Consider the following 288,358-nt stretch of genomic DNA (forward strand, 5'->3'; position numbering starts at 1 on the left):
AACCAAGATGCTCATTGGCACTAAGCTGAATGTGCATACCTTGTCTCATTTGTGACAAGCATATGGATAGCTGAATACCAGAAGCTAGCTTCACAGTGCTGTCAGCAGGTAACAAGCTCTGAAGGCAGAATTTTAAAAACCTTTAAAAGATGATGGTCTAGATGATCATGCCTGGTAGATTTTGGGAAGAACTTCATGAATACATCTAAGAGGAGAATAGATGTTCACTGCAGCTACAAAGATGATGTCAATGACCTAGTATTTATGTTGTCAGGAACTAAGATCTGCAGTCCTAGACCCAAGCAGCCTCTTGTATAGCAGGTCCCGAAGCAGCAGTGCTATTCAGTTTCCAATTCTCCCCAGCCCTTTGTCTCACTCACTGCCTCAGCTGTGTTGCTTGGGCTGGGAGGACAAGATGGCTGGTAAAACTCCAGGAATGTTTTCACAAGTTTCTGCCTCACCTTCTGCACCTGGTATCACATGTTTATAGGGAAAATATCTCAATTTTCAGTTAGTAAAAATATAAGTTTCAAGCTCTCAGGCTTGCTTGGAAGAATTGAAAACTTGAAGCCTAAAGGCTAAAAAACAACAAAGGGCAAATAAAACTGTCCAGTATTTACTTTTCATATCTTGCAAATTTAAATCAATATCATAAATCTGTTGGCACCTCAGAGCCAGTTTGTAATGCTTAGCAGGGGAAATGGTGGGAAGCACAGAGAAGTCTCACCAGTTCCCAGGCACAGGAAAGGGAGAGGACAGATAGTGCTCCTGGGAGATGGCTGGGTGGGGAGCCAAAGGAGGAAATCTGCAAGGCCAGGGGGAGAGCAGGTGGACCACAAAAGCACTCATAATCCTTAAAAAAATGGCAGAATACAAAGGCTACTTTACTTGTTCATACACTGTAGGAAGTAAAAAATGTCTCCTCCACACACGGTGGTAAATATTCAAGGCTCTGTAGCTGTGGGCTGGAAGAACTCACACGGTCTGCGGATCATCTTTTTGGTGGGACTTGTAGCACATACAGCAGCAGTAAGTTACCAACAGGCTTGAAGGAAATGGTTTGGTTGTCCATAGAGTGGAAACACACAACAAACCTAAAAGGCTTTTTTTTTTTTTTTCAGACCCATTAGTTTCCCTCAGTGACCTGCACAAAGGTGAGATAACATGAAGACTTCCTGGTAGGGCTACCACGTTTTCAACAGACTGAATTTTCCCCATGGGAAATGTCCTTTCACCTCCCCTCCTATTGCCTGTAACATCAGCAGAACATGCAGAACATGCGACAGAGGACACTGCCAGCACATGACTGAACCTCTCTCATCCCTTCTGACAGGCTAATTTAGTGTTTCAATCAAACCCCAGAAAAAAAATTTGCTTCCCTGGGGGTGAATGTGCAGCCTTCAGCCACTGCCAAAGAGCACAGCTCCAGTGCTGTGTCCCAAGCAATTGCTTGGTTGACTAGGTGAAGCATTTTTTGGAAGGACCTTCTAATGATCTAATAGCCAAACAAAGTTAGTGTTACACAAACAGTACAAAGTTTATTGCAGGATTGAGCTTTAATCTCTTGTGGTTGCTTATTGACTGCAGAAAAAATAGTACTCAGTGAAAAGACCTTCTCTGCATCCTGTTTGTAAGCTGTCTTGAAACAGAGGATCTTACCTCCTGCTGCTCTTCCTAGAATCCAACGTAAGTCTAAACTGAGGTCTGAACTGTGAGATAATGAGGACTGGGTCTGGATTAATTAAAATTACAATTTATTCTACCATTAAAGGACTTAGTTTATCTTTTTGCACTTCCTGACTTTGGCCTTCCTAACAGTAGGAGAAGCAAAAGTCATGGTCTGTGTTTTATAGTATATCATCATATATGGTATATGAAGACTTGTGCTGTCAGCTATGGTTGATGTCATGAAGACATACAGAGAGGGCTTGGGATATTTTTACCACCTTCTACCTAATGCCTGCCAGGGTAGACAAAACAATGCTGAAGAAGTAAGTCACGCTTCCTCTTTGTCTTCAAATGATTCCCTCATCCTTAGCTCTTTGCTAGCAGAGAACGGAGTCCTAATTTTCCAGGCATCTCAGTTAGAGAGACATATCCATGTCTGCAATTTGACAGGTTGGATTTGTGTACATAACCTATGTGTTTATCTGTGTCAGAAGTGTACAACATCAGAAACGTGGGACTGGTTTTGGTGAAGCTTGAAACCCCTGCTAATCTGCTGTGGGAGGCTAATCCTGAAAACTAGGGTATTTACTTCTTCCTGTACATTTGTAGAGAAATTAGACCAAAAACCACAGCTGTTTTAAAACTTTATGCTTTCATATACCTTGAAAAATACCTATTTTAATCAGACCCACTGAAGGAATTGCAACAAACAATTTAGCAAATTGATTTTGTCTGTGTTTTGTATGTTTCCTCACACATGGGCACGGTTTGCTAAAACATTAATTTGCATAGTTTTTAGACCTGGCTGGATCACAAGTATGTAAGTGCAGGCATTTGATAGTCAGCATTTATGTTGGTTTGATTAGACATCTGGGTCACACAATGTCACATCTATTCCCTGAAAGATTGAGGGTAGTTCTTAGAATCATGTTTCATGTTTTGGAATTTGCTTTTTGTCAGTGTTTTCTGTCCAAACTATTTGGACATAGTTTGTCCAAATTTTCTATGGTCCTTTTTTAGTGTATATTAGTGCTGTAGTATGCAATGTAAACACCCAGAAGATATTTGTTAAAATAGAGAACTGAAGATGTATAGAAAATATTTTGTGTTTTTCCCCAACTCTGGCCTTGACAATGGCTTGCACTAACAGTTTGGACATAGTTTTATGATGTGTTCATGCCAGAGTATGTTAGATGCAGACTCTTTACTTGCTTCTGAATTTTATGGGCTTGAATTCAGACAAGGAACTCCGTAAGTAATGGTTCAGTTAGGGAGCTGTCCTAAGGGACTATCCAGTGAATGATTTTATGGGACAACCTTTGAGGAGAATTGGTGGAATAAATAATTCAAATAGTTTTAAGATGGAATTTGTGATCGAATTAAATGACTGCTGTGTCTTAAAATAGCAGAGGACCTAAAGTATCCTCTTCAGGCTTTTGTTCATTAAGACAGAATAAAGAGAGATACAGAGATGCAAGCTTCTTCCTACTTTCCTACTTTTTTTGGCTGCATCTTCCAGTTTTCATTATACTAGGGCAGAAGATGAATGGCAAAATTTGCCTGAGGTCAGATGAAATAGTTATTCACATTGGGTAATCATAGCCTGATTAACGAGAAACTGATGTTGGAAAGAAGTTCTGATTCAAGAGGAATCTCAAGAGGCAAAACACCAGTCTTCCCTTAGCTTCTCTAATTCTGGTGGAACTTCTTGAGGTCATCAAACTTGCAAGATCAAGACTTGAAATTTTAGGAGATACCCAAATAAGTATCAATGGTGTAATTCGTTTGTATGGGAGACAGAATATATTAAAGACCAAGTTCAGCAAGCAGTTGAATCCTGATGACTTGGATGTGTTTTTACAAGTTCTTTTAAGTCTGAGGTTGGATTAGATAACCTCCAAATATCCCTTATTTTTGCTAACTCTGCCATGATTCTCTGACAGCTAAGCAGGGATTTATGTCATTTTGGACTTATATTTCAGAAGGAATCAGAGCAAGCTCCTCACACTGCCCTTCAGACTCTAAATTTGTATGAGGGGCAGCCTTGTCAATATTTTGGGACACAAGTACAGGACATTTAGGAAGCTACGCAGATAAATTAAATGTGCTCAGGGACCAGTGTCAAGTGAAGCACTATTACCTCAAGATTACCCTGATATAAGAGCTGCCTCTGTCATGCTCTTTATTCCCCACTGGAGTGTTTTCTAAATACTGTGGTCACTGGGTATATATAAATCAGCCAAACATATTGCAGACCAACATGTGCTACATGATATCTGTCACCTCCCAGGGATGTGTCTGGCATAGGACATCAAGTGGCAAGGAGAAGCTTATGGCACCGCACAAAAGCCCACTGTGCATGGCACAGCATATAACCATGTTTTGATTATTGCTTACAGTCACCCCGGATATATAATGCTGTTTGGGTATCTATCAGCTGTAAGCTATTTACCATGGTGTTGTGTGCTGTGCTGACTGCACTTTGGAGATGGAAACTGACTGGGACACTCTCAGAAAATAGTCTCAAGAACAGGTTGGGCCACCTAGACTGAGACAACATCTCAGCAACTCTTCTACAAGGGGTTCAAAGTTTGCTTTAAATGCCCTTAGAGAACCCTGGAAGAGAGAGTGACAGTTCATGGATCTAATTTCCACTCGATGTTATTCTTTTCTTCAGGGTTCCCAGAGAATCTCTCTGCAATGGCTATGGTGTGTTTGTCAGACTTTGAAGCTCATGCTAAAAAGTATTTACCCAAGATTGCTTGGGATTTCTTTGCAGCTGGAGCAGATGAGTGTAGCACCCGTGATGAAAACATCCTGGCATATAAAAGGTAATGTAAGGAAGAAGTGGAGGGGTGTTTTGCTGGAAACTTTTAAACTATATTTGTGTGCAAGTATTTGGGCTCCTAACACCTTGCCTCTACAAGTAGTATGGGATTTGGGGAAAATGCTGCAAATGGTAGAGTGGAAGACAGAAACCTGACACTGGGCTACAAGTAGAAGTAACCTGTGGGATGGACAATAGGAGAACAGGTGATATAAAGCATGGTAAGCTGAAATGGGAAGTGTAGAAATGAAGTATTGTGGACAATGAGCAGGAGTATAGGATTAGTGTTAGGTGGAAGTGGCCGAACTGCTGGCTGAACTGACCTCTGAAAGAAAAAAAAAAAAAAAAAGATAAAGAGTCTTTTTATATGTTGTTTTCTTTATTGGCTCAGATTCCTGCATTGCAATAGGCATATGAAGACCTAGTTTCCATGCAGCTTCAAAAGCCAAAAAGACATGGGACAACTACTATCTTGAAAGGTGTTTTATTGCTATTGCCTTGCAGAATTCATTTCCGGCCACGTATGCTGCGGGACGTATCTGTGATGGACACAAGGACTAAACTCCTGGGGACTGAAATCAGCTTTCCTGTAGGAATTGCCCCCACTGGCTTCCACCAGCTAGCATGGCCTGATGGAGAGAAAAGCACAGCCAGAGGTACTCTTCTGCTTTGCTGTTTTGTACCAAAAAGTAGTTTGTGGAAAAAAAGATAAAAATGTTTTTCCAGCTCTGCAGCAGAGAAGCCATTAGGATAATTTGAAGTGTGACTGAGCAAAGTGTCCAGGCTCAAAGAGGCAAACCTTCTGACAGCCTGTTTGTGGATGACCCATCACGTTGTGTGGATAACCCACTTGGGTCTGGTGACACAGAGTGCATGGGAAGCTGTATATTGCTATACTTCTCCAGCTGCTAGTAACACCAGATCAGCCCCATGGGAGCTGCTGCAAACTTAGACAGAGACCGTAGACACCATTTCTGAGTTACGCCAAAGAACCACACAGTTCCTCAATGCCATAGCCTCTAGAAAGGACACAAATGTGCTTGGAGAAAAGCAGAACCTCTCTTGCCTAATCATTTGTTAAACTTGGAGAGCTGACCCCTAGAAATATCTTTTTTCCTGTGTGCATTTCTGTGTACATTGAAAGCATTAGACCATGCATTCCTGTGAGGAAGTGGTTGTGAAACGCTGATATTTAGTGGTTTTTAAAACGCTATTTCCAAAATGAAAGCAACAGTTGGCAATTTACCTGAATTCCTTAGCCATGGCCCTGCAACAGCATAAGGCAAATACAGCCAGTTGTAAGCCCTGAGGTGTACTGGCCAACTCACAGTGTTCTGTGTTTGGTAGGATATACATACAACAAGAGTTCAGGTGTTCTCTGTAAACAATGTATAAAAAAAATCACACCCATTGTCTGGTGGGACTGTTCAAGTGACCTTTTTTGTGATTATTTTTCCATACCTCCCAAAGCGGCCAATGCCATGAACACCTGCTACATTGCCAGCACGTACTCCACCTGCATGCTGGAGGAGATCTCCGCAGCCGCTCCTGGGGGCTTCCGATGGTTCCAGCTCTACATCCACCGCAACAGGGCAGTTTCTCAGCAGCTGGTCCAACGGGCTGAGGCCTTGGGCTTCCAGGGCCTTGTCCTCACCGCAGATCTGCCCTACACAGGCAAAAGACGTGATGATGTCCGTAATGGTTTCCGGCTTCCTCCCCACATGAAGCTGAAGAACTTGGAGGGAGCCTTTGAGGTTGGTAAAATGATCTCGTTCTTTCATTCACTGTACTGGTGTGCACCACATGCGACAGAACCACCAGGTAACTGCTGCTTTGGCATCTGCTGAGTCCAAAGCGTATCTTCTCCCCTCCTGTTTCTGCAGCATTCTGGCTTGACCTTCTGCCAGCCTGGCTTCTGGTTTTAACATCCCAGTACAGCTTCCTTAGAGTCACTGATTTCCATCCCCATTATTATTGTCATCCAGAGATACATGCTTTAAGGAGCTGATGAATGTGATTGCTAGCAAGTTTCACGCATCTCCTCCAGGGAGGGAAGGAAAAGACTTCAAGTCTCTGTATTGTTACAGCTTAGATGAGTTTTTTTGCTGTCCTATGGCTACAGGGAGATGACTGTTCCGAGTACGGACTGCCACCCAACAGCTTGGATCCTTCAGTCACCTGGAACGATATTTACTGGCTGCAGAGCCTGACTCGCCTGCCTATCATCATCAAAGGCATCTTGACAAAAGAAGACGCAGAGCTGGCAGTGAGGCATGGAGCTCAAGGAATTATTGTGTCCAATCATGGCGGAAGGCAGCTGGATGGAGGACCTGCCACTGTAAGTGTGAAAACAGATATCCCAAGAGTATTGTATGGACATTTGTGCTGCCCTGGGTATCTGTACACACGTCTTTGCATATATGCTTCTGGCAGACTTGTGTGTTTGTTGCATGGCTGTGGATGTGTGCAGATGTACTTTAGCTTTAAAATGGTAAGATGCATGCCTTGGCATGGGCTGCCCACTCAAGTATTTTCTCAGTGTCTTGGGAGCACTGAACTCACATTGCTGAAGCAGAACTACTGGCCAATTTAATGAAAGTTTTATTCATTAGCTGGTGCAGTGCACACATATTCTTTGTGCACTGCAGCAGAAATAAAATGAAGCTCTGGACCAAAAATGTACAAATGAGAGTATAATGTACTCTCATTTTAAACCTCTGCCAAAACATGCACAAACAGTGCAGCTAGATTTAGTGAGAGATGTGCTTGCATATTCACAGACTCAAATCTAAATGGGAATTCACTGACTTTCATAAGCCTGAAGAAAGAATAACGTATCTGAAGAAAAATTCCTCCACTTTTTAATCTGTACAAAAAAGTAATGGGTTGTTTAACATGTATGTATTTCACTGCTTTAATTTGATCTCCATTTTTCCAATTGTTCATAGTTTATATGTCTTTATTGCATACTATCATGTTTTTACGGATTTTCTCTTCTCTGTTTTCCTCAATAAAATAGAAATTGACACCAGGGAATTCTCTTCTATGTCAAAGGTGACAAAAATAAATAAATAAATAATTCTAAATGCTAAAGGCATAATAATGGAAATGGCATCTATGTAAAGCTTCTTTACATACAGAGACAAAACAATAGATACTTAATTCAGCCCTGTCACCCCTCTGGTACAAACCTGGCAGAAGAAGCTATTGTCACTGCTCTTGGTGAGCTACTCCTGAAAAATTTCAGCCCCAAAATTTTCAGCCTGAAATTCTGAAAAAATTTATGACCATTTGGAAAAATCTATTTAGTTATCTTAGTTACAGCTTCTCTCCCTAAGATGATGAAAAACACACAAGAGAGTGTAAGCGATTGTAGAAATGAGATCTTTGAGTTTGCTACGAAGGAGGGTTAATTAGGTCTAGTGCAATGTCATGCCACCAGTTCTACTGATCTTGGGACCAGAGCCAGCGTCTCTGCATGGTACTGCCCTGCACTGCCAACCTGTCACTATGCTGTGTGCTGTAGAAAAGACCTCAGGGAATCAAGAGACTTAGCCTGGAGGAAATGATATGTTGCCTGTACTGCATAGCAAATTAAATCTTTCATAGCTGCTTTATGGGGCTTGAGGAGGCTTTCAACAGGTGGTCACTAGGACTGCGCTGAAATGTGAGTTTGGCAATTTGGACAGTAGCAAGGAGAAGTTTGACATCCTTTTTACAAACACCTATCTTTCATCATTGGCTCAAATTAAAGTATTATTTACAATGAAATTTATTTTTAAAGTCTTTCAAAATTTAATCAGAAAGCAAGTGAAAATACTTCTTTTTCACTTATCAGAAGTGCTGGAAAGAATATCAATGTAAGGAAAACATTGGAAAATACATGTAGAACTGACTACCTGGCAACTAGAGCATGGAGATGCACTATGTTGTGCAACTTTTGATACCAAGCTATTCATGACTAATTGTTTGGTTTCATTTTGAGAATTTATGCTATTAAAGTGTTGTATACCTTTCTGTTTATGTGGGTTATCTCCTCTTTGTCTTGCAATCAAAAGCTGATCCCAAGTTGAGAGTGGCTGTTTCTTTGCAGATTGATGCTCTGATTGAAGTTGTGGAGGCAGTACAAGGCAGAATCGAAGTCTATTTAGATGGTGGAATACGGAAAGGAAGTGATGTATTAAAAGCGTTGGCACTGGGAGCAAAATGTGTCTTTATTGGACGACCAGCTTTATGGGGTCTGGCTTACAAGGTGAGTAAGGAGGTTTAAGTCTGTATCACAAAATCACACAATGGTTGAGGTTGGCAGGGCCCTCTGGAGGCCATCTGATTCAACCACCCTGCTCAAGCAGGTTGCCCAGGACCATGCCCAGGTGGCTTTTGAAGATCTCCATGGTGGGGGATTCTACAACTTCTCTGGGCAATCTATGCCAGTCCTCCATCACCCATACGGTAAATAAATGCTTCCTTATGTTCAGACAGAACCTCTTGTGTTCCAGTTTGTGCCCACTGCTTCTTGTCCAGACACTGGGCACCAATAAAATTAGCCTGGCTCTGTCTTTACTGCATCCTTCCTTCAGATATTTATAGACATTGATAAGATCCTCCCTGAGCCTCCTTTTCTCCAGGCTGAACCACCCCAGGGTGTGTGCTTTCTTAACACACTCTCCAAGACTCCATTGGTGTTATTTAACAGTCTCACAGAGACAGTTTTCACCAGTGAGGAATCTTAAGCATTTTTTTTGTTGTTGTTTTGCTGAATTTTATGTGGAACCACCCCAAACTGAATCAAACCCAGGCATTTTATTTGATTTAAAAATAACACTGAATTTCATTATTTCAAATATGATTTTGAAGCTCATAACATTGTCTTGTGGGCCCTGATTTCTTGACGTTGCAGCTTGGTGTTATAATACTGTGGGAGTCCAGACCACCACTGCTTTTGAAAACTGAAATTTTTGAAAATTTTGGGCTTATTTGCCACAAAAATGAGTCTGAACATTTTATTTGCTGTCAGCTTATTCAAAAACAATACATGATTTTGATACAGCAGTTTCACAATGGTATTACGAATTCTTTAGAAATATATATATGGAACTCTATCCCACTGACTTTTAAAACTTTTTAACAAGATCGAGCACAGCACAAGTCCTGTAGGTATCCAAGCGTGCCACTTCTGTCTCAGTTCCAGTTTTGCAGCTTCTTGACTCCTAGTGTATTGCAGTGATGCAGAATCATGAATCAGGCCTCTAATGCAGAAGGTAAACATAAAATATTTAAAATTAAAATGTAATTACACAAGTTTTTTTTTGTTTGTTTTGTTTTCCTTGCTAAGGTTTTGCTTTTTAGCCTCTGGATTGCAGCTTTAAAGCTTTTCTCAAGAAGAAAAAACAATATTTTTGTGGTCTAGATATATTTTGTGTCTTTAAAATTTAGACTCAATCAGTGATGTGAGTACTATGGCTTTAAGCAAGAAAACACCTGAGTCTTGCAAGAAATCTGGAAGAGATGGCAGCACTTTTTCTTTTGCCAATAAACACAGAAAATAGACCTATCATGAAAAGGGTGCCACTTTGATTTGTCTGCATTTTTTCCATAATGAAAACAGAGAGAAGGATTTTTTTTTTAGTTCATCTGTGTTTGATATTATATATCTTAGGGTATTCCTAGATATGTGCTTCAGTGGCATTACTCTAGCATACAAGAGAGGGAGGGCATGAGGAAGCAGTGACATTGTCTGCACCCAAAGCATACTTCATTGCGAGAAATAAATAAATAAATAAAATAATAATAAAAAATAAACACAGAATATCTTTCACTATTTTACAGTAAGAGCAAAATCACATGTATTGGATTTTGAGCTTCTTGGAGTTATTGCTTGGAGGAAAAAGAACAGTATACTATTTTTATTCAGCCCTGTATCTGAGTATACTAAAGTTTTTAAAGCTTTACCATATATAAAACTCTCATTACTTCATAAAATAGTGTCAGCATTTTAAGACTTGACATTTTAAAACAAGCCCACTGGCGGAGGTTAACTGAAAACTAAAAAAAAACTACAGCTAGAAAATGTCAGAAGTGATAAACAGCTTTGTTTTCTTTCCCTGTTCAGATGTATCACAAAAGGAAAAACATCTAAATTAATCTGTGATGAACTAAGCACATCCATCATATCATTTTAATCATTCATCTGTTTGAGAGACTGGAATTGGCACTGACTTGAGGGACTGTCCCAGCTCTCACCGTGCAAGCATCCTGCAGCATTGTTCTGTGCCAGTACTCCTTTTACCCTGACTGCTTTCTTTGTTGGAGCAGGGTGAAGAAGGTCTTCAGGATGTTTTGAAGATTCTTCATGATGAGTTTCGTTTGTCAATGGCCTTAGCTGGTAAGCATTTTGCAGGTGATACAGGTTACAGAGGTAATTGGTGATACAGAGGTTATGAATACGATTGGAGCTTCATGTGCGAGCCATCTAAAATCAGAAGCCTGATGGATGGGTAACAAAGAAGGAAACCATGTGAATTGTTCTGGATCCAGTTGCCATATTTAAGGTGATTCTTTGTCTCCTCTGAAACTGCTTTGCATTTCAATTGCCCCAGCAATGAAAAATGCAAGGAGAATGTAGGTTAAAGCAAGATTTCTGACCCAATTTAAATTGAAGAAATGCAGAACTACTAAGTAGAGCTGAGCAAACATTGGAGTTTCTGTTAAACTGGGAAATTAACATTTTACAATATTTATCTTAATCTTTACTAGGGTAAAATATATATATATTTTTTCCCACATGAAAAGTTCAGAAAAACTGGATGCAGAATTTTTCTCTGTCTACCACAGAATACAGCTCATTGGTACAGGTTCAGATCTCTGCATTCCACATGATTAAAAGCCTTTGTGTCTCCTCCAAGCTTTAAGTGTTGTTCCTAGTCCTGTGTTTCTCACCTGTGCTCCCACCTGTAGCTGCCACGTTTGAACAGCACTCACCGAGCAGCAGATTTGTACAGTCTGGCCTCCAGTTACTTACATGAACAAGTACAGCATTCAGGTCCAGTGCAGAAGTATTTAAACATCAACAAAGGGTCCTATCACACTTCTAATAATGTTTTAAAGACTTTCATGCTCCAGTGACTATGAACTCAGGTGGACAGCAATGCTGACTAGGAGACTGAAACTGAAATCCATTGGGGAATTCTTAATAGTCTGGTTTTTTTTGTGTTACTTTTTCTCTAGTAAAGATTACTACAAGGGTTTTTCCAAGAGGCTCTTATGCTTTACTTGCAAAAGGGCATAGAACTTGGCAAGAGCAGCAGGTTGGGAGCTTTTTGGAAGGGCTGTGACATTCCACTCAGATTTGACCAAATGAAACAGTACTTGCAAATCTCCATCTCCAGTCACTTGACACATGGTGGTCTCTCATCATTATGTCCTTTTTGTGCACCTTCCACTTCTGCCTGAATCAGATATTTCCCCACTCTGATTGTTATAAGGATTTTTTTTTTCCTAGTGTCTAACTTTTCTTGTGTGGGAAGCCATATGCCTAACCTCAAGGCAGAGATGTGATTGTGTAGCAGAGCTCCAGGGTGTGAACTGCTGAGGTGTTAACCTAGGCCCACACAGCTCACACAAGATTAGGCTTGTGGGCTGTGACTCAGAGAAGTTTCATCCACAGACCTTTCTTTCTCATCAACATGTTTAATTTCTCCATTTATTTCAGGCTGTGCCAGCGTCTCAGAAATTGGCCGGCACCTGGTTCAGTTCTCAAAGTTGTAAACAGCCTCCTGCAATACTCTCTGAAGAGAAGCAGCCAACAGCTGAGGTTCCAAAACAGACTGAAGAGAGAAAAAGAGGTGCAAATGCAAATGTTGAATGTAGATGTCTGAGAAGGCCTTCAGGAAATTCCTGAAGCAATTAGGGAAGGCTCTGTGTTAGCAGTGGTCACTGTTTCCCCCCCCTCCCCTTTTTTTTGACACCAATGAATTCTTTAATACTTCATATAAATGTTACTTGCTTAAATACATGTAATTTAAACTGTTTGTTCTCTGGCATTACCTGTGTTGGGCCTTACTTCCAAAATCTATTGTCTGGCAGAAAGACTTAGCGGAAAACTATGTCCCTTGCTTCTTCCACTTGGTCATCATACCACATCAGACTGCAGCTGAAGCTACACACTTTCCTGCTCCAGGTAGTATCACAATCAACGCCTGCCATTGCCTGGGTTTGCCAGGATGAAATCATAGCAGATACAGAAATAAAATGCATCAGCTAACAGGCACCTCAGCTCCCCTTTATGGTGGGATGAGTCTTGTCCTCTGCTTCTAAATGCAGAGAAATGAAGTCACTAGTAACCAAAACAATCCCCTGTGCTTCCCAGAGAGTGAACCTGCTCCTTCACTACATGGTTAACGTGGACTAAACTCATCCGAGCAGTGGTCAGGACACATGCATCTTCAGAGCACGGTGCCAGTTTGTGACAGTGCGTAAACAACTCTGCTGGTGCTGTGGTCTCTCATAACAACAACCAGGAGATTTTTTTTTTTTTTTTTTTTTTTTTTTTTTCCCACATGGATGTTTCCTTTTCTGTAGCATTCTTTAAGTGACATCAAGTTTTTCTGCTCTCTCTTCCTTACTCCATCTCCTTTTACCATATTGTTGTCTCTACCAGCCCCCCTTCTCCATTATTTTTCTTCAGAAATATTTCAATCCTCATCTAGGCTATTATTTTTATATATCCCTAGCTAACATGAGCCTTCCAGTGTCACGGACCTTTGCAGATATATGAAAAGCAGCCACAGCCTCCCTCTCCAGCCTCCCCAAATAGGCTGCTACCTCCTGCTGATATCTTTATGCAACACAGACAGGAAAGATTGCTTGGGGAGAGTGTTTTTTTGTGGCGGTTTGGCAGCACTAAGGAGAAAACATTGACTCAGGATGGTTGTGTTCCTGGTTTTCCAGCCTGCCAGAAGACAGCCACCTGCTCTGCTCTCTCCATGCTCTCTTCCCATTCCAGTCTGGGAAGGTTCATGGGAGCACCAGAGCCACTTTCTGTGCTCCAGCCTGGAGAAGGGAGTGAGGAAGAAAGCTGCTGCCCAGAGCTGGGGGAGCCACTGGAGAGCAGAGGTGAGGCAGAGAAGGGGCAGACAGGGCAGAAGTCAGATGATGTTGTTGGTTAATGTCCACTGGGACTTGTCTGTGCCATAGGCTGCAGCGTGAGCAGAAGTACCCTCCTCCCATCTGGCAGGGGGCAGCTAGCCTTGGGTAAGCAGAGCATTCTGCTTCATAAGCACCACAGCCACAGGTGGTGGGGAGTACCCTGCGCTGGCACCACTTCAGCATTGTCTGGCTCTGTGCTGCCAGGCTATGTTTGAAGCCTTATGCATACATTCCTACCAGGCACTTGTGGAGGGGGTTGCATGCTTCCTTTTTAGAAATAGCATTGGAACCTATTTTTGTGCTTTTTTGTGATCAGCTTTAGCCTCTGGAGTACCAAAAAGGTGCTTTTCACCATTTTTTGCTTATCCAAATGCTGCAGCTACAACGTAATCCACTAAAGATGTGTTTACTCTAAATTCTTCTGCCTAGGAGGAGCTTAACAACGCTTGGATTTTAATCTTTGTGTAATGCTCTCCAAGTAAAGCCATAAACAGAATTCATCTACAATGGCTGAAATTCCTGTGTGGACATTTGGTCTTTGTTATAAATGTGTTATGTAAATCAATGGGGAATTGGGCCAGTGCAACTGGAAATAAGCTGAATCTCAGTAAAGAGTTTAACTGATTTAACTACTCAGGCTTAATCAAGTCTTTTTAAAAAGTCTAGGTAAACTACAAATGAAAACATATAATGTGTCTCTCCTTTAAACATGCAATGTAATGTTAAAAATACCTGGAAAGAGATATGGCTTCTTGCTTTCTTTAAAGTAATTTTTAAGTTCAGACAGCTACTGCTTATATGCTACTTTAGGGCTGCACAAAATGGCTGAGGTATGCTGGGCAGCAAAAGAGAACTGCCATCTTGCTGGGCACCTCCTCTGCTTAGTGCACCTTCCAGTCTTCCTATGCACACAAGACTCCATTTCTTGTACACGTGCAGCTATTTTATTCTTTCTCCCCTCTCCTAATCCCCTGGATATGCAAGAACAGGAAGGACTGAGTCATTCAAAGCAGGATTCAGCTGGTGTGGGGATACCTGAACCCTGGAGCTGTTGTCCAAGGCTCCACCATTCAGCTGGTTCCTCTCCCTGCAGGACTCAAAAAAAACCTGTTGCCCTGCTCTTTGGCATAAATTGAAGCACTTCATGTGATCCATTTTAGGAATGAATCAATTTTATGGATTAGGAATGAATCCATTTTAGGACCAGTCTTCTTCAATGTTTTCATAAATGATTTGGATATAGGACTTGCAAGTTCATGGATGATGGCAAATTGGGTGGAGCTGATGACTCCATCGAGGGTGGTGTGGCCTTGCAGAAAGACAAATCAGAGGGTTGGGCAATCACCAACAACATGAAATTTAACAAGAGCAAGGCCAGGTCCTGCACCTGGGAAGGGACAACCCTATATGTACAGACTGGGGGACAAGATGCTGGAGGTCAGCCCCCCAGAAAGGGATCTGGGGGTTTTGGTTGACACCAAGCTGAACATGACCCCGCAGTGTGCTCTGGCAGCCAGGAGGGCCAAACATATTCTGGGATGCATCAAGCACTGCTGGCCAGTCAAGGGAAGGGATTGTCCTGCTCTATTCTGCACTGGTGCAGCCTCACCTCAAGTACTGTGTGCAGTTTTGGGTGCCACAGTATAAGAAAGACATAAAACTGTTAGAGAGTATACAAATTAGGGCTACAAAGATGAAGGGTCTGGAGGGCAAGATGTATGAGGAGCAGATGAAGTCACTTGGAGGTTCAGCCGGGAGAAGTGAAGACTGAGGGGAGGCCTCAAGGCAGCCTACAGCTTCTTTACGAGGGGGACCACAGGGGCATGTGCTGATCTCTTCTCTTTGGTCACCAGCAATAGGACCCTAGGAAATGTCTTGAAGCTGTGATGAGCAGTTCTGGTTGGTTATCAGGAAAAGGTTCTTCACTGAGAGGCTGGTTGGGCACTGGGACAGGCTCCCCAGGGAAGTGGTCATGGCACCAAGACTGCTGGAGTTCAAGAAACATATGGACAATGCCTTCAGACGCATAGTCTGATATTTTGGGTGGTCCTTTGGGGACCCAGGAATTGGAATTGATGGTCCTTGTGGGTCCCTTCCAACTCAGGATATTCTGTGATGCCCATACACATTGATTGTTCTGCCTGCTCCCTGCCGTTCTTCTGTGCAGGGATTGAGGGCTGATGGTGAAATAAAAGGAGATCCTGCATTTAAAGACCCTCATGATGCACAGGAAGTAAAACCAAGATTGTACCACTCTTTAGTTCTGGCATCTTGAGTCTTTTAAATACTTCACTCATCAATAGAAATAAACTAGATCGGATTTTCTCCCTGTTCTCATGTGTAGTCTACAGCAGATTTTATACCAACAGAATCTGCAAATATTTTGCTTGATAAAAGCAAAATAAAGTACAGTCCATACATTTTAAAATTAATATTGTTACAGTCTAAAGACAAGTCAGAAAGAGTGAGCAGAGTTCTGGTCAGATGGCTAGGACTGGGACTCAGAGGACTCAGCATTTCTACTTGTTTTCTGCTAGATTTTCTCCAGGTTTTTCTGAATTGTACAACCAGGGTATAAAAATGCAGAGCAGTGATGGAATGCTGGACCTTCTACCAACCTGCTGCTCCATCTTTGTGTGGTTGTCTTCTTTAAGATACCAAGCAGATTTCAGGGCTGTGTGTGCACTGTCCCCTGCTACCCCCTCTCCTCCAGGGCCAGGGGGATTTGAGAACTAAGCAGGACTGTCAGCAATGAGTGCCATTTCCTTAATGCACAAATGCAGCAATAAGAGCAATAAATATTTTCCCAGTCAAGCTTGTGCCAGTGTCATGCCACAGTGATCAAGTACCAAAGGAGAGGGCTCTGGGAGTGCTAACTGCACTCTCCCATAGAGCTGTGGGCACCAGTATGTATCTGGTGTGACACAGAGCAGACAAAATAAGGCAAAATATGGTACCATTAAGATCTGGGCACATACAACTCACGGCAATGAGCTTTGCAATTGGCAGCTGTCATTTTGCCCCCTTCCCTGGCGTGGGTGAGAGGAACCACACTACCAAGTAACCTTCTGCATAAGCCCTAAGGTGGCCGTAAGAAGGCAGAAAAGAGAAGCTAGCCCTGTTAGTTCACCCTGTTTAGACCTGAATTTCTCACAGAGATAAAAGTGTCTGCAGTGATCTCCCAGAGGCCTTCACATGGAGGCCTTTCTCTCTGTTCCAGTAATAACAAACCTTGTAGGCAGACTTATTGCCAGGCAGATAAGACTCAAGAATAATAGCACATCACACCCTATGATGAACTTCAAGGCTGTACAAGAAGGGACTACATGAACGGTGTTTGTTCAGTCCCGAGAGGGCTAAATAAAGGTGGTAGAGGGGCTCTTGCCACTGCCTTTTGCTACCCAGTTGGAGGGAACACAGAAGGTGCAGCCTGACTTCTCACATGCGCATAGGAAAAAAATGAAAGACAGTGGGCATGAGCTGCAATGAGAGAAATTCCAGTTAGAAATTAGTGGAGAAAAATTCTTCATAAGGCTGGTCACACACTGCAGTGGGACCCCAGAGGTTTAGCGAAACCTGCATCCTTCGAGGCATTCAGAGCTTGACTGTCCAAAACCCTGAGCAACCTCATCTAAACTGACATCATTGTGAGAAGAAACCTCCAGAGGCTCCTTTCGAAGTTGTTGGGGAATATCAGCCCAAAAACAGTAAGAACAATATATCAGATCTGTACACTGCCTTACTACCATGGAGATGCTGAGGAAACACTTAAATATCTATGAAAGAGGCCCCAGAAAACATTTTCTGAGGAAAATAAAAATATTTGTTGAGTGAGCTTAAAAGAAGAGCTCACAGGGTTCCACCAGGCTGAGAGGCTATTGTACAAGCCCATTCTACAAGTTTTCCAAGACTTTGGAAGTTTTCTATGATCTAGATTAAGCTTTTGCCTGTGTATACCAAAGCCATACGCCCCCTTTCTACACTCTGTCCTGCTGCTTTCTGTGTTTGATTGTTGTGAGTATCTCTCATGCAAATTTAAGCAAGGTCAAATCTTCCCCAAAAGCTGTGCCCAAAGAGACTGTAAACATGTGGGTTAAGAACTAATCAAACCCTGCTGCCTTCCAACATCCCTGGAGGATGTAGCAGGGACGTGGAGTCAGGCTATTTACAAGGGTAGTTTATCTACAAAATGGATCCAAATTAAACATTTTCCTTTGGCATATGTTGCAAATTTCTATGGCCTTTAGATATGTAATGCACTCATCAATTTCAGTTGAGGAAACACAGTTCTACCAAAAAGTAAAGGGAAAAAGACTAAATGTTTGTTTCTAGTTAGTTGCTCAGCACAATTGTCTAAGCACACGAGCAAGGAATATTAAAGTAAGTCTTTCTCATCATGAAGATCATGTAAGGAAAGTTTACAGTCATTTTCTCCCTTCTACCAAAAGAAATTGATACTACTGCAATAGGAGAGATTTTCTTTGTTGGACTTGAATACACAAAAACATTGAGGCCTCTTAAGGTAGTGATCATCATACCTTTGTTGAAGTGTCATAAAACTATTCCTCACTATGAGAAACTGTGTTTAGTCATTCAGCATACTGATTCAAAAGTTAATAATTTAAGTCTCGTTGCCCCTTGTCAACGTGTAATCAGAAGACAAAGGAAAATGTTTCCAGGGAACAGTGCCTCCCATCCTGACGGGGAGAACCTATCCTTGGTACATCTATGACTCAAAGTACACCCACTTTTCCAGAGCTGCCAGCATGTAGACATTTTAAGCTTACAGGCACATGATGTTAAGAAACATGTTCATTCTTAATATGAGAAACATATGGGTTATTTGTCATGTGTTTTTTGTTTTTTTTTTTTTTTTTTTTTTTTTGGTCACAATTACTCTATGTTTAGACAGCAAAAGGTCCAGTTAAACTAATACGCATGTCTGCTTTTCTCTGCTTCAGTTCTCATCAGCCTGGACAACCAGGCACAATCTAGCGACCTAAAGCAGACTTTTTTTTTTTTTTTTTTCTGGACAAAGGTATCTGTCCTTCTCTTCCTACTCCTAGATGGTTTCTTTTGCCTGATTGAGCAGTAATACATCACTTCTGTAAAAACATACTACTTTTATCCTACCTAAAACTTATGTGTTCTGCAAAGGTTATTTTATTTATTCATTCTAGTGCCATGTTTCAGTTTGTTCTAAGTGCTGCTGGGAATTTTTCTTTCACTATTTCTCTCTTTCTGTCTTCTCATCTCCACTCTGCTCAGCACCTCTTTTCACCCCCTCCCCACCTCATGATCCCTTTTTCTCCTTGTGGCAAGTGTAAGAAAATGTGTTCTCCTAATACCAGCCAGCCATTGCCCGAAAGTATTTCTGTCACAGTAGGCACCAAGAAAGCTGGAGCACCAACCCTGTTCTTGGGCCATCAGATTAGTAACATGGGTGCAATGGGACACAGTGGGTTGCACAGGTATTACGCTATCTGCTTAGTTCATGAATGGCAATTCTCCAATACAAGCCAAAATTTGCAAGCAATGATTTTCTGAAATGCAGCTCTTAGAAATGCAACCCATTCCTGTCCACCTCTGTATACATCAGGAAAATATCAGATTGTGAAGGACTTGTTTTATGATAAAGCCAAGGAGGAGGAAGACAACATAGTTAAAAATGACTGCACCCTGACACAGAGTGCAGTGTTGGCAAACTTTTTAGATGATGTTAAATTTTGTTTTAGTCTGCAAATCCCTAGCCGATGCTATAGCCTTGAATTCTTTCAAGTTGTTCCTAGTGGTTAGGGGTCTGGCGTGCTCTGGCCTCACTGCTCACTGAAGCTGCACTGTAAGCACTCTCTGGGGCGTACAGTCCTTTCCAGCATCTGCCTGCATGTGCTTCAGGCAGTACCAGAGCCACTCTGTTTGGCAGCACAGAGCAGCTGTCGTGCTACCTTGCAACACCACAGAGCAGCGCCAAAAGAGAAACTGAAGGTGAGGAAGTTCACTCTAGGCAAAATCACAGGAAAGCACCAGCAAGCACCAGTGGGTCTTAAACTGAGCAAAGTGCCACAGTCTGATCTCTGACATCCACAAAAGGCAGTTCAAATGAGGGCTGCTGTGTAGTGATATGTGAAATTCACTCAAACTGTCCCTACAGTCCTCTACACAGCATTCATGTTATATCAAGTGCTGCTCCAGCTAAGCTCAGGCATGCTAATAGATAAGCATGGTGTAAGAAAATGTTTCATGTTCTAAGAGGCTCTATTGCATTGTGTCTTTTTATAATGCCTCTTTCAGGCATTTTATTTCCTTTTTAAAGGTAAAAAGGAAGTACCATTTCTGAGAAGACCATTTCTGCAGCAGCAGACTTATTTTTCCTTGCAAAATGCACATACTGCACAAAATTAATTTGCACCAGCTTCTGATATGAACATACAGAGTCAAGGTCCAGTCTGAGAGGAGCCAAGGAAAGAAGCACAAATAACATTTTTTTTAAGTTTTGTGGGGGTCAGAGAAGGATTTTCAAGGACAGTGTCATTGAAACAGTTGCCAGTATTTTATCATCTGTGTCAGCCAGAAGTTCTCTTCGCCTCGAACAAAGATGGTTTTACTTTCTTGCGGTTATTTGAAGGTGCAGTTTTGCTCTAAAAACATAATGATGGGGGATGATGTTCCTATAGCTTTTCTCCAGGGCTCTCTTTAGTGATTGAACCAAAATCATGACCACAGAATAAAGCAGGGAATTTTGGGAATTTAATGCAAAAATACAGTGCAGCATTTTTAGAGATCCACTACAGCTATGCCTGAAATCAGTGATCTTCTTTCCAGTGATCTCAGTGATTACTTGTGTTTTTGGGCTGCTTTGTCATTTCCCATAGCAGCTTTTAAGGTTCAACATCTTGCTTCAGTCTTCCTATCTATGTTTGAGAGAGAGAAAAATACAGCTCAAGTCAGGGCATTCTGCTAGGATACAAAGACCTGGGAAGGCAATGTAAATATTATGCACTTCAAACTTATACCTAAGCCTTACCCTGGTCCCACACTAGGAAAGAGTTTTGCTAGGACTGTAGTGAACCTCTAGTGAGAAATTACCCTGGTCCCACACTAGGAAAGAGTTTTGCTAGGACTGTAGTGAACCTCTAGTGAGAAATAGCCAGGTGTTTTATGTTGGAAATGTAAAAAATAATGACACAGTTCACTCTAAAGCAAGCCACAGCCTTATTTTGATGAGATACTCTAACACCAGGCATTTCAGAGGTGAATCTTTCTTTCCAGCAGCTTTATTTAACCACTCTATACTTCAGAACATTTAATCACTTCAAAAGCCTCAAGTATCCTGAACAAATACAAAATCCCTTTTCTCACACAGAGTTAGAAATCCCTGCTATAATGGGGGAGCCCAGCATCCAAAAAACTAGAGAAGAGTTGGCATCACCAACAGTGTAAACAGCTACTCCTGCTATTTACATTTAATGTTAATGTTCTCTCCCTTCGTATTAACATTGTGTTACGCAAGCAAGCACAGCTACAGAGAGTTATGAGAGTGAGGATTTACCCTCCCAGGACTTAAGGGCCAAATTTAATGAGACATTCAGACCTTGCTGCATCAAGGACGTTCCTCTGAGAGGGGAGGGGTGGAAGCATCACATTCATTTGTAGCAAAGGAGATGTGAGAGGGAGGGGAAGCAAAATGTCCAAGGTGGTGCAGTATAGTATATAAATGCAAGAAAATCTCCTCCACAGTCTTCTGAATGCTAGAGGTGGAACCAAGGATTGAAACAGACGTCAGTGAGGTTTGTTTAGCATTGAAGTTGATATTGAGCATTTTCAGAATTAACTTCTTCAGTTTTAAATAGTAAATATTTTTTCTCTGTGCATGGAAAAATGTGTAAGCTATTTCTGTATAAGAATAGATAGCAGAAGTTAGAAATGCTTTTAAAATTATTGTTCAATGTAGGGGTCAGTTTGCTTTTCAATATTCTGTCTTTCTGGTAACACTTTGGGATCTGTAAAGACTCTGGAGGCTGATGTCCTGTGTCTGTTTTCTCAGGCAGGAGGAGAAACTGCCAGTTAAACTTCAAGAGAGAGCCATTTTGGCATTGACAAGCAACCCAGAGCAATGTCACTGGCTGGGGTAAGCTGTCTGGTGACCGGAGCAGGAGGATTTCTTGGCAGGAGGATTGTCCAGTTACTGCTGGAAGAAGAGGAGGCACTGGCTGAGATTCGGCTGCTGGACAAAGCCTTTAGTAGTGAAGCACTCAGGAGCTTTGGAAGTGAGTACCATCTTGTGAGGATGATGCTTTGTGGGTATGTGTGCTTTTGTCTCAGGTGTATAGCTTGGGCACCCTTACCTCCCACCCTAACCTGTTTTTCTAGACACAGGCTTTATTTCAGGGAGTTCTTGCTTTATCCAGCACAGAAATCAGGCATAAAACTTAACAGCAAGACTTTTCTTTGCCAGAGCCTGAGCCTTCACAAGGTCAGAAGAAAGACCAGTATACTTGTAGAGCAGCAAACAGCTGCCTTAAGCCTGGCTTCTAATTGCATCAAAACCCACATGAATGCAAAAAAAATCTCACCCTTCTCCTGGGGAGAAGGAAAATGAAGCTAGTGCTGTATCTGGGGGACAGTATAACCCAGAGCATGCTGCCCTGGGCTCTGATGTGCAAGTGGCAAAATTGTGGGTGCCAGTGCTGATGGTTTTCTCCAACCTGTGATCAGTTAGATTAACACAGGCCTGCATGGGATGAGATTTGTGAGGTAATAGCTTAAAATTTGGTTGCCATTATGAATACTGTAGTTGCCTGGATAGCAGAACTCTTTTGTGGTATGCACAGAAGGGCCAGGACTCATTTGCAGAAGACAAGTCAGGGTTTGTTTTCTTGAATGGACTGGAGACAGCATAAATGAATGATGCACCCACAGCCAGAAGCAGTATGTGGTGGAGAAATCAGCTCAGAGTATTGTGCTTTAAATGTCCCATTTCCTGGCATCCTGAGCACTTCTATTAAAATATCACATGGGTACCTAAATTTGGTCATACTCATGAGTCCCTACCATACAGACACTTAATCAACATGCTTTCCTCCATCACATCTTAACCTCAAAACCATTCTTCCTCCATACTGACATTATCTATGTGGGAATCTGTACAGAATACCTGCACACAATTTGTTAAAGAGCCACAATCTTTCTATAAAGTGCTGAAGTGTCAGTGAAGAACAGTAACAGTGCAGCATAAACCTGGTGCAAATTGCACAAGCCTTTAGGAAGGTTTTATATAATCTTGACTTCCTCCTTATTAAATCTCATTCACCATTTCACTATGGATTTGCTTGATGCTCTTGAGCCTCGCAGCAGTCCTTTCTGCTCTGATTTCCAGGGAGGTCCCACAGCCTGCAATTGCAGTATGCACAAGCTTCTGCAGCACCAGTAGTGTGTGTGGTTTAGCACTGATGCAGCAGGGCAGCACAGAAACATCTGCTCTGTGCCATGAAAACTTTGTGGGGACTGTGGAGCTTCCTGCAGAGCAAAAACAACTGTGTGTGTGAGCGCAGCCTTGGCTGGGCTGCCGCGGAGTTTTTGCTGATCCTTTTTTTTTTTTTTTTTTTTTTGTTAAAAAGAAAGCTCTGTGCCTTCTTTCCTTTTCCTCCCACCTTTCTTTCCTGAACATTGCCCAGATACCACCCTCTCCTACTCTTACTTTATTCCTGCTGCCTATCTGACCAGCACAGGAGGAAGGGAAAAAACAGATATCAGAACATTTTTTATTTTTTCTTTTCCCACACAGACAGGTAGTAGGAAGAGCAGGCAAGCAGTTCAGGTGTGTTTGGACTGCCTTAGGCCCTTACATTTGAACTGGTGGTCCTTCTGTCTGTATCAGCCTCTATAGCTATACCTCTTCATGTGCTTGTGCTCAGGACTACCTGAAATAGTTTCCTGCCATTCCCTCTCAAGTCCTTCCATAGCACAGCACTTTCTGTTTGGAATGCAAAACCTGTGGGGCTGAAGTCTTCTCCACCATTATTTCTCCCCGTTAGTATTCTCTCCATTATTTTTCCTGCAGGGACTTTGTCTTACTGGCACATGTTGTTTGGATTTCTTGTATAGCCAGGAGCAGGGCTGAGTCATTTTCTTTCTCACTGAACTCTTGAGCACATTTTGCTTGCAGTATCTTTGCAGAGACAGGGTTGTAGCTAGTAAGACAGGAGCACGTGCAAGTTGAACATTCCAGTAGCTGAAATTGGGACAGAATAAACATCTCAGCCCCCACAGAATAAAGACACTAATAAATTGCATTGAAAATGCAATTGCCTTTACAAATGAAAAAAAAAAAAAAATGTAATTAAATTGAAATTAAACATGAAAAAATTGCCTTTACAAATGAAAATACAATGCAATTTCTAATTTTATCCCATGAATGAAAGAATTAGATCATTTTTATGAAGCATCCACTTAATCAGGAAAGTGGAGAGGTCTCATGAGCGCCTCTACCCACCATCCACCCTGCAGCCCTTAGGAGCTCCATAAAAGAGCACCAAGTACTTCAAGCTCCTGAAATCCCACAGACGTTACTGGTTGCTTGAACTTTAAAGAAGACTTTGAATAAAGAAAGACAATTTAGGGCAAATAGTCTACATTGCTGAGTCAGACAGGACATTGTATTTTACTAAGTAAGCATCCCATTTCCATGCAAAAAGTACCCCGTAGCAAGCAGGGAGCATTGCTCGCAGCAGCTCAGAAGCCAGAAAAACTATTGGTGAAGTACAAGAAGCTTTCTTAGTGGCTATGTGCTTTCTCATAACTACAGAATGCAAAAATGGAGAGCTGGGTTGAATTTATTCCCTTCCTCCCTCTTCTACCTGATGCACACGCAGGTTTTGATGCCTGGGCAATGGTCTATGAAGACAGAAATCAAGTTTCTCCCTGCTGTCCGTCTCAGACTGAAACCACTATCTCTATCATTCATTTTTTCCCTCTCTCTACTTTCAAGCTCACCTGTCGTTTTCCTCTTCCCAGAGCACGCCAAGAGCAGTCTGCTGATTCCTCAGAGAAAGCTTATGTTGGTAAGGCAGTGAACAAGGTCCATGTTCTATTTTCAAGGGCAACTTCTTCTGACCAAAGTAGGAGTCAGGAGCAGCTTTCCTGTCTCATATCACACACACAACTTAAATTGCAAGCCCAAGCAAGGCACAAAGCAGCTGGACAGTGGCTTTCCAATGACCGCTACCAGCTGTCTCTGTGCTCAGCTTTATAAAAGGCAGTTTCTTTTATATTTTTCCTGAAAGCTTTGGTTTTCATGTGTAAAAACCTCAATTTGTCTAGCTTCAGCCTAGGTACAGTTACCACTCTGAAGTGAATGTAAGTCAGAATTTACATTGTGAAAAACATATCTTTCAATCAATTCACAGTGGAAATCACTATAAACCACCTGAAAACACAGCCTTAGGAAATTAATGCATTCTTTAAAATAAAAGAGCACCAGACAGCACGCGGCAGTAGTAGTGCTGGAGGGCAGCAACTCTAGTTTTAGTAAGAGTTCTGTAAATGTTGAGCATTTACTTTCTTGGTTCATATTTCAGATCAAGAAGCTGTAAAGAGGGAAAAAAAAAAAAAAAAAAAACAAAAAACAAAAAACAACCTCAAACTTGTTGCATGAGAATAATTGTTAAATTAATTCAGGATGAAATTCTGTCTGGTTCCACAAATGAGGAGAGAAAACCAGGTAAAAAGATTAAAAGATAATTCCTACTCATTTCTATTTCTTAGCAGCTGTATCTGTTAGTGTTTTTCCATTAAAGATATGGGATGAAATCCTGCCTGCTTTGGAGGCAGCGACAAAAAAAAAATAGGGTAGACAAGATTTCGGTCACGGCTCAGGCTAAAAGCTGTACAAATTTTATCAAATTCTCCCCTTATCTAAACGGGCCATTGAATTCCTCTGGACGAGGGCACAGCATCGGCCTGTGCCTCGGAGCCCCCTGCCAGTAGTTGTGCCTGGGGAGCCCTCTAGCGCACGCACAGCAGAGGCTCAGGAGAGGATAAGTGTTGGTGTAGTGACACTGAGTCCTTAGAAGATGTACATCATGCTGAGAAAGTCTTCTCCCACGACACAGCTGCAGCCAGGCCACCAGATTTCGCAGGAGGGCAGCATGTCGCCGGGCTGCAAGTTTCTCCATGCCATCAGACTGTGCTGACTCGAAGCATAGTTCTGGACTGTATTAGGATGCTGCGCAGCAAAATTTAGGAGAAGGGTGGCTCCAAGATCGAGAACTGTCACATACATTAGCTGCTGAGGAGCAAGGGAGCTTGACCAGGAAGATCAGGGATTAAAGCAAGCCAGGGCTGAGGAGTGTAGCCTTGAGAGTTCAGATTTGGACCAGAAGGATATGGTTGCTAAAAATGGTCCCACCGTCCACAAGCTGAAATGGAGCCAGCACTAGAGTTATAAGAGGCATGGTAAATTGTGACCTAGGTAGGTGAAAAAGGAGTGGTTCCAGAACTGCAAGTAATGTATTAGAAGAGTTGCAATATGAGCAAAGTCAAGGAGCAGGAATTAGGTGTGAACACAGCTCTGTGTACACATTCATCACCTGAAGATGTGAGCATGAAGTGTCTGGCTGTTTGGTACTTGGATTAACACTTTTATTAATAGCCAATCACCAGAACATACGTAGCTAAAGCTTCTCCCTCTGAAATTTAAAACAGATTGATGCCATACCTGAAGGAAGCTTCAGGCCCTTGACAGAAGTGGGGAAATTTCATTTAAAAAAACAAACAAGCAAAAAACATGTCAAATATTGGCTGCAAACATATGGTAGGTAAACAACATAGACCTGTACAGCACTGTAGTTAGCACTTGGCAATACAGCCACTGGAAAATGCCTTCTGTTTTGCCAGCCTTAAAATATTGCTTCTGTTCCTGGGCAGTCAGCAGCACCCAGGAACAGCTTCAGCATCTACGCAGTCCTTCACCACTCCTGTCAGAGCTCAATTTACGGTGCCCAGCAGGTCTTTTGTTTTGCTGTCTGCTTCCCTTGCAGGATTCCAGGGCAAGACAGAGGTGAAAATCCTGGAGGGGGACATCCGAGATGTGACATTCCTGTACCGTGCCTGTCAGGGGGTCTCCCTTGTCATCCACACAGCTTCCATCATTGACTTCTTGGGCCTTGTAGAGACGCAGCTGCTCTGGGAAGTCAATGTAACAGGTAAGCAGGCAAAGCACCTTTCTCAAACCTCTTTCTATTAAGTGCTGATCATCATCTGCTCAGGAAAGGGAACACCTGAAGTGATTTGGTTTTGAGCCAGATTCACTGGGTTGTTGTGCAGTTTGCACAGCTACACATGTGAGTGAAAGCCATGCATAGCCCTATGCAGCTCTGGCCACCTCTACAGCCAGTGTGCATCAGTCACGCTCTGCAGGGCACTGCAGGGCTGTTCACTCTTGTTTAGCACTCACATACACCGATCCTGAGATCTGCACAGTCTTTGCCTTTAGAGGGGAAAGTCATAATTCCATGCTCAGTGGACATTTTTGGAAGCAATTCATCTCTGAAATCCCAATATGCATCTAAAAAAAATCTGTAACACAATTGCCTGCATACATTTTCCAGTTTTTACAAATACTACAGGCTTTCACTGCAACTACAGGAAACTTTGATTGCCAATGCCCCAGACTGTGTGTCTCTCTGCTTCCTATTCTTTTCCTTCTTCTTCTTTTCCTTTGCCTTCATTTGCTGTTATGTCTCTGTGTGTATGAGTGCAGTTCAGAGAACAGGTACTTTCCCACTTTGAGCTCGTTACTAAGATTTCCCTGGCAATCTCAAGGCCGTGGGAGGGAGGGTTTTTAGTGACTTCAGCAATGGGATCTTCTTTTCTACTAAGGGCTTCCTGTTCCTTGTAAAGAAAGGTCAGATTAAGGGGGAAGGTTTGGGCTCAGGAATGGCCCATGTGGTATCAGCTGTCAGGAAATTTCAATGTATTTCCAAAAGAACAAGTGCATCCCCCTTCCTGTGATCCCTCTCTATGCCTTTCAGTAAACAGGTTCTGCTTACCCTCCATGCATGCTGACCTCTCAGGACGTGTTGCTCCAGCTCCTGGGTGAGGATTTGGGGAAGATGTTCATATTTACATTGATAGTTTTTCTGGCCCTTTGTTCTTCTCTACCACAGACAAAGGCCTTCTTCACAGAAAAATATGGAACATATTTGTATAGCAACACTTTTACAAATATTGGCTACACTCCAGTGCTCAGAGGAAGAGAGTGTTCTTTGTAGATGAGTTGTCTCTTACACACATCTTAAAAACAGTGAGATGTCATATTTGTCATTTCAGCCTGGCCTATCACTTGCCTATTTAGCTTTCAGAGCCTTTCATTTCTAGTCACTCAAAGCCACAGATTGAAAGCGGCCACAAATTAGGGCCCGGAAGGCAGTTTTTCGGGTCCTTGCCAGGAGGGAAGAGCAAAAAGGCAAGTTCCTGTAAACATGTCAGTTTTTTGGTATGAAAAATAAATACACAGGGGCTGTAGTTCAGAGAGGAGATTTATAAAGCTTTCTCTTTATGACCACCCTCCTGTTACAATCTGTTTTTCACAGCAGAATGTGTTGCCTATACCCCTTAAAAAATACAAAATAAAAATTAAATGTCCCAAAAGCAGAACGGAGCTGGATCAGAGCTAGAAGGTTTATTTGTTTGCAGTGTTATTCCTTTCAGCAGGTTTAGATTTAGGCACAAAATATTCAGATTCCCCCTGACACAGTGTGTCTGTGGATAAATTAATTTTGTCTGTGAGGGTTAGCTGAAAACAAGTGGTAAAATGAAAGCACACACCAGTACTGCTCGCAGATCAAATAGCCACTAAGGTCAGTTGCTGAATATCAAAGTCCTCTTCCCTTTTCTCCTCCATTTCTACTCTGATGCTCTTTCAGCTTTCCAACCAGCCAAGACACTGCTGTGTACTTCACGGGCATGCAGCATGAAAGTTTTGTTTCTCCTAGAAAACAAAATTTTTATAATAAAAATGTGTCAAGGAACCAGATGTGTGTGTGTTCACAAACCAGAACATAAGCAAACAAATTCTAGTTAATTCCCACTCTTTTTTTTTTTTTTTTTTTTTAATTAAAAAATCCGCCTTGCTTCTAATTCAGGCCCATAAACATAGGACACCTAAGGAGGGAAAGTTTCCAGCTCTTTTCAGCTTACCCATATGGGAGCAGTCTGGACGGGAGCAGACCCAACCTCCCCCATGGGAGCTGACAAATCCCAAGCACATATAGGGGATGGGTCTGGTAACTAAGAGATTGCACTTCTTTTGGCAACCCCATTCTCCAAGTGGGAACCTCCATACTTCAAGCCTTTTGAATGGGATCTCACAAAGATGATGCGACAAAGCAAGCACATGTGGATGTGGCATCTCCACATTCAGACCTCAGGTGGGAGTGTGAGAACCTCAATGAATTGTAAGTTAAATTTGCTGTGATGCAGGTGTTTTCTCTGGCTCACATTTCACACAATGCCTCAAGGGTACAGTATCTTTTTAGGAAGAGAAGAGACTTATATTAAATTTTTAGGAGGAAGGGAATTAAATAATAATTAAATATAATCCAAACAAAAGTGCCCTCTATGAATCAGTTCTTCAGGTCTATATTCAAGCTTGGTTCTTGCAATGCTGACTGAAACCAAAAGGACTTTGTGCAAATAGAACTTACAGACCTGGTCTATGGAAGATTTACTTTATTACCTGCTAAGTCAAAGATGCTCAAGTTCCCATTACTGTAAGAACCTTTTCATTTTTTACCATGCAACCTTCATTTCATGAGTTAACACTTAACCATGTGCTGTTAAAAATATAGCACATTTTGTTAGGGTGAAATTGATCCCAAATGGATATCAACTACTAAGATAATTTTATGTTTGCTTTGTTAAAACTTGCTATCTTTTTTGATTTTATCCAGCTCCTCTGTACTTTATTACTTTCCCATATTTTTCAAACAGCATCAATGGCAGGAATAGCTAATTAAACTATTACTATATTTAATATAATTTACTAATTAAATTTTTTTCCCTGCTTGAGGAGTTCCAGGCTGGAGCCCTTTTCAGCCAACCCAGCCACATGCAACCTAACTTGCACATTTCTCTTTTGAAGGTACTCAGATGCTGCTGGAGGCATGTACCCGTTGTAACGTCCAGAACTTCATATACACCAGTACCGTAGAAGTGACAGGCCCAAACTGCAGAGGTGACCCAGTATTCAATGGTGATGAAGATACAGCTTATGAGTGTATGTCAAAATCCATTTATGCCCAGAGTAAGAGACTGGCAGAGGACTCTGTGCTGAAAGCAGATGGCCAGATGTTGAAGGATGGAGGCATGCTTCTGACTTGTGCCCTGAGGTCCATGTACATTTTTGGAGAAGGATGCCCATTTCTTCAAGGTCATCTGGATAAGTGTCTGTTGAACAAAAATGTTTACCTACGCTTCTCCAGGAAGGAGGCTTTAGTGAACCCCGTGTATGTGGGCAACATTGCCTGGGCACATGTGCAGGCAGCCAAAGCTTTGCAGGTCCCACAGAAAGCCAAAAATATCAGGGGGCAATTCTACTACATCTCAGATGACACTCCTCATATGAGCTATGCAGACCTAAATTATGAGCTTACAAAGGACCTGGGGTTTGGAATTGAGCCCCGGCTCCCCATGCCTCTGACAATGTTGTATTACTTCTCACTGCTGCTGGAGATCATGAGCTTCTTACTCAGGCCCTTTGTCAGGTACGTCCCCTCCACCAACCGTCACCTGGTCACCCTCCTGAACACCCCATTCACCTTCTCCTATAGAAAGGCACAAAAGGATTTTGGCTACATGCCCCGTTACACATGGGAAGAGGCCAAGCGGTGCACTGGTCAGTGGATTGCCTCTGTGGTCCCACAGAGGAGGGAGCACTTGAAAATCAAGGCTGCCTAAATCTTAAGAGGAGATGAGACCAGGCTGAACAAGTAGGGCCATGAGCTGAAGAAGAGCTGGGTAAACAGCAGCAGCACATAACTACAAATGGAAAAAAAAAAAAAAAAGAAAAAAGAAAAAAGAAAAAAAAAAAAGAAAGAAAGAAAAGTGCAATAGCACACTCATCTCCAAAAACAGAATAAATACATGTGAAAAGTTAATTTGTTTGTTGAGGACAGGCTGATCAGGTTATTGTATGGTCCCCATCCACCTAGTCAGCACGAAGCTGTTATTTTACTAACTCCACACAGGCAATGATTTGAACACACCAGCCTTCCTTTTTACTCCACACAACCTTTAAGGCCTTTTTAAAGCAATAAGGGCACAATTCGTCCTAGAACCATGACTAAGCTTTACAAATAAATAATACTATGCTATATTCTACTCACTCAGCTCTTGCCAGTATTATGCACCAGGTACAAGCCACTTGATTGCAGAAGCTGTTACAAATCTTGGTCAATTTTTCAGGACTGTTGTATAATTTTCTGTGCTGTTCACTTGACAGTCCAACCTGTGAGGCATAGGTGAGTCAGGCGCAGCAGGCACTGTGAGGGCAAAAGCACAATGGTATGTGCCATAGTATTGAGCAAGGACAGTTGTGTGGAGAGAGAGGAGCCAAGTTAAGACTGTTCCTCATCCATTATCATTTTCCTACTTATGATTTATTATTATTATTATTATTTTTTTTTAATTTGGTGGCAGCCTGTGAGAACAATAACTGTAACAAGATGGAAAGGTGAAAAATATTGCAGGATACTGAATATACTGAAGGGACTCCCCTGCAGATTCAAGACGTTCATGAACACTGAGGAAAAACAAACAGTGCTGAAAAATAGTATCATGCTATTTTCAGATTTCAGATGGGAGCAAAGGCTAGCATAAGCTGATAAATGCATATGTGCTGTCCTTGTGCTTTTCTGATATCCCTATGAGTTTCTGCAGAATTTACAACTTGATTTTAGGGCCAAAAATGTAGAACTTGTCTGAATGAATACTTTGTCTGAATAAATTGGTGTGATCCAGCATTTTCTTCCTAAATCTAAAATTCACTTGCTGAAAACAACTCTAAAAGATGGGATGTTCTGTTCAGAATTGTGTGAACAGAAACACTTTACCATACTCTCATTTCCAGATATTCTGGCAGTTTATAGTCTGTGCTGAGTTTAATTATTCAGTGTCCTAGACATTAGATAGTACCAGTGCAAATATTACCATTTTCTTTAGTAACATCCTAGTTTAAGTATGGGATATCCAAAGTGGTAGAATACCAGCAACCAGAACTTGCAGTTATATTCTGGGGGCAGAGGAATAAGTCTTTTGAGCTTCCATTGAAGGTTTTGTACTCAGCAAACTAGTACTGTGGATGTCATTTGAATGAATGCCATCACTTCTCTCAACATCTCCATCAGAGCTCCTCCATTATTAATAAGAATGCAAATCTGTCCCATACTGAAAAAGACGCATGAGAGTGAGGAGGTTTGCAGATACCTTAAATAATAAAGGATTTCAAATGAAATTTGGAGTTGTAAATTCAGGGATAGAATCTGCCCCAGGAAAATTGATGCGTGTGAGGAGGACTAAGGAGAATCTCCATCCTTTACTGGATGCGGGGGGAAACTTAGTTACAAGAGATGAGGAAAAGGCGGAGGTGCTCAATGCCTTCTTTGCCTCAGTCTTTAGCGGCAATACCGGTTGTTCTCTGGATACCCAGTACCCTGAGCTGGTGGAAGGGGATGGGGAGCAGGATGTGGCCCTCACTATCCATGAAGAACTGGTTGGTGACCTGCTACGGCACTTGGATGTGCACAAGTTGATGGGGCCGGATGGGATCCACACAAGGGTACTGAGAGAACTGGCAGAGGAGCTGGCCAAGCCACTGTCCATCATTTATCAGCAGTCCTGGCTATCAGGGGAGGTCCCAATCGACTGGCGGCTAGCAAATGTGACACCCATTTACAAGAAGGGCCGGAGGGCAGACCCGGGAAACTACAGGCCTGTCAGTTTGACCTCAGTGCCAGGGAAGCTCATGGAGCAGATCCTCCTGAGAGTCATCACGCAGCACTTGCAGGGCAAGCAGGCGATCAGGCCCAGTCAGCATGGGTTTATGAAAGGCAGGTCCTGCTTGACGAACCTGATCTCCTTCTATGACAAAGTGATGCGCTGGGTGGACGAGGGAAAGGCTGTGGATGTGGTCTACCTTGACTTCAGCAAGGCTTTTGACACCGTCTCCCACAGCATTCTCCTCAAGAAACTGACTGCTCTTGGCTTGGACTGGCACACGCTTCGTTGGGTTAGAAACCGGCTGGATAGCCGGGCCCAAAGAGTCGTGGTAAATGGAGTCAAGTCCAGTTGGAGGCCGGTCACTAGTGGCGTCCCCCAGGGCTCGGTGCTGGGGCCGGTCCTCTTTAATATCTTCATCGATGATCTGGACGAGGGCATCGAGTGCACCCGCAGTAAGTTCGCAGATGACACCAAGTTAGGTGCGTGTGTCGATCTGCTTGAGGGTAGGAAAGCTCTGCAGGAGGATCTGGATAGGCTGCACCGATGGGCTGAGGTCAACTGCATGAAGTTCAACAAGGCCAAGTGCCAGGTCCTGCACCTGGGGCGCAATAACCCCAAGCAGAGCTACAGGCTGGGAGAGGAATGGTTGGAGAGCTGCCAGGCAGAGAAGGACCTGGGAGTGATGGTGGATAGTCGGCTGAATATGAGCCAGCAGTGTGCTCAGGTGGCCAAGAAGGCCAACGGCATCCTGGCTTGTATCAGGAACAGTGTGACCAGCAGGGCTAGGGAGGTGATCGTCCCCCTGTACTTGGCTCTGGTGAGGCCGCACCTCGAGTACTGTGTTCAGTTTTGGGCCCCTCGCTACAAGAAGGACATCGAGGTGCTCGAGCGGGTGCAGAGAAGGGCGACCAAGCTGGTGAGGGGCCTAGAGAACAAGTCCTACGAGGAGCGGCTGAGGGAGCTGGGCTTGTTCAGCCTGGAGAAGAGGAGGCTCAGGGGCGACCTTATCGCTCTCTATGGGTACCTCAAGGGAGGCTGTAGCGAGGTGGGGGTTGGTCTGTTCTCCCACGTGCCTGGTGACAGGATGAGGGGGAATGGGCTTAAGTTGAGCCAGGGGAGTTTTAGGTTAGATGTTAGGAAGAACTTCTTCACTGAAAGGGTTGTTAGGCATTGGAACAGGCTGCCCAGGGAAGTGGTGGAGTCACCATCCCTGGAAGTCTTCAAAAGACGTTTAGATGTAGAGCTTAGGGATATGGTTTAGTGGGGACTGCTAGCGTTAGGTCAGAGGTTGGACTCGATGATCTTGAGGTCTCTTCCAACCTAGAAATTCTGTGATTCTGTGATTCTGTTATTCTGTGTCCTGTTTAAAAACAGATAAAAGGCATTATTTAACATATTTTATTTTTCTCAAGGCAGATGAGCAGCACATCTGTGTGCAGGGGGCTGTATTACCTCTATGATGTGATCCATATTCTTCAACATGAAGTAAACAACAACAATTTTTTAATACTTAAGCTAATTCTACAGTGAGGTCTGATTGATCTTGTGGCAGCAATTTACTAAGGTCTTGTCCCATCCCTTTGTCCAGTAGCAAAGCCAACAGAACAGACTCAAGCACTTATATCTCAGCCGTTCCAGCCTGGAGTTTTCAGCACAAACTGCAGACCCACACAAAAGGTCCACTCAAGCAAACACTCTGTTTTCCTATCTTTGTTCCACCAAAGGGGTGAGGCAGAAACCTGTGACTGAAGCACCTTTCACTATCAAAGCTGTTCACTCAAGTGAACTTAAGTAGGAGCAAGCAAAAGTCTCCCATTTTTTTTTTTTCTGCTAAATGTACAGCATTTTGAAGCAAGCTGTTGACAGTGACCAAATGAACAGCAGCCTGGTGGCATGGAAATACCTGAGGCACAAATTTTGTGTGCATCACAGACAAATGCAGAGCAATGTTTTTTTAGTCATCCTTGTCTGGATATAATTTGGCCAATCTGGTTTAAAAAATAAAAATAAAAAAATTGTAAGCTAGCCAATTGTCCTATTCAACCAGTAAAACATGGTTTGGGATGGTCTTTAGTTCACAGGCACTTGAGGGAAGGATCCGCCCCTGCTGCTTAGCTCTATTGTCTGCCTTTCCACAGTTTTGCTTAAGCCCAGGCCTTCAAAATTGGCTGAAATGAGATCAAATCAATCATGAATCAGACATCTACTCATTACCAACAACAGCAGCCAACCACCCCTCAAACAGATGCTAACAACTGCACAAGGCACACAAGTGAGAGAAACAGTGTGTTTCTGCCTTGCTTGTGCCAGGTTCAGATATGTAAATCTCAGTGTCTAAAATATGGAGCAGTTTTAGGCCATTTAATTTTACTCATGTTCCCTAAAATTTCTTCCTAAAAGACTGATAAAAACAAGTCCTGCCAGGACTCCGAGTTGCAGAATAGTTCTTGGTAAGAATGATTTGCCCATGAAGGTCAGTAAGTAGTCCAGGTGTGACTTGCAAACAGGGAACATCTTACTTATCAGTGATTCCAATAATCATAACTTTATGCTAACAAATACATTTCCAGACCTCTCCATTCATGCTCTGTTCATCTCCAGATAGAGCTCCATCTTCTGTTGAGCTCTGTTCCCCTCCCATCCAGTTCCTTTGCCCTCCACTACCCTTAGTCAGATAATCATAGAACAACAAAAGGGTTAAGGTTAGAAGGGACCTCTGGAGGCCATCTGGTCCATGTCCCTTGCTTGAGCAGGGACACCCAGAGCTGGTTGCCCAGCACCACGTCCAGGCAGCTTTTGAAGATCTTCAAAGTGGGAGAGTCCACAACCCTGGGCAACCTGTGACAGTGCACTGTCACCTGCACAGTAAGGAAGTGTTTCCTGATGTTTAGATGTTTAGAGAAAGTCTTTCATGTTCTAACTTGTGCCCATTGCCTCTTGTCCCGGCACTGAGAACCACTGAAAGAGCCTGGCTCCATCTTCTTTGCACTTTCCTTCAAGTATTTATGGACATCGATGAGATACCCTCTGAGCCTCCTCTTCTTTATTCCCCTCTGTGCATGTTCCATTGCCCTTACAGTACTTGTGCTTGTACAGTTATTCCTTGTGCCCTCCTCTGTTCTCACTATGTTCACCTCTGGACCATCGGTGCATTTTTCCACTCCTCTCCCATCCAACCTTCCTCTGTTCCCTGCCACACCCCTCAGTTCATACACCTTTCACCATTTTACAGGTGTGGGAAGATGGGTGTTAGACCTCACAGCCATTCCAGGCAACCCAGAGTCTTGCTGTCCAAAAACCTGCTCAGGGATGGAGAGAAACCAGGACTCCATAAGAGTGTGATTTGCTTTAACCCCAAAGCCCAGCTGCCTGCCCAGGGCACTCACGTATCTAACTCTCCCCACTCTCTGAGTCTCTTTGTTCCCCTGATCCCACACAATCAGAACTCAAACCTGCAGGGCCACCCACCTCTGCACCCCACACCCTGCTGCCCTTCCTAGGCTTCAGAAACACAGGTGTCCAGGATCTGCCCACTCTTTGAGCAGAGGAGAAGAGGGAGGCTGAATCCAAGGCTGGGGTTGTTTCACTGTGATCCATCCCACACAGCTTTGTTACTCTGGACTCTGGGACCAGTTTGGTGAATGTGCTTTCAGCCTCACCATTCATATTCTTTTCTTCTTCAGTCTCCTGCATTGCTGGCTTTTTATTTTTCTTTTTTCTCACCACTTCATTCCTTTACATTCCACTGCGTCCATACTCAGTTTCCCTCTATTTCTGTTTCCACTCCCCTCTAGGCCATTTGCCATCTGTTACCATCCATTCACCACAATTCATTCCCCTAAAGTTGCCTGTTCTCACTCTGTTCCTAGGTAGAAGGCTCTGAGCAGGACACAGGCCTCCAGCAGGCTCCCAGGTATGTAAAATTTGCAGTACTCAGTGCTGCTAGTAAAGCTCCAGAGCAGCTCCACACATTTACATATATATAGTTATCTCATTTGCCTCCAGGGTTTGAGTAAGGCTCTCCAAATGGGCAAGATAAAACTCTGCTGAAGGTGGTTATCAAATGCTGCTTAGAAAAGCAAAAGGAAGGTGTTTAATAAATGGCAACACCCATCATTTTTCCAGGCTTGTGAGATTTCATTCTAATGTTCAGCAAGAGTGATGATGGGCACAGTCATGGTTGCTCTGTCACTGAAAAGGGAATTATCAAACACAATCCAGGCACACAGAAATATAACAGGAAAGGAGGGAGGAGAAGAACAGAAGCAAACCTTCTATTTAATAAGAAAAGGCACTTAACACATCAAAGAGCTGGTATATGAACACGTACCAGAAAACTGGGACATCTTTGCCTAGGTTTAACAAAGCTCCTAAAATATCTGCAGCTGCTGCCAGAGAGAAAAAAAGACAACTTTTCTTCCACAGTTCACTTAGAGACTCATTTCCTGAATGTAGGCTCCAGTTGTCAGTACCTGCTTTGTTGCTTTTGTCTTCTCAGTAAAACAGTGGGATTTTTTTCTCTTCTTTCTTTTGTCTTTCTAACGGCTGCACTCCCAACAGTCAGATTATTTAAGCATTAATTTCCACTTTTGCTGAACTTCCTATTTCTTGCTACTGCGCCCCTTCCTTAAATCCCTTCCTGCTGTCAGGAAGCTTATTCCAACATCTTTCCCTATCCTGCCACCTCTCTCCCACCTCATCAACAAAATACTTGCATTATGACAGACACCCACTCCTTCCTCTCTTTCAGTCACACCAAAATATTTATACTTGAATTTCCTTTTTTTTTTTTTTTTTTTTTTTTAATGTCAGGACACCAATGCTCATAGTCCCAAGGGAAAAATGTATCATGCTCTCTGTTTCAGGTGAAGCTTAAATTACTGTTTGAGATGAGTCGTGTATTGGAAGCACTTCCCACACTCAGCACACATAAAGGGTTTTTCTCCCTAGACCTTCTGGTGCATGTTGGCATGAGAGCTCTGGTTGAAGCACTACTCACATTCAGAACATAAACAAGGCATCCCACCATGTGGATTCTCTGGTGTTCAATTAAATTGGAGCACCTCCTGAAACCTTTGTTACTTTCAGGATGTTGGTGATGTTTTTCTGTTTGGGATAACTTATGCTGCTTCCAATTTGACCTCCAACTGAAGATTTCCTTACAGCCATAGAGATTCTGTTGCCATAGAGATCATTGCCTGTTGCATCTTCTGTGTGGGGAAGGATGCCATGGAAACTCATTTTGGCCCTTTCTAGATGAATGCCCTTACCCTGTCTCTTCCCAAGCAAGTCTCTCTGGTGCATTTCTGACACACGCTGTCTCTGATAGGTTTCTGCCATGCTACAGCACTGGAAAACGTTCTCTTTAAGAATGAAATGGAGGAACAGAACAGAACAGAATGGAACAGCATAGAATAGAACAGCATAGCATGAATAGAACAGAACAGAAAAGAACAGAACGGAATAGAATAGTTGGAAGGGACCTACAAAGATCTTAGTGTCCTACTGTCTGACCAGTTCAGGGCTAACAAAAGGTAAAGCATTAAGGGCATTATCCAAATATTTCTTGTACACTGACAGGTATGGGGCATAAACCACCTTTCTAGGAAGCCCGTTCCAGTGTTTAACCACCTTCACATTAAAGACATAAAGCTCTCCTGAACATTGCTCAGATACTACCCTCTCCTATTCTTACTTAATTCCTGCTACCTATCTGACCAGCACAGGAGGAAGGGAAAAATCAGATATCAGAATGTTTTTATTTTTACTTTTCCCCCACAGACAGGTAGTAGGAAGAGCAGGCAGGTAGTTCAGGTGTATTTGGACTGCCTTAGGCCCCTACATTTGACCTGGTGGTCCTTCTTTCTGTAACAGCCTCTAGAGCTACATCTTATCAAGTGCCTGTGCTCAGGACTACCTGAAATAGTTTCCTGCCATTCTCTTTCAAGGCCTTCTATAGCACAGCACTTGCTATTCGCAATGCAAAACCTGCGGGGCTGGAGTCTTCTCAGCCATTATTTCTCCCCGTTAGTATTCTCTCCATTATTTTTCCTGCAGGGACTTTGGCTTACTGGCACATGTTGTTTGGATTTCTTGTATAGCCAGGAGCACTGCAACCCCACAAAGCTTTACTCCCGGGTGACATCAACCTATGGACTGTACAAAGACTAATGTTTGTTCAAGCATATCTAATTGTCAGACTTATCACAAATAGCCTGTACCCATACTCTGACACTTTTACATCCATAGAAGTATAAACCACCTGTAAACACAGCCTTAGGAAATAAATGCATTCTTTAAAATAAAAGAGCACCAGACAGCACGTGGCAGTGGTGGTGCTGGAGGGCAGCAACTCTAGTTTTAGTAAGAGTTCTGTAAATGTTGAGTATTTAGATTCCTGTTTCATATTTCAGATCAAGAAGCTGTAAAGAGGGAAAAAAAAATCCCTCAAACTTGTTGCATGAGAATAATTGTTAAATTAATGCAGGATGAAATTCTGTCTGGTTCCACAAATGAGGAGAGAAAACCAGGTAAAAAAGATTAAAAGATAATTCCTACATGTATGCATTTCTATTTCTTAGCAGCTGTATCTGTTAGTGTTTTTCCATTAAAGATATGGGATGAAATCCTGCCTGCTTTGGAGGCAGCGACAAAAAAATAGGGTAGACAAGATTTCGGTCACGGCTCAGGCTAAAAGCTGTACAAATTTTATCAAATTCTCCCCTTATCTAAACGGGCCATTGAATTCCTCTGGACGAGGGCACAGCATCGGCCTGTGCCTCGGAGCCCCCTGCCAGTAGCTGTGCCTGGGGAGCCCTCTAGCGCACGCACAGCAGAGGCTCAGGAGAGGATAAGTGTTGGTGTAGTGACACTGAGTCCTTAGAAGATGTACATCACGCTGAGAAAGTCTTCTCCCACGACACAGCTGCACCCAGGCCACCAGATTTCGCAGGAGGGCAGCATGTCGCCGGGCTGCAAGTTTCTCCATGCCATCAGCCTGTGCTGACTCAATTTTGAAGCGTAATTCTGGGCTGTATTAGGATGTTGAGCTGCTCTAGTGAGCAGATGCCTCTCTGTAACCTCCTGGTACATGGCCATGCACAGCATCTCCTCCTATCCTTACACCACCTTCTTATGGTCCCAGCGTGCATCAGTGAGTGAGATTGCCAAGCAGCAGTAATTACCATACATCATACTATAAGAGGGATGCTCTCCTAACCTGTCCCTCAACCCACCGTGCAGTAAATGTTAGTTGACAGTCCCCTCCACAGGCCCCAGATTAGTGAAGAGCTAAAGTTCTAAGGCCAGAGGGCAGGGAGAGGGTGGATGCTAACCCATGATGGAAGCAGCAAGGGAAGAGACTTTGCCTCGTCCTCCCCTCCTGCTGCTCCCTTCAGGAGCCCCCCTTCTCTCTGCCACTGTGCCCTCCAGCTGGACAACACAGCTGTGGCCTGTCCCTGCTGCTGCCTGCCAGAAGGGTAGCTGAGGTGGGTTCAAAGGGTTACAGTAAATGGGGTTACATTAGGCTGGTGGCCAGTCACTAGTGGAGTTCCCCAGGGCTCTATTTTAGGGCCAGATCTCTTTTATGTTTTCATAAATGACTTGGATGCAGGACTCAAAGATGTACTGAGTATGTTTGTGGAAAAAAATAAATTGGGAGGAGCTGTTGACTCCCTCAGAGAGGCCTTGCAGAGAGATCTTGACAAATTAGAGGGTTGGGCAAACACCAACCACATGAGATTTAAAAGAGCAACTGCAACTTGGATGGGGCAACCCTGGATATGTGTACAGACTGGGGGATTAGAGAGTGGCCCTGCAGAAAGGGATCTAGGGGTTTTGGTTGACAGCAAGTTGAATATGAGTCAACAATGTCTCCTGTCAGTCAAAAGAGCCTACCGTATCCTGGGGTGCGTCAAGCACGGCGTTGCTAGCTTGTCAAGTGAAGTGATTGTCCCGCTCTACTCTGCATCGGTGTGGCCTCACCTCGAGCAGTGTGTGCAGTTTTGGGCACCACATTATAAAAAAGACATAAAAATATTAGAGAGTGTCATAAGGAGGGCTACAAAGATGGTGAAAGGTCTAGAGAGGAAAATGTATGTGGAGTGGCTAAGGTTGCTTGGTTTGTTCAGCTTAGAGAATAGGAGACTGATGGTAGACTTCTCGGCAGTCTACAGCTTCATCATGAGGGGGAGCAGACTGGGAGGCACTAACCTCTCCTCTCTGGTGACCAGCGACGGAACCCAAGGGAATGGCATGAAGCTGTGTCAAGGGAGCTTCAGTTTGGATATTAGGAAAAGGCTCTGAGAGGGTGTCTGGGTACTGGAATGGGCTCCCCAGGGAATTGGTCACAGCATTAAGCCTGCTGGAATTCAAGAAAGATTTGTACAATGTTCTTAAAAATATGGTTTGACTTTTAGGTAGTCCTGTGTGGAGCCAGGTGGTGGATTTGATGATCCTTGTGGGTCCCTTCCAACTTGTGATTCTATAATCCTACGTGATGGGAAGGCAGGGGCAGCCAACCCTGCTGCAGGCAACAGTACCCTGGAAAGCTGGAATCCAAAAGGGCTGTGGGGGCTTAGTGCTATTAGCAGCTGCCTGCATGGGGGTTAATGCCTCATCTGTTCTCAGTAAAGATCTCAGGGTGAGGGTGAAACTGAAAAAATCATGAACCATAGAATAGTTTGGGTTGGAAGGGAACTTAAAGTTTTTCAGTCATGTTTTTGTCATGAGGTAGGGATTTTTAAGCCTCAATTTCTGTCTTTCAGTTTCTTATTGTCATAGCCCAGGAGGGCTGTTAGTTCCCTGGGCTGATATCAGCAGGGGCTCCCCCAGGCCAGGACTGTCCCTCTGTGGTGCCAGGAGCTGGGCAGCCAACAGGAGGCTCAGCCCCAGGCACCAGGCACTTCCCCTGGGACACTCTGTGACCAGGCTGTGGTGGGCCTGCTCACTGGGGCCTATGGCCAGGCTGGGCAGGGCTGTGGATATCTGGGGAACAGCCTTGCTGAGGACTTGCTGGGCAGAGGCTGATAGCCCCAGGGCTAACATGGCATTGTTAGCCCTGGGGCTAACAACCCCAACAGGGTCGGTGGCACCCTGCAAGTCATGGCACTTGGCCGTCTTGGGTGTCCTTCTCCCAGACTTGTAAACCAGCTACCAAACAGGACCCTGTGGTATGGGTTACCCTTGCTGGTGTTCGTGACACCACCAGCTGTGACACCCTCCAGCAGTGACACCCTCCAGCAGTCAGGCTCTTGATCAAAGCGATCTGTGGCCTAGGACTGCAATTGTGTTCCTGCAGTAAATGTATGTGGCCTACAAAGCCCAGCATGAAGTACAACATGGTATCCCACTGAGAGATATGCCAGCATTTGGGGGAGAAGGAGTGGAGGAGAGAGAATATGGCTGACTGGGTTTTGAGTTTTAAAGTCAGGACTGGTAGATTTTAATATGTGAATACTCTCACTTTCAGTGTAAAAAAATAAAAATAAAAAAATTAACAACAGTTGGAAATCTTCCACTACTCCTGAAATAGCATCAGCTTCTTTCCTTCATCGTCAGTTTAACAATGCTCCATTCCTGTGAGAAATGGGCAGAGCAGAAAGTTGTGTCATGGGAATTACAAGCAGCCAAATTAAAGACTGCGGGAGAGTATGGAAGACAGAGGTGAATAAAAATCCTGTAGAAAGTAGGGAGGAAAGATGGACCCAAAGAATCATTCTCCACAAGCTACCTTAAGTTTGCATCTGTATGTTCAGCTGTTTGCCACAAATCACAAAGCATTTGCAATAAAAAGTTGTTATCAGCAGAATCATCTGCACCACCTACTTTAGGTGGCCCTCACTGAGCAGGGGAGTTGGACCAGATAATGTCCAGAGGTCTTTTCCAAAGTCAGCCATTCTGTGATCCTGTGATTTGGTGAATGTATGAAACTCTTAGAGAATGAATACCTGAACAAGTTACCATGTTACTCTGCAATCACTAGTGTGTGATTTAATATCCTCTTTAATATCTTCATCGATGATCTGGACGAGGGCATCGAGTGCACCCTCAGTAAGTTCGCAGATGACACCAAGTTAGGTGCGTGTGTCGATCTGCTCGAGGGTAGGAAAGCTCTGCAGGAGGATCTGGATAGGCTGCACCGATGGGCTGAGGTCAACTGCATGAAGTTCAACAAGGCCAAGTGCCGGGTCCTGCACCTGGGGCGCAATAACCCCAAGCAGAGCTACAGACTGGGAGAGGAATGGTTGGAGAGCTGCCAGGCAGAGAAGGACCTGGGAGTGATGGTGGATAGTCAGCTGAATATGAGCCAGCAGTGTGCTCAGGTGGCCAAGAAGGCCAACGGCATCCTGGCTTGTATCAGGAACAGCGTGACCAGCAGGGCGAGGGAGGTGATCATCCCCCTGTACTCAGCTCTGGTGAGGCCGCACCTCGAGTACTGTGTTCAGTTTTGGGCCCCTCGCTACAAGAAGGACATCGAGGTGCTTGAGCGGGTGCAGAGAAGGGCGACGAAGCTGGTGAGGGGCCTGGAGAACAAGTCCTACGAGGAGCGGCTGAGGGAGCTGGGCTTGTTCAGCCTGGAGAAGAGGAGGCTCAGGGGTGACCTTATCGCTCTTTTTAGGTACCTCAAGGGAGGCTGTAGCGAGGTGGGGGTTGGCCTGTTCTCCCATGTGCCTGGTGACAGGACGAGAGGGAATGGGCTTAAGTTGAGCCAGGGGAGTTTTAGGTTAGATGTTAGGAAGAACTTCTTCACTGAAAGGGTTGTGAGGCACTGGAACAGGCTGCCCAGGGAAGTGGTGGAGTCACCATCCCTGGAAGTCTTCAAAAGACGTTTAGATGTAGAGCTTAGGGATATGGTTTAGTGGAGGGCTGTTAGCGTTAGGTTGGAGGTTGGACTCGATGACCTTGAGGTCTCTTCCAACCTAGAAATTCTGTGATTCTGTGATTCTGTGTGTTCATTCTTACTTAACAATAAACACAAGCCAATCAAGGTATTTCAGGGTGTACTTTTCCAGGATGTAGGCACAGTTACTTACAGCTGCTGATTTGCTGCAAGTTTACACTTTAGTCTACATTGCAGAAACTTGTTTATATACTCTCATGCACATCAGTTCAGCAAAGTGGCTACAAAATGTACCTAATCAGTAAGAGCGTTATTTTCCAAGTTTGCTGACTGGCATTATTATCCAATTTTATTTATTTATTTATTTATTTATTTACTTATTTATTTTGGCAATCAGTAAAGCAAACCGTTAGTTATCAATGAAACTCCAATTTCAGCAGGATCACAATTGGTAAGAAGGACTTTACATATATATGTATATACACATACTGGGAAAGAAAAAAAATGTTAAGGTTGATTTGCTGGAGAGGTGTTTATTTACTCTTCAAGCATGCAGAAAAGGGGGAAGTGGCTAAGATATGTGTGTGATCCTTAAGTGCTACAGAAAAATGTATTATTTCTGGTTCCAACAGGTACAAAAACCGAGTTTAAAGATCACTTTTTATTATTAAATATTTTGTCTCTAGAGAGGAAAAGATTTTTGGTTGCTAAAATGGACCAGGAACTCTGAGCTATTAATGTACATTTTTAATAAATGTAGGTATACTGATGCTGTTCCAGAGGAATATAAACAATATAAGATATTATGTTAATACTGGAAATTGGAAATACATGCCTGGCATTGGTCCAAAGGAATATCATGCTGTTGTTAATAAAGGATAAAACCAAGGGAGGACATTTGAAGCATGTTTTTATGAAGAATCCATATCGTCAAACAAGCGTAACATTGGCACTGTGAGGGCATTGCAGATTTTAAACAATGATAAATGTTTTGATTTATGATGATGAAATTTGATTTACAAGTTGTCATTTTACACAATAGGACAATAAATGTATTAATACAGGCTAAATGATAAAATCACAAAATAAATGTTTACTTCCTGATTACAATCTTTAAATCAAAACTGCATTAAAAAAAATATTTTGGCTCAACCCATAGGCTTGGTGCAGAATCACATGAAATACTATGTATGGCCTTTGTTATGTAGAAAACCAGAATAAAAATAGCCTCTTAAAACTGAAAAATCTGTCAGATCTATACATCTAGTTATAATGGACTATAGCCACTGTAATGGTAATTTGGAGAGTAATAGAATATATTTCTAAAGACATCCTTATTTCACCAGCTCTTGTCATGACCCCTGTAGCCACGTGCAGTCACTCTCCTCCCTCTTTAAAGTTCTCTGTTTCTTCTCATTCAAAAAACACTGTGTAACTGAAATTTGTATACGTGGCAGTGCCATGGAATTCTTTCTCATACCCATGTTTGTCATGTATAGAAAGACAGTCTTCATTCACATAACTAAAATTCTTATATTTCTTGAATAAGATACACCTCTCCAATGTTAGCAGCAAGCACTGACTACAAGCAGTCAAGACCAATCTAAAGGAAAAAAAAACAGTGACCAAAAATAAAAAAGATATATTAAATCTCCAGCTTGGTCACATAACATGTGCCAATTTTGTGAGTGTAAATTAGGCAGATACGAGGCTTGCTATCATCTGAAATAGCAAGAAGTTCCTGACAGTAAGATGCTGATTTAAAAGATCTGTTTGAACTGAGAACATTGTGGGGTTAGGCTTTTCTTCTCAGAAGACATGACAACTCCAGAGAACTACTACTGGTATCTGTTGGTCTTACACCAATAAGAAAGCTGTATGCAAGAAGCTGTGCAAGCAGTGCTCGATGGTCTGGTCTGGAATAACTGCATGGTCTTTCTCTGAAATGTCCTCTGTAACTACATTATTTGTTTGAATCCATCAAGCACATCATGTTGCAACTTCAATTAAAGCTTCCCAAAAAGATGTAAAGAAGCATTCTTCACAAGTCTTTAAATTTCAAAAGAGTCTTTACAATCTAATACTGAGAAGACATCCACCTCTGTGAGCCGTCATTTCTTAGGTTTTGTAAATGACAACATGATTAAAGAATTTTAAGTTGTCAATACCCAGGAGACTTTGTGTAGATTGTTAACCAGCTATTACACTCCAAACCCAGCGATTCACCCATATCCCTTCCCAAGGACTTTTTCTCCTTCAGTAAGGCTCAGCCTAGTTTGGAGCTCTTGCTTTCAAAGAGATGCTGTAGCACTTTCACCTCTGATTAATTACCAAGTGATACTCTTCAGAAAGCCATCCAAGTCTTTTAAAAAATATTACAGTAGGCCAAAAGGGACAATTACATGACCTATTCTTATTGCCTGCATAATGTAGTCCACAGAATTTCACTCCCTTATATCCAGTGATTCTAATAACTTGGGTTTGATTGAAATGTATAAACCGGAAAAGCAAACAGACTTCATCTGTAGGTGTCAAGGGAAGAAGAACATATCACTTGGCTTGGTGATTGATCCTTCTCACTGCTAAAAATGTATTTATTTATTTTTATAGAGAAACATTATGTTTTATATAAATATTTTTTCAGTCTGAAGTTTACATGTTGCAGCTTGTGAATTTTGATTTTTGTTATGCTTTCTGTACTAGAATAAAAAGACTCCGAGAACTCTGAATTCCCCCTCAGAGAAAGTACTTACAGACTTTGTAATTAACTCATCCCTTTCCCACTAACAAAATAAGTGAATGAAGCATCTTCAATTTCTCATTGCATGCTTTTTCTTTTTCAAATATTCCTGTGCCTCCACTTTTTCAATGTTGTGATTTCAGCAGGAGCTAGATATACACATTTCTGAAAATCCCACTAGGCATCTACAGGCAACTTAAGGTATTGCATATTAATTAATATTAATATCATTAATTAAGATGAAAGCACACTTTTTTACATGCAGTTGGCCTTTGTGCACACTACTGCTAAATGCTGAAGACATATTAAACAGTGTGTACCCACTGCTATGTTCTAGACAGCCACTTGTGGCACATTTCTCTTGGTCCATCTTGCAATTTATGTCTCTTGTCTATAAGGTTCTCGAAATTAACCCCGGCACACAGATACTGTTGGAGCAATGTGATCTTCCTGGTCGGCCACAAGGAGCAATGAACATGTAAAAGCTGTTCCACTCTGAGCATGGTATGGTAGGTTCTGCCTGTGAAGAATGGTTGAGGCAGCCTTTTTTTTTAAATTGTTCAAGTTTTGTTGCTTCTAGGGACTTGCGCTCAGCCCTCTTAATTTACTAGTTACATAATTGCAGACAGAAAGTAGTTACTTTTGCAATGATCTCATTTACTCTCTGCCCATGATATTGCTATACAAGAGGGAAGGAAAATAAGAAAATGTAACTGAGGGACCTTCATGAACTCTTGAAAGAAGCACTGTGATACAAGGCAAATTGACCAGGGCCCACTGGAGGACATAAACACCATGGAGGATCTCTTTCTTCTGGCCTACTGTCAGTGCCCCTGTGCTTGGATATGGGCTGTGAGAACAGCAGGAAGCAGGAGATGCATTGTGCTCCTTCTCTTTCGCATCTGCATGTAAGAGCCTGGGCTGCTGGAAGAGGAGGTCACTACTTGCTGTGGTGGACAGGCTGGCAAAAAGCGACCAGCAGGCATATCTGGATGACATCCCTGTATAAGGACCAGGCCCGGATTTTGATCTCTTTGTCCTTACACAGGGTATTTTGTACAAGCAATGTCGCAGACCGACTGCTGGATGGGGTGAGTGCAAAATTAACTTGTGATTTCCCTTGTGTCCCAGCACTGCCTGAACTAGGACCCACTGGGCAGAGTGAGATCTGATACCCAGTACTCCTCGGTAGCATCCTTTGCTTGGAAAGAAAGGAGTTTATGATCTGCTGCTTGATAGGATTGACATTTGCTTTACAGAATCTCAATCTGTGGGCACTATTAGTCTCTGCCTCATGCTGCCACTAGATGGTATCTTTAGCAAGTGTTTCCCCTCACTTGCTCTGTGAAGTCCATTATTCTGACTGCTGAGTTTCTGTATTTACAAAGTCTGCATTTTCATCACAAATAGTGCAGTGCAAGGCTGTTGATGCAGGCTGCTGGCTACTAGGTACAGTAGATTCAGATGAACAAAGCCAAAAGATAAGCCCAATATATGAAGCCCAGTATTAATGCAAGTATTAACAGATTCATAGAATTACGGAATGGTTTGAGCTGCAATGGACTTTAAATATCAGGACAGGATGAGCTTGTAACAATAATCTACAGGTACAAATAGGGGCAAAAAAAGAACATAAGTGCCTGCAACAGGAAGTATCTTGGAGAGTATTTCTCTTTGGGTATGGATGATAACCTATTTTGCTCCGCAAAAATCACTGCACAAAGAACTCTGTTTGTGGAAAAGTACATTACTCTTACTGTGTTACTCTTTTCTATTTTAGTATCATATTCCTTGGTTCTTGTTCAATAACAAATCTTTACATAAAAGTGATTGGTGTCCTATGTTGATAGTACTGTGTTACAACACATTGCAGACTGTTTCTGATTCAGTTATAGCTAAGTTAGTGGTGAGAGCTTAACAGAAAGCCATGTTAGAAAGCTTAATAGCAAGTATTTTGGTGTTTTTCTGTTCATCATTACTCAGAGAAGAAAATATGAACAAATTAATCCTATCTATGTTGAAAAGAGGCTGTCTTTCTGATTCAATGGCATTTTACACTTGCACTGCATTGGAAACAAATGACAACACAAAGTAAAGGGCTTTTGTAAATTGAGCCCTAGATACAGAGCTCCCAAAGGAGCTCTGGAAAGTAGGACAGGTAGGGACCTCCTATATCCTTGACTCAGGTCCCTGAAATTGCAGGCAAGTACACTACATTATCATTTTCTTCAGCAGATTACATTTTCTAATTCTAGCATGTCATAGTCAGAAACCCCTTTCAAATTTCTAGCTGAAGTTTATTCAAGTACTGGATGTATCATTTTTGTTTCGTCTCCTACGGCAATCAATCTCTTAATGTGTCATGAACAGCAATTAGCCCCTCTGTCACTCTTCCATTTTGCCAGCCTAAACTCTTCTTACCTCTGTTCACACAAGCTCTCCATTCCCTGGTAATCCTAAATATTCATGTCTTGTATCTGTTCCATTGAGACAGCCTCTCCTAACTATGGGCAGTCAGAACCATACACTATATCTCAGATGTATTGATCAGGCTTTGTACACTAATACTTTTTCAGTTTCATCAGAAACACCCTTTCGATGCATACTAAATTTGCACACATGAGGCTCTTTGGCAGACCTCGTTCTGCACACTAAAGGTTTGGATTCAATAAGGGACTGGACTAATTACTATGAACAACCACCACCCCCAGTATGTCAAGAGCTATCAAATACCAAGACACCACATGTAGCTCAGATGGCAGCAGATCACTTTAGGGTGCATTTGTGAGGTATCAATACATACGTGTATATATATATATATATATATATATATATATATATATATACACGCATATATATATATGTATATATTTCCCCCTACTCTTCCCTAGGAATTTGCTATTGGTCAATGTTGAAACAAGATGCTAGGTTAGACAGACCTTAGTTTTGACCCAGCACAACCATTCTTTTATTTTCACTTGCTTTTCTTTCATCTTGCATTGGTGATCTCAGTCATTAGGGCTGACTGTATGTTCCAGTTTTTCTCACTGTTCATGATTTCAGACTGACATCCTAGATTGTAGTGATAAGTTTTATTTCTAGTTCCTGGAGGTCTGAGTTTGCATTTGGCTTTTTGAATTTCTTCTGTCTTCTGCTTTTCCAGGCCTTGAGTTTATCTGATTCTACATTCTCTTTATTGGTAATCATTCCTAGATTTCTGCTGCTGCAAGAAAACAACTTCTTGCCTTTACACAAGATTTATCCTAAGACCATGATTTAGTGACATTCATTAATATCCCTAGAGGTTTCCTTCTCCATTTTATACTTCATTATGTCTACTTTAACCAGTTCCTTTTTCACTGTGCAAGTCTTTTGTTCAATGTCATAGACAAATTAATCAAGATGCAGTATTGCATAAATTACTGAAGATCAGCTATATGAGATATACCATACATCCTTCCCCTGGAGAATGATTTATCTCATAAAAAGTTGTACCTGCTTAACTGGAAAACTTTTGTCTTTGATATCCCAAATAATTCTGCATCATCAATTACACTTGAGTATACTCACATGTAGTTAAACTAGAATTTCTGCACAGGGATTGACAGCAGCCCTAAGGATGATCCACAAATCAGCCATGGATTGGTCTATCTGTCCTTGTGAGCAAATCCACGAGAAATCTCCCTACATCTCACCCCCTGAATCTGCACGCAGTCCTCTGTTGCACACGATGTAGCATACTGCTATATCTATCTCACACATATTCTTAGGGGCTTCTTGTTTGCCAAAGCTTCAACGGGGATTGATGAAGAGAAGGGTATGCAGACATAGGCAGCAATAGCTTTTGGAAGAAACAACCCAGGGACATTCTTCCTTTCGCAGCTATAATACAATACACATGGATCTTTATGTGATCCTAATTTCAACTCATCATACTATTTTCTTAGTCTTGCAGCAGCTCATCCTTTCTGTTTTATTTCGTAACAGATATATCTGTTGTCTATGACTACTTGTACAAAGTAAACCATATAAGAAAGAAAACAGTGAAATTGTTGTTACACATGGACACACAGTGCTTTTTCTTCCTTTCCAATTTCTTCCCTGAATTTTTGCCTGCAAGGAGTTTGGTTATATTAGTAAATGTTCTCCGCAAACCCTTTTACATGGAAGTTTGCTCAGCCTGAAACATTTTCATCAGAAAGATTCTTGCTCTTCAATTTAATAAAATAAAAGCAAACCACCAAGAACCTTCAATCAAACACTGCCACCATCACACTTCCCACGTATGAACTGGCACAAATAGAGTAGCTTGCCTTTCCAGGGCACACAGCATGTCTATGGCTTTGCATTGAGAGAAGCCAACTCCCAGAGCTACAAGATGAAGGCTAAAAATAACCCCTTACAGATTAATTTCATGATTTCTGAATACAAGTAATTAATATGCAAAGGAAAGGCAAGACACATGGTCTCCAGTAAGGAACACACACAATGACAGGCTACAAGGAGTGGGGGGAGGGTGACATGCAGGCAGCAAGCCAAAGAAGAAATGAAGGAGGTAAGTTGGCTTTGAGGATATAGGAGGTGCAGACTGTATTTCAGAAGAGGTAGAAGCAGAGGGGTGGGACACTGCTATCGAAGAAGCAGAGGAAATGCAATGCAACCACAAATGGCATGGTCCTGCTTGAAGAACCAAGAGCACAGTAATAAAGGCTTCAGTATTTGCAAAAACGATATAGACAAGGATAGAGAGCTTGTTACTACTAGAGCAGGAGGCAAAGTTAGGGCTCATTGGCTCAGACCTTGTGACATGGACAGATGTAGCAGACATGCTTTGATGCAAGAAGCTACTTTCAGTAAAGTGACTTCAGGGCTGGGCACAGCAGAGAAGGATCAATAGCTGAAAAAGAAACTGTGTTGGTAGTGGCACTGTGACAGGCAACTGGATGCATCGTGAACATGCTGTGCTCATATGGCAAGCTAGGGAGCAACAAACGAATGCAGAGCTGGATTTCAAGATGGATGGCATACCAGGAGAAGCAGGCGTATATCAGGTTCCATGTATTGCAGTGAATTATGATACTTTGGAAGAAATTTTCTCTTATGAATTAGCAGTGAAGGAGTTCAATGCATCCTGAGGCAGAAGCACGCTGTGAAGACAGAGCACTGGATATAGAGCAGTGAAACAGGATGCATAGGATGGTAGTCATGGCATGCCACAAAAATGAGATACTGCACATAAGCAATATGGGTGATGTCAGACATTAAGAATCATCTACAGTTAATGGGAATCAGAAGGCAAATTTGGTTATTCACTTGCTGTACTGCAAAATAGAGAGCTACAGCAGCAGTTGCAGTAAATTGAAAGGTGCAGAGGGACAAGAGTCTCACTTGGAGCAGATTTCCTTCATGCCCATTTCCCCAGGAACGACATTCATACAATTAAGACCTTCTTCCTTTCAACAGAGGATGGAACAAATGGCCAGAATTAATACACTGGCTATTTGGTATCATGAAAAACTAGGTTTTCAGCCTGGTGCCTTAATAAAATTACTGTTATTTACAAACATTGCGTATCTACCTGTGCACTTTGCCCTCATCACAAATAATTTTGAACTTTGACCCAAATGTACCAAAATGGTAGAAAGCTGAAAATTTTCTGAGATTTGGTGGCTTTCAAAATGGCACACTGAAGCAGACTTAAGCTGCTGTACATGTAGTTTACATCTTGAGAAAAATTTGAGCACTACAATGACCTGTTAAAAGGAAGCAAGGGGTACATATGCTTAATTTTGCAAAAGTGGCTCTTGATATGTGTTTATGGTGACATGGACCTAAGTCCCTAATAGAGGTGCAGGGGAATGAAAAGCTGCAGCTCTAAACAAGCTTGTGAAATAGGATCAGATTCACAGTCACCTATAGGAGGTTGCTACTGGAGGCAAAGGACACAAAAAAACACATTCTTCACTTAAAGACATTCTTTATTCAATCTTTTTTTTTTTTTTTATATACAATATTAATTTTAATCTGTAAAAAGTACATATGCAGGATTCCAGGTCAGAGGCAGTCAGAAAGTTTCCACATCAGAAGATAGACTCTTGCCCTTTTATTATTTTGGAGGAAAAATAATCTGTCAGTTTCAGATAAAGCAAGAATAAAGGCAGAATGCAAATCCAACTTCCACCAAGCGATTAGGATTAAAGGCAACAATTCACTGTAACAAGTCAGCTGTCTCCTTCCGTGGTTCCCAACTTTTCTGGGCAATTACAGAGCAGTTTGTTAGAATGCACTAATATCCAAAGCAGCTCGTGCTTGTCATCTCTGCTACAGCTGTACGCACATAACTAGCAAAAGAGCTTGGGTTTCCTCTTTGTATGGCAACTCAAACTCTTTAGTCAGAAGACTGTTTCTCAAAATTCAAGCAGCGAGAGAGGGAAGTCTCACCAGGGTAAACAGATCTTTGAACTACAGCATGGATCAAGAGCTTGCTTACATTTTTCTCTGGTAACAAGAAGCCTGTTTCTAACTTGTCCTCTTAAAAACATGGACTAGACTTATTAGTGTACATAACAGGCTCAATTTGCTATAAGCCTGTTACTACAGCCCTGAGATGTAAACTGCCACACCATTTTCTGTGGATGCACAGAATTTTCTGTGATTCTTTCAACGTTAATGCTATTAACCACTTCTCCATTCAAACTAGGGAAAAGTCACATTATAACATTACATTTGCAATGTCACTCTTGGGGACAAAAGAGGGGATCAAAAGGACAGCCCAATAGAATCTTGCTTAGGAATAAATCAAAACAAAGTATACTTTTAATCTTACAAGATGAAATTACAGGGAACATATAATTGCTTTCACTTTTTAAAGTTCCAGATACTCAGTATTCAAATCTTTTTAAATACTGCGTAAGTATATTTCAGTGACTGGAAGATAGAAGACAGTTATTCACAAATTTGCAGTACGGAGCTAAAGGGGCCTCAAAGGTGTGACTGGCACCCAGAACTATACTATCTGCTTTTCCCTTTACTCCAGGGTATTTAGAATCTTGCATACACCTTTTAGGCATTTAGGTGTGCAGCAAAAGGAACACCCGGAACATCACTCAAGGGTTTTCTTTTTAGTTAGAGGACAAAGCTAAGATGTAGACTTCTTGACTGTAGGACACACACAGCTCCATGGTGATCAGTGCAGAAATTTGGCTTCTGTCAGGCTGTAAAGTGTTAGAAAAAAAAAAAAACTGCTAGCAGATCAGGCAAGCTTGAGGCTTGTATTAGGAAAAGAACTGAATATCTTTGTTTTGACTGCATGCATACAGGAAATAGACAATTCTGGGATTTCCAGGCTCTTGCCCAAATCCAGTGTGCCAATAATGTACATGATTTTCTGTTCTTTATTTCATCCTGTAAGAGGAGAAGGTATTGCAGAAATTGCTAAATGGGACACCTACCTAAAGAAAATGAGGATTGTTTTGTTAGAGAATACAGTGCAAGACTCAGAAACAACTAGCACTAAAAATTCATTGTGCTTAAATTTACACTCTTCATGAAAGTATGTAAGACAGCAGCAACAGAATGAAAGTGACAATATTCTACTGTACCTTTTGTACCCAGAGGGAAAACAGTCTGAACTGTGGATTGCACATAATTCCATTCTGCAGATCAGAACCTACTTCTTTGTGAAGGACTCTGAATGAGGACATGTCACTTCAATCAGAAGTTTCATTATCCATGCTTGGTTACTAGACACACCTTGCTCAAAACCCATTACCTCGAAATTTTCAGCTTGCTCTAGGAAATCTCAGGATGGAGAGATTCATGAATGACACAGCAATTAGTCCATAAAACACATTATTTTGGATAGACTATGAAGATCAGTAGCTTCTGTAGGAAAACAACAGTTTGTCTTTTAGAGTGATAGAGTAGAAATTGACAACCATTGGGGTAACTGGAAAATGAGAAACAAGTGTCCTTTATTTGGTACCTGCTGCTTGACTACACAAAGAAGAAATAGCAGTACTGTACATCTGCTTTGAGAAAAATACCATCCCATAACATGAAATGGCTTAGGTCCTCAATTCAAGCATTCCTGTGGCAGTGAGTTAATGCATTGGGATTCATGGAGTAATTAATGTGAATAGTTGCTCTTTAATTCAAAAGAGGGGTGTGGAAGAGCAAAAAACACGATAATAAGTTTGCCATTTCTGTGACTCCAAAATTCTGTCCTTGACGTTTCTCTGAACAGACTGGCAGCCATTCTACATCTACGTTTATCAGGAAGTTTATGGGGATGGGCTAGGGGAGAAAGTGCCTTTTCTTTCTTTCTTTCTTTCTTAAACAGAGTAGTTTGTTTTTCATCTTTCTCCTTTGTACTCAGAGAGATTTAGGAGAACAAGTCAATCCAGTGCAGTTTTAAACTCCTAACAGTTCTAATGGGATGGGAAAAACTCTATTTGAAAACATAACATATCTGAACTTTAAAATGGAAAATGACTAGCTCTTTAGTAACTCATTGAATACTCAACTAGAAAAAATAGCAGACCAGTAAGAAGGTTCCATTTACTTCCAATTATTTCTAATTTTAAATAAACTATTACTTGAAACGGTATTATGTACATCAATTGCTTTATCAGAAATTATTTTTAAAATAATGCTGCCAATTACATTAACTCAATAATTGGTATTAAGGCAAAAATGTTGAGATTGAACTGTTTTCCAAGCTTTAAGTCTTCCTCCTCTTAAACTAAAGGAACAGTCTGGAGAAAAGCATCTGATAGAAATCATCACTCGACCAAAGAAAAAACACAATGTCTAAATTAGTATCAAAGAAGAGTGAAGGAAAATTTTATAGGGGAAATCCTACTTTAAAGTACAGTCAGATATATTATAATTTGATATAGAGAAAAAGCTTTTATATATAAAACTTCATATATAAGCATTTTTGAGGGGGAGAAATAGCACTTAGTGCCTTTAGACTCGATGCTGTACTTCTGTAGCTTACTGAAGAGAGTTCTTCCACTCACTTCAGTTCGAAAATGCAATCAAGACTTCTGAAAGATTCAACCTGTGCACTAATTAGGAGGGGAAGAAGCACTTCACAGGTCTTTTTCAGCAAAGGTGCCAGTCACCATGGCAAAAGGATTTGAGAGCTAAAATGGGAATAAAAGAAATCTTGTGTGCTGTAAGGATTCTGGAACAGAAAACAAAACAAAACAAAACAAAAAAACAACAACAGTGAAGAGATACTTGAAAAGGCTAAATTTCTTTTAGCAAAAATTGTATGTGAAGACTGAAGCAGACTCTACTGAACTGATATTGTCCAGCCTAATTCCTAAGTATTTGGACTATGCCAGACTAGGAGTACTCAAGAAAAAAAACATGAAGGTAACAGCATCTCATTTCTTGTAAACTAAATGAAGAAGAGACTCTACAGCTCTATAGTTTCTTTTTCCATTCATATGTAAGAGATGTTATGTCATTTCTGAAAACAATCATGTCGGCTTTGCACTGGAGCAGAAGAAAAGGAGTTTTGTAAACTAAATCAAAGGCAGTTTTAGGTTTCTGTCCCATGCAGAAATAAAATAAGTCAGGATTTCAAAGCTGCAAATAAGGTTTTGTGAATAGTATCCAAAGAAGGAAGTTAATTTTTAGGAAAAATCCAGACTGTGTGGAAAAACATAAAGCAACAAGCTCCTGCTGTTTAGCAGAAGGGGAGCACTTTTAAATGCCATATACTATACCTTGCTATGTAAGTCATGAGAGACTGCTTTTCTCATGTTGTTATCTCTGTATATTTGGCTAGAAGAAACAAGAACAAATAAGAGAATGTAGACTTTCCATGTGACAGGATTTGCGAGGAAGGGAAACTTTGGCTTCTATCTACCCCTGCAATATACTCAACACTTTGTGACTGTAGCATGCCAAATGAACTAAGCTAATGTTGCTGACAATGAACTACAAACCAAATGCTTACTATGTTTTGGATGTGAGCATACAACACAGAGCTTTCAACACTGTTTTGAAAAGGGACATGAGGAGGCAATAGTTTTTGTAGTTCAGTTTTAATGGTTTAGAGGCACTGAGAATGGCTGCCAGTCTGGGCAAACTGATGATCCTTAGAAAATTCAGACAGGTACAGAAAAAAAATATTCAAATCCTGATGCTGCTGGTGCAGTGATGTTGCTTTTTTTTGTTGTTGCTTTGTTCATGCCATTATCAAACAAACAAAAAAAGAAAAGAAAAAAAATCTAAGTATTTGGAACCCACCCGGATTTGAAGAGGTGACTGGTGTACTGTTCCTTGCAACAGCCAACAACAGCAGCAGCAAGTTTCTGTTGCTGAACAGGAAAACCTCTTCTTCCTTACACTGTTGCATTTATATTAAACAGTAGATTCCATGTCTTGTGAGGGTTCAAAGCACGTGAAGTCTCTGTCCTGCAAATACCACACTAATGTGTTTTGGTCATATATAAAACAATTTTTTTTTTCAGTTTTGCTTATCTATATGTTGAAGGGCTTTGTTTCTCACGCCTGTACTTGACTCGGAGATCTAGATTTATCAAGTGTCTTTCTCCTCTCCTGCTTAAAGTTTCAAGTGGTCCATGTAAACAAAACAGAGCTGAAAAGTCTCTCTTCCTCTTCTTAGAGCTGATTTTATCGATAAGCAGGATTTCCTGAAAGTGTGGTGTTTGCTAAATGTAAAACAGGCAGAGGATGAGCTTCTGTGTTAAAAACCCAGTTGTCTAACGGGAGAAGGTCGTCATTGGAGAAAAGCAGATACAAATACCTAGATATCAATACAGAGAAGAAAAATGGTGGGTATTAAAGCTTAGCAAAAGATAGCAACATAGCAGCTGCATGCCCCACCAGTCAGCCTCTAAAGCTATAAAAAAGTTATTTGCTTTCAATCTTTTTATAGCATCCACACAACTTTTGCCATTACGATGATCTGAAGAGTTATTTTTATCAACTCAAGCCCTGAGATGAAAAGTTGTTACAAAGACAGCATTTTAACTTTTCCAAGTAACTTCCATTTTTCAAGACTCCTTTCAAAGACTTACTATATATTACAAACATCAAGACACCAAGCATGAGGATTTGGGAGGAAGGGCAGTAGAAAAGTAGGCAAAAAAAGTGTTCGTAATGGAATAAACCCCCTTGGAAATGACTATTCTGTTCAAACCAAATCAAAGATTTAGAGAAAGTGCAAGAGATGCCAATAAGCCATGCCAGATGTCTTATTTGTCATCACCATGCTGGAAGCTGGTTCAGCTTCTGGGTGGGAGGAAATGGGCCAATATATTGTGCAGAGAGGATTCATAAATGTATATTATAAAGCAATGCAGAGAAAATTAAGCATGTAATAATGTTAAAGTTTCTGGACAGATGTGGAAAAAGACTATTTCTTGGTTCTTTTTTCTTAATACACACTTTTGAGTGTGTGTGGGGGTATTAGTGGTAGGGATATTGTCAAGGCTTCCAAACTCAAATGCTAAAATTCAAAAGTATTTTCCTTGTTCCAGAAAACCTGACTGTGCATGTGCAAGCTTAACATCACAGATGTACAGGACCTCTCAGCTCTTGCTTCAGCCCGATTTCCTGGTATCCAGAAAATGACAGGTCTTGTAGCATGGAACAAGGAAGGGCGTCACTCCTGTTAGTGGGTTCTGTCACATCCAGCATGTGCATACACATTGTTCTGTCTTCACTCTGCTGAGGCTGCTCTTACTTCACTTTCTGAATCAGATGCTGGCAATTTCCACTGTCTATACTCATGTGTCACTGCTTGAGCTATAGCACATCCAGTTACTGAGCGACACAACAGTGTATTTTGAGATCTACTTGTGATTATTTAAGATCTAAACAGAATTCTAGTGATACAGAACATCAGTTCTGTCACCGCAGAAGTCCCTTAGGAGCAGATTTCATTTTCTAATTTGGCTTCTTATAGGCAGATGGATCACATAGGCAGATGGACCACTTCCTGGGGGAGTACTGTGCCTCTGACTGGACCTGTTTGAAACTTCTGCTTCTTCCTTTCAGAGTATAGCTTTTAGGCTCCAGAAAATGAACTCAAAAGAGTGACTGAAATAAACTTAATAAAGATGTCAGAGTACGTATCAGTGGCTGATTTTCTTTTTACAATGATAATACAGGGAAACAAAATATTGTGACAATTTAGAGAAGTCTGGTAAGGAGTCAGCTGAAGGACAGAATGGACAAATCTTTCCCTTTCGTGTGATGAACCTGGGAGTCCTTTCTCACCAGTGAAACCTGTTGTGGTGCCTGAAGTAGGCAACAGTGCTGCCACTGTCAGGACCTGTTTTCTCACCTATGTATTTTGAGCTCCTAATACCCCAAATCAATCTTGAGAGACACAAGTTGCAGCTAAAACCTGCTAAATACTGTAAAGTCTGAAAAAAAAAAAAGAGGAAAAAAAACCTGTTTCATTCTGCAAAAGCTGCACACCCTGCTAGATTGGCAAATGATTACAACTGTTTCTTCTTTAAATCACTGGGTTGTAATGATAGAAAGGACACCTTAATGAGTCTTCACAACTGACAGGTTTGTACAACTACATATGTATCATCCCTTCCAACACATGTTGGCAGAAAGTGGCACAGATATATAACCAGAGACAACAACAACTAATAGCAGATCTGGCCTCATTCAAAGGCCAAAAGTGTCTTCTGGTTAATTCCATGAAATTAACAAACAAAAATATTCCGCAAAATGTTATACAGGAGGAAAAAAGGGGTAAGGAATATAGCAAACTCACACCCTTTTCTCCCGAAGGTAGACAATTCACAAGGTTTCAGTGAGGTAACCTACACAGGAACCTTGGTAGATTCCAATGCCAGAACTGAATTACCAAATTCACTGATGTGACTGTCAAGAAACTGTCACACGTTTGGAGATATTGCTTTATAGGCAAAACTCCAGCATGATCACAGCTGCATGACAAAAGAGTGCTCTTGATAGCTGGTCACATCATTGATGGAAGAGATGAGTAGTCATGATAAACTTGCTGTTTTAAAAACTGATCTCTTAATGTCTCCATGACATATTCTTATCTTTCTTATCTTTACACATTTTTCTTATTGTATTATATTTTCTTACTGTCTCTGTAACTTAAAGATTATAGCATATTCTAGTACTGAATAGATTTTTTTTTTTAATTATGAATCAAAAAGAAGCTTTGAACTATACGTTGAACCCAATATGCAACAGAGTACGTTAACCTCTGTGCAATAGACTACAGGTGTCCTGCAGACTCAACTTGATTGAAGAATATTTAAAAGATTCTAAAATATGAAGTACATGAAAGATTATAAAATATGCCTGGTATTCTTGCTTACAACAAAAAGCATTCTAGAAAAATATGCTATAGGAGAAATACAGAAAAATAATCCAAGGGCATGGAGGAAATCTTTTTCCCCATTTATTCCCTTGCAGTGACACACACAGGAAAAACAGGTTCTACAGTAACAGAGTATGTCAAGTCAGTGTATCTAAAAATGTCTTTTGCAAATGGAATCTCTTAAAAGGGAGATATCTGTCCTCTATTGTGATGCCAGAAATCACACTGAAGTCTTAAAAATGAAAGCTCCCTCAGCATAAGCTTCTTGCATGGGAAATTCTACCTGTATTTTCTGCTGGGAAAATAGGCTGGCCTTGGACCTAAAGCTGGGAATAAAAGAATGCCCAAACCGCCCTGACAAGACAACAGATTATTTAAGTCAACATGTTCTTCTGGAATTTAGATACTGGCTTTTACAGGCAGAAGAGTGAAGACAGCTTACTTCAAAGTTTCAGCAAGGAAAAAGCTCTGCTGTACATCATCATATGTAGGAGATGAGGAATAGACATCCTTGACACCAGAAAAGCCACCACTGACTCGGCAATACTTGTCGATGGCCTGCAAAAAAAAAATTAAAGAAAATAAAATCAATTGTATAACAAAATGTGAACACACTGAAATATAAGACTTGATCAAAAAAATAGGCAGGACTTTTCCAAGCTGCATAATTCTGTCACAAATCTTATGTCAGAGGATATCGTAGATGTTAAAAGTTTATGACAGATGGGAAAAAAAAGGACTGGACACATGGACACGTACAAAAATACAAAAATACAAAAGATACCACATTTGGCAAAACACTAGAAGCTAAAATGGTATCTGGGGAAGAATATGTTCTTTCCTAGGTATTCACTGTTGGCTGATATTAGTGGGAAGACATGGCCTCAGTACACTTTTGCTGACTTTTTTTAGATTGAGCTGCTATGTCTGGTCATAGGTAACACTATGTAGAACATTTGTCTCTCAACCAAGGTAGTATGTGGTCTGGGGAGTGTAGGGAGATAAAAAACATCCTGGATTATGCAGCTGGAAGAATCTGAAAAGTTATAGGAACTCTGTAACTAGTAATTTGTTTTTATGACTTATTGAAAATAGGAATTGAATATTGTTCATGTTTAGGGACTTTTCATTTCATCTTGTAAACTCTTCCAGCTGCTGCTTTCTCCCCACATTTCCATCTCCTATATATGCTTTTCTCTGTTTCCCCTTTATACAGCTGAAACTCAGGTCAATTTGTGTGCTGGCCTGCAGAAGAGCATTTTATCTTTAAAGCATAAAGTTTAAATCCATAAACCTTCCATGCGGAAAGGGGCCAATGGATCCTTGGTTCACAAACCACCTAGCTCATCAGTTCCAACACAGTACTGAAAAAAGCCTATTCAAAGAGGAGGAGACTGGGAAGAAACTATCAGTAGTGCAGAGCACCTCTTGCCTATGCTTTCAATCATTTGCCTCATACTCAGGACTTACAGCATGCAAGGATATCAGCCATTAAAACCAGCCCCAAATAAATGACTCTGAAATGATTCACAGATAATCTGTGCTTCCCCACTATTTTGGTGATGCTTCCTCAGCAGACATGAACTCTTTTATGCAGGGTCAGATTTATGCAAGGTCAGAAAAGGCACAGTGATGAAGGAAACTGTTTGGCTCAGGATGTCTGTCATTAACAACTACTGAACACAGCTACCCGTAGTTTAGTAATCTACATGTATAATTTGGTCCATTAGTTTGCATGAAGTTTCTTTCTGCATGACACCAGATTTCTTGTCTTTCTTGGCAAAGTCTAATTCTTTCTGTATTTCCTCATCTCAAGTGGAGCTGTCTCCAATTTTGGTTGGAAAAACTCCTTTTTTTTTTGCTGGGACTTGAGCCTTGACACAAGAAGAAAGTGTATGGATGAATTCTTTTCAGATCGGGTTACTGCTGCAGTATGGGGCGACACTGAGACTATTCACATGTGGGACATAGGTTGACCCAAGTTCTCTCTACAGTCTGGATAAGAAGGTGTATGTGTAACTAAAGAGCACCCACACCCATGACAATCTCTTCAAGTACTCTTGCACATCACAAGTCATGCTGGCTATTGCATGGCAGCTAAAAGCACGTGGGAAGGGGGGGGAGACAAAAAAAAAAAAGGAAAGGAAAGGAAAAAAATAATTGTGTGTCATACTTCTGAAGAAGTAATGCACATGCTGTTTATGGAACCACTTGTCCATTCCTCCTTACAAATTCAGTGAGCTGCTAGGCAGGTGTGATATGTATGAATAAAGGTCAAAACGCTCGTAGAAGGTCACATGCTTGTAGTAGTAAAGAACTGTAAAGGAAAAAATTCACCAGAAGACTATTAAATATCTATTCAACCAAGTAAGGGTGAATGAACTGGCCTTGATTCAGAGGCATACAGTACTTCAGGACACTGAAGAGTTTGGTGCTGAAGACAAGCTGCTTAAAAGCCGCTTGAAATTTGCAGTGTTTTATCTTTACACAGGTCTCAAAGTACTTGGCGCACAGGCATCTGGTTTGCTACCTAGATACTCTTTCACTCAAGATAAATTTCCTTGACAAAATGATTCTAATTTTTGTTGCACCCTGGAATTCAGGGAAGTCCTAGAGGACTGGAAGAGTATCAAGGGAATGCTACTATTACAAAGCTCTGGCAGGCTGACTGGATAATTTTAGGATGACATACCTAAATCCCAAGCAGTTGTGGAAACCCAAGTAAAAAAAATTAAAAAAAAAAAAAAAAAGAAAAAAGAACAAGAGGGCAATTGACACCAATCAGCATGGTTTAACAGAAAACAATTTTCTCTGCAAGCTTGATTTCATTCTTTAAGGTCTACAAAGTGGCAGATAAAGGAAACTGCAAAAGTGTAATAAAACAAACATTTCTAAAGCAATTGACATGGTACCAGAACACATTATGATAAGAAGAAAACAGCACTATACTATATCAATATAATTATCTTAATTAAAAAATGGCCAACAGTGCTCTAAGAATGATCTGGCAATGTAAACTCATTACCAAATTGGGCTGCTTTTCAAAGATTCACAAGGAATGGTCTTAAATTTTATCAATCACTGCAACACTGCTGCTAGCAAAAATGACATAGGGGAGTAACAGCAGTCAGTGTAATCTGGCAGTAACTGGAACCCACACAAAACAAGTTTCATATGGCCAGGTACAAAATCCTATATATAGAAATAAAGGCTGTGTAATTGCAGACTAGTCTGGAAAGTAGATACTTAAAAGAATTCAGTGGCCAAAAGAGATAACTGAGTATGAATTCCTACTAGGATGTTGTAGCAGGCATACACACAGAGACAGCAAACAGTAGCAAGCATATAGTTTTAATTTTGCACAGGGCTGTGGGTGAAGACAAAAACTGAAATATGCAGTTTCAGAATTAATTTCTAAAAAAGGATGATTAACAACTGAGGTGGGTGCAGGTGTTTGGAGAAAGTGTAAACAGCAGTAAACAGCAGGAGACAGTACAATTTGTTTAGCCTTTTAAAACAACCCTGTAGTAGGTTTGTTACAATCTGTGAAAAGTCTGGAAAGAAAACATGGGGTAATAAAACACATTTTAATATGGTAGAGGAAGTCATAGGAAAATCCAATGGTTGACAACTGGAACTATATAAATTCAAATGGGAAATAAAACAGATATTTTTAATATTACAACTAATTAAATAATGGAACAAACTACCAAAGGAAGTGGATTTTCCACTTCCCCTTATTCAAATCAAGAATAGAAAAGAAAAATATGTAATATTGTACTCTTGCTAAATACTTAACTCTGGGCTCAAAAATGAATCAAAATGAAATCTTGGGGCCTGTGACATACAAGGAGGTCAGAGTGGATCTAGGTTCTTTTGAAGTAAAATTGTAGTTGCCTCTAGATCAGATCCTAATTCCCTCAGAGGAACTGTGGTTGCACGTGTGACTCTTCTTGACTGTGCTAACATGTTCCCAGATCTCTGCCAGGTTTTTCATCAGCTTACCTCCCAAAACACTCCTGTGGTACTCACAGCTTCCAAACCCTGAATTGCGAATCCATGTTTCATTCTCTAGCACCTCCAGCCTTTCCACTACCAGCAGCACCTTCGCCTATTGTCTTATGCCTGGCTGTTTTCTGTCTACTTCGCTTCACTAAGTAGAGACCTATAGATCTTCCATCCCAACTTACTGTTCATCCTGTCTGCCTTTTAAGTTAGCCCAAACATGAGATCTTGTATATTTCTTTCACTGTAAGTAAAAACTGCAAATGAACTCCACTACCTCCCTGGTACAACCCTGCTGAGACACACATGCAAGTCCTCAGCAAAGACATTTACTCATACAGCTTAGATTACTAATTGGCTTTACATGTCTATTGTGAGGCTGTGGCTCTTACTGGTTTCAAGTTACTAGCCTAAAAAGGATTTTAGTCATCTTCTGTATTTACTCCGGATATCTTGCACACATATTTCAGTAAAAGTTCATGCAAATACCCAGCATACCATCATCCACTTTGGCTGGCCCAGTACAATTGGGATCAATTTTGCCTATAGTGCTAGTATTAGGGAGAATTAGCCTTTTTATTAGTGAAGAGATAGAGACACAGTTCCAGTGATTCCGGATTGCTGTTAGAATCTAGATCCAGCTTCCACTGGATGAAAAGATGACAAAGCACGCCTTGGCAAAACCACATTAGTACTAAAATGCCCAAATTCGGTCCAAATACATAGATAATAAAAACCAATAAGAAGCTGTCATTAGTGAAATAAAAAGCCAATAAGAAGCTGTCAGGGAAATAGATAATGAAAAGACAGTTTGAAAATATGTAAACACACAAAATCCAGTCTTTTGTGCAATTCTCACTGATAAAAAGCAGGGAGAGATCTGGGCTGAGAGTACTAATAAACCTGAGTAATGGGGTATACCTAAAAAAGCCAGGCAGTTCTAAAGTGTACTCTGGACCAACTCTGAAGAGTTTTTACAATGAGAGAAACAGGTTTCTAATATATTGGTGAACTAACTCAAATCCATTTGGGTAGGGATTTTTTCATCCGTTCAAAGAAGCAGACAAGGGAGACCAGCAAGAAATCAGTCATCAAACATTAGGTTCAATGCTAAAAAAAAAAAGACCATTTCAAATTCTGAAACAAAATTAATTTTCCCCTGAAGTGTCAAGGATCTATTAGAATTCAGAGCAAGAAAATACCATTCATCATAAGAAGTCTGTACTACAGATTTCATAGTATGTTTCTGTGGTCAAAAAGCATCAGGAAAGTGAATACAGTCTGTTACAAAAGAGCACATCCTACGTGTTATATAAGGTAATACTTTATTTATAAATGGAGGAATAAGCACAGCCGGAAATGCATGTGTCAGAGAAGAAGGGAAAGTAGTGAGTAGGTGTGAGGACTAAACATAAGAACTTACTATCTATATGTAGGGAATAAAAAATTCTGGGGAACAAAAAGCTTCCCAAACTCCTGTGTTAGTATGACAGTGGGGGAAAGAAAAACTAATTGTGGGATGGAGGGGCATGCAAAACCACTTATGAAGAGTTCAAAAATACTCTACGAGTATGTTGGATTAAGAAACTCTTTGTTGAATAAGTAAGCAGAAAAAGATACTCTGTAAGGACAGATGCAGTTAAGCACATGGGGTGCTTAATTTACACAACTTCAATGCAGGTGATGTGGGATAAAATAAAATCCTAGCCCTGTACAAATAGAAAACTGAGGGCAGGGGAGGAGGGAGGAAGGGTTTGGTTTGAAAACACCAGGGGGAGCCAAGATATGAAGGCAGATGGAGAAAACTGAATGAATGCAATCCAAAAACATGCTTTGCATTGTGATTGAGATAGAGGGTTTGGCCTGAAAAATTTGCATTTGCATTCTTTAACCTAATATAAATGCTTTAATCCCATCTTGGATCACCCAGCCAGAGCTTCTGACAGAAGCTGGTGTTAGATCAGCAGGCATTTGTTGCACACACACTGGCAAGGAGTAGGTTACTAAATCCATTTCTTTGTCATATTAGAAATGTTTTTAGTTCAAGCAGAAGGGAAGATATGACTCAGTGTTTGATGTTTTACAGATAGCGGCAATGGATTCTGGAATACAAATCTGACAAATGTGGAACCTCTCTGCAGAACAACATGATGTTGGTTTTAACAAAACAGTCTACAAAGCAAAACCTAACCAAAACTAAGAGAGAATCTTAAAATATTAGGATTCTTCTACATTATTGTAACTGCACTGAGGAAGGACAGGGATGAGCTGAGTTAAAATATCCTGAACCTTCCTTAACTGTCTTTGACCTTGTGAATACAGACTTCCCAACAGATCTCCTCTTGCTCCAAGTACTTTTTCTGGGTTTCTTGCCCCTTGAGCTAAACTGGTTTTGACCTGCAGAAAAATGTTTCTCCGGGCTCTTGATTCTTCTCTTCCTTGGTTCTTCCCTCATCTCATCTGCCTGGCTGTAGTCAAAATACTTTATTAGTTTCTTGTAATCTTTAATGTTTATTCTGATCTCTGAAACTGGATTTGAGCTGTTTCCAAAGACTGGTGGAGCTACAGTAGGAAAGCAGAGGAGCTGCAGTAGTCCACTGTCCACTCAGATCTTGAAGAGGACCAGAAAACTGCTTGAACAGTGAATTAGCTTTGCATGACCCCGGTAGAGACCAGCAGGTGGAACCAGTGAGAAACAAGAGACCAGAAAAGGCTCACAGTTCAGTTCTGAGAAGCATTCAAAATGAGAAACCTTTGGAGATTACAAATAATTTTTATGATTAGAATATTACATTTTAATTTGAAAATGAAGCCCAGTTATTCATATAGCTAGCCTACAGGCTATAACTATCAGATATCTATGTGCAAAAGATGAATGAGGGAAGGCTACACGCACAGAGATTAGGATTTTTAGTGAATTTCTGTTTGTGTAGAACAGTATAAGCATTTCCAATAAGAGAGACTCAAGAGCATTTTCACGCTCAGGCATTTGTTTAAGATATACAGTGACCAGATTTAAACTCAGTGAAGCAGGCATATACGGGAGCAACAATTTCTGAATTACCTTAGCAACCGTTTTTAAATTCTGCCTTATGTGCCGTTGCTTATTCACTTTATGGTCTACTTCTTGTGATGCTGTATTTTTTCATTATAATTGAGTAAATTTAAATTGACTGGCAATTTTATTTCCTTCAATTCAGACAACTATGATAAGAAAAAGCCATGATATCAACCCACATGTATATACTATTTGGTCTACAAACCGTCTGAGAACAGCTGTGCTACCACTTGAGTTTTAATAACAGACCAAGAAGAAATCTTAAGGACAGCAGTGTCTTTTAATCTAAACAAAGTGCTAATATGTATTTAGTAAAGTTATATATAATACGCTTTCATTTCCCAGGATAAATTACCTCTCCTGGGGGCTGTGGACCACTGTTCATAGTAGGAGTCATGACCAATGGATTCTAATTTCAGACCTAAAACTCATCAGATATATAATGCTGAACATGTCTCATCTGTGAAGCTCTTTTGGCATTTGCGAAACAGGGACAAACCATGCACCTCCATATATACCCTGATTTACTGGAACCTGTAAAAATCAATTACCACTTGAAGTGTTTCTGGATATCAGTACCACTGGATGAAAGTGGCTACAAAAGGAAAATAGGTTGAATTAATTTAGTGACAGTTAATTAATACAGTTACCTGTGTTGCCTCCCAGCCCCACTGCCTGTACTTGGGATCGTGGGTGAATCTCCACATATACCAGTAGGTCTCAATCACCTCTGGTCTTAGGATGTAGTACTTCTCGTTCTGCCGCACTGCCACCGCCTCTACACCACCGTCAAATTTGAATGCTTCTGGACCCAGCTTTAATGCTGCAGAGAAAGGAAAAAAAAAAAAAAAAGAGAAAGAAATGTATTCCTTATAAATCTTTACAGGAAGGGTGGATAGGAGTCTGCTACATCCAAAGCATGTGAGAGAAGCAGAAACGAGCTTGTCTTTAAGCAGGCTCATAAATATTTCCTATTGTTGAGGCCTTTAATTTTTCTTATGAATAATTTATCCAATTCCTGTGAGAAAAATACCTATCTTGACAAGAGTAGAGTAATCCTCCTGAAAACTAATGAATCACTGAGAATATAAACACACTAATACATTCAATTATAGGATAAAATTAAAGTGGCTGACATTAGTTCTTCATAAGCAAAAGAAACAAAAAGGGTCACCAGAGGTTTTAATGTCCTTTGATCCCACCCAGCACAGCTGGAAAAGATCTTAGAACAAAAACAGGTGTCACCATCACATATAACTGGCATCTTATTCAAACTCTCTTGGTCTAGGGAAGTGCTGTCACACCACCATAACTGATGTGCTTCAAAATGCGATCCTCAAGTAAAGGGTTTCAAATAAGTCAATGCAAACTTAGTCACACCTGAAAATGAATCTCTGAACTAAGAGATTTGCCATTTCTGTCCTTAAAGGAAGATGTAATAGTACTGTGCCAGCATCTGTAGGACTACTTGTTTAAAAAGGATGTACCTTTAGAAATACTTCCCATGCTATGAAGTTGCAGCTCCACACATTTTTAATTACACAGCTACAACCTGGACTGTCACAAGTCCATGGAGCCAGATGGGATCCACCCAAGGGTGCTGAGGGAAGGGAGGTGGCAGACGCGATTGCTGAGCCGCTTTCTATCATCTATCAGCAGTCGTGGTCAGAGAGGTCCCAGATGAGTAGAGACTTGCTAATGTGATGCCCATCTATAAGAAGACTCATAAGGAGAATCTGGGGAACTACAGGTCTGTCAGCCTGACCTCAGTGCCAGGGAAAATTATGGAACAGATCATCCTGAGTGCAATCACGCAACATGTGCAAGACAACCATGGGATCAGGCCCAGTGAGTGTGGGTTCATGAAAGGCAAGTCCTGCCCAACCAACCTAATCTCCTTCTCTGACTGGGTGACCCGCCTGGTGGATGAGGGGAAGGCGTTTGATGTAGTCTACCTAGACTTCAGCAAAGCCTTTGACACAGTCTTCTCCTGGAGAAGCTGGCAGCCCAGGGCTTGGACTGGCACACTCTTTGCTGGGTTAAAAACTGGATGGCTGGGCCCAGAGATGGGAGCTACAGTCCCAGTTTTGGGACTACATAAGTTCTTCAAGATACTTTTGTTTGAGACTTTCTGAACAATTCCATCAAGGTACATTGTTATTTTACACTTATAAAAACAAGTAATCATTATTCCACGTTTAGCTGCCTTCTGTGAGTCTTGGGACAGAGACAGCATCTGGTCATATCTTAACATATCTTCTCAGCTGAAATCTTATTCATTGGATTTATTCTGCATTGGTGCTGTCACACTTAAAAGAACACCTACTGCTATACCCAGAGTCTGAGAGGAGGTCTTGTCAGAAACTTTAAATATGTGCAAGAAGCTTCATCATAAAATAACCTCTCTGTAATCAATACTTTATGAACTATTAGCTAATGGGTGAGAAAATTCTTATGTATAAGTGATAGTATATTTTTCTAACATACTGTGTGCTGTAAATCATCACTTTCTGCCACCTATACAAGTTATTATTAATTTAATCTCTACAATACCTAGGAAAGTAAATTATTCAGTTCGATTTCGTAGTGGTATTTCTGTTCCTTTTGTTTCGTTGGACATCTTTTTTTCACTACCATTTATGGCTTCCATGTTACTAGTTATTCTATGCCTTTGCCATGTCTCTCAATGGTACAAGCATGTAAAACAGAACTAATCCCCCGTAATCAGAATACTTCAAGGTGTGCAGTCCACACACAAGCTTAAACTTTGACAAACCTAGCAGCATGAATAAATGAAAATTTTAGCCTTACCAAAGCCCACTGACAGCATTATGACCCCTTGTGTTGTGCCAGTACATGCCCATACGGATCAAAGCATGTCTTGCATCTTTAATTCTCACTATCTTCTCTTCAAACTGCATACCTCACTGGAGAAAAATCTCAAAATCTCTTGTCAAAGGATGGGAGATACAGTATGATTGCAGCAATAATCTATCAATAGGTTATACTACAGAACAAAAGCATAGTAGTTATGAAACAGAGGCATGTGCGGATTACACATCACAAGAGTATGTGGGACTCAGGAAGTATTACTGACTCAGAGGCAGATCAGAATCATGGCTGTATCTTCCAAAGACCATCAGCTTCCTCCAGCTGGTGAATTAGAAAGGCATCCCACAAGGACTGCTAGACCGATCCTCAGCTTGAACAGAATCTACAGGGATTTTCCTAGAGCCATAGCAAGAGCCTGAGCTTCTCAGGGTATTCCCAGTCAATTTTACAGGCTACAACTCAGGAGTCTTAAGTCTTCTCCCAGATATTCCTGCAGAACCTTGACAGGTGAATCAGATTTTTGGAGTGACCAAGCCCCTGCATAAGCCCATCACTGATTACATGAGATCCTAATTGTCATTGGGAAATGATGTCCACGGAAGTACAACAGGAAAAGCTGCACAGACTTTCCAACTCCTCTGTCCTAATCAGCACTGTGGAGCAGACAGCATCGTGAGAGATGAAAAGGTAACTTAAGTGCTAAGAGAATGCAATCTGGTGGGAAAGACAGTACAAAGGTTGTAGTAACATCTAGAAGGATTAAGCCACGTAGGAGAAGGCTGTCATGTAGACAGACCACCTTGTATTTGGACAAAGAGACCTGCACTCAACTTGAGAATGCAACATGCATAGGACAGCAAATTTTTCTCTAGGGGTAGGTCTGCAAGTGACTTCAGATTTGGTCCCAAAAAATAGCAGGGTCTCAACATAGTTTAACTGCCCAAAGCTAACTTGAATGAAATGATTAACCAGTTTTTTAATAATCAGTCCCCTAGGGTAATAAAAGAAAACACTTTTACTGGAGTTGGGTTACTATGATGGCCAGGTTCCATGTGAAAAAACTCAGATCTGTACAAAGGTCAAGAAACTGACTTTTGAACTGGAATTGGTCTACGTCTACCACAAAATATAACTATCTCCTGTTATATGTTTTGACTGAGAAGTGGAATAAGGCATCCCTGAAATCAAGAGACAGAAGTCCTCTTCTCTGTGCAGATGGAATGTTCTCCTCTATCACCAACCAGAACTGAGTATACGTATGAGTGTAAATAATCTTTTAACTCCAACATGGGGTCTCATCCTTCCTCCACATCTGCTCCTATGAAAAAAATGCATCTTCACATTGATTAATCCTGACTAAAATAGCAGCAATTGCCAACTAACAGTGTTATGTAATAAGGCAGAGACAGAACCCTGTGGGCTGAGACTGAAACTTTCTTTGACCCAGCAAGACAGGTAGGTGCAATAGGCTGTAGGCTTAAGCCTACTCATATATTTTTTTTCTTTTTCTTTATGCTATTACTACACCGATGAAAGTATCTCTCCTAACTATCAAATTGCATTTGTTAAAATTACAAGTGATGATACAATGACACTATGTAATCCTTGTGAATAGATACACGAATTCACATCTTAAAACTCCTTGGAGTTTTAGTTCCCATTACTTCTTCTAGCAAGATATTTCAGAAGCTTCTGTGATGGACCCACAAGGCCATTTACAATTTCTAGCCTACATTCATTCATGGTGAGCATACAATTCTTGTTCTTGGTATAACTGTGTTGCTTGTGTCTTAAAATAGCTCTATTTATTTTCAGTGTTTATCCCTTGATATGACAACAAATGTATTCCCTTCTTGGTCATTATTTTTCTCATATGAGCAGGCCAACGTCTCTTATTTTCCTACTGTAAAATAAAAGCTCTGTCACTCTCATCATTCTGTTGGTCATTCTCTGCGTTCTTTCTGCTTCAAAATTCAGATTTGTACAGAGTATTCTGGATGACAAATTATACATGTCTTCTAACACAGTGTTAATGTTCACTTATCTCTTTAGAAAATTCTTTACCTTATACAGACTAGGGCTGCACTGGCATTTTTCAACTTCCCGTTTACAGAACAGGCCCCCGCCTTTTTGTAGTAACTTTTTCTTTCTGACAGTCAGTCCTCAAGGTCTTCCTGTTCCTTATTCTGAGACTCTTCTGTTTTGACCGTTTCTTTTGATTTTTTGGCCACAGTAAGAACAATCAGCACTATCCAACTTTATGCCTCAAGGCCACTATTTAAGACAAAAGAAAATCTGGTCCAAAAGACTTAATGGAGAAATATCCAGCCCAATGGTGACACTGCCTCCTCCTTAGTCAGGTCTTTGGCCATCTCACAATTTAGTAATCTCCATCCTCTCACGTTTAATTGTACTTACCCATAATGTACTACTACTAAAACAAACAAACAAAAAAGGCATTTACAAATTTCTCATCCTACGTAACTGTAAAAATGGTATGTATGAAATGAGAAACTGCCCTACATATCTGGGAGGACAAGAGTTCACACATACTCCTTCCTCCCTGCACCCACATAGCATATCCTTGCCAACTGATGCAAAGATAGGGATAAACATACAGGAGAGAACTATAAAAAGTCTGGTTTTTGCATTTACTTACCATGGTGGAGATCAGAGTAAACACATGGATGTTAAGAAAATTACATTGGTATTAAAAACAATATTAGACAAGAAACAGGTCCATAACAACTCTTAAAAAAAACTTCAATATTTTCTGCATTTCAACTACTGAAATAACTAGATTAGCAATGCATCTTACTTGTTCTGTCATATGATTCATGACAAGTATGTGCAATTTCAGCTCCAAGCTGCAAGTAATGTCCAGCTTTGTCATCTCGGGAACCATCTGCTCCAAGGGCAAACATTCCCCCTGCAAAACAGGTCAAATGGCCCATCTTTCTTTCAAGGTGCCCATTCTTCCACTCCCCAATGAAGGTCAGTCCTCCATTGGACTTTCTGATGAGATGTTTTTCTATGGCCTACAAGAAGATTGAGAAAACTTTCAAAAACTGTTTTAAATGCAAGTTTTACATACTAACGCTACTTTAAAGAATAAAATACTGTTTTCAAAAAGTAAATATCTTTTTCTTTTGCCAAACTCACTTTTGAGCACTACAGGAACAAACAGCTGTAAGAATACAATTTCAATGAACATTAAAAAATACCCTACTTGCTAAACAATGCTACTGAGACCAGTCACAGGAAAGTCAAAACACAGATGACACTGCAATTTTATCTGAGAATTCATCACGTTTTATGGCTCACATGGCTGTTCGTCTACCTGTTAGCTCTGAGAAGTAAATAAATGTTCTACTGTGAAATCTGTGTGTACTCAGAAAACACATCCAAATTGGATGCTTTTGGTCAGCAATACACGTAAATGAACCACTTGTACTCTCAGTCAGCCTTTAACAGAAAGTAACAGGAATCCTCCAGCCACCTTTTAGCTTCTCCACAGCAGCCTTCTGATTGCAAACAAGTAAAGAATGGGTGAGGGTTAGAATTGGTGTTCACAAAAAGCACTATTACTAACAGATGAAGTTACAGCTGTTTTTTCTTTGCACATTTGTATCAATATACATTGTTTATTGTGACTTATAAAACGGTACTCTTTTGGTACTGTTTGGAGTACAGTAACTTTCCAAAGTTTGCAAAATACATGGAAAAACACATTTACTTAAGCCTCTTTCAAAGAGGGTGATAATCTCTATCATCTACTGCAGTACTTATTCTCTTTAACATTATACCTTTTTTCTTGTAACAACTTTCTAGTTACATGACAGTTTGAGTCCATTGTAATTATCTTTTTTACCATGGAGACATTTTTCCTACCTTCTTTCCAGAAATTTCTTTTGTACTTCCACACATAACCATCTGCTGGGTTCACAACTTCCTTTAAAGTGCATGAAAGTACTGGTCAGAGTACTCCAAGGCTGATTAGAGTTGAAGGATTAAAGTGCCATTAAAAAGGCATTTACTACTCTCCCTCCCATCCCCAAGATCTACTACAGAAGTGAACATTTACTCCTTTCCACTACTTTTCTGATGCCTACAATAAATTACACCCTAAAGGTGCACAACTGTATTTTGCACTGAAATGTGATATACTGAGACCACACACAGGATCTTGCATACAACTGCAGTGATTATCTTGGATGTGGAGGTCAAGTCTGCTTCACACAGTTGTATCACTGATATCTAGCCAGTGCTAGCCATACAGGTTGTTACCACACAGACTGAGGCAGCAGATACATAGTTTGCAGATTTAAAACTAAACAGTGAAATAGCTGTGACAGTAGATATTCCAAATTAAAAAAAAAAAAAAAAGTAAAAAAAAAAGTTAAGGCAGTGCTGAAGTACTACAAGGCTGTCAAAGCAGCTGTACTGAACCCAGCAAAATTTGACAGTAGTCCTCCATCCACATTCTGAAATAGCATCTGACAGTCTTCTAAATTTTTCTTCAACTGTACCCCAATGGAAAAACAAAAAACAAACAAACAACAACAACAACAACAAAAACAAAGAAAAAAAAAGGAAATAAAAAGCAGCAACAACAAAACACACAAAAGCACAACAGAATTATTGAAATTATTATCAGAAAAAAAAAAAGAATTCTTAGGATTAGGAGCCTGGGGAAGATGATAATATAAATACTAATTGGAAATAGTTGTATGTGTACTTTGTTTTCTGACTATCTTCTTGACTTGAGATGCTGTAGTGCTTGCAGCAACTTTTCTGAATGATTATAATGATGGGAATCTACACCTCAGCCACACAGCCAGTGCAGATCTTGTAGTCCCCACATGGTCAAAGTGAATGCATCAAAGCCAATCCAGTAAACTGCAGGGAGATGACTACTGCTGTCAGTCGGGCCCTGCTCCTTACTTGTCCTCAGGACTGAGACATCATTTAGATGGTAAAGTTCACTACTATAATCTGTTGAGCCCACGTATTCTCAAAGTAATGAAAGACAAGCGTTGATCTGAATTCCCGTTGGCTTCACTTCTTCACTAACACCACTGACAGATCTGAAGTGTGTGCTTGTGGCAGGATCTAGTGAAAAGAATGCAGTAATAACTGACAGAGAAGAAAGAAGTCTTAGACAGCTGCCAGAGTGGTTGTGAAACTATCATTCAAATTGATATTGAGGACTACTACAATACTGTGGCTTCTACTGCTGGGACGCCTGATGTAGTTAACTATACAAGCCTCATTTGTCTTGAAAGCACTGCTATAGGAAAGACTGAAGCTGCTGAAAATTATGCCACTGAAGATGATATTAAAATATAGTGTTAGCTCCATTGATTCAGTTATCTTGGACAAAATTGATGAGATTTTTTTTGACTATATGGTACATAAAACTTGGAGTTCTTTTTAGAGGTAGCCACTTTTTGCAATGAGTAACAAGAAGACTTAAATGGGTTTGGTTTATTTATTTACTGGAAGAACACTTTTTTTCCAAAATTTTTTTGAATTGATCTTTCAGCAATTTCGTAACTGTTGAGGAGTAAATGGTTGCAGGTGCATTTTCAGGGGAACACAATTGCTGTGGAGAGCCAGACTTCCTCTCAGAATTTGACTGAAGAACATCATGTAGCTGCCATGTAACCCTCTTCTGAACAGAGTCCGTTCTGAACTTGAACACGACTGTCTCATGTATAGAGTATTTGAATATAGTATTTGAAGTAGTATTTGAAATCTGAAAATCCAGTTCTGTTAGCTAGTTAGTAATTAAGTACCATCTTAAAAAAGTAGCAAAGGAAGCATCCTCAAAAAGAAAATAAATGCAAACCTCTTAATATACTGCATCATGCAACAATCTACTGAATAAAAAGGACAATTAGTATTTAGAGTAATTGACAAAGAACACTGCTTGACAAAGAGCACTGCTCCTAGTGGATAGGAAATCTTGAGAAAGTTGGAAAAGATTTGACATTTGTACCCTGGGTTGGATGGCTGGGGCCACAGAGCAATCCAAGACGTACTGTAAAGCAACGGCATCCAGCTTGACCATGATGACATGCACTAGACTGTACATGTGTACTTAAGCTCCCAAAGAAAACTTATTTCACATCAGAAATGTGAGATTAACTGATGGAAGAGTTTACTTAGTATTTAAATTCCAGAAATAATAGTCTGAGATATGAATACAATGTTGTCTTTGATGTTCATACTTTCTGTGATTCAATGATTACATAAAAATTGCATTTTCTGAGCTGTCTTGCAGCAGTATTTGCTATATTCTGATAGTTGAACACTGCTGGATCCTTCTTTTGGCTATCTAATGCTGTGCAATAACAAAGAACACGGATCAGTTTTCTAAGTCTAACAGATTAGAGCACTCAGAGCAAACTGAGGCTGTATATGCCATGGATTGGGAGTCAGAACATCTGAAAAACAGGTGCTGTCATCTTCTTCCTATTAGTATCTCCAAGGAATGGCATGCCACTGTCTACTGCAAGACTTGAGATGGAGGGTGTGGTGGTATATCTTCTACTTTCCCTTTTATACAAGCTAAGGGAGTAAAGTGTGGCAGGACAGATACCTTCTTTTTGTCTGGTGGGTGCTGAGAACATTTCCAGTTCTGTACTATGAGTAGGAAGAATCTATTTTACACTTTCACCCTTCTGCTTGCATAAATGACAATAAGATTTTGCTCAACATTTTGAAAATCAAAGTAAAATTGTCAGCTATGAAGGAAGACCTATGATACGGGCAACAATCAAAGAACAGTAAGGGAATGGGCTCTGGAAATATTTTGAGATTTTCATTTAAAATTCAATATGCAATTATGTAAAACAAATCCTACTCTGATTCTTTGCACATATCTTTCGGTGTCAAGTAGGACTTCAGATAAACACAAACCCTGATCCAGAAGGATGTTCCAAAATGTGTAAATCAGTATGTTTCATGCAAACTCAAATGCACGTGGGTGGTGTTGTCTGAGAGAAAGCCAAAAAGGAAACATTCCGATGCACTACAGGTCATATCACATGAGAAGCAGAAGCAGCTCAGCTCTTTCTCCCTCCTGTCCACACCATCCTTTTCTCCAGTACCAAATTTGCTTTGCCGTATCTCCAGGGATGGAGATTTGCCCATGCAAAACATTTGAGATTGGGCTTACAGTGCAGAGAATCAAAGAGGAAGTTTATATTCTCTAATTTTCAAGTGCCCACCATAATAAATTTGAGTCAGAATAAAATATTTCAAGAGTAACCATATGCCAACTGCTAAAAAAAACATTTTTAACCCCACAGGACCCAACACACTACATCTAAGACTACTGAAGGAATTCAGCTACTGCTTTGAACTTATGCAAGTTGACTGTTGACTTAAGCAAACACTGGAAAGCCAGCAAAGTTTAAAAGGACTGGGAAATAGCTGATGCTGTAACAGTATTTAAAAAGATTAATGAAAGAACCATGTAAAATTAGTAATGTAGCTTGAAAAAATTAAGCATTTGATTGACAATTTCATGCTGATATCATGAGGAGTATTAGTATAGTTCTTGGTATTGTACAAAATATTAGTCCTAAAAAAAATCAAGGCAGCACATATGAAACAGATTAAAAACTGGCCTTCTAGAACAGATCAACATAAAATAAAAAATTGTGAAAATTTTTCATCCAATCACTATTTTGCAAGGATATTTTAATCAATGGTAGGCAGCATATCTACCGATAGTCTGCAAGAGAAGAAATGCTAAAAAAATTGCAGAAGGCACAAAAATTGATGGAGCTATAGATAATGATAAAGGAAAAGTCAGCCCTGTAAATTCATTCAGAGCAAGTGATAAAATGGGTTTCACCTGAACAATCATGTATTAGCAGAGATAAGTATAAGGTTGCACATTGAGGAATTGGGAATGTAAATCACAATAGCAGGAAAGCAGTAAATCAAAAATACTATAACCAGCTTCAGAGTAAAATCAACTGGAGAATGGATGACAGTGTCATACAAAGGTTAAAAGTGCAAACAGCTCTTGGCTGGGCAAAGACAAGAAGCTGAGAAGAAATTGGGTGATGACACATTAGTAGAACCATTACAGAAACTAAATATCCAATTCTTGCCTCCACACACTTACAACATTGGAAAATACTTAGGAAAGAGCTTGAGAAATAATTCAAAGCCTGCTTTATGTTGTGAGATGAAAGGAAATCATATATCTGTTTTGGAAGAGCATGCCCATCATACCTTTGTCAGTAACCAGCTACATTATAGCTGATAGCCCTTTAAAATAAGGGGAAAAAAATCAAGTAGCTGAAAGCCAAAGCTTAGCCAATTTCAGGTCAGAAATAAGACACATTACAGTTTCAAAACAATTTGAACTGGAATTTTATTATATACTTTTTTAAATGTGAATTTTCAGAACGCCAAGAACAAGGATTTTGTTTCGGGAAACTGCCTGCACTAAAACTAAGCTTTCAAAGCTTGTGTTGAAAGAAACATGGCATGCACAAAGCACAGAACAAGTTTGACACCAAATATGAATTTGCATGCGGACAAGATCACACAATCCCTGCTGCTGTTGGCATCATAGCTAACTAGACTTAATCTAGCTTTATTACTCTCTACTCTTCTTAACTGTAGATTAGACACATGGGTATATATGGGTACAAGTAAGTCTGACAAAAGATGGCTGTGTATGGGAAAACTCAAGAAATAACAGCTGGGCGACATAAAGCTTAGAGTCACCACAAAAAGGCCCCGAAAACTCCCACTGAACTGCCTTTACTGGTCTGCTTGGACAGACACTACTTGAATTGTGAGAGGAAGCAACATCATATTACAAAAGACCTATAGAACAAGGAATGGGTATGGATTACATTTTACAGGATGAATATTGAATATAGCATTGAACACTTGAGAAAATAATTTGAAGATTAAAACAATTCAGGTCTTCAACTCCTCAAATGTTTTTGAACACTGGATAAAAATAATTTGGCCATTCTGCACATCTTAGAGTTGTTAGAGCTGTTTCTAATAAAATATGCTTTGGAGTTTTACTTTATAACATTTTGCATGAGCTGTTATTTTTAGTGCAATAATCTGCATCACATATATTTCAAAATAATACTTTTTAAACTACTTAAAATGAAAGCTAGTCTTATTCATCACTTGATTTCTTAAAACTTACATAATCAAAACAAGTCCTATGTGTTGCTGATTTTTTTCAGTTATCAAAGATGCTTAAATTCCACTGTACAAGAAAACTCAATGAATTATAATCACCTCAATTGCATCGTCGTACATTTTCCTTGCTTCTGTGTCCATCTTGTCTGACATAAGCCAGGCTTTCAATAAATATTCATAAAAACTGTCTCCCAGCCCGCCCACGGATGTATGATCTGCAGGAAGGAAAGAGGCAAAAGAAAAATTGAAGATGTTACATAATAGCACCTTAAATATAATTTAAAATATAAACTCACATTTTTAAGTTATGCCATTGTAGAATTATAATCATTTTAAGCCTGCTTAGTAGGACAAAGCTGTACTGTCTCCCCTCTGAACTTATTTCATAGACATGGATAGCCACAGCAGACAATGCAATTTTCCGTGCTCACTACTTGCCATTCTACACAGGCTATCCCTCATATCACAAATTTAATTTAACTGAAGTTTTTACTTAATTCCACAGAACATAATTGTTTTGCTACTAAGGTTGTGTGTGTATACATACGTATGTACAAAAAAGCCATAAAAGCTCAGGATCCAGGATGCAACTAGGTCATGTGGCTGGCCATAAACCATCATCAACTATAAGGAATCTAATCTTTCCAGGAGATTTTTATTTCCAACAGGACATTTACTTAACATACTAATGAATTTCTCAAGAGTAAATGTTCTTATTTAAATTCCTCTACTTGAAAGAGAAGTAAATAGTATACAACACAAGCCCTGCTCTGTTCCACCGTGCCTGAGCAGCCACACTGTGTGCCGTAGCCAGACTGCTTGACTACTACAATCCAGCACCACATAAGCCAGACCTCCTAATGCACAGATTTCCTTTTTGCCATCTTTTCTTTTTCTTGCAGAGGTAGCCTTTCACAGGTACTGTCATTGCTATTCCGTGCTGACAGACATTAAGAAGCACCTATGTTTGCTGTCTGGGTGACTATCACATATCACACAAAGCCTACTGATGGCCTGACTCAGTTTTAGACCTCCTGTTCCAAACATGGCAAGCACTCCCTCAGTACACCCTTCATTCAAAAAGTAATATGACCTCCAAGATTTAATACACAATTCCAACCAGAAAAGTGCGTAACTTCTGCTAGCACCAGAGCAGTCAGTCTGCTCAGTATAGGATAAGGAAATGTTTAAGAACAATATGGTCACAATTACAGAAATTCAGTGACCTAAGCACAGTTGTGATACAGTCATACAACTTCCCTCTTACTGGGTGAAAGACAAAAAGAAACAAATAATATTCCTTTTTTTAATGTTCCTCAGAAAGGTGGTATTATTAGCAGTCTCTCTGGGATAAAGGTGTAGAACAAAAGGTAGAACTCTCCTTCTGGTCCTTCTTCTTGTAAAGCACTGTTATGCCCTACAAGGGCATATGTAGAAACAAATGGAAAGCCTTTAGCTTCTCCATTTGTCTTCAGGTTCTGAGTTTGGCGGAAATAATTTCATATGCTTTTCTTATATCTCAGTATCTCTGAGAGCCTTTTCACACCCAGCTATTCAGTGATTTAACTATGAGCAGTGAACTTTCATATGCTATCTAGTTCTAAGCTGAAAAGAGGGCATTCAGGCCATTTTCTTCCACAAATGCAAAGACTAGAAATTACTTCTTCAAAGAACAATTATATTCTTACGTCGACATGAGAACTAAGGGTCTGTGGTTTTCAGAAAAAAATATATCATCCCGAGACTTCAAAGTTACAGCTCACGTTAGCACTACTCAAGGACTGTCTTCACAAGAGATATAGCTTAAAACTACTTCTGTTAAGCTGCTGCCTTCTCTTCAGTTGAGTTCCCATCACTTCAGAGACTGCTGCCAGCATTGCTACTCCACCAGGTTTCCTTCACAGATGCACTCAGTCCTCAGCCAGGACAGGGCTGCTGAATGTCTCTGAGCAGCATTCCTCTTGTAGAAGCTCCAGCTGCGTTCAGGGCATGCAAGAGTAGGGAGATGAGCGGGAAAGGTTTATGTCTTAAAATAAGAAATCCATGTACAGGTGAATTTCCAAAGTCAATTATCAGGAACACTCCCTGTTTCACCTCTGCTTCTACAGACACTCATTTGAGAACTGTCTTTGTGTCCTGTCAGCAGCTCTTCTCCTCCTCCACATTCCTTCTTGTCTCAGATGAAAGTACAAGGAATATGGAAACAAGTCACATCAGGACACAGCACAGAGCCACCTCCAAGGCAGCCTTTTTTGCACCTTCTTCATGTGTTCAGAGAACAGAGCTGTGCAAGCCTCTCAGATGCAGATTTTCCTCCCACTCAACCAGTGGGATGCAAAAATGGTAAGGCTAAGAGGTTCTAAGGGCCTCACAACTCTCTGTGGTGTTGTTTTGTTTATTGCCATTTTGCGTACTTCACACCAACTCTGATGTACGAGCAGTTTTCAAGGATCCTCACTCATTAAGCTCTGTGCTGCCACTCCCCAGCTGATGCCCTTCACAGATGGACCACAGGAAAGACCTGTCAGGGGCAAACTGATTCTGTGCCATTTCTTCAGCAGCAGGAAAGGGTGAAAAGAAATACATTCTGTGGTCACATATGACAAGACATCATGGGCAGGAGGAAAGCACAGGAAACCTTTCACATGGGAAGGAAGCAATATTTCAAGGAAACTTGCTGTATCCAGATACAGCTGTCTATATTTACCTGGCCTCTCTCATCTGCAAAAAAACAGCAGAAAAAGATTGGAACTGAAAAGGAAGCAACCACAGCAGCTGAGCTAAGGTTTAAGCACAGCAAAATTTCCAACCTCTACAGCTGCATTACCTGCAGCCCTGGCAATATCTTCCTCAGGTTGTATTCTAGGGTCAGAAGATGTTGCTAAAGCAGAGCTCGCTGTAGTTTGTGTAAGGACTCTCACTAGAAATGGCTGAAAATTAAACAACTTTTTGTGACAGGTTGCAGGACTTGAATGACTTGCTCTTAGTATGGAAATTCCAAAAAGTATTTTTCAAAATCCCTTAATGAATCCATAAATGGTGAAAATTGTAGATTTGGGTCATCACACACCTTTTTCTCTCATATAAACACAGCTCCCTACCCAGACTTATCACTATAAGGTCTATGTTGGTTATCATATTCTCCTGCTGTTTGAGAAACAGATCAGATGGATTCGGAGATTTAATTCAGCTCAGCTCAAAATGTTTTGCTCAAGAATGTCTTGTGCATAGAATATTTTGAATTGTTTTGTTTGTTTGTTTGTTTTTTAATCAACCCTAACCTTGCATGTCAATCCAGAGAATGAAAAAGGACAGCTTATGATTTGAATAATAAAGTTTGTAATAGGGTCCTGGCACTAGCTACTCTTTAGTAGACAGTTGTGAAGGTATTATGTTTAAAATGTTTGTAAGTATTTTGCAAATTTGGAAATTGATTTTTCACTAATTGGATCTATAAGAATTATTTAATCAGCTGCATAGCATTTAAAGGCTTTTACTGTGAAAAACTATTTCACAGTGAAATCCTGAATGAAAATTCTTTGCAGATAAAGACAAATATAGCAAAGGAAACAGAAGTATGAGGGCATATCCAGTATGGCAGAAGCCACATACTCTATTCAATGACAACTCCATATTTTTAGAACACTACTTCCTTCCAATTGAAGACAAATTAAGATATTTTTTTCATTCCTTCCTGTGCCCCCCTCCTTTTTATTTCTTTTTATTTTATTTTATTTTAAGATTAGGCCCAGGTGAATTTTTTCAAACATGAAAGGATTCCAGTCAAAGATTCCTTGGAAAGTCTTATTTTAAATTAAAAGGTACAGTAAGTGCAGTTGCAAAGAATTCCTTCAACAACTGCAGCCAAAAGCAAATAAAAAGCACTGCATTTTTCCTTGTTTATTATACACCTGAAAGTATGTGCAAACCTGCACAATCAGTCTGTTTGCAGGCTTCCTCCTATCCAGATAAAGCTAAATAAAATCTTAATAGAAGGAGAAAAATATTTACAGGTCATAGCAATATTTTTGCCCAGTTCAAAAGATTTACATCCTGTAGAATACTGGCATTTTCCATCTTAGCAAACAGCATGCAATTGAAAAATAAAACAACAACACTCAATTTCATAGCAGTATTTTAATAAGCTTTGCATTTACCAATAAAATACATATACTTAATCAAGTATTATTTCTGTTTCAGCTAATAATCCAGAAATCACATTCACCTCTTTCCTACAGACTGAGTGGAAGACCTTTAAATTCTAGCATCATCTAGTACTTCTAAGGCTAGTCTCACTCCAAGTGATTTTATTCATACCAGCAATCAATTAGCTCACTGCTGAAGCAGCCTCCTCTGAAGAGAACATGGACAATCATTTCACAGCAAACCACAGAAATACATGGCAGGTCAGAAAAGAGAGTGCATGGTATCCTTCTGAAATGACAATCAATCTGATCTTGGGATAGGAGGGAGAGTCAGTGGCTCTTGTATGATTTGTTCTTTGTAAATGACATTATTTCTTTATAAATCTGGACAGACAAAGTTGTTTTTTCTCAAATAGCTTTCCAGGGCCAGGACTGCAGGCCTTCCCATCCTCTGTTACCTCTGAGGCACTGTCTGTCATTCCTTTTCTGGATTAATTCTTGGAATGGTAGCCTTAGTCTAAAGTAAATAATACAGACACTAGGCATCTATTCAGCTCATTCTTTCTAACATTCAGATCTACCTAATGGCTGTAAATAACTTCCTTCTGAGCCAGACAATTTCTAAATGAACTGCAGTGGTTCCCAAGAATACAGTTATGACAGCAGACTCCAAGTTAAGAACAATTCATCTCCTTTTGTTTACTGTGAAAGTTTGGTTCAGTAAGCAGTAAGATATTTTCCACAACAACTTAAAGACTCCTAAAGTTAACATTTAATAAGAAAACCTGCTCTAATGAAGGTCTACCTGCTCTCTAGAGCAAACTTAAGATGTGTAAATTATTTTTAAACAGATGGCTTTAAGCAGTTAACAGCAGCTTAATGAGGTGAATTAAAAACAGTTCATGATTTGCTAACCCTTCTCTGCTTTGTGCCTTAATTGTACCATTGTCATTTCCTGGCAATGCACAGGAATAAAGAAAGAAGCCAAGCACTGTTTTAAAAACAAAACACCACGCAGAACTGATATCGCAGTCCCAACACCTAAGGTGAGGCTTTGTGTTAAAGCAGTGCAGGCTGAAAGTCAGCCTTGCCCCTTCCTGACTTCGAGGCACCTCCTCCTGCACTGCCTTTGCGTTCATAAAGCTCATGCTTTATTTACTTCACACAAAGTGAAGAAGGTGACATAAAAAGCTGAGCAGAACTGCATTTCATGTGCCCAACCCTCTGCCAGTACATAAACACAAACAGCCAGAGAAGACAATCAACTATAACAATATTTTTAATTCATGCATTTGCAACTGTAACACTGACTGGGCATTTTTAAGTATACACAGATAAAAAAACAAGCAAAGAATTTGAAATTTGGGAATCCATAAAAGAAACTCAAGTCTTACAAATGGAAATGTTAATTATGACTTTAAAGCAAAAAGGAAAACTATTTTAAATCTGCATACAATGCTCTATAGCCAATACACTGGAAACACCAAGGTGAACAACTACTAACTAATTTCAACCAAAAAGTAGTAATACTGACTACTTTGTAACAAAAGAACAAAGTAGTAAAAGGTGATGTGGATTTTACTTTGCGATCATGAACACTGTATCTTTGACAAAACATTATTGTATTAAGTCAGGAAAGGATTTCAAGAGTGGGGAAGTTAAGACGAGGAGGGAGTAGTGAAGTGATTCAGCCAGTATGAAACTTTCATTAAGAAATCTTCACACCAGTTGTTCTGGGTACCAATTGGCCTTACACAACGCACAATCTGTATGAGCACCTTTTCTCTGTGTAGGAAACTATTAAAGAAGTGCTTTTCTGTTTGTCTTCAGAGTGGCACTGATTAAATTTCAGTTCAATCTTCCTTCACCTCGTAGTTGGGCTTAGTGCCCCTCAACTGCTCTAAATAGGTGCAAGCTCTCTTTCTAATCCTTTAATCCAGAAAGCTGAAGCCCCAGAAATTGCAGCTGCAGCAATCCACAGTGGAAATTCAACCTAAAGATGCCATAAGCCATAGTGGATGGCTTAAAAGTGCAAACGCTTGTAAATTAACTACAGCAGAGGCAGCCCTGATAAAAGAAGGTGGAGGTGCAATTTTTAGTCAGGTATGAATCATTCATCACTAAGGAACATGTTACCAGCATGACAATTTTTCTGAAAACATGCAGATTGTCACATAAAAATCTACATTAAAAAAGTAGATTTAAAGTGGAAAAGATGAGCACTGAGAAATTAGGAGACAGCTGAGTTTTCAGTTCTATCGTCTGGTGCCACAACAGATTCAAGCAACAAGAAAAGCCTAGCTCAGCTCCTCCCAGCCTAGCGTTGTATGATGATGAATGCTTTGGCACATACAACTTCAGAGAACTTAGCTGAACTCTAAAAATTCCATATGGAGAAAGTAAACATGAATATTTTTCAAAGGCCTGAAAAAAATATGGGTGGTTTTGTCCTCCAGCAGTGCTAAAATAAATAACTCCCACAGTATTTAATATCCAAAACATGATGATTCTTGAGATTCTTAACTGTATGCTTAGAAGAAACAAAGTGTAATTGGGTCATAACAACATTGCATCTTGAACCTCATATAGGAACGGTTGAAGCATTTTTATCAAAGAGGAGGGAAAGGAGGAAGGGAGGAAGGGAAGGAGGAAGGGAAGGAGAAAGGGAAGAAAGAAGGGAGGAAGAAGACAGCTTGAGGCTTGAAACAGATAGAATATTCCAGTTGGAAGAGTTGAAAATTGGAAGCTCCAAAAATCTGAAAACACAATCACTTAATAGAAAATGAATTTAAATGCTACCCACAAAATAAAACAAAGCAAAATGACTTCTTAGAACTCTAGTTAAACTAAAGATTAAATTTCTCAAGCTTACACAATTCAAGTATGTACAAAGACAACAGAAGGCCAGCAAGTAAAACTAGCCCAACTAATACACACACACATATATGTGTAATCAACGTAACTAGTGAACCAAAACATATCTTCAACTTGAATGTCTTTTATGATTCCATTTATGATATCTTACAACAGGCTCTCCTTTCAAGTTGAGGATTTGACAGCTGGAACAAATATTTTTGTTTTTATATTCTTACTTACCTGAAACTTCAAAATACTCAAACTGTTGTTTACAGTTCTGGAAAGATTTAGGTCATCTCTCAGAAAACATGTTCCTGAATTAAAGGTCAATAAACTAATGATGTAAAGTCCACTTGCAAAAATTCAAAAACACAACTGACCTTTATATTGCTGATTTCATTCAGAAGCAAAGTGGCCATTTATCACCTGAAGTTGTCTTTTCCAGATTATTACACCCATCAGCATCATCCAAATGAAGTAGATCAGCCTCACTACAATTTAGGTAGAAAATTTGGAGTAGCTGTCAATTCTAACTGTGCTGGCAGCTTTATCTAAGTTGCTTGAATTCACAGTGGATTGATGGAAATTCAGGTACGTATATCTCCACACTGCAGCCCATGGAGGAGCCCCCGGTGGAGCAGGTGGATGTGGCCTGGAGGAGGCTGCGGCCCATGGATAGCCCCCACAGAAGCAGGCCCCGGGCTGGAGCTGCAGCCTGTGGAGAGGAGCCCACGCAGGAGCAGGGGGTCTGGGGGGAGCTGCTGCCTGGGGGGGACCCGTGCTGGAGCGCTTTGCTCCAGGGGGATGGACTCCGTGGTACAGAGCCGTGTGGGAGCAGTTCTTGAAGAGCTGCTGCCTGTGGGCAGCCCCCACAAGATCAGTTGGGGAAGGACAGCAACCCGTGGGAGGGACCCCACGGGGAGCACGGGCAGAGAGTGACTGTGAAGGAGCAGTGGAGACAAATCGTCAGGGACTGACTGCAGCCCCCATTCCCCTGCACCGCTCAAGAGGAGGAGGCAGAAGAGGGTGGATGGGGGGGAAGGTGGTTTTAGTTTGCTTGTAGTTTCTCACTGTTCTAGTCTGCTAGTGATAGGCAATGAATTACATTAATCTCCCTACGCTGAGTCTGTTCTGTCCATGACAGTAACTGGTGGGTGATCTCTCTGTCCTAATCTCAACCCTCGAGTCCTTTATGTCATATTTTCTCCCCTTTTCCTTTGGGGAGGGGGAGTGAGAAAGCAGTTGTTGTGGAGTTCAGCTGCTCAGCACGGTAAAACCACCACAAGGTGGTAGGAAATCAAGTTGTGTGAAAGGCTTACTCAACAGCGGAGTATGGACTGAGACCGAGCTATAGCACTCTACATTTGTACTGCGTTCATCACCATGCCTTTCTGATTTTTGACCGCATCAGCAAAAAAGTGCCACAGAGTGATTTGCAATCACAGATCAATGTCTTCACTTAGATCTCCAAGATGAGTGGGTATTTTACCTTGTTGCTCCAGGACAGTCTAACTCCTAACAGAACTTTATGATTAAAAGAACCCAGTATGAAAATGCACTCTCTATCCAGAGAGTAAAAGTATAGATCCTCTCTTCTGCACCGAACTGGAAGCTTTTCTTTTTCTTTTTTTTTTTTTTTTCTTCTTCTCTCAAGAAGGTACATCTCCCCATATAGCCCAGAATATAAAATCTCACATGTTGAAGACAGAATTAGAAGAAATGGACAATTATGTGTCATCTGAAATCTATTATTGGTCCAGAGAACATTGATCTAATTATAAACAACTAGTTGCACAGCCTCCAACATTCAAATGATATAGAAGGAATAAAATCAAAACATGTAACTGTAATATGGCTGTAAAAAGTCTGCAATTAGATTTTCATAGACTCTCTTTTCATAGGAAATTAATGATTTTAAAATGGTTGAAAAATACAGTTTAGATATCCAAAGACTCTGGTACAAAAATCAATTACTAAAGAAATACATGATTCCATGGGAGCTCAGACTTTAAAAACTCACAGAGCTTGTATCAAAGGATGCACTTTTAGTCCCTAATCATTTTAAATTAGCAGTCCTCAAGGTCAACAATTTAAACTCCTCAAGAATATCAGGTAAGTACCCTAATGAATGTTGGATTCTGTTCATACAGGCTAATTTACTGGCTTTACAGTGAGGAAAACAAATGTTAGAGCTGCTAGAAGACTGACTTCAAATTCTAGATATTGATGCGCTCTCCATCAATATCATGGCATAAAAGTGTAGTTTGCTGGTACAGCAAAATAAAATACTCATTTCTTTCCACATCAGTTTATGCAAGCACTTTGAAAGCTCAAGTTACACCATATCTGAATCCTATCTTTAGGAATTCTTTATACACACACCCTTTCGAATGCATAATTCATATAAATATTTAACCTTCCAATAACACTAAAATCTTAAACACACCAAACAAAGCTTCTATTTGTTTAGCTTTTTCAGCATCTTGATGAACAGACCAGCAAATGTCTTAACCTTGCAGATTTATAAAAACATATTCCCTGTAATGCATTGCTCTGCTGTGTGTCATTAAAACAAAGCTTTAGCAGATTAACTTGTTCTTGTCTTCTACTGAATAATCAGATTTGAATACAGCCTTTTCTTGAAGCACTGTTAATTACATTTGTATATGTTTACAAAGCAAAAGGGCAAGGGGAATTCCCCATCAGAGATTACACAGATTATTGTATATTCAAAACACATGCATATTCCTAAATGCAGAACAAACCAAGATATTTTTGAAAGAAAAATTAAGGAAATCTGCCAGGACAGCACAGAAAATTAAACAGCAGAGAACCATCCCCACCTTCTTATCTGCAATGGTGAGAAGCCTGCTATTGGAGATCTAGAAATCGTGTTGCATCTTTTTGTTCATAATGTACTGAACTGAAATCAGATTTAAAAAATAAAACCACCACCAACAAAAAACAATAAATGCCTGCATCCAATCCCCAAACTAACCATCACATACATGGCATATCTCCAGTTATATAACTGCTGTTTCAAAAACAAATCAAAAATGAAATGTACTTGCTGAATTAAATAAATGTGCAAAAATCAAGTCAAGCTGGGAACTATTTCTACAATAAATAAAATTAATTATTTTAATCCTGCATCATTTGTACTTGAGAGAGAAAATCTTTTCCTTGTACTAAAGGGGAGAACATCACCCAAAAATTAAAACAGTAGAAGCTACTGTCCACCAGTCCAAATTGAAAATGTTTTTCAAAATACTTTTTTTTTTCCTTTTCTGAAAATACAGGCCTACTTGACACAATTCTTTTAATTTCCTTTAAGGTTATGGATGTTTTGATGGGGCTTGACGTTATATTTCATAATTTGTTTTTCCCACTATTCTTGGCATTGCTGGTTTCTTAGTTCTGTATATAGCACACCTTTTAATGTGTACTATATCTGTATTAACAGATATAACTTGAGAGACCACCTCTGCTAAAAAAGGCATCTAGTACATTTGAAAAAAAAAAAAGAAAAAAGGAAGAGTAGAAAAAAATAGTGCAAAATATCTTAATGGTAAAGGAGAACACTAACAGCTTCAGTTGGCAAAGAAAATAGTTTTCTAATATTAGCATCTTTCTCACTACCCATAACTAATCAACCTATTAATTTATGCTACAAAAATATTTTTAGGTTTCTAAGTTATTTTCAATATTCCTTTCATCTTTTGAAAGACTACTTCATTCTTCAGTATTATTCATTTCACCTCGCAATTAGCAGGGCTTTTACCTTGCAAAAGTAGATGTAAATACTGACAGAAACAGTCCAGATAATAGAAACCCAGGCAATGACTTACTTTTCAATCTCTGCAGCACCTTTTAAAGTTTGCACTCAAGAGAGCCACTCATATTTTAAATAGAGCTCACCCTGCCAAGACATATCATTCATTTAATTAATCCTTCTCTATTCTGACATGTGGGGTTAAGCACAATGTGAAAGCATCTTCTTTGTCAAGTTATCTGTTTAAGGAGTATTCTGTATGAAAGAAGTATCAAACAAGGAAATTGATTAATTAAACACACAGACATTAACAAGCTGGTGGCAACAGACAATAACAAAGACCAGAACTCTTCAGTTCCTGACTGATGGGTCATACTGCTCATACAACCCTAGTGAGTCAACCTCAATGTCATCGCTGATGAGAACGGGGAAACACAATAACCATGAATATTATGAGATATTTGAGGGAAACTCTATGACTGTGAAAAATATATCTATGGGACAGCTGAAGGGACTTCTGAATTTATGTAAAACTTACAACCGGATTTTAGGGGAAGGGCCAAAGTCAGAAAAAGGAAAAAATCAGGGTGGACTGGGGAGGAATAAGTAAGGAAAAAATGAAGATCAGGTGGGTTAAAAGGGCCTGGCTGCATGTAAACAGGCCGGCTGCCTATTAACATGCTTGCTTTCCTGAGCCCTGCACCCACTCAACTGTCTGTAACTCTCTTTTTATTAAATCCTTTTTTAACCATTTTTTGTGTCTACTTTCACTCATTATCCCATGTGTGAGTGCTGCACGGTGTAAACATCAGCAACTGGAGAAGCCATGGGCCACAGAGCCTGCAAGTCTATGTGCCAGCAACTGGGGAGACCGGCATGCAACAGAGGTCCGTTGACAGTAACTGGAGAGAGCAGGATGCATGTTGCAAGGTCAGAGTGACAGCAACCGGAGAAGAAGGTTGCAGCAAGTGGAGAAAAAAGAATGTCACAGGTCCCTAGGTTTATGTGTCAACAAAGGGGAAGACCTACCCGTGTTTATTTTTCCCAGTTAACTTGATTCAGAATGCATATCTGTACATGGAATTCATTAGCAAACCTCAAGGTGGACAGGATGGTGAGTAGGAGACCTGCATCTGGAAAGACCCAAGGTCTACATGTAAGCTGATGCCTGGATAAGGGGCCCAGGGTCCAAGCACAGGTAGCAGGTAATTAAGTATGTGAATATTTTAAAGGTTCCTGAGCATGATGGTTGCTTGGGTGAAGAGAGTGTAAGTGCCTGCACCTATTTGGCCACAAACATGAGGAGGATGAACAAGACCTGGCTACCAGTACTCATCTTTTATGTATTACATGTGGATGCTACAAAGGCCATGTTCTGTCAGTGGTAGTCCATGTGGGTGGCCATGTTAGTGTCCTCTTAGATTGTGTGCACCTCTCTAGGATACATGCTCAGCCTCACTGCTGGGCCAATATGCACATTGTAACAGCAGCAGTCACATCCACTGGACTGAGACAGAGACATCTCCTGGGTCTCAAAATGCACTGGGCAGGGTATCAACAGCTACAAAGGAGCAATCTACAGGTCTGAGATTCTGCTAGATGCAGTGACTTTCTTAACATCTATAGTAAAGTGTATTATAAACGTTTATTTCAGATTTTTTTTTTTAATTTTTCTTTTAAATACTGACAAAAAATATAGACAGATGGTGCCATATATTTGACACAATTTCATATCACAAATGAAAATAGATTGGGTGTATTATTCTTGGTTTGTCTATTACCTGCAAGAGTTTAAATGAAGCAGTTCAATTAATTACCTAGCTCAACTCAAGAGCATTAGTCTAAATCCATCTGTACAAGCAGGCATAAAAATTTAGGGCCCACTATTTGCACTGATTTAATGAAGGTAATTTAAAATCGTTTTTATGACTTTTCCTACATGTGAAAAATGCACTGTTTTAAAGAAAATGTAAATCTAATCCAATTCAATTAAATCCATGGAAGCCTTCTCTAAATAAAGTTAAATACTAAAACTGCTTGTTTTGGTTTACTTTAAGCATTTATTTTGCAAATGAAAGACCACTACTTAAATTGAAATATGCACATCCACAAAGACATTTGTTTTGGTTTATTTAAGGGACAGTCTACAGCAAAAGCAACTGGGAAACAGATATAAATTTTTCCCAGTCAGACACATTGGGTAAGCCTCAACTTATTCTGCACTACAGCTGCAGAGAACAGCAAGGAAGTGAGAAAATCACCAGAAGGTGCTAAAGCAGCATGTGTAACAAGGTGGGTTATATACCTATGTGAATCCTCTTACTTGTCTTTATAGGATAGACATCACTTTGTATAGGAAACAAGGTATTTAAATTTAGAATATTAAATAAACATACATGGTCTGATACCACTCTGTTAGCAGTCCTAGTAAACCAGCTGCCAGAGTGCCCCTCATCAGATTTTTAACTTGGTCCACTTGTAGATTTGTCTAAAAGGGCTTGTCTTAGGTAACGATACATGAAAAAAGCACTGCAAAACAGACCACAACCTGACTATTCATCGTATCAGTGCTGGTAATTTCAGAACCTGCCATTACATTCCTAATAGCAGAGTTCAGTGTGTAAATGTACACACCAGCTTACTTTACAGTAACTTGTACTCATATGTCATTAAGGTGAATAAACACAGAAGGCTAACATAGAATAAGTATTTTTGTTACTTGCATGCACAGAGAAACCATATATAGTCTAAAAAACATCTTTAGTTAAACTGACACTACTTTCTTAAATAATAAATGCAGGTAACTCTATAGACAGACCGGTTCTAGGAACTGAGATATGAATCCAGAGTGATTTGAGTTCCCCTTCAGTAACATCTTTGCTAGAGATTTTGGAAGTGGATGAAATGCAGTATTTTATTCTCCGTATTGAAAAGTAGAAAGAAAGAATGCCCAATTTACTGAAATGTGCAAATACAAATAGCATTTCCTAACTTGGCAATAACATGCAGAGTGGCAATATCGTTGTTATTGCTGTTTTATTTGGTATTCACATCTAACTTGCTTGCAAATGTATATTAGAATTAAATTTTCTCAACATTTTCATTTTAGGAGAAAAGTTCTTCACTACAAAGTAATTTCCATAATTCTGAAATCTCTTATATTTAATGAAAATTTTAGGCATTATATCTGCATAGCAGGCTTCTTGAGAAAGTACTGTCATTTTCATTGAAAATAATCCAAATTCACTGTATGATGTTCTGATGCTTACACCAAACAAATTGCTCACCAAGTGAAAAGTAAAGCTAACAAAGTTAACTGCACATTAACATGAGAAGTTAAAACATGCTTCTTGCCAGCTATTTTTATTTCAAGTTTTACAGAAACTGGAACTCCAAGACAGAAGTAGTGTAAATCACTTGCTTCCACTGGACCATCACATTAGTCCATAATTAAAAATCGAATCTGTCAACATTCCTGTGGGCATTACAGCTTTGTTTTCTAGCAAAAACCCCTGTGAGATGACAAATCCTGAGCTGAACCCATTAAAAGCTGTCTGTCATGCCACTCATGCTGTAGTAATACCTGCATGTTATAAGTTTATACGCAAATATTTAGCCTACACATGACATTTTTTTCCTCCTCCTGGATATAGTGAACTCCTGCTACACAGCACTATGCTACCTTTCAAAGCAGTTCCACTGTAAAGCAGAGATGAAGCAATGACTAGAAAGCCATTCACCCGGCAGTTTTTAGAATTGGGTTTTATGGCATTCAAATGGAAAAAAAAAAAAAAAAACAAAACAACAAACAAACACCAAAACAAAACATAAAAAAAAAAAAAAAAAGCAATTGTTGGAATGGCAGTCCTTGCTGCAAAACTGCCTGCAGGGGCTCTGGACCCTGATGACTGCTGCTGCATGAGGTAGGCAGAAAAAAAAAAAAAAGAAGGGAATCTGTCACCAGAGCTGTTCTTCAAGTGCAACATAAAATGCATTAAATACATATGGAAATTTTTATTAATAAAAACAAACATTAAAAAGACATGTCTATAGATTGGATTTATGTGACACTATATGGCTCTACTTACCTTTCCAACTTGTTAAGAACCTGGAAGCCATCATCATGTCCTTGGTGAAACAATAATTAATAATTGACTGGTAACTTACTTTACTGAATATATATATTCAGGTATTTGCAAAAAAAACACATTGACTGGCATGAGGGAAGTACAAATGAAAATGAGCACTACAAGAAGCAACTAGAAGAATGAGCTAAAAGGATGGCCTATCTCAGGACACTGTCCCTAGAGCACCATTCCCAAGCAATGAAATTGAGGAGTGTGCTGCTTTTATCAAGACCAAAAAGCCTGCGTTCTGATAAATCAAACCACAGCACAATGACTCATCAGCAGAAGACCCCACATCCTGATGTTAGAAGGATTGTGACAAGGTTGCAGCACATCACATGCACCACTCTCCTTCCCCTAGCTCCAACAAGAAAGCAAACCATGGACATACATTTTAAACACATTTAAATGAGGAAAAAGAGACAAGGCCAAGATCTATGGAGGGGTAAGTCAGAAAGTCTCTGAGGAAAAGCAAGAACCTGTAGCAATTGCTGATCCCTAGGCCCAAAAGATCTGCCCAAAAACTAGCTCATCACTACTCATTCAGAAACACTAGATAAGTGAGGAAGAGTGAAGTCCTTTGAGTCCAGACAACTCAGCCGTATCTTGGTACCTTTCAGTAACAATGAATTAAATTTATAAGACAGTGAAAGTGTGCAGGTAAAAATCAGCTCACTTTATGATTTTCTAAACAAATAGCCCTTCCATACAACCTTGCACTGAATTTTATTACTCTAATTTCCCTACACTAGCAATGGAGATAAAAACTTAATATTTGTGAATTAAATCCACTTAATTCAAGTTTCTGATGGATGATGTATCTTTTAGATACTGAAGAAAGGCAGTAGGTTTTTACATGTGCTGAGAAGTTACTTCAAACAAATCTTAGATATAAATGTGCAGACGTTTTTTGTCTGCAACGGAAAGGGACTTAAAACCATGCTTTTATGCGGTATCACACATTACTGCACAGCTCCAGTTCTCTGGACTAAAGAGGAAAAAGGAAATAAAGGTTTCTGACTGGGACATTTCAAAGGCACATTAGTTACTCATGCTAAAATTTAATACTTGGGACTGAAACTCAAATAAAGTAGACGCAATCCTTGTTGTTTTTTTATTGTTGTTTGTTGTTGTTTTTAAACACCTAAAATGAGGCTAGGCTGCTTGTGTAAATACCTCTGAGAAGATATCAGAATACTGTTCTTTCCACAAAATTCATGTTGGAAGTAGAGATACATGCAGCCCAAACCCTACAGGGCCACACCAAGGTTACTGAAAATGTTCAAGGTTTCTCTTTTTTCCATAAATCTGTCTTAGATTAGAATTGGTTCTAATTATTAAAGTTTACCTATCAGCCTGTTAGAACAGAATTAAACAGAAATACAACAGAAGTGTATCTATTCAGTATTGCTTCTAATCAAATCATATATACTTTTATTTTTTCAAATATTTTACGAGCTAGTTGTAAAGACAAAATATAACTATGAGAAAATGTTACCTAAACAGATTCTTCCATCATATAATTTTGTTTAATACTCTCTGGATAATCAACTGGCAGTAACTGGCACACCACAGGTATTTTTATTACTTCAAATAAAAGCACTCACCACCAGAGTACATCCACTATCAGCATGACTGGTATAGAAATTCAAAACATAGCCACCACTAGAATGATGCTACATTTCAGCAAAATCCCATACTTCCTCAATATTCTATTTGATGGATTTATTTTACTTATTTCACACCACTTTTGACTTAGTTGGAACACTGTACAGATTAACAGAAAACTTAACTAGAACTGAGCCAAGCCTGAGGAGGAGAAAAAATGTTAAAAGGAAAAAATACAAAAAAAAGCAAAAAAAAACAACAAGCAGAACTAAACAACAAACAAACTATCAAAAAAAAACGAAGAAATACAGAAAGGTCAGAGCCAAGAGTTACATGTACCTAGGCCAATAGAGTTCTGAAATAATTTTCAGGAACTGAAATTTTCAGTAGCTTGTACAAGATAAAAGTTGCATCAGACTAAAGGTTACAGAGGAAAAAAAAAAGAGAGAGAGAAAAAAAGGCTGCTTGGCTTCTTTTCCAGACGCTGAAAGAAAAGTTATGCTTTGGTGCTCTTTCCACTGTCTCTGTATTTCCAGTACTAAAGTATATAACAAGCAAAACATAATATTCTTTGAGATTATCTTCTGAGGAAGATATAAAAGCTTTTTTCATCCTTAATACCAACAATATGACTAGGTCATTAACAACATCATGGACTCTGACAAGAGTCCTCTACGGAAGTGAGATTTAGTGCATGAGAGTTATCACCCTTACTTAACTGACTTTTGTGAGGCAGGATATGGCCTCTGCAAGAGAATCAGAAGGAAGGAATATCTGTCTCAGCCTCAGCTGTTCCAGTTCCTAAGTCCAATGTTTCAGCATTTATGCATTGTTACTCTAAGTCACGTTCTTAAATTTCTGCAAATGAATTCACTAATGACTTATCTCTCAGGACTACAACAAAGACAGTTTCTCATTGTCCCATCCTGTTTTGTGGCAAGTAAAAAAAAAAAAAAAAAAAAGGATTATGGATTCTTGCTCTCTTGTCTTCACAAACCTTTTCAAGGTAAGTTTATAAATGCTACATTGATGAAATGTTATAAACACTCCTAGAAGCTCTGTATCAGCATTAGGTGCCCTATTTGCCTAGCGGGGAAAAATCCAAAACAAATTCCAGGAAGTAAGTTTGTGGTTAGTAAGCAGCACAAAAATATTAGGTGCTCTATAAAGGTGTAGTTCTTTTCATCCTAAAATCTTAAGTCATAATCTGCAATCCTAAATTCTACTTTCATATGTATAATCTTTCAAAATTCATTTAAAAAGTTATGTTAGAGCTTCATCAAGCTTTGTCAAGTTAAAACTTCCACTGTATGTTTATTTATTATTTCCTTCTCCAGAGTTGCTAATAGTAACAGTATTATTACTAAAACCAATAAAAAGCCCCTGTAGAATCCTAGTAATATGCCACAATTTACTACCTTTGTTGAAACCAGTAAAAGCAATTGTTTAGGAATAGAAAAAGCAATATAAAAATTATTTCACAACAAACAAGTTGACTTTTTAATAAATTATAGATGAATGTTTGTATTTACTAGACCCTCCCCCCCCCTTTTTTTCAGAAGCATTTGTAAGCCTAAATTTGTCTAAAGGATTTATCTCATTAATCCAGGCACCCATCTCAAAAGGTGGCACTATTCACTTGCACTCTTTGAAGAGAATTTTGGTCTCACAGATCTAATTAGACAACTCTTTTCAAAGTCACTGCAATGATAGCTGCATTCATTTCCCTCCTGTTCCAGACTCAAAGTCAGAAGCAAATTCTCAATTTGTAAGCCAGAACATGTTCTGCTGGATATTTACAGCCAAACACTGAAATCACCAAAACCTGCTAGTGATGTCAAACAGGACAAAAATAGACCATCTTTCTTGTTTTTCCTAAATCAACTTGCATTCATAAAAGATGAAGGAATAGAAGCCTTGAAGAAAAAGAACTATCTTCATCATCTATACTATGAAAGCACTAAAACATCCAACGCTTCTTAGAAGAACCACTTCAAGAAAAGGAATCAGGGTTGTGTATGTGTCTTCGTGTTTTCCCTCTCCACATAGACTGTCCACAAAAACAAATACATTTTAAAAGTTTTCATCCCAAAGCTATTCTGTTTTGTTTTAATGAGACACACATAGATAACAGCAGGATCTACAGAAATGTTCAGGACACTGTAGCTTCTTCACAACAAGAAGAAAAGGGCAGGTGCTGGTTACTTGCAATAGGACCTGAAGGAACAGCATTAAGCTGCATCAGAAAAGGTTCAAGTTGGATATTAGGTAAAGGTTCTTCACTGAGGGTGGTCTGTCACTGCAGTATGTTCCCCAGGGCAACGGTAATGGCACCAAGCCTGCTAGAAGCAATGTTCAAGTAGCATTTGGACAATGCTTTCAAATATATGGTTTGATTTTTAGGTAGTTCTTTTTGGAGCCAAGAGCTGGACTTGATCATCCTTGTGGATCCCTTCTAACTCAGGGTATTCTATGATTCTATGTCATTTCACATGTCACTAAGAAGAACAATGATCCTTAAAAATTGCAGTCCCTAATACCAGGTGAAAGTATGTATGTATGTAGAAATATATGTAAATATACTTTCCCCAGGTGAAATATGTATTATATTAAATATAATAAGTATATTTAACCAGATGAAAGACTTCAAACATAACCAGCACAAACATGCATAATTAGTCACCTATAAACGGTATCTTACACTACACCTGCAAAGAGTAATCCACTAACCAGGTGGCTACAGATAAAAAAAAAAAAAAAACAGGAACAAAATCAAAATGAGGAACTGTTTTTCTGTCTCATTCTTTATTACCGAAGATTTTACTGACAGACAGAAGTAAAAGATATGCACTGGATTTGGTAGGAAGCTGCTGTCAGAACATATAAAAATGAGTTGCATGATTTCTGAGAGAATGATTTGCAAAAATTGGTTTCAGGAAATCTAAAGTCTAAGCAATTCTTCTACATTTCATATTTTCAAGCAGTGCTGCTAATGCCCTTGAGAATAAATTTTCTGATCTCCAACTCAGCATCAAAGAAAGAAGTAGAGCTTTAATTACGAACGAATAAAATAAGAATACTTACGCTGACCCCATCGGCCTGTTCTTGGATTCAAATAATTTGGATAAAGTCCATTAGGACGATCCATTTTTTGAAGTAACTTCCGAATGTGCATGACCTAAATTAAATCAAGAATCAGTTTCACCACTAACATCTTTCACCAACTCTCTGCATCTAAATCTAAATTTTTTTTTCAGAAGTTTTCATAATCTGATCCATAATCTGAAGCTTTCTTGAGGGCTTTCTGTTTTGTTTTTTTAAAGGTTTGACACATAAACACAAACATCTTTTTAAAATGTGTTTTTTAAATGTACGTTGAAACAAATAAAAAAAAAATCTTCCGTTGTCATAAATTTCTAAAAAGTCACCTATTTGGTAATAGAAATACATGTACATGTACAAAAGATTTTACTTGCTAGCAAGAATGCAGATAGAACATAATCCATTACAAAACGCAATACAGGAGGCACTTTCCTTTAATGCAATTTATGCTGAAACAGTAAAAAAAAAAGACAATTATATGATTTTAAAAAATGAATTTGAGACCTACCTTGTTGTAATACACAGGATCCCCTGTCAAATAGCTGAGGTGGACAAATTCCATATGTAGAGTACCAAACTCAGCAAGGATGCTGCTTCCTGCGGAAGCCCAGCCCCAGTTTCGACCCACTCCACTGATTTTCAAGAAATACATGCAGAAATCAGGAAAAAAAAGGACAAAAAAAATCAGAATTATTGTGCACGGTACTAGTACAACTACTGCAGAAAATTAAAGAGGTAACAGCAAAATATTAATCTGTATTCAAGATTACTGGAGTTGTGGTTTGGTAGACTGGTTGGTGATTTGGTGGTATAAGTCGGAGAGAAAAAACAAAACAAAACATAGTGTCATTGATAAAAAGTCCCGTGATTATATTTTTGTGCATCAAGATATTGTATATTTCAATGTCTTAACGCTGGATCCAATCTCTCAATTGTTTTTTATTCATTCTATATTATTAAGAACAAGAATCAAAAGCAATTATCAGATGAGACAAGTATACTTCTAAGTGTGGCAGCATTAGCTTCCATCTTCTGTCAGGTATTTGCTGTCTTCCCTTTACCTGTGCTTAAAGTAAGCGTTAGACCCTTGAGCAAGATGGGAGTGGGCCCTATTTCTCTCTACCTAGGAAAATTGTATGTTTACGGTAGGCAGAATATTATGAATTTCTCAGATTCACATAAGGAACCATCAGAATTTATCATGCCATAGATCTTTTGCACTGTAAGAGATACCATGTGTTAATTCTTAACTCCTAAATTACCTCTGTTTTAATTTAATCTGTGAGTTTTCACCAGCTTGCAGGACTAGGTCCTTTAATTTATTGTTAGCCATATTTTCCAGGAGATTCCTTCTACTTTTTTTCATACAAGATTTCAGTTACCAGTAAAATTACAATTAGGAATGTCTTCTTACTTATCATAGAAAAATAGAATGACTTGGGTTGAAAGGGGGCTTAAAGATCATCTAGTTCCAACTCCCCTGCCATGGGAAGGATGCCACCCACTAGATGAGGTTGCCCAGGGCCTCGTCCAACTTGTCTTGAACACCTCCAGGAATGAGCTTCCACAACTTCTCTGGGAAACCTGGTCCAGTGCCTCACCACCCTCTGCGTGAAGAATTTCTTCCTTGTATCTAATCTAAGTCTATCGTAATTTAGTTTAAAACTATCCCCCCTTGTCCTGATTGAGCAAAAAATTGCTCTCCATCTTCTTCGTAAGTCCCCGTCAAGTACTGAAAAGCTGCAATGAGGTCTTCCCAGAGCCTTCTCTTCTTCAGGCTGAACATCCCCAGCTCTCTCAGCCATTCTTCATAGGAGAGTTGCTCCAGACCTGTTCTGACAGATCTAGATCCTTCTTGTGCTGGGGGCCCCAGATCTGGATACAGCACTCCAAGTGAGGCCTCACAAAGGCAGAGCAGAGGGGGACAATCACCTCCCTTGCAGACGGGGACAATCACCTCCCTCGACCTGCTGGCCACTCCTCTGTTGATGCAGCCCAGGATACAGTTGGCCTTCTGGGCTGCAAGAGTGCACTGCTGGCTCATATAAAACTTTTCATCCACTAGAACTCCAAAGTCTTTCTCTGCAGGGCTGCTCTCAAAGCGTTCTTCTTCCAATCTGCACTCATATCTGGGGTTGCCCCAACCTACGTGCAGCACTCTGCACTCATACTTGCTGGACCTCATTAGGTTCACATGGGTCCAATTCTCAAGCTTGTCCAGGTCCCTTTGGATGGCATCCCTTCCTTCTGTTGTATCAACTGCACCACTCAGCTTAGTGTCATCTGCAAACTTGCTGAGGGAGCACTTGATCCCATCATCTATGTGACTGATAAAGATATTAAGCAGTACTGGTCCCAGGACAGAGCCCTAGGGAACACCACTCATCACCGGCCTCTGCTTGGATGTAGAGCCAGTAACCACCACTTTCTGGGTGTGGCCTTCAAGCCAATTCTTTATCCACTGAATGGTCCACCCTTCAAATCCATCTCTCTCCAATTTGGAGACCAGGATGTCATCTGGGACCATGTCAAATGGACCTTGCAGAAGTCCGGGTAGATGACACTGGTCGGTGTTCCCTTGTCAATTGATGCAGCTACTGTGTAGTAGAAGGCCACCAGACTGGTGAGGCACAATTTGCCCTTGGTGAAGCCATCCTGGCTGTCTCGGATCACCTCCTGGTCCTGCATGGGCCTTGCCATTGCTTCCAGGAGGATCTGTTCCATGATCTTTCCACGCACAGAGGTGAGGCTCAATAATCTGCAGTTCCCCGGATCCTCCTTTCTACCCTTTTTAAAAACGGGAGTGATGTTTCCCTTTTTCCAGTCGCCAGTGACTTCACATGACTACCAGGCCTTTTCATATATAATTGAGAGTGGTTGTTTAATATTGTTATTATTGTTATTATTATTATTATTATTATTAAATTGTATTTTATATAATTTTAATAATAAATTTAGTAATTTTATATAATTTTCTAATTATATATATTATATTAATAATAATAACAATTAGAAAAAGGAAAAATGTAAATGAAAAACATTGGTAATGGAACAGCAATTGTAGCTTTACCTGAGACAGAACATCTTTAAAAATACAGTAACCACTGTTCACAGACTGTATAGAGACAAAAACTGTGTTGTTTGTGTTGTTTTTTTTATTTATTTATTTTTGGCTCAACTCTCATAGAGAGAGAAAATAAAGTGTTTCATGAAAAATACAAAATCTAATAAAACACAAGTTGCTAATTTTTCATATCTGTCTTTCAGGCCTTGCCTTTTATGTGTGTGTTAGCCTCATGATAAGCATTCACACATACACATGCTACTGTCACTGCTTCCTTGCATGTCAGCCACTGTATTTTCTGCTGTGATGCCAGCTGGCTCTGTATGCTACCAAGAGACTGAGACAGTGAATGCACTAACAGGAAAATTTTGGCACCACAATGATAAAATAGAAAAAATGTCTTGTGTCAAAAAATGCTTTCAAAATTTGAGGGAAAACCCAGAATTGAACAAGCAATGCAAGATAAATTAGACAAGGCAATTTTCTTCCACAAGGCTATTCAGACCACCTAAGTTCAGTATTCAGCTGAACAGCCATCAAAGGAGCCTATCCATCTCAACTGACCATAGTGGACTTCAGCACGCTAGCCTTTATACCTAAGCCAAACTGTAAAATGAATCATCATGATTGAGTATCTTCAGCATCCTAAAACTTTTTGAGATTTCTCATAGTAACATACAGCTCACAAAGTGCATAAAAATCAGTAAATTCAACCACGGCGTGTAAACAATTTTGTTTTTTAATAGGAATGTGATGACTAAACAACTAATCATTAAGTTCTAGGACAACATATGGCATAATAAACTCAGTATGTTCTAATGACATGTTGAATTCTTACTGCAGAATCAGGGAAAAAATTAATGGTCACAAATTATTGCAGTTAATGAGGTAGGATGCTCTGAACTCTATTAACATTATTCTTAAGTTCCAGAAATACCAATTTGTCATCATTTTCTACAATTGCACTACTTAGAAGAACTGACATATGCCATTACTAATTCTAAGTTGGAGGAAGGGGAAAAACACAGAGAACACAAAAGAAAATTCGTTACCTTTTCAGATTCACCATTGCCCATGGTATACCTGTAGGCGTGTTGAAGGCTGGAAGAAGTTTTCCTGCCAGCTGCACTGCTTTGATCTTGAAAACCTAAGATAGTAGGATAAAGTGGAAATAGTTACAAATTCTGATTTATCTCCAAGAACTATAAGGACTGAAATTTCCTTGCCCCACCCACTTCATCTAAGAAAAGCTTTATGTTGCAAAAAAAGATAATGCATTAACTTCTCATTTATTTTCACTTGTTCACTTTATGAATATCATTAAGATTTGAACAAAGAAAATGAAATGAAAAGAAAACTCGTTATGTTAATGACTTTGCCTCCATGCTCACCAGCAACTTTGCTAAGGTTCCTATGAAAGAAGGATATCAATCCTCACTCCACCTCCTTCCACCAACATTAAGAGTTTCAAACACTGTGTACAGCAGTCTTTAGAACATACTTTATATTTTGGAGCTAAAAGCAAGACAATTCCTCCACCTGACACACAAGCGTTTTAACTTTTACAAACTTACAATCTCTTTAACAATATATTTAGTGTAGACAGATTTCCTATCTTTTTACGAACACTGTCTAAGCAAAACCAAATATGCGCAGTTTCCTGTAGCTTTTATTTCATTGATAATACAGAAGAAAAATAACAGGCTTAGTATTTCCTCTCCAGTTTGATTAGTCATACAATTTACTGACCGGACAAAATTAATTTCCATTGTTGTTTTTCATTTCTCTAAAAAATGTGCTTTCAGAACATAAACCTGTAGTATCTTTATTTAGAGCCTGATGTTCATTAGTTAAATTAGTAACTTGGAGAAAGTTTCTGCTAAGCCTATAGGAAGCATCTTTTCCAAGAAGGCATACTTGGCAGATGCCAATGACATAAAATTGGTCTTAGTAGCTAGTTGCTAGCACACACATCAATTAACTCATTGTCAATATTCACCATATTTCTGCAAAAGCATCTTCTTAATTAGGAGATAACATTATTCATCTGCTGAGGCACTGCACAAACATTTAACAAAAAGAGCTACCATGCTCTACAATTACTTATACAACAGGGACATACTATAAAGACAGTATTATCAACTAGCTGACCAATATTCTGTAATGAAGAGAATTAAAAGCTTTAAGAAGGACTGCAAGAAAGCTCTGTTATGTTTATAAAAATGATTTCTTCCTTTTTTAAAGTCTAGAGGAGGAAAAGAGAAAAGATGCTGCCTGGGGAATCTGAAAAATAAGCAATCAAGACTATTCTCATTTTTCATATGAAGGTGGGAAAAGATCAATATCTTAATATTTTAGAAGGTGACTAGTAAGACATGAAATAGACAGAAAAGAATATTAAAGATGACATCTAACTGCATTTGATGCAGTGGAGTATGAAGAGATGGGGGTGGATCTGAAAGCAATGAGCCAGGAAAAAACTTCTACAGAGGTATTCTAAATGAATTCTAAGACGAAGTATGTCTAAACTGAAAAAGTGGATACTGGAATCATCAAAATAGGATTTGATGTAAGTGTGAAGTAATGGAGGCAACGTGGCTTGAATGATTTTCAGCAATGATATTGACAAAAGACAGTGAGAAAACATGCTGAAATTTAATGGTAAAATTCAGAGACTCTGACTTTGAATAAAGGCCCAAGTCAAAATAGGAAGGCATAGTATAAGTAAGAGGAATAATACAGGTGGAGTCTATGGTAATTGAAAAAAAAAAAAAAAAAAAAAAAAAAGAAACCCTGAAGAAAACTAAAAGCTCTGCCTCGGCATTGGTAAATTAGCAGCTTCGCATCTATGAATGTATGTCAAAAATTCATGCTGAAATTTTAGATTTTTAATAGATGGGTCAAGACCTGATAGAACTGCTATCACCACCTGCAGTGAGTTACCTCTATAATGCAGAACAATTTCAACACCTCCAGAACAGAATTATAAGTTCTACTTAAACGGTACATAGTTTGGAAAGATGTCTCTGACATGAATTTATTAGCTTCAGCTTTTGGATCCTGCACCTTTTGAAAACTCTACGCATACAATTATTTGTTTGCATTACTCTTATTACAAAAATTACTGAAAAATTGTGGCAAGAATATTCAGTGGGAGAATATTCCTAGAAACTTCCTCACTAGAAGAATATTCCCAATGGCTACCTATTTATGTACTACTATCCAGCTTTTAGTCAATATGAAATGTACTACAATAACTTAGGAAAAAACAATATATTGGAAGCGGTTTTTTAGTAACAGTGCAGAAAGCACAGGCTAAGCTGAGCAAAATGTACATGAATCTACACAGGGGCAGGGAAAGCAATATAGCCACTGTGCCAGCCATTTCAGCATGTGAAAAAAAAAAACAGAAAGCCAGTGGAAAGTAGCGACTGTTAATTCAGACAATGATATTAATAGCATCTGTGAAAACTTGCTGTGATTAGAGGCACATTCCTGACACCTCTGTTGAACTGAGGACTCTGAGCACTACTATTTAGTGGCAAAGGGTGAAACTGCCCATCCTTACCCTTCTCATCAAATAAAACACTTATATTCAACTGAAGATAGGCCATTACTTCATATTAGCGTACCTTCCAACCCCACCACCATCTCAGAGTCCTATGAATTTCTCACTGCTGTTTTTTGGTAACAAAACAACCTAATGTTTGATACTGCATTTATCTATGCATACTCATTTCTCTCCAAGATTGGAGAGAAAGCTGCTTAGGTTTTTATCAGAGCAAAGTAACTAGAAGAGCACATTTGTAGAAAGGTAGAGAAAAGAGGGAAATAAAACAAGCAGTGGTAGATGAAATGTCATTTGTAGGAGAGACTGCAGATGTGACCACAGTATTCTGCTGATCTAACTTAAACAGCTCCTTCTAATAAATTTCAGACGTACCACAACAGCAGCAGTAAATGCACGAGGCCCTAACTTGTAAATAATGCTATGACAGCAGACAGCATGATCACTTATAATATAGTAAGCATGAGTTGTTTGTTTGTTTTGAAGAAGTTGAACTGATAGATTCTGTTTCAGCCTTGGCAGTTCCCCATTGTTAGGCACTGCATTTCAAGAACAACACAAGCAGGAAGAACAGAGAAGAACCCAAATGAATGGATGCCTTGAAATTAGACCTTGTTAAGAAACAGTAGAAGCACTGTGGTTATTTAGCCTACAGAAAAGATGTTCAAGAGAAGACAAGATAGTAACCTTTCAGTCCATACAATGCCAATACATGGAAAAATGAAATAAACTGTGTTTTCCATGGTCATGGAGAATACAAAATAACAGAAGCATGAAGTAAGATGTCAAGGCTGGCCTATTCAAATACTGAAAGCAGATAATGAACAGAGCATCTCACACCAATAGATTCAGACTGCTGAGAATATTGTTTGGCACAGTCTAAAATCTTGACTCAATCTAAAGTAGTTATCTTTTTACCTTTGGAATTCAATATGCATTACTGAACTATTTACAGTCTTTTTGTGGATAACCACCCATTTAAAATTCAACTCGTCAGTTAGGACTTTCTGCATGAGCAGAGATAGGGACTAGTGGTATGATTTACTGCTGAAAACCAAAATATGTAGCATTATTGCAAAAAGAAACATAGCTACCTTAATAAGCATATTTGTTTCATTGCCTATGAAGGCTTAGAATAAAAAGCCTGCAAGACAGGTGAACAGCTTTAAGTTCCAAAGACACACAACACCCCTATATAAGACTGGGAACACCAGAGTTTTACAATGTTCCTAGAGAGTTCCCCACTGAAAGAAGGGATATCATGCTACGAAGAAATAGGTACCTCTTTATAATGTATTTGCTTCTCATAAATTCCAAGGATTTCATTAGAAAGGTCTTGTGACAAGAGGGAGATACAAAAAGGTTGAGGTAACATTTCAGCTATCATAGTATGAAAAAAAAAGTGGAAAAGCACTTTGTGAGTAATGATTGAAGAGGTCTGTCGCATCTAGAATTTGTCCTGGAGAAAGTAAATCTGTGATGATGTGAGATTTAGCAAGACAGCTATAAACTACAACATTTTTGGTGGTAAAAAGATGCAGAATTACATAAATACAACTGCAACTTTTCAGCAGTGGAAGTATATTGAGTCATAGCAGAGGTTTAACAAAGAAATATTTGCCAATGCTATTAAACACTACCATATGTGTCTTGGTGAGCTGTAATGATTACCAAGTACTTGACGAACAACATGCAGTGCTTCTAAAAGACAAAGTCTTTAGACAAGAGAAGACTTGTCCTAGAAAGGAATGGTCTCTGAATTTATTTTAATTTCTCTATGACAGAAAAAAATAACACAGAAGTGAAAAGCCCAAACCCATCTCAGTATTCTAAGAGTCAAAAAAAAAAAAAAAGTTCACCAAGAATCAGCTTAAATCTGGACTATGATGTCAACTGTCTCTGTCTTCTTTGCACCCTCCCTTCACAAATTTATACATAGATATTTATATTTTATTATAAGATTACCCCTGTGCTTTCCCTTCTGGTTAAGCAGTCCCAGCTTTCACAGCCTTTCCTCATAAGAGACACCCTCCAGTCTGTTAAGTCATCTTCATGGCCTTTTCTGGTATGTCCACATCTCTCCTGAACTTGGGAGTCCGGGACTGGATACAGTACTCCAAGTGTGTCCTCACAGTTGCCGAGCAGAGCAGAGAGGAAGGATCACTCACTCCCCTTGACTTGCTGGCAGTACTTGACCTAATGAAGCCAGGATACCATTAGCCTTTTTTGCAGTAAGGGCACATTGCTGTCTCATTTTCAATTTGATGACCACTTCGGTCCTTTTCTGCCTATCTACTTTCCAGACAGCTAGCCCCCAATATGTACTGGTGCACGTGGCTGCTCCTCCCCGGTGCAGGACTTTGCACTTCTCTTTGTTGAACTGCACGGGGATCCTGTCAGCCCATTTCTCCAGCTTGTCTAGGTCTCTCTGGACGGCAGTGTGACCCTCTGGTGACTCCTTATAATTTAATCTGCGAATGTGCCAATGGTATGCTCAACAGATCCAGATCATTAATAAACATGTTGAACAGGACTGGGCCCAGTACTAACCCCTGGGGCACATCAATAGCTACTGGCCTCTCACTACTTTGTGCCACTGACCGCTACTCTCTGGGCCTCACCATTCAGCCAGTTTTCAATCTATACCACTATCTGCTCATCTAGCCCATACCTCAGCAGCTTCTCTGTGAGGATCTTATGTGATATGGTGCTAAAAGCCTTCCTGAAGTCAAGGCAGAGAGTATCACTGCACTTCTGTAAGGTATGAGGCAATTATATGCAAAAATTTACACAGACAGTCAATGGAATTTGGTATGGGTCTTTTAATCTCAACAGTCTTCAAAATTTTAGAACACTGCTAAAATTCACCCTTATGGAAGTCTGGGATCAATTACTTCTGTTTATGCAATTATTGATGTAGAGTCCTCTTGTGTAAGAGAATTCTGGTATCTCAAGAACAACTCATCTGAGCAGACAATACTTCACCCATAAATATTACATGATTTGCTGATTTACTGGTTTCAGGAAACAAGAAATACTTTATGAAATGTTTAATCTTTAAAAAAGAAAGAAAGAAAGAAACAACAAGAAAAAAAAAAAACACAAGAAAAAAACCACATTAGTAATTCACCAATCGCAAAGTCAACATTTCTGAATGTATTGCAACTGCTGTTTCCTGCATCTATTTTAATCCGGGCCCCTCTCTTCTGTTTAATGATAATCTCTAAAGTCAAATTGTTTTTTTGTTGTTGTTGTTGTTTGCTTTTTTTTTTTTAACTAAAGGAAAAGTGCCTTTGAAAATGAATTTTCTGAGAATTTTCTGCTATATTTTCAAAACTTGTAGACTAGGCCAACATTTTGTTTAGCCAGTGACACTACACATCAGACAAATATTTTTATAAAACAAAGTCATACTGAACACCTCTCTGCAAGATATACTTTTGTAAACAATTTGAAAGAAAGAATGGTAGGAAGGTAATAAAGTCTGTCCAGTTCGAGATGATGCATGAACTCAGGTGACAGAACAGTTGACTGTTCTAAAAATTACGGTTATGCAAGCCTAGTTACCCTTAATATTTCTATCTAGCTTGCAAAAATTCTTAACGTGTTGTATTAGAATTATCCTGACTTCAAGGAAAAAGTTGCAATTGCACTCTGCACTCCATTTCTAAAACAAAAAGCCCAGAAAAGCCTGCAGGACTGTACAGGTCTATTCATAACCCAAGTCTCCAGATCTCTTCTTTCCTAGAGGCTCTACACTTTTTTGAGATAAAAATAAAAGGTCATGTTTTGTGGGATTTTGAACACAGGCAAAGGTAAAGTACCAGTAAAAGATATGGCAAAAAAATACCCCATTGTATCAACTGATCTGAATGGAACAGACAACCTAGAAAAACTACCCTATTGGTAGTTCCTATGTTAGAATTGCACAGAAAAACATTTAAATGCCTATTTGATCATGTAATTCAGCTACAGTCTAAAATTGAGCAGAATAATAAATGAAGAAAAATATTTGAACTGCATCAATTAAATCCAGATAAACAGATTATCTGGCTGACTACAATTTTCCCTATTTATATTTTACAAAGGAGCATGTTTGTATGTTCAAATGTTGCTTCTTTAATATATGATAATAAATATTATGGAGGTTTTTTTTTTTTTTTTTTTTTTTTTTTTTTTTTACCACCAGCAGTGAAGGATTTGCAAACAGAATTCTTAAGTGATACTATCTTTATCTTTTACTAAAGTTTTCCAAAGCTGCTTTCCTGGACAACAGACTTGAAGAATCTAGTTACTGTTGGCTATAGCATCTTAGGATCTAATGAAATATTCATTGGTTTCACACTACTGATATTTTTGAAAAATCTACATAAAAAGCTTGTGCATAATTAACTTACTAGAAATATTTAAAATCTTTGCTCTATAAGACCTAAATGTAAAAGTTTGGCATGCACTGGACAACCAGCTAATCACATTTAAATTACCTGGCACAGGTTAATAGTGCCCCAATTAAACTGCATCATTTCCGTTTACTTCCTTGGCATTGGTTTCATGAGTAGAAAAGTTACACTTTCTTCATTTTTAAAGGACCTTCAAATCTGATACACTTCATACCAGTCAGCTAACATCGCAAATCATTTAAAATTAAGAATAAGTGCTATGAGAATCTGGCATATAAACGGCTCCTAGATCTGATCATTCCAGTAAGAGATAATATACTGTTTCTCATCCTGCCTAGCTGAGCCAAAATTCATGGCTGTTTTGAATTAATTCTGTCTTCTATTTTTATTAGAAAGTTGCTTTGAGTCCAGGCTTTTTTTTTTGCTTTATTTTTCCTTCTTTTCAGATTCGATTTCTTTGCTGTAAGTTCAAATATACAGGCTGTATTAACCTGTTAGATCAGTAACCTTCTAGAAGCAACAATCTTGCATTTGTACAACATACCAAACAGAATCACTCACACCTATGCATGCTCCAAAGACACAACTGGGCTTTTAAGAGCCTCTCCATTCACGTGATTTCTTCTTGCTGTGGGAGCCAGAGTAGCACTGGGAACCAGATGTGAGAGCACACAATCTCTGGCATCTGGCTTAAGTGTTCTCCTACTGGTTGCAGGCAGCAAGAAGGATTGACTTAAAACAAAAAAAAAGAAAGCAGAATGAGGAAGATAAAACATATCTGGATGGCCAACAGGAAACAAAACAAAACAGTCATCAAGGGGCAGAAGATCAGTATAGAGCTTTACCAGCAGGGAAGCAAAAGTGTAAAGGCAGGCCTTCCAGTCTCCCACCTCACACAAAGTGTCAGGCAGAAGAAATTAAAAGAGCATGAACAGGAGCAGAAGGGATGAAGAAGAAGGCATCAGGAGGAAGGCCAGAATATGAATGGAAGGAAGGACAAAGCAGAGAAGACAATAACAAGAGACCATGAAGAGAATTACAAGAGTCTAGCTACAAGAAACAAGAGTACTAGGAACAGCCTGGGTTAATAGGGAAAAACACTTTCTCATCACCAGAGCAGATTCTTCAGACCTAGAATTGACCCTAACGTATCTGCCTTTCAACATATCTTCCTGGCTAAACACACTCAGACAAAGTAAACAGTAGAAATTTATCTTGGTAGGTTTTTCAGTTTGTTTTTTATCAATGATCCTTGTTATTTTGCTAATACCAAGACTGTACTATGTTCCTAAGGGTTCCAACCCAACTGATGATCCAGTATCTCTGTAGATTCTAGAAAGAAACTATGTATTAGGAACCCTAACAACAGTTCTGAAATCAAGTAATTAAGCCATTTATGCTATATTTACAAGTTTTATAAGAGTCTTTCTCATGCAATAAAAATTATCTACCACCTCTGATTATTAATCTATAGCATTTTTGGCAACATTTGTTCCTAATACATTCTCCACTCACGTCAAATATCTTATTTTCACATATACTTTTCTGTACTATGTCATCTTTTTTGTCCTTCAGCTGTGCTTACATTGTATCAGTTTCTACTTTCTGTTATTCCTGTCTCCTCTTTCTCTTCAATGTGCTGCCAAGCTTTCCATTTCAAATCAATCTTGATTTCCCCTTTAGACTTTGCCAGAAATGACTCAGTCCTCCTTAGACTGTATTTGCCTTTACAAAAAAGTTAAACATAGATGAAGTTACATATTGTTTCACACTATGTACACTCATTATAAACAGACTCCTTCCTCCCATTGGTATGATGTGACAGATTACAGTGCAAAAATCACACTCTAGAAACAAAATATTCAAAAAAAAAACAAAAACACATAGCTTTTACATTTACAAAAACATATCCTTCACACTATGTCAGATACAAAATACAGTCCATTACATTGCACCTGAAAGCAAGTAAATAGCATTTTGTTGGTTTTGTGTTTTTTTTTTTTTTTTTTTAAATGGATGAACTGGCATGTTTTTATATATTTGCAGACATAGTTAGGTTATTCACAGTTATATGCATGCATTAGGTCCAAGCTCTGACAAAAAATCACATGGTCAACACAAGCTATAAGCAATGAATTACTAAGTACCAAATCTTCATATTTGGATAAATTCTGCAAGACACTAGAAAAAACTTTTATTTTGAAAAATGGTAGGAGAAATATCCTAAACTCCTGAAGAATAATTTATAGATCTTACAGCCAGATGTAACAAGGATTTTCCTCTTTTATGTCATGCAATCAAAAAATCAAAAAGGCTCAAAGCAACAATCTCAACTTCTGTATAAAATAAAGAATAATTACCAACTTAACTTTAAACACTATTTGCTGACAGAGTGACATACCTGGATTGATTTACCTATGATATATTGACTGACTATTCATGTGTACAGGAGATTCCTCTACCTTTTGATGATTTTTCTACTACTTCTGCTGTTTCTACACATCCTTTTTAAAACATGATTTCCAATAAGTTTAGAGCATACCAACACTGGCCTTTTTTTTAATGACTTAAACAGAAGTAAATTCCTCCTCATATTCAAAACTTGTTCTGTAAATCCAAATGCTTACAGGTCTTTTGCCACAGGATTTCACATAAAAAGTTCGAGTTGAGCTGCTTGTCTTCTGCGAATTCCACATATTCTTCAGTCACAATACTCAAAACACATTCCCTTGTTCTGTTGGTCTGGACAATGTGGGTCATTGTTTTCCGTGTGTTCGTTTTTTATAACTAACAGCCTGCATGTACATCTTTGGTAACATTAAAACTGACTTCAACTGTACAAGCCAAATTGACCAGTTGACTGAATTTCAATAGTTTTCTATTTACTTACCATTGCAACATAGGCAAATTAACAGTCAGCTGTACATTCTGATGTGAGCCATTTTATTACCAAATCATTTTTATGCTGATGATCTCATCAACTGAATTCCTGGGGTGGGGAAAAAGGAGTGAAAATGGACTGACTCACAGATACCTAGGTCACCTTAAATGACCTTTTTGAACATAAACATTCTTCTGGTTTAGGCATGTATCTGAAATTTTGGATTTTGAAACTAAAAACAAAATAATAATTCCTAGGCCAGAGCACTTCTCGGTCATTTTTGTGCAAATTTGTTTGCTGATTTTCCAATTTTTAAACCGTAATATGGTAACCACTGCAGATGGCTTAGCATCCTCTTGATACCTAATAGATTTGAAGAGTTCAGTTTTATCACATGATAGGTGTACATATGCTTAGAGGCAACACGACTTTTGTTAGTGAATTCTTGCTAGTTTTAGTAGTTTTGCTTAGCAACCTTTTTTATTTTTGTTTTAATATTCAAACTCCTTTTTAAAGACGGAATTTAGCACTGAATGCAAAGAAGTTCCAAAATGCAAAACCAAAGATGCCTTGTGTTAAAATGTGATCATGTCTGGAGTTGAATTTTATTCTTGTTTTAGAGGGAAAAGGGCAGCCTAAACAATCCAGCCAGAAGAACTGTGCTCTCAGTTGTCCAAAGAGAACACCATACTTCCTCTCAGAATGAGATCAAGTGTGAAAACCTCCAGTGCAGAAGCTAAACTTCTCAGGAAAGTTCTTGTAGGAAAACTCAGTGAGTAGAAATTAGCATTTACAATGTCAACATCAATGCAAATAAATGAAACACGTGGAAAAATCACAGGTACGATACCATGCTTGCTGTTATCAGTGCCCATCAGCATGACAGTTAACACTACTAAAGAGGGAGCAAAAAGCTAATAGACACAGTCATCAAGAAATACATGGCATGCAGGTAGTGACAAATGACCTATTCTTTCTTAGCAATTATAACCCTTTACAGTAACATGACCAAAGAAGATCCCACTGACTGGAAGAGGGGAAACATAACCCACTTTTTTAAAAATGGAAAAAAAGGAGACCAGGGAACTACAGGCCAGTCTCACCTCTATGCCCAGCAAGGTCATGGAGAAGATCCTCCTGAAAACCACAGTAAGGCAAACGGAAAATAAGGAAGTGATTGGTGACAGCCAACATGGCTTTGCTAAAGGAAGATCATGCCTGACAAGTCTGGTGGCCTTCTACGATGGGGTTATAGCATTGGTGGATAAGGGAAGAGCAACTGACTTCATCTGCCTGGACTTGTGCAAAGCATGTGCCACTTTCCTGCATGATATCCTTGTCACTAAATTGGAGAGACGTAGATTTGATGGATGGACCGCTCAGTAGGTAAGGAATTGGCTGGATTGTCGCATTCAAAGAGTCACAGTCAATGTCCAGGTGGAGATCAGCAATAAGTGGTGTTCCTCAGGGATCAGTATTGGGACCAGCACTGCTTAACGTCTTTGACAGTGACATGGACAGTGGGATTGAGTGCACCCTCAGCAAGTTTGCTGATGACACCAAGCTGTGTGGTGCGGTCAACACAGTGGATGCAAGGGATGCCTTCCAGAGGGACCTGGACAGGCTTCAGAGGTGGGCCTGGGAGAACCTCATGAGGTTCAACAAGGTCCAGTGCAGGGTCATGCATCTGGGTTGGCGCAATCCCAAGCACAAATACAGGCTGGGTGGAAAATGGATTGTGAGCAGCCCTGAGGAGAAGGACCTGGGGATGTTGGTTGATGAGAAGCTCAATGTGAACTGGTTTAGAGCCCAGAAATCCAACTGTACCCTAAGCTGCATCAAAAGCAGCGTGGCCAGCAGGTTGAAGGAGGTGATTCTTCTTCTTTGCTCTGCTCTCGTGAGAACCCACCTCAAGTGCTGTGTTCAGCTCAAGGGCTCCCAGCACAAGAAGGACATGGACCTGTTAGAACATGTCCAGAGGAAGGCCACGAAGATGATCAAAGCGCTGGGGCACCTATCCTATGAAGGCAGGCTGAGGGAATTAGGATTGTTCAGCCTGGAAAAGAGAAGGCCTCAGGGAGATCTTAGAGTGGCCTTCTAGTACCTAAAGGGGGCCTACAGGAAAGCTGGAAAGGGATTCTTTGTCGAGGAGTGCAGTAACAGGGCGAGTGGGAATGCCTTTAAACTAAACAACAGTAGACTTAGATTAGACATAAGGAAGAAATTCTTTACTCAGAGGGTGGTGAGACACTGGAACAGGTTGTACAGAGAAGTTGTCAAAGTTCCATCCCTAGAATTGTTTAATGACAAGCTGGATGGAGCTTGGAGAAACCTGGTCTAGTGGAAGGTGTCCCTGCCCATGGCAGGGGAGTTCGAACTAGATGAGTTCCTTAAGGTTCCTTCCAACCCAAAGCATTCTATGATTCTATGATTCTATTTAAGAGTTTTAAGAGTGGCTATCACTGCATAGTTATCCTATTTTTACTGTTAAAACAGCTTATCCTTTAATTCTAATGCTTTAAGGTTAAGGCATATTACACCAATGGGCAAACCTATTTTCATTTCAACCTACAGTAGAGTCAACAAAATTACAATAAAGTCAGCTTCTTCTTCCTTTCTTCCTCTTCTGGTGTTATGCAGTACTAAGATTCAGCAATAAATTAGGTGAAGTATCATTTGCCAGTCAAAAAAATGTTTACTACAAGCCTAGTAAACAGAAATTGTCCGAAGTTTATAATCCGCACTACAGTGGGCATACACATGGCACTGCTTTAAAACTCCATAAAACATTTTTTTTTTAGGTTGCTAAAGACCTGTGACTTGTCTGGATCATTTATGAAAAAGCAGCTCATCTCATGGCAATAAACTGAAAATATTGGACAGGACGTACACAATGCTGTCATCTCTTCTGAGTTTTTAACTTTTTGACAAACTTAATTTTGATAAGCCCCTTCATAAGCACAGGCAAGACAACTGTGAAAACAGTTCACAAAATATATTAGCTTACTGAAGACTTAGATTTTACATATGCTGGTCAGTTGTCAGGGATATCCACTGGTGTAAATAACACAATTTTACTAAGGAATTTTCCTGAACAGGAGAAACACTGCATGTCAGTTCCCTGGAAAAAATAAAAAAAAAATCCTTGAAAGGATTATTTTGATTATTTGTTAACGGACCATTGGACAGATTACAGCTCTTGCTCTCGATTCTAAATGACAGATTTCAGGTTGAATTTATCCAAACAAGCTACAGTATCATGCCCAGAAAGAAGCGTCATTTTGATGGTGTTTATAAAAAGGAGAAAAACAACCATGTAAAGGAACTGCTGGCATACGCAAGCACAGTGAATCATTAATCTTTTTCATATTGCAGATGTCATGAATAACTTTCTTCAAAAATAAAACAGTATGCTATCCCTTTTATTGTATTAATAAATCAGCAGCAGACAATAACTGTCTTAATGGCAAAAATGTCCTCCAGCCACCATCACACAACAGCTATTAGAATAATATTTGCTTTGTTTTCTTTATTTGATGCTAGTTCTCAAGTGTGAGTGTAGTGTACTCCCCATAACAACTGACACTGTCAATCCTCAGGCTTCTGTCATCCCATGTGTTACTGCTAGCAGAAATATTTTATGCTACCAGTCACATCAGAAGTTTTAACTGGTGAAGCTCCACTTAATGAAAAAAGCAAGTAGTTCAACAAGTAGCTTAAGGACTCTCTCCACAGACAAATGCTGTTCGTGCTAGATAAGATGCTTAGTTCTCCTAACAGCAAAACGGGGCATACTCCAGCATACCTCACAAACCTTTTTATGGGCTACTATCAAGTAAACTCTAAGCAAAGCTTATAAGTATCACTTACTAATCCTGCTTATCACTTGCTTTACAAACCAGAACACACAACAACTGGAAACAACCCCAGAATCCTACTGCAAATAGTTGCTGCTGAACTTCTATAGGGAGGCCTAGCAAGATGCCATGGGCTCCATGTTTGGTTTTATTACAGACTTCCCACAAGATGCTAGTCAAGAGAGTTACATCTGAGTTTACAGAGACCAACACCAGCTACAGCACTTCTTGTTCTGATTCATCTTGCTTCAGAACATGTACTGGATTTTTCAGAGTTTTAAGAACTCTAATCTGTAATTGAGGGTCACAGGCCCTCAGAATACTAACTTCTGAGAAAGGGTAAAGCCAAGCACATGTAACATCGTGCTTCTGTTCATTGAAGCAAACCTAGATCAGCAAGTATCTCCTGTATTTTATCCACTACTCAACTGATGATGCCTGAAATTAGTATAAGAGGTTCTCTTACAAAGAATAGTGAATACCTTAATGAGCAAACATTTATAGGACACATCCAGTACCACTGTACAGAAATGATTAAAAATAGAAGGTTCATCCTGGGTGCATGTAAAGACAGGTGTTAGACACACACACCTTCACAGCCTGCTGTACAGATGGCGAGTAATGACTTGCTCTTCCTTTGTGATCTCCCCTCTGGCTGGGCTTGCATTTTATGCGCTTGCAGGACAGAATGATGCTTCCTAAACAACCTATGACCTAGTGACCAAATTCATGTCAGATCTGGCACAGAAGAGCACCTGTGGCACTGTATGCAGCCAGCACATATGCTTTGGAGGGGGAAACCTATACTCAAAAGAACGACCTTAGTGAACACATTCTGGAGTTGCAGCCTAGTAACAAGCTCCTTTCAATATCATATTACTACAGATACAGATATTCATCCACCATTTTGTCCAAAGAACCAGATGCCTCTCACACACCTACTGGACAGGTTTTCTTTTGTGGGTAGACATAGTTGAATTTGGCACCTCAGATAAAATACACCTGTGATGATGCAATTTTTAAACCCCACAGAACAAGCATCTCAAACAAGCAATGATTCTTGAGGATCAAAAAAAAAAAACCAACCCACACACCTAAGCTTACACACTGAAACCCAATGTTAAAGAAGAAATAGTAAGAAAACATGAAACGACTGCATGTCTGTAAAAAGACATAACTAAGATTATTCCAAATGTGTATTAACTACAAAAGGTGATGTCACATATAAAAACATTCAAATCAAAATTTCAGCTAAATATTGTCAACTGTCTTGAGTTATTCAGACTCAAAAAACTTAGTTTCTCAAAGGCAAATCTCTGAAAGATAATGAAAACACACAAAGTGAAAGGATCCATCTTAATATGGATAAAAGAAAAAGTGCACAGTGAAACAAACAGAAATCCATGTAACACCATATTCCTCTGACTCTCTTGGTCTGGGTTAGGTCTCTCTCCCCAGCTACTTCATTCTCCTGATGGCGATCTGCAGTCTGTTTCCAACAGTTTAAATGGGAAACAAGTGACTCCAATAAGTTCTCTTCAGAGGCAGATCTCTCTCTACTGGCTTCAGTTACTGAAAAGTCTCAAGTTTCCCTGCTTATCTCATTCATGCTGATAAACTACAGAGAAATCATCCAACTTGGCAAATTAAGTAGTCTCTCAGGTACCAGAAGCAGTCCTATCTGCCAAACTATTTGAAAGAAATGAAGCGTGAATGCTTGTTTATGAGTCCTTCTTTTGGAAAATAAAGATAATATATAATCACTTGACAGGAATAATCTTTGACAAGTTATTAAGTGTTTAAAATCCACTGGTGAAACTGATGCCATAGAAATATTTTTAAGTGGCAAAAATCAGTCCAGTGGTCAAAATTTAAGAAAGAGAATAAAAGCCTTCTGAGAAGGAAAGACATAAAATGTATTGATGAAAATTCTTTACACAAAGGAGATTGCTCTGTCTCTGTTCAAGTGGTTAGAAGGAACTGAAAGGGAAAGGAGTACCCAGCCTTACAAATGCAGGCAAACACATGCTTTTGGCAGTGTTTGGCTGCACCCATCTGCATACTGGGGAAAAAGGGTTCTTGCTAAGGTGCTTGTGCAGAGGTATAGCATTGATCTATCTCAATAATCCTGTAGATGAGGGATCATTGTTCTTTCTCTGAGGTTTTCCATGTTCACGGTAGATGACTCCAAGGGGCACAATCCAGCTGAAGTTATCCAGAGACAGGATCAATGTTTGTAGCTGAAAAGATGATGTGGGACTGCACTACTCAGTGCTTGAAGGCTTCAGTGATCACATAGTACTAAATGTGATCTGAGCTACAAGTGACAGAAATACAGATTTTTGGAAAGGAATCATCCTTCACTATGCTGCTGAGATCATTACACTAAAGGTAAGAACAGCAATGCCTCCTAACAGCTCCAGCTGCTCCCTGACACAAGTTAAAAACCACATGCAGCTGAGACCACTCTGCATGAAACATCTTTGCTACAGAAATTGCTACAAGCAGTTTTCCTTGCTTATGTCTGATAGCAAAAGAAAGCTTCTGTTCTGGGGGTCTTCAGAAGAAAACTGGTAGGTTAATAATGCTGACCCAGATGAAATTTGGAAGCTTGCTCAAAACAAATATTTGGGATGATCTTTCAGGGATTTTTATGCCTTTTGTTAGGACAAAAGTGTAAAGTAACTGGGCTTGAATTTCACTGCTATTCTGACACAAGTGATAGCTGCTATAAAGGCTGTCTTCCTGAAGAGTTGCCACAGCTATCGGTTTTAAAGGTTGACTTGCAACATTGGACCACTCCCTGAGGGCAAAGTATAGGATCATAGAATGGCTTGAGCTAGAAGGGACCTTAAGGACTATTTAGTTCCACCTCCCCTACCATGGACAGGGATGCCACCCCACTAGATCACGTTGCCCAGGGCCCCATCCAACCTGGTCCTGAACACCTCCAGAGATGAGGCATCTACAACTATATATAGGATTGCCTCACCATCCTCTGAATGAAGAATTTCCTCCTAACATCCAATCTAAACCTCTTCTCTTTTAGTTTAAAATAATTCCCCCTTGTCCTATCATTATCTATCCAAGTAAAAAGTTTCTCTCTACATCTTTTTTTTCATAAACCCACTTTAAGTACTGAAAGAGCCCCTTTTCAGTACTTAAAGGGACTTGACTTAGTACTTTACTGAGCTGCCAGTAATCTCTGATGTCAGACCTAAGCCTGACAGATTCTGGAGGCAGAGAAAGACTCACTGCCGTGAACGCAAGTTGTTCAGCTCTTAGATTACTACAAATAAAATGGAGTAGCAAAATTCTGTGCTTCTTCTTTCGTTTAGGCCTCTATCACAGACCACATAAATCAGTGCAACAGAAAGGACTGCTTGCAACTGATCACTCTGTAGACACAGTCCTTGAAGAATGTTGACAACAATAAGGATGAAAAGTAGTACTTGATGAAAAATGTACTCTCAATTTTTTCAGGATACCTGCTGGATTTGCACTCTGTCACTATGCTCTTCTTCCAAAATGAACTCACTCCTAACAAGAAAATTAATGGGTCCCAGGATAATGCCAAATACATAAAAAGACAACTAATACGGGGTTTCTTCTGGTTCCTCTTAGGGTTGCAGGCTTAAAATCCATGAGAACTTGTTGATATGTATGTGGTGGTCCCCTAAACAAAGGGAAAAAATAGGTATGGATACCTGAAAGCATATCAAACCTTAACCTGTGAAATACGGCAGGAAACCTAAAGTTTTAGGTAGTGGACTACAGAATGGCTAAAATAAAAAAAAAAAAAGGAAGGAATAATAAAAAAAAAAAAGATAAAATCAAAAGTAAAAAGACATAGGCAACAGATGAAAAGATAGAAAGCTGTTAAGATGTGAGAAGAGCTATGAGTTAATCTGTAGGTTGGGTCAGCCTCCAGCTCCATTAAAGTATGTGAAGCAATGAGGCATGAAATTGCAACAATGTTATTGGAAGAGCAAAATCATCTGTGATTGCAAGTCTTTGGGTATATGCATCCTTTCAATCTAAGCACGCCTTTGGATAAGCACTCAGAAGTGTAAATCTCCAATCTTTTTTAACAGAAATTTGAAAAGTGGGATGGAATTGGCTTGATATTTCTCAGTTTGTCACTGAGAAAATAGCAAGAAGATTGTTGTACTGCTTTTGTCAAACAAACCTGTAGCCTTGCAAGAAAAGTGACAAAAAGATTATTTCTAGCTTTGAGGAGTTACAGAATATCAAAACAAGTTATTTTTGTCACTAAAGAACAGTGATTTGACATTTCAGGTTGATGTTTACCGAAGTGGACTTCTTTTGAAAGCATCTTGATAAAACAGTTTCAAAGTTCTAACAAAGGGTCCTAAATCAGCTTAGATGGGCACGGAAACCAACTTTATAGATTCCATACTCAAAGAATTTAGTTACTCTGTGTAACTCATTACTGTGAAATCAGTTTGCAAACTAATGATATACCAAGATTCTAAAAAAAACTTAATGTGCAACTTAATTTACTAAAATACATTACGTGACACAGACACCTTCCAGTATCCTTACCTCTTGGCCTGAAAGGTAGTATGCTGCTAGAAGACCACCAATGAAGCGAATATTGACTTCAAATACAGACACTTCAGAATTCTGAAACACAAAGAAAATGTAAGTAATAAACCAACTCTCTAATCAAAGAAAAAAGGCAAACAGGATGTGAGGAGACTGTCTCAGGTTGTGCCAGGGGAGGTTCAGTTTGGACATTAGGAAGAATTTCTTCATGGAGAGGGTGGTCAAGCACTGGAATGGGCTGCCCAGGGAAGTGATGAAGTGCCCATAGCTGGAGTATTTAAGACATGTATGGACATGGCACTAAGGGCACAGTTTAGTGACAGGACTCGGTAGGGCAGGTTGATGGTTGGACTCAATGATCTTGCAGGTTTTTTCCAACCTAGATGATTCTATTATTCTATATGCTAAACCAATATACATGTAAGGGTTTGTACTGTTTCAATATGTTAAATGATACCAAAATTCCTGTAAATGCCTTCATGACACAATGCTAATTCCAGCTCTAGCATCAACTGATTTTTAAAAATCGAATTAGTTTTTCTCCTACTCTCTGATCATATTATCACTACAGAGTACAATTTTAGTTGCTTGGGGACGGTGAGAGAGAAAGCAACATTTACATTTAGTACATTTCCATAATGCAGCACCTTTTCTCTTCTGTTTAACCATAACTTTGAATCTCCTGGTTTACAGGACAAAGTAGAAGAATAATTAGAGAATTCCTGTAACATGTTTTCTTAACATGAATTACCAATGTGCAAATTCAGAGCTTCATTTTAAGATACTCTCCATCAAGGAACAGCCTTTATGTATTCAATGGTGTAACAACAAGAGCTTCTCAGTGGTTTTGCAGCTGAAGAGAAACCACTTTACTGCCTCCCTCTACATTAATATATTTGGGTTAAATTCACTGGTACATTTTGAGTCATGTAACCCAATCTGAAAAACTAAGAGGAATTACCTAGTTTTATTATCTTTCTGCCTCCCTCTGAGCCCCACTCACTCCTTTGCTTGCTTAATCCCATGTCTTTCATAAACTTTTATTCATTCAACCCATTAGACATACATGTTGTTTTATCAAAACACATTGAAATAAAACAAGCTTTAATTTATCCAGAAAATCACTATCACACAAGTTTTCCCACCAGTGAGTACACCAGTGACATGATATAAACCTGTATATCCTTCCTTTAACACTACTTCTATGGAAACTATAGCTGTATCATGCATTTTGCATGTATACAAAATATGTATATTTTTCACACATTATCTACAAGAGATTATATAAATAAAGATTTCCTCTAACAGTGCTGATGATTAGAAGTCTGAAGTTTGAAATACTCACAAAAATAGGTTTTTAGTAAAAGATGTATCTTAATTCAGATACAGATGACACAAGAAAAATACCAACAATGCAGTGTATGATTCTAATTAATACCTATTAAAGTCATGAATCACACAAGGAACAGTACAGTGTATAGTGAAACCAGTCACTTGTATTTCCCAGTAAAAGAATTCAAGAGGAACTTTTTTTTTTTTTTTTTTTTAGATCTTTAACCACATAAGGAAATCACTCAAGTCTTGCATATACAAGACAACTTGTTAACCTTCAGAAATGTTTTCTGATACAAAGGAAGCTGTAATTTAACCTCAGTGAGTCATGCAAATTTATTTCACCCAAATCCTAGACTAACTCTGCAAATTTCTATAGAGATTTCCTCACAACAGACAAAAGCTGTGGTAGTAATTTATTCCACCTTCCATAATGGCACCATTATGTCTGCACCATCTCTGACACATTTAGGGTCTTCAGTTTTATACTGAATAATTATTTGGCACTGACTAAAAAAAGGCAGAAAGTAGAATTTCTTTCATGTTTGCCAGACAGGAAATGTATGAAACAAAACAAACAAACAAAATTGCCAACAAACCCTTTCTGAAATGTAGGATTTAATATAAGAATAATAATAAACATCTGCTCATTTCTGACTGTATACCAATGTTTCATTTTGTCTGGGGAGAAATTCTCCTTCACAACTCAGTTATTTCAAGCTATTATGAGCAGTAAACTCTTATTTTCCTGCAATCATTTCTTCTGTAGAAGCCTTGTAGTTTCCCACTGATCACCTTCCTTTTCTTCCATTATCCACTTTTTGTACTTTGAAAATATTATATGTATATGTCTTTAATTACAGTTGGAGAGTTAATGGTGTTCTTTATTTAATATTAAGCTAGAAACAGAACACTTCACTTAAGTTTGCATATCAACTTCTAATACTTTTAATCACAAGTTTTTTAAACTCCAGCTGAAAGACTTCTCCCCCTCCATCAGAACACCATGAAGGGGACCAGAGAAATATTAAGATGGGTAAGTTCTACTCACCACGCTGAAATCAAGATTTTTGTCAATCCACTCTTGTCCTTCTCTGAATTCATCATGAAGCCCCATGATATAAAGAGTATCCAGTGCATCTACTATGGTAGCACCCATTTGTGAGTTTCCTAAACACAAAAATAAAGATTTCTATTACAACTGATTATTTCATCACTTTTCCTGAACATCACAGGCATGAGAAAATATCCCAAGCAGTTGCAAAGCAAAGTTACTAGAAGATGACAATATAACAAATAGTCCAACTGAGCAAGGAATAAGCAGCTACAAAAGAGGATTGTATCCCTTTCAAAGCTTAAGTTCTCTGACATAGTTTGGAATCTGGGGAGAAAAAATGACTAAAGACATAAAAAAAACTTACCTGCTTTCATAACCTTAACATGAGCAACTCCCCTTTGTAACAATTAAGGGACAGAAAGAAATTCAGATTCAAAAAACTATTAGGAATTCTAGGGCAGAAGTGTTTAAAAACAAACCCACAAAAACAAGATAAAACAATTGGTAAACGAGATAAAACAATCCATGCACTGATGCATTGCATTTCCCAACATTTACTACTGAGCATGTCCCTAAGAGCCACATCCAACCTTTCCTTAAATGCCCCCAGGGATGGTTTCTCCACCACCTCCCTGGGCAACCCGTTCCAATGCCTGACTGCTTCTGAGAAGAAATTTCTCCCAATTTCCAATCTGAACCACCTCTGGCACAACTTGGGATTATTCCCTCTTGTCCTGTTGCTAGTTACCTGTGAGAAGAGGCTGACCCCCAGCTTCCCACACCTTCCTTTCAGGCAGCTTTAGCGAGCCATAAGGTCTCCCCTGAGCCTCCTCTTCCCCAGACTAAACAACCCCAGTTCCCTTAGCCACTCCTCACAGGACTTGTGTTCCAGGCCCTTCACCAGCTTCATAGCCCTTCTCTGGACATGCTCCAGGGCCTCAATGTCCTTCTTCTACTGAGGGGCCCAAAACAGAACACAGTACTCAAGGTGTAGCCTCACCAGAGCTGAGTACAAGGGGACAACCACCTCCCGATCCTGCTGGCCACACTGTTTCTGATACAGGCCAGGATGCCGTTGGCCTTCTTGGCCACCTGGGCACACTGCCGGCTCATGTTTGGGCGAGCATCAACTAGCACCCCAGATCCTTTTCCACTGCACTGCTTTCAAGGCACTCTGCCCCAAGACTGTAGAGCTGCATGGTGTTGTTGTGGCCAAAGTGCAGGACCTGGCACTTAGCCATGCTGAACCTCATCCCACTGGCCTCTGCCCATTGATCCAACCTGTCCAGGTCCCCCTGCAGAGCCTTCCTATCCTCTTGCAAAAAGACGACAAACAACACAGGACAAACTGTAACCTTTTAAAGCCACCCCAACTCACTTACTAGGCAGAGGTCTTTCTTTATGGAGGAATGCAAGATAATTAGATATGCATGGGATTATTTATTTTTCACGGAGTGTATAAAACTTCCTAGACAGTAACAAAATAGCCAAATGTCATTGTTCATACCAGTATTCTATGAAGGGTACAATAACTATATGATTAACAATCTTATGACAGTGGTCCATTAAAAAGTTAACCCAATTTTATTTTGTTAATGTGCTTTTCATCTATAATTGAATTTCTACAGGGCAGTGTTGCTGCTTGCTTGTTTCTATTCATTCATTCCTGCATTTCATGTATTTAGGGATTATTTATTTATTTATTTTACCTCATGCATTACAATAACTCAATTGAGTCATCACCTCCATAGTAGTTCTTTTAAACACCTACGACTGATACTTGCATGCACATTTAATTCCATTTGCAGGAATTTCATTCTCTAAATAACGAAAATTAAACACAACAGTCTTGATCACAAAATAATTGCCAACTAATTTCTTCAAAAATAGATGTGTAACTGTTTTAATGAATTTGAATGAACCAGATATGGAAAGCAGTGGTGCATTAAGAATATTCATGTATAGATAAGGATATACTACCTTTCTTAAGATTAATTAGTAGACATATGCTTTGACAAGTTGGCTACCAGGAACACCTATAACTCTCAGGAGTGAAATTAATTCAGTACAGTGCATACATACTGCACAGCTTAACACCTCCAGCTAAGTTCTGGATTCCACTGCTTGCAATAGGGTTTGCTTTGAGCAGAACAACAGCATGCACTTAACTTTGTACCTTTTCGTAAGCCTAATATGACCAGTTATCTAATTTTTCACTTCACAAACACACCAATCAGACCATAACACAAGGACTGATTTCAGTATTACCTGACAAAGTATTTCTGATATAAAGTTAGAATGTGTTACACCGCTATGGCACTCAAAGTAATTTCTGTACTGTTACTTAAACCACAATGAAAACAGTTTTCAAATACACAAGGTGTTTGAGTGAATAGGGATACAATGACAACCTGTTTCACACAAGACCCTCTAGCACTGTTGGCAGTCACAAAAACACACACAGTCCAACAGAACAAAGCAAGCTTCTCAGCATTTTTCCCCCAAGAGTCAATTAAAGGGGTAGGTTCATACCTGGAGCATCTTCTGAGCCACTCTCCAACAGCTTTTTCAGGCTCTCTCTTGTGCTACCTGTTTGATTCTCTCTCTCCTCTTTTATGTCTATCCTTCCTAGACCCACAAACATCCAGCAAAACATTACTGATAAAAGCCACTGTTGCTCATACATGCCACTTCCTTGAGCAGTGACAGGTACCTGTTTCTGAGATGCAGATCAATATGGTTGTAGCTTTTGGGTTACAAATGACAGCTCAATCATTTCTTAAAATGGTCTCTTAAGAACAGCATTTACATCCCAACACATAAAAACAGATTCATTTCTCTTCTTATAAGTAGGCTGCTATTTCACCTATATTTGGTTTATTTTTCCTTTTTCTTCTTACATATAGCATATTCTTACATAACTAATCCTAACTCCTCACCAGCACATCATTCCTGAGGAAGACTAAGAAGAGCACTTTTTGGTTGTTAAACCTTTTGAGCTGAACACAATTCCAAAAGTCAAGAGATGACAGAAGACATGTTGCAAGAGATTCTCTACCCAGTCTTCTCCTGTTTAAGTGTCAATCAGGCAGCACAAAGCAAGCTAATTCCACTCTTGTGCACCCCTTTCATCAAGAGGCAGGAGTCCAAAACATGAAGCTCATTCCCAGAAATCTTGTATCTACAAGAACAGAGGGTACATCTGGGCATAAAGACATATCCTTTGACAAGGTGGCCACCAGGCATCCATGTAACTCTCAGAAAATTAATTCAGTGCAGTGTGTAAGTACTGTAAGGTTTAACACCTTCAGCTCAGTGCCCAATTCCATTACAGAGAATAACAATCTTAACATAACAGCTTGGCCACCCTATGTTGCAAGATAGGTTCAACTTAAAACTATTGCTACGGTGGGTGAGAGATTCAAATTAACGAATTGCTTTCAGCTTCTCTCTCTTGGAGGACTCCAGATGTCTCTGTGTAGGAGATGTCATTCTTAACTTGATCCAAAATACAGAAAGCTTCTGCTGAATTCGTAGAATCATAGCGATGTGGTTCATAACCTAATCAGAATAGGCAATGATGCTGTTATAGCTATCTTCTTCCATATTAAAATGCATTGCTGTACCAGTAAGGCAACAGCTGAAATCTGAAGCAGGAAGAGTTCAAAGATCACTGGTCTGTACTAGGGTCTCACACAGTGCTATAGGGAAAATAGACTAAAACGGATAGACAGCTATAATTCCCCACTCCTGATGCTGATTCAAACCATTCAGCATGAACTCTCAAAAGTAAGTCATTTTCCATTCATAACACAGTATGGGTTTTTTGTTCGTTTGTTTGTTTTTAAAATTTCATAGCCATGACAAGATTCATAAATTTTGCCTTAAAGGACAAGAGGGTAGTCATGGACTTAAATTGCGTGTGTTATTTGAAAAGTAATACAGCACACTATAAACAAAGAGATAACAGTTAAAAGGAGTATAGCATGCCTACTACCACTTTAACCAATATGATGTGTTATTGCTCCTGATACATAGAGAGCAGATGTCTCATTGTGGTTAAAAAAGCTATAAAACAATTAAATCATAATAGAACATAACACTTTCCCTAGCTGAAGGCACTCCTCCCAGGGTCCACCTCTGTTCAATACAAAGGCTCATTGGTCATGTTGCATAAGGTAATAACTGATTCCAAAAGGGCTCAGTTTTACAAATGTCAGATTAGGAAGTTTCCTCTTCATATAATTACAGTTCTAGTTGATTGAACTCCAAATTTAATGAAGTTTGCCTAATGAATGCAATACTCGTTCTTCTAAATAAAACAGAACATCCATCATGAGCTAATGGAAGGAACTGAGCAGCAAAATAGCTCAACTATTAACAAAATTATGCACACTCATTAAGCAAGAATATTATTTGAAAGGATTGCAAAATAGTAAGTCAGGTTTATATTTAGATAGACTTCAGTTTCCTGAGATTAGACAAATAATTCCTTGGTCTGATAGCACATTAATCCAGAGTCTGAAATACCTAGCAAATGATATGACTATCTGTAAGCAGCAGGGCCATTAAGAGAAAATTGGTCTTCCACTTCTTTCCTCTAAAATTCTTTCAATATGCTGAAGTGCTAGGTGAAGAACTGCTTTACTTGCACTTTTTAAAGTCTCACAAGAGACTATCAAAGTATTTAGAAAAAAAAATCTTGTCGTGTGTTCCATGACAAAAGAAATATGAAGACAATAAGTAGCCCATTTTCATTCTACCATAAGGTTAAGTGTAGAGATTTATAAAGTTTCATACTAGCTACAGAACTGCTTAGTGTATTTATTATGCAGAAGCCGAAAAGACTGTGAGCACTGAGGTACTAGAGAAACCGAACAAGCTGTTCTGATGAATTATGATCACAGAAGACCTCAAAATTTGAGACATTGCCACATTATATAAATAAGGAACAAAATGATAAATCTTTTGACAGCAAAACTTCAGTAATGCACTCTGAGTTGAAAAGTAATCATCAAGAAGGTACTTCACAGATACTCTGATTATTTGACCTGTCTTCCACATCTATTCTTTACTTAAACACATATATACCACACACAAATCTTGTTACTGGAAAACATTTTTGTGAGAGCTTTTATTAGCCTGAATTGAGGGCTGAGCAGCTATACTGGGTCTGGCTGGGATGGAATAAGTTTAATTCATAGCAGCCATATGGTGCTGTGTTTTGTATTTGTGACTGAAACAGAGTTGATACCACAACCAGAGTTCTGGCTACTGCTGCGCAGTCTTTGCAGAGTATTGAGGTTTTATGGTTTTTCCCATTCCGCCTCTGCCAGTCGGTAAGCCAGATATGGGCAAGAAGATGGGATGAACACAAATGGGACAGCTGACACAAGCTGACCCAATGGACAGTCCATACTGTATAACATCATGCTTAGCAAAAAAAACTAAGTGCAAAGGAGGGAGGAAGAGGCAGACAGACATTCCTTTGTCTTCATTTATCAAACAATTTTTATCTTGTCCCAAGGGCTTTCTCGCTTTTGGTCTTCCTATTCTCTCCCCAGTTCCACTAGGTGAAATGGGAAGTGAGCAAGTGGCCATGTGGTACTGAGCTGCAAGAGGTGATGAGACTCAAGAAAAAACAAAGCTGTAATTTGTATGGCCAACAGATTTCAAGTAACTAGAACTATAGAAAGTATTTTTTCTTTCTTTCCCCTTTACTCTGTCTGCTGTGCCCTAACACATGAATATTACAACACACTTCACATCTATCCAAAGACCTTTTAAAGAAGCTCCCTGTCAGAGTTTTTACATGACAAAAAAGTCTGCACCAAGTACTAAAGAAAGGCAGGGTGGACCCACACCATGGCACTGCTAAAACAGTTCTGATTAGGCAGACCACAGATGCCACAAATTTAAGGAAACACAGTGTATTCAAATGGATCTCTCATTATCAAAGTGCACTCTAGGTCAAAGCAGGGCTGCAACAACCAACTCAAGGAAACCAGCCTAAAAGTTCAACAAGGCTAAGTGCCGGGTCCTCCACATGGGGCGCAATAACCCTAAGCAGAGCTACAGGCTGGGAGAGGAATGGTTGGAGAGCTGCCAGGCAGAGAAGGACCTGGGAGTGATGGTGGATAGTCAGCTGAATATGAGCCAGCAGTGTGCTCAGGTGGCCAAGAAGGCCAATGGCATCCTGGCTTGTATCAGAAACAGTGTGACCAGCAGGGCTAGGGAGGTGATCATCCCCCTGTACTCAGCTCTGGTGAGGCCGCACCTCGAGTACTGCGTTCAGTTTTGGGCCCCTCACTACAAGGACATCAAGGTGCTTGAACAAGTTCAGAGAAGGGCGACGAAGCTGGTGAGGGGCCTGGAGAACAAGTCCTACGAGGAGCGGCTGAGGGAGCTGGGCTTGTTCAGCCTGGAAAAAAGGAGGCTCAGGGGCGACCTTATCGCTCTCTATGGGTACCTCAAGGGAGGCTGTAGCGAGGTGGGGGTTGGTCTGTTCTCCCACGTGCCTGGTGACAGGACGAGGGGGAATGGGCTAAAGTTGAGCCAGGGGAGTTTTAGGTTAGATGTTAGGAAGAACTTCTTTACTGAAAGGGTTGTTAGGCATTGGAACAGGCTGCCCAGGGAAGTGGTGGAGTCACCATCCCTGGAAGTCTTCAAAAGACGTTTAGATGTAGAGCTTAGGGATATGGTTTAGTGGGGACTGTTAGCGTTAGGTCAGAGGTTGGACTCGATGATCTTGAGGTCTCTTCCAACCTAGAAATTCTGTGATTCTGTGAAAAGCAAAGACAACCACAAGGCCACTCCTTCTCCAAGGAAAGTCATATACAACAGGCCTAACTGGCACCTGTAACCATTCTCACCCTTCAATCTTATGCAATGACTGAAAAAGAAATACTTTATCAAGTAGAAAAGGCAGCACATGAAAGACCCAAAAGTGGAATGCTCGTTAGTTCCTTTAAAATAAAGATAGGTTTTTAATACTTCCTAAACCAGTGACAAAAATATAAAGGAATCTATTAGAGATTCTTCTTCTTACTTACATGGTCAATCTACAGATAACACCACCAACCATAAAAGTTAAAGAAAGTGTTAAGATTGCTTGAAGAAAAACAAGTACCTAGGATGTTATTGAAGACAATTGCCTTATATCCTCATTGTAGCCTTCCAGTACCTAAAGGGGGCCTACAAGAAAGCAGGAGAGGGACTCTTCATCAGGGAGTATGGTGACAGGACTAGGAATAATGGCTTTAAACTTAAAAAGGGCAGATTTAAATTAGATATCCAGAAGAAATTCTTTACTCTGAGGGTGGTGAGGCACCAGAACAGTTTGCTCAGAGAAGCTGTGGATGCCCCTTTCATGGAAGTAGAGGAATTAGATGATCTTTAAGGTCCTTTTAAACCCAAAGCATTCTGTGACTCTATATCATAAAATAAAATGGATAAAACTTTAAGATTCTAACAAACCTTTTGTGGCAGAAACAGTATTTGTCACAGTGACCAGTGACCAATTCCCAGTTCTCATTTATTTCATGGCCCTGGACAGACATCATCTGCTGGAAGAAGAACCTACTTCTACTGGTGCAGAACATCTTTGATTACTGGCGTGTTTCACCAGGGGAATCAATCTGCAGAAAGAATCTAAGAGGAGCACAGTCTTGAGAGGATAGTTCAAAGTTAAAATTCCGCTCAAGTGGGTGATCTGGACTTCAGCACGGTACAGCACTACAGCCACACTATCCCAATGTCTGGAATGTGCTCCAGCTCAGAGCGGATCCTCCCTGTCCTGCTGCAGTGATTCCAGAAACAAAAGGGGAAATCTCGAACCTCCTCAAGGAAACCCTCCCTGGCACGCTTTGAATCTAAAAGATTATCATTGTTATTTTTCACACAGGAAGGTATATTAATCCCTAGCATGGGAGTGAAAATGCTTCCTTGATAAACTCAACCTGATACTAAACAGAGAGTTATTACAGTCATAAAAAAATATTCTCATTATCAGTAGTCTTGCCTGGCCAGTTTGAGAGGGGCTAAAACATGCAGACTGGGCAAGACTATACAGATCTAGGGAAAGTATAGCAATTTCTATCTAAAAAGATTCAAAGAATCTAATTTAAACTGCAGCAACAGGATTTCTTAATGTGATAGACAATTACAGACCTGGCAGAAAAATATACAACATGAAAATTAAAAGCAAACAATTATCAAACCAGTCGTCTTTATCTTTAATGAGGCTCTGGCAATAAAGCTGCCACTACTGGAGCATACCACTTGTAAAATATCTTAATGACTCGCAATGAACAAGATAATGTTTAAGAAAATGAATTAAACTTTTGAACAGAATTTAATTCCACCGTGAAAACAAGTGCCTCAGAATTAGTCAATGAAACAATACATTTCATACAAAACTGCAACGTATGATTTCAGCTCAGCCTTAAAATGCACTGAATAAGCCTTTAAGTATCCATGGAGAAGCCAATTGTGTTTAAAATTTTAGACTAATTAAAAAAGCAGAACAAAACACTAAGCTTGTTGATTGCTTAGTTCTGTTAATTTGCTGATAATAGACAGCATGAAAAGGAGTCCCTAATCTTTTCTACCAGACACTTAAAGTATTTTAGCATATAAACAACATTAAATAATTGATTATAATGCTTTGCTTTATTTTATAAATGAGGAAGTAATAGGAATGAAGCATTGAAGTGTATGCTAAGTCTTTGTTCTTTGAATCTATAGAAAAGGGAACCTACAGGTGGATACTATCAATTAAACTGCTGTTTAAATAGCGACGTCCTAAAGACTCAAATTTAAAATCTTTGCCTAAGAATTTATATTACAGTAAACCTGTCTCTTCAGTGAACTTCACCTGATTGCTTTGCTTTGCTCTCCAAATAAATCCTCCTTGGTCCTTCAGCTTAATTCAAAATTCATACAAGTGCTAAATGCAGTCCCTCTAGTACAAAGCCTGAATATACACATAACTAATTTTAATAGGGCTTGGCATATAAGTATCAGACTGTTTTGATTTTCTCTATCATCAAGTTTCTCTATCATCTTTGCATTTTTTTTTTATTTGTATTTTTTAAGCATAAGCACAAAACTGAATTACTGTAGACAGAAGGAGGAATTAATGGATTGTGTGTAGCCTGTAAGTAAGACTAACACTGGAAATACGATCTAAGTTAGTTAGTGTAAGGATGAAACCTAGTGATAAACAAAAGGCTTCAGTGTGAGAAGGAAAAGATGAGAATGAGGTATGGAGTAAGAAAGCAACAAGGGAGAGGAGATGGCATTAAATTGAGTACAAAGGAGGAACATGAGAGGATGGAAGTGTGTCAGAGAAGAGGCAGAATGACAGACGAGAAGTGAAGGCGATGGCAATGAGCTACACATATGAAAAAAATAAATAAAAATACACATCTGGAGCAGCTTTATTTTGAGAAATTAGGAAATGAAATTCTAAAGGGAAGAGTATCTGTGAACAATGGCTCAGAAGTTTGCAGAATCTAAATGCAGGCAGCGGACAGTTAAAACCAGCAGTAAACACGGTAAAACTTATATCTGACAGTAAATAAGAGAGCCAAGTATTATCTGGACTCAGGAATGGTTGTGTGAACTGCATTCCTGCACCTCACATACAAAGTGAGCTAACTACTGACCTTTCAAGATTGTAAAGATACAAGTTCTTACAGATAATTGTAAACAAAACTTCTTTACCAGCTATGCAGTAGGAAAAGCATCACAAAAGACACTCCTCTAAGTTATGATGTCACATAAACTTTTCCATCTTCAGATAAACAAAAATACGGGCCACTTCTACACGCTTTGGTCCAAACCACCTCATAAACTCTCTCTAAACTGAAGGAGAACTAATTTCAGTTGGATAGCCATGTAACTTCATCAGAATGGTGCAAACCTTGAATGAATAATCTCTGACTGAAGACAAAGTATATGAGGCACAGTCACAATGCTGCACTCACATGGTTGAGCAGTTTCTGAATTACAGCTGCCTCACAGCAGGCTTCAGATGACAGCAAAGCATACTTGCATCTGCCTCCAGTTCTGTATGCATGCTCACGCTGCTGTCCTTACGTATTTAAAGTTCAAGTATACTAATCCTTATTTAGTTGTCACGCCTGTTTACTTAATATTGAAACACCATCCAAAATACACATTCTTTATTTCTTTTCCATATTGCACGTTCTGTTCATAATTCCAAATGATAGGAAACGAGTTAAAATTCAGGAATAGCAGTCCTGCAATCTAAATAATTACCAAACCAAAACAAATGGAAGCCCAAAGATTCCCAATGGGAAACATATTTTTTGTTCCTCAGAGCAAATCATCTGGTTTATATGAGAAAAGCAGGATATGATGGTACTAGAGATCATAAAAATTCTCCACATGATCTTGAACCTTGAATTCTAATGATTTAATTTATTCCTTACTATTTGATGTAGATGTGAACCTCACTCTTCTATAAAGCAGGTTACAGAAATAAGATGTGCTTGTCTAATCTCACTTTGCATTTGCATTTAATTATATATTTTTTAAAGGCAGAGTTTTCAATCTTCTGAGTAACAACATAACATTTAGCACCATCAGTTCAGAAACACATAAAAAAAAAAAAGCTATTGAGATGACTGAATCTAAATAGGAAGTACATGAGTTAATACACACTGGGCATGAAGCATTCCATGGGAATACTGTAGTATTAAAAGGAAGAACAGAAGACAACAGCTTCTTACGGTGAAATATCCTCATATGCATAGGCACACATGACAATTTGACAAAACAGTAGTAATGTTTAAAAAATGTTCTTAGCCAACTACAGCTGTTTTTATGGCACCAGCACTGTAAGCAATTAAGAGCGAATGAACAGAGAAATTGCATCCTTCTTGCACTCATTTGCAAGTTTTAGAGAAATTAGAGCCATATTCTGAATAAAACACCACCTCTACTGCAGTGAAGCAAAGTAATGTTTACAAAATACTACTTGCCCAATTAGCAGCATCAGCAGAAATTTAAATTAGATGAACTGAGGAAGAGTCAAGAGTTATTGTAGAGGGAAGTTATATGTTAGCAACAACGTTAAGTCTAAGAAGTCAACCAACTAGAGAATAGATTTGGAAGATATGTGAGAACAACTGTTAAAGATTCTTAATAAAAAACTGTCACAGGATAAGAGAAAATTATTCTCTCACAAATGGATAATGATTTAAAAGATAGTAAAGTACAAATAAACAATTACTGTGAAGGGAAATCACCAGTGAGGTTGTACAGAGATGAATGCTTGGATACATGCTATTGCACATATTAATAAATCATTTGATCTAGTGGGTGACATCCCTGCCCATGGCAGGGTGGGTGTGGAACTGATGATCTTTACGGTCCCTTCCAACCTGAGCCGTTCTATATGATTCTATGATTTGGAAATGGTGTACACTCTGGATGTGGATACTGAAAGGAATGCTAACACAAAGAAGCCATCCTATATTGACATTCTAGACTCCATAAGCTGTCTGAAAAACGCAAAGTACAATTAAAAAAGGAACAGTGAACAATCAGAACAAAAAGTTGCTGATTTCCCTCTCAACAGGAAAATTTGAAAACATTAGAGTAAAGAGACAGCAACGTATAGGGAGTAAAAACACCCGTGTATGAGAAATGGCTTAGACCAATAATCTCCATAGAAGACAGACACACAACTGAGGCTATGTACAGTTCTACAAACTTATGAAAGGCAAGGAAAAGATTCATTATGGATGTTTTCTTCAGGTTCTGCTTCAACACCAAAATTTGTTACCTAATACAGTGTGCAGACAGTTCAAAACCAAAAAAAGTTCAAAAGTTCAAAACTGTGGAACCACTTGTAATGACACATTGTGGGTGCTCTTAAGTTTGCATAAACTCAAAAACAGATCCGACAAAATAATGGAAAAATAAACTAAAGGTTATTAAATAAAACTTGTTGCCTCTGAGCCCAGAATCAGTAACACCACATAAAATTCTGTAAGCCCGGACAGTACTCTGAGAAACAGCCAATAACCACGTGCTTTTCAAGTTCTTATGTTTTGTCCATAAGCACCTACTGTTTTCAGTTTTTGGTGGAAGAGTAATTATCGTGTTTGACCTTTCATCCAACCTGAGGAAACTTTTCTCGCATTATCAGAACACTCTCCTCATTCCAGATTAGGCCAGTAATTCATGTCAATTATGTACTTTCTTAAAATTTTGTATTTCCAAAATTCACATTACTGAGAAAAAAAATACACATTGCCAGTGCATATAATGTTCAACATCGTCTCAGCGTAGCCATTCACTTCTGATTTTGCAGAGATCATTGCTGCACATGGCTGTCTGAAAGCCAGTTTCATTTACTTTTAAGTAAAATACGCTTTCTATCTTTTCATATTTTTTCTGAAATACAGAGATCAGGCTGAAATTTGCGTCATGCAATTAGCTCTCTTCACTAGTTAGTGTGAGCAGTTTCTTTCTCCTTTCATTTGCTGCTATATTTTTCATCAAAATGACAAGAAGCCAAGAACCTATTTGTTTACACATACACATTATTCCTTTATTGCTTTTATTTATCCTCCACATGGAATCAGAGGCTAAAGGCATACACAGAAAAAGGACATTGAGCATAAGTTTTTTCTACTGTCTGTCTCTACCTTTTATTTTTACAATGAAAAGACACCACGAGTTTTTAACCATATTCCTGAATGGTCATCCCTTTGTGTGATACACCCCTTTGGGTATATCATCTAGTTTCCTCCTAGTAAAAAAGTATTTTGTCTCCATTATTTTTATATATTTGTTGGTTATTTGACAGCCAAAAATACAGCAAAATGGAAGGCCTGCAAAACCTCATGCTCAATTATATGAACTTGAAAAGTTAATGACAAATAATCAGACAACAGCAGACAATAGTGTCAGAGCAGTTTAAGGAGCCCAAGAACCAATACAATGGAAGAAGACAAAAATGTCTAATAAATATTTTTCCAGAGTAGTACAAAAAAAAAATAATCTGTAAAATCTTGTAGCACTACCAAGAAGTATTCCACCTTTTATTTTCTAGATCACAGACTGCGCATAGAAATAGGATTATTCTCTTAAGCTATACTGTACTTGCCAGAAATACTGGGAAAATAAACTCCTTTGCCTGACTCAGCTTATTCTTGCAACCACCCCACGTCTTTGCAGTCTGACAAATGCATTTTCTCCATGGGTCTTGGGAGCATTGCTACTCCTGCTCTCCAGCACCGTAGAGAAATGCACTGACAGTTCTCCATTGCTTAGCAACAAAGAGATCTGAGAGGAGAGCTTCCCACGCTGCTGCAGCAGTAGTTGGCCATAGGCTCTGCCAGGCAGGCAGCAGCACGCTCTCTTTGGTAGCAGGCAGCTGGCTCAGCGATGTTCTCCTGGGTCTCATGGGTTTATCACTGGTGCTGGTAGCAAAAAGCTGAGATGGGCTGTGCTTTACGCGAGGCAACAGGATGCATGAAACAAGTGGGTAGAAACCAAGTAATCAATTGGCAAGTTAATGAAAAAAATAAGTTTGGCTTACTAACTGTCCCAACTGAATCCTCAAGTTGTTTGCAGTGATATATCTTGCTTGTTAAGACACATTACGCATCAAAGTCTCATTTTTTCCAAACAGATGAACCAGAAGCACATTATATGTCACTCAATATGCCAGACAGAATACCCTTGTAAAAGAGAAAGCATTGTATTTGGTCATGTGTTAGGAGAGAGATAATGGCGCTGCATTGGAACCTTAAGGCTTTACTAGGTAAAACAAAGGCAACAATGCAAACGCAATGTAAATTCATACACAATTTTCTCTTCCTCCTAGAATGCAACATCCCAAAACACAGCTGGCAGATGTTGCAGATTAAATTGACCATTTGCATAGCATGAGATAACAGAACAGGAGAAGCATGAAAGCACAATAGAGGCATGAGAGTTATAGCATGACAGAATACGAAGTAATAGTTTTTCAAATGTTTGTGCATGAGAACAGGCCTGTCTGTATGCAAGTGTCTACTAATTAAAAATTCCACATAGTTATCCCTATGGAAAGATCTACTGACATCCTTGAAAATATATTTAGATGTGTATCTATCTATGTGTGTGTACATTATCAGATCATCTTCACATAATACAGCTCATCTCTAGACAGAAACTGTCCAAGTGCAAAGTTTAGAAATGCACTTTTAGTACATGGAGATGATTATAATTTTGCAAGTTTGTATCACTACTTTATCAAATACTTCATAAGAACATGACAAACCGCACATCTTCATTTTATTCTTAGATAAGATTACCCCAAACCCACAAATTGATTTCAGAGCCCTCATTTCAAAAAGCATCAGGTCAGATGACAAACAGTGATTTCTATTTATGCTGAGGCCAGTGTTCTGAGTTGCTAACGATTATGATCATTTTTCTTTTTTCTTTTTTTTTTTTTTTTCCCCCTGTTTGGGTTCATTCAGATTCTCATTCAGTTGCCCAGGTTCTCAAACTTTTTTTTTTTTTAATTGAAGACCAATACAAACCCTTCAATATAAACAGCTCAATTTAAATCCTAACAAGGGGTCTTCAAAGCTTGTGCAACCGTAATTATTTCATGAGATATTGAACAAAAAGGTGCCACAAATACACAATTTAAATCCCTGAATCATATCTGGCCTGAGTAATTTTAACAGTGTTTCCAAAAAATGTTCACCTATGGGTCACCAAACAAGTGCTGGGTCAAAACACCTTTAAAAAGTTATTGTGATCCCCAAGAATAAACCCAGGCAAGATTACACTACAGCAAGGCAATCTGAAAATACTAGCAACTGATGTGGTTTTAGCTAAGCCTTGAAAACCTTCCAAAGTAAGCTTAGGGTTTGTCGTACTTGCTCATTATCTACATGCATCATTTCCCACCAGTCTTTCAGACTTTTTTTTTTTTTTTTTCACATCCTTTGTGTTCCAATGAGAACTTGCCCCAGATACCATGTAACCCCACCTCTACAATAAGACCATGAGGCTGTCAAATTATTTCAGCAGCTTAAGCTGCCCAAAATTATTTTTTTAAGGTCAGCTGCAAAAAACACTAGCAGACCTAATTAACTGAAAAATAACATACCTTCTCTGCTAAGGCAGAAATAAATGACAAATCTATGATTTTTAAAAGCAGGCAGCTTTTACAAATAAGCAGATAATCTGTGTTTCACCAATACAGAACCTATAAAGGTTCATATCATGTTATCTACGTGTAAGTATCTTTAGAAGCCCATCAATTGCCAGTTACACTTTTCAAAAGCAGCACCATACTACCAATGCTTTGACTCCACTGCTGAAAAGGCACTATTCAGGATTTTGGCTGACTGACTACACAGTTTGATAGGCAACACTTTCAGAAGACTCTACTTTACATTTTACAGTCATAAGTGTCAGACACCTCAGAAATACTGTCAAGAGATTCTAGTTGCAGGTCACCTAATGTAACGTCAGGAGGCTTTGTTTTAAGAGTCAAACTACTAATTGGGGCAGCCCACAAATGTTCTTGCAGGCATGCTTCAGTGAGGCACTGAGAATATTGCTTTGAAGTTTATCACCTTCTCTTATTTATTTTTTTAATGACTTAGAATTAAGATTTATTAGAGCAGTGAAGGCCACCTCATCTTCCCTTTTCTCACTCTATCCTGAACTCTGCTAGAGCATGTGATGCTGGGAACACTGAAGTTCATCCTGGCATAGGTATCAATACACACTATCTCAGACGGAAAAAGGAGTCCAACAGGGAAGCCTGCGGCCTTATTTACTTTTTATATTGAATTACATTTACCTCATTTGCAAGATTCAATGCAAAAGGATGCTGTGTCAACCAGGCTACCACCTCCTTGCTAAATCTCATAGACATGCTATGAATTGAGATAGAAGTACAACAGGCTCCAGTAATGGCAGAAAACAGTTTGGGTCAAATAATCTTTGGGATTAACAATAAAAGCAGCTTTTGCTGAGCTGCTTTTTATTAAAAATAGAATCAGATTTCAAAAAGAGTTCTGTAATGCTTCTATAAAAGCAAATACCACTGGGAATGGTGTCGTCATTGGTAATAGAGATTGGTAACGTACTAGCAGTAACAATACAGCCTGGATAGTCCTTGATACGACAGCAACAGATTTTTTTTCCCTTCTCCATCAACCACCCACCAAGTCAACAATAGCTGATGCTATTTTAGATTTGATATATCCTGAGGATATTACAGAAAAGTTTTCCATTGAAATAGCCTTTAGCAGAGCAATCATAACATGATTTGGCTAAAAATTAAATGACACAAAATAGCATCTGGATTTCAAAAGAACCAGCACTTAAAAAAATGACTGGGAAAGTTAGCAGGAACAAGAGAACCACAGACCTAAATGTGGGAGAAGTCTACAATTTCTTTCAGAAAGCAATGTTAAAACTACAAAGAATAACCATTCCAAATGTGAATCAAGTAGAAGGTCCTGAATCCTCATTAGGAGATATAAGAGAAGCAAGCAGAGGTGAAATGAAAAAAATAGAGTAAAACGGTAATTCCAAATAATTCTAAAATATTGCATCAGACACATTAAAAATGTTTGCTTGCCATATAAAGAAAAAATAATAATTTCACATGCTGAAATAACATTTTTTAACAAATTAATCAACAGAATTACACGTTAATTCAACAGTGAAGACTACACAATCATACAGGTGAATGAACACTGAAAATTTTCATAACAACTTCATCAGCTGGAAAAAATATACAGAGAAGCCATGATTTAGAGATGACAGACAATTAGGTAAAAAGCAAATTACATCATGGGATGCCTAAAAAGAGATTTTTTTCTGATAGAAATTCAAAGTATTGCCAATTTACAAGGTAGCAATGAGAAATTGCCTAAGCATACCGCACAGTACTTCAAAAACGTAAGAAACGTCTTTGTCTGTCACAGCAGAAGCCCGTTGCTCTCCGCTCTTCCCTGCAGTCTCACATTATCTCCTTGCACTATGCTCAGTGCTGACTGAAGTTTTAGACTCTTCTATTTCACTCTTCAAACTCCCCGTCCATTCCAGATGCTTTTTTCTCCTGAGCATGCTAAATTGTTCACCTTACCCCCAGACAGCTCCATCTGACCCAATCATTTTCTTTATAAAGGAATATAGAGAAGTAAAACAAATAGCACCTTTCACATCATACTGAAGTGTAACAAAACACGTTCCAGTGCATGAACAAAAGCAATCAATGCCAGACTCCAAGCCATTTGTTTGCAGTAAAAGTGAATAGTCCTTGCTGATGGCAGGGCTGGTATGCAAACTGAAGTTACTCTCCTATGAATTTAAAAAGGCTTCCATGTACTATAAGCTCGTGGTTTTTTTGTTGTTGTTTTTTATTTGTTTAAAGTATTTCAGAAATTTTCTCTTCTTAGAAGATTGCACTCCATTGCTAAGAGCAGGGGAAAAAAGCAGAGTGCCTTGTTCTCCTCCAGTATACATTTTTTTTTTTTTTAAGGTTGACATTCACCATACATGTAAATTTGACAAAAAACAGCTTGAATATAAATAATGTTATAACACAGCTTGTTAATTTGGTAAGATATAAGAATGGTTTCAAGATAATATTTATGGGGAATAATAGCAGGGACAGTCCCCCCCAAAAAATTAAAATCCTTTAAATATTAAAAAGCTTCTGAAACAAGTAATTTGACTCATTGTTTGGAATAAGTTTCCTCTGGAAGGTTTTCCTAATCTGTATTTCTATCACCCATAAGAAACAAATATGAAGTTTAAAGCAGGGTAAATAAAGTAAATACCAATTATAACGAGAACCAACCTCACACAATGTCATTAGCCAATTACATTATAATAAAAGCCAATAAAAATCTTGATCTCAAGCAAACATAATAAATACTAAAATACTTAAGGTATACACTGCATAATCACACTCTGTTGGTGTAAAAAATGGTTAAATGATAAAATTTGTACCTTTCTCAGATACCACAGAATAGATGAGCACAGTGTGAAGCTCTCAAGAGAATTAAAAACAAACAAACAAACAAACAAAAAACCACACCCTACAATCTTAGAAGAGCCCTCTTTTGTGCATTTCAAAATAAATGCATGAACTTCATTGGTCAGTCATCTTAGGTGTGCATTCTGGACCAGTCCAGGCTAATCCTTGTGATGGTTTCACGCTGATGGTTGGAGGAACTCCACCACAGATCTCTCACTCCCTCTCTTCAAAGGAAAAGGGGGAGAAAATACAAAAGAAAAGGGCTCAAGAGTTGAGATAAGGACAGGGAGATCACTCACCAATTACTGTCGCAGGCAAAACAGACTTCAGTGTATGAGAGAGTAATATAGTTTATTGCCCATTACTAAGAGGCTAGAGCAGTGAAAAACTAAAAGCAAATTAAAAACACCCACACACACACTCACACACCCTTGTGTACCTCCTCTACTTGAGCAGTGCAGAGGAACAGCAAATGGGTGCTGCAGTCAGACCCTAACACTTCATCTCTGACACTTCTTCATGGTCACTCTGTGTCCCTGCTCCAGTGTCAGGTTCCTCCCATGGGATACCATTCTTCCTGAACTGATCTTGCATGGGCTTTCCACAGGCTCCAACAGGGGTATATAACACAGGTGGCAGCTCCCCCCAGACCCCCTGCTCCTGCGTGGGCTCTTCTCCACGGGCTGCAGCTCCAGCCCAGGGCCTGCTCCTGCAGGGACTCTCCATGGGCCGCAGCCTCCTCCAGGCCACATCCACCTGCTCCACCGGGGGCTCCTCCACCCATGGGGGGGCTGCAGCGTGGAGATCTGCTCCATGTGGGACCCATGGGCTGCAGGGGGACAGCCTGCTCCACCAGGGGCCTCTCCACAGGCCGCAGGGGAACTGCTGCTACCTGCCTGGAGCACCTACTGCCCTCCTGCTGCACTGTCTTTGGGGTCTGCAGGGCTGGTGCTCACTCCTCACTCTTCCAGCTGCTGTTGAATAGCAGTTTTTTTTCTTGAATCTGCTCTCATAGAGGCACATTCAGTGTCACTCATTGGCTCAGCTCTGGCCAGTGGTGGGTCAATTTTGGAGCTGGCTCAAACTGACCCTTACCTAACATGAGGCAACTTCTGGACTCTTCTCACAGAGGCCGCCCCTGCAGATCCCACTACCAAAACCTTGCCATGTAAGCCCATACAAACCTTAATCACTAACTCCAATGTTATATGTTTTGTTACACCAGAAAATGAACCTAGAGAGCCTCCAGGGCTCAGTCCTCAACAGTCACAACTACTTCTTTTATACTGTCAGTCTTACGAAATTGGAGACAGAAAATAGATTTCTTTCCTGGTATGAGCACCAATAAAATACTCGCTATTTTCCAATCACAATTCCACTTATTCTGTCTTAAGGCATATATACCAAAAAAAGCAGTAGTGCTGCAGATTGCTGAGATTTTAAGGAAGAAAAGTCCGTCTTGTTATCTATTCTGATCACACATATGCAGTGCATACTATTCAATTTCTTGATCTTTACCTTCTTCATGTTTCATACTGTTCAAAATGCCATTTGTAACACTTACATTCACACTCCATTGCTCAAATATTCTCCCTTCATCCTTTGAATTTCTTCAAACCTTTTCCTCACCCTTGAATTTCTATACTTTTCAACTTTTCTTTCTTCTATTCAGGTTTCATAATCACGATCACACATCAGATAACATCACTCTTATATATACTTTTTTTTTTAAAGCTACTTAAAAATTCATCTTGTTACAAGTAGCTTTTCAGCATCTTGCAAACACTTTCTTGTATCATCCTCCAAGAATTAAACTTGAAAATTTAGACAAGAAGAGGTGAGAGTTTTGTTTTTAAGACAAATGTACATTCATTGCATCCCCAAATATCATCACCACACTACCTTATATGTATATATAAGTGTATATGTGTATATATATATATGTGTGTGTGTGTGTGTATATACACACACATACACAAATCACCAGTGTGCACAGACACGACTTTGCTTTCGCAACAATAAGAACAGGTTACTCCCAAAAATATAATTTAGTGAAGTTACTCACTAAACCACAACTGAAGTAACTGACAATTCTGTGATCCTCATTTCTACTAAAACAGAATTTACTGGAACACTTGGATAGATGTTCAAGGAGAATAGCATAAACAAACAAACAAACAAAAGAAAACATAGCCTACCAAATATGTTGGTGGAATGTCCTTTCCTGGCAATCGGTTTGAGCTCATTATGTCCCCATCCATATTGCCTATAATTGTCCCAGGCATGCTTCATCATCTAAGAGAGGGAAAAAATAGGAAAAAAATAGGATTCGGTTATGTTGTGAAGCTACTTCATAAAAATATAGTATTTTACTCCTTATTTGAGGCTTCATCTCTCTCACTCGTCCCAGCATACTGATATTGCTACTATTTCTATTTATTTAAGAAGTCAGGTTATATATCATGAGTAAGTATTGAAAACAACTTAAGTATTCAACTTGTGATAGAAGATGCTCTGCATTAGTTCACTTACTTTTTCTTTGACTTAAATATATACACAGACATTAAGAAATTAGTGAAAAATACTGGCAAATACCCAAGCTGCTAGCCTGAAGAAAACAAACAAATAAACAAATAGCAATATCTGAAACATAAAAGATTTATTTACACTAATTATTTATTATTTACACTGGTGAATCAGAGCATGACTAAACAATGTTGCAAAAAGCATAATACATTTTTTTTGTTAGCAACACCTACTTGACAGAAATATACTGCGGAACAGCCTCTACCATGAGAAATACCAAAAACTTTGTTCATTTTGTTCTTTAGAAAGTATAATGAACAAAGCAGTAGAAAATTCATTCACAGCTTCAGGTTTCTTGTTCCCCCAAACACTCTTTTTAACAGGGATTTATGCTACATAGTAAACTAAAAAAAAATAAAAGTCTTGTTGGACCATGAGTATTAGTTGCACACATCAGCTGCTAAGCAGTGCTCTTATGTATTTGCTAGAACTTTCAAAATTCCTTGTTTGCATACAGCTGAAATTTAGCAGCCACCAAACTGCAAAATTGAAAGTACAGAAACGCAGTTTAATCAAATAAGGTAAGTTACCTAAACAGATCAAAGCAAGTACCATGGAGGAAAGCTGATTCTAAAAACCACTGCCCCAGACACAAGGAAGTTAGAAACAAACCTTTTCTGAACAGGAGTTCTCAATCAACAGCCATGCAGCTGTATCCACAGTGTTATATATAACTTATTTTTCTATCATGTCTTCAAAATTGATATTAAAATATTGTTAAAATAAACAAAAGCCTCCACAAATGTACAGAACTTAAATCACAATATCCGCAAGTTGGAGAAATGTTCCCTAAGAGGAAAAACTATGCTAATGCGACTTGTAGACCTATACTAACCCTTTAAGAAGCTGATTATATCAGGACAAGGAAATGCCATGATTTACAGGAATATAGTTTTTCTTATTGTAATTTGAGGGTCACCATGTTCACAGAAAATATGAAGGGACAAGTAGATGTCAGCTAAGAAGTAAGACGGAGTCATTTGCCCTATTAGCACTAGCTCACATAGAAGCAAGACACCAGCTCTCTTTTAGAGGAAGTCAGCATCCAGTAAACCCAAGCGTTTTAAACTGTATCCAAGCTGCCTACTGGGATATGCAAACCATGAAGTCCCCGTCTCTCTATAACCATCAAGAGATTCTCGTCCAACCCTCACAGCCATAATTCATTTGAACATAAACTAACACATGAGAAGCTTGAAGGGAGTCAGCTCATGCCCAGACAATAACTTGAAACAGAGCAGAGGTGAACATACAGAACATGCTCCTGTGTTAAACTGACATCAACCGAGGCACAGATATCCCTCTCAAGATGGCATTGGTCCCACTCCTACTGTGCACCATGCCAAGACAACCTATATGGTTGTTCTCAGTTTTCACATTATTAAGATTCTGACGAACAATTAGTCTTTTTTTTGTTGTTTTTGGTCATGAACTTGTAAGAAAAAGCATATGCAAATATTACCCTAAAAGGAGAGAGGAGACATTTCATTAATATTGACAGATTCTTCAGTGTTTACTAAGCACTTCACTAATTGATCAATTAATAGCTACTAGAAAATGCAGTAAAATCCTGATCATAGGTAGTGCAGAACTTCTTCTGAGAGCTCTTACTAACATTATCCAGAATCAATCCACAATTTATATACACATATGTATATATATACATAGACATATGTTTACTAAAGATCATACAGTCAAGAACCACAGCTTCATTCATGCTGGAAGGGACTTTGAAATGTCTCCAGTCCAACCCCCTGCTCAAAGCAAGATCAGCTATGAGACTGGGGCTGCTTGATTCTTTATCCAGTCAGGACGGGACAGGACAGTCAGTCTTCCTGAACTGTCCTGCTCAAAACTGAAACAAGACACTCCTAAAAACATTATCTTGTGAAAAAGGAAAAAAAGACCTGAATTTTTAGAAGGCACTACAGGATAGAGCTAAAGAAGCTGAGCTCTTATCTCAGTTTGATAATAGATGGATATCTACATAACAAGGTGATCGTGACATGACAGCTCTAACCAACCTCTTTCCGAAAAAAGGGGAGTTGAGCTTTGAGACCTTGGAATGTATCAATGAAATATTTCATGATGAAGAATAAATGACCACTAATGTTTTAGCTCTGTAAAAATTTCAGACAAAGTGTAGACATACAATAGTATAGAACAAAAATTGGCTAAGCCCAAAACCAAGAGCAATAAATTGTTTCTTCATGGCAGAATGTTAACCATGGAATATTCTACTGTCCCCACTTGCTATGCCTACTGGGGGTCTGAGGAGAAGGTGTAGATTTTGGTACAGATTTTTTGTTTGCAGATTTTTTTTTTTTAGCTCTGAGGAAACTACAGACATTACAAAGGGCTAAAACAAAATCCACCACTACCTAACATGTTTTTATATCTGTAAGTTCCTAAGACATAATTTTTCCTAAGATAAAATTCAAGAAAGATAGAAATTTTAAAGGAATCAGTTTCACCAGATTCATCCATTAATGGAAAAGTAACTTAGGAAAACACTACTGAGACCAAAACCACTGCCAAACACAAGACTAAGGCATAGCTGACTGCATCACCTAAGATTTTGAGAAAGGAAATCATATCTTGTAGAGACTAAGCTACTTTCATAAACATGAACAGGTGTCTTTCCTGTCACCTCTGCCTCTCCCAAACAGGATACAAATCAAATGGTATTATAATTCCCCAAGAATCTTCTTAACATTTTTACACTAGCAAGTCAAATGATCTTTTCCAAATGAATACTGAACATTATTCAGGCACACAATGTGATGCTCTTTTCTACCACTAAATGAGTAAATACTTGATTATATCTGGTTAGCAGATAACTGCACATTACATGTAAGGGAGAAGCCCCATAGCTCCTGTACACAAGTTCTGTAAGGATCATGTACCAAGAGATCTAATAACAACATAGGATTTCTGCTGTTGCCAGAAGTGGTAGCAAGATATACTGTAGATATAACACCTATATAACTGGAAGTAGTTGTGCAGGCAGAAGCTTGTGAGAAGACAGGAGAAGATGTAACCCGCTGCCAGCTAAAACTTTAACAGAGGATGCCACTTTGGCTCATGAAGTATAAGCAATGACCTCTTGATCTGAAAAGCCAGATTATCTCTACAATTATGCCAGAAAGCATTTATGTAATGAAATTTGCAAATACTGAATTATAGTTGCCAGTAGGCAGTTGCAGGTCTTGTTTCAGACACTGACTGGAACATCAGCACTAACGGTGATAGAAAGAAGGTAAAAATATTTAATAGGAAAAAAAAAACACAAAACAAAAACAAAAAAACACCCTTTCAAGAAGCCATTACAGGAGAAATGTAAGCTCAACTATTTGAAAGAAAAAAAAAATCAACTTGTCCAAGGATGCATTAATAATTCTGTCAAATGAGAAGTGGAAATTTCTATAGCTGAGATTTCCACACCAGAAAACAGTTTGCCAAAGCAAGCCCTTGGATTTGATGGTGTATAATATGAAGATCTTGTCATGTGGCCACCCAAGAATGAATGTTTTTACTGATGGAATTCTCACTGGTTCTATTAACTCCAGATGACAGATCTTACTTTTGACAGGAAAATGATTCATATGGAATAGGTTCACTGAATACCAGTCTTGAAAATGTTTATCATGGGACGCACCCAAAATACAAGTCAGCAAGACAGCATTGCATGTACAGCTTGATGATTCTACCAAACAAGTGGATTTGGACTCTGCTACTATAAAGCCAGAATGGCAAGAAGTGGGATATGTCTCAAATGAAACTGCTTTTGTAGGTACACCATATCTAGATATTTTTACTGACTTTAGAACGCATATGCCTTGTTCATTGGATCTGATCCTCTGCAGTTGCTGAGAAATCAGTATTTTATAACAGCAGAGCGGTAATGTGTCTTAACAAAACCACAGTTTTAACAGTAAAAGGAGGCTACAGTGATGAAAGCGAATTTTGTCAGGAAGTCCCATCACTACAGCAGTGTGTTAAAACAATCTGTATTCTATATTGTTATTTCTAAAAGTCCCTTTCCACTCCCTGAAAAAGGGCAGACACTTCAAATTAGAAAACTAAATCAGAGTCCTAAGAAATAAGCAAATAAAGCCATTTATCAGGAAATTGCAAAGAATGGTTGTACCTAAAAATCTATCTTTTCATTGCCATCCATCAGGAATATACATAACAGACAACAAATAGGCTTTGCTTTCAAAGGAACATATTCTGGTTAAGAGAACGATTTCAAAAGATTATATAAGACACCTCTAACTTCTGTTTTTAAATTAGCAAAGGACTTGCTAGAGAAGCTTATTGCTCAATTGGCAGATTAAAAATTAATAAGCACTTTCCTAGTGTCTGTGGAGATTACTTTCTGGAGGTTCAATTGAGCAATGATCTTTTCATTGTATAGATAGTCTTATGTTTGAAGAAAATTAGAAAAATTATTATTTTACTCTTGTGGGAGCTACAAATTTCTACCTAAACAGAAATTACTTCTGGCATCAGCCTATACCTCTGTCATGCATATCTGAACATTGCTACTGAAAGCATCTGTTTGGAACACGTTCCTGAAGAGCACAGAAAGCTGGGTTTTCTTCATTTAGTGATAAGCATAGTAACAGATCCATTACTAAATTGAAAAAATAACGTTTATTAAATTAATGTAACATGGGAAACTTGTTTGTCCCCATCTAAGGGGACAGTACTTCAAATGGTGAAACCAGAACAGTAGATGTAAATGGCCTAAACTTGGAAAGCTTACAGAAGTGGAATGAGTACTCAAATGTATGTAAGCAATACAAAAACACTTTTTTTTTTTTTTTAACATGATGAATCCATATTTTTGAAATTGTATCTTCATTGTTTCAAGAGAAAATGGTTGTCACAGGTTTACTCATCCTGTGTCCAGAAAACTAAAACCTCACAGACTACCTTTGTAACAGGACTGCAAAGCAACCACTAGAAAGTAGTTTTTCTTCAGTGTTCTAACTCTTGCCTTTTCAGGCAATCTAATTATCTTCACCAGCTTACTCCTGTACTTCTGACAGTTTTACCATACCCTTTTTTAAAGTGAAAGACTAGAACTACATGAAGCATGCAAGATGCAGAAGCACCTTAGTTCATACACAAACAAAAGAACCTTGCCTGTTTTGTTCTCCCTTCCTAAAATACTGAAGGTTTGCTTTTTGTCTGCTATTAAGCACTACGGTGACCTTTCCAAATAACTACTACAGTCACAAGTTCTCATTCTCAAGTGGTAATATGACAAGGTATTAGGTGATTTTTTAAGCGTGAAGTTCTAATTTCTTTCCTTCTCAGTCTCAATATGCATCATTTTCTATTTACCTGAGAAATAAAAGGGGAGATAAGAATCACTCAGTATCCCTAGATTTTTCTGCGATTCTTCAGTCAGGTCTCAGTTTTCTACTCCAAATCTCCATGTCAGCTAAGTTGATCATAACACTACTGTGGTAGTATTACTCTGCTGGGCAGCTGAACTCTACTATGCCGCTCTCTCACTCCCCCCCTCAAAGGGGAAGGGAGAGAAAAAACAATGGAGAGGGCTCAAGGGTTGAGATAAGAACATGGAGATCACTCAATTACCATCATGGGCAAAACAGACTCAGCATAGGAAGATCATCGCAATTTATTGCCCATCACTAGCAGACTAGAACAGTGAGAAAATAAAAACAAACTACAAACTTCCCCCTCTCATCCACCTTCTTCTGCCTCCTCCCTCCAAGTGGCACAGGGGAACAGGGAATGGTGGCTGCAGTCAGTCCTTAACACTTCCGTCTCTGCTGCTCCTTCACAGTCATTTTCTGTATCTGCTCCAACGTGGGGTCCCTCCTGCTGTTGTGCAGCAGGTTTTTTGCCTTTCTTAAATATGCTATCACAGAGGTGTAACCTCTGTGAAGCTTTTTGAAGCTTTTTGACTCAGCAGTTCTGACAATAAGTAGTTTACCTGGGGTTTTACTCACTTCTGTTTGGCTGATTGTAACAGGAAAATGAAGCATTTCCTTGTTTCTTTTATTTTACTTTGCATTTATAAATTTTCAATACTGTGTGTTAGTTCATTGTTGAAAGACAGGTTCTTTTCATAATGAAAGAAGTCTGAAAGAAGTTACTTTTAAAAATGAAGACGTTCTTGAATTTTTAATGTTTCCAATAATTTAAGAGTACTAGAAAATTCTGCAATTGCTGCAACTTGATTTGTTTTTTTGAATACCTTCAAACACTCAAACTTGCATTTTTCATTAGTAGCACATTTTAAGTTACCAGCCAAAGCAAACTATCTAGGATATGCAGCTGAAATACTGCACCAGCTACCCACTGAGAAAAAGTTTTATCCTCCTCCTCCTGTTGGAGCAGAACGAATACACCAAGATACAAACAGACATAGTCACATACATAAATTAGGTTTTACAACTGCTAAAATTCGGATTTTTTTGTACAATCACCAGCATGTCAGGATGCAAATCAGTGCGGGGCCATTCCTAACTTGCCTGTACTGGCCAAAGTGCTGATCACACAACTTTCAATCTGATAAAGACATTGAAAATTAGTTTACCAACAGACAATCCTATGTCTTGATGAGGAAGAGTTCATCCTTACTTTACGTAGATTTCACTTATTTAGTAAAGATGAACATCATCAAAGAAGTACAGTGAAACTAGTTTGAAGCCAACATAGCTGTTCCCAATATGCTGAATTACACATGAGGATCCAGAATATTTCAAGAGTGTTGAAACAGAACCACTTACTAAAACATATGCACACACATGTAGGGAGTGTTACCTTAAATACTAAAAAAAAAAAGTAGGTCACGATACTTATTGCACTTCATTTTTATTATGATCAAAGCCAGAAGCAGTAAGATATAAAATGCAGTGCAAAAAACTTCACAAAATATATACTAAAAAACGCGATGTCCTAACCAAGTAGCAGTCTGAATACGCTGACTGAAAACAAATACACTGTGGTGTCAGCTAAGGAAAGTATGTAAGTTTCAGTAAAGAAACAGCTAAAATATATTTTTAAATGCTGAAAGAAGTCCCACACTCAAAAAAAGGAGGCCAATTTGGCTACATCAGAAACACTGCAATTACAGAAAATAAACGAGATTCAGCAATGGAAGTCATATGAACAGTTAACTATGAAAACAGGAGTTATGAAGCATGAAAGAAATATTTAATCATGTATAGGTCTTTTCTCCAGCACGGCTCTTTTCTCAATAAGCACACAAAACAGAACTCAGGTAATGGATACTTATTCTTTTTAAGATGATTTCTTAAGAGAGTAAGGCTTAGGCAATCTTCCTGTCTATGTAATTGTCACTCACCACATACATTTGCAGTAGCCTTTGAATCCATTGTCTAATTTCAAACTTGATTTCACAGAATTGGAGGAACCAGGCATTTGAGACCTCTACTTTTTGTGAAAAAATAAGAAATCAATGTCTCTGTAAGGAAGATGGACAGTAATGAGTACCCCAGCTGAGAGAAAGGCAGTTATAATCCATTCCTTTATTCATTCAAAGGGACAACATTTAGCATACAGGTATCTCTAAACCAGGCACAAAACACATTGCGATTCATGCAGTCAAATAAGAAGATAAGAGGAAGTTCACAGCAATGTGTGCATGAGAGAGAAGCAGAGGGTGGTATAAGGATATGTAGGTCAGAAAGACATGGGAAACCATTAGTTTTGCTGCTTATAAAGCTGTTACTTCTCAACATTGTTAGCAGCCTCTTGAGCATCATCCAAAGACCATGATGAAAATACATTTTAATCATCTCTCTTCTTGGCACATTCTTATAAGTGTTTCCGAAATTGCCTCTGCTAATATGAAATAAATTATTCCCCCTCTAAATAAATAAATACCTCCCTTCTAAAAGGTAGCATATTGGAATTCACATTTTAAAAAGACAATATGCTTTAAGTTTTGCTGAAAAACAGATTAAGTTCACTGGCAGAACTCCAGTCAGAGCATTGTTCCTCACTCATGCGATGTCATCCACACTCAGCATTCTGCAGGTGTCAGATGCTATAAAATGGGCATCCAGGGTGCATAGGGGACAGTTAAAGATGACTTCCAACAACTTTTGATTAAGAGGCTTGCTCAATGTTTTGCCAAAAAAGCTACGACAGAAGCAGGAATAAAACCAAAGTCTTGCTGTATCAACTTGTCAGATACTAATAAAGCATCTCCTTTCAAGTCTTTGTCGTGAAGCTTAATAAGTTTGTGAACAAGGAGCAAGCATGCTACACAGCCAGAACCTCCATTAACTTCAGAAGTGGCTTATTCTGTGAACAACACCGACCCTTTGAGCTGAAAAAGGTTCTATGCATAATTAGTACTGCCTAATTACATGATTACAATTCATAATGAATGCAGAACAAGTAGAACAAAAGCTTCAGAGAACTCTCAGACTTGCTAGCATACCTTTGAAACCTAGAACATACAAACTATTTCACTCTATTTACTTAAACTGCATGTTTGTTCCATTCTGGTAAAGCTTTCTACCAGTTGACAGGCTTAGCTAACAGACTTCACAGAACGGTTGCAGTTGGAATTGACCTCTGAAGGTGATCTGGTCTTACTCAAGTAGGGTCACTGAGAGCACGTTGCCCAGGACCATGTCCAGACAGCTTTAGAAACCTGTTCAAGGAGAGAGATTCTGTAACCTAACTAGGCAACCTGTGCCAGTGCTCAGACACCCTCACAGTAAAGAAGTATTTCCTTATGTTCAGGGGGAACCTCCTGTGTTTGTGTTCACTACCTCTTGCCCTGGCACTGGGCACCACAGGGGAAAATAAATAAATAAATAAATAAACTAAAAAATGCCTGTCTCTGCCCCTTCCTTCAGGCATTTATACACATTGATGAGATCTAAAACCCCCCACACACACTCTCTCTGTCTTCTCTACGTTAAAAAGTCAAGGCTTTCTCAATTTTCCCTCAGATGAGAGGTGGTCCTCAATCATCTTCACAGCTCACCACTGGGCTCTCCTCCAGCATAGTGTTGTTCCCCCCAAGTGCAAGACTTCACACTTCCCCTGGAACTTCATGAGGTTTTTATCAGCCCATTTCTCCAGCCTCTCCAAGTCCCCTCTAGATGGCAGCACAACCAACACTCTGGTGTTTCGGCTACTACTTTTGTGTGGTCTGTAAACTTAATTCAGGGCATGTTCTGCTCTATCACCCAGACTATTAATGAAGATTTTTAACAAGACTTGACCCAGTACTGATCCCTGGGGTGCATTGGTAATTAACTGGCCTCCAACTAGACCACACCATTGATCACCACACTCTGGGCTCAAACATTCAGCAGCCACTTTTCAATCCATGACATTGTCTGCTCACCCAGCCCATACTTCAACAGTTTCTCTGTGAGGATCTTACTGTGTACAGTTCTGAAAGCTTTCCTGAAGTCAAGGTAGACAATATCCACTGCTTTCCCCTCATATACTAGCCCAGTCATTCCATTGTAAAAGTTTATCTAGCACATCTTCCTCTTCATGCATCTACATGAGCTATCCCAATTGTCTGCTTGTCCTTCACAGGCCTGAGAACAGTTTCCAGGATTAGCTGTTCCATCACCTTCCCAAGAATCACGGTGAGGCCAACTAGCCTATAGCTTCCTGGGTCTTCTTTTCTGAAGATGGTAGTGACATTTGCTATCCTCCAGCCTTTAGGACCTTCTCCTAGATGCCACAATTAATCTAAGACTACTGAGAGGTTTCACAATGACATCAGCCAACTCCCTCATCACTCATGGGTGCATCATGTCTAGGCTCATGGACTTATGTACGGCCAGTTCACTTAAGTGTGTCCTGACCTGACCCTCTTTCACTAAGCTACGTTGTCCTTGCTTCAGTCTCTCTGTGACCTCCCATGCCTTGGATTCCTGAAGGCCAGTCTTACTGGTAAAGACAGGCAAAGAAGGTATTCAGTACATTGTCTCTTTCCATCTCTTGTATAACCAGATCTCCCGTCTCCTTCAGGAATGGGTCCACATTTTCCTTAGTATTCTGTTTGTCATCTATGCACTTAAAGAAGCCCTTCTTGTCATCTTTGTCATCACTTGCCAGATTCAATTCTATGTGGGCATTGGCTTTCTTAACCCCATTTCTGCATCCTTTGACAGTGTCTCTTACTCATTCTGGGTTACCCATCTTTGCTTTTACCTTTTGTGCGCTTTGTTTTTGTGTTTGAGTTTGGCCAGGAGTTCCCTGTTTGTACCATGCAGGTCTCCAAGCATTTTTGCTTAACTTCCTATTTGACAGGAGATATATTTCTTGAACTAGGAGATAATCCTTGAATATTAACTAGCTTATTTGGGCTTCTCTTCCCTTTAGAGCTTCATGCCATGCTACTCTACCAAGCAGATCCCTGAAGAGATCAAAGTCTGCTCTCCTAAAGTCCATCTTGCTTTTTGCCCTGCTCCCTCCCTTCAGAATCCTGAACCCCACTTTCTCATAGTCACTGAAGTCAAGGCTGCCTTCGACCACATCCCCCAACAATCCCCTTGATGAGTATGAGGTCCAGCAGAACACCTCTACTCACTGACTCCTCTACCACCTGGGTGAGGAAATTATCATCAATACACTCTAGAAACTACTTAGATTGCTTAAGCCCTGCCGCATTGTCCCTCCAGCAGGTCCTGAGGCACCTGAAGAAGAACAAAAAGGAACACCAGACAGTAAGTCAGTTTCAGCAGAGTCCCAACCTAGATCACTCTAAACAAATACAGGTTGCATAGGAAACAAGCAAGGAAAACCAGAATTTTTAGCCCAGTCTCGGGGCTATGATACCACAGGCCTCAGTGAGATGTGCTGAGATGGATGGCTACAGGCTCTTTAGAAGAGATAGGAAAGAAAAGAGAGGAAGTGAGGATACGTTAGGAAAGGTCCTGACTGCATGGAGCTTAGATATGGTGATGAAAGTGATGAGTGTATCTGAGTAGGAGTCAGGGGAAGGGCAAACAATGTAGATAGTGTGGTTAGAGTATATATAGAACACCCAACCAGAATGAAGAAAGACAATATTCTACAGGCAGTTAGGAAATGACTGCTAGCCCTAGTGTCCTGATTGCTAGCCCTCATTCTCATGGGAGACTCCAACTTCATAGATGTCTGCTAGAAACACAATACAGCAAAGAAGAAACTGACTAAGGCATTTCCTGACTGTGTGGAGAACAACTTCCTCACAGGTAGTGAGGGAGCCAACTAGGGAAGATGTCCCCACTTGACCTGTTAGTTAAAAAGGAAGGTCTCATAGGTGATGTAATGGCTGGAGGCCATCTCAGGCACAGCAATCAGATGACAGCTCTCCATCCTTGAGGAAGAAAGCAGGTCAGTCAGCAGAACTGCTACTTTGCATTTTTGGAAAGCAGATTTGGGGCTGTTAGGGACCTGGCTAACAGAGTTCCTTGGAAAATAATTTTAAAGGGCAGAGGTGTCCAGGAAGGCTGGATATTATTTAGAAATGATATTTTGAAGGCACAGGATCAGGCCATCCCTATGTGCCAGCAGAGAAGATGACCAGTCTGGATGAACAGAGAGCTTCTTCTGGAACTCAAGAAAGAAGGACAAGATAGTTTATAACCTTTGTAAAAAGGAGAAGGCATCTCAGGAGAACTACGAAGATGTTGTGAGGTTATGCAATGAGAAAATTTGAAGGACCATAGCCCAGCTAGAACTTAACTTAGCTACTGTAGTTAAAGACAATAAAAATGTTTTTATAAATACATAAACAAGAGAAGGATGACTAAGGAAAATATACTTTAATTATTGGATGGGGGGACAACATTGTGACAAGACATAAGGAAAAGGCTGAGGTACTTAATGCCTTCTTTGCCTTGGTCTTTATTAGTGAGACTAATTGTTCTCAGGGTTTCCAGCCCACTTTGCTGGAAGACAGAGGCAGGGAGCAGAATAAAGCCCTTATTATCCAAGGGAAAACAGTTAGCAACCTATTACACCACTTGAACACACAAAAATTGATGGGCCAGATGGAACCCACACAAGAGTACTGAAGGAGCTGGCAGAATTGATGAGCAAGCTACTTTCAATAATTTATCAGAAGTTCTGGCTAACTGGGGAGGTCCCAGACGACTGGAGGTTAGAAAATTTGACACCCACCTACAAGACAGGCAGGAAGCAGGCTCTGGAGAATTAGAGGCCTGTCAGTCTGATCTCAGTGCCAGGGAAAGTCATGGAGCAGATCATCTCTGCTGCCATCACACAACATGTGCAGGACAACCAGGTGATCATATGCAGTCAACATGGTGTTTATAAAGGTCAGGTCCTGCTTGACTAACCTGATCTCCTTCTATGATAAGACTGTATGCTTAGTGGATATGGGAAAGGCTCCGCATGTTGCTTACATGGACTTCAGCAAAACAGTTGTTTCCCACAGCATTCTCCCATAGAAAATGGCTTCCCACAGCTTGGACAGACGTACTGATTAATGGGTAAAAAAAATGACTGGATGGCCAGGCCCAAAGCATAGTTGTGAATGGATTTAAATCTGATTGGCAGCTGGTCAAAAGTGGTGTTCCCAATTGCTAAGTATAGGGGCCAGTTTTAACATTTTTATCAACAATCTTGATGAGTGGATTAAGTGCATACTCAGTAAGTTTGTAGATAATACCAACTTGGGCAGGAGTACTAATCTATTTGAAGGTAGGAAGGCTTTGGCAGAGGGATCTGGATAGTCTAGATCAATGGGGCACATCCCATTGTATGGTATTCAAAAAAGCTAAATGCCAGGTGCTGCACTTAGATTACAACAACCCAATGCAACAGTAAAGTCCCAGGGAAGAGTAGCTGGAAAGTTGCCTGGAAGAAAGGGACCTGGGAATACGGGCCAACAGCTGGCTGAAAATGAGCCAGCAGTATGACTAGGTGGCCAATAAAGTCAATGGCATCCTGGCTTGTATCAGAAGTAGTGTAGTCAACAGGACTAGGGAAGCAATTGTCCCTTTGCATCAGGTTTACATGGCAAGGTTTTGGAAGCAGGCGGCTGCAGGGGTGGCCTCTCTGAGGAGAGTCCAGAATCTGGCCCTTGACAGATAAGGGCCAGTTTCAGCCAGCTCCAAAATTGAACCACCACTGGCCAGAACGGAGCCAATGAGTGACACTGCTTGTGCCTCTATGAGAGCAGATTCAAGAAACGGAAAAATATTGCTGCACAACAGCAGCTGGGAGAGCAAAGAGTAAATAACAGCTCTGCAGACACCAAGGTCAGTTCAGCAGGAGGGCAGGAGGTGCTGCAGGCAGGAAGCAGCAGTTCCCCTGCAGCCTGTGGAGAGGCCCCTGGTGGAGCAGGCTGTCCCCCTGCAGCCCGTGGGTCCCACATGGAGCAGATCTGCACACTGCAGCCCCCCCATGGGTGGAGGAGCCCCCGGTCGAGCAGGTGGATGTGGCCTGGAGGAGGCTGTGGCCCATGGAGAGCTCCTGCAGGAGCAGGCCCCAGGCCAGAGCTGCAACCCGTGGAGAAGAACCCACACAGGAAACACAATATTGTAATACAATACAAACAGACTTGTATGTAAAACTTGTATGTCCATAAGTTCAACACTTCTTAGAACAACCATTTATGGACATGATCAAAATAAACATTCCAATCAAAAATAAACATTCCAATGTTTAGAATAAGATATATAGAGAAACACCCGCATGGGAATGGTTAAATTATTGCGTTAAATACCCTGTTTTGCCAAACGAGTGCTGGCAGTAAAGCAATAGTGTGAAGTTAGTCTGAAATGAAAAAAACTGAATAGGGTGCAAAGAGTTAAAAGAAAGAAAATTTTAAAACGGAAGAAAATTCAAGAAAATTTTCCTTATTTGACGGGGTAAAATTTAACTCTTCAAGGAACCAAAACTCATTAAAAACAGTGCAATATCCATAGTGATTACATTTTAACTGTGGCAAAAATTAATATTCTGAACACTAAAGGACATAATGGAAATTAAGCTTCCTAAATTCCTACTGCTCATGCAATTAATACATGTATCTAATTTAACTTAGAAAGAAGCCAATGACTTCTAAAAGACCAGTTTTATTCTTAATTTCTTTACATTAGCCTCAAAAAAAATCTCAAAATCTTTTGAAAGATTATACAAGCCACATCTACCCTTGTATAAAATTATTATAATCTTTACCTTAGTATGAAAAAATCAGTACAAAATGTTCGTACTAAGCTAAAGTGTAGCAACAAGAATGACTTTCAGACTTTTATTCTTAATATAGTAATTGCTGTTATGGTTTTGAAAAACAGCTTTTTTAAATCAGTCAAGTATACTAGAGAAGTGCTACAAAGCTTGAATAGTAAGCAGGTGGGAAGACCTTTAACTCTCAAAATTGTCACTGTACATCAAAAATAATCAACTCAAAAATGGTCCATAATTAAATAACTGAATTAACAGAATGTTAGAATAATATAGACAAATTATACAGTTCTGTGAATTAGTTACAATTGAGAATATAGTGAAACACTAAATATAAACATCCGAACCAAAGAAAAAATTAAAACCGGGAGATGCAGATTATGTTTCTGGATTATTTCATGATCTCAAGAAGCTTCCCTCTCTGTGCTCAGTAAACATCTTATATACAGCTTTCAATGCTTTACAAAACTCTTAACAGCGTTACACATCTTCTAATTATATTTATGCATGTTTTCTTGAAAATCAAACTGTTTCTAAAATATTTTAAAGTACTGCAAAACTACTTTTTATACTGTAATCAAAAAATACTTCACAAAGTTTCTAGTTGTTTGGAAAGAAGTAGATGTAGCAATATTTTTTTTCTGTAACAGTGACAGAAACTAGTCTGCCTCCCAGCTGCAAAGAGCCATGTTCACGTTACAAATTGACTCCATCAACTTGCCCATGTCTACATTTTCACAATTTGATACTAGGTGAAGTAGGCTACATACATTTGTTTTGTGAATTTAAGTAACGTAATGCTGTTCTTTGAGAGCAAAGTTCCTCAAATATGCATCAGCACACTTCACAGTAAACCAAAACAAGAGCCAATTGCCTCCTCAGGACCACCTAGAACTCTGAAGCCTGTCGATCAGTCTCTATAAGCACTAAACACTTCCCTAGGCAATTTTTTTCATCTTAATCCAGGCAACCGTACTGTATTGCACATCAGAAATGCTACATACACTTGATGTAGACCTCTGCCTAAGATATTATCTCCCAGAACTTGTTCTTTTTGACACATCTGTATCTCATCTACAAAGACTGTTTATATTAGTCTACAATGTTTATGGAAAACAGGAAGAGAAGACACCAGCAGTGATTGCAGCATATTTCATGATGTAGGATTGCATCTCTGGAATCACTGAAGCATTCTGTTATACAACCGATAGCCCAAGAGCAGGTTTCAGGCAAAATATTACTCATCTGACACTGTCAATACATGTTTTTACCTCAGCCACATTACATTCACTGCATGCAGCAGATGCCAAAATACAGAAGTAGATACAGAGGCCACACACAAATAATACTGAAACAACATCGCATTCATCAGCATTACAATTCATCCATTCTCATTAGCAGACCTTCTAGTGCTGTATTCTACAGTCAGATGCATGAAGGAGTAGAAGAAACAGTCTGCTGCATCAAAGAACTTAAATTCTGGTATTCATTCGACAGCCACAGTACCGATAAGACTGACTCAATGAAGGCAATCCGCACAACAAAGAGAATGTTTCCGTCATACTAGTAAGAGCCTGGACTGCTCAAGTCCAATAGTCACACTGGCAAAGAATGCTCAGCACAAAGATACGATATCCTAACTGAAGTACTCACCCAGCTAAAGCTTACTTCCACAGAATCTTTGGTCTGTCTATGAGAAGCTACACACTTCAGAAAACACAAGCCATTGACAAATTATTTAATTAAACATCTTGTCAATGTGATTCACACTTTGACAAAGAAAAAAGTAATAAGCCTTTTACAGCACAAGATATATGGCAACTGCAGGTAAGAATCATGAGAGCTATCAGTTAAATCACTCTGGATTCCCCCACCCACAAATTACTATACCTGCAGATTTAAAACAGAAAGAATTGTCCAAACTTCACTACTTATTTTTATCACCAAGAAAATTACTATTCTGTGTTAACTTAGAAGATTTTTGTCTCCTCTCAAATGTATACATTCTGACAAAACAACCTCAGTAATGCATATTATCAATCTTCCCCTTTAATTCTAGGTTTGATCTAAAGGAACTTTAGTTTTCTTCAAGCTAGTTCATCATTATTAGCTGTGCTCAGTGCTTTCACATCACTTGGTTAACTCCTTTTAATTCTACCCATTAAATCCATCAGTGGTAAACTCAAAAGGTATTTAAATACAGTAAACTCCAGTTAAAATTAAGAAGAATTGACAACTGCATGACCATATCATTTCAGCATTCATTTTCATCCTACAAACAAGAGTTGATAAAACTAAATTATCTGTATAATCTCACAGGATATGATGTGAGGGCTCAGGATATGAGGGCTCCTCAGTTTTGAAAAGCAGCCTTTTGAAGTCCACAAGTCAGTGCTGTCCTTTGAGAAAGGAATCTAACAAAGCAGCATCAAGGGGATCCAACACTATATGCACAACTTCAGTCAAAAGTGTTTCTGCAATAGTCACCAACGGAATGTGCACCACTTCACAGGAAGGGTTTGCTACCTGTAGGTTCAAATAGCCATACAGCTCCACAAGCATAAACAGTTTTTCATTAGATGAAATCCATTCTTGCTAAGCAGTGAACATTAATATTCTAAGTAAAATTCTAACTTGGGTGACCTACCCACAGCATGTCACATACTCCAGCTGCTGTACTTCCCAATTGCTAGGACAGCTGCATAGAATCATAGAACACACAGAGTTGGAAGGGACCCATAAAGATCATTGAGTCCAACTCCTGGCCCCACACAGGTCTGCCCAAAAGTTTAGACCATGTGACTAAGTGTGCAGTCCAACCGCTTCTTAAACTCCGACAGGCTTGGTGCAGTGACTACTTCCCTAGGGAGCCTGTTCCAGTGTGCGACCACCCTCTCGGAGAAGAACCTCTTTGTGATGTCCAGCCTGAACCCCCCCTGCCTCAGCTTGACACCATTCCTGTGGGTCCTATCACTGGTGACTAAGGAGAATAGGTCAGCTCCTGCCCCTCCACTCCCTCTCATGAGGAAGCTGTAGACCACAATGAGGTCTCCCCTCAGCCTCTTTTCCAGGCTGAACAGGCCAAGTGACCTCAGCCGCTCCTCATACATCTTCCCCTCTAGGCCCTTCACCAGCTTTGTAGCCCTCCTATGACTGACTTTTTTTTTTTTTTTTTAAAATGAGCTTATCAAATTCAGATGATAACTAAGTAAGTGATTACATGAGTTAAATCTTCAAGTGCTGTGGCCCCAGACATTCTTCAGTAATAGCATTTGTGCTTGTCTACTTCTGGCCTGAACCATTTCTATCTGCTAAGCTGACTTTGGTGCATAAAACTAACCAGAACTGGGGGGGAGGTCCCATAATGTTTCTATCAGATGAGCTAAAAACACAGATTCCGAAAAATGCCTGGTATAAATAGTAAGTTCGTATTATCAGGGTAAAAGAGGGCAATGAATCTCACAGGTAGAAAAGATGGCATCACAGTCAGCAATTCCCATTGCATAGACTGCCACAAAAACAGAAGTTTAGGCCAACTTCTTAGTTTTAATGTTTTACAGGAAAATGAGGCGATCTACTTAAATGAACTCACAGTTTTCAAGTCACTTAAAACTGACTTTGAAAAGCAAATGATAATTTGGTAATTTGCTAATCTTAGCAATAGGTCATTTCCCCCCCCCCCCCCCCCCCCGTCTTTTCAATTCAATTTCATAAACATTTATCTTGCAACACTGTATCATACCATATTCTTTCAATGGAACCTGATAAAGTCAGGCTCTGCTTTAAAGATACACCGTTCCTGTTCCACACCTTAATGACCAACTACAACACCATCCCCATTCTACCCCCATAACACCAAATTCTAGAAAAAAATCATTTTTAATATTTCACTGCATAACAGTTTAACACTCCAATATCAGAAGAAAAAACATGCAATAATCTGTCAATATTTATTAATACTTGATTTGTACTTTTGACTTACTGTTAATTAAAAAGATTTCTAGTCCTGTTTTTCTTATTTTTTTTTAAACATAACCACTAAATGTCATAAATAACTACTATCAGATACAAGAATGGGTAGGACCACATCATCATATTTACCTCTTTAATTTTGTTCCTCTTCTCTCGAATATCCGGGTCTGCTGGTTCTCCACTGTTTATCCCTATAAGATTTGGTAAAGGAACAGGGGGCAGTGGCTTGCTGTCTTTCTTTTTCAACTCTTGCACTACTTTGTTCTTTTCTGTCTGAATCTCAGCTTGTATCTCATCACGTGATTTCTTCAATTTCTCCTTAGCCTCTTCCAGAGCCTTTTCATGATCTGCTCGGATCTTATTTCTCAGACGTTCCTCTTCTTCTCTAGAGACACAAATGCTAGTCAGCATCTCATTACTAAAAATACATTGATCATAAACAAACTGCAGCTTCAAAACAGAAGCCACATTCCAAGTTGGTTTACTCTAAATAATTCTAACGATTCAGACAAGTTTATTGCGTAGAAATGTGCATTAACATATTTCAATTTTGCCATGAAGCTCAAAAGATGAACAGCACACACATCAGTGAAAGTATTGTAGAAAAATATACCATAAGGTATTCTGGATTATACCTAAGCACCTTTGCTTATCTATTCAAGACTTTAGAAAGGAAAAGCTCTACATCCTGTACTTCAACTACAGGATATACGCACAGGCATATCTAACAATCAGTCTTAATATAATCAAAAGGGCTCTTCCTCACCTTCTGCACAATAATACATCACGTGCAACTTGTCAAGATCTGGAGTAATAACTACAAAAAATTGCAGTAAGGCCCTTATTAACAATGAGATTGCAGCAAGAGCTGTAAACCCCATCACGCTGTGTTTTGCCTTGAATTCAGTACTTATTGTTCTGATTGGTATCATCTATAAATCTCACAAACTAAAGGCAGAGTTAATTATAAAGCAATTTAAGAACATAAGGGTTTTTAATAAAGCATGACTTTGAAACTCACTGTTGCCAAAAGCAACAATATCTTGGTTCTAAGCACAATCTTGCACCATGATCTTTAATGATCAGTAAAAGATGAGATTCATACACAAAACAAGGAGAGCTGTTTTAAAGCCGGTATTAAACAAGAGGTTATTCTAACAAATGAAAAACATCCTAAAATACTTAAAAGCATCAGGAAAATACACATCATGACCCTCAACATAACAAAACCTTTTTATTTTTCTTTATAGGGTTGTTCAATGACCAATGTAAGCCAAAATAGTTGCAGAGATTAAAAACAATACACTCCCTACCCTCTGCCTACCTGGACAAAAAAATACTCTTTTGCTGAAAAACATTAAGTGGATAATGGAAAGAAGAGAAGGCATGCAGCAAACCACATAAGAGATACCAAGCTTGGCCTAACCACTTTTAGTAGGAGCTGAGTCACTTGACACAAATGACATTTTTTTTTTCCAGTGTGTTGAAGCAGTACTAATGAAAAGGAACAATCGCTTTCTGATACATGACAATGAAAAGCCAATCCAAAATTTACAGAAAACACAACCATGGGATTAACTGTTAACCATACATTAACAACAAAAAAGTAGAAGATACCTACATGTTTAAACTGGGCTATTTTTCCTATAAAATTTATTAAAAATATTTGACATCTATGATAAACTGGTAACATTTCAGAGATTCAACCAAACTAAGTAACAGATTGGGGTGCTGCATTGGAATATTTAGACTGCAATATTTAAGAATATGGACAGACCTTACTGAGCTTTCCAAGTAGAGCAGAACTGTTTTTATTAACCTCATAGATCATGTCATGACTATTATACAGCACTGTTTCACCTTTCCAAAATAGGTTGGAGAACAAAGGCAATATGAGTAACTTGCATGAAGTTATGTTTTATATGTTTTAGAAGAAAGACATTCTGCTTTCTTTACAGTGTCTACTGCATTTTTAATAATGGCTACTGGGATGCTTCAAGTATTAATAGGGGCTTTGAGACACAAACAGGAAGGATTAAAAAAATCAAGCAGCCATATCTCAAAGATGATGAAAATAATAATAAAAAAAAAGGATAAAAACACTTGCACTCTGGATATAAAAATATTGCCAGATGGTTTGCAGAATTGATCTAAACTGGGGCAGAGAGAAAAGAAGCCCACAAATTAAAAAAAAAAAAAAAAAAAAAAAAAAAGAAAAGTATTTTAACAGCACCTAAAAGAGAACAGTCTAAGGGTATGCTTTTCCTGAGCAGATGTGACAACCTAAACTTGGAAATACTGCCCTACAATGATAAGGCAGAGCATAGTAAGCATATTCACACACATCTTAAAAAGCTCTTCTTCCATCTACTTTCTTATTAAAAATACCTCATGAACATGCTCTCTATACTGTATGCCAATACTCAGATTTCCAAGAGAAAGCACAAAAGGTATCCATCAGAAATAACTACTAAGAACAGCTGTTATATGGAATAGAATATTGCAGGCCATGTACCAATTTAGGAATGGAAGAAATTCAAAATGTCTTCTCTAACACAATTAAAAGGTAAAAACTTCTTCAGAGTAGAGGGAATATGGAAAGGACACTCAAGCAGATCAGAATGGGAAGATGCGCATAATAACCCTGTTGTAAAACATCTCAAATTAACCAGATAAGTTGCAGTAAAATAGATAAAAACAAACTGAAAGGAAAAAAAATCACCAACTTGTCCTGATATTTTAAATGCATCATTCTAAAAATAGGAGTCTTAATGTATTAAAGTGATAGTCTACATTTCAGCACAGAAAAGAAATGTAAGATAAAGACTGCTATGTTTTGAGATGCATTAGTTAATGAAAGTTTATGTTCAACATAACGTACAAAACAGAAATCAGAATTAATGCAGATATAAAGCACGCTGAAACGTTAATGAAGTGTTAATGCACTAACTAGCATTTTCTGATTTTAAACTATTAATTCTCTTAATCTTAAAAAACTGCTTTTGAAAACCGACTAAAACTAAAGTGGATTCCCTAAATTTCTTAAAAACCAATTGAATACAATTTCAGTTACTGTCTCACAAACTTTATTTGACAATTTCTATCCTCATGGACTATAAAAATGTTTGCGCTAAATATTTCTATAACTTAGCACAGTAATAACAGAGCAATCCCCATAGATTAATCTATTTTGTGTAAGGTGTATGACAGTTACAGTTCTCTGGTGAAGGATTATCTAAGTCAAAGTGCAGTAAATCAGGCTTCTCGTTCAAGAAATGCACAGTTCAACCCCCCAGCGCACTAGCCCTGACTGTTATCACATAAATACACAGTATATTTTTAAGTTAAAATGTATATACATCTCAGCTGCACTCTTTAGCTCAGCACACGAGCTCAAGAACTTTAAGGCACATTTTGTTCTCAGTTTGACAAAATCTGACATCACTTGATAACACATGCTGTCAACAAAAAGCTTTGTTACACAGACTGTTGTATTAGCACTTTGTTTTTTTCTTATGTGCTATTATGTTTGCAGTTAAAAATTATAGTAGCACTATTACCTTTATATATTTCATCATGAGAATTGTAACAAAATGCTTTAACAGATGCATTGACTGAAAGGCTTTTAAAGAATTTCTTCAGCCACTTTTCATAGTATCATCCACGTCACATTCAGTTTCTCCTAAACAATGAAAAATGAAGCACTGAGCTCCTCTTTATGACCATCAAATCCAATCTCATTAATACAGATGAATAGTAGCAGTCCTTCAAAAACTTGAAACCATAGGTCTGTAGTCTGGAAAGCTTTTTTGAAGCTAGCTGAAGGTGGCTTTGTGGAAGATGCAGCTAGACAGAATGAGGTAGCCAGAACTAGAGATCATTTTGCACAGTCACATTTTCACTAAGAAAGAGTATTCTGTGCAGAAACCAAAGACATGGCTTATGGAGAATGAGAAACAGGAAGCATTATTGAAGTATTTTGATTCTTAAACGCTCAGTGTGGGGTTAGTGTATTTTGGAAGCATGTTTCTCGTTTTCAAACTCAGTATCTGGAGGCAAGTGATACCATTTACCTTTTGACTAGATCTACTAATGGTTTTGCTAGTAAACACTGAAATCAGGTTTTTCCGTGAGGCTCATCCTTTGAAAAAAAAAAAAAAAAGAAATTTTTAGAACGTGATAATTATGCCTTTCAGGCCTTCATAAAAAGATGTTCATGGTATATCCACATGAACCTAGTTTGCAGAGACTATTTTACAATAAATGTGCTTTATCTGTAGGCATAAAATTTTTGGTAAAGCCTGTGGTTAACACACATGTACCTACAGACAATCCCCCAAAAAGATGTGAAAAAAATTAACTATGAGTAGCTAGAGTAAGTGTGACTCACTAAAGTGTGCCACTGTAGTAACATGCTTTGTGCATTATCACAATTTTGTGTTACCAAAATCAAGCACCATGAAGATTCTACCTACATCCTTCCCTTTAATTCTCAGTCCCAGGACAAGTAATTGGTGTTGAATCATTCTACCATCTTAATTTATTTCCAGATTCAAACAAAGTGTATGGAACAGCCATAATTCAGAACAGTTTTGAACTCACGTCTAAACTACTACTGAACTACTATATACATTTATATAGTAGTTTTGATTTCTACAGCACTATAACCTGACAAGATTCATTAAGGAGGTCTGAATGACAGTCTACTTTCCTTCACCCACTCAGCAGTATATTAAAGTGTTTGAAGAAAACATGCAAAGACTCCATATTAAGATGAAAAACTCTAGCACTAACTATATGATCAGCCAAAAGCCTTCCAGGAAGTGACATTTTGAAACAAACATACGAAAACAGTAAGATGAAGAGAAAGGTCAACAGGTATTTGAGGGAGTTTACAGTAGATAGTGCAAGAGCTTCTTCTGCAGACAGAAATTCACTGTGCAATTACCAATGATGGACAGCCTGAGCTGCAAGAAATGTCATATTGTATGTCCAGCTGAAGATGTATTTTACCAAATATATTGAAGTATATGACCTTAGCAAAAGAAAAATCTCACTCCTAAGAAGTCACATCACTTTTCTTGAGTTCTTAGGCATTATGACATAAGTGAAAATACATAATGAAGTTGTGAAAAGATTTGAAATGTGTGACCAACTGAGACTCCCCACTGCCTCCCACTCCCCACCGAACAGCACCCAAATGCCAACAAACTCCTCATCCAGCATAAGAAAGAGTCAGCAACAGTTCAATATGTGTAGATATCATTACATTCAATAAATCATGGAGATAAAGAAGAGAGACCTCAAAGGACCAAACTAAGAACATATTCACAGTTGAATAAAGATTGGAAACAGTCCCAGCATAAACACATATCACAATGTGTCAAAAACGGTTTCCCTACCCAACTATCCCCCTGCTCCAGTCAACACTAGCAAGCTCTTATAATACACACCATTTGGAGTAATTCTTCAAAAACCTTACCTAAAGCAAAGCTGCTGCTTCCTTTAGTCACCCCAACAGCTTGTTCTAAAAATTTTGAGACAAAATAGAGAGGTCTACGTACCGTGAAACTACATTGGTAGCATCTTTAAAACAAGCAATATTAAAAGGATCATCAAGTAGACTATTTTTGCCAGCAAGGACCATAAATAGACCCAAATAATTACAATCTGAAACTAGACAAGTGCATACCAGAAACAGGTGCAAGTTTCTTAAACAATCACTGTAGTTAACTATTGCAGCTGCTTATGCAAGAATATTGTACACAGTCTGCACAAGCAGACAAAATGTCATTCAGAAAAGACCACAAGTTGTAAGGCTTGATAATAGAATCAGTAGGTGAATCTTTATGTGCTACAAAAATATGCATGAGGTAGGGAACTTTCTGAACTTAAGAGTAGCCACGAAAGCTTCCCTTGCCCTGATGACTTTTAATGCAAGTCTCTCTTACCTGCTGTGAGAGAACAAGCTTTTGAATAACTGATCTGGAGGAAAAGAAAAGAAGAAAAAAAAAGAAAGAAAAAAAAAAAAAAAAGCTTTAAAGCTTGTTCATTCAAGATTTAAAAAGAAAAAAAATTAAAATAAAGGAAAGAAAACTGGTGACCAGCAACTGCTCTCCCACACTAAAAAGCATAGCATAGGGTTACTAAAGCAAGACAGCAACCAGTTTATTATTGTTTGGATTCTCAGCAGATGGATAGACAAGAAAAAAAATTTGAGTCAGTGACTCAAAAAACATTTCACACATTAAGTATTAAAGTTGCTTTTCCTTCCAACATACACCGTTTTATAACATACACACACATTACAAGCCCATCATATTTTCCTAGGATATGGAGAATACACTTTCAAGCCATGCAAGGACATAGATTAACTTTCTGGGCGATGAGAGGCAGCAGATAGTAACTAAAGGTGCACACTTCTTGAGTGGTTCCTTTTAGACAAAGGTGACAGTAGAACTTATTTCTAGCAGATGGTTACATTGGCATTGACAAGCGGTACTCATGTCATAACACAAACAAGTGTTTCCTTCTTCAAGCACTTTTATTCCTCTCCCTCTAGTTTCAGAAATTTGTCTTGCCATTGCACTTTCCCTTGATCTTCATGTTCTTTTTTCCCATCTTCCTTTACTATTATTGATACCAAGTTATCCTCTGCTAGCTCGCTTCTTTGCTGTTCTTCAAGGACAGTTGCCACTCCAAACACCAGTCCTCCTCACTTTCATCAGTCAAGTTCTTTGGACTGTGCTAAGGAAAGGTGAGAAATAATTCAATGACACAGTTGCTTCCCTTTAATACTAAATAACCGCTCTTAAACTGCATGTAGGCTTTCTGCAACACACTTCTTTCCACCTGTGAACAATAAACAACACAATAGAATAGTTCAGTTAGAAGGAACCTACAAAGATCACCCGTTTCAACTGCCTGAACACATCAAGGCTAACCAAAAGGCAAGGCATATTATTAAGGGCATTAACCAAATGCCTCTTGAACACTGACAGTCATGGGGCATCAACCACCTTGCTCAGAAGCCTGTTTCAGGGTTTGACAACCCTCATGGTCAACAATTTTTTCCTGATATCCAGTCTGAACCTCCCCAGCACAGCTTTGTGCCATTCCCTCGTGTTTTACCATTAGTTAACAGGGAGAAGAAACTGGCGCTTCCTGGTAATGATGTGTCTGATTTCTTTTATTATTATTTTTTTTTATCTTAGGCCAAAAGCCTGGGCCTTCAGACACTTTCAGCATAGCTCTCAAATTCCTCTCTGTGATGGAAGCTCACAGATTCCGTTCCAATCTCTCTTGTAAAGCAAAAACATCAGTCTCCAACATTTCTTTGCAGATAGCTGGGTGTCACCTTCAAGTCCAATGAACCGTAACTTTTAATCTTCCTCCCACGTCTTCTGTTCAACAGTGCAAATTTCTCCATTACCCAGATTGCTTGTGTCTGGGCATTTTTATTTTTTTTCCAGAACTTAACAACACCTAAGTTTTTCTACCTCGTTTCCACATATTTTAAACGTGGTCTCTCTTAACCCATATGTTTAGGGAACCCTCACAGCTTGTTCTGTTCATTCAGCAATTCTGTCAGGAAGACATTTATCAGATACTTACATCCTTACACTGCCTTGCTGCATTTTCTTTCTGCAAAACTTGTTACTCATTATATATATTTTCGCTGGCAGAATGGCAAGAATACAGACACTTTTTGAAGTCCAATGTTAAATTTACTAATTCTTATGGCTGATCATTAAAGGCCAATGCTTGTTGTAACTTCTGTATCTATCTGTACCCAACTGTTTTCCTTTATCTTGTGATGTAGATAGGGCCCTTTGAAGCAGCTCTGGAATAATAATATTTAGAGAGAATTTCAAAAATACAGATTGAATGGGCACTCAGAGAACTTGCCAAAGGGACTGGACAGCTGAAGCACATCCCTTATGCATGAAGAGCAACCCCACTGCAAAACTAAAAGCAAAAAAATTCCTTAGTATTGATAGATACGCTAAATTCAAGTTAATGCTTTTCTTGGCACCTGAAAGCACTGTCATAGCCTGCACAGTCAGCTTAATTTTTACTTGGTGAAGAAAGGCAGAGGTTTTCTGCAAACACTCTCCAACAGTTGCATTCATAATAGCAACTGGACATTTGTCAGTGCTAAGAAGGGTCACTAGAGACCATGTAAGCATTTTATGCTTACCGTAATTACAGAACAGGATATTTCATGTATCAGCTCATACAGATTTTTCAGATTAATCAAACCAACTATTTCAGGAAGATATTCAATTCAACAGATATTAACAAAAATTAATTAATGAATAAATATAAATTAACACAATGCTTTACACACATTTTGAATACTGCATAAGCAAGCTTACTGTTTTGTGTGTAGTGTCTTAGTGTGACTCGACAAAACACTTAGAAAATGCAGTCGATGCGTAAAGTTCAAAAATGTAGAGTTTTCAATCACTACAGCTCTATGAAAATACTTCCTTAGATCTTTTTCATTTATATGATGGAAAAATGCATACAATTAGATTTGCCTCAAGGTACTAACAATCAAAAATAGGCATTACAACAGAACTTAGGTTGATTAAAGAAAATTCATTTAATGGCTGCAGCTGGTTGCTTTTGTGCAGAATATTAAGCCTCTATAGAGCAAAGTCTCAAACCTGATTGTCAAATCACTTGCAATGCTGTTTCTGAAGAAAAAAAGCTATTTTTAGGAATTGATCTTATTTCAAAAAAAAAAAAAAAAAGTATACTAAAAGCTTATGATATTTCAGAATTCTTTATGTTTGATCAAGAAACATGAATCGGAGGAATGTTACCACCTGCCAAATGTAAAAGGATTCTAAACACCTTCTCGGCATAATATTGACTGGAGCATTTTATCTTCATTTCCAGTGTGTAACCCCATGAGACATTCTTTTTTTTTTTTTTTCCCTTAAAATAATAAAGATGGAAGAACTTTGGAAGAAGCTTGAGTGAAAATAGTATATAGGCTACAGGAATGATAAATAGAAAATGAAATAGGTATAGGACAAGAGCATCGGGTAGGATAAAAAATTAGAAGTGAGCAAGACAGTAAGAACAAATATCTGGAAAAGTAGAGCTCATTTTGATGCAAGATTTTAACAACACCAAAAATCTTGTAGGATACTTTTAAATTCAAGAAGCCTATTACACTTAATGATGTCAAAATAAAAATTTCCACTCTAAACCTCTCTAGCTGGAAACTGTTGTGTAAGTTTAGATATGTATATAGTGATCTATCGTAGTATTTAGACTCTATACTAATCACGCTCAAGTCCTATACAGCATTTGCCAACATCTTGCATGCTGTATTCATTCCTGATTTACAAGACTTACCGTTTGATCACAGCAGAATGACACATAGCTGGTCTTGAGATACTGAGAAAACAATTACACTGAACTGCATTCTCATACAACAGCAGTGCATCATCTGCTAAGCACACTTACATATAGGACAAACAAAGCAGTCCCACTGCTGTCAATAGCACAAATCAGATACTGAAACATGCTCAAGAAGAGAGAAAGAACCAGGGCACTTCATTACACAGCATCAAGTTCTTAAGTATTATTTTATGTCCAACCTACTACTAGTGTCAAAACCAAGTTTCTTATAAGAAAAAAGGCATAAGCCCAACTACACAAACCAGGAAGGAAAATAAAAATGGTGCATTCTATCACAGAAGTCGCTGCAAATTCTGAAACACTACTGCATTTTCCATACAGCATGAAGTTGTTCTTTTTCAGAAGTAAACTTACTATGCTCTTTACTAAACATGTTTATTTTTCTTTATGCTACACAAAATTAAGTATATACTCATTTTTTACAACAATTAAAACAAACCTGCTTTGATGGCAACATTTTTCCTAGCAAAACCACAATCCTATTTAAGCTGCCCAACATCCAATTAAACAGAATCCCAAAGATAGCCAGACTTAGATGGCTAATTTTAGATTACTTAAATGTATATATATTCAAACACCTGAAAACCAAGGCACTACAAAATTACATGTTCCCACTACACCTTAATTCTCAACCTTTTGAGCACACGTAGAGCAACTAGCACTTCCGACACTATTTAACATTTTAACGTTCCCTGGAGTGAAAAGTTGTGGGTTGTTTTTTTTTTTTTTTCTTTTCTTTTTTGTTTTTTTTTTGTTTGTTTGTTTTTTTAAATGCAGTTCTTACATAACTTTTTTACCTACAGAAAATGAATCATGGGTCCCTTTTAGCATAGCACCAGCATCTGTTTCAGTATATGCTGTGAGAGCTCGCACTACATCTTCAGCACTACTGTACCGACTTGCTACTCCTTCACTCACTGCACTAGCTACATTGCCTTACAGTTATACCAAAATGGGGCAGGTTCATAATTCAGCTCTGTACAGGAATTTTGGAAGGAGATGGAATAGGAAACAAGAATAAAGCAACAACAAAAGAACTCTAATTATATATGTGCAGTACAGACAGCATCTCCTTGCTCTCCCTTCTTTCCTGATCTTCTTCCTTATCCTACAGTTACAAATTCCCCGCCCTTCTGTACATTATACTCCCAGAGGAGAAAACAGTTCCTGGAGGCATGCACAAAATCTTCAGGAATCATTGAAAGGCCCCACACAGTCTCCAGAAACTGAACAAGTCCTAAGGCAGGAGTCTTAACCAGCTGAGAAATTCTCTGTCCTGAATACTCACATTGTGAAGATAAAAAGGAATTTCTTAGCACATCTATTGATTATAGTATGTTTGTGTTCAAGTAGTTTAGCTCAATTAACAGAACACTGTGATATCAGCTTGACTAATAAATATGCTACCAACAGTTTCCTAATATTTCACTTTATACAGAAACAGCAATGTATAAAAGAAAATTTAAGCAAAAGAGAAACAGGATTTCACCTGTTTACCTTTACAAGACATAGCTTGAAAACACTCTTCCAGCAGAGATCAAAGGCTTGCTGAAACCAGTATGTCAGAACATCACAGAGAAAGCTGCATGAATACCTTGCAGTAAGAAGTGCTAAATATTAACATATTAAATACTTAATATACCAGGACAGCCTCACTCTCCATATGTGCTAGGAAACTGACAACTCTAAGAACAGACTGAAAGTTTTAATTCAAAATACTAAGTCGATAACAATAAGAAAAAAAATAAAACACTGAGCTATAATATGTTGCTGAATTTTAAAAGCATGAAGTAACTGAGTTTTGGAAACTAGAAAGGAAAAAAATGGTGCCATTAAGACACTTGTTGTATATAACTAAGTACATATGTATATATTTAAGAGAAAACTAAGAAGCAGCAATCACTAAAAGGTATGATAATCATTTCAGCATCCCAGTAATTCACAACTCTAATGTTGGAGCTTTACATCCATTAGAGACCCTATCATTTGAGCTGTAGAAGATGACAACCTTCTGCTATCAGTTACTATGTAGGTCAACAGCAAAGGAAGAGAAACATACCTTAACAGGGTTTCACATGTATCAGCTTGCAGCAGGAGGCAAAAAAACAAGGCTCGGGCTACAGTTTCACATGATATTTAAGCTGATTAATGCCTAGCTATTGCCAAGTACAAGGTCCCACTCAGCACTGCACCAGCTCTGGCACTTGTCAGTGTCTGGTGAACTGACTGAGGGTCTTAACATAAAAGACTACCTAGGGGCTTGGCTGTGTTGCCCTGGACATTTGTTCACTGAGTTTTGTTGCATGGGCTTAGCTCCCTGAGTTAGCTATGGTAGGGTCAGATGACAGCCAAAAGATAACATGAGGAAAGAAGCAGGAGCAATATTCTGTCTATGGATGAGTCCACACTGCCTTCCCATTACAGGGTCTGCCAGAAACAAAAGTGCACATTGTAGCTAAAAGGTGACTTATACCAAAAAACATACTAATAATAGAGCTCTGAGGTACATAGACAGTGCCAACAGTAATAAGGGAGGGTTCTACTGGAAACTGGCAACTACTAGATATACGCATCATAATATATATTATTGTATTAAAATAATGGTAGAAGAATAAATTAACTGACTGGACAACCAACACAACATCCAGACCAGAGATCACCAATGTAAGCACAAGCCCTGGCAGGTTAAATCTTGTGAAGCTCTTCCAACAGCTCCACCAACCCAACTTCCAGTCAGGGAGAAGACAGCCCTATCTTCATTGTATGCCCAAGGCAGAGAAGTCACATCCATGAGCAGTAGGAAAACATCCCTGGATGAAGAGAATTGGCTCACCACCAGCATGGGTAACCTCTTCCAATGGCGCACAGGAGCAAAACTTCTCTGGCCATGCTACACTGATTCACTGATTGCCAGAAAAGTAGGCATTTTTTAGCATCAAGTCAACCAGCACATGAATGATGTCTGCACGTCCACTTATATTGTGAATTTTAGTATTGCTTACATGTAACAGCAGCATTGATAATATGATCAGCAGTATTACATAAAACAATATTCCAGCTGTAACTCAATATTCCTTGTGTTGGTTAGCATCTCTGTGCAAATCATTCTTTTAGAGCGTTGGTTGCCCTAAAAAAAAAAAAAAAAAGAAAAGAAAAGAAAAGAGAAAGAAAAGAAAAACTCCCTTACTCCTTATGCTGGTATTCAGGAGACCAGACAGCAAGCCACTCAGTCAGTGGTGAGCTGAGCCACCTGAAAAATCATTGATCATTTAAGGCCACATCAGGCCTCCTAACAGGCTGACTGTCCAAACACTACTGCTGGAACTCAGATATAGGCAAGATTAAATGGCTGACCACATAGGAGAACAGGACATGAAATCCAAGTGTTACAGAACTGGATATTCAAGAATCTTAAAGTAGAGCCCAAGTGACCAGCAGCAGTTTTTCTGCACACAAACTCACATGATCAACAACCCCAGTCATTCCCTCCCCCACCATCACATCTAGTTTCTACTCCTCAAACTTATCCCTATGATACTGCTTCCTCCATGCAATAAGTCACTCCCTACCACCCTAAGGCATTATTTATGCCTTACTGAGCACCACTGTGCTTGAAATGTCTCCTTTCCCCAGTGCCACTCTGCTAAGTCTTTGATACCTCACTCAGCCAATGCCCACCTCTTCTCGTGTCTCAGACAACACTTTTTTTTTTTTTTTTTTTTTTTACTCTGGGAAAAAGGAGAAGGCAGCTAAAATTACTATTTCACAGCCATCCTGTATTATTTTATTTTGTTCAGTGTGTACTTCCTATCTGCAGATTCCAAAGAAATAAATTGTTCCTCTTCATCACCAAGGCCCTCTGGTAACCCAGACTTACCCCTTCCCCAGGTTCTTGTTCCTAGTCAGATACTCATTTCCCTTTTCCTTTTCCCACCCCCTATACTGTAGAAATAAGAACTCTATCTGACCTGTAGCAATGCCTTTTTCCTGCAGCCTGTGTTCAAAAGTGGTACCACAATAAATATGGTAACTCCCTCCTTTTATAACATGAGTCTTCTCAGCCTCCAGAAGTAAAGCTGAAGATCCTCACAAACCAAAGAAAAAGAGATGAAGAAAGTTAGTAGTTTAAAGCAATAGCCATGATATGACTATTCTTTTAGCCTAAAAAGTACTCATTTTTTTCAAATATAATGGTTCAGAGCTAGCAAAAATACACATAAAATGGCTGTTGCAAAGGTAGAGTAGCAAACAGCATATAGAATAGACTCTGAGATGGCAAACTTTCAGGTAAGCAGATGGCACTAGACTTCTTTGCACGGAAATCCCCCAGCAGTTTCCACAGAGCACTACAGAACAGACTACTCTCACACAGATGTTCTGTCAACACAAGCTAAATTTCTATAACACTATTTACTAACCCAGCCTGAGTTGCTTTGCACATCCCTGAAGCAACAGTGCTGTAAATATACTACTGAAAGTCCACTTGCACTACTCAGTTTTATCCTCCTCAGGCTATAATTGTTGCTATATTGCTATATGATAAGTTGATATTTTTATATCAATGTTTAAAATCACAATAGCAGTCAATGTGCATGGCACCATAAGCCATGCACTCAAATGTACGGCACAGAACCTGAAGAGGAAGAAGAATCCTTGGGAGCTATTCATATAGGAAACTGACACTAGCTCTTCATTGCAGTGGGTCAACATCACTAGGGTTTTACTGCTTAGGCTGAACAAGTTCTAAAAATACAGGTCTCAGCAATTTCTCTTGATTTCTCTCACCACCAGAAAACAGTTATATGCAGTCCTTCGGGTCAATACAGCTTCAATGATGGTCAATTAGCATTGCTTTGGCGTGGGAGCAGCATTTTATCAGTCTGAAAGACAGATTAGCTCCTTGCACTTAGTGTTGGCAGGATCATTCCAGTTGCAATACTCCCTTGCTGCTATGTGGCAGCAGTTTAAAAAGTAGTCCTACTTCAGAGAAATCAGAAGAATTATAGAGCAATGATAGAAAAAATTAATTTTATCTCAGTCTCAGAATGTCAGTAGCTTTTAGAAGGTATTTCATCATATGTCATGAGAAAAACACAGACAGGAAAGGAACAGCAGGCAATGGTACAAAGCCTTTACTTACTTCAAGGGGAAAAAAAATATATAGGACTTATTTTATACTGTGAACCAGAAGGAATGCATAAAAGTATATCCACACTGCAGTCTCTGTCCTCTTGTAACAGTAATATTGGTTTAATTAAAATGGAAATACTCTACACAAAGTTCTCCCATACCACACCTCTGGGAGTGGTTAGACAGAGAGAACAGCAAATCTTTATACCTCTCTACTTGTCAAATCAGTCAAATCAGTAACTGAAGACAGAGCAATGGGCTATCTGGAAATAATGATGTACTGTCCAATCTTGCACTTTTCCACAGAGCAAAACTATCTCATTACTCACAAAATTCTTTAATCTTATCAATAAATCAGAGGATGAAAGACAAGTGTGTGACAAGTTATTTAGCCTTCCAAGTGCTTCCAGTAAGTTTCCACATAAAAAAATCCACCCCACTAATAAACTACATAATGATGATTCAGGAGACTGATAATTGGGTGGATCTTTTTTCCTATTAAAAAAGGGAAGAAAACCAATAGTGGGTCAGTTACTCCCCAGAACATATTTATATTTACTTATATTATATATACATATGAAATAATGCAACTCACAAAACTCAGTACATGTATATAAGTTTATTATATAGAGTAAACAAGCATGCAGTACAAGTATTGATAAACCAAAAGACTGCACTCTCTATGACCCCACAGTCCATCAAGAGCTTGGGCTCAGCTCGACCAAAAACTTAATGTTATGAGAGGACACTCTAACTGTTGTAAGTCTCAAAAGGTAAGAAAAACAGTGAAATTGCTGAGACAGTAATTTAACTCAGAAGAAAAATACTGACAAAAGACATAAGACGTTCAGGAAAAAAAAAAAAAAAAAAAAGTTGGACTACATCAACTCAACCAGATCAAAAAAAAAAAAAAAAAAATCAAACCACTCCAAGAAGGAAAGGCAGTTAGTATTTTCCTTCCATACACCTTTCACATCAGCAGGGACTCATCAGGCTGGTAAGCACATTAATCCTTAGCAAACTGCCTAACCAGTTAAGCAACCTGCACTACCTAGAAAATAATTGCTCTGTCTCTGACATGAAGAACCTCTGTGCATGCTAGAAGATGCCAAAACCTCATCCACAGCAATTCTGTATCTTTCATCCTTAAGAAATTAAGTTTTACGGAGGCTTTCATTTACTCTTGCTACTCAAAGTGAGAGTTAAGTTTCAATCATTCTTCATGTTTTAGAAGAAAATGAGGCAGTACTAGCCACCCATCACCAGACTTTTTTTTTGAGACTATGCCTTGTCTTTGTGGAAGAAAAAGGTTGAGAAGAGATGGTGATGTTGTTTTAGATGCCTCAGACCACTCAGCCATTTTGAATAGCACTTACCACATTCATAGTCCTATTTTATTGCAACTGTCAAGCATTGAACTGAAAATGGTAGGGTCAAATTGCTAAAAATAAGTGACCAATTTATAAAAAGGAAAAGTAGAACAGAAACTGGAAGTAAAATATAAGATCAGAGACTATCTACCACAAAATTTCTTTGAACAGATTGACATAAATAAAGATTTCTAACTCTCAGACAGTGTTCCATTTTAAGCATTATTGGACCCACCTGAAAGCTGGTGAGGCAAGGTTACGCCTGATGCAGTTTAAGGCAACTTGTCTCATGCTAGAGTGGAAGAACCCTACTTAGTTTGCACAGACTCCAGAATTTCTCCTTAGTAATAGAAGTAAGGTAGATGGAAAAAATGAATTTATATATCAAATAAGGGAGCATTTAAACATTTTATGCTTTCATATAATTCCTAGCTATTACAACAGTAGACAATATTACATAGCTTGCTTTTTTCCTAGGAATTCCATACTATGGACTTGGAAAGGTTCAAAATAAACTGGAGTTTCCTGGGAACCTAGGAATAGCAAGTAATTATGACTTACTCAATGTAATTATACACACCACTTTGGAACTGTGGATGGTTGCTGATTCGTTTTCTTTTTAGTGTAGGAAAGGAAGCGTCATAGGCACTTCCTGGTGTTTTTCTTCTTAAACTCCATTGCATTTTGAATTTCCTCAGGATCACCATCAGCAAATTCTAGAGTACAAGAAACTTTGAATTAAAGGACTAAGCCTGCAGTTGTGTGCTGGGAATTGATCAGGTGACTTGTGTCAGTATTTGAACCTTCCAGAACCAGTAAAGGTGGCATTTTCTTTGCAGTACTGTACATTTCTCCTGCAACTGTTCCTGCAGGTTACATTACCACTTGAAACGTCACATATTTCATTGAGCATAATCATTTAGGCATCTTGCCAAATTGACACGAATATGTCAAGCATCATTTTTCTTTGTAATAGCAGTAGACCGGATGATCTAGTCCCACTGTAGTGTGACAGCCAGATGCTATTCTGAGTAAATTACATCTAAGGAGGGGAAAAGGGCTGACAAGCAAACCACTACACAACTCCAATAGTATATCCCTCTGAATAAAATTAGTGATCAAGTGATTTACATATCTGTAATACATTAAAATCAAAATAAATGTTAAAAACCAAGCTAACCAAGGGCCTGGGGTTCACACGTAGAGTGGTAGTGAATCGCAAATTTTGTCAGTTCGGAAACAAGAACAAAAAAACCACTGGGCATTTTACTTTATAAGCCAATAAACTGTTCCCGTAGCCTACTGTGGCCAGCAAGCAGCTAGCAAATGCTGCAATGACAACACAGGACTGGGTGAAAGCCAGACAAAGATTCCAGGTTCTCTTCCACCACTGTTCTGCAGGCTTTGTTGCTCTTCACATCAAGTAAGACCAAGAATGATGAAGTGCTGTTTTCTGTTTATTTGGGGGCTTTTTTTGTTTGGGCTGTTTTTTGTTTGTCTGATTGTGCTGTTTTGGTGTTTTGATTTTTTTGGGGGGGAGGTGTGGGGAGGTGTTTTTTTTCACTTAATAAAAAAAAAAAAAAAACAACAAAAACTTCTTTCAGTTACCAATACAATTCTGAATGATTCTCATTCTGTTTGGGAATATCATGACAAAAAAAAAAAAAAAAAAAAAAACAAGTTTATAATTTGTAATAGAAGTTCTTTGTAAAAAAACTCCTGTACAACACCAGTCACCTCATTTGTCATTTGTTTGAAAGTTCACGTACAAGTATTGAAACAACATCAGTGACAATTGATCACCCACTTCACAGAACAGTTTCATATATATATATACACACATATATCAGAGATCAAGACAAAGCTTCCATAGGCATCAATCTCTCAAGATGAGAAAGGTGACAGACAGAAAACCCTCCAAAAAAGCTATGATTACCAGGGTGACAGTTACTGCAATGCAGGTAAGTTTCCTTCTATCCCTTTCATCATCCCAGGTATGAACTACTAATATAAATAGGCAAAATATTCATACTGTATGAACTTTTCACCTTACTGATCTGGACCAACTTAGTGACAGTTAGTAGATCCAACTTCACTATTTTTAAGTACTTAAAATCAGTATCTTTAACAGTGTTGATTAACTTTATCACTGTACCTGGTATGTTACTCTATTTAAATTAGTTGTTGTTAATGTAAGAGAATTGGTTAATTCTTCAACAGCAAAACTAATTTGTTTCAATTTTCCCATTTTCTGGAAAGTACCTATTTCAGAGACCATGTTAAGAAATCAAGCTGCAGCAGGGGAGGTTCAGGCTGGATATCAGGAAGAGGTTCTTTATTGAGAGGGTTGTAACACACTGGAACAAGCTGCCCATGGACACAGTTACAGCACCAAGCCTGTCAGAGTTTAAGAAGCATTTGGACTCTGCTCTTAGTCATATGGTCCGAATTTTTGGGTAGACCTGTGTGGAGCCAGGGGTTAGATTCAATGATCCTTACGGGTTCCTTCCAACTCGGGATATTCTATGATTCTATATTAATGGCTATGGACTCCACAGTCTCTGGAAGGTGAAATTATTCACAAAAAATAGAAACTTGAATTCGTTTTCCAAACATGCCCTTTGTAACATCAGAACTCCACAGTGCAGTGAGTCCACTGATTCTTCTGCTGTTTTTTTTTCTCCAGAACACTCTGCATTACAATTCAGAATTTAATACAAGTGTTACTTAATAATTTGGAGAACATTTTCCACTCAAACAGAAACCAATGACAGCAGAACAGATGCCTTTAGGAAACTAAGGATGTGTGATTATAGCACTGGGAAAACAGACACATGCTTGCATCATCTGTAATAATTAAGTTGAAAACAGCCTTTAGTACTTCCAAGATAAATCTGATTCACAAGAGATTTAAAAGGTCACCAGAAACACGGTTCTTAGTCAAACTAGTTCACATCATTTTTTTCGGGACTGATTTTTTTTTTTTTTTTTTTTTTTAAGACTTACTGAATGTTCTGTAAAATTCTGCAAATCTCTGTAAATTGCTATTAACACACTGGACTTTTCTCTACTAACATTTCTTAAGAATCCCTCATTATTTCTACCCTGAAGATTTTAACCTATGCTCTTATATTCTGATCTCCCAAAACAGCTAGAAAAGTTTGCCTGAATATAGAAGAAAAGATCAACTGGATTTATACATCAGAAAATATGACTGCAGAACATGGATTCAAGAGGATAACAAGGTTTTGAGGGGTTTGTACTGCCTGTCCCCTTTGGGAACAATGAAGTAGGGGAGACCATCTTATCAGGAAGATAATTTCTTATTCTCTCAGAAGTATTTCTCCCACTACTTTTGCCATCCCAGACAAATTCAGATTGTTGTGGGTGTTTTTTCAGGTTTTGTTTTTAAATCAAAAAGTAATTTATGATTTCATTAAGTAATAAAAGCAGCAGAAAACTTGTGGTCCAGAAAGACAGCTATATATTAATATTTTTTAAATACACTACAGAAAGAATGCAATATTATGGAACAAAAGAAGAGTCCCTAACTTCCATAGAGAAAACAATAAATAACACTTGAAATGCAATAAACTCCTAAAGATAGCAACATAACAAGAAAAATCTGTGAGGAAGTAGCACATGCTGTAAGTTATTCTTACCAGCCAGCATGGCAAATGGGATCTTCCCCATCCCACTGAAGGATTTAAGGGATATGCCACTCCTCCAACTAAGATGTTTTTCTTCCCCTTTGTGATCACATTCATTTGATCCAATAACAAGTAAAATGGATTAGTTTGATTTACCACTGACAGTCATCTGCCCGTAAGTAGCCTGACTGTAAGCTTCAGCAGTTCAAACATGTCAGCAGCTCCAGAGGAAAAAAAATAACAAATTGCTGAGAAGGAGAACACTCTGAAGCAGCTTGCCCATGCAAACTTCAAATGCTTTGCTGGCCTACAAACTGTGCTAAACCTAAATGGAGATAATTATCATCTTACAAATGCCGTCCAGGTTGCTAACAGCACACACTAAATGTGAAATTTGACATTTGTTTACTGGTGTTAATAGACACAAAGTAATCTCTTTTAAGAGCCCTCTTACAGAAAAAAAGGGAAAAAGTACTTTAATCATATGCACTCCCTTAAAGCTGCAAGTAATTCTACTTATACCATATTTAGCAGATTGCATAATTTTAAGTCAAACAAAAACCTCTAACTTGCTCCCTGCCCATTGCAAGCTTCAACAGCAACACTACAGCAAGGAGTTGGGGAAGTGTTTACAAAACCCTCTGGTGGTTTAAGGAGTGACTAACAAGTAAAAGAAAACAGAAAATATTAATGAACCTAATGCCAAATACCATATACAAGGTAATTCTCTTCATAAGTTTGTATGTTTTTTAAATGTTCAAGAACATTAAAAAAAAAAAATAAAGGCAGCAAGATAGAATCATAAATATGATTCAGTGTCTGGACAAAAATCCTGCAAGGAACAGAACTATCATTGCCCAGCATTTCACGCATTAGGGTTCTTTAGCTTTCTAGACCAACGTTTCCTCAGTAACACATCCCATCAAACCCTACTAACCCCAACCCATTAAACCCCACTAAACCCTACATATTGTGAATGGCTCAGAATTACACTGGGACAGACTGAAAAGCAGCAGATAAAGTATCGCAGAAAACTCTGGGGCTCACAGTTGTGATTCTTCCTTTCAACAACGTCCCTAACCGAGGTCTCTCTCTTTCACGCAGCAATTAGATAGGCACAAGATACAGAAATGTATTTATTTTGACAGGTTACCCTCTGCTTCTGATAAAAGTTAAAGGGGAAACAGAGGGAATGTAGAAAAGAAGAGGGTCAGCACCACAGGTGAACATATGGTACAACCATATAAACTTTGTTTGCTTAGGAGAAGAAGCAAAAAAATGCTTTAAAGAGAAGCCTCCAACTTAGAAAAGAAGGCTAATAGTCTATAGCATATCTGCTCAAAATTTTTACATTCTGAAAACCCCAGTGAACCTGGTCAGGAGCTCAAACAAACAACTCAAAGTTACCAAAAAAATCAATCTCTCATTTCTGTTTAAGATCTTCAAATAATCCCAGAAAGTTAACTGATTTAATAAAGATTTAGAGGTTCTGTATTTGAGTGAATGGATGAACCTACATGATTTGCTCTGTAGGAGAGGCTAGATCAGGCAACATAGATAATACAGGTAGAAGGAATCAAAAAGTCTACAAATTATTATATGGTAAGAACTCCACAGTTCTCAAAGCTTTGCCAAATATTTTCCAACCATGAATACACACTTAATACAGTAAGATTGTGAAATACTGTTGAATTACTAAGTTCAAAAGACAAATAGCAGAAGTCAATAGACTTCAACAGGTCAAATAAGAGGTACATAATTATACAGTAAATGCAGGTACTTTGAAAAAGTTGGTCATACAGGACATTCAGAGCCTTCACAATTCTTATTTCAACGTTTAAAAACCTCCCCCACATCTCCCTGTTTTTCCCCTTTCTTGCTTTACCATCTTTAGCTTGTTGAACACTCTTCTTCCCACAAGCAATTAGCTTACAACAGAACTCTGAATTTTAGTAATCAATTGACAACCTAGGTACTGAATTAAGACACGTTAGAGCAGTCACTTGATTCTCCAACCGGAAACAAAGGCAAAAGAACAAATCCCACAAACTATGTTGAAACACAAACACTGAGGTTCCCACTTAGCTAGTCTTTACTGTGAGAAATAACTGTCTGCGTGTCAGACCAACTTTCTCTTGATCTGCAATAGCAACAGTGCAGAAGAGTGGAGAAGAGACACTGATCATGTTTTGGACTTCATGGGTTTCTTAAAAAAGAACACGAGAAAAAAACATTTTATAACTACCTCTAAAATAAAAGTGTATGCAAATATTTTGCAAGAATTCATAAATAACTATTCAAGTAATAAAGCTTTTCTAGAGCAAGTCTAAACTGAAAATACAATACTGTAGTCCTCAAAAATTTCATGCATTGATTGCTAATATTTTTCCCCCCTTACACAAGCTAAAAGTGGTAACATACAAGAGCAAAAAAAAATTTACAATATATTTTCCCTTTTTTTGCCAGTATTAAGTGTAAATTCAAGTGTTATGAAAAAACGTATGCATACAACATATCACCAAATGTGATTATTTTTACATACATTTGTGGTAAGCAAGCAAAAATCTGCAACTCGGAACAAGCTGAGAAGGATCAGGATGTTTGTATTTACTACATGCTACTGACAAGAGCAGCAAATGGGAGAACTCTTAGGGCACAGTATGCCCACGTTGCTTACTATTGCCTATACCACTGCAAACACATCAAGTAACCCACATTTATATTAAAATTCTTCTGAGATTTTAATCTACAAAACTCCAAAGCGCTACTGCCTTCCACCCACTAGCTGGCCTAAATCCAGCAAGCAAACTTTCTGCTGTTTTCCCACGCCTAATTGTTTTCCAGTATGCAGACGAAGTATAAATCATGCAGAAAACCAACTTTTTTTCTTTTCTTTAATGGAAACGTTAAGAACTGGAGAACATGATTGGTCATCTCCTCTTCCACAGTGCAAGAAGTGCTTTGTCAAACTTGAGTACAGCAAGATAACTTAAAGAAGCACTCTACACATGATGTAGGCTGTTAAGCAGATGGGGGGAGGAGGAAGGACATCTATACAGATGGTCTGGAATTTGCATTTTGTAATTCAAAGATGGAAGTATTTCTCAGCCTACTATATAATGCACTCATTTCAGCAGAACCTTTTGAAATAAGACAAGAGGGTACTCCTCCCATAGCCCAGTACAACTTCAGAAGAATTTCTGATCAAATTTAAGAGAATGTGAGGATTCTGGAAGAAATCAAGGGAAATCAGATTTTGGTACGTCTCCAAGCACCAGCATCACTTCTCAACACTCATCACCTGAGCTGACACTCATTGGCCATACTGCAGACAGATTGTGCAGTCTGCTCTGAAAGCTCAACTTCACGCAAAGGGAAATTGGACAGAGTATGAGTTTACCCCAGAGGCTACAGCAGATTCCAAGCTTTCAGGGGAAAAAGCAAGTTATCTGAATCACCCATATACTCGTAATTGCACTAATACTCATAATTGCACTAATGAGCTGTGCATCAAGTACATGCAGGGAGGGAAGAGCAAAAGTTGGCTTTACACAGCTTCATACTTGATGGCATGGCAGAGGATGATAGGAAATATTGATCCCACTGAGCAACAGCAATTAAATTATCTCCTCTGCCCACTTCTGTGTCTTAACAGTGCACTATAGGTGGAAGCCTGTAGCTAGCAGTATCCCCCAGGTGTCAGTACTAGGTCCAGTCTTGTTCAGCTTATTCTTCTGTGACCTGGATGATGCAACAAAGCCCACCCTCAGCAAGTTTGCTGATGACACAAAACTGGGAGGAGTGGCTGACACACCAGAGGGCTGTGCTGCCATTCGGAGGGACCTGGACAGGCTAGAGAGCTGGGTGGTGAGAAACCTCACTAAGTTCAGCAAGGACAAACGCAGTGTCCTACAGCTAGGGAGGAATAACCCTAAGCACCAGTACAGGTTGGGGGCTGACCTGCTGGAAAGCAGCTCTGTGGAGAAGGACCCAGGAGTCCTGGTAGACAGCAGGGTGACTGTGAGTCTGCAATGTGCTCTTGTGGCCAAGAAGGCCAACAGCATCGTAAGGTACATTCGGAAGAGTGTTGCCGGCAGCTCAAGAGAGGTGATCCTGCCCCTCTACTCAGCCCTGGTGAGGCGACACCTGGAGAGCTGTGTTCAGTTCTGGGCTCCCCAGTACAAGAAGGACATAGAGCTACTGGTGTGAGTCCAGCAGAAGGCTACTAAGATGATGAGGGGACTGGAGCACCTCTCTTACGAGGAGAGGCTGAGAAAGCTGGGCCTGCAGAAGAGAATGCTAAGAGGGGATCTTATCAGTGTGTACAAGTACCTGAAGAGAGGGCACTGAGAGGATGGTGCCAGACTTTTTCGGTAGTGCCCAGCAACAGGACAAGAGGTGACGGGCACAAACACACACAGGAAGTTCCAGATGAATACGACAAAACACTTATTTGCTGTGAGGGTGACAGAGCAGTGGAACAGGTTGTCCTGAGAGGTTGTGGCATCTCCTTCTCAGGAAATATTCAAAAGCCACCTGGATGCCATCCTGCACAACGTGCTGTAGTGACCCTGCTTGGCAGGGGGGTTAGACCAGGTGAGCTCCACTGTGATTCTGTAATTAAGCCACGTAGACCACAGAAGATAACAGGAGTCAAAAAAAGCATATTCAGTTTTTCAAGTTTCTTTCAAATTAAGAAGAGTGGCAGGATTTAGAAGAATGAAGAAGAGAGACTGATAGGTCTTTGAAAATATTATTACTTTCACCTCCTTTAACCTGTACAGCAGTAGCAGCTACTGTCTTTAGAGGTAACCATATATTGAACAACAAAGAAAGAGTGCTTTTAAACTATTGCCATGCAGCTGCTGACATACACCTGGTCATATCAACCTGCTGAGCTTATCACTTCTGTATAATTCAGAAGCTGATATACCTTAGCCTCACAAGAACAGCGTCAAAAGCATGATTTACACTAATCTATACGAGCTTACACCCCAAGGCCAAGGTAGTTGCAGTGGTCAGTTGCATTAGTGGTAACTGCTACCAATCTTTTGAAAAGAGAGCTTGTCTTATTTTTAAGTAAGGGTGGGAATTGTGATTTGAAATAAAATAACACAGGAATTTAGCAGCTGAAGATACAGCTCTGCAAAATTCTGAAGGATTGAACTGTTGGCACAGCAATAGTCCAGAGTGCTGTTACGAAGTGGCTTTGCAACTTTGAGCTCATAAAATTATGTATTTACTGCTTCTCCAAATAATGTAGTTTTTCCGCAGAAATAATCTCAATTTTTGTCAATATAAAAAGCAGCTTACTAACACATCATTAAAAAAACAAGTCTGCTCAATGTTCTTATTGCAGGTACTCATTTTTATTAAAAACTTTCTAATAAATCAAAAAGATTACAGACTGCATTCTCACTTGTTTATATTAAATGCCAAGAAACTATAAAAATATTTTGTTTTGGTTCCAAAGCTATCTTTCAGACACAGTATGGAAGAATAAAATACCTAAAATAGTTGGAAAGAAACTGGGTAGTGAGAAACAGCTTAAGGGTTTTTTGTTTTTGTATTGTTTTGTGGGTTTTTTGTTGTTTTTTTGGTAGCAGAATATGTAGAATTTTCTTGAATAGAGCTGTCACTTCTCGCCAAACAAATGTGTGTCATTCAAGATTTAGGAGATGTGTCTTCAAAACTGTGCTTCTCTTGTTCCAGAACCTCTGCAATATCCTATTTAAAGCAGAAAGAAATCCATCTTGTAGGAACTGAAGTGGGCTTTTAAAAAGCATGCATGTGTACATATCTTCAGAAGTCCTTAACTAGTCTTTTCCACTCTCCTTCACCAAGGCAAGATTCTGATACACACCTTTCTAACATTACTAACCCACTCCCTACGTATTACCTTCTAAGAACAAATGAAGAGCTTTCCCCCAAAATATACAGCTAGAAATGACTATTGTATGGGCTTTGTGCAAGCCATTTCCCAGAGCATCAGTTGCAGCTTTATTTCAGATTTCAACCCCCTTCTTAAAAGAAAGTTGTTTTTCTTTACTTGATAGGTAAGGACACCACAATTCTTGAACAAATGCTTAAGCAATGTGAGGGAATACAGAGAAGTTTCAGAAAGAACCATTATTTGCACACCTAACACTAATGCATGGCTACATGACAGCCCTCTACCTACATCCTTGCTATATTTTGCGAGATAGAAATATGAATACCCTCCAGCAGGCTACAAAGCTCAAAAATTAAGGGATAAGGGAAAATGAACATTAAAATACTATACTCTATATAACAAGAGAGCAGTATAACAATATGGTTTGTTTCATTTTTTTTTTTTTAAGCTTTTAATATTGGTCAATAGCTGCTGTAACAGAAGAAATACTTTCCCTTAATCACTAAATAAACACACCTGCCACTTTATGATAAAGTATACTTCATATGAATGACTTTTGATACGATTTCTTCTTAAGTCTCACAACTCTTGGAAAGACAGCTTGTCAGTCCATTATCATACTTCACATCTTAGACTGCATCCTCCTTTGTGCTACAGTCCAGGTTATTTTCTCTTGATCTTTGCTTTAACTCCCAATTCTATCCAAAAAATAACACCTATGGAGTAGCTGATGCTCATCTTTGCTCCTTGATGGTAAGCTGGACAAAGTTTTTCATCCCAAACTGAGATAACAAGATATCTAGAATTCAATTTTGAAGACATTTTGCTTTCTAAGAATACTGTTGAGGTCCCTGTGACCCATGAGCAGTAACCAAGCACTGAAAATGTCAACAGGCAACTGTTCTCCTCTATGGAAAAACAGTCACTATGCCAACCCTAAACTAGCAAATACCTATTGATAATGCTATCAGGTAACAAGCCCATTAAATTACTCCAGAAATAAAGCACATAACCTTGCCTCACAATGCACATGGTGGAATTCACAGAAGTGCCTTTTTAAAAAAAAAAAAAAAAAAAAAAAAAAAAGCCTGCCTGCTTAAACTAGTTAAAGCATGCTTAGAGTTTTGTAATGGATTGCTGGACTAAAGCAACAGAAATACTTATTCTTGCTCAAATACAACCTGAAAGGTGGTCATAAAATTTGTACGTGAGAGGGACAATTTTGGACTGAAGTAAGGAGAAGTACATATTCACAACTTAGAGAGGAATTATAGAAGAGTTAACTGATGACACAGTAACCACTTCTTTTAAGGTTTATTTGGGGTCTGTTTTCGCTTATCAACCATTGGAGCTAAATGCATTTTGTTTATCTATGTGTGAAAGAAAAGCTGTATGCACTTTCGTATCACTACTGAAGCTATAGCCTCAGAAATTACACGAAGAGCAAACCTGAAAAGGACTCTCATAAGTAGGTTAATCAAGAGCATCACTTCAGAACCAGCAGTATTAAACACTTTTCTATGGCCCATCTACTAGGCAGCACAAGGTACAACAATCACAGCTGGAGTTTTGAAAATTTCTGCTGAACTCCTTTTTGTTTCATCCGACATCTATTTTAGAACCTGATTTTGACTGTTTTGTTTCATCTTCTATTTTAGAACTTGGTTTTTGACTGCATGTACCATTGTGACTGGGTGAAAAGAAGCAAGATCACAAGAGACAAAAAAAAAGACAATGAAAGATGAGAACTTCAAAGGTATATTAGAGAGCATCTAAACCTATGTCTTGAGCAACATTAACTGCACCAGCAATTAACATTGCAGACAAAAGAAGTCCTTGTTAAATATTAAGCATCTGTGCCCTTTCAGTTAGCAAGAAAGAGCTCATGATAAATGCTCCATGATATCTAACGGCAAAAACGCCATAAGGAAAAATAGAACAGTATTCAGGTAGTCTTTATAACTCACAAGATGTTAATAAAAAGAGGCAATTACATCCCTTCCTTTCAATCTAGGGCAAATAATCTTTAAATAATTCTAATATGATGTCAATAGGATACATTTCAAACTGTTCCCAAAGAACACTATCAGCATAAGTAACATTTACTTAAATTTCACCATATTATTAATAGCAATATTGAAGAGAACATATTCTATCATCCGTTGTCATCACATTTTACACATCTTTGACAGTGAAGAGAGATCTTACCCAGGCATGAAGATGTGATTTAAGCAATTAATGCATATTAGAAGCAAGTACACTGTAAAACCTTCATTTAAGTTTTTGAATCTGTTTTGAAGACAGCTTCACATGACCCAGCCTTGAACGTTTAGGGACTCGCACTGCACAAGGATTTAGGAGGCCCCAAAAAGCTACCAACATCGTTACATTAACCCTTATTGCTCTTAACTGCTGTTTTATTTCCACTTTCTTCACCCTTGCTAACACAATTACGGAAACTTAATCACTGACAACTCCAATGTCTGCAATAATATTATAGCAACTGATTTTAAGGGTCACAAAGAGTGATTAAGCCATTTACTAGTTCGACATCCCACACATCATACACTGACAGATTTCATGCTATAACCCTGAGACTCTATTAGACAAAAATCCCACAAACTATTCAGCATCAAGTCAGTGTTTTGAGTAAGCAAGGAAAAGCTATTAAAAAGATGCAGCGGTCACTTAGGCTATCTCCCCACATGCCATAATTTAATCACCCCTTATCTTCCCCCCTTCCCCCGGCTACGACTGACACTACATATTGCCTATGGTGAGAAGTAATCAATCACTGGAGGAGAGCGCAGGTTTAGCCGCCCAGTCCTCACTAGTCGGAAGGCTAGAATTAAACTCACTTTAGGAAAGAAAACATGAAGATGCATCTATGTATGGCAGCTGGAGAACAGGAGAACTCTGAAGTTAATACATATTGGAAAGACATATGATTGATGGAGAGAGTAGCAACGGCAGTATGTGAAAGACTCTTCCTTTTCTTGGCCAGATCCAAGCCCTGGAATGCCTCTGGTCTCTTAAGTGACAGTAAGCAGTTATAACTTCTACACTTGGCAAAGGAGCAAACAAAAAAAAAAACTCCTTATTTTCAGAGGTACATTTTGCTGGGGAAAGGTGGAGAACACAGAACACCCGAGGTCCCGTCCGCAGAGCTGGAAGCCCTTATGAGCGGGGTCTCTCCTTAACTCAGCCCCACTCCCCCGGGGTGCGCTGGCTGGAGCGAGCGAGCGCGATGCACCGCAGCCGTGCCGGGGACGCGGCCACCTACCTGTGCCGATGCTCATCGTGTCCTTGCCCGTGGATCAGGAAGCCTCCGAGGTTTTTGCCCCCTTTGCTGGTATCCACGTGGGGGATGAGCACATCCTCCAAACCCAGGTCAAAGCGTTTGTGCTTCGAGGAGTCGGGCAGGAAGAAGAACGCCCCGAAGCACAGCGTGATGAAGGCACTAAGGATAAGGAGCAGGATAAATTTCTCCGAGAGTCTCAAGGTAGCTCGGTGGTGCGGGAAGGACGACGTCCCCAGGTTCAGAGGGGGCAGCCTCCGCCCGGACAGCGGCAGCAGGGCGGGGGTGGTCATCCTTCCGACAGCGACCCCAACGCGGGGCGCAGCCTCACCCCCCGCCGCGGCGGCCGCCGCCACCTCTCACCCCCTGCGGAGGGCTGCCGGGGCCCGCCTCGCCTCGGCCGCCTCCCAGCCCGGCGCGGGGGCCGGCGGCGGCTTCACCATCCTCCCCGCGGGCGCCCTCTCGAAGGAGCGAGGTGAGGGCTGTGAGGGGGGGGGGGCGGGCCGCCCCAACGGCCGCCCCAACGGCTGCCCCAACGGCCGCCGCCGCTCCCCCGGGGGCTGGGGCGCAGCCGCCCCGCTGCCTCCGCGCCCCGGGGCCAGCAGGGCCCGAGCGGGCGGCTCCGGTCAGCGGCGCTCCCCGAGCTCGGCGGCGGCTCGGCTGCGGGACGGCGGCGGCGAGCGGGCTGCTGGGGGCCCGGCTTGAGGCGCGGCGTCGCTCCGCCCGCGTCCCCTGGGCCGGGCCAGGCGCGGGCTCATCCCCACCGCCCCGCTGCCAACGGCGCCGGCAACGGCCACCGCAAGCCCGCTCCGGACCCGCTCCACGGCCCGGCTGCGCCTGCGCGGAGGCGGCGGAGAGCGGAGCAGGCGCGCTGGGGAAAGTGAGGTCTCCAGGAAGCGGCTGCCAGCACGGCCCTGCCCCTCCGGCGGGAGGGGCGGGCCAGGGGCGCGGCCACAGGCAGCGTACCTGGATTACCGCCTGCAAGCGCTGAAATGTGATTGCTGTCCCCCAAAATGGTGTGCCTGACGGCCTGCACACGTGCACAAGCCCGAGTCCTTTGCAAAGGGTTTCATATAAAACAAAAAGGAAGTGTAAACTGAAGGATTGGAGAAGCGGAGAGCAGGAGCCAGGTTACAATCACAGAATAGTTACTGTTGGAACAGACCTCCGAAATCACAGTCCAACCATCCCGCTACTCCCAATGTCACACACTAAACTGTGTCCCTAAGCGCCAGGTCCAACCCTTCGTTAAACACCTCCAGGGTTGGCGACTCCACCAGATCCCTGGGCAACTCAGTCCAGCGCCTCGCTACTTCTTCTGAGAAGAAACGTCTTCTAATTTCCAACATGCGCCTTCCCTGGTGCAAGACGAGGCCATCGCTACAGTCCTATCGCTACATTCCTGGTACAATTGCAAGTCTCTGCTGAGCCTCATCTTCTCCAGAATAAATAACACCAGTTCTCTCAGCCACTCCTCATAGGACTCGTGTTTCAGGCCCTCTACCACCTTCACAGCCCTTGTCTGGACACACTCAAGGGCCACAGTGTCCTTCTTGCACTAAGTAGGAGGAGGTTGTGAAGGAGGAGGAGGAGGTGGTGGAGGAAGAGGAGCTTTCCTACCCTGATTTTGTGATTTCTGTGATTCTGTGATTCTGATTCTGTGATTCTGTGATTTGAGCACTGGCTTCTGAAAAATATAAACAGGTCCTTGCAATCTCCCTGACTTTGTGGTTGTTTTTCTTTCTGGCCGCCTTGCTCTCTGTGCCCCTGAGAACAGCATGGTGGTATCAATGACCTTGAGCCCAGAGATGTCGGGAGCAATTGCCAGGAACCAGGTGTGTAAAGGTGGCTTTTATGGAAGGGTCAGGACAGGAGCGCTGCCCACCACTCATAGTTCTAGTTCCATTTGTGACTCAGTAGGACCATACACCGTGGTTCTGTAAGGCAGCAGCTGGCTAATCCTAGCATCATCATGACTCCCCGGGATATGTTGCCTGTCCCCTGATTTGCTGGCTAGCGATTGTTAGCTGTTTTGCAACTAGTATGTCATAAACAGAGGGTGTGTCTTCTCCCTACATAAGGGCCGAAGGGTGGCAGTGGGAGGCAGAGTGTTCGGGATGGCACATGGTGCAGCAGCTGGGAGAGGGAGAGGGAGAGGGAGAGGGAGAGGGAGAGGGAGAGGGAGAGGAGGAGGAGGAGGAGGAGGAGGAGGAGGAGGAGGAGGGAGATGAGGCGGCAGAGGAGGAGGGAGAGGGGAAGGCGGAAGAGGCCGAGAAGTCAGAGTAGGAGGCAGAGGAGACAGAGGAGGAGGGAGAGGAGAAGGGAGAGGGAGAGGAGGAGGGAGAAGGAGAGGAGGGAGAAAGAGAGAAGGAGGGAGAGGGAGAGAAGGAGGAGGACGGAGAGGAGGAGAAGGAAGAGGAGGATGACAACGACAAGAAGAAGGAGGGGGAAAAGTTCGTGGACGAGAAGAAGAAGGAGGAGCTGGAGGTGGTGGCGGCAGCATAAAATGAGGAGAAAAGTAGGTGGTGGTGGGGGCAGAAGCACTGTTGGCTACGGGGGTGCTGAAGGAGGCGCCAGCAGTAGTGGCAGCAGTAAAGGAATAAGTGACAGAACAGCAGGTGGTGGAGGAGCAGGGGAAAGGGAAAAGGAGGAGAAGGAGGAGGATTAGGAGGAGGTACTCCTGGAGAAAGAGATGAAGGAATCACAGAATCATTAAGGTTGGAAGATAACTTCAAAACCATCCAGTCTATCCATCCTCCTACTGAAAATGAAAATGTTTTTAGACCTGTGGATTTGATGGCAGATAAGGCTCCCTTTCAATTGGGAATATTTCATGATTCTACATGGTGGAGGAGGATACATAGAATCATTATTGTTGGAAGAGGCCTTCCATATCATCGTACAAGGCGATGGTGGTGGAGGAGGGGGTGGTGGTGGAGGACGAATTCTTTTTAGACCAGTGTTACGAGGAGTTGGACTTGATGAACCTCATGGGTCTTCTCCAGCTGGGGATATTCCATGATACGATGTGGTAGAGGAAGATACATAGAATCATTATTGTAGGAAGAGACAGTCCAGATCATTGTTCTAGGTGGTGGTGAAGGAGAAGGAAATGGTGGTGGTGGAGGAGGAGTTTACAGAAGACATGTTTACTGTAAGTTCGACATTCTGATGCTTATGTGTCCCTTCCAAATGAGGATATTGCATAATTCTGTGTTGTGGAGCAGGATACATAGACAGATTCTTGTTGGAAGAGACCTTCCAGATCATAGGTTTAGGAGGTGGTATTGGAGGAGGTGGTGGTGGTGGAGGACGAATTGTTTTTAGACATGGGGTACTATGAGGTGGACTTCATGATCTGTATGGGTCTCCTGCAACTGGAAATATTCCATGATTCTACGTGGTGGAGGAGGATACATAGAATCATTTTTTTGGAAGAGACTTTCAAGAACATCGTTCTAGGCGGTGGTGGAGGAGGAAATGGTAATGGTAGAGGAGGAGTTGTTTTTAGACCTCTGCTAACATGAGGTTGACTTGATAATCCTTCTTTGTCCCTTCACACTGGAAATATTCCATGATTCTATGTGGTAGAGGAGGATACAAAGAATCATGATTGTTGGAAGAGACTTTCAAGATCATCGTTCTAGGCGGTGGTGGAGGAGGAGGTGGTGGTGGTGGAGGAGGAGTTTATGGAAGACGTGCTTACAGTAAGTTTGACCTTGTGATCCTTATAGGTCGCTTCCATCTATGTATATTACATGATTCTATGTGGTGCAGGAGGAAGGATAGAATCATTCTTGTTGGAAGAGACAGTCCAGATGATTGTTCTAGGCGGTGCTGGAGGAGGAGGAGGTGGTGGTGGTGGAGGAGGAATAGTTTTAGAGATGTAGTACCATGAGTTGGACTTGATGATCGTTATGTGTCCTTTACAAGTGGGGATATTCTAGGATTCTTTGTCGTGGAGGAGGATGCATGGAATCGTTCTTATTGGAAGAGACTTTCAAGATCATCGTTCTAGGCGGTGGTGGAGGAGGAGGTGGTGGTGGTGGAGGAGGAATTCTTTTTAGACCTGTATTACGAGGAGTTAGACTTGATGAATCTTATGCGTCTCCTCAAACTGCGGATATTCCATGATTCTGTGTGGTGGAGGAGGATACATAGAATCATTAATGTTGGAAGAGACTTTCAAGATCATCGTTCTAGGCGGTGGTGGAGGAGGAGGTGGTGGTTATGGAGGATGAATTGTTTTTAGACCTGTGGTACCATGATTTGGAATTGATGATCCTTAAGGGTATCTTCCAACTGGGGATATTCAATGATTCTATGTGGTGGAGGAGGATACATAGAATCATGATTGTTGGAAGAGACTTTCAAGATAGTCGTTATAGGCGGTGGTAGAGGAGGAGGTTGTCGTGTCGGAGGACGAATTCTTTTTAAACCTGTGGTACCATGAGTTGGACTTGATGATCCTTATGGGTCTCTTCCAACTGGGGATATTCCATGATTCTGTGTGGTGGAAGAGGATACATAGAATCATTCTTCTTGGAAGAGACAGTCCAGTTCATTGTTCTAGGCGGTGGTGGAGGAGGAGGAATTGTTTTTAGACCTCTGCTAAAATGAGGATGACTTGATATTCATTTTTTGTCCCTTCACAATGGAAATATTCCATGATTCTATGTGGTGGAGGAAGATACATAGAATCATTCTTGTTGGAAGAGACTTTCAAGATCATTGTTCTAGGCGGTGGTGGAGGAGGAGGTGGTAGTAGTTGAGGAGGAATTCTTTTTAGACCTCTGCTAACATGAGGTTGACTTGATAATCCTTCTTTGTCCCTTCACACTGGAAATATTCCATGATTTTATGTGGTGGAGGACGATACATAGAATCATGATTGTTGGAAGAGACTTTCAAGATCATCGTTCTAGGTGGTGGTGGAGGAGGAGGTGGTGGTGGTGGAGGAGGAATTGTTTTAAAACCTCTGATAACATGAGGTTGACTTGATAATCCTTCTTTGTCCCTTCAAACTGGAAATATTGCATGATTCTATGTGGTGGAGGAGGATACATGGAATCATTCTGGTTGGAAGAGACTTTCAAGATCATCGTTCCAGGCGGTTGTGGAGGAGGTGGTGGTTGTGGTGGAGGAAGAATTGTTTTTAGACCTCTGCTAACATGAGGTTGATTTGATAATCCTTCTTTGTCCCCTCACACTGGAAATATTCCATGATTCTATGTGGTGGAGGAGGATACATAGAATCATTCTTGTTGGAAGAGACTTTCAAGATCATCGTTCTAGGCGGTTGTGGAGGAGGTGGTGGTTGTGGTGGAGGAAGAATTGTTTTTAGACCTCTGCTAACATGAGGTTGACTTGATAATCCTTCTTTGTCCCTCCACACTGGAAATATTGCATGATTCTGTGTGGTGGAGGAGGATACATAGAATCATGATTGTTGGAAGAGACTTTCAAGATCATCGTTCTAGGCGGTGGTGGAGGAGGAGGTGGCGTAGGACGACTTATTTTTAGACCTGTGTCACGAGGAATTAGACTTCATGAATCTTATGGGTCACTTCCAACTGGAAATATTCCATGATTCTATGTGGTGGAGGAGGATACATAGAATCATTCTTATCGGAAGAGACAGTCCAAATGATTGTTCTAAGCGGTGGTGGAGGGAGAGGTGGTGGAGGAGGAATTGTTTTTAAACCTCTGCTAACATGAGGTTGACTTGATAATCCTTCTTTGTCCCTCCACACTGGAAATATTCCATGATTCTATGTGGTGGAGGAGGATACATGGAATCATTAATGTTGGAAGAGACTTTCAAGATCATCGTTCTAGGCGGTGGTGGAGGAGGAGGTGGTGGTGGTGGAGGAGGAATTCTTTTTAGACCTGTGTTACGAGAGATTTAGACTTGATGAATCTTAAGCGTCTCCTCCAACTGCGGATATTCCATGATTCTGTGTGGTGGAGGAGGATACATAGAATCATGATTGTTGGAAGAGACTTTCAAGATCATTCTTCTAGGCGGTGGTGGAGGAGGTGGTCGTGGTGGTGGAGGAGGAATTGTTTTTAGACCTTTGGTAGCATGAGTTGGACATGATGATCATTATGGGTGTCTTCCAACTGGGGATATTCAATGATTTTGTGTGGTGCAGATTGATACATAGAATCCTTATGGTTGGAAGAGACTTTCAAGATCATCAGTCCAGGCGGTGGTGGAGGTGGAGATGGTGGTGGTGGTGGAGGAGGAATTGTTTTTAGACCTTTGCTAACATGAGGAGTACTTGATAATCCTTCTTTGTCCCTTCACACTGGAAATATCCCATGATTCTATGTGGTGGGGGAGGATACATAGAATAATTCTTGTTGGAAGAGGTAGTCCCGATTATTGTTCGTTGCAGTGATGGAATACGAGGTGGTGGTGGTGGAGGAGGAATTCTTTTTAGACCTGTAATACCCTGAGTTTGACTTGATGATCCTTATGGATCTCTTCCAACTGGGGATATTCAATGATTCTGTGTGGTGGAGGAGGATACATAGAATCATTCTTGTTGGAAGAGACAGTCCAGATGATTGTTCTAAGTGGTGGTGGATGAGGAGGAGGTGGTTGTGGAGGAGGAGGAATTATTTTTAGACCTCTGCTAACATGAGGTTGACTTGATAATCCTTCTTCGTCCCTTCACACTGGAAATATTCCATGATTCTGTGTGGTGAAGGAGGATACATAGAATAATTATTGTTGGAAGAGACAGTCCAGATCATTGTTCTAAGCGGTGGTGGAGGAGGAGGTGGTGGAGGAGGAATTGTTTTTAGACCTCTGCTAACATAAGGTTGACTTAATAATCCTTCATTGTCCCTTCACACTGGAAATATTCCATGAATCTATGTGGTGGAGGAGGATACATAGAATCTTTATGCTTGGAAGAGACTTTCAACATCATTGTTCTAGGCGGTGGTGGAGGAGGAGGAGGTGGTGATGGAGGAGGAATTGTTTTTAGACCTCTGCTAACATGAGGTTGACTTGATAATCCTTCTTTGTCCCTTCACACTGGAAATATTCCATGATTCTGTGTGGTGGAGGAGGATACATAGAATCATGATTGTTGGAAGAGACGTTCAAGATCATCGTTCTAGGCGGTGTTAGAGGAGGAGGTGGTGGTGGTGGAGGAGGAATTCTTTTTCGACCTGTGTTACGAGGATTTAGACTTGATGAATCCTATGCGTCTCCTCCAAGTGCGGATATTCCATGATTCTGTGTGGTGGAGGAGGATACATAGAATCATTATTGTTGGAAGAGAGAGTACAGATGATTTTTCTAGGCGGTGGTGGAGGAGGAGGTGTTGTTGGTGGAGGAGGAATTGTTTTTAGACCTCTGCTAACATGAGGTTGACTTGATAATCCTTATTTGTCCCTTCACACTGGAAATATTCCATGAATCTATGTGGTGGAGGAGGATACATAGAATCATGATTGTTGGAAGAGACTTTCAAGATCATTGTTCTAGGCGGTGGCGGAGGAGGAGGTGGTGGTGGTGGAGGAGGAATTCTTTTTAGACCTGTGGTACCATGAGTTGGACTTGATGATCCATAAGGGTCTCTTCCAACTGGAGATATTCAATGATGCTGTGTGGTGGAGGAGGATACATAGAATCCTTATGGTTGGAAGAGATTTTCAAGATCATCAGTCCAGGCGGTGGTGGAGGAGGAGGTGGTGGTGGTGGAGGAGGAATTGTTTTTAGACCTGTGTTACGAGGATTTAGACTTGATGAATCAAATGCGTCTCCTCCAACTGCAGATATTCCATGATTCTGTGTGGTGGAGGAGGATACATAGAATCATTATTGTTGGAAGAGACATTACAGATGATTTTTCTAAGCGGTTGTGGAGGAGGAGGTGGTGGTGGTGGAGGAGGAATTCTTTTTAGACCTCTGCAAAAATGAGTTTGACTAGATAATGCTTCTTTGTCTCTTCCCACAGGAAATATTCCATGATTCTATGTGTTGGAGGAGGATACATAGAATCATGATTGTTGGAAGAGACAGTCCGGATGAATGTTGTAGGCGGTGGTGGAGGAGGAGGTTGTAGTGGTGTAGGAGGAATTGTATTTAGACCTCTGCTAACATGAGGTTGACTTGATAATCCTTCTTTGTCCCTTCACACTGGAAATATTCCATGATTCTTCGTGATGGAAGAGGATACATAGAATCATGATTGTTGGAAGAGACTTTCAAGATCATTGTTCTAAGCGGTGGTGGAGGGGGAGGTGGTGGTCGTGGAGGAGGAATTGTTCTTAGACCTCTGCTAACATGAGGTTGACTTGATAATCCATCTTGGTCCATTCGCACTGGAAATATTCCATGATTCTATGTGGTGGAGGAGGATACATAGAATCATGATCGTTGGAAGCGTCTTTCAATATCATCAGTCCAGGCGGTGGTGGAGGACGAGGTGGTGGTGGTGGAGGAGGAATTCTTTTTAGACCTGTGGTACCATGAGTTGGACTTGATGATCATTAATGGTCTTTTCCAACTTGGGATATTCAATGATTTTGTGTGGTGCAGATTGATACATAGAATCCTTATGGTTGGAAGAGACTTTCAAGATCATCAGTCCAGGCGGTGGTGGAGGTGGAGATGGTGGTGGTGGTGGAGGAGGAATTGTTTTTAGACCTTTGCTAACATGAGGAGTACTTGATAATCCTTCTTTGTCCCTTCACACTGGAAATATCCCATGATTCTATGTGGTGGGGGAGGATACATAGAATAATTCTTGTTGGAAGAGGTAGTCCCGATTATTGTTCGTTGCAGTGATGGAATACGAGGTGGTGGTGGTGGAGGAGGAATTCTTTTTAGACCTGTAATACCCTGAGTTTGACTTGATGATCCTTATGGATCTCTTCCAACTGGGGATATTCAATGATTCTGTGTGGTGGAGGAGGATACATAGAATCATTCTTGTTGGAAGAGACAGTCCAGATGATTGTTCTAAGTGGTGGTGGATGAGGAGGAGGTGGTTGTGGAGGAGGAGGAATTATTTTTAGACCTCTGCTAACATGAGGTTGACTTGATAATCCTTCTTCGTCCCTTCACACTGGAAATATTCCATGATTCTGTGTGGTGAAGGAGGATACATAGAATAATTATTGTTGGAAGAGACAGTCCAGATCATTGTTCTAAGCGGTGGTGGAGGAGGAGGTGGTGGAGGAGGAATTGTTTTTAGACCTCTGCTAACATAAGGTTGACTTAATAATCCTTCATTGTCCCTTCACACTGGAAATATTCCATGAATCTATGTGGTGGAGGAGGATACATAGAATCTTTATGCTTGGAAGAGACTTTCAACATCATTGTTCTAGGCGGTGGTGGAGGAGGAGGAGGTGGTGATGGAGGAGGAATTGTTTTTAGACCTCTGCTAACATGAGGTTGACTTGATAATCCTTCTTTGTCCCTTCACACTGGAAATATTCCATGATTCTGTGTGGTGGAGGAGGATACATAGAATCATGATTGTTGGAAGAGACGTTCAAGATCATCGTTCTAGGCGGTGTTGGAGGAGGAGGTGGTGGTGGTGGAGGAGGAATTCTTTTTCGACCTGTGTTACGAGGATTTAGACTTGATGAATCCTATGCGTCTCCTCCAAGTGCGGATATTCCATGATTCTGTGTGGTGGAGGAGGATACATAGAATCATTATTGTTGGAAGAGAGAGTACAGATGATTTTTCTAGGCGGTGGTGGAGGAGGAGGTGTTGTTGGTGGAGGAGGAATTGTTTTTAGACCTCTGCTAACATGAGGTTGACTTGATAATCCTTATTTGTCCCTTCACACTGGAAATATTCCATGAATCTATGTGGTGGAGGAGGATACATAGAATCATGATTGTTGGAAGAGACTTTCAAGATCATTGTTCTAGGCGGTGGCGGAGGAGGAGGTGGTGGTGGTGGAGGAGGAATTCTTTTTAGACCTGTGGTACCATGAGTTGGACTTGATGATCCATAAGGGTCTCTTCCAACTGGAGATATTCAATGATGCTGTGTGGTGGAGGAGGATACATAGAATCCTTATGGTTGGAAGAGATTTTCAAGATCATCAGTCCAGGCGGTGGTGGAGGAGGAGGTGGTGGTGGTGGAGGAGGAATTGTTTTTAGACCTGTGTTACGAGGATTTAGACTTGATGAATCAAATGCGTCTCCTCCAACTGCAGATATTCCATGATTCTGTGTGGTGGAGGAGGATACATAGAATCATTATTGTTGGAAGAGACATTACAGATGATTTTTCTAAGCGGTTGTGGAGGAGGAGGTGGTGGTGGTGGAGGAGGAATTCTTTTTAGACCTCTGCAAAAATGAGTTTGACTAGATAATGCTTCTTTGTCTCTTCCCACAGGAAATATTCCATGATTCTATGTGTTGGAGGAGGATACATAGAATCATGATTGTTGGAAGAGACAGTCCGGATGAATGTTGTAGGCGGTGGTGGAGGAGGAGGTTGTAGTGGTGTAGGAGGAATTGTATTTAGACCTCTGCTAACATGAGGTTGACTTGATAATCCTTCTTTGTCCCTTCACACTGGAAATATTCCATGATTCTTCGTGATGGAAGAGGATACATAGAATCATGATTGTTGGAAGAGACTTTCAAGATCATTGTTCTAAGCGGTGGTGGAGGGGGAGGTGGTGGTCGTGGAGGAGGAATTGTTCTTAGACCTCTGCTAACATGAGGTTGACTTGATAATCCATCTTGGTCCATTCGCACTGGAAATATTCCATGATTCTATGTGGTGGAGGAGGATACATAGAATCATGATCGTTGGAAGCGTCTTTCAATATCATCAGTCCAGGCGGTGGTGGAGGACGAGGTGGTGGTGGTGGAGGAGGAATTCTTTTTAGACCTGTGGTACCATGAGTTGGACTTGATGATCATTAATGGTCTTTTCCAACTTGGGATATTCAATGATTTTGTGTGGTGCAGATTGATACATAGAATCCTTATGGTTGGAAGAGACTTTCAAGATCATCAGTCCAGGCGGTGGTGGAGGTGGAGATGGTGGTGGTGGTGGAGGAGGAATTGTTTTTAGACCTTTGCTAACATGAGGAGTACTTGATAATCCTTCTTTGTCCCTTCACACTGGAAATATCCCATGATTCTATGTGGTGGGGGAGGATACATAGAATAATTCTTGTTGGAAGAGGTAGTCCCGATTATTGTTCGTTGCAGTGATGGAATACGAGGTGGTGGTGGTGGAGGAGGAATTCTTTTTAGACCTGTAATACCCTGAGTTTGACTTGATGATCCTTATGGATCTCTTCCAACTGGGGATATTCAATGATTCTGTGTGGTGGAGGAGGATACATAGAATCATTCTTGTTGGAAGAGACAGTCCAGATGATTGTTCTAAGTGGTGGTGGATGAGGAGGAGGTGGTTGTGGAGGAGGAGGAATTATTTTTAGACCTCTGCTAACATGAGGTTGACTTGATAATCCTTCTTCGTCCCTTCACACTGGAAATATTCCATGATTCTGTGTGGTGAAGGAGGATACATAGAATAATTATTGTTGGAAGAGACAGTCCAGATCATTGTTCTAAGCGGTGGTGGAGGAGGAGGTGGTGGAGGAGGAATTGTTTTTAGACCTCTGCTAACATAAGGTTGACTTAATAATCCTTCATTGTCCCTTCACACTGGAAATATTCCATGAATCTATGTGGTGGAGGAGGATACATAGAATCTTTATGCTTGGAAGAGACTTTCAACATCATTGTTCTAGGCGGTGGTGGAGGAGGAGGAGGTGGTGATGGAGGAGGAATTGTTTTTAGACCTCTGCTAACATGAGGTTGACTTGATAATCCTTCTTTGTCCCTTCACACTGGAAATATTCCATGATTCTGTGTGGTGGAGGAGGATACATAGAATCATGATTGTTGGAAGAGACGTTCAAGATCATCGTTCTAGGCGGTGTTGGAGGAGGAGGTGGTGGTGGTGGAGGAGGAATTCTTTTTCGACCTGTGTTACGAGGATTTAGACTTGATGAATCCTATGCGTCTCCTCCAAGTGCGGATATTCCATGATTCTGTGTGGTGGAGGAGGATACATAGAATCATTATTGTTGGAAGAGAGAGTACAGATGATTTTTCTAGGCGGTGGTGGAGGAGGAGGTGTTGTTGGTGGAGGAGGAATTATTTTTAGACCTCTGCTAACATGAGGTTGACTTGATAATCCTTATTTGTCCCTTCACACTGGAAATATTCCATGAATCTATGTGGTGGAGGAGGATACATAGAATCATGATTGTTGGAAGAGACTTTCAAGATCATTGTTCTAGGCGGTGGCGGAGGAGGAGGTGGTGGTGGTGGAGGAGGAATTCTTTTTAGACCTGTGGTACCATGAGTTGGACTTGATGATCCATAAGGGTCTCTTCCAACTGGAGATATTCAATGATGCTGTGTGGTGGAGGAGGATACATAGAATCCTTATGGTTTGAAGAGATTTTCAAGATCATCAGTCCAGGCGGTGGTGGAGGAGGAGGTGGTGGTGGTGGAGGAGGAATTGTTTTTAGACCTGTGTTACGAGGATTTAGACTTGATGAATCAAATGCGTCTCCTCCAACTGCAGATATTCCATGATTCTGTGTGGTGGAGGAGGATACATAGAATCATTATTGTTGGAAGAGACATTACAGATGATTTTTCTAAGCGGTTGTGGAGGAGGAGGTGGTGGTGGTGGAGGAGGAATTCTTTTTAGACCTCTGCAAAAATGAGTTTGACTAGATAATGCTTCTTTGTCTCTTCCCACAGGAAATATTCCATGATTCTATGTGTTGGAGGAGGATACATAGAATCATGATTGTTGGAAGAGACAGTCCGGATGAATGTTGTAGGCGGTGGTGGAGGAGGAGGTTGTAGTGGTGTAGGAGGAATTGTATTTAGACCTCTGCTAACATGAGGTTGACTTGATAATCCTTCTTTGTCCCTTCACACTGGAAATATTCCATGATTCTTCGTGATGGAAGAGGATACATAGAATCATGATTGTTGGAAGAGACTTTCAAGATCATTGTTCTAAGCGGTGGTGGAGGAGGAGGTGGTGGTGGTGGAGGAGGAATTGTTCTTAGACCTCTGCTAACATGAGGTTGACTTGATAATCCATCTTGGTCCATTCGCACTGGAAATATTCCATGATTCTATGTGGTGGAGGAGGATACATAGAATCATGATCGTTGGAAGCGTCTTTCAATATCATCAGTCCAGGCGGTGGTGGAGGACGAGGTGGTGGTGGTGGAGGAGGAATTCTTTTTAGACCTGTGGTACCATGAGTTGGACTTGATGATCATTAATGGTCTTTTCCAACTTGGGATATTCAATGATTTTGTGTGGTGCAGATTGATACATAGAATCCTTATGGTTGGAAGAGACTTTCAAGATCATCACTCCAGGCAGTGGTGGAGGAGGAGGTGGTGGTGGTGGAGGAGGAATTCTTTTTAGACCTCTGCTAACACGAGGTTGACTTGATAATCCTTCTTTGTCCCTTCACACTGGAAATATTCCATGATTCTATGTGGTGGAGGAGGATACATAGAATCATTCTTGTTGGAAGAGACTTTCAAGATCATCAGTCCAGGCGGTCGTGGAGGAGGAGGTGGTGGTGGTGGAGGAGGAATCCTTTTTAGACCTGTGTTAGGAAGATTATACTTTATGAATCTTATGTGTCTCCTCCAACTGCGGATATTCCATGATTCTGTGTCGTGGAGGAGGATACATAGAATCATTATTGTTGGAAGAGACAGTGCAGATGATTGTTCTAGGCGGTGGTGGAGGAGGAGGAGGTGGTGGTGGAGGAAAAATTGTTCTTATACCTGTTGTACCAGGAGGTTGACTTGATAATCCTTCTTTGTCCCTTCACACTGGAAATATTCCATGATTCTATGTGTTGGAGGAGGATACATAGAATCATTATTGTTGGAAGTGACTTTCAAGATCATCAGTCAAGGCGCTGGCAGAGGAGGAGGTTTTGGTGGTGGAGGAGGAATTATTTTTAGACCTGTGTTACTAAGATTTAGACTTCATGAATCTTATGCATCTCCCTCCAACTCCGGATATTCCATGACTCTGTGTGGTGGAGGAGAATACATAGAATCATTCTTGTTGGAAGAGAGAGTCTAAATGATTGTTCTAGGTGGTGGTGGAGGAGGAATTGTTTTTAGACCTCTGCTAACTTGAGATTGACTTGATAATCCTTCTTTGTCCCTTCACACTGGAAATATTCCATGATTCTATGTGGTGGAGGAGGATACATGGAATCATGATTGTTGGAAGAGACGTTCAAGATCATCGTTCTAGGCGGTGTTGGAGGAGGAGGTGGTGGTGGTGGAGGAGGAATTCTTTTTCGACCTGTGTTACGAGGATTTAGACTTGATGAATCCTATGCATCTCCTCCAACTCCGGATATTCCATGATTCTGTGTGGTGGAGGAGGCTAAATAGAATCATTCTTGTTGGAAGAGACAGTCCAGATGACTTTTCTAGGATGAAGTGAAGGAGGAGGTTGTGGTTGTGGAGGAAGAATTTTTTTTAGACCTCTGCTAACATGAGGTTGACTTGATAATCCTTCTTTGTCCCTTCACACTGGAAATATTCCATGAATCTATGTGGTGGAGGAAGATACATAGATTCATTCTTTTTCGAAGAGACATTCAAAATCATCGTTCTAGGAGGTGGTGGAGGAGGAGGTGGTGGTGGTGGAGGAGGAATTGTTTTTAAACCTCTGCTAACATGAGGTTGACTTGATAATCCTTCTTTGTCCCTTCACACTGGAAATATTCCATGATTCTATGTGGTGGAGGAGGATACATAGAATCATGATTGTTGGAAGAGACTTTCAAGATCATCAGTCCAGGCGGTGTTGGAGGAGGAGGTGGTGGTGGTGGAGGAGGAATTCTTTTTAGACCTGTGTTACGAAGATTTAGACTTGATGAATCTTATGCGTCTCCTCTAACTGCGGATATTCCATGATTCTGTGTGGTGGAGAAGGATACATAGAATCATTCTTGTTAGAAGAGACAGTCCAGATGATTTTTCTGGGCAGTTGTGGAGGAGGAGGTGTTGTTGGTGGAGGAGGAATTGTTTTTAGACCTCTGCTAACATGAGGTTGACTTGATAATCCTTCTTTGTCCCTTCACGCTGGAAATATTCCATGAATCTATGTGGTGGAGGAGGATACATAAAATCATGACTATTGGAAGAGACTTTCAAGATTATCAGTCCAGGCTGTGGTGGAGGAGGAGGTGGTGGTGGTGGGGGAGAAATTGTTTTTAGACCTTTCCTAACATGAGGTTGACTTGATAATCCTTCTTTGTCCCTTCACACTGGAAATATTCCATGATTCTATGTGGTGGAGGAGGATACATAGAATCATGATTGTTGGAAGAGACTTTCAAGATCATTGTTTAAGGCGGTGGTGGAGGAGGAGGTGGTGGTGGTGGAGGAGGAATTCTTTTTAGACCTGTGGTACCATGAGTTGGACTTGATGATCCTTAAGGGTCTCTTCCAACTGGAGATATTCCATGATTCTATGTGGTGGAGGAGGATAAGTAACATCATTCTTGTTGGAAGAGACAGTCCAAATGATTGTTCTAAGCGGTGGTGGAGGGAGAGGTGGTGGAGGAGGAATTGTTTTTAAACCTCTGCTAACATGAGGTTGACTTGATAATCCTTCTTCGTCCCTTCACACTGGAAATATTCCATAATTCTATGTGGTGGAGGAGGATACATAGAATCATTCTTGTTGGAAGAGACAGGTTAGATTATTGTTCTAGGCGGTGGTGGAGGAGGAGGTGGTGGTGGTGGAGGAGGAATTGTTTTTAGACCTCTGCTAACATGAGGTTGACTTGATAATCCTTCTATTTCTCTTAACATTGGAAATATTCCATGATTCTATGTGGTGGAGAAGGATACAGAGAATCATTCTTGTTGGTAGAGACTTTCAAGATCATCGTTCTAGGCGGTGGTGGAGGAGGAGGTGGTGGTGGTGGAGGAGGAACTCTTTTTAGACCTGTTTTACGAGGATTTAGACTTGATGAATCTTATGCGTCTCCTCCAAGTGCGGATATTCCATGATTCTATGTGGTGGAGGAGGATACATAGAATCATGATTGTTGGAAGAGACTTTCAAGATCATTGTTCTAGGCGGTGGCGGAGGAGGAGGTGGTGGTGGTGGAGGAGGAATTCTTTTTAGACCTGTGGTACCATGAGTTGGATTTGATGATCCTTAAGGGTCTCTTCCAACTGGAGATATTCCGTGATTCTATGTGGTGGAGGAGGATAAGTAACATCATTCTTGTTGGAAGAGACATTCCAGATGATTGTTCTAGGCGGTGGTGGAGGAGTAGGTGGTGGTGGTCAAGGAGGAATTGTTTTTAGACCTCTGCTAACATGAGGTTGACTTGATAATCCTTGTTTGTCCCTTCACACTGGAAATATTCCATAATTCTATGTGGTGGAGGAGGATACATAGAATCATTCTTGTTGGAAGAGACAGTCCAGATGATTGTTCTAGGCGGTGGTGGAGGAGGAGGTGGTGGTGGTGGAGGAGGAATTGTTTTTAGACCTCTGCTAACATGAGGTTGACTTGATAATCCTTCTTTGTCCCTTCACACTGGAAATATTCCATGATTCTATGTGTGGAGGAGGATACATAGAATCATAATTGTTGGAAGAGACTTTCAAGATCATTGTTCTAGGCGGTGGTGGAGGAGGAGGTGGTGGTTGTGGAGGAGGAATTCCGTTTTAGACCTGTGGTACCATGAGTTGGACTTGATGATTTTTAAGGGTCTCTTCCAACTGGAGATATTCCGTGATTCTATGTGGTGGAGGAGGATACATAGAATCATTCTTGTTGGAAGAGACTTTCAAGATCATCAGTCCAGGCGTTGGTGGAAAAGGAGGTGGTGGTGGTGGAGGAGGAATTCTTTTTCGACCTGTGTTACGAAGATTTAGACTTTATGAATCTTATGCGTCTCCTCCAACTGCGGATATTCCATGATTCTGTGTGGAGGAGGAGGATACATAGAATCATTCTTGTTAGAAGAGACAGTCCAGATGATTTTTCTGGGCAGTTGTGGAGGAGGAGGTGGTGTTGGTGGAGGAGGAATTGTTTTTAGACCTCTGCTAACATGAGGTTGACTTGATAATCCTTCTTTGTCCCATCACACTGGAAATATTCCATGATTCTATGTGGTGGAGGAGGATACATAGAATCATTATTGTTGGAAGCCACTTTCAAGATCATCGTTCTAGGCGGTGGTGGAGGAGGAGGTGGTGGTGGTGGAGGAGGAATTCTTTTTAGACCTGTTTTACGAGAGATTTAGACTTGATGAATCTTATGCGTCTCCTCCAACTGCGTGTATTCCATGATTCTATGTGGTGGAGGAGGATACATAGAATCATTCTTGTTGGAAGAGATAGTGCAGATGATTTTTCTAGGTGGTGGTGGAGGAGTAGGTTGTGGTGGTGTAGGAGGAATTGTTTTTAGACCTCTGCTAACATGAGGTTGACTTGATAATCCTTGTTTGTCCCTTCACACTGGAAATATTCCATAATTCTATGTGGTGGAGGAGGATACATAGAATCATTCTTGTTGGAAGAGTCAGGTTAGATTATTGTTCTAGGCGGTGGTGGAGGATGAGGTGGTGGTGGTGGAGGAGGAATTGTTTTTAGACCTCTGCTAACATGAGGTTGACTTGATAATCCTTCTTTGTCCCTTCACACTGGAAATATTCCATGATTCTATGTGGTGGAGGAGGATACATAGAATCATGATTGTTGGAAGAGACTTTCAAGATCATCGTTCTAGGTGGTGTTGGAGGAGGAGGTGGTGGTTGTGGAGGAGGAATTCTTTTTAGACCTGTGGTACCATAAGTTGGACTTGATGATCCTTAAGTGTCTCCTCCAAGTGCGGATATTCCATGATTCTGTGTGGTGGAGGAGGATGCATAGTATCCTTATGGTTGGAAGAGACTTTCAATGTCATCAGTCCAAGCGGTGGTGGAGGAGGAGGTGGTGGTTGTGGAGGAGGAATTCTTTTTAGACCTGTGTTACGAAGATTTAGACTTTATGAATCTTATGCATCTCCTCCAACTGCGGATATTCCATTATTCTGTGTGTTTGAGGAGGATAAATAGTATCATTCTTGTTGGAAGAGACAATCCAGATGATTTTTCTAGGCGGTGGTAGAGGAGGAGGTGGTGTTGGTGGAGGAGGAATTGTTTTTAGACCTCTGCTAACATGAGGTTGACTTGATAATCCTTCTTTGTCCCTTCACACTGGAAATATTCCATGAATCTATGTGGTGGAGGAGGATACAGAGAATCATTATTGTTTTAAGCCACTTTCAAGATCATTGTTCTAGGCGGTGGTGGAGGAGGAGGTGGTGGTGGTGGAGGAGGAATTGTTTTTAGACCTCTGCTAACTTGAGATTGACTTGATAATCCTTCTTTGTCCCTTCACACTGGAAATATTCCATGATTCTATGTGGTGGAGGAGGATTCATAGAATCCTTATTGTTGGAAGAGAGTTTGAAGATCATCAGTCCAAGCGGTGGTGGAGGAGGAGGTGGTGGTGGTGGAGGAGGAGTATTTTTAGACCTGTGGTAGCATGAGTTGGACTTGATGATCATTATGTGTTCTTTCCAACTGGGGATATTCCATGATTCTACGTGGTGGAGGAGATTTTATATAATCATTATTGTTTAAAGAGACCTTCCAGATCATCCTTCTAGGCGGTGCTGGAGGCTGAGGAGGTGGTGGTAGTGGAGGAGGAGTTTATATAAGACATTTTTACCTTAAGTTCGACTTTGTGATGTTTATGTTTCCCTTTCAGCTGGGAATATTGCATGTTTCTGTGTGGTGGAGGATAGGTAGAACCATTATTGTAGGACGAGACAGTGCATTTCATTGTTCTAGGCGGTTGTGGAGGAGGAGAAGGAGGAGATTTTAGTGGAGGAAGTGGTGGTGGTTGTGGTGGAGGAGATGGTGGAGGAGGTGGTGATGGTAGAGGACTTCTGGGTAGACCTGTGTTACCAGGAGTTCCACTTGATGATTGTTATGGATCCCTTCCAAATGGCAGTATTCTTTGATTCTATGAGGTGGAGGATTATTCATAGATAATGAAAAATAATTATCTTATGATCTTTCCAACAATAATGATTCTACCATACCTCCTCCACCTCATAGAATCATTGAATATCCCCAGTTGGAAGAGACCCATAAGGATCATCAAGTCCAACTCATGGTACCTTAGATCTACCCAAAATTCCTCATCTTCCACCACCACGACCTCCTCCTCCACCATCACCACCACCGCCTAGGAGAATAAACTTGAAGTTTCATTCAACACCTGCTGGAAGGATGATCTTGAAGATCTCTTTGAACAATTATGATTCTACAAAACCTCCTCCACCACATAGAACCATAATGATCATCAAGTCCAACTCCTGGTACCACAGGTCTATCCAAATTTCCTCCTCCACTACCACCAATGCTTCCTGAACCACAACCGCCTAGAAGGATGTTCTTGAACATCTCATCCAACAATAATGATTCTATGAATACTCCTCCACATCATAGAATCATAGAATATCTCCAGGTGGAACGGACACATAAGGATCATCAGGTCGAACTCCTGGTACCACAGGTCTACCCAAAATTTGCCCACCACTACCTCCTCCACCACCACCACCTCCTCCTCCACTACCGCCTGGACTGATGATCTTGAAAGTCTCTTCCAACAATAATGATTCTCTGTATCCTCCACCACACAGAATCATTGAATATCCCCAATTGAAAGAGACACATAAGGATCATCAAGTCCAACTCCTGTTACCAAAGGTCCATGCAAAATTCCTTCTTCACCACCACCTCCTCCTCCCCTACCATCTCCTCCTTCACCACTGCTACGACCTTCTAGAAGGATGATCTTGAAGGTCTCTTCCAACAATAATGTTTTTGGAACACTAAGAATTCGGACTTGATGTTTATTATCGGTCTCTTTCAGCTGGGGATGTTCTATAATTCTATGATTCCATGAGGTGGAGGAGTATTCACAGAATAATTATTGTTGGAAGAGTCCTTGGAAATCATCATTCTAGGAGGTGGTGGTGGTGGTGGTGGAGGTGGAGGAGGAGATGGTTGAGGAGGCCGTTGTGGAGGAGGTGGTGGTTGTCGAGGCTGTGGTGGTGGTGGAGGTGGCGGCAGTGGAGGTGGATGCAGTGGTAGAAGAGGAGAAACATGACGAGGTAGTAGTGGCTTTTAAGTGTCTGTGGTTGTTTTGGAGGTAGTAGTAGAGGAAGTGGCGGAGGAGGTGATGGAGCATTCAGGATTCATAGAATCATAGAACCTTTATTTTAAAGAAAAAAAAAAAAAAAAAGAGTTCTTTTTATTGCAAGTTTTTGCCATTTGGTCTTTATAATCCTCCTTGTATGCTCTTAAAGGAGTGAGGGTATCTTCTGTTCAAGTGCAGATGTGAGAACACGCCAGACACCGGTGTGCAGTGCTGGTGACAGAAGGAGAATTGTGGCTGTACACAGTTGTGTGGAAATTCCTCAACTTCCCATGTTTGTCACCATTCTTTCTAAACCACGAGTTTTACATGTTCATCTTAAGTGAAGAGGAATTGGCAATTGATGTCCCAGCAGCCTCGTTGGGGTCTCAGGTCCCTCACACTGGATGCTCCTGCCTGCCTCTGACTCAGGTACAAATGCTGGCCTCCAAGACTGAAGCTGCACTGAGGCAATGTCCTGAGGGGCAGCAGAGAGATTTGAGGATTTGTGTGGCTTCACTTGTGGCGGAGGCTTCCTGGTCATTTTGCTCTTCAACATTATGTTTGGAAGAGACCTTCAAGATCATCCGGTCTATCCATCACCCTATACTATTAATTTCACCCAATAAACTATGTCCCAAAGTGCCAGGTCCAACCTTTCCTTGAACACCGCCGGGGACGGTGACTCCACCAGATCCCTGGGCAACCCATTCCAGTGCCTGTCTGCTCTTTCTGAGAAGAAATGTCTCCTAATTTCTAACTTAAACCTCCCCTGGCGCAATGCGAGGCCATTCCCTCTAGTCCTTTTGCTAGTTACCTGTGAGAAGAGACTGATCCCCAGCTCCCCACAGCTTCCTTTGACATTATTATTGGGGAGATAAAAGACCAGTGGTAGGTCCTTAATACTGGGAGACAGATTGCACCTTCTGCTCTTTTAAAGTAGGATGTTTGTAGAGATTTAAAAAGATCTTGAATACTCCCATGTTGTAGAGAGTCTTTAGTGAACCCAGCAGACAAGGCTGAATGATAGCCATGGAAACAGAAAGGCATAGGGAGAGGATAGGCACGTTGAGCCTGCCAAAGTGCAGTTACCTGGGCTAGAGAGGACTTCCAAGGTGTGCTTCCAGGCAGCATCCCCAGGACGTGGTCACACTGACAGGATGAGAAATGAATGGAAGCATCAGGCAGCAGCTCCCTGTGGGGAACCCCCCAGCTTTGCTCCAGAAAGTTACTATGCAAGAGTGAGAGCAATGCACTGGAGAAGAAAGCAGGAGAGAAAATGAGGTCTGTGTCGTGTGCAGACAGAACAGGCACTGAGCCAAGAGTGGCTTTAGCTGCCACTAATGCTGCCAGTACCCATGAGTGGTGCTCCTGATCACAGTCACCACAGTTGTTGGTATCTGAGCAGAACAGGTTTGATAACTCTCGTTTCAGTAAAACCAGGCATTTAGGTCTGTTGCCAGTCTTACACTTTGTGTTAAATGTTTCAAATTGCTGGGGAATTATGCTGGCCTGTGCAAAAATGTTCCAAATCCAGCAGGATGTGCTGCATTAATGAAGGTTAGTGCTCAGCTTCTGGTCTGAGTGTCATATACTGTGGAAATTAAACCTCAAGAAAAGGCTACTTTGGGACAACTCCAGGGAGGGAAACGAGCTCAGCTAATTGAAAAACTCTGATGGTCAAATGCAGTGGCATGAGTGTGGGTGGGTCAAAATAATCCAGGTCAATAAACGCTTAGGGTCATTCAGTTTGTCTGAAGTTAACTGTTGAAGGTGAGGAGACCATCTTCTATCTGAGACTAATTCTGCTCAGAACAATCCTTATGTCCTCACATCCAAGGCAACTCACACGTAGCTGGATCTTTTTGCATAGCATACCAGAAATAATGGCTTTTCCCATCTGTCCATCCAGATAAACTGTTCCATCAAATAATATACTTGTATCCTCTATGCTGTTTTTTACAAGCCAGAACTACAACGATGTTGTGCAGCAGACTCCTGAACCTTGGTTGCTAGTCTTATGCTAATCAAAAACAGAAGAAAGTGTAAAACTCTGCTGTGAGGTGATAGAAACCAAAGAGCCAATGTGGGGCAGAGATGCAAAAGAGAGGGCATAAATGATAGCAGTTGCCTTGTCAATGATACAACAATGCACTCCAACCAGTACAGCAACTATACCTAACATTTTGTGCTGTTACTGAAGGATCAACTGAAGTTGATCAACAGGCTTCAACCAGCTTCAATAGGTTTAAAATTTCAGCTGCCTTCTAGTTTTGCTCTGGTAAAGCCAAATATCTTCAAATACGTTCCCATCTTCATTTGTTAAATTGCTTCCACACACAGTCTGAAGGGAAAAAAAAAAATAAAAAAAAATTAGTCCATGAAGATATTTGTTCTTCAGTCTTTTTGCCCTTTGCTTTACTCTTCTGTACTAACTGTTAGTTTTTCTTTTGCTTTAAAGGCTTTAAAAACTGAGCAGAAGCTTCCAATTTCTTTATAATATGTTTCTTCATGTTTAGCTCACTGCAAGGAAGTGACATTTCTGTAAGATTTGTAGTTTATGATGACCATTCCAAATTCTAAAGCATCTATGTCTGACCTGGGATGAAGTTTTTCTACAATTTTGTGCATGTTTTGCTCTTAACAAAGTCTAAGAGTCATTTTTCATCCTTTGGTTCTGTCATACTGGGTAATATGCATATCCCTGTAACTCTGCCAGAGATTTTCCACACTGCAGTAGTGTTACTCTGTAGCTGAACAACATTAAATATAGAATGATATTGAATTAGTTGTTTTTACGAGCCTGTGCTACACTACATAGATTCTGCATATATTAATGTTTTCTCACAGATGCCCTGAACGTTCTCAGAAATGCCTTGTGCTGAAACCTAAACATTTTCACAAGAACCAGGAATTTCCTGTGCTCACTTTGTTGTCTTCGATTGCTTATGTAACTGAGGGTTTAAAGTGCAAAAATGCTTGATCATCAGCACTGAAGTCACTTTATTTCTGCAAGCCAGCATTTCTGGAAAATTATTAGGAGAGTTCACGTTTCCTACAGGTAGAAAAAGTATGATTTTCCTACAAAAGTACAGGTGGCTCATACCATAGCCATGTAGTCTTTCTTTGTTCTTAAAATGATCAGAGGGATCCCGTCAAGCCTGACAATATGGGCACACAGTATTCAATCATTATTTTCAAAGATGCTTCTTCAACTTTCTCCCAAATATTTTCCAGTCTTTCCTCAGATCCCCAAGTTCTATGGTAGGTCTGACACAGCTCAAAATGGCATTCACATTGATGGCAACTAAACCAAGGTGAGCATACTCTTCACAAAGTCTCTAGTGGTTCCTGTGACTCTGTCTTCATGTTTATCATCTTATCCGTCCAATCATCACTTCTTTGGAAAAGATCCCTCAACAACAGCCAGCCTTTGCCACAAGATTTTTTCTTTGGCCCCTTTTCTGCTCTCTCTGTACCTACTCATTGTGTTGCTGAATGTGTGTAAACATACATTTTACTGTCCTTTTTGTGTGGACATCCTTCTGATCGGCCTCTCTAATTCAGGTCCCATTTTGTTCCAAACAACATTTACCCTTACATCTGCATGAAAAAGGCTAGCCTTTGCTCATTCTCAGTGTGGCTGTAACAGGATGATTCACTAATCTCATTCTCCTATCTCCTCTCTTGATAGAGGTAGAGAACACAATATTCTAATTCAGACCCATAACTCATGCGTGGTCTTCTGCTCTGAATTGTCCATGGAAGCTCTGAATCACACTTTGTTGATTTTTTTTTTCAATGTAACGTATCAAAGATATGGCTTTTCCCATCCATCAACTACACCAAACTGTCCCACATAGGCATAGTCTTGCTTCCTTTACTCTGGGTCTCACAGAGGCTGACTTGCACCTTTCTGGTCCATTCAAAGTGCTTCTGGAAAGATATTTTTTTGAGTGTAGTAGTCCTTGCTGTTTCACTTTAAGTTTCACATTGTCCCATTCTTTCTGGACATGCAAGGGCGGCATGCTCTCTCCTAGAATTTCTGATTCACTACCAAGACACCAACTCCTCCTATACATAGCTGGCCTATAATATCAGCCTCCAGCGTGTATTTGTTAATGTATCACATATTCACAGGCTTTCTTCTTTGCTTCCCTAAGGCATGAAGGGACTTGCACATCAAAAAGGAGTTTTGGTACCATGAAAGAGTATTATAGTCTGCCAGTAAATCTGCAGCTATGAAAACTGATCTCTTGGATGGTAACTTCTGTACAGAGATACAGAACAGGCATAAATATCAGACTGTAAAAGAAAATATGAGGTCCAGGAGTGTGTATTTTAGGACAAGCAGCACTGACATTCTTTTACTGAGGAAGTGAAAATAAGATTTCCAAAGATGCTCAGAAGCAAGCTTCAGGAGCTCCAAAGATGCTTGGAAGCAAGCTTCAGGAGCTGTATTGCTTCAGGACCTTGAGACCAAATGGTTGCCTGTAGTGTGTACTGAAACAACCACCTTAAATTATTGGAGCTTGTTAAACACATGGAAGAGATTGTGCAATGACTTAAGTATATCATGTGTAGTCTGGGTTTGCAGATGATGGGACTTGATGACTGAAGACGTCTCTGGAAATAAGAACCATACTGATCATTGGGATGGTCACAAATCTCACACATCTGACATTTCATATTCTAGCACAATCTGCATTAAAAGTAAAGCAAGATTAATGCCCTATCTGTGCAATCCTAAAATAGAATTGCTAAGACATCTTTACAATAATGGAGATGAGAAATTTCTACGTAAATAAAGTATGGTTTCCTGTTACCAAAAGTTTATTACAGAAATGAGTCAAGATAAACATTTTCATCATTATTAAGAATAAGTCAGAACCCTCTTAGAAACATAATTTTAAAACCTGCTTCCCATTGCCAGTGGCATACTGAGATGGACAACACTCAATAGTGGCAGATTAATGAATCCATGTTTGAAAGATTCATATTTTACTTAAATTTCCAGCCCAGATCTGGTAGCAGCTACAGGGGAGCTGAAAAGCAGCTTCGTATTTTATAGTGAAGTGTTCTTCCATTCTGGAGAAGGCAGATTAAAATTTGGCTAGAAAAGAGAGAAATTCACTTCCTTACAGCTGTGTTTGTAATAGCTGCATGTGCCTGTTCCTTTACACAGATCTTCATGCCTGTCTCAATGAGCCTCCCTGCAGGCATATGGATCCAACTGCACTGATTACTTTGCAGAACTGGGGGTTAGAAATTACAAAGCCACATGCTTTATAACTGCAAACTCACTAAGTTATCCCAGTCTTGTTCAATGATCTTCTCCTTCCCAGCAGGGCCCATCTGTTTCCATTTCACTAACTCCATGTTTTAATGAGATCCGATTTCACTACTGGATTTCAAGAGATTTTATTCGATATCTACATATTGAAAGAAAAAAAATGTTTTATATTAAAGTAAGTAATAAATATGTAGAAAACTGAAGGGCCCTTTCATATACTTGACATTTTATCATTGCATTGTTAGTAGCTGTACATTATCATCATCATTACTTGCTAAGAGTTGTTAAAAGACATTTCCCTTTAGAAAGAGAAAGAACATGACAGAGATGGACATTCAGGTCTGAATAGTGTTAGAAATACTGCAAGCTGATAAGCCAGTCCTTTGGAAACTTGATCTTCAGGTAAAATGTCGTCATTCAGCTAACGGTACTGAATTAAAACCAGTCTGTGGACAGGCAGTGAAAAAATCTGCTGTTAAAGGAGAATATACCATTTGACATAAATATAACTGATCTGGTTCTCACATTAGCAGCTCTGTTCATTAGTCCATCCACAGATTTGGAGGGAAGAAGGGATTTGCGCAAACAACAGCTCTCCTAAAGTAGGTCAAGCCTGAGGGTGGAAGTGAAGGCACCAAGGCAAATTAACCAGACACAGTAGCTGTCATTTGGCATGATTTCCCATGGAGTATATGAGGTTCATGTGCTCCCTTGTTCCAAAGGCATAAGCGAACCCAAAATGACAGATCATGGGCACTATCATAATCTACAGTGGGCAAATGCATGACTGTTGCATGGATGTTTGTGCTCATGCAACAAATTCCTGGCACACTGTTGTCCAGCCTGCAGTTTCCTACCTAACTGCAGACTGACACATGCAGCAGGGAAAGCTGCAAGATATATTAATCACCTTCTAACACCCCCCACTCCAACTGCAAGAGAATTTCTAGCCACAAATCCCAGCAGGTCCTTGATTGTATTCCAGCTGTACCATGTGAGGCTGACTGGCATCTCTCTGCTTCTCTGGGATTTCCCAGATAAATAGTCATGTCTTTAAGTAGTAAGCCTGATTTTTTGGATTATACTGCATTTATGATATGAATCTATATCGTACATACATAATGAATCTGTCATTTCCAGGAAATGCTAGTCAGGCTCAACTGACTGGACAGCAGACACTTGCTAATTGAGTCCCATGCAATTGAGTCCCCCTGGTGTCAGCTCTACTCTATGGATATGCAGCAACCGTGATGGATGAGTGTCTGAAACCACCCTAGCATCCAACATGCAGCACTCCAGCTGGAACAGTTATGCAGGACCCATTGCCAGACTTGCAGCCATTTGTGTCTACTAGATACACTTAAAAATCCTGAAGTTTAAGTAAGTTTGAAATTCTGGATGCCAAAACAAAGCTTCTCCGGGGAAATCTAGGCATGTGACAACAGGTGAGGAAGAAAGAAAAACATTTCTGCTCCTGCCTTTAGTGGTTGTGGTGACCAGTGTTGCCACTGTTTATGCAAATGCCCACACAGATTAGACTAGGAACTTCTCTGCTATATCTATGATTATACATTCACTCTGATTATATGTTCTTTTTCTTTTCCTTTCCAGAAACACACACACATGAATACAAGTGCACACATTGACAACTGATAACTCTGAGCCATCTCCCCTCAGGAAGAATGAAGCCAGATTCATCCCTTCTCTCTCAAGCATGCACAAAGATCTGCTGACCCTATTTGGACATCTTCAGAGCTCTACAGCTAGCCCTTTCATGCCTCAGAGCCTATCCTGCCTCACAATAAATGCTGCTGTGGAGGCTTATGTTCCATCTGATAGTTAAATAATCCCTGGCAGGTTATTGTGTTGAACCATAGCTAGATTTTCACACATTCCTTTGCGGACAGAGGCAGAAATTAAAGCCAAGCCGAAAGATGGCAGCATGAGTGTTGTGCTTACTGTTCATGTTTTTCTTTTTGTTACATAAAATTTGCATTTATTAGGACTGCAATGAAAAGGGGTCCTTAAAAGTGGAAGTCACAAGTCCCAGTAAATACAGAAAAACAGAACAAAGTTGTTCTATTGATGGAACATATTGGGTGAAACTGACTAAACTCAGTACAGAAAAAGTCACAATAAAAACAAAGTTTCAGAGTCTCTGTGGCAATATCATGGCAGCTTTAAAAATTATGAGATGCTGAATAAATCTTGAAAAAGTTCATGTTCAACTAGCACTTTATGTTGCACATGAAAATCATCAGGGCTTGTAAAATGGGAGATGATTAAAGGAATGGCAGTGGTTTGGGGAGTATTGGTTGCATTTTATTTATGGAGGTGAAGGGGAACGTTGTTTTGAAATGTTAAAATAAAAGGAGGAAGAACATTTTGTCCATAAGAAGAAATGCTACACATTTTCTCTGTAAGAATTCAGAAAAAAAAAAAAGAAAAAAAAAAAAAAAAAGGACTTTTTTCACACTCTGAAGAGTCTTTAGATAGATAGATAGATAGATAGATAGATAGATAGATAGATCAGGACTGTTCATTTAAGATCAGAAAACTTGGGATTCATTGAAGAGATATTTGAAAGACCACTGAATCAAAATCCTAAAGGACTTCAAAAGGCATGGATCACATTATACTAAGCAATCCATGTAAAGTATTTCAGTAAAGACTAGAGAAACTGAAATAGCAAAGGAAATAAACACACCAAGCAATGTCAGCAAAACAGAAAAATAAAATGTCCAAATGCCAAGCAAAAGCACAGCAATGAGCTCAGCTGGTTCACAAAGTTATAAGCACAAGGCAAAAAAATATTTGTTTTGAAGACAGTATGACTGGGAATAAGCTCTTCCTAAGAGGATAAAGGAAGAAAGTGCAATTTCTGAGAACGGCTAATAAGAAGAGGCATAAGTAGTTCATATCCTAACATACAGAACAGATGCTACGCCATCAGGGAAAGTGAAAGCAGAAACAGAAATAACTGAAATAAAATTATTCACACATGAAACAAGTTTGAAATGTCAAAGAGTAAAATGCCATGCTAGTGGAGAAGTTCCAGGACTGAGTAATGGGGCAGCATCAATTAGGAGAAAAAGCAAAATGTTAAAATGGTGGTGTGGGGGGATGCCCAGGCAACTGACTAGTTTTGGTCCAAATCTCAGAGGGAGTGGATGTGTTTGGCCTAAACCAGGTGCATGGAGTTACAGAAAATCAGCTTCCTTAAAATGCCTGACCCAGATCTGAACAAAGTATTTTCATCATATAAAGCTGTAATCACAGGAAAGAGATGTCTCCCAATGCCAAAAGAGTATTTACGGAAGGCCTTAGAGGCCACTGTAACTTGCAGATTTTCTGTTTTATTTTTTGTTTGTTTGTTTTGTTATTGTTGTTTGTTTGTTTTTGTGTGTGGTTGTTTTTGTTTGTTTTGTTGTTTTTGTTTTGTTTTGTTTTGTTTACAATACTAAAGACTTGTCCTTTTGATGTGTTTGGCAGATATTGCCTCGCTAAACTCTTTCATAAGGTGCTCTGCATTTCTGTGTAGACGCAAGGACCTGTAACTATTTCCAGGCATGGTTTCTTCCTGACACTTACTCCTACTTTGCCTGCTCTTTTAATGAGGAGCAATTTTGGCAGAAACACTGTGGCTAACCTGACACCCTCTCCAACCTATTATTCTCAGTTTTATCAACTTCCCAACTCATCTACTCCATTTTTATGAGTTTACTATGTCCAATGCCCACATTTTATGCCTCCTTTGGGCTATATTTGGGTCAGTCTGGGTTACACCTACATCTCAGTTTGCAAGTATGTTCTGTAAATTCATTCTTTGATGGATAGAAATCTTCTAATTTCTGTTTCAGATTTGTAAGGATGCATATATAGCCACTTATTCTTGCTCAGATGTTAGTGTTAAACTACTAGCATTATCATTCAGTCTTTCTGAATTTCTCTTTAGAAAAACTTTGAAATTTATTTCTGGTGGGATTTGCCTCCATGGCAGTTCAAGAACCCATTGTTAATGGATATCACATAATAAGTAATACATGTATCTATAATATTTGCTATAGATCTGTGCCTTCTGCTTATGCTAGATTTCATATTTTTTTCATGTCTATTTACCTAATTACCAACAGGTAGAAGAAATATACTATTTAGATTAGATAGACGACCCTTAAATATAGCACACAACAGTTGCCCGTTAGGCGGAAGCACATAAATCTTCAATGTTCTCTGTCATCAGCTACACTTTATACCCCTCACAGACATTGTTTAAGAATTGAAATGGAATTAGAAAACTAATTTGATGCACTTTTTAAAGGTTAAGGTAGTTTAAGGTAGACAGGTACAAATTAGCCTTGACATGGACCCTGGGAAGCAAAGGAACCAAAAGTTAGGCCAAGCAACACTACTTCCACACCTCTTCCAAAGGTACATCAGGGAGGACACTCTCTGAATGTGCCTGTGCAGCTCAGCTTTTCATCTCTAGAAGACTGTCCCCCACCTCTCTGTCCCACCAGACCCCTCTGCTACCAGGATGCAGCACTAGACAGCCCCATGGCTGGTCACAATCTTTTAGTCCGGTTTCCCTTTTTGACAGTTCCTTCTTTTCTTAGAAATGTGCTGGCACTGCTGCACTCTTCACTCTCTGACACAAGGTATGATTAATGGTAGTTCTTAAAAACTACAAATGCCTTTTTTTTGCCAGCATGACCAACAACTGACATTTCATATGCCAGCAGCTTATCAGTCTTCATGCAGGAAACAAATCATTACACATTCCCCACAGGGCAGAATAAATGTTCCACCATGGGACTTCTTTATCATTACTAAAGGAGAAGTGCACCTAAAATGAAAGCACCCAATATTCATTCTGAAAAATCCTTTAGAAATTACCTGTAGTCTGCCTTTACTCAGTGCTCCTGGATGCAGGCTGTGTGAAGCTACCATGTGGCTACATTAAACCTTTCTTGTTACTAATTTGGAAAAAAAAATAAGGAGGTTGAAAAGTTGAGATTAAATAAAAGATGTGCTATCTACAATATCTTTTTACAGAATCATTACTGATTCTATAAAGGCTAGGCTGCATAAGGGTTTAAATTCTAATCCCTTGTTTTCAATTACCCATAATTAGTCTAATCACTCTTCTAACAAAATTTTCCCATGCCTGTCTTATCTAGTTGCTGGATTTCCTTCTGTTACGTTTAAGCAAAAAACAGTTTCAGCCTCTCTCATCAGGAAACCAGGGGGAAATCCTGTTGTGTTTTTTTTTTTTTTTTTTTTTTTTTTTTACAGCCTTATCTCCTAAATGTCTCAAACTTTAACATGGAGTTGTAAAATAAAAGTTCTGATTTAATTAAGTGACAGGACTTATGTCTTGCTAGGTTCACTCAGTCAACACAATTGTGCTGCAGCCTGGGAGGATATAACAGTTTTCAAGCACAAGAAAAGCCAGCCTGTGGTTACCAGGCCTTTTGTCCTGAATTACACTGAGTTGAGTTTTTGAGTTTTCCCAGGCTACTTGTCTGTGAGTATGCACTATCAGCCAAATTCTTCCACTCTTTTTCTAAGAATGCTGGCATTTGATTTTAAAATCATCTAGTGGAAGCTGTGCTCCATTCTACCCACTATTTCAGACTAGAGTCTTTGGATGCTTTACAATTGCTCACATCACACATGGAGCTGCAACAGAAGATTGTCCTTTTGAATGCAAACCCACCTATTGGCATGGGCTTAGTCACAGTGTGGCTGTCAAAATGTAAATTCAAAGAGTCTGTACCATATGCCACCTGACAATCCTACCACCAGCTGATAGTTTTCTGAGTCAAGAAACTATTGCTCAGTGACTGCTTCTATTTTGCAAACAGTTACCAAGAGCTGTCATTTAACCTGTTATCAAACTAGTTAACATGTCCTCTTATCTCACCACACTGTAAAAACTTTTTGATCAGTGATGACGAACTAAATCAACTGCTTCATAAAAGTCCATGTAGACTATATCAATGTTGCTGCCTTTATCAGTGTATCCTGTGGTGCTCCCAGCACAAGTGTTTGATCTGACTGATTTCCTTAAAAATATGCTAATTGGGATAATTTATAATCTTACCCATCAGGTCTTTCTTAGCTAAATCCTTAAAAACTTTTACCTTTTATTTTCAGGACTGAATCAGGCTATCTAACGTATATGTAGTGGTATGATCCTTTTTGATTAAATAATTTGATACTGTCTTTAGACCTTCCAGCCAGAGACCTCCTTCTTTGGCAGTCTTATCCTCCCTAAATGATTTTCCAAGGTTTGTGGCTACTCATACATTGTTTACATTGTTCTTAGGATTTGTTTCCAGTTTCTATTTGCTATAAAATGCTTATTTATTTCTAAACATGGTTTTCACTTAGCCACTGAAAAAAGTATGGCCAAACTTCTTTTTTTTTTTTTTTTTTTTGTCAACCTAATAAATTCTTCTGAAGAGCTACCCTTTTCCATTTACATTTTTCTGCCAGACGTATTTTCCCAATTGATACTATTCATAACTTTTTTGAGATTTGATAAATTAAAGCTTTTGAAGCTGTCTGTGTTTGGGATTCTCCTGTGCTTGGCCATGCTAAAAAAAAAAAATCAGAATGAGAAAACTTGTCCCTAGAAAACCACCAAGTTCCAGTTCAGCAACTTACATCTTTATTTCTTGTAATGAACTCCAAAATAGTTATGTTATGTTGGCTGACTTTTATGTTATAGAGGTGTCATTTTACCAGTTTTGTGGAGAAAGTTATTAAATGGTTACTATCACTTTGAATTCAGAAAACAAGGTTTGATCTCTTTCTAAAAGACATTGTTTGACCTAGTTTTGAAAACAAAATGGTTATCCAGCCTTTGCACATAAAGATTGGTTCAAATGAACACAGAGGTCCCTTCTGGCCAGAAGAGCCACTGAACAAAAAAGAAACTCTACTGATGTTTGATTGGTAACTGCAAATCTCCCAGTTTTTAATTTCTCCATAATGGTGCAGGTTTGAATTCTGGCCATTATATAAACATGCATAGGCTTACCTCATTAATTTAATTGCTAGCTTTCTAACCCTTCAAAGCTAAAGGATTAGCACCTTTCATATTCTTCTTTTTGTTTCTTTCCACCCTGCTACACTAGTTGTATTTTCCTAAACGGTATTAGTTGGCACACTACAGGCGTCCAGCAGTCCTACACTTCTGATTTCTCTCTTCTTGCAGGTGCAGAAATAGGATGAGAGGCAAAAGACACAAGTTGGAACATGGGAAATTCCAATTATACAGCAGGATTTATTTATTTATTTGTTTGTTTGTTTGTTTGTTTGTTTATTTATTTATTTTCTTTTAACTTGTAGGTGGTCAAATATTGAAAGAGGTTGCCCAGAGAGGTGTTTAAGACTCAACTGGACATGGCACTGAACAACCTGGTCTAATTAGACTTGCACTGAGCAAGGAGATTCCATTAGATTATCCCCAGAGGTCTCTTCCAACCTAGCTTATTCATGGTTTTATGACCTATGGCTCTAATATGAGGTAATTGTATCTTCCCTGTATAGTCCTACCTCTGAAACTTTTTTTTTTTTCCTATATATATCCCTCTTAATCACATAATAACCAGAGGTGTTAACATTCCAGTCATAACATCTGAGCAGGTCATTGTCATTGATAATGTCAGTGAAATTAAAATGTCTTATTAAGTCTGTGAGATGCTCCATTCCTTCAGGTCTTTTCCTCACCAGACTGCAGCCCAATGCTTCATAAAAACAGTCTTTCAAAACAGGTCTTATTTCAAATGTTAGGATTCTATAGTATGATTCTGCAGTGCTCTATTGCTGCTCATTACTTCTTTTCAGGATAAAAATTGCATATAACAGAAGTAATGAACTGAAGTATGTATTTGAATAGTACTACATAGGCAAATACAGGTGTCTCAATTAACCAGGTTTTGACTGTACTACTCTTGCACAATATTTGATTTGGTACATGGTTCCTTCAGGCCTATATAAATGAATGCACTGGGCAGAGCAGGTGGGGCACTATGAAGTATGCAGAGATTTCTAAGCTTTGAAGAGCTTGTCTTTTAATATAAATGTAAACCTAAAATGGCTAATATATATGTTTGTAGATTATATATTTATTTTTATTTTTATTTTTATTTTTATTTTTATTTTTATTTTTATTTTTTGGACCTTCTGAAGGACTAGGGATTTCAGAGCATTGCTAATAAATTCCAGAGCTTTTCACTTGAGTTTGCTAGAACTGGAATGAGATAACAAAAGTACATTAAACAGCCTTCAAGAAAATTTCAAGATCCATTGACTGTTAAAAGTAATACAATTTAAAGGTGAAGTACTTCAAGTTACAGAAGTTAAAGTTGTTCAAAGAATAGCGCATAATGATGAGGTATGACAAAATACAATGGGCTCTGCAACACAGACTGAATAAATTTTTAGGAGACCAAAACTACATAAACAGTCCATCAAACCTCATGAAGTTATAATATAATCAGATATAGCTGTTTTGTTGGTTTTGGTAGTTTTGTGTGTGTGTGTATTTATTATTATTTTTTCCTAGTTTGTACACTATTAACATATACATGTACACCCAGGTATATCTAGGCATCTAATGTAATGGCCTTAAAATGATGTGGTAAGCAGGTGTCTTACAAAGAAGTATATAATGTATTGTGAAGAACATGGGTATACATCAAGAGACAGACAAGTATTTACCAGCACAATGACTATAGTTTTTATAGCCTTGCTGCAATTCTGAAAGGAAAAATGCCCTTCCAGACGGTAAGCCTTTTGCAAGGATGATTACTTTTTAATAATAAAAAAGCTTAAAACACATTTGTATCCTAATAAAACATTTTTTCCACTAAGCTAAATAAAAACAAGCAAGAGAATGATCATATTAACATTAGAACTGAAATAAAGTTAATACATTTTTAAAATACCGTATGCAGTCAACAACTGCACTTTATATGAACACAATTGGGTTTCAAATTGTGAAATTACCTGTCTGAACCTTAATATGATGTCAGTTTCTGTCATTTCCTATATGTTTAGTTTCCTTGATGACCTAATCCACTATTTTCTCTCACTTCACAGATACTCCCAGTGCGCACCTATCAATGCTTTGTATTCTTTCATCTATTCTTCAGTTATTCTTGGTCCTATTAGCAGGAAAGAGGGGGGATGGGGGGAATGGGGGGGGGGGGAGGGAGGAGGGAAGAAATAGTCATCTTGCTCACCTTAGCTAGAGGAAGGTCACCCCTGGCAAAAGCATTGCCTGTAGTTCCCTTAATATGAAATTTAGTTAAGAAAAACAAAAACAAAACAAAACAAACAAACAAACAAACAAAAACCAACAGTATTATCAGATATGACATAATATGGAAAAAGAGATTTAAATACCAAAGCCTTATGCAAAGGAACTTATTTATTCCACATTTTCCCTGCTTCCTTCAAGTGACAGCTAATATAAGCTTTGAAGAGAAACTAGTTTATCAGGGAGTGTAGTGATAGTAAAAGAAGTAATAGCTTTAAAGTAAAAGAGGGTAGATTTAGATTAGGTATAAGGAAGAAATTCTTTACTTTGAGGGTGGTGAGGCACTGGAACAGGTTGCCCAGAGAAGCTGTGGTTGCCCCATGCCTGGAAGCATTCAAAGCCAGGCTGGATGGGGCTTGGAGCAACCTGGTCTAGTGGGAGGCATCCCTGCCTGTGACAGGGGGATTGGAATTAGATGACCTTTGAGGTACCTTCCAGCCTGGGCCATTCTATGATTCTATGATAGTTGCTCTTAATACTTAAAAAAAAAAAAAAAAAAAAAAAAAAAAAGTAAATGTTCAGCTTAACTTGTTAAATGATTATCTGTATTTTTTTAGCAATTAATTTAATTTACGTTAGATACAAAAAGCAAACCATATATGAGCAAAATCCTGTTTCACATGTTAATTGATATGTTTCACAGAATCACAGAATTTCTAGGTTGGAAGAGACCTCAAGATCATCGAGTCCAACCTCTGACCTAACGCTAACAGTCCCCACTAAACCATATCCCTAAGCTCTACATCTAAACTTCTTTTAAAGACCTCCAGGGATGGTGACTCCACCGCTTCCCTGGGCAGCCTGTTCCAATGTCTAACAACCCTTTCAGTAAAGAAGTTCTTCCTAACATCCAACCTACAACTCCCCTGGCACAACTTAAGCCCATTCCCCCTCATCCTGTCACCAGGCACGTGGGAGAACAGACCAACCCCCACCTCGCTACAGCCTCCTTTAAGGTATCTGTAAAGAGCAATAAGGACACCCCTGAGCCTCCTCTTCTCCAGGCTGAACAAGCCCAGCTCCCTCAGCTGCTCCTCGTAGGACTTGTTCTCCAGGCCCCTCACCACCTTTGTCGCCCTTCTCTGGACCCACTCAAGCACCTCGATGTCCTTCTTGTAGCGAGGGGCCCAAAACTGAACACAGTACTCGAGGTGCGGCCTCACCAGAGCCGAGTACAGGGGGACGATCACCTCCCTAGCCCTGCTGGTCACACTGTTTCTTATGCAAGCCAGGATGCTGTTGGCCTTCTTGGCCACCTGAGCACACTGCTGGCTCATATTCAGCCGACTATCCACCATCACTTCCAGGTCCTTCTCTGCCTGGCAGCTCTCCAACCACTCATCTCCCAGCCTGTAGCTCTGCTTGGGGTTGTTGCGCCCCAGGTGCAGGACCCGGCACTTGGCCTTGTTAAACTTCATGCAGTTGGCCTCAGCCCATCGGTGCAGCCTATCCAGATCCTCCTGCAGAGCCTTCCTACCCTCAAGCAGACCGGCACATGCACCTAGCTTGTTTCCACACAGTGGGCTTGCACTGCAGAACATACTACAATCATGTACTTCCATTTTTAGCCAGTTTTTATTTTCTTTTCTTAGTATGAGGACTGACAGATTCTCTTAAGATCTAGGAGGACCTGAGTTAAAAAGGATGTGTTTTGTGCTCTGGTCTCAAATCTTGTAATTGTTTCAGTCAGCATAATGTAGAAAATGTTTTGTTAGTCTGTATGAGGCATAGGCAGGAGCACTTCAGTACATCAGCATATATACAGGGTTAAATGTTTATAAGCTAACTGTCAATTTAAATTTGATATATTTAATTCTCTTGTATGTTACCATCACTTCCACATCAAAGAATTGTATTTTGTTTAAACAAGTTGAGAGACCAGAAGCCATGAGAAAGAAATCCTCTCCAAATGTACTGGATTCTAATCTTCGTCTCACAAAACTCAGACATTGTATATTAAACAAACCTTGTTTCCAGTTTAACTGGAACATCCTGTAGGACACAGCCAATTTAATAAAAGTAAGGAATGAAGTTTAAATAGAGTTTCGCCCACCCCATAGCAGTAACTCCTTCTTTCTCTGAATAAAAACTAAACAGAGTGTACCTGAGAGCTCTGATGTTCTCATTCCTGGACAACTGTTAGAATTTGCTGAAATAGGTCCTGGGACGAGCAGAATTTCAAATCTCAGTCTTTTCTGAAAGCTAACATGTTTTCCGAGGCACTGCTGGCCATTGCTCCTAAGAGCTGCACTGGATATCTTCTTTGAGATGAGAAGACTTGAAATGTAATTTTTAGAAGGCTTTGGTAATCTCCATTGACCAATAACCTAACCAAAAGTGAGACAATTACTGCCTCTGATTATGGTAAGAGGGAAGCATTCTCTCCACTTAAGCCAAGTCCACCAAAGGTTCTCAATACCTAAGAAGGCTCCTGGACTAGATTGCAGGTACCCAAACTCAGAAGGACAATCATGAAAAGTCCCTGCTCAGCTGTTACTTAACTTTAATTCTACAGTGCTCCAGGCTTTCAGGTGGCAAAAGTTGAGGTGCTTAGAGAGAGTTTATTAATTCAGGCCCTAGCAAGATCTAGTCCCAGCCAAAAGCCAGGAGAAAGCCTTTCCTCTGTTTGTATTGTTTGTAGGACTTGGTGTAGTTGGTTGTCTCAGAACACAGAACATATTTACTGAATCAGTTTCTGCACAAAATTAGATTGTAAATTCTTATAGTTTTTGAAATACAATTAGGATGATGGTTCTCTCTGCCTGTGAGACTGGGACTGTTTCTTACTGCTGCTTTGTGGTTAGAGCCCTCCATGGAGTGAGTGCAGGCCAATTCCCAGTCCTGTCTATGTTATATGTGTACATTTCTATCTCTCATATTATAGAATAGTGCTGTAGTCAGCTATATTCCCTGAGCGGTAGCAATTCTCAGCCACTCCTGAACATGTGGACTATAATGCAAAAGTATTGCTTTAGATTATGATGAGGGCAGTCTTATAGACAAGATCATTCCTGGTCTTTTCACAGCCCCAAGACACTGCTGATGTATTCAACACAGTAATATTTGATGCAAAACTCTAAATACAGTCCTAAGGGCAACAATGTGCATCCAGAACTTCCATGTCACAAATGAAGCACTAGAAAACAGAGGCCAATCTGTTCCTTCTCCATCTCTCACCCAGAGACTATGCAATTCTTCTGCACAAACTGGAACTGATTCAGAAGTGATTCAGTCCTGCTCCAGGACTGACTGTAGCCTGATACACTCAGAATTCCTACAGAGTCAAAAAGAAAATCAGAATCCCCTCACAAGAGCTATGAACCTGCCTCCCTGCCATATCCAGGGCAGCCTGGCTCCCAAAGAACAGAAAGGGGATTTACTTGCACTCTTCTCATGGAGTGATACATTATTCTTTTTAAAAGGTGAAGATGCTTGTGAGCAGAAGCTTCTAGACTGTGAGTCCTGAAGAAAAGGAGATACCTATTAGCAAAGAATGAGAAAACCGCATCCTAGAAAGTGGTTAGGTTTACAACATCCTGACTTTTCTCATAGACCTGTGCAGGTGGCTCCCTCAGCAGTGTGCTAATTGTCAAAATTTCCATTTGGAACCATTAAATTCTCCCTGTGAAGTGTACAAACTCTATGTTTAGCACCTTTTAGTTTCTGGATGTGGGCATACAAATCCTTAATTATGATTGCAGTGTTGCCGTAGCCAGGATAGTCTAAGCTAAGCAAGATTTGTAGAGATTAAGTTTGCTATTGGAACAACTCACATACAGAGAAAAGAAAGCAGGTTGTCAGACCCTTTTCAAGACTTATTTTTGAAAACTCTCCTTGATTTTTCCACAAATATTTGAATCTAATAAAAGATATTTCTCTGTCTATAAAAGTTGTTTTATCAACTTATGGGGAAAAAAAAAAAAAAAAAAAAGGTTTACACTCCTTTCCTAGGTTCCTAGGTTTTCAAAATTTCCCTAGATTTCAAAATTTGTCCTGTACAATCCATTTGGAGAATACTACCTGCCACAGTTGATCTTATTTCTCTGAGTGAGCTGGGACTGGGAAATTATAAGCAAGACAATATTTTTTCCTGATCTTTTTGCACTTTGTGCCATCAGGCCACTTAGCAGAGATTTTAGCCTTAGTGGTACCCAGAGACTCTAGAGGCATTATGTTGGAACAATTTCATAATCATACCTCTTGAGTTCCTAGATGCCACCCAACAATAACTTGGGTATTAATACACTTTTGTTGGGAAGCTCTTCTTGATTTTTAATCAATCAAGCATTATTTCTGTATCAGTATTTAATTTTCTGGGGCAGAAGAAGAATGTTTTAGCATCCTTTATGCCTTTAACAGAAAACTGAGGTCCTAAACAGAGCTAAGGGACTTCTCCCACTGTAAAGTGGGTTGTTGTCTTCCTCACAGCTGCCATCATCACAGTTTAGATCTGGTCTGATTTTTCACCGCCCCCTAGTGACTACTTCAGTTTCAGGCAATGGATCTTGCAGTTCCTCTAGAAGCTTTCTGGGATTTCCAAGGAAGACACCTCTTACTTATTTGGAGGCCACACCATTTCCTATGACACTAGGATCATTTCCTTCAAGACGTCCTTTACTTCCCTCCCAGAAAAATCCCAAGACCAGCTTTCCGAGATAACAGCACACAAACCTTGTGTGATTCAGTACACCCGCTTTTGACCATTTCATCCCATTCTTTTCCCACTCCAGCAAGTACCTAAAAAACATTTGCCTCAAAGTCCTTATCACTTTAAATTGCTACATGTGTGTACTGTGATCAGTTCAGCCATCTACACGTTAGCCCTCTGTTGCTTTTGGAACCTGCTGACTTTGAGGGATGCAGCCTGAGTTGCTCACACTATTCAAAGTCCTCAAATTGTGCTCCCTGTGGGTGGCAAGACACATCCATCAACATATGCTGTAGTTAATCTCTTCCACTTCATTTTATCATAATATAAGTGACTTGCACCCTAACAGCTAACCCTAAACTTAACTCCTAACTCTAACACTAGAACAAACTCCTAGTCCTAAACCTAATTCTATTTAGAAGGCCCATAACCCTAATATTAAATGTAATGGCTAACACTATCCGTAATACTTACCCTAATCCTAACCTTAATGGCTAACCCTAAATCTAACCCTAATTTTAAACCAGACCACAAAGCCCTGAACATTAACCTTAACTTTAACCCCAATGGCTAATCCTAACCTCACGGTAACCTTAATGGCTCACCCCAAACCTAATGCTATTGCAAGTATCTATCACTAACCCTATCCCTAAAGGCTAATCTTCACCCCAGCCCTAACTGTAATGTCCCTAACCCAAACTGTAAGCCTGAAGGCTAACCCTAAATAAGATGTAACTCTTAAACCAAAACCTAAATATTAATCCTAACCCTGATCCAAACGCTATGACCCCTAATCCTAGTCCAAACCCTAACAACAAGGCCCCTAACACTAACATTAATGGCTAACCATAACTCTGATGACTAACTGGGTACTGACCTGCTGGAGAGAAGCTCTGCAGAGAGGGACCTGGGAGCCCTGGTGGACAGCAGGCAGACCACAAGCCAGCAATGTGCCCTTGTGGCCAAGAAGGCTAGTGGTATCCTGGGCTGCATTTGGAAGAGTGTTGCTGGCAGCTCAAGGGGGCTGATCCTGCCCCTCTACTCAGCCATGGTGAGGCCACACGGGGTGTATTGTGTCCAGTTCTGGGCTTCCCAGTACAAGAGGGACATGGAGCAACTGGAGTGAGTTCAGAGGAGGGCTACGAAGATGCTTTGAGGACTAGAGAACCTGTTGCATGAGGACAGGCTGAGAGAACTGGGCCTGCTTGCCATAGAAAAGAGAAGACAGAGGGGAGACCTCATCAATGTGTATAAATATCTGAGGGGAGGGTGTTGAGAGGATGGAGACAGTCTCTTTTCAGTTGTGCCAAGTGACAGGATGGGAAGCAATGTGTACAAACTGAAGCACAGGAAGTTCCATCTGAACATGAGAAGGCACTGTGAGGGTGACATAGCACTGGCACAGGTTACCCAGAGAGGTTATGGCATCTCCTTCTCTGGAGACATTCAAAACCCGCCTGGATGCCATCCTGTGCAATACCATGTACATGTAGATGATCCTACTGGGTAGGGGGGTTGATCTAGATGATCTTTAGAGGTCCCTTCCAACCTCATCCATTCAGTGATTCTGTAACTGTAATGACTAACCATAGCATCAACCCAAATGGCTAACCTTAACCCTAACTCCACCACTATCCATAATGGCTAGCTTAATCCTAACCTTACCTGAACCCTAACGCTAATGAACCCTATCACTAGCATTAAGTTGTACCTGTAACTCTAACACTAACCCTAAACCTAATCCACTTAACCCCAACCATAGCCATAACCCTAATACCACTAACGCTAACTGGAACACTGACAATAATGACTAACACTAACCTAAACACTACATCTAAATCTATTGGCTAATCCTAAAAACACCTAACCCTAAAACTAAACCTAACCGTGACCCTCACCTGAGCCCTAAATCTAACCCTAATCCTACACCTAATACTAATCTTAAATCTAATGATTAACCCTAAGGCCCCTAGCACTAACCCTAACCCTAAACCTAAGGACCCTAACCCTAAAGGCTAACCCTACCGTTAATGGCTAATGCTAAATCTAACTTGTAACCTTAATCCCTAACCCTAGCCTTAATGGCTAACCTTAACTACAACCTAACCCTAACCCTTGCCCTAGTCCTACCTCCTAAACCTAACCCCTACCCCTAACGGAGATCCCCAACCCTACTCACTAACCCTAACCCTTACTGTTACATTGGAGATATATTTTCAGCCCTTACTTTGTCTTCTTATTATTTCAAAAATTTCAAAATATTAAAAATACGTATTATTTTCTTTTCTTTTCTTTTCTTTTCTTTTCTTTTCTTTTCTTTTCTTTTCTTTTCTTTTCTTTTCTTTTCTTTTCTTTTCTTTTCTTTTCTTTTCTTTTCTTTTCTTTTCTTTTCTTTTCTTTTCTTTTCTTTTCTTTTAAGCAAGAGACAAAAGAGTGGTTGAATAGTTGCTGAAAATTCACTCTTAAACCTGAGCTTTCAAGTTCAGTCTTTCTGAATAATTGCTTACCTTTCCTTCATGATCTCCCATCAAGTATTGTTCTTTTCCCTGAACATGATTAAAGTTTTCACTAATTTATTCTTAAAACATTTATTTGCTGCTATTAACTCCTAGTACTGTTCTACAAAATCCCTGGTGCTCTCTGGTCCTTCTTATGTATTTTTTTGTGTTTCAGTTAAAGCCTAATTTAATTTCTCTTTCCCTGCCTAATCACTGTCTCTGTCTTGCACCAACCTTTTACAGAATTACTGAATCAGAGCATGGTCAAGGTTGGCAGGGACTTGGTTGACAGGGGAAGGCAGAATTGCACACAATACTCCAGGTGTGGCTTGTCAATGCTGAGTAGAGGGGAAGGATCACTTCCCTCGACCTGCTGGTGACACTCTACCTAATGCAGCCAAGAATACCATTAGTCTTCTTAGCAGCAAGGGCACATTGCTGGCTCATGTTCCACTTAGTGTTCACTGGGACTCCTAGGTCCTTTTCTGTAGAGCTGCTTTCCAGTCAGATAGCCCCCAGCATATGCTGGGATGGTTAGTATTTAGATGCTCTTCTGATTTAGCCACTTTGGTTTCCTATTTCAGCTCTCACTCAACAGGTATTTTTTTTACAAGAGAATCACAGTCAATACACTGCCAACTGAGTATCAGCATCAAATAGTGGTTATATCAATAACAGTTCAGATAAGGAGAATCTGTTAACATATAGCAAAACTTCCACCATGAACAAAGAAACAAATTCTACCACATCAGATGTTCCTGAGGCTCCTATAAAGGGTACTGCCTCTTCATCCAACTGCAGCCAGGCTGCCTGGCCAGTGATTTGACTCAGATGAAAACTGAATGCAACACATACGTGTGACAATGAGTATAAATGGTGAGACTTTGTAGGCAGAAAGTCAAAGAATATGTAACATTTACAATTTTATTGCTTCCAGCATGTTTATATCACCTCCATCATTACTGTTGGTGAAATCTTAGAGTGGGAGGAAGATACTCCATCATCACCAAAAACCTATGCACCTCTACTGTTTTTTCTTGTTAACCACAACACTGACTTGCAAGCAAATACAAAATAATAAAAAATAATAAAACCAAAGAAACAAAAACAAACAAACAAACAAACAAGCTTGTAAAAGCTCTTAGGTTTTAGATTTTACTCAGCTTGTTTAGAAAACACATAAATTAGATCTAATTAGTTTATAATCAATCTAGTTGAAGAAATTACTCTTTTGGCTGCTTTCACAGAAAACTTAAGTTAAAAGCAAATTATAGCTCTCTGATTGCTACAGACTCGAGAAAACAACTTCCTCTTTTTCACTCATAGCAGCCTTTTTCTCTATTTTTATTCAGAGCTGATGAGTAGTTTGTCCTGGGCGAAGAAATAGATGTGTATAGAAACTGATTTCAAATTCATTTCTAATAATGTTTAATAGGTAGTAGATGCAGGCTGGATTTTTCTCCCCAGACAGCTCCTTTTTGAATGCCATGTATAAACTGTGATTCAGAGACAAGAGTCTCAGGTGTGAATAATATTTGATTTATGCCTGGCAAGCACAATTGCAGTCATTAAACTGGGCTTTTATGAGGCTCACAGCATATTCATAAGCAAACTTGAAGCAAATCTTAATGGATGATAAAGTCACAAGTTTTACTAAGCTATCAGAATAAAAATGAAGTTACAAGAGAATCAAATGAAATGTAAATAAATTGACAGTACAGAAGAATTAAGTTATCAATTGATCGAAGAATTGTATGTATAAATAGTCAAACATATATGCACAACTTATTTACTGAGTCGTATAGAAAATTAACCACTACATGACAAGCATAGCAGTTGTGGTATAGGTTTGGCTTTAAATTTCTTTTATTTTCCATAATTGTTATGGAATCACTCTGAATATCAGCATTCTTATACAAAAATCCATTAAGCTCTATTTTTATTGTGACATCTGATCTCAGATTAACTTAGTAGCTTTCAGCAGCAGAGAATTGGGGAAGGACAGACAGTTTTGTTTAATCTCATTGGAGAAAGTTTAGTCCTTGCCAACAAAACTATTTCCCCTTCTATTAATATAGTTTAAGCAAACAGAAGTGAATAGAACTTGCCAGCCATAAAAAATGAAGCCTTATTCAAAAAGGGCTATTTCTTACAGGCAAAGGGCTTTTTCCTAAAGGCAAAATCCAAGCAAAGGTTTTGTAGAAGATAAGGGCTAACACAGCAATTCAGGAACACTCTGAGTAACAGCAATGCTTATAAGAGAATTAAACATGTTTGGAAACAAGGGGAATTTGAGCTTCAAAAGAGGAAGCTTTTAGACAGAGGCTGCTTGCTATAAGAAGCACATGCATATTTGTGATATGAAAGGGTTGATTTTCTGTGATCAAGGCATTCTGCATGTACTGAAGGACAGGCTCTGAGGACAAAGGAAAGTGAACATTACTGTTGTCAGGATCTGTACAGGACTAGTTTGCCATGTCTGAGACAGGAAGCTTAGAGAAAGAGATAGGGTACTCCCTAATATTGTGATAATGTTTTCAATTGACTGTCACCTCCTTTAGTTATCTTATAGATTTGAGCAGTTATTGAGGCAAGCCTTTGTAACACTCCTATAAACAAATAAGAGCATATGCTTGTAAGATGAAATTTCTATTAGTAAAGTAACTCTACAGCTGTTCTCTGTTTCATTTGAATCACAGTTGCTAATCATAGCAGCTTCACACACATCTCTTATTCCCTGAAGCAAGCTGACCAACCTATAACAGAGTGAGACAGAACCCTTTTTATAGTGCCATCAGCACAATATTTCCTGAACTTCTAGGGTTGGACATATATAATCAGAAACTGGGTAAGAAAATAATGTAGAACTGCAGGATATTTTCTCATTATGCACATTATAAAAATGGCAATCTTTTTTTACAGCAGTAGGTAGGAAACTTGGGTCCTTTCTTCTTAACTACTGTAATTTTGGTGGCTGAGGGAAGGTATCCAAAACCTCTTCCTTTAGCTTTGTAAATCAGTTAATGTGCCGTAAGAAACACCATGAGAAAATAAATATGTATCCCTAGAGTGATTTCTGCACTAGAACTGGGAGTAGCAGAGCTTGGCTCATTTACCTGCACTTCTGAATATCACATCTTAATTTAATAATTGAGATTAATTTATTGCAATTAGAAAAAAGTAGTTCCTGATCAGTGATGTTCTCATTTAAGAAGCAGAATGAGGTTTGCATCATATTCACAGCTGTTTTTTAAAGAGGTTTATTAAAAATCAAGCATATAATACCTGAGAACCAAACATATAATATGTTGCATGGCTGCTAAACCTTGTTATACATATTTGGGTATATGTTAGGAATCAATCATGAATTTATTCTTTTGTATATGGCCTTTATCTTGACATCAGGGGTGCCCAGAAAACTTATTTGGGCTTGTGCCTGTGACACCCTGTGTAGCCCTGACTTAAGCTGAGAGCTTTAGCCTTAACACCAACCCATTAACTTACCATTTCCAGGCAAAGCATCCCTTGTAGAAGTCTTAGAAGAGGGATGGCCTGTGAGTGAGCATCTGAATTTCCTCTTCTTACTCCCTCTTCTGACTCTTGAGGAAACTCCAGCAGCTGACTAATCTGTTAACCAGTTGCCATCTCTAAGTTGTGACCTGTGTGGGAACGGGCGCATTCCTTCTGTTTCCTTGCAAAGTCAATTGGGTTAGTATGAACTATGGAGAAGAGAATCAGCCACTTGCTACTTCCCAGCTGAGAAGTTTGCATGACTAATGTCAAAACAAGGGCAGAGGCTGGGAAAGGAGGACAGATGTCATCATATGTGGTTACCTGTGATGCAGGAGAGGTGGTTCAACAAATTTGTCAATTCTACAGCCAGATATAGCGTAGAGTGTGGAAAAACATGTCAGCCTGACCTGTAGGTGGAACTCAGAGCAAATACCACAGCTAATTCCAACAGCTGTCTTATTCTGGTTGATGATGTTCTTCCCCTTCAAATTCCCCCCACGGTTTCAGTTACGTGGAGTACTTGTTCGTGTCCTGTGATTCATGCTCTGGGACTGAGCATTGTTAGGCAGACTCTGCACTCTCCTTCAGAGATACTTTTCTTTTAGTTGTGGATGAAGAATTCTGTTTGCAGAGGCAGTGGAATGCTCCATGATCTTTGGACCAAAGGTATTATTTAAATAATAATTGGTGTTGTTTCATTGCTATTAAAAGACCAGATTGTGGGTGTTAGAGCAAAGTAATCCCAGAATCATAGAGAAAGTCATAGTTCTCTGAATATGGTAATAATGAAAGAATGTTACTTAAAGAGGGGATAGTGAAAAGGAAAAAAAAATGCATTCACAAATTGAGAACTGTGGAGACAGATTTTTTAGAATGTAACAACAACATAATTAAACAAATCCTGTATTTACAAATTTAACTTAGTGTAAAATAGTTTTCTAAAATAGAATGAGCAATAGGAAAAAAAATAGTAATTGATTACAACAGTGACAATTTCTTTATGGAGAAACACATAGGAAACATAAGTTGTCTGAGCAATATTATGTTTTTAAAAATGTCCATTCCAGATATTTATACTGCATGTCTGAGTATTTGGGTGGAAGGAATACTACCATTCTCAGACTTTGCTATGTTAAAGGAATTTCCTTAAGTTTTTCCATCCCTTTGATAACACTTGCTGAAATCATCCTGTATTTCCAACGAAGGAGAAGGCTGATAATGCATTTGAGCACAATTTTATTTAGAACTCTCTAGGATAGCTTTCATGTCAGTGATGAAAAGTCTTAGTTACAGATGTCTTCAGGAGGCTCACAACACTGCTCATGGAGCTACTCAGTGTTGCACAGCATGGAAATTTAAAAAAAAAAATCCCTACTCAAGAAAAGTCAAAACAGGAGGTTACTAGTTTAGTGGACAGTTTTGTTTTGAGATCATGGTGAAATAAGGGAGAGGAGAGTCTTCCCATAGAAGATATGTACCTGATGTAATAAAATAAATTAATTGCATGTTCTTAGATACTCTTTAAAAGTAAATTTTGAAAGGAATTGAAGGAGTTTGAGTCAAACACCACAGATTTGACAGTATCTTTCAAAAGACAATGACTACATCCAAAAGTGAAAATGGGAAAAAAGAGCGCAAATGAAAACTCAGGCAAAAAATAAGGGGGGGGGGGGGGGGGGGGAGGAGGAACTATTGTCTGTGATGCTTCAATTTGCATATATTACACACTGAATTTAGAGGGAGAAGAAACAGAAAGCACAAGCCAATTTCAAAGCAAGTCCCAGAGGGCTTTCTCACAGTTACCTTCAAAAGTAAAATGAGCAAAGTCACCTCTTTTTCTCAAACCTCTATCTTAGAGTTCTTCAGGGAGGAAGAACTTTGTATTCAGCCAAATGGGAGCTGCCTCATGACTCCTCTCAAACTGCTTTAGCCAAAATAAAAGCAGTCATGAATAGGGCCACTAAAGTACATGTACTCATACGTTTTCTTCTTTCGGTAAATAAAGAGCTGAATGTAACTACTGGTGCATACTGACATAATTTCAATTAAAATACTTCTCCATTTTTCATCTCTGACATCCACAAATAGTTTGTAATCCTGAGTCACGAGGGCATCTCTGGGAATGGCTGACAGAGCTTTAAAAGGCAAGAAAAACACTTGCCATATAGTGCCTTTTCTGTAGCACTTCTTTAGCAAGGAAAAATGTTTACCTCCCTGAGGACCAACTTCATGTACTTCTGAATGTCAGAGATGATTTTTTAAGCCCTGGGTCTTCAAAGCACTCCTAACTCATCAATTATCACTAGCATCCTGAAAAAGTGCCATGGACACAGAGGCACAATGCTCTGAAGTGGAGTGCTCATGCACTGGACCATGACCACAAAGTGGGGCAGTTCCTTCTCCACCATTAGCCAGTAGCAGGCCATGCCATGAAGTAGAATCTGTCTTTCCCCTCTTACCTGGTCCCTTTTGACTCCTTAACAATTCTGGGACATTGCCATTCTTTCAATGGCCTGAAGTTGTAAAAGAGAATTGAGCACAGAATTTGTATTGAAAACGTCCTTGAAAATGCCTAAGAAATCATATAAGTAGCCAACACAGAGACTCTTTAATTCCTCTTCCTCCCCACAGTCTTCTGGAGACTGCCTCCAAGGAGTTGCATCAGCTGGTTAAAGGCATCCTGTAAAAAAAGGAAGAGAAGCCGTTCACAGCACTGAAATGTTTCTGTCCCACTTCATGATTCAGCAACTACCTCTAAATCAGCTCACATAAGAGAAGCAGTTTGTCACACACAGTGACCTCCCTTGCCAGGGTATGTGGAGGTATGTCCCTCTGCAGACTCCCAGAATCCTTCATCGTGCAGCCATCCCCAGCTACACACCACCTGGAAGACAGCATCCAGGACAGTCTGTGGGACCTTTGAGACTTCTGTCCTCAGCTCCAATTCTAACCCATAAAGAAAGGCAAGGAGTGTTATCTGTTGTGTGTTTTTTGTTGGTGGTGATGGTGGGTTTTGTTTTGTTTTTTTCCCCTGGATTTTATTTCTCTCTTTTTTATTTTCACTTCTGGTTTTGGTCTTTGCTGCTCTGAGACAGTCATTGCAACATGTCTTGCTATAGCAGTATACTCTGTCTCTTCCATTTATGTTTCCAGTCACCAAATTGTTTTAAGTCCTACTCTTATGAACCTGTCCTGGATCAAAGAAAAAACAGGGCTATAGGGCTATCACATTTTTGTTGTTGTTGTTTGTTTGTTTGTTTATTATTATTTGACTGAAAGCAAAAATTCTTGTTCACAGGAGAGAAATATGCCTGCTGAGAGGGATTTTCTGTAGGTTTCTATAACTTGGCACAGGCAATTTTATTTACAATCATAGAAACATAGAATAACCTGAGTTGGAAGGGACTCACAAGGATCACTGAGTCCAGCTCCTGGCTCCACACAGGTCTACCCAAAAATTCAGTCCATATGACTAAGAGCATAGTCCAAAGGCAATCAGGCAATTTAGGCAATCAGTTGTGTAGTTTAATTTGGTGGGACCCAACCTAGGAGAAAAATTGCTCAATAAAAGTTGCCACCACATAGCAGGTTGGTTTGTGCCCTTGTAGTCTGGAGCAGAAAGAGAATGATCTCTGTTTACAGCAATGAATTCTGCATGAGCCCCCTTCCCTCTTCTGAGGAAGAAATCAATGAGTCTCGCTGATCACAAAGAAAATTTTTTATACCCTCTGACACACTTAGGATTCATTCTCCTCGTTCCTAAGAAAAGGCAGTCTGAATCTAGAAATAAGTATTTACTAGTTGTGTGTTATATAGTACATGAAAAAAAAAAAAAAAGAAAAAAAAAAAAGACAGCTGACTGAGAAAAATTCTGTGTTAAACAGAAAAAGAGACCTGCACTCCCAGAGATCTGGGTAAAGGTAAAGACCAAAGTGTACAAGCTTAATATAAAACCTGACAAAAAAAACGGAAACCATCAGAAAGCTATGCTACCAGTCAGGACAGCAGACATCAATCTCATTGTTTTTAAGTATTGTAAAAGCTGAAGAGTTTTACATCTGCTCCACCAAAAGAGGATTCTCTGCGTCGTTCAGGAGAGTGATAGATGTTTTGAATGGGTTGGTGTGGAGACTTCTCCCAAATACATGGAAGTAGCACAGGAGACAGACAAATGTGCTGCTAACCAGCAGCCACAAGCGAGTCAGATGAAGGAGCTGCTATTTCACCAATAAATGAGAAAGACATGAGAAAATGGCCCAGGCTTTTAAACAGGATTAAAGGCCCCTACATCATGTGAACCCAAGCAGTCATAGAAGTGTTTTGCTTATAAGAGGATTCATAGTTTTTTGTTGTTGTTGTTTTTGTTTGTTTGTTTCTAAAAAGATAGTAGTTTTTCTTTAGCTAACTGTGTGATATATAGTCTCAACTCTTTTAACTATGTAGGATTACTCTCAGTTGTCTTTTACTGTAGTGAGGTATAGGTTCCTGTTGCAAAACTAAAGGTCACACATTTCATCGCTTCTGGTAGCTGACATCATCGTAAAGTCTCCCCCACCTCCTCCTTCTGTGTCACTTTCTTCCCCTTCTACTTTCAGTTACCCCATCTTCTTCCCCACACAGCCAAGGGCAAGCATGCTCCCCATTCCTCTTTCCTCTGTGCCAGACATTCTAGGTATTCATCCTGCCCTTTGCAGATCAGTGGCTCTGCGTTCCTCCCATAGCATACCCTATCTGCAGTAATCTTGAACCTCATTACCTTCTTTGTAAACCAGAGGCCTGTCATAGGATGATTCTTGTTGCTAAAGGCTATGAAGAATACAGAAATACTTCTACCAGTCAGGGGGAAAATATAAGATTAACTTTCTCAAAAATCACTCTGAAAGCTTCCTGTTTTACCGTTTCATTGGGAGTACTCAAGAAGGTACTGGAGTGTTTTCAAACTCTAAAATACTTGCTTAATTCTTCCTTCTTACAGTATCATGGAGGTCTGCATATTCTTTCTTCATGTAATAATACTTCTCCCAGGTAAGAGGAACATTTTAAATTGTAAAACCTGTTTTGATTACTTGTGTCCTTCTATACATTTTCATCTACTCAGAAATTCCCTAGTAGTAATTAAACATTCCAGTTGTACAATCAAAGTCACAGAACCTATGTAATATATATTTAAATTATGTGCAGAGACTCTATTAAATATCTAGTAAGTATTTTCTCCAGGTTTATATCTTTACATTACACATACTTTATGTTGCTCTTAAATTTTCAATTTAAATCAATCTTTAAAAATGTGTGTATATCACCTCTGTATACCGTAGAGGACAGCAGTATTAAACTGATAATGGACAGTTTGATAAGGAACAACTGGAGTTTTTGGCAGCTGCAGAGATCACTCTGCAGTTTGGTGTTCCAGAAAGGCAGTGAAAACTTTGCTTTGGGAGAGAGACTGTGAATATCCTCCTCCTTTTTAACACAGCAGAGGTATTTGCACCTCCTTGGACAGAGGACTGCATTTTCAATTGCAAGGAAAGACTCTTCTCCTAGCCCATCAACACCCATTATAACAATGGATACATGCTGTGGTGAAAGTGGGAGAAAAATCATCCCCTGTGTATTAACAGTATATACTTTTGTTGCATGAAGACTTACATGTAATTGTGTTTATTGACTATTTCTGTTAACAAAATCAGCAACAGAACTTTAAATCTGACATTTAATTTGCCATTACATTCTACATTAATTACAGAACAGTTAAATCTGACATTTAATTTGTCATTAAACTCTAGATTAATTCTTCAGTGAGACAGAAAGTGTTTACCTGTTTCTGACTTTCTGGTCATATTATCCTCAGACACCGATATTTACCACACAGTGTGCACTTTACATTTTCTTCAAAACTGTAATGCTGTGTTGTTCTATGAAGAGAATGAACTTAACTTTCAGAAAAGAAATTATGCAACTATCTCTTTTGTGGCAAAATCTCACTACATACACATGCAAGAACCCTTGACCTCTTGCCTGCTGGCAACCTCTGTATGGTAGGCCTTCCTTGGAAAGTGAAATATAGGAAGTAACAGTAATATAAATATATAAGTAATATAGAATAATATAGTATGATAATGTAGGATAACATAGTATAATAATATAAAATAATATAGTATATAAGTAATACAGTATATAAATAATATATATATAGTAATATAAGAATATAAGTAACAGTTTTGTGACCTGAACTCCACAGGACTAAGTGTGTCAGTTTGCAGAAGTAAGTATCCTCCCACACCTAGTGGGAGAATTTGTGTATAAATGCTGGTGATTTTGTTGCTATTATCGTTGTGTTGCCTCTGTGACTTCAAATACTTGGTGTTCTTTTTCAGCTGATGAAAATCTTAATTTCTTATCTTTCTTTTTTAAGGTATTACTGCCAGTGGGCATCAGGTGAAGTCATTTTTCAATCACACTGCATACCTGTCTTGCTATTTTACAAACTCTCAGAAAACTGACATAAAGGATTTAAGAGTTTTTTGGCAAAAAGGTGTTGCTGAAGTGGTGCATGAAGTATACTATGGCCAGGAAAAACATGACAACCTTAGTCCTAAATACATAAATCGCACCAAGATGGATATGAACAAATGGACCTTGCAGTTGTTAAATGCAAGGATTGTGGATGAGGGACAATATACCTGTATTATACAGCACAGAGACAAAGAATCACCAAAGGTCATACACAAATCTGAGTGTTCACTGAGCATCATTGGTAAGTAATCTCTGCTAATTGACATCTGTTTTTGTTGGTGGTGGTTTGATGGTTGATTGGTTGGTTGATTCTCTGTCACTTTGTTTAGTCCAGAAACTTGTGGTTGTGTCCCCAGGCCACTGGAGATGTACCTGCACTGGAGCAGAATTTCTAAATATCATTCTCAATAGAAAATCCTCATCTCTGAATTAGCTAGCTCTGAATTAGTAGTACTATGGTGAAAGCAATCAGAAGAAGTAGAAAATAAAGAAATAATTTGTTCAACATTGAACATTCCTGACTCCCACCCTATCACATTTTATAGTGGAAACCATTCTGCCTTCTTTCTGTTGCTTCCTACAAGTTTTATGGCTTTTAGGACCCCAGAAAATACATGTTTTATTTACATCTGATGCACTGTCTTCTATTAAAAGCAATAGTATTAACATTTACTACTAAAACATAGTATTAGCATTGTTGGAGATAAATCACAATTGAAACAAAAAGATCTCTGCAAACACCCAGCTATTTTATGAAGATATAAATTGTAGGGAAAATTAAGAAAAGAGCAGCTCATATGTGGAGGAGTAGAAAATCATATGCTCAGTTAAGGGAGGACTGAAAATATCTCTGAAGAAAAAATGCAGGCATTGATGAGACTTAACTTGATTTCTTTCATGTTAAAGGACAGAAAATCTTTGGAGGGATGGGGTTCAGTGAGGAAGCAATATTGTCCTAATATGTATAATACTTTAGTAATTCATAATATATATTCATAATGTTTTTCTATTTTAAATTGCTCTCTTGGCAACCTTTGTTCATGTGGCTGTGTTTTCTCTACTCCTAGGATAGTGGTAGTTATTAGTAATAAGAGCTTCTAACTTCCACTGGTGTTCTCAGACCTCAGAATACTGCTTCAAAAGAGAATAGGCCATGTGTAACAGCAGCCAGAAACAGAGTACCAAGACTTCTGAGCCTATTTAGTAATGTGCTACCAGCAGATGTTTCCTCAGCCCACAAACAGATAGAACGTCTAGATTAATTCTGGTTCTCCCAGAATTTATTTTCATGACAAGTATTTTCAGCAAACTTTCAGACCTCATAATTGGCACTCAGTATCAAGATCTCTAATTTAAGAGCTGCTTAGTATCAACCATTCAATTAATTCAACATGTTACAGAAGTCTTATACATAAGCATTAAAACTTTTCCAAACCTTTAATTTAGGAAGGTTCTTTTACGCTATTTGCTGCTGTGTTTCTTTCAAATTACTTTCTGTTCAAAAAGCTCCCAAAGGAAGGAACAATATGGAATTCCATGAGAATAAAAAATATTAAAATAAAAAATATTAAAAAAAAAAATGTTGAAATGTGCCTGTGCTTATCTACTCTTTCTTAACTAGAAACTTACAGCATGCATAGAGAACTTTTTTGTATTATGGAATTTCACACTTTTTGTATTATGGAATTTCACTCTTAAAATGGACATAAGAAAGTTTGACTGCTATACAGGAATTAAAGGACAATCACAGAAAACTATCTAGACCACTTGATGACCAAACCTATTCCAAAATACCCAAGCACCTTCTAATGTAGTTTATGCATCTACTTCATATATATTCCATCAGGACAATACATAGGTAAAGGTATGTATATTATATGAATTTTATAAAGCCAAGATTATTTATATAAGAACAATGAACACAGATCATTCTCCAGAAAAGGTGGGTTTCGTAATGGAAAACTTTGACTCTTAAAACAGACAAGGTAGGGATTTTGTGGACAAGCTGCTTAACTGGAAATTCTGATTTTTCTGCTACAGCATGTATGTAGTGCTTACTCTGGATTGATCAATACCTTATTGATCTTATATATCTTATTGAAAAGACTAGGAAAGCTATTTAAAAATAGGCTCTCTTCAAATTCTTGATGGTAGATCCAATGCCAGAATACAGACTAGAGTTTGTGACCTCATTTTATAGAAGGAACACTGAAAAGTTTAAAAGCATGAACAAAAGCTCTACTAGAATTATCTGAGGGCTGGGAAAAAATACAGTCCAAGTAGAGATGTTGAAAGATGAATCAATTACTTTTTAACAAAGAAGACTTTAAAGAGTCTTGTTTTCAGAGTATGGGAACCTAAAATATACATAAAATAATATCTATTTTAAAAGGCTAATTAATTCATTGAAGATATAAAAAAAGTCAGTGGCTGGGAAGCAAGTGAGTAAGCTGCATTGTCACTTTAGGATGCAAAACCAAAACCAGGTAGGGTGATTAAGCCATTGGGAAAAATAATAAAGGCCTGATGGATCTGTTGTGTCTTGAGGTAGCCTACTTGGAAGATGTTATCTTTAATTACAAATATTGTCCTGAAATATGCTTTTCTGTTAGCAATCCAGATACAAAACTCACACATAAGTAGTGCACACTCTGCATGCAAGCATCATCACTTTTCAGTAAATTAAGCTTCCCTTCCAGAAGCCATGAAAATGAAAGTGCTTTGATAAGGGTATATCCCCCTATTTCCAGTTGCTTACTGTCAATAAGATTCAAACTCTTAAGTCACTTGGATGATATGGCAAGTTTCACAGCCATGGATTACCTTTCTGCCCTCCCCATAAAATGCTAAGAATAAATACTCCAGACCAGGAGCTCAAGTGAGCAGTCAGATAAGCAAGTCACACCTTGAGGAGAAAAAGGAGGCTTGAACCCTCCCAAGGGACAACTTAACTACATTTTAGGGTGCAAACAATATGTTTTTTTGTTTGTTTGATTAATTGATTGATTTGTTTTTCCTTCTGGACTCTTCCAGGCATTTAATAGACTAGATTAAATCTGTTTCCCTATGTACTGGCATAGAACAAACAAAAGCAACATGATTTTAGCTTGGAGAAGAGGAGAATGAGGGGTGACCTTATTTATGTTTGTAAATATGTAAAGGGTGAGCGTCAGGAGGACAGAATGGGTGTAAGCTGGAACATAGAAGGTTCCGCTTAAATATGAGACAAAACTTTTTCATGGTGAGGGTGACAGAACACTGGAACAGGCTGCCCGGGGTGTGTGGAGTCTCCTTTTGAATGTCTAGAGACATTCAAAACCCACCTGGATGCACTCCAGTGTGACCTGATCTAGTTGTTCCTGCTCCAGCAGGGGGATTGGACTTGATGATCGATCTTTCAAGGTCCCTTCCAATCCCTAACATTCTGTAATCATATTTCTTCCTCCATTTATATTAAGGATTCACTGGGGCAAGGATTACAGTATGGATCCAACACTTTGAACATGTATATAGAAGAGTCAGACCCCTTAGGCTCATATTTTTCTAAGAATATTTTGCCCCATCTCCAATATTTCTCCATGTTGTCTTTAGCACAAAAATACTTTGACTCTGAAATACTTAAGTGTTTTCAATGAAGTCCTGAGCCTGTTACTTTTTTGTTTTCATTAAATGATCCTGCTTATCCTTCATGTTTTATGTTTACACAGTCCTTTTTTTACCAGTTATTTCTTGCCTTGGAAACTTGGCTTTTTAAAGCAACAGGCTTGTTTTTCATTGATTGGGATGAGTATGCAGTGTCACAGAGTAAAGAAACCTGTACTGTAGTCACTTCCACATTTTAAGCTGAGCTAAGGGAGGCCTACGTTTCAAGTTAAGATGAGTGAATTTCTTTCAGCTGCAAAACAATCACTTGTAATATTGACAGACACCAAGGATGTGTCTACCCATGACAACACTGGACCTTCAACTTACCTCATCTGAAATCCCTCAGATAATTTATTTGCACACATTTAAAAATTAGAGGTTTGTATTTCAACTCATAATTAATCAAGAAGTTGAGGGTAGGTACTACTGTATCTCTCATTCCAATTTTGTGCTTAAGCAGGCCTGAAAGTTGTCCAGCTTTGATTATTCTGAAGTGTCAATTGGTCCAAAGAAGATGGGAGAGATGGAGTCTCACTCTCTGGCTGATCTGACCTATGACATTGAAATGTCCCAAGGTGAAGGAGAAGCAAGTCAGTGTATGCAACAAAAATATAACAAACCCTTCTTAGGACCCACATTGCTTTTCTGAGAAGATTGTTTAGATTTGATTATGCCTGAAAATCTCAAATAGTTGACAGGAACTGTCACAAGATGTGGTGTGTCCAACTCATGATGCTTTTTCTTTGCTCTGTTTCAGCCAACTATAGTCAACCTGAGATAACACAGCTAACCTCTGGGGAACTAAAGCCCAAAGAAAACTTGAATCTTTCCTGTTCTTCCAGCGGAGGTTATCCAGAACCCAGGCAGATGATTTGGCTAATTTCATATGAAAACACAACAAATAGGCATATACATCACATGGATGTCTCACAGGATGCTGTAACAAAGCTGTACAATGTTACCAGCAAGCTGAATATCACAGTTCCTACAAACATCCTCACTAATATTAGCTGCTTACTTCACCTTAGAGAGGAGCTGGGGAGCCTTGTCTCAGCGCCACTAGTGATCGGTGAGTCTTCATTTGCCAGTTCTGATTTTTGCATGCGTAGGAGATGGGAACACTGCAGTAGAAATGATCACAGATGGCAGCATAGTCAAGGCAGAGAATAAACTCTAAGCAGCAGTATGGTCTAGTTACAAGGGTTGTATGTTCTCCATCCTGTTCACTGATAGCCAAGGCCATCAAATTCCTTCTCCTTATCTTTCCATGGGAAGCCTTATTAGAGCAGGGAGTTGGCACAGGGAAGGAAGACTACTGCTACACTGTTTAGAACAGGGCATGTTCATCCCTTCCCTAAATGCTGCTGCAGCAACAAAGCAACCTGGATGCCAGTATTAGGCTTCAACCAGTCTCTGGAGGTGACATTTCACCGTTAAGATAGAGGTTGCTGCATCACAGAATCAGAGAACTGCTGAGGTTTGAAGAAGCACCTGGAGATCACCCCACACAAAACAGGGTCAATAGGTAGCTCAGGGCCTCATCCAGTTGGTTTTAAGTATCTCCAATCATGGAGACTCCACAACCTCTCTCAGCAATCTGTTCTAATGTTTGACCACCCTCACAGTACATATGTTTTGTTTTGTTTTGTTTTTCTGATGTTGAAGTGCTTGAGCTGCTATTCCTAATCTCTCTTGATAGAAAGGCTGAAGGTTGAACAGAAGAGACCCTTGGACCAAATTTAGCTCACAGACTGCCAAATAGACTGCACTGAGCTTAAATGTAAAGACCATGAAACTTTGACCAGTCTCAGAAGCATTCCTGGTGGTTTTCATAATATTTGGCATATACAGTGTGTATTCCAAAATGACCATTTAGGGATTTTTTTCTCTGGGATTGTGGTGAGGGGTTTTTTTTGTTTGTTTGTTTTTTTGTTTGTTTTCCAGACACCTCTTGTAAGATATGTATGTTCTGTGCCATCCTAAATATTCCCTGATTTATTAATGACTACAGTTTCAGTTGTGTTTAGGTATTCTTTGTCTGCCTCACAGTTTGCTACTTTTACTTTTCTAGCTGAATACTGTATGCCACAGTGATCCCTCGTGGATCAGGGTTCCATATGAATGACCCTTTCTTTAGACTAAAAATGTATTTTATTTATTGCTTGGGATAGGAAAACATCCAACATCTTTTGATTTTTATTTATTTATTTTATTTATTTATTATTTTTTATTCATAAGCTATAGCACAAACACATAAAAATAAAGATGCTTCCCACTTTGGTCATTCACCTTGCACATCTCCTTTAGTGTTGAAGCTGTGCTTCAACTCACAGGAACACGGAGCCCAGAGATGCTGGTAGCACTGCAAGAAAGCCTGCTAGGGAAGTACAGGCTTCCCAACTTAACACTTACTGCAGATGTAAAAGAGGATTGCAACTCATTCCTAAAGAAGTTCCACAGAGCAATTTTCTTCATTTATCTTTAGCTAAAGGGTTAAGTCATCAGTGCTATATATAGTAAACTGCCTCTGAAGTCCTTACATGAAAGTAATGTAAATATTGTAATGTAAAATTGTATTGTATTATAATTGTAAAATATATATATAATACAACATATTGTATTGTAATTGTAAAATAATATAAATATATACATAATTTTAATGTAATTAACATTAAAATACAATTCAGAAATCTTTTGAGGTTTGCATAGCCTACATGTTGCTCAAGAGTAATACCATCAATAGTATTAGCCATAATTGTGCATCCCCCTCTTCCCTGTTCAGTTCTCTCCTCCCTTGCTTTATGAAAGTAAGCCACTTGATAAATAGTGATGGTGGGTAAGAAACCAGCAATTCTAGATAAAAAACAACTTTGATGACAACTGACGCTGTATTTGTTGCTATCCCTAGCAACCAAGACCTCAAAAGCGCAATAATCAGAAATAGAGGGAAACTCCCTTGAACTCCTTGCTTCTTTCACATCCCTTATGGCTTTTCATTAGGCTTCAATCATCAGTTCCAACAGATACCAAATAGTGAGAAATCCCAGGTTCTTGAAATTCGCACAGTAGCACAGAGTTGCAGTAGCACAGCAGTGGCCTCATAGGCCCTTGTATTAATCAAGCTGCTTATTTCTCATGTTATCCAAACTTCAGAAATAATAATTTGCCTTACTGTTGTTGATGTCATTTAGCCTTGGTGGACTTGCTGGTTATTGGAAATGGAAATAAAGCATATAGATAGTGATTATTTAACATTATTAAAGTACTGTAAAAGTAAAGGATACTGAGGGCCTTTCCCTAAACTTTTAATTCACATAATTTTGAGTTAGATTGGTTAAGCCAAATGTCACCAAATTAAATCTTTGTTGTGTGCATGTCCTCTGTTTTCTTATTCAGAGATACAGAGAGAAGAAATGGAACAAGGGAAGGTAAATTTCTTTGGCCCACTTATAGCTGTAATTATACTGATCACACTTCTTCTGGGTTTTGTGATATTGAAGAACAGAAATATCTCATCTACCAGCCAGAGTGAGTAATTACTTCTTATTCAGCTTTACCTATATATAGCTGCTGACAGAAAATTGGCTTTTATGCTGGACTTAAATTAAACTTCCTTGGACAATTTAGTTCCTGCAACAATTTAGTCTATCCAGCATATCCAAACATTTTTCTCTTATCTCCTCCTGCAACCATTTGTCCCTCTTCTTTGTGCTGTGTGAGATTGTCATGGCACAAACATACCATTTTTTCCTGCACTTCCATCTTTTTAATGGCTTATTGTTAGATTTGGCACTTTATAAATCTTTCTTGTCCATCAACATTTATAAGAAAAGTGGAGCTGGAAGAAGGATGAGATGAGGCTTCTGTCAAATGCAAGTATCACTGTCATCAATGAGGTGAAGGATCCAAGGCATTGTTCCACCACAGGCTGCCTAGTACTAGACTGGAAAAATTATCATATACCAGAACAGAATGTGATCTTTGTTTTGAATTTATCTGTTTTGTTGCAACACTAAGTCTCAGCAGTCCAGGGTTTATTCTGCGCTGAAAGGGCCCTTATGCTGGCATCAAAGTCTATCCTTCCTTTGTAGTAAGAAGGAAATTCATTCCTCACAGACAGTCCTCATTCCTCACAAAGACAAAGATCCTGAGGCCAACCTCATTCTTCCAAATTCTAAGATAAATGGACATGTGTTATCAACACTCTTTCAGCTCCTATTTCTCATGTTTCTGTAAATCACACATTCATTTATTTTAGGTGTCAGTCTACCAGTCTAGAAGCTTGAAATGGAGGCCAACAGCCAGAGTGTTGACTGGGAACTATCTCTGCATACAGTGAGGCCCGAGGTCCCATAGTATTGGATGCTGTGCCACAACAAGAATCCTCTCCAGGTACTCTGCAGAACAACATGCAACATGTTTGTCTGATGACTGAAACCTACTATCCAGTGTTCTCTTTTATTTTTGCTACAGAATGGTAGCAAGTACAATTTTCTGCTTGTCTATTTGACTTTCTTCCACCCTTTGGGAAAACTGTGCTAATTTAACGGGCTTTTAGGCCAAACAAGTGCCAGTGCTCTCCTCAGTCTTCCACATAATTCATTGGCAAGCACATGAATTTTCCTGGCTCTTGGTGTGCTTACTCTGTCTGAACTCCTGATAACAGAAGAGTAGAGGTAATGCCACCTTGGAGCATCCTGCACCCAGTGTTTTGTTTCACTGCCACATGGACTAATGTATTTTTGCCTTCTGTGATACTGCTCAGAAATGAAGAACTGAATTTAGTGAACCCATGAAAACTGGAAAGAAGAGATGAACCCCTTGCCATCCACATCCCACAGAAGAAGGGTTCTTCCTTTCTTTCAGCACAGAGAGATGCAAAGACAATGCCTTTAGCAACCAGACTGGAAGGAGGATGGTGAGATCTGAGGGGCAGAGATCTTCCCACTTTGTCAGTAGTAACAAATATCCAGAGAAGCACAGCAGGAGCTGCTCCAAATGTTATAAGGACAAAAGAGACTCATTTTATTTTTGCTAGGACTCCTTCACAGTCTTGACAGGACCACAAAAAACTTTGCTATGCAGTTAGCAGCACTACTATTACTAGCTAAGTGGCAGCTTTTTTTAAGGGCAGGAGCTGACTTGGAAAAATCCTGAGTGTCTGCATAAGGAGAAACTGTTTAAAAATCAAATAATTCCCCAAACTTGTGCAGTTCTTCAGTCGGATGGTTGAGTTTGATCCCTGTGACCTTTTTGCTGTACCCTTCATTATGCACTGTAACGTCATTAAATCTTGTCAGTGAGAGTCAATGAAGAAAGCAGAACAGGGTGGATTACAGAAGGAAATGTCTCAAAAATTGAGAAAGAGTTGGGCCACAGTCTGTGAATCGTAACAGTCACTGGAAATATGAACAGAGGCAGTGTATTAGTCATGAGCCATAAATGCTTTGGGCAGAGCCACTGTGGCTTTGTACTAGTAACTTTCTTGTAAAACTCCACACCGGAAAGAGGAACTTCAGGACACTTCCCCACCTTCTGAGAAAGTCATGCAATTCCTATAGGATATTTGAAACTAGAAATAAGCTGACGGAAAGATTTGTTTTGAATATAATTTATGGCTATTCTAATTACTTTTCTTTACTGCCATTGGAGCTTATTATGCCCAGATGGTTAGTATCTCTTACACTTTGTTCATCTGTATTCTGACCAGATGCTGTACTGCAGGTTTTTCTGGTGGATGTAAGGAAATTAAAGCTTGAGTTGTCACTTATTTGTATATAAATTTATCTAAATGTATCTAAATATAAATTTAGATATACAAAGTTAAGCTAAGCAGATACTGAGAACATTTTATAAGTAGGTTGTGTTCCAGTTTGGTTGACTATGTTCTCCCTTTCTTAATTGTGTTTCAAAGTGTAAAGATGCACCAATTCATACATGATACTGTGCTCAACTATAGGGTATAGTTTTACCTTTCAGAACAGGTTCTCTGTTTCATTTAAAATGTGCTAGTTCTGCAATTTTGAACAATCTTTGCACTTTATATTCTTTAACACCACTGACATCTTTCAGGAAGAATGCAGTAGAACCGAGATAAAATTTTTCTGAGGTCTTAATTGTGTTTGTAAGCTTGACATTTTCAACATGAACGAGGACATGAACATCACATTCACAAGACAAAATTCAGCTCAGAGTTACACTCTATGGACATAAATTCTCTATCATTTCTGCCAGTTACAAATATTCTTTTATTTTAAATGATGTTAAGAGTTGCTAGATTCCACCTGTTTTTACCTCCATTTTCACGTGGATAAGAGAATTTGCATGTCTTTTTGAGTTAGCAAAATCATTTGGGAGTCTGTTTACTAAGCTATTTACACTAACATCACATACTTTCATTCAGATTAGTATCATTCAAATTATATGAAAAGTCAAAGGTTTTATTTTTATGTAAGAGTTTATATTTGCTAGCAAAGTTATTTAATTATATTAAAGTATATATATGTGTATTATTTTTGTGATATATATATATATATATTATTTTGTGTGTGTGTGTGCCAGTGTTTTAATCTCCTGACATTAAAGCAGTGTATTGGGGAATAATGATATCCTGTGTTCTAGGGGAGGAAATGTTCCCAGAATTGCTCTCAGAAGCAAGTGAATAAAAAAATATTGCTGCAATGACCAAGAACAATACAACTAAATGTTTCATATGTTCATTCATGGACATGCACAACTCTGTGTATGCACACATCCTTGACTTGCTGACCTATATTCTTCAAAGATAAGATACAAAATTACAGCCTGAAAACTTGGCCTTTTGATTCTATTTGGTAGGTTGTCAAATACATCTCCAGTGTGTCACTCAATCTCCTCTAACTCTTGGTTAACATTTGATTCCCTAAACAAAGCATGCATTAAACTGTCAGGTGTACTAACTCAGGAAAATACTCACTAGGTTTCTGTTGTCCCTCTTGATCTTTTTAACTCATGCTGGAATTCATTTTTTGTTGTTTTGTTTTGCTTTTTTTTTCTTCCAAAATTTCCCTTCCCACTCAACTGATTCCCCTCAAATCCTCATTAACATAGAGTCTTGTCTGAACAACACAGAGAGCCCACATTACTGCTACAAACAAGCCCTGTGGGTCTCCAATCTTCCATATGACTAGACTCACTCATGTACCTATACACTCTTGAACTCACAGCCTCAGAACTCTCATCAGTCCTGATGTGCTGCAGAGCTGGTCAGCTTTAAACACAGAGGGTAGAAAAAAACATTACCAACCTTTCATGTTTGTCCACAGTAAAAAACAATAGCCAGCTTATGGAGAAGATATCTGGAAAGTTTTGCTATGTCTCAGAGTCCTTCTCAAACATATTTGCTTAACCAAAAAATAAAAATAAAAATCCTAGCACATGGCAATTCAACAGCTTTTCCAAGATGTCTTAAAAAGGTATGTCTTTTTTAAGAAGACATGTCAACAGCTTTTCCAACATGTCTTAAAAGCCCCTCAGAGGGGCTTTTGACCACAATTCATTGACTACTATCACTCTACTATCACTACCAACAGATATAACCAGACACACACACACATACACACAGACACACACACACACAAAAAAAAAAAATGTCACACAGTGGGTTAGGTTTCTTTGTTCATAATAAGTGAACTTGTCTGTTTCCCCTTTTCTCTAAGGAGGAAATAACTTGCCATCCCTCTATTTGAGGCTGCCAAATTCCTTTTATTACCTTCTCAGTATCCCTACCTCTTCTTTTCTTGCTCTTGAATTAATGATCCCTAATTGCCTCCTGTACCTAAAGGGTGTTAAAAAGCAGACAGTCTTTAGGAAAAATCTTAATTTGTATTGATTCAAATGCATTAATCCTCTGCACCATCATGGGCAGTGAGCACAGTAGGAAGGCACAAGAAAAGTGTAGCTGAAGTATTTGCATTTTTGTCTTCCACAGCAATACACTCAGATTTCCAGGCATTCTCCTTACCTGCTTTGTAGATTTCTTTTTTTTTCCCCCCCTTTTTTTTTTTTTTTCCTTTTGGAAGCATGCATTAAGTCATTTAGCAACTCCACAAAGATGGCAAGCAAACAAACGAGCAGACACTCATTACATACCACAGCATGGAAGAGCTTCATTTAAAAAAACTTTATGTTTAGGTGTAACATTACAGAACTGAAAATGTGAGAAAAGACAAGAAAATCCAATGTCCTAAGGTAGAAAAATACAATAATTAGGCTAAAGGTTGCAATAGATTGCTTCAGGTTCACTGATTAAATGGCAGAATCACAGAATCACAGAATAGCTGAAGTTGCAGTGGACCTAGGGAGACTGCCTAGTTCAAGCAGGACCACCTGGAGAAGTCTGCCCAGGACTGTGTCCAGATAACTTAATTATTTCCAAGAAAAGAGATTCCACAACCTCTCTGGGTGACCTATGACACTTTCACACTAAAAACAAAGGTTTCCTGATGTCCAGTAAGAACCTCCTGTGTTTCAGTTTGTGTCCATTACTTCTTGTTCTGTCACTGGACACCTGATAAGAGCCTGGCTCTCCTTCTTTGCACCCTCTCTTCAGATATATTTACACATTGACAAGATTCTCTTTGTGCCTTTTCTTCTCCAGTCTGAACAATCCCAGCTCTCTCAGCTGCTCCTCATACAAGATACTCCAGTCCTTTTCATCATAGTGACCCTTCAGTGGATCTGCTTCAGTAAGTATTTTTTCTACTTGTGAGTTCCAATTATACACAGTACTCCAGCTTCAGCCTCACCAGTGCTGAACAGAAGGGAAAGATCACCTTTCTCAGCCTGCTGGCAACACTTTTTCCTGATGCAGCCCAGATACTCTTGGCCTTCTTTGCCACGAGGGCGCACTGCTGCCTCATCTTCAATCTTTCCACAAGGACAACCCTGTCCTTTTCTGCAAAGCTGCTTTCCAGCTGGCCTGCCTGAGCCTATACTGGTTACTCTTCCAAAAATGCAGGACTGAATTTCCCTTTGTTGAGCTTCATTGCTCTCTACACCTACCTGAAAGGAAGTTGTGGTGAGGTGGGGGTCAGCCCATTCTCACAGATAACTAGCAATAGGACAAGAGGGAATGGCCCCCAGTTGCACCAGGGGAGGTTCAGTTTGGAGATCAGAAGAAATTTCTTCTCAGATAGAGCAGTCAGGCATTGGAATGGGTTGCCCAGGGAGGTGGTGGAGTCACCATCCCTGGAGATGTTTAAGGAAAGGTTGGATGTGCTACTTAGAGATGTGGTTTAGTGAGTAATATTGATAGTAGGGGGACAGTTGGATCAGATGATCTTGGATCTTGGTCTTTTCCAAGTTTATTGATTCTGTGAAACTAACTTTCACTTGCCTTTCAGTTTGCCCAAACTACAGTCTGTTTCACACCTGCGAGGGCTAACGCAATCCCTGCGGGATGTGTTAGATAGAAAAAGGACTGTGACACTGAAACAGAGGAGAGCTTACTTGCACCGTTAAATGTAATACTGTATCCAGAACAATAAGTAATATTTCAAAAAGAGATTAAAATAGTAAAAATTGAAACGAAGTGAAAAGAAGTGACTATGGCTCCAGAAAGCAGGTTTTTTAAGTGAAGTTTATGGAATTTGACCTATGGAGATGATGAAGGAGAAAACAGAGAATGGACTTGATGAATCAATCTAGCATTCTGATACTGGAATGACTAGACGGATGAGAAAGATGGGAGAGATCCTTCCTTCCAAGTGGCTCTTTGGGTAAACAGCACACAGTATTCCAGGTGTGGTCTCAGTACTGCTGTTACATAAATCCAAGACTGTGGAGCTGAGCAATAAGGAAAGAAAAGATGCTCTGTGGTATATACCCTTATCACTAGATAGCTTTTTTGAAAGAAATAGCAGTGGTCTGGTTCACAATGTCCATTACTTAATTTGCCTGTGGTAGCAGAGTGCATTGTCACTGAGGCAGAAATCAAGCTTTTCTTATAAGACCAGACATCCAGTAGAGGACTAATATTCAGGAACCTTCTTTCTGCAGATTTATTTATTTATTTATTTATTTATTTCTATCTGGAGTATTGTACAACATCCACTCTCCAACTACTGTTTGAAGAGTGTTTCAGTTGAGGTCTGGTCAGATCTTACTAAGTGAAATTGGTACAACTATACTGATGGATAACAACAGAAAATATGGCCAGTCATCTTTGACCAGGTGTATTGAAAAGATCATTTTTTAAAACAAACCTCAATTCCTTCTACTGTTTTAGTTCAACTACAATAAGAGATGTTCATTACACTTAAAAGGTAAAGGTATTTTTTATGTCTTTGAAATCATGGGAAGGCAGGTTAGAAGTGCTCAGAAGTGATCACTAGATTGTATACCTAAGCCTTTGCAGAAATTCTGTTAGAGTATAAGCACAAGGAGAGCTTTTCTGCTCAGGTCAATATTTATGTCCTTCAATTTTATGTAAACACCTAGAACAGAAAATGTGTAAAAATAACAGCAATACAAGAAGAGAGTAGGTTTTAAACAAAATACTCAAATGCTCTATCAGGATGACACTCTGATATATCAAAACCAAGCTTCTTCTAAAGTAAAGCAGAGTAACTTATTGATCCCAGAATATTTGTCTTCTCATACCTGTTTTTACTACTCCTTATCTTCCTCTTATTGGCAAAAATTAAGAGGAAAACTAGATTCAAGAGCATCGTGTTTTGGGCATTCATCGGTGGGGGAATTTAGCGGAGCAGAATCCAACTAGCCTTTCTAAAACCTGACATGCACATGCACAACAGAATGAACACACTAAGGAAGATGCAGTCACATCTAATGATGACAGCCCCTTGCTGTCTAGAGAGGTCTGGCAACCCTGGGAGAGAGTCAGCCCTCAGGTAGGCCTGGTGACTTTGTCCAGCCAGGCCTTAAAAATCTGCATGGATGGGGACTGGTCAGCCTCCTGGAGCAATCCTCGCTGACTGATTGCCTATCCTCATGGAGAAAAAGTTTTCCCTTATTCCCAGGCTGAACCTCTCCTCTTTCAATTTGTCTGTTATATCTCATCCTCCTGTCATGTACCACTGTGAGTAGCCTAACACCATCTTCTCGATAACCTCCTTGTAGGTGTAGGAGGGATATAATCCAGCATCTGTTTCACCATCTCTTCTCCAGGCTGAACAAACCAAGCCCTCAGTCTCCCCGCTCCAACCTCATAACTTCCAGGGCAGTCTTCCATCCAACTTGTTTGAGTTTATCCATGTCTTTCATGTATTGGGGATCAAGGGCTGTACACAGTCTTCTAGATGTAACTGAAGAAGTGTTGAGAGGTAACACCACTCCCCTCACAATGGTCAGTGTTGCCATTAGTGCATCCCTGGATGCCATTGGCCTTTTTTGCTGTCAGGGCACTCTTCTGTCATTAACTTAATTGACAGAGAACATTTCACCATTATCTTCCTCCCTCTCTTAGTATTTTTGACAGCAGCAGCTAACACTTTTGGACATGAGGTATTGAGAATTTATGCATTCACCCTGCCAGTCTTTGATGGCCTGTTAGTTTTCTTGTTATTTCTCCTCTTTCCAACTGGTTTGAAGCCAATACCATATATCTAGGCCATTCTCAACCTATTATTTGTAATTTGTTCTGTTCACAGTTTTAGGAACTATTCATGTAAAACTAGAAGGTACTCAGACGATACAAGGGAAAGGAGATTTCTTTACATCAACAGAACAGTAAAGCAGCCCAAGCGGGAAATGAAAAAAAAAAAAAAAAAAAAAAAAAGCCATGGCACAAGACTGAGGTTTAAAGAAAGGAAAGGAATTATAAGGCATGTTTGAAAGTAGAAAGATATTCAGACAACTGAATACAACAGGGAGAATTGAACTCATACAGCACTTGAGAACCTGGATGACAATATATCAGAGACAGGGACAAAAACTCCCTAAGGGGAGAAGTTCCTTTTTCATGAAATTTATAAACTCTGCAGGTGAAGATTGCAGTTGATAGAAAGCAGTTTTCCTCAGAGGGAAAATGTTAATAATTCAAAGTATAATCTTGCTCTTAAAAGACAAATAATGAAAGGAACATATCTGTTAAAAAAAAAAAAAAAAAGTGGGGAGGGGGGTAATCCAGTCAACATGTTTAATTTCAATTGTGTTAGTACTATACAATCCAAACAAAATAATGATCACAATTAGAACATACTAAAAATCAAAATAATCCTTTTTTGGATTTTAATTATTTGGAACTCCCCATGCCCCCCACCCCCAATTTCTAAAGACAGTTTTAGAAAATTATTTTCACCATTTTCAAAGTCTGTTGAAATTTTCCTACTGAAACTTAAAGGCTTCTCTGAACAGATTTTTTATTTTTATTTTTTTTCTGAGCTAATTTTAACAGACCTAAAGAGAAACACTAGGAGACTGCTTTACCAGAGAGTAGAGGTCTGTTGGCTTTGATTAAATAGCAATTCTGCTATATTTAGACAAGTATCAGTATAAGTACTGTGTTTGTTAAGCTATGTAGTACAGTGCAACTCTATTGTGTGTACTCTTCTCTTTCAACTGTATTTTCTGAATCTTTTATTCAAGCATAATTTCAGAAAAAAATAACAATGTAAAAAGAATGGGTAATTAAATATTGGTGTTAAAAGCAAGAAGGTCGGAGAACAAAATGCATCCTAAGAGTCTTCAGATGGCATAGCTGTGAAAAAAAACAAGAAGCATAGCATTAAACCCTTTCAGTTTATACTCTTAACACTTTATACAATAGAACATCAGCCTTTTGAGATGTGAAAAATCCATTCTCTTACATGTTGCTATTACAATTTCCAACCATCCAGGTAGGTTGATCCTTCCTGTAGGGGAAGGATCCTGCATCTCTTTTATCACACACTCATAATAACTCTCATTGTGCAACGTAGAGTGGTATTGCTAGAAAGTGTGACACTGAGTAGGGGTGTCACAGTGACACCTGAAGCATTCTTTTGCAACTGCAGGCCAAAAAAAATCAACCTACAAAATTACATTGAGGTCATGTTCACTGGGGACCTTGACATCTTTAGGAAAGATAATCCTTATGGCAATTACAAGGTATGGTAGCGAGCAATGGAGCAGACGTAAGGCTCCATCGGAATGAAGCAAGTATTCCTGTGATTATGGACTTTTAGCAGCCAAGTTTTGCTCTCCCTGCACATTTTTGGAGGTAAACTGAAGGGCACACTGGATTTACAGTTTTGAATACATAACTATGACTATTTATTTGGCTTTATACAAAAATGTCACCTACTTTGTACAGGTCTTCTGTGGGATATTTTGTCTTTGTGTACATTCATTCTGTTGTCATGCAAGCAATATTTACTGAAGTTTTTGCTTTGGCAATAATTGAAATGTACTTTAAAACTACACTCCCTTTTCCTCCTTCTCCCTTTCACATGTGCATCAAACAAACAAACAAACAAAAAGGATAGGAAGTGTCCTACCCTTAAAGTCCTGGTGGTTCCCACTTGAAAATAAATAAGTGAAAATTTTGAATGGAGATCTGGCCTGGAGTTATTTCCTACTGCCTTTCCAGGAGACTTTGATATGGGGAAAAAAAAAAAAATCCTGTGAATTGCAAATGACTCTGCAATAGGAAAATTGTTACCTTCAGTGAGGGATCAGTGTGAGGGCCCATCTAATTTTGTATGTGTCATATTTATTCTAGGGAGGAGCAACTCACTACTGAAATACCCAAGAAGAACCATAGCAAAAGTTTAACAATGCCTACAGACAAAAGGTTCAAAAAGAATCAGAAGGACTGCTGACTAGCTGAAAATTCTAAGGAGTTCATTTTCTGCATTTGAAAATAGATAGGGAAAAAAATAAATTAAATTAAATTAAATGGCTGTTACAACTAGCTGCAAACTGATTTATAATCTGATATAAATGAGCAATAGGCAAAGCTTGGAATATTCTCCAAAGAAAAGCTGGAGAAACATTTAGAAAACTAACATTGCAGAAAGGCATCTGTGAAGGCATTGTTGTCTTTGTAGCACTGAGGTATGTATGAGGGCAGATACAGAATCATAGAATATCCTGAGTTGGAAGGGACCTGCAAGGATCATCGAGTCCAACTCCTGGCTCCACACAGGTCTACCCAAAAATTCAGACCATAATACAAAGAGTACAGTTCAAACACGTCTTAAACTCTGAAAGGCTTGGTGCCATGACCTGGGGAGCCTGTTCCAATGTCTGACCGACCTCTTGGTGAAGAACCTCTTCCTGATGTCCAGCCTGAACCTCCCCTGTTGCAGCTTGACATCATTCCCACAGGTTCTATTGCTGGTCACTAAAGAGAACAGATCAGCGCCTGCCCCGCTACTTCCCATCGTGAGGAAGCTGTGGGCCGCCATGAGGGCTCCCCTCAGCTTTCTCTTTTCCAGGCTGAACTGGCCTAGTGACCTCAGCCACTCATCATGTGTCTTCCCTTCTAGGCCCTTCACCACCTTTGTAGCCCTAAAAATTTTGATTGGAGCTATCTAGGTATTTAGGTGCTTGTTTTCCTCAGCATCACTAATTCCCAAGAGAATTAGACAAGTAATATCACTCTTTCCCATGACAGACCTAAAACACAGTTAAGTAATTTGACTGAAGGCATACAAAAAGTCTTTAAAAGAGCAAGGTACAGTATCTTGGTCTGAGAATCATGCCAGTGTCTGATCCACAAGGCCATTCGTCCTTGTCTTTGCCAGCTGTTCAACAGATGATCTCAATCACTGCAACTGCTTTTTTAACAGGAAATCCTGTTCCAGGCTGTACTTAAGCCAAGGTAAAAAAGGGATGTAGATGTCTCCGAGTTGCAAATCTGTTACAAGCAAGTTTTTAATCTGAGTGAACTTTGATCTGCAAGGGAAAAAGAGCCCAATGGAGGAAACAAATAAGTCAGAAGCTTAGAAGTAGCAATTTGGCAAACATGGATTAAAGGATGTATTGATTTACTGGTTTAAGTATTGTATTTTCTTGTCAGAATATGCTTTTTACTATCTAGAGCAAATATCCCTGCTTGTCAGACATCTAAACAAGAATACTTAATCTTTTATTAATACTGCATCTCTTAAACAAGCCATTGGCATCTCCATGGCTCCTGGATCCTAGACCATAACACACGTACAGTCAGTACACAGCGATGTTAATAGATTTTCCATAGCAATCCCATCGCTGTTCAGTTCCCAGCCACCTAAAAAAATACACTGCATCAGCAGTATAGTGCAGATACAGCTGGTAAGTTTAGTGCCAGGAAGCTGTCAGTAGGCATTGAGAACCAGCTTACTAACCTGATCAGGAACTTTTAAATTTTACTTTGATGGGGACAATATAAACAGCTTGCCTTGTAAATTATTTCTTGAATCATTTGCATCCATGAGGAATGTGCTTCTCTGTGCGTACATCCGTGTTGTTAATTGATGCCTCCAGCAATTCCATCCCCTGTAAAAAATAAATAAATAAATAAATAAAAATAATAAAAATAAAAATAGAAATAGATCATGTTATCTCCTCTTTATCTTACATGGTCAGGCCTCCTACTCAGTATACCTGCATCAGCACATTTTTTTCTGTGCTGGTCTTGTTGATCCATACCTTTGACAGCTATTGATAAAAGCTAGCTACCACCAGGTGATGAAGTGTTCATTACCAACAAGCAGTATGTGTTGCCAGGCCCTCATCTGAGGAATACTGCATTGCTTTTAAACACAATCCTTAAAACTGCTTGTGAATTTTCTGAAGTAACATTGTTCATTAGAAAAAGCTAATTTACTGTAACCATCCACGCTAGTGAGAAAGAACAGCTTTTCATAAATTAACTCAGTAAAAGTCTGTGAAAAAAAAAAAATACGAGGTTATGACAGCTGAATTTAATGTTTTCATAATGAAGCCTTCTTTTTCAACTGGAAAATCTTTTTTTTTGTTTCCAATATTTGTGTTTTAAAGGGCTTAAAATGTTCAGAAGCTCAAATAAAAAAAGTGGTTTTCAAAATCAGCATAACAACATTTCAAATATCCCCAATCTTTTTTTTCCCAGAGACTATTTCCCACAGAGTTTCTATTCACTATGTTTTATAAGCTGAGGGTCTTCATGCCAGGAAGAAAATATACTTGAAAATCAGACCTTCATAGAAACAAAAACAACAAAAAAAATATACTTGAGACTCCTTTGTAAACTTTACTTATTTAATTAAATGTTATCTCATGGATGCCTATCCAAATATTGCAAATCAGGCACAGGCACTCTTCTAAAGCAGTTCATACTACAGTCTTTGCCAATAACTTTGCCTATTTTCCAAACATCTGCTTCTGTTTAGTGTGATTCATTTAAAATCACAGGCACTGGCAAAATGAATGCATTCCATCATGCCCTTTCCTGTACTTTGGTACTCTAGGTGTTATTCAGACTTTCTAGATCAAAGAAAGAACAACTTCGTATTTCAGTTCCAGGGTATGAAATACTGCAAGAGGAATCTGATCTATCCATACAGTAGTATTATGCTATTTCTAGTTTCATTCCTGCCTGATGAGGGCAAGTGAAGAAATATGTAAGCACTTAAAAGCATAAATTGAATTTGAACCTCGAGCACTTATGTTTAATATGTTGGACAAAACATTTTTGGATTGCTGTTGTCAGGCTCTGTAACCAGTAAAGAGTTTCTTTTATACTGACTGCATCAGTACAGCAACGTACAACTTCCCAGTGGGAGATTTGATACTTAGGGCTCAGAGAGTCAATCAGAGTCTGCAGTAAGGCCCAGTTTTAAATAAATAAATAAATGTTACTGCATTGTCTAGCTGCATGTGTTTCAGTATTTGTGATCTTACAAAGGTGGACAGAGTAGGTCTGTAAATACATAATTGTTGCAAATGTTCATTCATTAGAACACAGGACTGAATGTTGAGTATCTCATCTCTAAAATGGGAATAATGATACTTCCTAGCCTGGGTAGGTATTAGTCTCCCTTTTGGGAAATCACAGGGATTTCGCTACAAAGTCACATTTTGCTGGTCTTTTTGTCTATAGGATGGGTTAGTCCATTAATAATATGCTAATAACAAAGTATTTGTCCCCTTTAAAAATTAGATCTTTGTTGCTGTAAAAACAAGGTCCACAGAAAAAGGAGCAGTCTCCACTGTTGCCAGCCCTTACTGTCTGATTGCGTGACTTGGCTTTGCACCTCAACTCTCTGCACATTAGCGTCCCTGATTGCTAGATAAGGTAATGGTCCCCCAAGCTACAAAAGCGCTTTAGCATCCCTAGACAAAAGGCACTGTGGAAGCACAAAAGAACTGTTTACATGAGTTAAAAAATAACTTTTAACCTTTGATCTTGAAGATCTGTTTCACATGTGCACCATATGCTCAATGGCCTAACAGCTTCAGCTTCACTGTTTTCCTGTGGATACACTCTTTGACTTCACAGCCCTTATGCTTTTAGCTTGATGGCATCCGAGGTGTTTCTTAGCATTCATATTCTGCCAGCAACACATATGCTTTGCTCCTCAGGATCTGGGAAATTTGCTGCATTCCTTTCTTTTCAACACTAATCTTTGAAGAAGTTAACCTTTGAAGAAACCTAAGCAAACAAACAAGAAATCCCACAAGCATAAGGGATTTGCAGCATGTTGAAAATGCATAGGGGTGGAAAAACAACTCTGTAGTTGTCAGCTGAACCTGATCCAAACAATCTGATCAAAGATGATAACTCGACTTTGTTTTGTACAGAAGACCTTTGTTTATACATCAGGTGCTTAATAAGGGGAAACCATTAGCAACATTTAAGCAGCTGGTCTAAAATAAGAAATATGATGTCTAGAAGAGAAGAACAGTAGCCTACAGAAGAAATTAAATTTTTATAGGACTTCTGGTGACAAAGGAGATTGTATGGAATGTAGAAGGTTTACTTCAGGGCAGAAGATATATGAAGGATATTTTGCCTCTAAGGGTTGGAGAAGAGTGGCTGGAAAGTTGCCCGTCAGAAAAGGATTTGGGGGGGTCTGGTCAATAGCTGGCTGAACACAACCCAGTAGTATGCCCAGGTGGCCCAGAAGGCCAGTGGCATCCTGGCCTGAATCAGAAATAGTATGGCTAGCAGGACTGTGGAAGTGATTGTCCCTCTGTACTTGCTGCTGGTAAGACTACACCTCCGGAACTGTGTTTACTTTTGAGCTTCTCATTATAAGAAGGATATTGAGTTGCTGGAATGTATTCAGACAAGAGGAATTAAGCTGGTTAAGGGACTAGGAAAGACATATGCGGAGTGTTGGAGGGAAATTGGGTTGTTTAGTCTGGGGAAAAGTTGTCTGAGGGGAGACCTCATTGCTCTCTACAACTACCTGAAAAGAGATTGCAAGCAAGGTGGGTATCAGTCTCTTTTCTCAGGTGAAAAGGGATAGGATGTGAGGAAACAGCCTCAAATTGTGCCAGGAGTGGTTTAGACTGGATATCAGGAAGAATTTCTTAATGGAAGGGATGGTTTGGCATTAGAACAGGCTACCCAAGGAACTGGAGTCACCATCCAGGAGGTATTTAAGAGACGTGTGGATGTGATGCCCAGGGATGTAGTTTAGTGGTAGTTGGTGGTTGGACTTGATGATCTTAAGGATCCTTTCCAAACTATTTGTTTTTATGATTCTATGATTCTTGTATGTGTTTTAGGGAACATTGTGGAGCTATAAAAAGAGCAGGAATAGAAATAGGAATAGAGGTAGTAATGAGCATGTTACATATGCATTGTATAGTGATTATGCTCTAAAGACTAAAAAACAAAGACCATTTGCCCAAGCCAAATGGACATAAATAGAAAGAAAACATGAGAAATGAAACAAAAGAGTAGCCTCACACTTTGAAAACTGCAAAGTCACTTCAAAATACAGGACAAAGAGAGGAAAAGAGAGGTTTTTGTCCCTCATCTCTCCATCTCTACCTTCCCCATTTAGCAGTCAACTAGCAGTCAGCACTTTCTTACTGATGAATCAGTCTCATATCCTCATGCACTAAACGCACCACTCCATCTCCCTCTCCTTCCCTCATGCCAGCTCTCCAAATGTAAGAACAGCCATGCTCTATATTGTAGGTCCACTTAAGAAAACAGCATACTAGCTCTGTAGGCCAGTGGTAAACATGGGAATAGCCCGAGTGTGGTTCAGTTCTCTCCGTTAGTTCAAGTCCTCCGTACAGTCAAGAGCAGTCATCAGTGGAGACTTCTTTCATGAGATTGCCTAATCCCATTTTGAACCCATTCATAGTTTTGTCCTCTTGCCGTCACAGAATCACAGAATGGCCAGGGTTGGAAGGGACCTCTGAAGATCATCTAGTCCAACCCTCCTGCAGAGAAGGATCACCTAGTGCACATTGTGCAGGAAGGCATCCAGGCGGGTTTTGAATGTCTCCAGAGAAGGAGATGCCACAACCTCTCTGAGCAATCTAAGCCAGTGCTATGTCACCCTCACAGTGCCCTCTCATATAATCAGCTGGAACTTCCTGTGCTTCGGTTTTGTGCACATTGCCTCTCATCCTGCTGCTGGGCACAACTGAAAAGAAACTGTTTCAATCCTCTCAACACCCTCCCCTCAGATATTTATACACATTGATGAGGTCTCCCCTCAGTCTTCTCTTTTCCAGGCTAAACAGGCACAGTTCTCTCAGCCTGTCCTCTTGAGAAAGGTGCTCCAGTCCTCAAAGCATTTTTATAGCCCTCCTCTGGACTCTCTACAGTAGCTCCATATCCCTCTTGTACTGGGGAGCCTGGAACTGGACACAATACTCCAAGTGTGGCCACACCAGGGCTGAGTACAGAGGGAGGATCACCTCCCTTGACCTGCTGGCAGCGCTGTTTGAATGCAGCCCAGGATACCATTGGCTTTCTTGGCCACAAGGGCACACTGCTGGCTTGTAGTCCACCTGCTGTCCACGAGGTCTCCCAGGTCCCTCTCTGCAGAGCTGCTCTCCAGTGAGTCACCTCTCAGCCTGTACTGGTGCCTGGGGTTATTCCTCCCTAGGTGCAGGATCCTGTACTTACCCTTCTTGAGCATAATAAGGTTCCTCTCATGAGGTTGCCTCTCAAGTTGTATCCATTGTCACTGAACTACACAATGTGTTCAGAAAAGGTACTCCACACTTTTTGGAGTTCAGCACTTCTCCATATTGTTTTACTTGCTTCCCAGTCTACTTCTTGTCTTATGGGAAGTTCCTTATTTGCTTTTTCCAGACCATTCATGATTTTGCAGCCCTCTATCACAACAGCCCTCAGCTATCTCTTTTGCAAAGTGGACAGCCTATTTAGTCTCTCCATAATTACATAATTCCAGTCTGCTGATTATTCTTAATCCTTTACTTTGTACCCCTCTCAGTTCCATTAACTTCTTTTTGCAGTGGGAAAGATCAGAGCTGAGGACAACTTTCAAGATGTGGGCATGTTATAGTCTTCCCATGGCATCTACAAGTCTACTAGACTCAACAAGAACCTGAAAGGAAAAGAAATGGTAGCTGCATAGCAACCAGTTATAATCACTGCAAGTCCTTTTGTACTAGACAAGTACTTCTAAAAATAAAATAAAATAAAATAAAATAAAATAAAATAAAATAAAATAAAATAAAATAAAATAAAATAAAATAAAATAAAATAAAATAAAATAAACAAAATTAGCAACCACCAAAAAAAAGAATAAAAAATTAAGAGAAACATGCAAAACAGTCATCTTTGCCATCACCCAAAACAAATAGGCAGCAGAAAAATAAATTTGAAAAACATTGCTAACACCAAGCTATGCTGCCAAATGTTTTCTTCTGCCTTGCAAAATGATGTATGTTGATTTTATTTCAACCTCCAAACAAAGTAATTTGGGTTCTGGGAAAGTCAAAAAATTAATAGCTAAAATACTTTCTAAGTGTGGCAAGTGCTGCATAGAACAGCAAAAAAAGCTACAAAAAAATAAAAAGCTACATAGAACTACAGGCCTGTCAGTTTGACCTCAGTACCAGGGAAGCTCATGGAGCAGATCCTCTTGAGAGTCATCACACAGCACTTGCAGGGCAAGCAGGCGATCAGGCCCAGTCAGCATGGGTTTATGAAAGGCAGGTCCTGCTTAATGAACCTGATCTCCTTCTATGACAAAGTGACGCGCTGGGTGGATGAGGGAAAGGCTGTGGGTGTGGTCTACCTTGACTTCAGCAAGGCTTTTGACACCGTCTCCCACAGCATTCTCCTCAAGAAACCTGCTGCTCTTCACTTGGACTGGCGTACGCTTCGTTGGGTTAGAAACTGGCTGGATAGCCGGGCCCAAAGAGTCGTGGTAAACGGAGTCAAGTCCAGTTGGAGGCCAGTCACTAGTGGCGTTCCCCAGGGCTCGGTGCTGGGGCCGGTCCTCTTTAATATCTTCATCGATGATCTGGATGAGGGCATTGAGTGCACCTTCAGTAAGTTTGCAGATGACACCAAGCTATGCGTGTGTGTCGATCTGCTTGAGGATAGGAAAGCTCTGCAGGAGGATCTGGATAGGCTGCACCGATGGGCTGAGGTCAACTGCATGAAGTTTAACAAGGCCAAGTGCCGGGTCCTGCACCTGGGGCGCAATAACCCCAAGCAGAGCTACAGGTTGGGAGATGAGTGGTTGGAGAGCTGCCAGGCAGAGAAGGACCAGGGAGTGATGGTGGATAGTCGGCTGAATATGAGCCAGCAGTGTGCTCAGGTGGCCAAGAAGGCCAACGGCATCCTGGCTTGCATAAGAAACAGTGTGACCAGCAGGGCTAGGGAGGTGGTCGTCCCCCTGTACTCGGCTCTGGTGAGGCCGCACCTCGAGTACTGTGTTCAGTTTTGGGCCCCTCGCTACAAGAAGGACATCAAGGTGCTTGAGTGGGTCCAGAGAAGGGCGACGAAGCTGTTGAGGAGCCTGGAGAACAAGTCCTACGAGGAGCGGCTGAGGGAGGTGGGCTTGTTCAGCCTGGAGAAAAGGAGGCTCAGGGGTGACCATATTGCTCTTTACAGATACCTTAAAGGAGGCTGTAGCAAGGTGGGGGTTGGTCTATTCTTCCACGTGCCTGGTGACAGGACGAGGGGGAATGGGCTTAAGTTGCACCAGGGGAGTTTTAGGTTGGATCTTAGGAAGAACTTCTTTACCGAAAGGGTTGTTAGACTTTGGAACAGGCTGCCCAGGGAAGTGGTGGAGTCACCATCCCTGGAAGTCTTTAAAAGACGTTTAGATGTAGAGCTTAGGGAAATGGTTTAGTGGGGACTGCTAGCGTTAGGTCAGAGGTTGGACTCGATGATCTTGAGGTCTCTTCCAACCTAGAAATTCTGTGATTCTATGAAATAATGCAAAGCAAGTGTAATGATAAAAGACTAAAAGAGAAGACAAGTGGTAAAAGCAGTAAGCGTGACTACAACTGGTGGAGGACTACACAATGATCAACATAAAGCAAAAGGTGCAATTTCAATGTTAAGAGTACAGAATACTGAAACATCATATCTGAGTGCTGTCATTCAGTCATCCCAGACTAAAAAACTATGAAGTGATTATACTGATTTTTGACCCTCTGTAATAACAATTAAGTTATGTGTAAAGTGTTTGCTGTAGTTTTAAAGTTGAAAATGTATAATAAATTGAGTAGCTAGATTATGAATGCACTTGTATCATTCTTTCTAACCCAAAATCCTAGAAATTTGAGGTGAACATTGAGAAGCGAAAGCATGAATTAATGTCTGATTGAAATTTGATTATACAAATAGGGGACATTTCAAGCTGAAGAATGACTTAAGCTTACAAAAGAATTTTGAGAACCCCTAAGCAAGGGCTAACCACTTGCAAGAATCTACCTCAAGTTAATTCATGTGTTCTGGGTTATTTCTCAGAATAGTTTCAGGAACCTTCAAGGAACAAAGACACTCTTTAGGGCCATTTATAAATATTTTTTTTCTGATGCAGGTATGTCCACCTTTCTGTTCCCATCTAGGCCCCTCAGTTGTGATGATACTAAAGATTGTAGGGCAGTACAGGGAACAGGATTAAATGTATATATATATATACATATATATATATATATAAAAGAAATACATATATATATAAATGTATTTAATTAGGTTTCTTCATTCAGATGAATTAAGACAATTTCTTGTCCATCCCTGCAACTATACTAACACAGCAAAGAAGGGTGAATAGGGATGTGGATGAGTGCTTAGGGCCAAGGGAGAAAAGTAAGAATTTCTTAATTTTGTGCCTTCGCTAGGAGGATTTTCAAGGAGCCACAGTCTTGTCTACAGACACTGAAGGAGATACATCTGTCATAGTGCCTTTTGGCCACAAGAGGAATAGACTTGAATGCTTAGTGATATTTGATATTCATCTGTGTATCTTGTTAGGCCCTTTCTGTCTATTAAATATCCAGAATGACTGGTGTCACAATAATAGGCCCATATACTTTATTTCAATAGTGACCTAGTTGTCAAATTACCTGTCAGGCAGAGAACTGGATGAAGCCGTGAAATCAGTTAGTTAAACTGGCCAGTTGCTGGCAGATAATGAGGTAAACAAGATCCTACCAAGATTTGTTACAGACAATTAGGCCTGGTTATATGGAAAATGGTTTTCAAATATCCAGCACTAAAGATGTGACTAATAAATCACTGCCTAGGAGGAGTGGAATTACTCAGTCCTGTAACTATCTGAAAGTAGTCTCTGCAATACTGAATATGGATATTAATTCAAGTGAGGTGAGTTCTATTTGCAAAGATGAGGCAATACTCAACCAAGGGTGTCTTTGGAGCAGAGAACTTTCCAAGAAGTAAAATACTTCCTTAATTGAGAAAGTTTTGTCATAGAACCTAACAAGATGAATGTAAAAGAAAAAAAAAAAAAAAAAAAAAAAAAACACTGCAACATCATATCATTTTAAATTTATTTTTATGTTTTTAAAAAGAAACAGAATCTACTTTCTGATGTACATTACAGATACTATATCATCCCATTAGCAGCTGTGGCTCAAAAGACAAGATTAAATATTTCCTTTCCTTAATGACTAGATTTATTCAGAAATGGCTGAACCATTTGCGTGACCATTTGACAGGAAAGCAGAGGTGGTTAATGAGAACTTCATTAAGACTGATGATGAAACAATACTGTAATAAAGGCATAAATTCAGAGTGTGGGAGGATGCAAAGACAGGAGTAAGCACTGCAAATGTGTAGTTTGACCTCTTCTGTAACAGAGACTGTGAGGTTTGAAATAAATGTCTAGCTTTTAAAAAAGAAAGAAAAAAAAATGTTTTAAATTGAAGAGATTTTCATTTCAGGAGGATGTTGGTTATTGTTCTGTCAAAAATTTGTCAATAATACTTATGAAATGTACTTGATTTCAAGTCAAATTTTGCTTAAATTCAAATTCCAATAAATGTCTCTTGTCATACTTTTGTTTTTTTATGTATCTGATGCCCATTTCTGAGGAGTTAGGAGTATACCCATATATTTTTGCTTAGTTTGGAATACCAAACAGGTGTGTTTGCTTTACTACCATAAAACCGTCTTTTACTAAGAAACTGAAGATCTCTCTATTAACTCTTTTTTTCCTCCTATTTTGATATCTGAAAACTGTGATAAACGAACATCTTCACCTTCCTTTTTTATAAACTAAACAAACCTGTTTCTTTAAAAATTTCACTGAGACCTTTTTTTTTTTCCCAAATATTTAGTAATTCTCATGTTCTTTTTCTTGCTCCTCTCCAGTTTTAAGGCCATCTGTCTTAAAGTGAGAACACTTGCACTTGATACACCATTCCATCTGTTGTCACAGCCGCCCAGATACAAAGGCAGAATATCTTCGATTTATAACTTAACTATTTTCTGTGAAGCATTGTTCAGGTGAACTTGATGTTCATCTACATATCTACTGAGATTTCCAACTGCTTTTATAGCAGTTCCGGAATAAACCATAGTGAATACATGTACAAGTGTCAATGTGTGTGGATTTCTTATCGTGAATAACCCAAGCAGAGATGAAGAGATTGAGTAGTTCTGAATGAATGAGTGAAATTACCGAGGCAAGATGAATGGGATTTTGCGTTAATCTAAAAAGATAATGAGAAATAGATTCATTCTGGTTTATTTTTTTTCCATCCAGACTATAAAGCCCTGACTGGAATGCCTTTATTAGGAGCAAAATTGCTCCATGCTCCCTCTCTAGTAGTTAGAGTCAGGCACTTCCAGGGGAAGGTTGAGATCTTGGTAGGGAACATTACACTTTCACTAACCTTCTGTTATATATTATATATTGAGTATCCTAAAGGAGCTGCGTTACAGATCACAGCTTGCACTGACAGTTCTTCATCTGACTATTGTTATTAGAAAAAATGAGATAAAGCAACTATTTTGTAGAAAGGTAGATCTGTGATTTTTATGGAAGAATGCATTAGCATTCAGCGTTTACTATGGTAAAAACTTTCACTTACAAAGACTGTAGGAAAAAAAGAAGCTATTAACCTTCATCATCATAAATAATTAACCATGATAGCAGCTGTACATAAGATCCATCTCTCAGTTAATGTTTATCCAGACAGATAATACCTGAACTGACCAAAACCAAACACAAATCCCATGGCACACCGAAGTCAATCTGTCAAAATCTGCTTACATGTCTAACTGCATGAAAAATAATCGACTCTTTAAATAAATAGCATTCTAAAATTATTTTTTTGCTTGTGAGCTAATTAAGATCCTACAGCTCTTTGAAGGCTGTTTATTATTTGGAGTGCAAATATAGAGTGTTACAATTTGGGGAAAGATCCTGTGTGCAACACAAATGTGGAATAGAAATTACAAGAGAAAGGATTTGCGAGAAGAATCCAGAAAAGCAAGACCATGTGACTGTGGCTAGAAATCTTGTTAAAATACAGCACTTCAGTGACATGTTCTCTTCATAGAAACAAAACAGGAAATCAGGGAGGACAGAAGCTAGGGATGCATGAATGAAGATCAAGAGGCTTCTCAAGAGTAAACGAGAACTCAAGTTCAGTTTTGACCTTGAAATTTTTGAATACACATATATAGGTTCTCCAAAAGCACCTCTAAAAGGAGGCAGGGGTGGGGTGTGAATTTCTTAAGTTATTCAGCTGTAACTTAATAGTCTTCTAATTTCAATGTGTTTTCATTTTTGTTTTTAATCTTAAAGTATAATTTTGCTCAGGTTGTCAGAGCTGAAGGGATGTTAGGGACCCTCCTTTGAAATTAGGTTTGACAGTTCTCCATCCCAACACTACATTTGCGCTAATTGCAGACTGGCACAAAAGGAGTAACCTTTTGCAGACCTGTGGACTTACTAATCACTATTGCCTCAGGGAAAAGTGGTACCCCTGTGCTTCAGTCTGAGGCAAGAGAGGGCAGTATGTGTGAGATATATTTTTTTTTTTCTGTAGCTCTTCTGAACCAAATTTTGGAAATATAGAGAAGAAATACAGATGTGAAAATGAGGGAAGACAATGAAAGAACTAATATTAGAAGGATTTAAAAAAAGGACTGAGGTAGCGGGGGGGCAGGAGGGGGGAGAAAACTGACTGAGGAAAGAAGGTCAGAGAATACAGGAGGAGCCAGCAGGCAGCCAAAGCCTAGTAAATGTTGTCTTCAGTTCAGTTATTGTGCTAACATGGGAAAGCTTTATCCTCAGCAGCCTGTCTTTTCATGCTAATTGTCTCTTTTCATTTATGAGCAAACACAGATATTGTTCGCCACAGTGATTTCTAAATAGTTGTTAATGGGCTCTGGAAATGAAATATGGAAAGCAATTCCTACCTCTCAGACTTATTTTTTGAAGCTGGCAGCATTCAGGGGCATATATCAATCACCACTTCCATTTTGACTGGCTCACATCTGAAAAGTTTTCTTTGCAGTCATAAAATGTGGATATGAAATTGTTTGATCCATGATCCTGAAGCACTAAGATAACTCTATGATGAAGGAAAACAGCTTACTCGCTAAGCTGCCCCAAATAGGCTAAATGTGACTTACAGATCCAACAGATGCAAGTACAGAGTGATAAACAAAGGAGATACAACAGTTATAAATCATATTATAGAAAATTCATTGCTGAAAATTACAGCAATAAAAGGTTTTAAGAAGAGTGTGCTTAGACATGATTAATAGAGTAATGTTCTCTGTGTGCTTCTGCTTTGGTATTCAACAAATACCTTGGAGCTTTTGTTTTGTTGTTTGTTTGTTTGTTTGTTTGTTTTTTCATACTCCCCAGGGCAGGTTATTCCAGGGTTGCTCAACAAATAACTGCTGAAATGATACCGCTTAGGCTGCTTGTGTCTGCCAGAGTAGCCCTGCCCAACTACACAGATCCTTTATAAGAAAGCCAAGGAGGGAGAAGAAACCCTGTAGGACAACAAAATAATAAGTGCCTGTACCTGAAAAAGGAAAAGGAGAACAAAAAAGATGAAGAGACAAAAATAAATAAATAAATAAATAAAATAAAATAAAAGAATGGACATCAGCATCTATTTCTAGATCTTTACATGAGGAACACAGATCCCCCTCCCCAGGAATCAGAACATTACAAAATGAGTTTGAAGGTGATCCTGGAAAATGTTCATGCAGAACAATTCTGCAGTGGCAGCAGGAGGGATGGACTGGATGTGAACTTACTCTGGGTCTCTTCCATCTCCAGTTTCTATGAAAACAGTCACCATTCTGTAGAAATATGGTAAATATTTAAAAAAATCATAGATACAAACTAAATAAAATATATTAAATAACAAGTTCAGCCAACTTAATCATGACTTTTCAACTTTTTGAAACAAGACAGCAGGGAGGAAGAAGGAACGGGCTTAAGATTTTCAGTCCTCTTTGTTTAAGGCTAATTCACATAGGACACACCTTCATGAGACTCGTTCAATAACATTTATGGAGCTGGGCTGGAGTTGTTGTTGGATTGTTCTCAGTCCACAGAGCTGCTGATTCTACCCAGTGCACACTGGGTGCTGTCTCTCTCTAGCAGCCTTTAATTCAGATTTTGCTTTGTTTGTATTTCACTCCTTAGCTGGATCAGTAGATATCATTTTGGGCAGTGTAATACCGGTCCAGTCCTTGCTGCATTTACTCACCCAGAAGAAACTACACCAAGTGCTGATTTCTTTCTTCATTCCTGCACTGAACAAAACAACATCAGTTATCCTCCAACAGCAAATCTGCTCCTCTGTAAAAGAGCCATGTGTTGCAAATACAAAGACTTCATCATCCTCAGCAGGGGAAGAGGAATTTTTGATATAAAAAACACAGAGCTCTGTATTTGAGCACGTGGTGCATCTATAAAGTCTAGCTGTAGTGAAGGGACTTGTGTTCCATGGGACAGCCACTAGACAGTGATATAGCCTCACTTACACAGCCAAAGTATGTCAGCTTCACACACCACTAAATGCCCTATCTGGCATTTCCTTCACAGCCTAACAACTCAAATTTTCTCTGAATCCTAGTCAGATCTCCGCTTGCACGTATTCCTTCTGTGTACTCATATCATTCAGTCTCAGCAGAGAGGAAGTCTTGAAGCCTTTTCTTCTATAAAAATCCAAGATGAGGAACATTCTGGGATAGAGGGAGACAGGAGTATGCCTTGCCTTTTATGATGTGTCTGGCCACTGGAAGGAAGACCTCAGTTTTCTGGGTTGTAGATCTTCAGAGTGCTGTCTTCACACTATCAGCTCAGCTTCTTTTATTAGCACTAAAAACAACTTAAGAAGATATGGCAGACATAGTTTTTTTTCCTATCATGTACTTCCCTGGACTTATGTAAGAGAACAAAACAAAGGAGAGCTTGTTTTATGCTTTATATCTATAATTCTCTTCAGCACATTGGGGCCTGGTCACAAGGCTAAGCCATTGGTAACGTGGCTCAAATTTGGACTCCAGCTTCCCAGGCAACTGGCTCAAGCCAGTTGCACCCATACCTGTAGCATTAGGCATACCTCTGACAAGCACCAGCTGCATCATCAGCAAGCTTTGCTGGAACAAGCATCAGACTTTCCAGTTAGGCCATCTGACTTTGTGCCTTGCTATTTAGCCTTCATGCCTCACTCCTGGCCCCTTCTTCTTCTCCAGCCACATGCACACCTTTTGTAAGAGGCACAGATAATAGGCTAACTTACTGGAGCACCAAGCCAGTCCTAGCTGCTGCACTTGAGAGCTGCAAGAGTTCTGTTTGGGAGGTCACCTACATCTCTGTCCAGAGTTTGCTAGTTAGAGATATGGATGTAATTGTCCTCTTAACCCTCTGCAGAGTTTCTGCAGGGAAATCCTTCTGTAGCCCCATTTGTGGTATTATTTTGTCCTTCGCTCCCAGTAGGGACCTTCAATGCAAGAACAAAATGACTATATGCAGAAAGCGACCCTTACTTCTCTTCTGTATAAGCTGTCACCTGCCTGGTTCAAATCAACACAACTTTACCATTCCCCATGCTTCTGTGGGACTCCATCACCTCATGGCATCTGCACATTCCCTATTCCCGTTACTCAGTAGGAGATTAACATGGAGAGGAGAAAGTCATCCTCACAACCAATGTGTCTGCGATGTCCTGCAACAGAGATATTATCCCTGACCAGAGGCCATCAAAGGCAGCATCAAAAGAGCTGACAACTTACATGAGTTGGTTCAATTGTGCCTCTGTTTGCCTTAGTGCAGGGCATAAGTTGTGCTACATGCATAAATCCACAGCTAGGCCTAGGTGGCTACAGATGCTACTCCAGTCCATGGTCTCTTCCACAGAGCTAGACAAAATCTATGACATAATTTCCACCACTGGCTAGGCGGGGCTGGTTCAGCAATGAATACAGCAAAATCTGTCTGTCAGATATTGTGGATGAAGTTTGGAAAGGCACCACAGGCATTTTGTGACATCTGGCCTGGATCCTTTACTACTTAAAATGTTTTGTTTTCTTCCATCATTTCTGCCTCTGTCACATAACTATAGCTGTGTGTTTGCTCGAAATATGCAACTCTCTCTTCTTCTACAGTTTTTCCACAGCCAGAGAACAGACTTTAGAAAAAGGGTTTTTTTGCTATGCTCTGGTGTAGTCCTGGAAAATATGATTCCATAAACTTGGTGTACTAAGAAATCTCTAATGTTTCTTAAAAGAAAACTTTATTTTTATTTGGGATTCAAAATATTAACACATTAGAGTGCTGTCTGGAACTGCTAGATTTGCTTGGGTGCCTAAAGATCTTTAATTTAACCTTAACAGTGAATTCTCTGCATTTGTAAACCTTTTCTCTAGAACCTCTTCCAATTAAGCATGATTAAGAGTTATTCATTTACCTTTGCAATCTATAAAATATTTTTTTTAATCTGGAAACTGTAGTCCTCTCATTATGATTATACAATTATACTTTAAAAACTCCTAAGGATGTTGCTCTATTTCTTAAAAAATATATACATATTGTACTGCAGTAGAAATGGGAAAATAAATTAACTGCAAAATTAACTGCTTCCTGATTTGTGCAATGCTATTTGAGGATCCAGGTGGGTTTGAGAGCATTGGTAGTTCTGCAGAAATATGTGGACTAGTCATTTTCTAAAGTTAGGCCTTGTGAATCTCTTTCAGAAGTGAAGGTCTTGTGTCAACTCTTCAGGTTGAAAGCTACCATACACTTTTAATATATTCTAAGCATCACTCTCACAAGTACATTGAAACTCTAACAATATTTTCATTGTTATTATCTTCGGAAAATTGAAACTAAACTTTTGGAACGTATCCAGACCACTGGGGTTGAGCTGCAGAATGGCACAAAAATCTGAGTATAGAGCTACACGCAGCATGATATCTTAAAAAAGCAGTAGAAATAAGCTTCAGATATACACCTAAGAGATGAGCTTCAGATACAAACTATGTGATGATCCCAAAAGACAGTGTGGCTCTCAACCAGTGTTGAACTTTGGATGTGAAAAGAAGTGTAAGGTAAGTGCTAGCAAATACTGATGAAAACATTTTTTTCTCTGTATTTCGTTTCTTAAGATCCAAATAAATTGTCCATTTGGGTGAATAAAGAAAATGTGGGGTTATATGTATGCACGCAACCACACAACACAGTACAGACAGAGCTGAGGATTTTCTGCTTCGGAGATCCGGGTCTCTGGCACTGTCTTCACCGCATCAGGTTCAAGCCACAGGGGAAAAACAGAGAGAAGAAGGCTGGAGATTTCCCAGCGTGAACTGGAGTCCGACCCCGTTTCTACCCTTTGGAAAACGAAGCAAGGGATGCTTTCCTTCCCCGCGGCAATGCCCCACCACAGGGCTCCGGGCTCGGGTGTCAGCCCGGCCAGTGCCGGCACACGGAGGGGAGCGGCACACGGAGCATCCCGGCGCATCGCTGCCCCGCGTGGGAACTTGCCCGTGGGGGCAGCCCCGCTGCAAAAAACATTGGTGAAGCCTCGCAGAGGTATCGGCTTCGCCCACCACCCCACACCCGGTGCCCCGGCCGGGCTTTGCCGAGCCTGGGAGCGGGGCGCGCCCGGGCGGGTCCCCGCGGTCTCCGCCGCCCGCCCCGCCTGCGTGGCCCGTGGGAGCGGGTCCGGGTGCCGGAGGCGGCGGGGAGGGCTGGGACGGGGCCCTGGCCAGGGGTTTCTCTCTCCCCCACCCCCCTCCTCCCCTCGCCGCCGGTTCCCGTGAGGCTGCAAGTGCCGCCGCGGCAGCTGGGGGGCCGGCGGGGGATGCTGCCGCCGCCCTGCCCAGCGCCGGAGTAAGGGCAGGCGCTGGTGGCAGCAGGAGCAGCCCCGGCGGAGGTACGAGGTGAGCGGGGAGCGGGGGCAAGGGGGCGGGTGGGCGCCCGGCAGCGGGGCCGGGGTGGGCAGCGCTGCCGTCGGGAGCAGCCCGCCCTTGCTGGGGGCTGGGGGCGCACGGGGAAGGGACGGGGCGCAGCCCGCGGGGTCTGCTCCGTGCCCGGGAGGGGGGAGCCCGCAGGGCAGCGCAGCGCCGGGTTTGGGCTTTGCGGGTGCGGGAGAGCGGAGGAGCAGCGGGGTGGGGGCGCGAGTCGGGGGCGACGGGGAGCGAGGGGCATCCCCGGCTGACTGTGGCCTGCCGGCAATGCCGGATGCAGACGTAACTCGTCGGAGGGACCCCCTCCGCCTCCCCTCCACAAATCTGGGGCAGGATGGCTTGTGGTACAGCTACCATCCGGCAAAAGGAGAGATCGCCGGACAGCTCAGAGGTGTTTTCTCTGGCTGAAGTTATCTAGAAATAATATTGAGGCGAAGAACCGTAATTCATAACAAAACTTCGAAGAGCAACAGGTCGTTTCACTGAAATCACACGTGGTGGGGAAAAAAATTGCCTCAAGTTGTCCCGATGGAAAGCAACTAACAGCGATATCGTGAATACTGAATCATAATTATTTCTTGGGGAACTCCAAACACTACTCAAAATGTTACCATATGTCTGAAGGGATTTCAAAAAAACTAGAGTCTTTTCTTAAAACCTTCATTTTTACTTCTGGGGATACAATCTTTAGAATTCCTTTGATACATTTAATCATTTGAAGTGTTTCCGTTTTTGATGATGTTTTTCCAACCTGAAACAGACAGCCCAATATATGCAGACCTCCTGTTTCTGTCAGGTTTTGCCCCCCAAACCTGCCTCTGTGTGCTTGCTGCACAAACTAGAATTAACCATGCTGGACAACCCAGGCTGCACTTAGAGGAGCAGGGGACATAACGGACAAGCCAGTCACCCTACATATCCCAGCAGCACCAGTGTGATGCTCCTGTTCTGTCATGGTGTGTGGAGGAGAGTGGCTTTGCATCTGCATCCTTCCCTGATTTCCCCATTTGGGTAGTGTTTCTATCACAGTCAGGACTTTCTTGCGAGCTACTCGAGTTTCACTAACTGGTGTAAATGTAAAGAGGATGTGCTGGGAGGGGCGAGGTCAGGGGAATATTAGTGAGGCATTGCTAAGGCTAATTTCCAGACAGTGTAGTGTCCCTGAAAGTGTTTATGCTAGTAGTGGGAATTAGAGCCCTTAACTCCCGTTCCTGATTTAGGCTGGGGCTGGGCAGCTGTGGACTCTTTCCTCTCTGTCCTGTCTTTCTGCAGCCTCACTAAGCTGCGTTACTAAGCTCTCCTTTCAATGAGAAATGCAAGTTCCAGCCCAGGGAACAGGATCCAGTCCTGCTCCCAGTGAATTCTCTGGGATGTGGTCATTGATCTCAGTGTCATGGTTTCTGTATCCATACATCCTTTCTAGTTGTGAGAGGGGAAAAAATATGGTTAGGATGATTATTAAATATATTTTTGCCAAGGTGTGGCAGTGAAGGGAGCTGATGGCTGTTCAGAGGAAGCATTTGAAGTCACCTACATATTTCCTAGGGTGATCCCGACTTTGTGCAAAGTGTGTTTCACAGTATTTGACACCAAACTGTCCAACCTATAATTTTTTCTAAGGTTAGTGGTGGAATGGGTGACATCCAGGCAACATTTTGGCATTGTTCTCAAAGCAACAGTAGAGTGATGTTGAAGGAGAAGATTGTACAGTTACTTTCCACACTAAATTTAAGGCTCAGTGGAAGATTCCAGGTTTGTCAGTCTGACATGCTTTGCACCACTCTCAAAGAGCAATGCTTTCTTGATATTAGATTACCTCGTTAGAATTATCTTCTGAAATATAAGCAAAAATGTCAAATGAGACAGTAAGAGCTTTTCAGTAAGCTCCCATTCCATCTGCATGTGTACTGGTGGCTGCAAACAACCTCTTCTGCATAAGTTGATGGACTTTCTCGGTCACTTATTAACTGCAAGAGTGAGGAATGCTTTACCTGCGCTAATTTGTGCCAAGGATTGCAAGAACGTTATTGATACTCAAAGTAGACTGAGGAGGGCATTGGTAGCTCTAGTATCAAAATCTTCTCTTCTAATGTATCAGGGCTATTCCATATGAACACATTTTATTCAGTTGAGAAAGTTAGGATAACTGAACTGCTCAGCTCACAAAATATGAGAGATTGTAATCTTTTCATGTGTATGTGAAACGCAAGTGAGTGCAATATGATCTAGTGACTTAATTCTAAAGACGATTCCAGAACTTGTTCTGGGTTTGGACACCGACCTTGAAAAAACTATTTCCTTTCAGTTTTCCTGTTTCAAAAGTGGGGTTAAGGACAGCATTTTATGTGGTCTTGTTGGAAATGTCTCATTTAGAAATAGGTGGTTTTTTTAAAGCACACTGGAATTTCCATGCCAAAAACTCTGTATTGTTTCAAAGCCTAATTACCATATGGGAACATGAAAGCAAAGGGAAGTTTCGGAATTTTCTGGTCCTTTTTCCCACCGTGTTCAGGAGGTTTCAATCGACTGCTGTGGTGCATAGGATCATGTGACTGCTTCTGTTTTGCATTCTTCAAGTGGATCTTACAACTGGATCCCCTGTATCTGAAACTAGCTTTAGTGATCAAAATGAAGTTTTCAGTCGTAGGGAAAATTTCATGATACTTAACTTGACACTTTCTAATCATTAGCTTGGGGCACTTGGCATTGACTTAATAACATACGCATACGATTCATTGCACTGATATTGAGTACTTTGGTGGACAAGACACTGAACACCTGGGTGAGTGTATGATATGGGGATGGCAGTTAGTAAGTGCCTGGGTGGTTTTTTTTGTTGTTTGTTTGTTTTTCATGTGGCAAACATGGCTGGGGTGGGAGGAGGCTTTGGGTTTGTTGCTGTTGTTTTGTTTTGTTTTTAACACAACTGTGACACTGTAGCTACAGTCCTGCAGCATTGTCTTACGCAGATAGTAAGGGCCATTGTGCTGTGTCCTAAGTCTGGAGGTAGATTTGAACCATTGCTCCCCAGGATTTCTCAAAGTGTAAGTACTCATGGCTATGGTGGCACTTCACATGCTGTGTCCATTCCAACACCCACCATTTCACTGCATTGCATTGGGAATGGGAACTTGTGGTGGCAGATAAAAAGAGAAGGAAAAGAAGCCAGAGAAAAGAAAGAACAAAGGAATGGAAAAGAGACAGGAGCAAGGGTAGCAGTAATTCTAGCAAAGGGAACATTTTCCAGTGAGCAATTCTGAATGTGATGTAAAAAATAACAACTGAAAGTTTTATTTTACTACACAGAGCCCAGATTCTTCCTTTGATCTCTGTGCAAGCTTCCTTTTGGCATCTGTGGGAGATCAGTGGAAAGAGGGGAGTGTGTAGTCTTGAATTTATGATGCAGCCCATGAACAGTCATGAAACATAATTCAGTCCTCTCCAAAAATGAATACATAGCTTTGAGTCAGCTAGGAAGGTACACTGATGGTCCTGAAATAAATAAAATAAAATAAAATAAAATAAAATAAAATAAAATAAAATAAAATAAAATAAAATAAAATAAAATAAAATAAAATAAAATAAAATAAAATAAAATAAAATAAAAACTCAGTCTGTTCAGAGACATCTCACCACCAAAATAATAGATAAGCCATCTGAATACACTGCTCATTGCAACTAAAATGTTGGCATCTGTTGAAATTAGCTCACTATCTCTGCTACTGCCTGCAGGAATTCGTTTGTATGCTTGATTTGTGTAATAGTGTACACAAATAGACTATTTTTGAGATTTTTACTCGTAGTCAGCGTCTAGAGACACAGTTACTTCAGCTTAATAAGGTAGGAATGCATTAAATGGCCCATAATGAATAACAAGAAATTCTCTACACTTCCTTAAATTACAGGATCTGCAAATTTTAGTTTATTCTTAGTTTAAATTGTTAGTAAATTTTAATAGTTGCACTTTAAACTTGCAATTAGCAATATATGAGTATTAAGAGATATTAACAGATGCACCAACTACTCTGAGCAAACCAAATATGCAAGAATTCATGTAACTTTAGTCAGTTGACTTCAGATGTTAATCATGAATAATCAAAGAGCATTTCTACGTATCTACAGAAAGTTTGCTGTAACTTGAGAGTTTGATACCTGATGCATCTGTTTCTTTATTGTGCCACTAATATGCTTGAACACTTGATATTGTGAGTTAAAATATTGGGAAACTAGGTTCTTTAGGATCCTTTACATACCTCTTATGAGAAACAGAACATCTAGGAGCAACCCAAAGCAAAGTCTAACATTAAATTGTCAGTGTAAATCACCTCTGCTGTAAAAAGCCCTCCCCACTTTCTGCTTTCAGTCTGCAAGTCTTTCTAGCACTGTGATGCTGCTCAGAGCAGTGTGCTGGGTTTTGCAAGCAGCAGGGCTGCTGACATATTGCTGTTACCATTACTTCTCTTAGGAGGGCATGTCAGAAACCAGAATACTCATCTATAATGTGCTCTGCAAACAGAAAAAGAGCTGGTCCTTGCTATAAAGTGGTGAGATTGTCCCAGGCAGATTAGGTTAAGGAGATGAAAGACATTTCATCTTTTCATCTCCTGTCATCATGTCCTCAAGACAGAGTTTAACAGATGTAGCCCTTTTCTCCAAGAAGTACCAAATAACTTGTATTTTCTGCTTTCTGTTCTCTGTGCTTTGTTTTCATTTTGCAACATTGCTTGAAATGGTGACATTCATTCCCCATTTCTGTTTTTCCATCCTTTGTCTTACTAGTGGCATGACACCAATAATTAAGCATTTGTTTGAGAAGTTGCTTTGTTTGAGAAACTGCCTGTGCAAAAGGAGCACCACTGAAGACAAGCTGTTGGAGACATGTAGTATTATGGGGAGATTTCCTCCAGCCCCATTACTCCTAGCTCCTCTAGCACCAACTGGAAGCATGAGCAGGTGATGGAGATGGGAGCAACTGTCTCAGTGAGTGTGCAGCAGATCTGTGCCTCTTACACCAGCTTTTAGTGTCAAAGTGTTCAGCAAATTTAGAAGGTCTTCAGAAGTATCCACTCACGGCTGCATTTGCATGGTCCATTGCACACAGATCTCCACAGAGGCAAGGCAGAAAGAGAGCATGGGCTTTGGTGATGATGGGATTCACCAGTGAAATTACAGATTGGGGATAGAGGTAACAGATTTCATGTTCATCCAGCATTACTTAAATTCATCTTTGAGAAGCCTGAGATGATGTAGAGCTTGCAGACAATTTCATCAAGCCCCCTCCCTCTTCCCAAAAATGTTCAGGATCCTTTAAAATACATAGTGACTGTCATTTTCGATGCAAAACAGTACGCTGCCTAGCCCACAGCTGCTGTGTCCTGGAAGGGTAAGGACCTGTAGGTTTGGTGTTATGTCTGCCAGCCTGGTGCAGTTCTCTCAGAACAGTGTGTAGGCAGGTTTAAATATCCAAAACAGTGTCTAGGTAGTTGGTGCTTTTGGCAGGGGTTGCCTTCTTACTCCCATCATTTTTCACCTCTCACCTCATTGCTGTCACACACAATGCACATTTCTGCTCTGTTCTTTGGCCTCACTTGAGAGTTGTGGGAAGCTCTGTGGGTCTACATGTGCCACATGCAGTCCACTATGGTAGCTGTTTTCAAGGTGAACTACTTAGCTGCATGCATTCTTAAATATTTTGAACGTATCATAATTGGTATTTGTAAGGAACTTCTGACTAACATTGAGTGAGCCAGCCATCCAAGCCCTGCAATACTAAACCAGTTTTCAGATCTATCTTTCTTTGTTTAAATTTTATAACACATTCTACATTTAGCCTTTGAGGAGGAATTTAACTAAACTGTACCCTGTCTACACCAAACAGTACACTCACTCTATGCCATGCACTGGGACATCTTGCTAAGATGTTGTTCTCTCTACACAAGGGTTTTGAAAGTATTTTTAATAATGGAAGTAGTTCCTTCCAGACTTCATATTAGAAAGGCAGCAGTTCTCAAAGGACAATTAAGGACAACTAATCTACATCACATTTAAGTCCCACAAATACCATGAGTCTTTCTTCATAGTCATATACTTTGCAAGACTGTCATATTCTTGCATAAATGATAAAACAGCAAATGCTGCTGATGAGTTTTCTCCATTTAGTAGCCTTCAGTCTAGGGAAAAAGCACAGATTTATAAACCAAAATGTAATCCTAAGTCTTACGCTGCTTTTATCATGATTCCAGGCAACCTGCCTACAGTCCTTATCTTACCATAGGAAGACAACTGTAATTCTTCTGTTTTATGAATTAGAGATTGAAGGGGCTGGATCCAGTTAACAAATGACATACTGGATATAAAATTGGTTTCTAAACAGCAGAAATAGTTTCCACCCATTGCACCACAACATCCTTAAATACGTCACCCTATATGTTACCCTTGTCTAAAACATTGTAATAAAGACACAAACATTAATAGCAACAGTGGTGTGTGAATCTATAGGTGAACGCAAAGGCATGATTTTTTGGTATGATTTAGACTTATGTCTTCAATAAATACATCAATAAGAGATTCTGTTTCTTTTACTTCCCAGGACAGTGTTAGGTTGAGTAATTGTACCAGCTAGCAAAGGTAAACTGCTGCTTCCATATCTTGGAAGGCTTGTTTGCACATTTAATGGTATCATGTATCATGTATCATATATCTGATGTATCTTGTCCATTTTCATGGGCATTTGCATACCTACACCTCTGAAAAGCTATCAAACAGAAATCTCTGCTTAATCTTAAGGAAAAGCCTTTTTCCTCCTCTCTCCACAGTTAGATCAGAGCATGTACTTCAAATATGATGTCTTGGAGCTTTCAATTTGAGAACTTTGAGCAGAGTCTCCCTATGAAATGATGCAGGAGGCATAGCGTCAATGTGTTAGCATGCAGAGAAGGTATCTTGACCATCCAAGGCTAGGCAGCATCTGAATGATACTTTGAGGGTGGAAAAAATTCTGTGCCTGAAGTGGGTAATGAGTATCTCAGGAACATTTGAGCATTTGAACTTCAGTTCCTTGGTATTAAGAACTGCAATTGCTTCCTCTTCTGGATTGTCTGCCACATTTACTGTATTTGTTTCTCTGTACTTGTGTGTTGACATTTTGGTCCACAACCATGAGAGCCAGAAGTGTTTAATTTAGCTGGAAATTGTGATTCAAATTAAAACACCTGATTGCCAATCAACAAAGTCATAGGTACATTCTTGCTGAGTTCATGCTCTGACCATAGATGTATCTGTAGCTCTATGTCTGTAATCTCATACAGGCAGAGCCTATCAACTTTTATTGGAAAGAGCCAGAATGAAGCAGAGTAAGTCCATGGGGTTGTTTTGCTGTAGCTATTGTTGTTGCTTTCACAAAGTTTATTTAAGTTTTCATTTCGGGCAAGGAAGTATTTTATGATGGAAGACCAACAAATATTGGGCACAAGGCACTCTGAATGGAGAGGAGTTTAATACGACTAGAAATGCTGATATGTTCATGTGATGAGTGTGGTGAGTGTCATGGATGAACTATATGGGGAGAAGAGATACAGTGGTTCTTTATGTTGTTGGACACCTCCCATGCAATGATAGAGCTGAAAGAACTTAGGTAGGGCCTGGATGTAGCCAGATTTCAGTACTTGTCAAACTGGAACTGCTCTGGTTGAATTCAGATGTCTGACATTATGTCTACAGTGCTGAACAAGGTAGCTGGGTAGAGTAGTGTGATGCCACTATATCAAAGTAGTTTAAAGATTTTATTCTGAAATGTCTTCTTCCTGAAAGTTTTATGGTTTTGCCAAATTATCTCTCGTGTAAGCAATACTGTGATATCTTTACCATTTTCAATTTTTAGAGTGAAATTTTATTCTGGGATGTGATTTCTAATAGTCCTATTTTCCTATTCAATACATCTGTTGCCATATTTATCAAGGTGAGAGCTGCACTTACAAAAGACAAAAACAAATCTTGAGCACTGTGGTTTCTATTAACATTGCAAAACTAGCAGAGCTGACACAACTATTTGTACCCTCTCTCTTCATTAGTATTGCCTAGAAAATTACTGACTTTTAAGTGACAGTTGTAACACCAGACAGGAAAATATGGAAGCACCTAAGTGACACAGAGGGCACAATTCGTTGTAACAACTTGTTGTTGTTGTTAACAATTTGCAGACCGGAAGGTAATCTTGGAGCAATGGCCATTAAAAATAATAATATATTACAAATTATGAAGTGAATGCACTTGCACACAACTCATGGAATATTAAGATTTTGTTTTTATCATAGCTTTTTAAAACAGCTCTACGTTATGTGGCCTTGACTGAAAGCTCTCCTTGTAGTAAATCACAGCATATTTAAATAGCTGCCTCAGAAACAAGAAAGTATGGCTGAATTGATCCAGGATTTGAACATAAAATTCTAGACAGTAATAACTGTTGACAATGGCTTGGCCTCCAGATACTGTCTTTCATCAAAAGATCTGAAAGAGCTTTTAAAAATGTATAATTACAGCATAATGGGTTTCCATTTTGTATCAAGGATTATCAAAATATAAAAAATATACAACAATAATTTTCAGATCTCTATTGCTGGGTACTCATGTTCATTTTATGATTCATGTTATTGGTCTAAATATGGGTTTAGATGGCAGTTTGCATTCGAGTTTGAAAGTAACATGATTTCCAGACCCAGAGATGACGGGGAGAATTTTCCGTGAGCATATAAAACATTTAAAAGCCTATTTTATTTATTTTTGCCCACTGGGATCTGTGCTCTTAAATTTCTTTTTTGCTTTAAATAATTTGTCTTTGCTTCAGTTTGTAGTCGCCAGCTAACAAAGCTCTATGATGCTTAAGCTAATAATGTAGCATCTTCTTCAGAAGCAAAGCAACTACTAAAGTTATTCAGGCAACATTACAGCAACAATAACAAGGAAGGAAAAAGGACATAATTCTTGGTTAAGCATCTAACATAACAGTGCCGATGTGTATCCAGCAATGCACATTTCCTCCTACGTTAAGTATTTTAGGTGAGAAAGAATTCACATCCTGTTGGAGAAGGGGATTATGAGATACATATCTCTTAATTAAAGGAACAAGGTTTCACTAATAGAGCTGATGGTAGGGTTAGATAACTCATGCTCTAATCTTTTTCTTTTGATACTGTGGACTGATAGAAGTCAAAGATGAACAGTGACCCTAAGGGATCTCTCTACTTTTCCTATGTACTTTATCCACATTAAATTTAAGTGCTCTCATGTTAATATTTTGGCACTTTCTTCCAAAAAAGTTTGTGGATTACAGTTTTAAGTTGTTTCTAAAATTTAGAGACCAATCTCCTGAGAACCTGCTAACTTCCTTAACTTTTTCTGTAATTAGAGAAAATACCCATGGGAGTTAAAGATAACCTTCCCCCAGTGGTACTCAGTTGTTAAAAACCTTGTCAGAATCATGGGCAACTGAGTGATGCAGAGTGGTCCTGTAGTTATACAGCAACATGCAGGGCTGAAGCTGGCCTCCCTGTTTGTTACTGGATTTGGGGAAATGCAAAGATGTCATAAAGTTATTTCTGTTTCACCCTGTCCCATCTGGCCTTATGCCAAGAACAGCTTGGAGAATCTGGGCATGACTTGTACAGCAGCATTTACTTATGTGTAATTGTTGCAGCTCGTAGTTCCTCCTCGGTTAAATGTTTAACCTATGGGTTGTAACAGATGCTGAGATGCATTGCTTTCCACTATCTTTATTTTTTCATTAATAAAATAATAAAATACTTTTATACATGGATTGTGTAGATCTTAAGAAGGTAAAAAATAAATCTGTCTTCCACTGCTTACTTAGTTTGCAAGTCCTGACAGTTTGTTGGAGTCCTGATATCTGTTTATCCTGGTGCATATTTGCAGTGCAACTTAAAAGGTTTACAATAACCATTTTATGAAAAAAAAAATATACAGATTTCCTCACTCTGAACAAAATTTATAACTATATCAAATGGTCTTATCCTAACTCTGATTCAATATACCTGCATTTTTCCTATGACTGAAGAAACAGAAAGATCTTGTGGTTCTTCTGCAGATTGTTAAATGAACTATCCTACAACCATTTCTTCCAAAAAATTCTACATGCTCCAAGATGTTACAGTGATATGTACAAAATGATAATAACAGCTGCTTGATATGATATTTTTCTAGGAATACTGTATGAATGTAT

At 39.6% G+C, this 288,358-nt stretch overlaps 4 protein-coding genes across 4 annotated transcripts; 3 read left to right on the top strand and 1 right to left on the bottom strand.

The window, feature by feature from the left end:
- Positions 1 to 4,368: 4,368 nt before the first annotated feature.
- Positions 4,369 to 12,262, top strand: HAO2 (hydroxyacid oxidase 2; the record flags this gene model as incomplete). Its single annotated transcript, XM_084290475.1, has 7 exons — positions 4,369 to 4,499; positions 5,000 to 5,151; positions 5,966 to 6,249; positions 6,618 to 6,833; positions 8,589 to 8,747; positions 10,811 to 10,880; positions 12,207 to 12,262. The coding sequence occupies 7 exons, from the start codon at positions 4,369 to 4,371 to the stop codon at positions 12,260 to 12,262; spliced, it is 1,068 nt and encodes a 355-aa protein (XP_084146601.1).
- A 9,493-nt stretch (positions 12,263 to 21,755) lies between these two features.
- On the top strand, positions 21,756 to 30,598 carry LOC311211612 (3 beta-hydroxysteroid dehydrogenase/Delta 5-->4-isomerase-like; the record flags this gene model as incomplete). The annotated part of the gene is made up of 3 exons (XM_084290474.1): positions 21,756 to 21,909; positions 26,680 to 26,844; positions 29,784 to 30,598. 3 exons carry the CDS (start codon positions 21,756 to 21,758, stop codon positions 30,596 to 30,598), a joined length of 1,134 nt encoding a protein of 377 aa, XP_084146600.1.
- A 21,650-nt stretch (positions 30,599 to 52,248) lies between these two features.
- On the bottom strand, positions 52,249 to 191,390 carry MAN1A2 (mannosidase alpha class 1A member 2). The gene is made up of 13 exons (XM_084304509.1): positions 190,556 to 191,390; positions 161,921 to 162,176; positions 143,245 to 143,341; positions 122,998 to 123,116; positions 120,612 to 120,692; positions 102,392 to 102,486; positions 98,784 to 98,907; positions 98,258 to 98,351; positions 78,765 to 78,880; positions 72,292 to 72,511; positions 67,292 to 67,464; positions 60,021 to 60,136; positions 52,249 to 57,004 (listed from the first exon to the last, which is right to left on the bottom strand). The coding sequence occupies exons 1-13, from the start codon at positions 190,861 to 190,863 to the stop codon at positions 56,872 to 56,874; spliced, it is 1,932 nt and encodes a 643-aa protein (XP_084160635.1). The 5' UTR covers positions 190,864 to 191,390; the 3' UTR covers positions 52,249 to 56,871.
- Positions 191,391 to 240,949: 49,559 nt separating this feature from the next.
- On the top strand, positions 240,950 to 249,847 carry CD86 (CD86 molecule; the record flags this gene model as incomplete). The annotated part of the gene is made up of 5 exons (XM_084295923.1): positions 240,950 to 241,002; positions 241,129 to 241,178; positions 242,566 to 242,907; positions 247,069 to 247,380; positions 249,708 to 249,847. Exons 1-5 carry the CDS (start codon positions 240,962 to 240,964, stop codon positions 249,845 to 249,847), a joined length of 885 nt encoding a protein of 294 aa, XP_084152049.1. The 5' UTR covers positions 240,950 to 240,961.
- Between the last annotated feature and the right edge of the window lie 38,511 nt (positions 249,848 to 288,358).

Source organism: Netta rufina (genome assembly GCF_964035555.1).
Source record: "Netta rufina genome assembly, chromosome: 1".
NCBI classification, from domain to species: Eukaryota; Metazoa; Chordata; class Aves; order Anseriformes; family Anatidae; genus Netta; species Netta rufina.

Excerpts from the sequence above, each read along its gene's own strand:
- MAN1A2 (XM_084304509.1), bottom strand. The coding sequence starts at position 190,863 with ATGACCACCCCCGCCCTGCTGCCGCTGTCCGGGCGGAGGCTGCCCCCT. Across the intron at positions 78,881-98,257 it reads AACAGGCCGATGGGGTCAGC|ATCATACATCCGTGGGCGGG; the intron begins GTAAGTATTCTT and ends TCCTTCCTGCAG. Across the intron at positions 57,005-60,020 it reads TTCCTTGCTGAAACTTTGAA|GTATTTGTATCTGCTTTTCT; the intron begins GTAAGCTGTCTT and ends ATTGATATCTAG.